We start from the raw sequence: 266,398 nt of genomic DNA on the forward strand, positions 1-266,398 counted from the left end.
AAAGGTGACAATATTACAAGAAAATTAAAAGCAAACACGGGAAGAAATAAATAAAATGTGAAAGAATCTTGAGAAAATTAAATACAGAAGCTATATCCTTTTTCACAGCAGACCCTCTAAATTAATTTTTCCCTTTTTTTTAAAAATGGCCTAGCTTACCTACAATTAAATTTGCACATAAGCCAAGTATTGACTTGCTATATTCCACAAGGAATGTTTAAATTAGATCCGTATTGCAATGTGGAAGCACTACTTTTCAAATCTTCCATGATAATAAGGACTAAATTAGATTGGGCAGTACAGCTAGAAAAGCTAATATCAACAGTTGTACGATTTGGGAGGAAAGGCTGTTGAAAAGGTGGTTGTTTGCAGCTGAAGAGGACCCTAGTGGAAAGTGATTATCTTAACTGATTCAGTCCGGTTTCAGGCTGGGATTTAGTAGTGGGACAGCACTGGTTGTGCTCATAAATGACTTAAGTGATAATAAATAAAAGAAATAAAGAAAAGAGAATATGTTCCATCAGTATTAGTTACTATTTAGGATATTGGTATTATAACCGCATAATTATTTGACTTTTTCATACAAAATTCCATATAAGAAAAAAAAAGAAACCATTGAAGATTACATCAAAGGATATGCTGTTCAATGCACTCTACCTGGTGCTACCCTTAAAGATCATCCAGAAGCTTCAACTGGTCTAGAATGCAGTGCTGTGTGCAATGATGAGCATGCCTCAGTATGTCCATGTAACACCTTTGCTTCACAAGCTGCACCAGTTGCCAGTTTGCTTCTGGGTGTAATTCAGGGTGTTAGTCACTACCTATAAAGCCCTGCAAGTAACAGGGTCAGATTGACCCTGATAGAGGGACTAGCCATCTCCCATAGTATTTGCCCAGCTAATCCAGAATGGCAGCTCCAGGTTCTATCAATTCAGCAGTATGCCATCTATCCTGGAAGTGACCTTTCCTGCAGTAGTTTCTCTCTAGAATGATGTTCCCATGGGATTTGGCTGGGGCCCATCCGCCACATGTTTAGAAGTACCTTAAAAATTTGATTCTTTGCCCAGTCCTTTTACAAGTATAATTGAAACCCTCTCTTCTTCTTCTTCTTCTTTCTTCTTTGTTTCCATCTGAGTATATTATCTCTGCCATCTTCGTTCCTTTTGGTTTTATGATGTTTTCTTGATTTTAAATGTTTTTTAAAGAATTTGTATTTATTTTTGAACAAGGACAAACAAACATAAAAAGAAAGATTAAAAAAAACCATCTTCCATTACAAATCGCGGAAATTGTGTCAGCTGGTTACAGTATTTCCATGCATCTCTTCCATTGTCATCACTTGCGTTTCATATCAAATCGCATATTTTAAATTCACCTATATTCATGTATATCACGATTATTATATCTCAACCTTAATTTGACTATAATTGTTTTTACATCCTTTTATATCTAATATTCAAAATCTAGAATAGGATTATATGATAACATTCCATTAAATCATCCTAAAATCATGCAATCACAATATATCTTTATAACATTCTAGATAAAGCTTTTAAACCTTCTTTCATAATCTCCTCTTGTTTATATAAAATTTCATATTATCAAACTAATATATCTATATGTATTGTTATCATTATTAATCATTATTTAACTATAGCTATTGTCACTTCATTTTATACATACTACTAGTAAACTAAATTTAGCTTAGTTTTTATTATACATTTTTATTGCATCAACCTGTATCTTTCCAGTAATAGTACGGTCTTACATCTCTTGCCATTTGTAGCATTAATGTTCCAGTTACTTTCTTAATAAATCTTCTATAAACTTATCTTCGCAATATGTTGTTCCTTTCATATCTCATAAAGCTTGAAAACCAGCATCTGTTCTTTCCATCAGCCTATCTTTGATTATCACTGGTGCTTCTGTCAAGATTTCTCTCCTTATCTCCATCATTTTTTCTCTCTTTTCTCCTTCTGTGCTTTGAAGTCTGGGGTAGAGTTCCAATCCATCTATCTCCTCTTTCCATATTTCGCTCTTGCCATTACCAACCACGCTCACTTTGTTGTCAATATACAGAGTTTTCTTATCTCTTTGCTCATTTTTTGTTCCATCTTTTGAACTCTGTCCTCCACTTTCTTCATTTGGTAAACATCCTCAGTTTCTCCATCAGATTTTTCTGTTTTGTATTCCATATTCTACAATCTCTTTTCAATTCTCTCAGTCACAACTAATAGATTTTGAATTTCAAACATAATCATTTGCAATGTTACAGTTTCTTTTTCCTGCTGAGCCATTCTTTCAGTTTTACAGACATTGCAACTATAGGATTCAAGGCTATTTTAATAAACTTCAAACAGGTTCATTTATTATCTTTCAAGTCAAAATGTTGTCTTCCCTCCAATAGCTAGTGATAGAACTCCAAAAGGCACCTGTATAAACAACTTGTGTTCTTCCTACTATCACTCTCAATAAATAAGCTGAAAGAACCTTGAATCTCAAGTGAACAAAGAGAAAGAAGAAAAACAATGTATCCAGCCTCCAGTCTTTAAGTGGGAGTGTAACTGCTTTTCCTCCAGTTGTTACAACTCTCTTTATAATCCTTCTTATTATCTTCTTTATATTCCAAGCTTAAGAAAGAAAAAACCCTTAAATGAAGATCAAAAACAATCCAATCAATCCAATCAAGCATACACACACACACACACACACACACACACACACACACGGCACAGCTCCGGAATGGGAAGAAAGCAGAAAGATTTTACATGTTTTAACCCAACTGAAGACAATAAATACATAACTAAGAGAAAATAATACATTTCTATATTTTTCTCTCTAGTAACATTCTGTTCTGGTTTGTAGCGTTAACTGCTGTTGGTCAGACAGAGGGTTGAGCTGTTTTAAGGTAATTTCTGTTCAATGTGCTTTCAACTGTTTGAAATGACAAAAGCAGCATTGTGTCATCATGTTGCAAGCTCTGCTTTTACCAGTGACGTGCGGTGAGGTTTATGGCTGGTGAGGCAAGCGGGCAAAAGCTGCCCTATATCAGACACAGCGGCGGGGCACAAACAAGCTGACCTCTCTGCCTCTCCTCCTTCCCTCTGTTCTCAAACAAACTCTCTCTCAAATTGAGAGAGAGTTTGAGTGAAGTAAAGAAACAAACACACGCACGCACGTGCACGCACACACACACACACACACACACACAAATTACTTACAATAAAAAATTACTTACAAATTACATTAATTTTGAACTCCTCCCCCTCCCTCCAACCCACATAACTTTTACAGCTGTTTCACAATCACAGAGGATTTCAACTCTGCTCTTGCCTGCCATGATGAAAATGTATAAATTTAAAAGGAAAAAGGCAAGAGCTGCTGAGGTCAGGCTGGATTAGCTGCTGCCAGAGTCCCCACGGATGACTCTGCTTAACTGTTTAAAAAAGCCTCTAAAAAAGTGCCCTCTACAGGAGGAGGTGAGAGTACCACGTGCCTCTTCTACGTAAGGAGTTTTTCGGCTTTTAACCCTTGCTTAAATCTGCTCGAGTGATCATAAAGATAGACTAAATGAGGCACATGGTTCTCCCGCCTCCTCCTGTAGAGGGCACTTTTTAAGAGGCTTTTTTAAACAGTTAAGCACTAAGCAGAGTCATCCACTGTGTCTCTGGCAGCAACTACCTCAGCCTTTTTCCTTTTACATTTTCTTTTCTTTTCATGATGACAGTGGTGAGGCCCTGCCTCCCCTGCCTCCCCTGACTGCACGTCCCTGACTTGATCTATTTGCAAAACAAAGAGCCAGAGACCACCAGCAGAACGTCCTCCTGAAGCAGAGACTTGTAGGAAGAAAAGAATCTCATTTTTAGTAATAACTAGCCGGTAACCCGGCGTTTCCCCAGTATTTATTTATAGGCGAAAAATGTCAGGACCAAATGTAATTTCTAATGTTGGATTTTCCCCCCTTACCAGAGGGAGCCCCCTTGTGGTGTACTGTGAAGTCATTACCAGGGCAACTCCACTGCACTGCACGTAGAAGCCATTTTAAGGCAGTACAATGGAAGGCATTTTAAGACACAACAGGCTGTATCTTAACAGAACACATACCCCGAGGGGTGTTACGGTTGTCTTATCCCCATAGTATTTGTTTCCAGAGAGTAAGTCATCTGTGTACTGAGTTTGGTTGAAATTGTACGAGGCTTTCCAGAGTTATGCTGGAACACACACAAACACACAAACACATACACACACACACCAGTGGTTGGTTACAGGTCGTATGCCCCGGTACGGGCATACCGGAACCCGCCCAGAGCACCGGGTACCGTTCCGGTACGGTGTTCAGGAGGGCCCACCTGCCTGCCTGCGCTCCTTACCTGCCTTTAAACTCTTCAGCACTTCTGCGCACGCACATGGTGCATACAGTGTCTGTGCTCCTCTGAGCAGCTGGAGCATCGCGGGGGCTTGTGGAGGCATCGCTGGACAGTAAGACATATATGCGCGCTCTGCGCATTCATAGATTAGGCAAATGGGGTTTTCGTCTTCTTCCAGAGACCCTCCCTACTGAATTACAGAGATGGTTTTAAGAACAGCAAAAACATAATCAGAGCTAAAAATGGATTGCCCTTCCAATATATGATAACATTCAGTAACATTCCACATTGAGAAGTTCTCACAAAATGCCATGCTTCCTACATTGCAGTTCAACTATATATAACTTGGTTACTTAAGCTACTGTCACTGTTTTATTATGCATTTACACGCCTGAACTATTTTTTTAAGAGCTGTGCAATTACTGAAAAATAACTGAATGGCAGATTGAGGGAAAGAGCAATAAATCTTTTGTCTTGTCATACATCACTCCACCCAAGCAATTGAGGTCTCTGGTTGAGTTGGAAATAAGTGTAACCTAAAAGTTCCCAGTCCATAACAAGCCATATAACACTGCTTGGTTATGATCAACTGAGGCTGTTTGTTAATAGCCTCAGTTGATCATAACCAAGAGCCAAGGTGGCGCAGTGGTTAAATGCAGCACTGCAGGCTACTGCTAGATCAGCAGGTCAGCGGTTCAAATCTCACCGGCTCAGGGTTGACTCAGCCTTCCATCCTTCCGAGGTGGGTAAAATGAGGACCCAGATTGTTGGGGGCAATATGCTGACTCTCTGTAAACCGCTTAGAGAGGCCTGAAAGGCCTATGAAGCGGTATATAAGTCTACTGCTATTGCTATTGCTATAATATAGAGCACTTGTATGAAGTTGGAACTTCAAGAGTTGCTCTACCAGTGACGTACAGTCAGGGGAGGCAGAGGAGGCAGGGCCTCACCACTGTCATCATGAAAAGAAAAAAAATTAAAAGGAAAAAGGCTAAGGTAGTTGCTGCCAGAGTCACAGTTGTATGTATGTTGTATGTTTATTATACTTGTATGCCGCCCTATTTCCGAGGGACTCAGGACGGCTAACAAACAAGTGGGGAAGGGGGGAGATACAAAAAACAAACAAGACAAAAATAAGATACACAAAACAGACTAAAAGCAACACAACAGTCACCGCAATTCAAGTGGGGCTGGGAACTCATCAGCCCCAGGCCTGCCGGAACAGCCAGGTCTTAACGGCTTTTCGGAAAGCCTGAAGGGTGGTGAGGGTCCGAATCTCCATGGGGAGATCATTCCAGTGGGCCGGAGCAGCCACAGAGAAGGCCCTCCCTCGAGGGATCGACAGTCGACATTGGCTAGCTGATGGTATTCGGAGGAGGCCTAATCTGTGGGATCTAATTGGTCGTAGGGAGGTAATTGGCAGGAGGCGGTCTCTCAGTGGATGACTCTGCTTAGTGCTTAACTGTTTAAAAAAGCCTCTTAAAAAAGTGCCCTCTACAGGAGGAGATGGGAGAACCATGTGCCTCATTTAGTCTATCTTTATGATCACTTGAGTAGAGTTAAGCAAGGGTTAAAAGCCCAAAAATTCCTTATGTAGATGAGGCATATGGTTCTCTCGCCTCCTCCTGTAGAGGGAACTTTTTTTAGAGGCTTTTTTTAAACAGTTAAGCAGAATCATCGATTGGGGACTCTGGCAGCAGCTAATCCAGCCTGACATCAGCAGCTCTTGCCTTTTTCCTTTTACATTTTACATTTTCATCATGGCAGACAAGAGCAGAATTGAAATCCTCTGTGAAACAGCTGAAAAAGGTATGTGGGTCGGAGGGAGGGGGAGTAATTCAAAATTAATATAATTTGTAAGTAATTGTATTATTGTAAGTAATTTGTGTGTGTGTGTGTGTGTGTGTGTGTGTGTGTGTGTGTGTTTTACCCACCTCTGCTGGTCCGCGGGCTGGCACTTTTTTTATGTCAGACATAGTGGCAGGGCTTTTGGACATAGCAGCAGGGCTTTTGGACATAGCAGCAGGGCGGCTTTTGCCTCTAGCACCGGGGCAGAAGGGCGGCTTTGGTCCCATCCAGCACTGATTCTTTGAAGCTTTCCATAGGTCCTCTCTGCTTTTAAAGTCTTCCGTTGGTTTTCCTCTATGGCGGACACAGCGCCGCGACGACCAAAAGCCTCTATGGCGGACACAGCGCCACGGCGACCAAAAGCCTCTATGGCGGACACAACACTGGGGCGGCAGAGCGGCTTTTGCCTCTTGAAAGCTCTTGAAAGCTCTGCTGCGGGCGAAATGCTCAGGCATTCTTTCCTCTCCTCCAGAATCCCACTGAACTCTGCTGCAGGCAAAAGAAAGCCCTTTAATCAGTGGGGTGCCGGGGGAGAGGACTGCCTCACCAGCCATAAACTTCACCACACGTCACTGTGCTCTACATACAACTTCTAACTCTAAACCTGTAGTAGCTTTCCAAACATGTTGACTAGTTCACTGAGAGTTCAAAGTCATCCCTGCAAGAATAGATTCTGCCTGCAAAAGGTTTTCACTGCCCTACATGATCAATTTTTCTTTCCCCATACGTCCCCAGATGTCTCTGGCTTCTAGCAACTGAATTCTAGTCAAGCCTCTTGCAAGCACAAATATAAAAGAACTTTTAAATCCCTATTTTCTTTTAAACTTATTTACAAGTTTTACCATTAAACATTAGGCAAGCACTTTGCAATCTTCCCTTAATTCCCCATCTTTAATTATATAATTGAACAACATCCCTTCCCTTCCACCCTTTTCACAATACAAAACTAATTTTTCCAGGAAACATTAAACATTACCATCTTAATGAAGTTCTTAATGAAATGGTCCACTCTGAATGCAAATGAGTAGTGGTGGAGCCACCATTTGCTTATTACGCCCTAATACAGAAGGACAAATGCCCTTTCTTTCATCAATCACTAAGAATTGCATCCTTTTTAAAATCTAGCATTTTTGTTAGTGACAACAACAGAGGAAATAAATTAGAAACAAGTGCAAATAACCTCTGACCAGTAGCTTTCAAAATAAATAATGATGTCCCTTAAAAAATTGGTTCTTTCCATAAAATTCACCCATTTAACAAGCTTTCAGAGTTCTGAAGTTTAATTATTTGCTACCCCTGCAGATAGAACGGAAAACATAGAACAATAGAAACACACTGGAAAGTCCTAATAAGATCACATTCATCCAGTCTGGTCTGTGGGGAAACAGAAAGAAACATAAATCACTTCCCATTCATACTCTGTGGATGATTCATACAAGAGAAGATTCTTGAGGACTTTAGTTGCCTCCAATTCAGGGTTGGTGGTGAGGAGCTGTTGAGGTGGGAGTGATGGGATGTGAATGCCTGTACTTTAAATTGAGCAACAGGTTCAGATTAGGGATTCAGCCCACGGATGACCTTTTTGCAAGCTCTTGGACCTTCCCCACATTTCTCGTGCCGGGGTTATTTAACCAATATATCTTGCGCGCAGGTTCTGAGAGTTCATGTCCTCCATGACAACCATGAATCTCCCAAGTGATATCTGGCTCAAGTCATAGAGATTTACATACTTTAGGCTTTATTTCAACTTTAGAAAGGATCATGTGTGAGCTAGATCTGGAGCAGGGGTGTCAAACTTGCATCATCACGGTGGCAACATGTGATATATCGGGACTTTTCCCCCCTTTGCTAAACCTGACATGGGTGTGGCCAGTGCATGAAGCATCCGGGCCCCGGGCCACGACTTTGACAGCACTGATCTAGAGGATATTAGATTAAATCTACTAGCAAGATATTTTCAGCCATAGTTCTGGAATGAGAAATATTTAATGGCAAAATCAGAAACAGGCATACATACCTTTGTTAGGAGATCTGGATTAATCAATTTGCAAAGATTTGTCACTATATCCTCAGTGTGAACAAAAAAGACATTAGTATCAACCTATTTTGTATTTTGTTTAACAGTTTCCCCTCTTTGCATAGTTCATTTTACTGCATAGCTGCATGCTCTTGTATATTCTCACTCTGACTTATTGTAGATGTTTAAAAATTATTGGGATCACTTTGTCTCAGCAAATAATACCAATGAGACAGAAATCCACTCTCCCTATATTAAAAATTGACAGAATCTATCTTTGCATTTTAAATCAATATGTAAACTGAAACTCAGGCAGTTTTCAAAATTAGCACTTTTCTAAATTTTGCAATGTAGTTAAATTTTGCAATGTAGTCTTTCCCATTATCCCCATGATTGGGGATACTGGGAAAGAGCACAGAGAAATGCATCTGGTAGTGAAGGAATACAGAAATTGTTCACACTAAGCTAAATGTTTGCGGAAATGCATCTAATTGGCAAAATAGGATAAATCTCTATGAAGAACAGAGGTATTTGTTAAATTCAGAGGTTTCATCACAATGATAAAACATGCATTGTGATATCATGATGCAAGCTCCATCCCTTAATATGAGCATGGATGTCACAGGTAAAAAGAAGGTGGAGTTTGCATTGTGATGTTGAGATATATGTTTTAGCATTTCAATCAGAATAGAATTGGAAGGGGCCTTAGAGGTCTTCTAGTCCAACCCCCTGCCCCCTCTACCATTTCAGATAAGTGACTGTCCAGTCTCTTCTTAAAAGCCTCCAGTAATGAAGCATCCATAACGTCTGATGGCAAACTGTTGCATTGGTTAATAGTTCTCACTGTTAGGAACTTTCTCCTTAATTCCAGGTTGCTTCTCTCCTTGATGAGTTTCCATACATTATATCATGTCTTGCCTTCTGGTGCTTTGGAAAATAAGTTGATTCCTTCTTCTTTGTGGCAGCCCCTCAAATACTGGAACACTGCTACCTGAGAGACCGCCTCCTGCCGATTACCTCCCATAGACCAATCAGATCTCACAGGTTAGGTCTCCTCCGGATTCCATCCGCCAGCCAATGTCGGCTGGCGACCCCCCGGGGGAGAGCCTTCTCTGTTGCAGCTCCAGCCCTCTGGAATGATATCCCTGTCGAGATCCGGACCCTTACGACCCTCCCGGCTTTCCGCAAAGCCACCAAGTCCTGGCTGCTCCAGCAGGCCGGGGGGGGCTGTGAAACATCCAGCCCCACGGAAATTGTGAATGTTGCGGTTTTGTTTTTAAAGTGTTGTCTTTGTCTAGTCTTCCCCCTTCCCTTGTCTATTGTGAGCCGCCCGGAGTCCTTCGGGAGTGGGCGGCATACAAGACAAATTAATAATAATAATAATAATAATAATAATAATAATAATAATAATAATAATAATAATGACAAAATCACCATCAGTCAAATGCAAAAAGCCGCACTGCTTGGATCTGCACGCATATTACGAAAATACGTTACGACGTCCTAGGCCCCTGGGTGGGGCCCAACTAGTAATCAATGCCAAATCCGGCGAAACAACTGGCCGCTGTGATACAATTGTATAATAATAATAACAATAATAATAATAATAATAATTTCAACGACTATGGCACAAACCAGCAGTGGTAATTCCAGTGGTAATTGGCACACTGGGTGCTATTCCAAAAGCACTGGAATTACATTTAAAACAGTTAAAAATTGACAAAATCACCATCAGTCAAATGCAAAAAGCCGCACTGCTTGGATCTGCACGCATATTACGAAAATACGTTACGACGTCCTAGGCCCCTGGGTGGGGCCCGACTAGTAACCAATGCCAAATCCGGCTAAACAACTGGCCGCTGTGATACAATTGTATAATAATAATAATAATAATTATTATTATTATTATTATTATTATTATTATTATTATTATTATTATTATTAATTATTAAGAATTGAAATGCCCAATGGCCAACTAATTAAATGCAAAGAAAATGAAGCCTACAAATACTTAGGCATTCTGCAGTTGGATAACATCAAGCATGGAGAAGTAAAAACTATTGTCAGGCGAGAGTACACCAACAGAGTTAGGAAAATTTTGAAATCTAAATTGAATGGTGGAAATACAATCAAGGCCATAAATACCTGGGCAATACCAGTTATAAGATACACAGCTGGCATAGTTAACTGGACACAAGCTGATTTGGACCTTTTGGACCGAAAAACCAGGAAACTAATGACAATGCACTACAGTTTACATCCACGTGGTGATACTGATAGACTGTATCTGCCCCGAAAATCAGGTGGCAGAGGATTATTACAAGTGAAGCAAACAGTTGAAGAAGAAAAACATGCACTGGCTGATTATTTAAAAGACACTCAAGAACATCTATTAATCGAAGTAAAGAACAAAAATCTACTGAAGGCCCAACAGACAAAACAAGAATACAGAAAAGATGTGATAAAATCAAGAATGGAGAGTTGGCAGAACAAAGCACTGCATGGTCAATTTCTGGAAAAAATAAAAGATAAAGTGGACAGTGAACAAACTTGGTTATGGTTAAAAACAGGTACATTAAAGAAAGAAACAGAGTCACTAATCCTGGCTGCGCAAGAACAAGCTATCCGCACAAATGCCATTAAGGCCAAAATCGAAAAATCCTCTGATGATGCCAAATGCAGACTTTGCAAAGAAGCTGATGAAACTGTTGATCACATACTCAGCTGCTGTAAAAAAATCGCGCAGACTGATTATAAATTGCGGCACAATTCAGTAGCACAAATGATCCATTGGAATTTGTGCAAAAATTATAATATTAAAACAGCAACAAACTGGTGGGAACATCAGCCTAAAAAAGTCACCGAAAATCAGATGGTCAAGATCTTGTGGGATTTCCGTATACAAACCGACAAAATACTGGCACATAATACACCAGACATCACACTGGTTGAGAAAAATAAGGTCACAATCATAGACATCGCAATACCAGGTGATAGCAGGGTCGCCGAGAAGGAACATGAAAAAATCGCAAGATACCAGGACTTAAAAATCGAAATTCAACGACTATGGCACAAACCAGCAGTGATAATTCCAGTGGTAATTGGCACACTGGGTGCTATTCCAAAAGGACTGGAATTACATTTAAAACAGTTAAAAATTGACAAAATCACCATCAGTCAAATGCAAAAAGCCGCACTGCTTGGATCTGCACGGATATTAAGAAAATACGTTACGACGTCCTAGGCCCCTGGGTGGGGCCCGACTAGTAACCAATGCCAAGTCCGGCGAAACAACTGGCCGCTGTGATACAATTGTATAATAATAATAATAATAATAATAATAATAATAATAATAATAACAACAACAACAACAACAACAACAACAACAACAACAACTCCGCCGTTGCCGGTCCCAAGCCCGGATGAGAAAGGAGGAGGGTTGGGGTCAGGTTGGCATCTGGTCCCGTAAAAAAAACCCCGCCAACCCATACAATATGGTGAAAAAAACAAATAAGAATTCCATACCGCATCGGTCGTCGCGCGGGTTAACAAGGGCCGCAGCGGATGTTGGGGTCCCTGGACATCCGTCGACAAGTGGGCTACAAGTGGACCAGCCAACAAAACGACAAAAATATAGTGCAGATGAAAACCGTGCCATAATGGCCTGTTACTACAACTCAGAGCCAGAAAAAAGAGGCTATTTAAAGCGAATGTATGAATTATGGAAACAACAATATCCAGATTCAAATGTTAGTGAACAACGACTAGCAGATCAAAGGCGATTTATTATACGGAATAAAGTGTTTAGTGAAGTTGAACATGAGGAAATTCAGGCAAATTGCAAAACCCAAAAAACAATATCACAAGCAGAAATAACTAATATTCAAGACACAACTAAAGACATTATAGTAGAACTCCCAGAAGAAGCTCTCGGGGAGGAAATAACATCACCACCACTAGAACCAATTATCACTGAACCAACTGATGAACTAACTCAAAAACAAAAAGAATTGAAGGATAAGATCATGGAGCATTTTCTGCTTAATGAGGAAAGGCAACGTTTACCATCACTAAAAACTGTGCCTAAGAAAATTTTGGCCCCTATCATGAAAATGGTTAATGCAGTGTTTTCAACAATTGAACCGGAATCCATCTTGGAAACAAACCAGTTAATGTACAGCACAGCTGTAATAGTCACTAATGAACTAGGCATTAAAATTAAAGTACCTAATCACACAACAGAAAAAGCATCAAAGCCAAAGTGGAAAATCCGTTTAGAACAAAAAATCAAAAAATTAAGAGCAGATGCCAGTAACTTAAAGAACATGCATGAACAACGACTTAAAAACAACAAAATCATAGATCGGCTAATCAGAAGATATAGATTGGATACAAGAAACATCAATGAAGCTGTAGAGATTGTAAAACAGCAGATAACAGCAACAGCTAGAAAAATTGAAAGATATGAGGCACGAATCATCCAATATAAATAAAATCAGCAATTTCTATCAGACCAACGGCGTTTTTATCAAAGTCTTAATGTAAATGGTGACACCAAAAGTGAAAAACCAGAAAAACAGGCCACAGTTGAATTCTGGAAAGAATTGTGGGAAAATGCAAAGGACTACAACAAGGAAGCAAAGTGGATACATGACTTTGAGAAAAGCATTGGCAACAAACAAATGCAAGTATTAGAAATAACAACTGAGATGGTCAAAAATCGAGTTAAAAAGGTAAAGAATTGGACATCACCTGGAAAGGACCAATTACATGGTTTCTGGCTCAAATATCTGACCAGTTTACATGCAATATTAGCCAGGCAACTGAATTAAATTTTACAAAAGGGCCAAATTGATGAATGGTTGACAACTGGAAAAACATACTTGATTCAGAAAGATGCAACTAAAGGAACAACACCTGAAAACTACAGACCAATAACATGCTTGCCAACAACCTTCAAATTACTCACAGGCATTATTGCAGATAACATGATGGACTATTTGGAAACAAACAACATCTTGCCAGTAGAGCAAAAAGGCAACAAAAGAAGGAGCAGGGGCACAAAAGATCAGCTTCTAATTGATAAAATGATATTAGAAAATTGTAAGAACAGAAAAACGAACTTGAATATGGTCTGGATTGATTACAAAAAGGCATTTGACTCACTGCCACATAGTTGGATCATAAAATGCTTAGAAACAACTGGCATTAGCAAAAATATTACATCCTTTACTGAAAAGGCGATGAAACAATGGAGAACTGAGTTGGCGGTAGAGAATGAGATCTATGGAATGGTTAATATCAAGCGAGGAATTTTCCAGGGTGATTCACTTTCACCTCTTCTCTTCATCATCGCAATGATCCCACTATCAGTAATCTTAAAAAAAATGAAATTAGGCTACCAAACAGCCAAAGAAGCTGAAAAAATTTCGCATTTACTATATATGGATGATTTGAAACTCTATGGAAAGTCAGAAATAGAAATCCAATCACTGACAAACACAGTCCGAGTATTCAGCACCGATATTTCAATGCAGTTTGGCATGGAAAAATGTGCCACTGTATCCATAAAAAGGGGCAAAATCACTGCATGTGAGGGAATTGAAATGCCCAATGGCCAATTAATTAAATGCAAAGAAAATGAAGCCTACAAATACTTAGGCATTCTGCAGTTGGATAACATCAAGCATGGAGAAGTAAAAACTATTGTCAGGCGAGAGTACACCAACAGAGTTAGGAAAATTTTGAAATCTAAATTGAATGGTGGAAATACAATCAAGGCCATAAATACCTGGGCAATACCAGTTATAAGATATACAGCTGGTATAGTTAACTGGACACAAGCTGATTTGGACCTTTTGGACCAAAAAACCAGGAAACTAATGACAATGCACTACAGTTTACATCCACGTGGTGATACTGATAGACTGTATCTGCCCCGAAAATCAGGTGGCAGAGGATTATTACAAGTGAAGCAAACAGTTGAAGAAGAAAAACATGCACTGGCTGATTATTTAAAAGAAAGTCAAGAACATCTATTAATCGAAGTAAAGAACAAAAATCTACTGAAGGCCCAACAGACGAAACAAGAATATAGAAAAGATGTGATAAAATCAAGAATGGAGAGTTGGCAGAACAAAGCACTGCATGGCCAATTTCTGGAAAAAATAAAAGATAAAGTGGACAGTGAACAAACTTGGTTATGGTTAACAACAGGTACATTAAAGAAAGAAACAGAGTCACTAATCCTGGCTGCGCAAGAACAAGCTATCCGCACAAATGCCATTAAGGCCAAAATCGAAAAATCCTCTGATGATGCCAAATGCAGACTTTGCAAAGAAGCTGATGGAACTGTTGATCAAATACTCAGCTGCTGTAAAAAAATTGCACAGACTGATTATAAATTGCGGCACAATTCAGTAGCACAAATGATCCATTGGAATTTGTGCAAAAATTATAATATTAAAACAGCAACAAACTGGTGGGAACATCAGCCTGAAAAAGTCACCGAAAATCAGATGGTCAAGATCTTATGGGATTTCCGTATACAAACTGACAAAATACTGGCGCATAATACACCAGACATCACACTGGTTGAGAAAAATAAGGTCACAATCATAGACATCGCAATACCAGGTGATAGCAGGGTCGCCGAGAAGGAACATGAAAAAATCGCAAGATACCAGGACTTAAAAATCGAAATTCAACGACTATGGCACAAACCAGCAGTGGTAATTCCAGTGGTAATTGGCACACTGGGTGCTATCCCAAAAGCACTGGAATCACATTTAAAACAGTTAAAAATTGACAAAATCACCATCAGTCAAATGCAAAAAGCCGCACTGCTTGGATCTGCACGCATATTACGAAAATATGTTACGACGTCCTAGGCCCCTGGACGGGGCCCGACTAGTAACCAATGCCAAATCCGGCGAAACAACTGGCCGCTGTGATACAATTGTATAATAATAATAATAATAATAATAATAATAATAATAATAATAATAATAATAATAATAATAATGTCACCCCTTGTCCTTCTTTTATCTAGACTGGCCATACCCAATTCCTGCAACCATTCTTCATATGTTTTTTTGTCTCCAGGCCTTTAATCATACTTTAATCCAGGCCTTTAATCATAAAGATGTTTAAATATGAGAATTTGCTGCCCCTTGCTCTCTTACAGATCTCCATGATTATGAGAAGTAGCTCAAAATGAATCAAATTCTCACGTGAAACTTTTTATTTATTTAAAGGCACCCCAAGTATAGAAGCATCTAGAAGCATGACACTTCATCCATCATTAAAATGTATGCAGTTCGCAACAAATACTGGAGAGAAAAAGGAGGAGAAAGTAAACTCTTGCTTTTTACCTCCTGAGAGTATCTTTGTCACTCCTCTATAAACCAACATTACAGAACATAGTTTTAAATGATGGAAAGCTAATGTGCAATGCAGATCCAAACTGTGTGATAGTCAGGAAGGATGGTTAACTCTGCAACTATGGGTTAACATTTATCTCCCCTCATTATATGACAGCCACAATTCTTGTTGCCTATAGAAAAAAATATGACTTTATCAATAATATATCCACATAGAATGTATATGCATCTTTAAATTCTCATTTACATGTACAGAAAAATCTCTCTGAATTGCCTAATCTTCTTAATACAGATGAAAAGGTGTTTAAATATGAGAATATAACCCCTATGGCTGATATCTTGGCTGCTGCTAAATTGAGGAGCTATCCTTAGGGAATCCTGTCAATCATTCCAAAATATTCTGTAAAGTGAAGGCAGCCTATGTTACTTCGAGTCATATTCCAGGACTGTTTCCCCTACCATTTGCACAAATGATAGCCAGAATCCATTAGAATATAAAAACTAATTAGAATGGAAATCATCCCGTGCCCTTGCTTTAAATTACTTGTCATCCAAATCTAGAGCTTTGTGATGTAGTATCCTTGTAAGCGTGTCTGTAGTACCTCCTTTTGTGCTTAGTCCCCCAGTTGTATTGTACTAAGCATTCCTAAGGCAAAGACATTCTGCAGAGCAAAAAAATATGTCTTACATTTTGCTTTTGCCTTCTAGTCCTCAGAATGATTGAAACTTTAAAAGGGTTCAGGAAAACTTTTTCATTTTTAATCCAGGCATATCCATGTGATTCTCAAGGAGGTCACTTGGATCTGCTGTCATTTTAAAAGCAGCTTCCCTTCTGCACTGCAACATCAAAGCCTTTCAAACACAATCCAGATGGATCCTGGGAAATGAACATGCCTGAGCATTCTTTGCTCAAATGTTGTTTACATAAGATACTTGGAAAATCTAAATGTAACTTACCAAAGACCACAAAGTTTCTGTTGCCTGCTATGCAAATGCTTTCAACTAAGCCTAGCTGCATCATATTGGAACAGCATCTTCTGTGAAATATAGGACACCCTGGACTTTTGTCTTGCCAAATCCAATCCCAGTGAGGACTGGATCTGGAACAAAAGGAACACATTCAACTGAGATTAGCAGTGGGTTTTTTTTAAAATATATATATACATTTTTGTTCTCTATATATACATTCACATACATTTGTCATTCCATTTATAGAGTTGCAATATTCCATTCGGGTTGTTTTGTTTACCATTCCTCGCCTATTTTGACTCCACCTTCTTCTCCTTTCCTTTTCTCCCTCCCTCCCTTCTCTACTTCCTTCCTTCCTCTTTTCCCTTCCTTATTCCCTTACCTCTCCCCTCCTCCTATCTTCCGCTTCCCTTTCCTGGCCTCTCTCCTTCTCTTCTTCTCTCCTTCTCCCTTCCATCTTCCTCTCCTCCTCTCTATCTTCCTTCCCTCCTCTTCTCCTCTCTTCCTTTCTCTCCCTCCCACCCTTTTCTACTTTCTTCTTTCCTCCTCTCCTTTCCCTTCCTTCTTCCCCTACCTTTCCCATACTTCTCTCTACCTCTTCCACTTCTTATCCTCTTTCCTTCTCACCTTCCCCCTTCCATCTTCCTCTCTCCACCTTCTCTCTTCCTTCCCTCCTTTTCCTCTCATTTCCTCTCTTCCTTTCTTTTTCTATTGCTGTAGTTGTCCCTTCCAGCTCTTAATTTCTATTTTCTTGAGGTGGTATTTCCACAAACCCAAAAATCTTTGTATATCATTTCTTGTATTTTTTTTTAAAAAAGAATATTTTTCTTTTTTGGTCAGACAAAGACAGACAATACATAACACATAGAACCTTCTTCAATCATGTATAGCATGTTGTTTGGTTGTAAAGTTTTTGTGCATCACTTCCATAGTCCTCACTTTCAATTGTATGTAAAATTGCAAATTATCAACTCATTTCAAACAAATTCTGATATCATCAATCCAGTATATTATATAAAAATATTATAATTATTAAACATTCATTTGACTATAAATTGCTTATACATCCTTTTGTATGAAATATCCTAAGTTTAAAGTAAAACTATATAATAGCATTCCATCAAATCCTCCTAAAATCATCCAATAACATTTCATCTTTCTAACATATTCTAAATAAAAGTTGATTATGTTTAATAACAAATATTTTTAAATCTCCTCTCATAGACCTCATTTGCAGTTTGTATAAAATTTTGTATCCTCAAACTAGTACCTATATATGTATTATTATCATTATTACTCATTTATATGGCTATATATAATACTCTAAATTTAGCTGTTTGACTTAATTTTTATTGTAAACTTTCACTACATCAACCTGTATCTTTCCAGTAGTAGTGCAGTTTTATATCTCGTGTCATTTGTGGAATTGATATTCTGGTTGTTTTCTTAGTAGGTCTTTAGTAGGTCTTTTCGCAGCTTGTTGCTCATTGCATATCTTATGGGCACTCGAAACCCTCCATCTGTTCCTTTCATCAACTTATCTTTGGTTATCACCGATGTTTCAATCAAAATTTTTCTCCTTACTTCCATCAACGTTTCTCTTTTTTCTTCTTCTGTACTTTGAGGTCTGGGGTAGAGTTCCAGTCCACCTATCTCTCCTTTCCATAGTCCACTCTTACTATTTCCAACCACACTCAGTATGCTGTCAGTATCATCAATTTTCTTATCTCTTTTTTCCTTCAATTTTTGGAACTCTGTCATCAGCTTTCTTCCTTTGATAAATGTCATCAATTTTTCCATCTCTTTTTGCTGTTTTTTGTTCTGCATCATCCATTCTCATCTCAATGTTCTCTGTAATTACTAATATTTTATGAATTTTAAACATAATCATTTGCAATATTAATGTTTCTTTTTCATGTTGCACCATTCTTCCAACTTAAAAACACTGCCACTATAGCATTCAAGAGCAATCTGTGCTCTTTCCATGTGCTCTTTCCACTATCACTCTCAATAAACCAACTGAAAGGCTTTGAAGTCTAACTCCAATGATCAAAGAGAGGGAAAAAAAGACAATGTTTCCAAGCCTCCAGCCTTAAAGTGGCAGTGTTACTTTTTCTCTCTCTGCTGTTACAGCCCTCTTTAAATACTTACGGATAAAAATTCTTAATAAAAAAAACAATCCAATCAAACTTTGAAAAAAAAAAAAGAAATTTTAAATCCATCAGTATATATGGAAAAAATAAGGAATAAAAAATAAAAGAAGAAAAACTGAGCCTTCCAATTTAAAAAATAGGAAATGTTTGCAAAACTTCCATTCATAAAAAAAGAAATTTTTAAAAAGCATAATACACTAAGTCTAATGTAGCTTAATTTCGCCGCTTGTTTTCTTTTATCTTCAATTTTAATTTAATTTTAATTTTCTCTGGGTAGTCTCTTTTCTAATAATAAAATTTCCTCACCAATCCAACACACTTTCACTTTCATTTTCTTTCTGTTCTGGAGCTATCCCAACTTCAGCAGTTTCAGGGCTGGATTTCTGTCATCAGCAAAAGAGCTTCTCCTGGATCAATCAGGGACTTTGAGGTGTCCCTGAGATCAGCAGGACATACTCCTCTCTATCACCATCTCTCCGGGATGGTTTAGGTCCAAAAGGACTGTCCAGTGGCAGAAATATAAACTGTGATCTTGGAGCTCCAAGATTGCATGTCGTATCGTCGTGACGTCAGTGTCACTGCAACACTCACAGTGGTTTCTTTTAGTTCCATGTATGTAATATGGAAATCTTGGACATGGAAGATATACCTGCTAAGCATGGCAGCTCTTAAGTATGTGTTCATAAAACTGAAACTTTGTTAAACTGACACAAAGAAACATGAATGCTATTTTTCAGATATTATACATTGCCAAAGATTTGTAACATATAAATCTACCTACTTGTATCCTGTTTGGAACAGGTCACACTGAAAGCTGTTGATGGCTTCAGAAATATCATTTCTTTTATCCTTTGCTCATTGGGAACATTGAAAGCAGCGAGGTCAAGCAAGAGATTCTTGGCCTGTTTATTTCTCTCTGTTTAAAAAAACATATGGTACAGGTTCAGAGAAAGGTAACAAAGACGATTAGGTAATTAGAAATTAAGATTCCCAAACAGTAATTTAAGGACCTGGATAGCTTTAGACTTGGGAAAGAAAACAGAAGGGAGGACGTGACAGCATCCTTTAAATAGCTGAAATAAGAAGGTCAAGACTTGTTCAGGTTATGGAATAATGGTTTTAAGATATAAAAAGGCACACTCCCATTGAAAACATTGCAGGAGAAAAGCTTCATAACATTAAGAGCTATTTTACACTGGAAACAGCCATTTCAAGAAGTGGGGGCTGTCATTTAGGGGATATGTTGAGGCAGGGACTAGACAACCATCTGGCTGGGATGCTTTAATTTGAATCTTCCACTGAACAGGGAATTGGACTTAAACAGCCACTTCTAGCTTTAAGATTCTATAATTTTATTATTCAAATAAGGATTAGAGTAGATCTGTACTATTTTGTCTTATATTATTTTCCTGCTTTTACTAACTATTATCTTTTAAAAGATTATGTTTGTTTATTATTTATGAAGCATCAGCTGTATCTCTTCCTGTAGGAGTCTTTCCCATCCTCTAAGATCCTTCTGCTTGGCTTTCAGTCTGTAATGATAAGCCCTTAGATATACTACTTTCCCAAAGCAGCAAGGAATACACATTTCCAGTCAGCTGCAAAGAATAAAATAAATCCAATGGGTTTTGTTTTTTTTGTTTAAGAGCAGCTTCCTTAGCTTGATGAATAAATTGCAGTTTTGCTGGCATTCTAGTTCTATCTTGTGACAATAAATCGGATTACTATTATCATTCCCGCTAAGAAGAAGAAACGAGATCTGTGTAACAAAATGGTACAATTTTAATAGTAGAAAGAAAAAAAGAATGGGAGTCTTGAAACAATTGGTTGGAAACTATAAAATAAAAGGAATGCTTCCTGACACTTTGCTGCCCAATTATTCTGAATGGATCTAGTAATACTGTCTTACCTGAAAAGCCTTGGGTTGCAAATTAGAGATTTGACCTGCAGTGCCTGCTAGCATTTTCTCAATATAGCAATGGAAATGTCATTCAGTGTGGTTATAAAGGAGTTTCAACTCTCATTCAGTTAACCATACATAAAATGTGAATATGAATATGAATCCAACAATCATAAGGAGGATTGCAGATAACATGACCTATAATCCAAAATCTGGATGGTTAGATCCAAGGTCTTAAGTGGCCTCTTCCAACTGGAAAAATGCAAAAATGTCTCCTAGTTTCTCATGAACAGAGTTGTAATCCTTGAGGCTACAATTTGTGCACATTTTTATTCATCTTCACAGTGATTTATTTATCATTTAGCAAGACTTCACTGCAATTCTTCTTTCAGTAGGAACTGGATCAGATCCATAATTAACAATGCTTTTAAAATTAACCTCCTTTTAGTCACTGCGAAGATTTTCACTGTCTATTGTGGAATTACAGTAGGACTAGCTCATTGGGCTGATCACTGCTTCTCAGTTCTGTAAAAGAAGAGATGGTGTCTGTATACACACTTTAAAGCATTTTTAAAAAAAATTCTTGAGATCAGGTGGTGTCATATGCTCTACATGCATTCCTGTGAATTTGAGAAATTTATTCTGAATCACTTCAAATCGATACACACACATATACACAACAATGCAAATGCCTTCTTTGGGTTAATTTTTGACTACACAATACTTTCTTGGTGTTTCGTGGTAATCACTTTTGGCTCCAAATTGCTTGCAACTTCTTATGCACACTGTTCTTTTTGAGTCATTCCAAAGTGATAGGTCCTTAGCTATTTATTAAAGATGGCTGCCATAGTTATATTTGACTTTAACATTTTAGCTCTTTCTTTACTTTCTTCTTTGGGAACTCAGGCTCATTCAGGCTGTTTTAGCAAATTGTCAAGTTATTGTTTAAATTCTGACAGAATTTTTATTTCAAAGGGTTGTCCACTGAATCCTTGATTTAGTTGCAGCTTTTTTCAGTATTGGAGAAATAATGACTTTGAATGACCCAAATCAGAGACCATTTGTTTACCTTGAACCTAAACAGAGCTGAAGTTTCTGACTCCAACTAGTAACCCAGAAAAACTGCAAGGGGATCTTTCTATAAGAATGAAAGAATGCTACTTTCTAAAGTAATAAAAGTGGTCCAACTTTAGGAGAGGCACGAGAATTTTCATTCTAGGTTCCTTTATATGTTGATTTTTTTTTATTTTTGACAGAATTAGTTGATAGCTATACACATAGATGCCTGTTCTGCAGAGATGATGCTCAGTTTTTCCTCAAAAAAGGACAGAAAAATTGTGTGAAGAAGAGCACTGCAGGTTCGGGGAATCAAAGGTTTAATTATTCCTCTCTAATTTAGTGAACAGCGTGAATTAAAATAATAGAAGGATCAGAGCATACATTTGGGGACTAGGTTTCTTTAAAGTCTGGAAATGTTTGTGTGTTCTTTAATGGTAGTTTCCTATAACAATTGTTTCTTTATACATTAAATATCACTTACAGACAAAGGAATAAACATTGTTACTTCAAACTAGGATTCTTGAAGAGCCCCTGATGAAATGTGCTCTATTGTTAGAAAACAGACCTATCTATTGAGTTATTTATTTTCACTGAAAATTTCTGAGGTAATTGGAAAAATAACAAAACAGTCTTGTATATTTGAATGCATACTGAATTCACTAATTAACGGTGGTGTAATTTTAGTGCCTACCACTAAAAATTGTGTTTGTCTTGGCCAGACTCATGGTAAAATATTTGCAATAAAATACTTCTGTCTTTAGAATAATGTAAAAGTCTTTAAAAGTATAGAAAGTAGCATTGGCTGCGAAAACTAAATCTAATCCTAAATTCTAAATCCTTATATTATAAATCCAATATATTGAGATTTAAGGGGGAACGCTTGCCTTAAGAATTGAGCAATAAAATTCTACAGAAGTGCAGGTGATGTTTGTCGCTTCCTACTATTCTTTGCTCACCCTAACTTCTCCTACCCATATGAGTAAGATAGGTAGGAGATAATGTAGTTTGCATGTTCTAATTTGTGAGGTATTTCACTCTTAATCCAACTTTATTTTTTCGATCAGATCCCACATAACTGAAAGATAGTATAATTACTTTAATATTGCCCTTTAGCATATTCTATTTTTTATTTTACCCAATCAATCAGAACCTCAAGAATGGATACTTCCTAAACATCTTCCTGAATACTTCCGGAACATCTTCTGTTTCTTGTTTGTTTTCTCCTTACTGTTTTGCTTAGCATCAATGCTCTCATTTAGCCATTACTTTTTCCTCTAAGTAGTGCATAGTTTATTTTTAATCTATGGTTTGTGGGAAGTTATGCCTGTCCTTCAGATACTGAATATGTGCTTCTCCCAACTGGAATAAGCCACAAATGTAGACATAAACCAGGGACAGCTTTCCAGATGTCCATAGGCACCAATGCAAATGCAGACACTTTCCTTAATTGTCTTGGAGGCTTCCTTCCTTTGATTATTTTTAAAGAAATGTATTAAATAACAAAACTTACATTCTTGAAAGTACGCAGACAATCCTCTAGTTTGTTCATTTCATTTGATATGTATCAGAGTATTTGTCAGTAAAACCAAATCTATTTAGCATACTATATCCAAAAACAGATGCTTAAGTTCCAGAAGGACAAGATTTATTCATAAAATACACATGTGGTAATCAAAACCCTGAGTCTCTGAGGTTTTATTTTTGCAAAGGGGAAAGGGGAAGACAGAAGGACATTCTGCATTCTCCTATGGGAAGAGCTAAGAAGTATGAATCATTTAATTAGGAGAAGCAGAGCAGAGACAGAATTCATTCACACAATGACAGTAAAGTCCTTCCACAACTTCCAAAGGCAAGCTGTTCCATTGGTTGATTGTTCTCACTGTCAGAAAATTTCTCCTTGTTTCTAGGTTGAATCTCTTCTTGATCAGCTTCCATCCGTTATTCCTTGTCTGGCCTTTGAGTGCCTTGGAAAATTGTTTGACCCCTTCCTCTCTGTGGCAGCCTCTCCAATATTGGAATGCTGCTGTCATGTCTTCCCTGCTCTTTCTCTTCACTAGACTAGCCATGCCCAGTTACTTTCTCTACATTGAATTTCATTTTGTTAGATAGGGCCCAGTGTTCAAGTCTGTCAAGATCCATCTGGATCTTATGCCTATCTTCTAGGGTGTTACCAACTTAGTATTATCTGCAAATTTGGTTAGTTCCCCTTCTATTCCCTCATCTTAATCATTTATGAAGATATTGAAGAGTACTGGACCTAAGATGGAACCTTGTGGTACCCCACTACCTACTTTCCTCCATGTAGATGTAAGACCCATTAAGGACTATACATTAAGTATGGTTTGTCAGCCAGTTATGAATCAATCTGGTGGTGATGTTATCTATCCCACTTTTTTCTAGCTTACCAAGAAGTTGGTTGTGGTCTGTTTTGTCGAATGCCTTACTGAAGTCTATTATGTCGACAGTATTTCACTGGTATACTAATTTAGTCACTGTATTGAAGAATGAAATAAGATTGGTTTGGCACGATTTGTTTTTAACAAACTCATGCTGACTGCTAGTTATTACTTTACTCATTTCTAGATGTTGGCAGTTTTATTATCTTTTCCAGTATCTTCCGAGGTATTGATGTTAGGCTGATTGGTCTGTAGTTTCCTGAGTCTAGTTTCCTCCCCCCCCCTTTTTTTGAAGATGGGAACCACATCAGCTCTTTTCCAGTCGTCTGGTAGTTCCCAGTACTCCAGGATTTAACCATAAGGTTAGGCTTAACTCTCATTACTAAGTTTGAACATTAATTATACTGGATAAAGCAGAAACTAAGCCCAACAGGTTCCATAATAAACCTTCTAATATGAAGCAATTGTTTATTATGAAATTTATTCATGGAATATGCTGATCCATAGAGTTCACTTCAAGTGGGCTCTGTATTGTTTCAACCTATCAGTATAACTTTGACATAAGAAACCCTTACATTTGTTTCAGCCAGCTTCATGATGGGATCCCACAGCAATTGCTAGATACCACATATCATCTCTGACCACCAAATTGTTTGTTTAATGCTACAGAATTTTAAAAAAAGGATTGTCTGGTAGTCTACTTTCAGCCGCTATTCGACCGCCATCAAGTTCATAAACCTGGAATAACCAAAGACCATTCCATTTGAGACTTTTGGGAGTACAACTAGAAAAAGGAGCCGAGGTGGCGCAGTGGTTAGGGTGCAGTACTGCAGGCTACTTCAGCTGACTGTTATCTGCAGCTCAGCGGTTCAAATCTCACTGGCTCAAGGTTGACTCAGCCTTCCATCCTTCCGAGGTGGATGAAATGAGGACCCAGACTGTGGGGGTGATATGCTGATTCTGTAAACCGCTTAGAGAGGGCTGAAAGCCCTATGAAGCAGTATATAAGTCTAACTGCTATTGCTATTGCTATAAAAAGTCCAAGGTACAGTCCAGCCCTATGATTCTCCATGCTAATTAGCCAGACTATATTTTCCCAATGACTCTGGAAAGTTGAATGCTTTTTAATTTACAGTTACAAGCAAATATATATTTTAAATTTCTGTTATTCAGGTCTTTCTTCTTGCTTTTCCCTGCCTTTTCTCTTGGGTTCACCAGATAAATGTTTTAATATTTACTAATGAACAGCAAACTATATATTGGCTAGGTAGTTTATCTGCTTGCTCTCATCTAGATGTAGGAATTGATCAGGACTGTGCTGGGTTGAAACTAAACTGAAAATCACTAACAGTAATTTCCCAATAGTAATAACGACATCAGAATGAGTCCAAAGGGACAAATACAGTAATTCAATACTTATAAAAGGTGTACAAATCAGTGCTGTTAATGTTGTATATCCATGACAGTGAACCTATGGCACGTGTACCACAGGTGGCATGCAAAGCCAAATTTGCTAACACAACAGCCCTCAGCAGCCCTTAGCCCCTGATATTTGGCCTTCTGGAGGTCCAGGGAGGCCATTTTTTCCCTCCCCAGGCTTCAGGAAAGCCTCTAGAACTGGGGAAGGTGAAAATCCCCCCCCCCTGCCTGAGGTGACTCGTGCATGTGCCGTGGGGGGATGTCACTTGTACATGCACAGATAGGGGCTGCTTACACAAGTGCACACACAGTTTTGTCACACCTTTAGAAAAAGGTTAGCCATCACTGTTGTATATCAAGAAAATATAATTAAATATTTATTGACAAGACTGTCTCCAGGCGTCATGCAGATCTCTGATGTAATCATAGAAAAATAAAATGGCCAGAGGGAAGAGTGGATATTTTGTTGAAAATATACCTATTTATTCAAAAGAAAGATGACAACAATCAGGGATGGAAGAGAATATCCATGATGGGCATGAGGGAATGATACTAAGCAGCTTCACTGATTCACTATCTGGTAAATGGATGCTTGGTGACAGGACCAATCCACTATGGCAAACATTCTGTGAGAAGCATCCTCCATCCCCACCCCATGGCAGTTACTTTGTAAGCAGGCTATATTCATACATACATATTTATAGCAGTCCAAATTCACTCATTGGCTCCAAAGGTTTGTCCATTTTGCTGTGTAAGCAAGTGTAAAATTAGACCTTACTGTGTTTTCTGGTTAATTTTGGATGGAAAAAGATCTGCATGTGAATGAAAGATTTAGCAATGGAGTGATATTAAGGGGTGGGATTCAAAAAAAATTAGCAACTGGCTGTCTGCCCGGTTGCTGGGTGGGCGTGGCCATGGTGGGCGGGAGGCCATTTCCACTCTCCCCAGGCTCCGGAGGCTTTCCTCGAGCCTCTGGGAGGGCAAAAACGGCCTCCCCTGGGCTCCAGAGACTCTCCAGAGGCTGGAAACGGGTTTGTTTCCAGACTTCTGGGAGGCCCATTTTTCACCTTCCCCAGGCTCTGGAGGCTTTCCTCAAGCCTCCAGGAGGGTGAAAATGTTCCTCCTCAGGCTCCCGAGACCCGCTGGAAAATGGAAACGGGCCCCTTTATGGACTTTTGGAACTTCCGGGAGGCCCATTTTTTTGCCCTGCACTTACCTGGCATCCAAAACAGGCTGTGTGGAGACTCCTGGGAGGGGGTGGGTGGGCGGGGCCAACCAGTCCTTGCAACTACTGGTTCGGTGAATCAGATGTAAAATTAGCATCCAGTTTGCCCAAATCAGTCTGAACAAGCTGAATCCCACCCCTTTATGAGATCCATATCCCCTTGATATAAGGAGAAGAGCTGAGGTGGCGCAGTGGTTAGAGTGCTGTACTGCAGCCACTTCAGCTGACTGTTATCTGCAGTTCGGCGGTTCAAATCTCACTGGCTCAGGGTTGACTCAGCCTTCCACCCTTCCGAGGTGGGTAAAATGAGGACCCAGACTATAGGGGCAATAATGCTGACTCTGTAAACTGCTTAGAGAGGGCTGAAAGCCCTATGAAGCGGTATATAAGTCTAACTGCTATTGCTATTGCTAACCAAGTTGCAAGGGAAAACATTTGTATTAAGATATGTGGATTAGTGTAAAGTGTAAACATGGTCTAAATTAAGGAATCCTTGTCATTTTAATTACTTTTCTTGGGAGTGATGTAAAGCATAGACAAGAGCAGAATCTGTGCCGCTGGCCTCTCAGAGCCAAGGGTCAAATAATATGGCATGGATATGATACAGCCATCTTGTTACATTTAAGTGAATCTAGGTCTGAACAAAAAGTTTATGAGAGAATCTTTTCTTGGCTGCTGGTTGGAATTCCAATATAATACATGAACACATGGAGCTTAATATATTAAGGCATTACAGCTTCCTGGAACAAATGACACCCATTCATTAGGTCCATCAAGAAAATAGGAGTGAGTTATATAACCAATGCAAAGAACAGAAAAGAATAAGGAGTGTTATTTTGCACAATTGTTTCGCATCCACCATTTCATTTGCATGGGATACTCTTAATTACAACAATTTATCATACTGGCACAAGGTTGGATTGATACATATTGAGGATATGTTCCTCCTGCTGCTAGAATCTTTTCTTTAAAAAAATATGCAATGGAATAGAGCTAACTAAACTTTCACTCAGGTAGATAAAATCTTTAGCAATCTGGAATAACTACTCTTTGTTCAGCAGTGTTGATGCGAACAATTTACAACACATTTCACATAATCATACTAATTTTTCTTCGACATGATTAACTAAAATAATGTGCTTCTTTTTCAAAAAATGGAATTAGCACACCAAAGGAGATATTATTACATGTTCCTTTCTGGTAATAAAGGCTATTTTTATGGTGAGCTTTTTACTCTTTTCAATGAGAAATTAACATGCTTAAATGAGCAAAAAAATACCATTCATGTCTAAATTAATTTATCATGAAATAATATTAAATTTGATAGTTTTCATGCGTACAATAAGTTGGAACAAAAGCATAAATAACACCAAAAATTGGGGCAATGAAATGATAACTAATAATTCATGAATTTGTGGTTGAGGACTTTGAGAGCTATGCAGAGCTTTAGATTTGTTTCCCAAAGGGGGCCTCACAGCACATGTGAATACAACCTAATGTCTCTAGGATTTAAAGCAATTAATTTATAATCCTGGGCAAAGATACAGTTGCTTTTTAAAAAGATGCAATGAAATGCTACATTTTTGCCCTTGCATGCTATTGAACCGATACCTTGCACAACTTTTATTGTCTCTTTCTCTGGTACTTTATGTGGTAATAGTAAATGTAAAGGTTCCCCTTGCATAGTTGTTCCCGACTCTAGGGGGGTGCTCATGTCCATTTCAAAGCTGAAGAACCAGCGCTCTCCAAAGAAGTCTCGGTGGTCATGTGACCAGCATTACTAAACACCGAAGGCGTATGGAACGCTGTTACCTTCCCACCAAAGGTGGTCTCTATTTTTCTACTTGTATTTTTACATACTTTCGAACTGCTAGGTTGGCAGAAGCTAGGACAAGTAATGGGAGCTTACTCTGTTACGCACACCACTAGGGATTCGAACTGCTAACTGCCAACCTTTTGGATTGAGAAACTCAGCAACTTAGCCACTGAGCCACCACATCCCTGTTTATGTGGTAATAACAAATGAATAAACTATATACAGTACTTTGACATAACAAATGCTCGCTAAACAAAATCAGGTCAATCTAGAAAAGCTTCAAGAATAAATGGAAATCTGGATTTCAAAGCACCTTTATCTATTCTACCTCTTCAGCTACTGGAGAGCTATACTGACTTGCTCTACAGTGAAAAAATGTGAATGTTTCAAGAATCAAATAAGCTTTAATGAACTAACTACTTAAAGTAGCTGCATATTTTTCCATCACTCTTGGAGAAAAAAAGAGGTTACTCCTAGCATTTTTACAGTGAAATGTGTTTTATAATAGTAAAATAATAAAAAAATTAGCAATCAGAACATTAAAAAGATTAATACATCAAAGCAGTGTTTTTCAGTCATGGCAATTTTAAGATATGTGAACTTCAGGTCCCAGAATTCCCATGGCCCCGATGCTGGCTGGGGAATTTTGGGAACTGAAGTCTGAATTGAAACATCTTAATGCTGCCAAGGTTGAGAACCACAGCATTAAAGTGTAATATACTGTATAATGCACAAAATAAAATAAAAAAGCAGTAGGACATAAAACCAGTGAGAAGAAAGTAAAATCAAAGCAGCACAAAGCAGTTAGAAAGGCTGCAAATTAGTAGTAGGATATCTAAAGAAAATTAACATTAATATTAGCTCTTCTTCCAATATAAACCAAAATAAACTTTAAAAAATACTAAGAATTTGAAGTTAACATTAAATAGAAAATCTTGAATATATTTCACAGGGGTAAAACTTTCATTGGAATCCAAAGTTGGATGGAGTTGATATTATTATTAGCATAATATTTTCTCTGCATCTACTCTTTGGTCATAATCTTTCTCACCTGAAATTAAAAGTAATATTCTAGTATACAGTATATGCCTATTTCAATAGCATTAAAGCAAAACTTAATAGAATGCCTGAAATTCTGCTCAAAATGTTTTTGAATGCTGAATGTTCTCCATATGTTTATTTCAGATCTTCCAATTAGCTTAGGAGCAAAACATGTGTGTTGCATTGTGTCAATAAACTTCCTGCTTATTTTAGTTACTTTTATTTTAACTACCATAATCATAATGATCATTTAAATTGGATACTTCTGTTTATTGCATAGCATATCTACATTGAGCATCAGCCAGAGCTCATAATTTGTTCAACAAAAGGAACTAATTTAGAGTATTTGGAATTTTAACATAAAATTTTAGTTTGATACATAGGAGCTGTGATATAACCAGGGCACTAATTGGAGGAATAGAATGGATTCATACAGACAAGTAGCTACTTACTACCTCCCATATCTGAAATACCTATGTGAACAAACTACAGATAGTCCTCAAGTTATAATAATTTGCTTAATGAACCTTTATAGTAATGACATCACTGAAACAAAGTAGCTTATGACTAGTCCTTGCAATTATGACTGTTGCAGTGTCCCAGTGGTCATGTGATCACAATTTGAGCACTTGAAAACCAGCATTTATTTATAAGGATTTCACCTTCTCATATTCACACAATTGCCATTTGCGGTCTTCCCAGAGAGGTTCCTATGAACAACGTCAATGGAAAAAATCAGATTTACTTAACAATTGTATGATTCCCTTAACAACAATAGAAAAAAGGTCATAAAATTGTTTAACAACCACATTGGTTACTAATGGGTGGTCCAGTCCCAATTATGGTCAAAAGTAGAAAACTACCTACATAAAGTTAGTTGTAGGCTACTGTACTAACATAGTCCCAGTTATGTGCCGGGGTGAGAACTTGGAATCATGGCCTTTGACTAGTAATACACAAGTGACTCCCCGTGAAGAGTCAGACTTCCACAGTAAATTTATAAGCAGAGTCATTGGGTATATTTCTTTGGAAAAAGGAAAATAAAAAAGCATCAGAATGATATTGTAGATATTGAGTTCCAGAGATATAAATGAATATTATTTTCAGGAGTTGGCTGCCCTGCATGGTTTCTTATTTCACAAAGCTGGGAGGAAATGAAAAATGTGAGAACATTCACAAAATTCATGCTGCTTAAAAAGGGGAGGAGGATAGTAATTAAATTTTTAGTTGTTAGTCCAATAATGCTGGAACAATTTCAGTCAGCAATTTTTTTTCAGAACTTCTGCAAGATATCTAGAATCAAATCTAGTACCTCCTGCATGCAGAATATTACAGGTAGTTCTCAAATTACAACAGTTTGTTTAGTGACCATTCAAAGTTACACAGCACTGAAAAAAGTGACTTATGACCATTTTTCACACTTATAACTGTTGCAACATCCACATAGTCACATGATCAAATTTCAGAAGTTTGGCAACTGACTCATATTTATGACAATTGCAGTGTCCTGGAGTCATGGGATCATCTTTCCACTTTTCTGACTAGCCAAGTCAATGGGGAAGCCAGATGCACTTAACAACTGTTTGACTAATCTAACAACTCTAGTGGTTCATTTAACAACTGTGGCAAGAAAGATAGTAAAATGGAACAAAATTCCCTTAACAAATGTCTCGCTTAGCAACAGAAATTTTGGGTACAATCGTGGTCCTAAGTTGACGACTCTGTATTTCATTTCCTTTAATAAGATAACAATGCAAAATTTACTTTAGATGTTGGGCTTCTTGGATTCTGGATTTGAATGTTCTTTAGTAGTGAAGAAAGGAACAGCCTTGGTTGGTAGCTGTTGTGGCCCAGCAGGAGGCTTTGGAGCTGCCACCAGACTCCAACAGCGAGGGGCCCTATGAGTCGGCTCTGGAGGATGTGGAGGACCCTAGACAGGGTTCCGACTCCAAGCAGGGCGCAGAGAGGCTGGTTGGCCACCAGGAAGCCCCTGAGCCTTGGACCAGTGGGGAAGAGACAAGGGAGTGTGATCCTGACATCAGCAGTGAGTTGTTCCTGGATGCCCGGCACCAAAGAGCTAATAGGTGTCAGGAACAGTTGCGCAAGTACAGGAGGTAATTGCACTCAGCTGGTGGTAATTAAGGTCCTCTCCAGACTATAAAAGGACTGCTTGTGCACACGCCTTTTTGCAGAAGTCAACACAGGAACTAATGTTGGAGAACATTATTGTGAACTTGGCAGGCTGGATTGCTGCTACTGCGTATCTATGCTGGATTGCTGCCCAAGCTTGTCTGTGCCGGGTTGCTGCCAAGGACCTGTCTGTCTGTTAATTAAATGCCGTAACTTATCTTTGGCTTGGAGTATGTTGGTGTGGGATGAGGGGGGTCAGAACAGATAGCTATCGTACAACGCTTGATCACTTGAAGAGCAACCAAATAAAAGGAAAACAGGAAAGAAAAAAGTAGCTCTCGTCATTCCCATAGTGGGTGAGAATTATGGTTTTCCCAATCACAATTGCAACTATCAGAAAAAATATATGATAATTATGTCTTTTTCTCAATAAGACAAATAATAGTTATGGTAGTAAGTTTCTTCATTTTTTTTTATCTATGAAATTGATCAGCAGCATGCAAAGGAAAATAAAAAGACTCAACTATATGCTCACTTTCCATGCTCCAAATCTATTATGCATTTCATTTTCTAAGGGCTACTTATTGGAATGGAATGGAACAGAATCTTTGCCCCAGCTGACTTTAGAACACCATTTGTCGGCTGTGACCAGGGGGACCTTTGCCCAGGTTCGCCTGGTGCACCAATTGCGACCCTATCTGGATTGGGAGGCCCTTCAGACAGTCACTCACGCCCTTGTGACCTCAAGACTGGATTACTGTAACGCGCTCTACATGGGGCTGCCCTTGAAGAGTGTTCGAAGACTTCAGTTAGTCCAGAACGCAGCCGCGCGAGTGATCGTGGGTGCACCCAGGTACACCCACGTCACACCTATCCTCCGCGAGCTGCACTGGCTACCCATTAGTCTCCGGACCCGTTTCAAGGTGCTGGTCATTACTCCGGACCCGTTTCAAGGTGCTGGCATATAAAGCCCTACATGGCATCGGACCTGGGTACCTGAGAGACCGCCTCCTGCCGATTACCTCCCATAGACCGATTAGATCTCACAGGTTAGGTCTCCTCCGGATTCCATCTGCCAGCCAATGTCGGCTGGCAACTCCCCGGGGGAGAGCCTTCTCTGTTGCAGCTCCAGCCCTCTGGAATGACCTCCCCATGGAGATCCGGACCCTTACTACCCTCCCGGTCTTCCGCAAAGCCACCAAGTCCTGGCTGCTCCAGCAGGCCGGGGGGCTTGTGAAACACCCAGCCCCACGGAAACTGTGAATGTTGCGTATTTTAAAGTGTTGTTTTTGTCTATTTATCCCCCTTCCCTTGTTTATTGTGAGCCACCCAGAGTCCTTCGGGAGTGGGCGGCATACAAGACAAATTAACTAAACTAACTAAACTAAACTTTCCATTGGTTGAACCTTCTGTTGTGTTCATGTTCAGCATAGTACAAAATCAGGATATTCAAACCATAGGTTACTGAAAAGTTTGGTCTGCATATAACTCTAAGCCTAGTGTATGAATTTGCATGTCACACTAAGCAAACCACATTATGACTTAGCATATTGTATGATATATGCCATTACCATTTATAGATAATAGAGGAAAAATCTCAAATGTAAATCAGAATACAACGATCATTTTCTTTTCACCATCCTGTTCTAGCAGCTGGAATCGTATACCATAGTGATTCTCAGATTTTAAAAGTAAACCTAAAATCTACTCTGGAATGAAATGCTGATGCAAAAGACAAATATCGTAGCTTTTTGGATGGCATCGTATTCAATCAGCAAATAATAACTCCCACATTAAAAGAACTCAAGAAGAGTCTAAATAGCACCTCTCATTGCCTTAAGAGCATCTCTTTTATCACATTAGTGCTGATAATGGTCAAATGGTGAGGAAACGTCACCTTTGCTGCGGCAGAATATATGTCTTCTAAGCACTCTTACGTGGGTTATTTAACTTCAAGCATGCGTGGAGGTGACAGAGAAAGATTACTCGAACAATTAAAGCACAAAAAGTTATCTAATCATGTATATACAGAGGTAACTTTCTTCTATTATCTAATTAGCACTGGGAATAGGTACAGTAATGTTTATTCATTATTTTGTATCACAGAAATGCTTATATATTCTGCCAGCTGATTATAATGTTAAGGCCATTAAGGTCAATCTCCTACTGGCCCACCATTTTTAGAAGCTGACCGTCACGATTTTAAGAAGATGCTAACCAAATGTATTAACCATGAAATGGAAGTTGTTGACCTTTAAGAAAATGCTTTGTGAACTCAGCATTTGATGAAGGTAACACCTGAGGATTACAAAACTCTTACCCATCTTACAGTAGATTTGTTCAGAATATCTGAGATGAAAATGATCTGTGATTTGTGCAAAATGATTTGATGTCAAAACAGTCATTCAGCTTCAGTTGATGGAAGCTAAGTGAGTCCCGGTGGTCACAGATGTACCTAGATAAGGTACACAAGGGTACCTCTTTCTTCCTTATCATCTTATGTGTTCAACATAAACTTGGATAGGCAAAGTTCTCTTGAAACAAAGGTTGGTAGGCAAAGTTATTCAGCTCTTGGGAGGAATTCATTCTGAATAATTGCCTACAGCAGGTTATACTTTACATAACTCTATTGCAGTCATTAACCAACACAAAATAATTTGTATTCAAGGTACAGGTAGTTCTTGACTCACAACAGTTCATTAAATGACTGTTCCAAGCTACAATGGCCCTGAAAAAAATGACTTATCACCATTTTTTACAGTTACATCTTTACAGCATTACTGTGGTCACATAATCAAAAATCAGATATTTGGCAACTGGTTCATATTTATGATTACTGTGTCCCAGGGTCATGTAATCATCTTGTGTGATCTTCTGATAAGCAAAATCAATGGGGAAGCCAAATTAATAACTGCAGTGATTCACTTAACAACTGTGACAAGAAATGTCATATAATGAGGCAAAATTCACTGAACAAATGTCTCACTTAAAAACAGAAATTTTGGGCTCAATTGTGGTCATAAGTTGAGGACTACCTATATTTAGTATTCAAATATCCAAAATATCCAAAACTAAATTGACAATGTTAGGATAGTTAAGAAACATACATAAAGGCAAAGCAAAATTGTGTGTTTATACATACACACACACAAATATTCAAAAATAAAATAATAAAATTATTGAAAAGGGATAATGAAACTTACAACTTCTCTTACAGAACCCTGTCAAACCTGAGAAAAATATAATACATTAGCTGACATGGCATGTACATCCCCAAAGCCAATGGTTAATATGAAGCAGAAGGCATTTCTGACTATCCATACTCCTGTAGGTCCAATTGCTCTTAATTATTCTTTGTCTGATTTTGCATGCCTCCACATAAAACCTTCCATGTTATTTCAAGGTTATCAGAATTTCTACTATCAGAAAGTATAAATTGATTATACTGTGGAGTGTTGTATCCGGTTTTGCTAGGCAGAAGTGGGATAATTAGAACATTTCGAGGTCCTATATAAAACTGGCAATGCAAAAGGACATGTTTGTTTGTTTGTTTGTTTGTTTGTTTGTTTGTACCTATCCTGATTCACAAGTACATACTTGTAATGATGTCCTTTTGTATCTTGCTGAAAGGAGATCATTGCATTGGGCTAAGATAAAAGTCCCCTGATTTGGGATGTTAAACTGGGTAAGAGACATAGCTGCTGTCAGAATGTGTTTCCTACTCTCCGCCTTGGAAAGCTGAGTTGTATTACAGTCAGTGCCAAATAGATGTTGCTTACGTGTGACTCTGGCTTTCTCATAACCCAAAGATAGTAAGAACATGGGAGGAAATCATAGGAAAGAGAGCTTGTTGTAAACTGCTTATTTCCACCACTTTGAAATACGTCTTTAATGTCAGTGGAGCTAAATCTATAGAAAAATGTCAGCTTCAACCAGTAGATTAATGTAACTTGACATGTTCCAGTCTCCACTTTCACCATTCCAGCCTCCATCCATAGTGAAGCACTGGAATTTTGAACATTGCTCTTACAAAGTCAGATTAAACGATTTCCAATGATACAAGATTGGGAAATCGTTCAAGTTGTGTGCCGTATAGTAATTGAGGTAAGAGCTTGGCCTCAAAGTGCTTAGTGGCAAGTATATATTGACCTCCTCTGGAATTATGAAATCTTAAAATAGCTGCTGCACTCATATGTGCACTTTGCAAAGCATAGTTAGCACGAGCCCTTTTATTTCCATTAGCCTACCTACAGTATGAAAAACATTGCATTTGTTCAACAACATGGTTGTTAATAGCCCAGAAGCATTTTTGGGCCAATTAAGAAATGACATTACTTTAGCTTTAGAGTAATTGATTTCCAGCTGATGCTCTTCACAAGGATGTGTGAAGGTGCTCAAAGTTCTCTTGAGTCCAATAGGTGTCATCAAGATGATTACTGCATCATCTACCTAAAGCAGCATGCCTCTCATGTACTTGGATTTCTCAATCGATCTAGCTCATCTTTTATATAAAAATTAAATAAAAGAAGTGCCAATATGCAGCCATGTTTTACACTCTTGGGAGTTGGAATAGGTACTATCACATGTCCTTGAGAAGTACATATTACCTTAAGTGCTGAAACAAAGTCGGCAATCAATAGTGATATTATACAGTTTGTTCCACAGCTTTGTCCAAGAAAAAGAGACAAATGCTGCCTTAAGATCAACAAATAAAGTGAAGCAATGTTCCAAGAAATGTATTTCTACAACAGATTATAATAATCATTATTTCCTGAACTGGAAGAAGAAGGAACAACAAAATAAATCTAACAACAGTGTTTCCTTGCAATGTGCTGAAGATACAATGTAGCCCTATCACTATAAATCAGGGATGGGAACCCCAGGAACCAGCTATGTAGCTGTCCCCAGGGACATGGTCCCCACACCCACCTATGTACTCACTGAGCACCCCAAGAATCTAGCACCCACATTCAGTGGTATAATATCCAATTTTGGTGGAAGATATGATTTTTAACATTTTTTCCATTGATTTTTATGTTTGCTGACACAGGAGAATAACCATGGTGTGAGACATGCTTCCCAGTGGCCAATAGGTGACTAAACATTTCTAAAGGTGTAACTCCCAAGTCTAAGATAAAAGGTCTACCATTGCTGTAATTTACAAATAAAGATGGAGCTGTGTATAACTTATTTTACCCAATTAGCCAGCACAGCATCTTTGTCAACACTATAAATCAGGAGATATATGTGAGACCTCTATACGTGACATTAATTATTATTTTGGGGAGAGAGGCATGGAGCCCCTCTTAAAAGATAATGTGCCCCAAATAAGCAGTAGTGGAGAAAGTAATCCCAGGTTGTCTGAAGAGATGTCATCCAACAGCAAATATCAACAAACACTTCTGCAACTATTAATAAGACTGGGATGATAGTCAGGGAAAAAAATTCTTAAAAGCACTTGGCCCACACAATTGATGGCTGGTAGAGACCAAGGAGAACCTGGGCAATTATTCAGCCTTCTGTAAATCACCATTAAAAACTGGAAGGCCTCCACAAATGCCATCAACTGATATTTTGGTTTTTCTTTCCAAAATCAATCCACTCACCTTACTCACACTTCCAAATAAGCATAAACAACACATGCGTAAACAGCAATGGATCTTTTTATGAAGGCACTACAACACAACATAGATATGAAAGTAGAATATCATTTCATCAATGTATAACATGATTTCACATGATATTCGTGCACCAACTCTCCTTGCTATCCATATTTGTTGTTGTTATTGTTGATCTTAATATACTTTTCTTTGACTAGGTGCATTGGGAATACTTAATGAGTTTTCCCTAATGAATAGCCAGTGCCAACAGTGTATTAATACAGTTGGTATAACTATGTGTTCTTTTTCACTACATATGGGCTAATATCATGTCGGGATAATTTTAAAAATATTGTTGCATCTTCTATTTGGATCCTAAAGGCAAACAAATTACCATAGCTAGTCTCGGCAATATCCTCCAAGCTCCCAACCAATTAATTTAAAGTATTTCACAGGCTGTACACCATGTCACTAGTATCTGTTTCTAATACTTGGCATTTTTCTTCTTCTACAAAATTAATTTGATAACTCTGTTAAACTAATAATCACCTAATTTTCACAAATAGTCTCCTGGTACACCCCACTCACATCTTGTTTCTCCTGGGACATTCAGTGGGATCCAAGTAGATTATTTATGGATTTGTAGCTAATTTAATTAATTTTAGATGGAAAGCATTCAATTTTACAGATGATTGCTGTCTGCTCAGCTGCACGACAGGGGCCACATACAGCAGTCAATGACTTTTTTCAGTCTTTTCCTATGATGTATGAGCCCATAAAATCTGGATTAATAGAGTCACCTTGAAAGAATGCTTTCCTTTGGTTTAAGCGTTTCTCATGATTTACATAGCCCAAGAATTTTGAATTCCTTATATCTAATATGGCAAGCAAATGAAATGCTCATATAATGCCCATGTTCATGCTGTGTCTTAGAAATAGCAAAACAGTGTAAACATGCCAGAAAAAAATACTGTATCTTTCTATGAAAGATTTATTGGTTCTCATAATGCTTCCAGTTTGCTCCATTTTGAATTCCCTTCTGCATCTTTCCAGTCAAAAGTCAAAAACTGTTAGTTGGCTAGAACTTCACTGTAAAAACAGGTCTATTTCTCTGGCTATATCATGCTGCCTTTCTCTTTAGTCTGTTTTATTGAGACATTTGTTTTGTGGACTTGATACAGCCATCATTAAGAACTCCTGAGCCAAAGTGATTTTTGTGAGATAATGAGCATGCTTTTAAATCTCCTAAACAGAAATCAATGGGAGGAAGATATGCTGAACTTTGGATAGACAGTATTAAGCATTATCATGAACTGTTTAGGGAGTAGTAACTATACAAGAGCTATACTATTAGAACAAAAAACGCTCCTTTGCAAAGTTCAAATCCACAGTGAGATACATGCAATAAAACAGCCTATCTATCTTATCCAGAATGACTTCTCTTTATAGAATTGCAGAGACAAAACATAATCCATTTCCTGAATTCTTTTTAATGGAAGATACCAGGGATTAACTAGACATCTTTTCCCAGGAAAAAAAGTAATTCTTCACGGAAGTATAATTTGGTTGTTTCCCCTAATGACTATAGACACAAAGTTATGACAAGACCCAGATTTGTAAAGTTAGCACACTTGTTGCAATATATCTTGAAACAATATTCTGAGAAATAAATCTCAGGCACAAACAACAAAATGGCAACCCGAATTTCCCAAGCTTTGATTTCCAGACACTATTGGATTCCCACTCACCATATCCCTAATCAGAATACAGAGATCAACATACTGTAATTTAGTGCATTTTCAAATTATATTAAGATATGATCACAATTTGCCAGTTGTGTCCACAACTTTAAAATGCAGGGGTTTTGCATGCAATTTCTCCTTCTTTTCAGATATAGGTTATCTGAAACCATTTCTTCTCAATATGAATTTCCCTGATTTTAGAAATGCCCTTGCTGTTTTAAAGTACAATTTCTCAATGTAAGATATGGCTTTTTCAAGATGCATTTCTCATCTCAAGTCTAGATTTCTACACAAAGGTAGAATGGTACTAGTAGATACATTTAGTGTTGTCTTCTTGTCTCATAGCAAAGACCATTGAAAATCTTGGCTAAAGCAATCGTTATGAAAAAAATATATAAGATGTGCTTCTTCTATATCACTAACAATTGGCTATGTAGACTAGGATGATGGGATTTGAAAACCAACATCTGGAGCCCTCAACTGGGAAAAAGCTCATATAATAACCACTAGCCAATCCTGGCAGATCTTGAAAAGCCTCCTAGTTTATACTTGGATGACAGACGCCAATGAAATATTGTTTGCCAGACTGGAAAGTCTAAAAAAAATGCGAAGAAAGGCAGTGGCAAACCACTTCCAAATTGTTGCCAAGGAAACTGTATAGAAATGTCCATAAAGTCACCAGAAGTCAAACTCAAGCTGAAGTGGTTGAAATTAATTGAAATGAAAGTTTAAATAAATTAGTAGAAGGAAATTGTAATTTGTTCAGACTGAAAGGGGTAAGATCTCTGTGTGATCATTTTAGAAAATAGTGGACTTTGAGTAATTTTTTTCCTTTTTATATTTTTCCAATCTGATGATTTATTTGTTAAAATATTCAAGAAACAAAATAGCAACATAGAAGAAAAAGAGAGAATCCAAAAGAGACACAGTGAATAAAGAATCAGTAAATAATCAAAGGATTTCCAATAATCATAAAATTAACATTAACTACTTAAATGTATAGAACTAGGTTCATTATATGATCTTAAAAAAATTAAAAATCTCTATAAAACTCTAACCATAATATTAATATTGATTAATGTTAATTAATCAATTAATATTGATTAATATGTATCAGTTGCACATAAATATGCACAAAATAGAGACCTAAAATAAATGCATATAATCATGTAAAGGAAAAGGAAAAGGAAAAGGAAAAGGAAAGGAAAGGAAAGGAAAGGAAAGGAAAGGAAAGGAAAGGAAAGGAAAGGAAAGGAAAGGAAAGGAAAGGAAAAGAAAGGGATTATTATATTCTATTAAAAAGAAGAAAAATCAGAAAAACACAATATATCAATTATATATGTGTCTGTGAATGTATGTATACATACACATACACATACACATACACATACACATACACATACACATACACATACACATACACATACACATACACATACACATACACATACACATACACATACACATACACATACATACATACATATACATACATACACATACACACACACACACATATATAAAATATTCTAGTAGATGATCTTGATTCTGCATAAGTGCATAAACAATCATTGTGTAAAAAACTTTTCTTCTTTCTTAAAGAAGTTGCTTTTATTCTTTGAGAAAACTGTAAATACATCAGCCATGGAAAATTTCAAACTTCACCCAGTATTGTTCTTAATACGTGATAAAATAAAATAAAAAATAAGACATCAGACTGAAAGGGAATGTCAGATTTAAAAAAGCATAAACTTTTCTTGTAACATGAAGTTCATGAAGAATGAAGGAAGGATGAAAGGAGGAGTAGGCAAAGAAATTGCTAAATGGAGCTGAATGAAGATAAATAAATCTTCTATTCTGTCTTCACTCAGGCTTACCATATCTAGGTGGTATAACACAGATGGCAGCAAAGATATAGTGTTTTTTGTCTATATCTTTGCTTCCATCTAGTAGTTCTTTTGATCTATTTCAAGTTATGATAGACTTGCTTCAAATCATATTAAGATTGATCTGGGTGTATGTATTAATTGTTGGATATAATTGTTAGTACATGTAACACAACCCAAAATCTTTGAAACAATTAAGTTATTCCTCTTTTCTGCTTATATAAAGGCAGAATATAAATCTAATAAGTAACTAAATCCATCAGAATCTAACTGGACTGTCATGATAAGATATGTAGACTCATTCTCATCTTCACCAAATTGCATTATGAACATGCCCTCGTAATCATTTTTATATGACATGTCTTCCTCATGTTGCCTTCAACTCAGCCTCGGGCCCCAATATATCTGCTTAAAGTTATATTTAGCTATTCTGGTTTCCTTTATCCAAATATTTTTTTTGCCATTGATGCAATCTGGGATGCTTCATCAATGATGTGGTTGATGACTGGGTCAGTGGCATAAATTTATTCTTCTTGTAATGGCCACTTTAGATGACTGAGGCTACATTTACCTCCTCTCTTATCACTAAGCACTATCCTTCTAAGATATTTTGACTTCCATAAGACTTCTACCCTCATAATACCTGATTGAATTATTTAGTAATTAACCTCTAACACCAACATATTAAATTCAGACACTTCTGGCATATGTCTAATTTAGCCCAGAAGAAAAAAATTATTCCATACAATATCACGATGATCCTCCAAAGAAGTGTTTCTAGGTGATTTCTTTATTTATTTTACTGATTATTTTTTTCATAATGGTGGAGCAGTGAAATTAAAGAACATAATCTTTAATGAGAGGGTAAAGGGGAATTATTATTTTTGTTTGTTTGTTTGTTCTATAAATACAATTCACTTGCCATCCAGACCAGCTTAACATTGTGTTTTCTGCTGTACAATGCATGGTTTTTACTACTGTAATTTAATTCAGAATATTAGGTATAAAACATTTCCATGCACAGATTTCAAGATGCAGTGCAGAGGAAGAGAAGAACATTAGGACTATCCATTGCCTTTCCTGAGAAACCAGTTGTTTTGGACTTCTCACAACAACTATCTAGACCAGTGCTTCTCAACCTTGGCGACTTTAAGTCCTCTGGACTTCAACTCCTTCAATTCTGGGAATTGAAGTCCAGAGGACTTAAAGTCGCCAAGGTTGAGAAACACTGATCTAGACAGAATCAGTTCCATTATGCTCCTTTTCTCCTTGGGGAATCAATAGCTATTAACCTTGCAGGCAGGGAGACCACCTCTGAAGCAGTGGTGAGTTTCAATTTATTTTACTACCGGTTCACTCCCACCGCCGTCACCACTACCAGTTCGCCCGATCCAGGGCGAACCGGCAGAAACCCACCTCTGCTCTGAAGGCTGTCTGCTGGGAGACTACCAAGCTGCTCCTTGTGATGTTGGTTGACCACTGTGAGAACAGAAAGTGTCAGGCATCTAATCCAGTTGCTTATGGGTTGTGTTCTCCAACTTTTTTCTTTTGCATCATGTTCATGTCTTTTAAACTGTAATTATGAGGAAATATCCAACACATTGAATTGGATGGGCTCTGAAACAAAAATAATAGCCACAAAATAAAAGACACCATTTAGTCATAGAGATGAAAGCTACAGCAGCCAAGGCACCTGGGAGATAAGAAACCATAGAGAGAAAAACTGAACAGCCAGCAGCTAGTGGAAAAGACCAGGCAAGCTGGACAAAGGACAACTTGTCCTTTTGGTACTCAACAACAGCAACTAAAATATTTCACTAACTAGACAAATTAGCTGTTTTTTTCACTAACTAGATAAATAAGAGTTTCACTTGAAATGTGTTTAAATATTTTATCTAGAGTCATAGAAGAAGACAATAAAATAATTTTGCTATGGTAATTTAGAAGGGGACACTAATTATATGTTGCTATAGATGTAAGAAATTATAATTTAGTTGCTATATATATTAGAAATCATACTTTGGAATTGTAGCCTGTCTTTATATCTGCTAATGGTGGTTGATCAAGAGCTATGCTTTGAAAAAGAAATACTCATTAAAGTGCATTAAATAGACATTTGGAAATAAGGGGGAAAAACAGGCAAAGTGTTGACTTGTCAATTGAAACAATATAATATAATGTCCATCATAAGAGATTCAAGGACAAAGGAATCAAATGCAATTCTTAATTTCTTGATTTTTACACAAAAATGTTGAGATATCTATCAAGCAGATGACAGACTTTTGTAGATGGAATAATATTTTTCACATTTATTTAAAGGATTTAGCAGTAGTGTAGTAGGGCATACTTTACATGAAATATGAACTCTGGGAACACCCTGAGTCCCTGCGGTCTTCCCGTTGATAGTTACAGAGCATAAAAGGAGAGCTTAACTCCATTGTTGTTAGAGATACCTAATAAGTCTTTTGAAAAAGAGGTCCTTCCCTTATCATTCCCTGAGGTTTATATAATGGTAATTTGGAAAATAGGAAAATGTGGATGGTTCTCATCAAATTCAAATATTGTCAAATGTTAATGCAAAGATTCTGGCTGTAACTATAGTACAAAGATAGCAAGAAGTATTACCATCAATAATTCATTCTGCACAGTCTGGCAGTATGAAAGCTTTTGATAAGAATAGATTATTGGTAGATATTTTAACAATATAATTTGAAAATTATGAAATAAATGTAAAGTCTTTATTGGACATCAAAAAAGCCTTTGTTATGTACAAATTAAATTTTGGCAGTCAGATAAATCATCTTTTATTTCCTGATACTAAAATATATTCATTCTTTTGCTCAAGTAATTACTAATAGGATTATTCCCCCTTTCTATTAAGATGTATCACAAAACTCATCAGAGATGTCTCTTATCTACTCTTTAATTTAGTCTTGGAACCTTTGACTTGTCTTTATTCTGAATTGCAACCAGCAGTCAGAATACTGCAAGCTTTTCCCCAGAAATGCCAGATAGCAACTAAGTCTGAATATGCATCTCTCCTGGATGTTTCTCTCTATGGTGTGTACACCCAAAAGATTCTCTCACCTGCTCTAAAAGGCAGAGGCAGGACTCCTGAGAGACAGATCAAGAACTGCTCCAGCTGGAATCACCTCTAGAAACAAAGAAGATCCAGAGACAAAAGACCTTTGGTTATTTTATCTGGGATTGGCATTTCAATTCCTATCACTCCCATGCAGCAAGGTCAATGGCAATAGATTGTGGGAGTTGCCCTCCAAAACATCTAGAAAGCACTAAGTTTCCCGTTTCAGACTTTCCTACTTAGAAAGATCTTACCACATGTTTACCACGTTGTCACCTCAGCTGACTGTCCATGTTCCTCCCACTTACAATGGAGTTCTCCCATTCTTACTGATACACCCTCACTCAAACAGTTGTTTCTATTCCTTTCTCTCTTCCTCTCCCCCATGGCTGTTGATTTGCTGATGTGCTTTCTTTCTTGCCCAAATACCAACTTCCACCATGAAAACAAAGTATCCTCCTGACCACCTGATCATTCAGTCAGATGATATCATCATTCCAGCATTAGAAAATGTGCCAGAGACATATATCCTCGTACTCTGTTTCCAATTCATCCATTATGATACTGCTGCTGGGGAGGGACAGGGGGGGGGGAGAGAAGAAAGTTATACACTGAGCTTTATTCTCATCTTTTCTGCCATTTCCAACAGCCTCTTGATCTGACCATGTCAATGGGGAAAAAAGAACACTAGAGAACTTTAGTCCCTTCTTTGTCTTCATCTGTACTTTCTTAAATCAATTTTTCAAATATGCGATGGCTTTTTATCCTCTTTTGCATATATCTGCATGGGACCAGCCAAAGGATAATTTTCTTATTTTCTTTAAGGATAAGAGCTAACTTTCATTTTGTAGGATTCACTCATTTCTTTCTCTGTGTGAAATGTAATGCAATTCCTTTCAGGACAGGTATATTTTTAGAGGTTTTTCTACTTTTAGTTTTTTTTTAAAAAAATCAAGTAAAGAGATAAATCCAAAGGCAAATTCTCTTTCAGTCTTCAGTCATGCATCAGACGCACACACATACCCGCCAAGTTGATGTTAACTCAAAGAGAAGACGGGGATGCTTTTTCCAAACCATACAAACCAGATCTTATTCACACAGATACATATTGCAATTTGGTTTTTATAATCATGCAGACCAATGGGATTTCTCCAGTTGCTGGGCAAGCATGAGACACAAAGTGATTTATTACTCTAAAGGTTTAAAAACTATGTACCTGTAAGAAGCTCTTATAACATTTTTTTGGAAAGAAAACTGAATAAATAAGCACACTGGCTAAAGGATGGATGATGATGATGATGATGATGATGATGATGATGATGATGATGATGATGATGATATCCATTCAGTCATGTCCAACTCTTAGTGATTCTATGAGTTCTTTGCATCTTTCGATCTTGCACTCCTTTTTTGAATTTTTCTACGTTCTGGCTGTGTCAGCTTTGATGGTGTCCAACCATCATGTTCTTTGTCAGCCTAGTTTTCTTTTACTGTTAACTCTTCCAAACGTAATTGCTTTCTCCAGTGAATCCCCCAAAATAAGTGTGATGCAGGTTTGTGATTTTTCCTTCCAGCGACATGTCTTGGGGTTTGGTACTCTAGTACTTGCTTGTTGGTCACCTTTGCTGCCCAAGGAATATGCAGTAGCCTCCTCCAGCACCATAACTCAAAGAAATAAAAGTTAAGATGCCAACTAAAATAGATAAAGAACAGATAAAAGAAAATGAAACTTCAAATCAATTTGCTTTTTAACTTAGGCATAAGTAAGCCTGCTGCTGTGCTTCTGTAGCTTTAAATCGGAACTGAACATGCCTGGCTGTGGAATTCTGGGAGTTGAAGTCCACAAGTCTAAAAAAATTTGAAACTCACCACTGTGTCAGTGCCTCACCAGCCATAAACCTCACCGCACGTCACTGATCACAACGTATATACCAGTTTATTGGCAAGTACATCAATATATTTCTTCTCATTTCACAATCATTGTAATTTGCAATAGTAAAATACCATGCAATATAATCAACACAATACGGAAGCAGAGGAGTGGAAAGGCTGCTTTTTAGGCTGACACAGAGCCAAACTGCATACATAAAGAAATCAAAGAAAGCAAACTTTCCTTCCCAAGAGCCACCATTTCACTCCAGTGTGGAAATTTTCCTTTATTATTTATATGACTCCTATAGCTGCCTCTTTCACACAAGTGACTCTGGGAGACTTAAAAGAATTTTAAAAAACGGAAAAATGCACAAGGAATAATTCCCCCAGTGCTCAAGGATAAATGTTAATTCCATTCCAAAATGTGATAGAACAAACAAGTTATAATCTCAGATCTCCATAGTGTATAGTTTGGTTCTCACTGCATTAAATATTGGGAAAGGGAAGTTATCCCTGGAGTGATTCAGCCCTTCAGAGTAGACCAGATCAGAAAACAGATTCCACAGGAAAATTAGAAGTATTATTTATTGAAATTAGATTTAATAACATAATCTTGCAAGCCTGATTGTGCTCTATTCCCTTCCCTTTTATATTCCAATGTATACAGTGCAGTGCAATGCAATGCAATGCAATGCAATGCAATGCAATACGATACAATACAATACATTAGGGAGGAGCTTGCATGATATTTTTTTCTAAGGATATTAGGAATAAATCTTTCATCCCAATTTGCCTATGTAATGGTTTTTGACTATTTCACTCAAGGTCAAGGTCATTTCCTTCTCTACAGATACAAATAAAAACACTATGAATACAAAATACCTTTGTTCAAATTTTGCGTTCCACTTTCAAGTGAAACCGTACGCTCGTCCTGTCTTCATAACTCTAATTCTTCTGGTGCTATCCTTAGTGATGCTTGTCCTGTTACATTTTCTCATCATAAACTGACTCCTGTGAGTTATTTTACAGTCTGCAAAGATGTGCAAGGCATTAATCTGAAGGAATTGCATACTGTCTGCTTTCAAAACAACTTGTGAAATGCCAAGCCTTCTCTAGAGTACAGAAATTGGTGGATCTGACTGGCAACCGTATGACAAATTTTCTATACTTCTACGGCTATGGCACTAAAACAGTATTATGATCACCTCATAATGGAAAAAATGTCTTAGTTATGCACTAAATAATCTCCAATCACGTCAGGTATAACACTGATAGAGTGACCCAAAGAGAAACTTTATGATGTTAAAAACCCAAAGCAGAGCCAGACATTTAATAATTAATGAATCATTACGTGACTATCCTTCTGGTTGCAGGGTCCATTTGTTTGCACAGTACTTGCCTGATTGACACAACAAAGCCTTCGAACTATGATATGTTGAGGGATTTGTTCTAAAACTAACTTATTGCAGAACCTGATGCTGCATTAGGCTAAGAATATGTGTCTAGCTAAGGACCTCTTAATCATCCCTTAAACCATGTTTAAGGGATGATTAAAAATGTGGTCTCCTTGATCCTAGTCTAGCCCCTTAATCACTACGTTGTACACTTCCCCAGGGTGGGATCAGGGTAGCTATGTGGAGCTGAGTTGAATGTTTACTGGCCGGATGCCCTTCCTGACACTTATGTGGTGTTTGCAGTAGGTATTTTCTCATTGCTCCCTGTAGGGAAACATCTGTCACTGCCTAGGATTGAACTTTCAACCTTCTGAGGTGGAGGTGAGTGTCTTCACTCTAGGCCACCATGCCTCTCTGTGTTGGCTCCTAACAATGATTACAGTATATTGATTTAAAATAGAAAACTATGAGAAAATCCAAAGTAGGTCTTGCAACTTTTGGTAGTACTTTATTGCATTGAAATGGTAGTAAGTTCATTTACAAAACATTGATGTTAACTGGATGTCCACTCATCAAATAGATACAATTGTTTCATTGATTGGATTATTGGTTGGATGATTAGTATTTTCATTCTATTCCTTTGTACTCACTTATGTTCTTTATATTATTTAATTATCTGAAGTAAAATGGCTATTTTGAACTTGATTTCATTTATTCCTAAAACATTTTATTTGAAAACACTTCAAATAAACCCTAAGAATTTTGATTTTTTTTCTTTGATCGTGCTTCTTAGATTCTATAATTAATGGTTACAATCTAAAAAGAGATTTAAAGTTCAACTTAAATCAAGCTATTATATAATCAACTGATTTTTTTTATATAAATACAACTATTGAAAATATTTTGGCATTTCTCCAGCCTAGCAATATTTTTTTTTCCAAAGCAACTGCTTGATCTGATAATTTTTTTCAATATTCAAATCAGAAATTCTGCTGATCAGAATTGTAATTGCTTTGGCACATTTAGAAGAGCTGGTTATCTCTTGAAATAATGAGTCTCCTATATAAAAGCAATCCAGCTTTCAATTTTTTTTAAAAAAAAGAATTAATTCTTAAATATGCTTAGAAAATTGCTCTAGCTATTTTATATTTTTGTTATAAGAAATAATTGGAAACAGAAACCATGTCCATCATGAATGCAGAAAACCACCAATATAACTGTTTTAGGCTGGGGGGGAATAAAAAACATAAAAAGAAATAAAAAACATAAAAAATAAAAATAAAAACTGAGAACAATAAAAAGATTAAAACAATCATAAAAATGTGTTTCTAGATCTGTAATTATTATGTTTATTGTAAACTCCATACCTATTTGAATAAACATATTAGAATAATTACAAAATAAATTAAGAGAAAAATTATTACAAGAAAAAAGGGGATGGAATTCATGCTATTTATTGACTTTCCAATTGAATTAGCCAGGGTGTATATAAAAAAAAGTGTAGAAAGAGGGGGGAAAATGAATCATATACACTAAACAAGAAAAGTTATCACATCCCTTGTAGGTCCAAGGATTCAACACAATACAAATACTTAATTATTGAAAACCTGGTGGATATGGGCACAATCAGAAAATATTGCTAAAACTTGGGGAAATTATCTTTACCTACGGCTTGCATTGGTAATAAATTGGCCTCTAAAAGTATTTCTGGATGGCCACTGATTTACACAACAAAATGGTATGAATATAATAAAATATTGAAGATTCTTCTTCAAGAGCTTGTCTCTTGTTGACAAAGCTTTTCAATATTCTCAGCTTTTCTTTGTTTAAGAAAGAACTTGATGGGAGACTTTTCATCCTCCACTAAATTAAAAGGTTAGAGTGTGCTTTCTCCACTTTTCACAGCAAATCTCAGAAACTTCACAATAAATGGCCAAGGCTTATTTGTGGTATGAAAAGGATATGCTAGATGATAATGGTGTTTCCAAATATCTAGCAATATAAAGCAGCAAACAAACAAAATGAATATTACACAAACATGGTAAAATCAGATATATTTCAATTAGCATGAGATAGCTGTGGACAGAAGATTATACAAAAATAAAATATTCTATCCATAACCCAACCCAACCCACCACCTTACTTTAAAATAACACACACAATGGATAACCCAGACTCACTTTATAAGTTTCCATTCATCACATCTTCCAATCTCTCTTAAATGCATCTAAAGATCTGGTGGAATTAGAATAGAAAAAGAAGAGTATTCCATATGCAGGGACCTAGGTTCTGTAATGTACATCAACTTATAAAGAGGAAATGGAAAGAAACCCATTTCTTTTCAATCACGTTGCGCTCTACATGGGGCTGCCCTTGAAGAGTGTTCGAAGACTTCAGTTAGTCCAGAATGCAGCCGCGCGAGCGATTGTGGGTGCACCTAGGTACACCCACGTTACACCTATCCTCGGCGAGCTGCACTGGCTTCCCATTGGTCTCCGAACATGCTTCAAAGTGCTAGTCATTACTTTTAAAGCCCTACATGGCATCGGACCTGGTTACCTGAGAGACCGCCTCCTGCCAATTACTTCCCAAAGACCGATTCGATCGCACAGACTAGGCCTTCTCCAGATTCCATCTGCCAGCCAATGTCGGCTGGTGACACCCCGGGGGAGGTCCTTCTCTGTTGCAGCTCAGGCCCTTTGGAACGAGCTCCCCATTGAGATCCGGACCTTTACTACCCTTCCGGCCTTCCGCAAAGCGACTAAGACCTGGCTGTTCCGGCAGGTCTGGGGCTGTTGAGTTGTCCAGCCCCACTTCACATTTGTGACTGTTGTGTAATTTTAAACTGTTCTTTTATTTTATTTTTATATCCCCCCTCCCTTTTATTGTAAGCCATCCTGAGTCTCTTTTGAGAGTGGGCGGCATACAAAATTAAATTTAATAAATAAATAAATAAATAAATAAATAAATAAATAAATAAATAAATAAATAAATAAATAAATAAATAAATAAATAAATAACATGATCATGCCAAAACAGGAGCTGAGACACAAAATGAACAGCTAACTTCAGGACCTTAAACACTAATGATATTAAAAACCAATAATCTTTCACCAAATGTAATAGTAATTCATATTTGAGAGTTCCCAAGGGAGAAAAGGGGCAGATTGGCCATTCTCTAGTCATTCTGGAATTTCATCCCATGTAACTAAGTAAACAAGACTGACAGCTCCTTCGATGTTCTACTTACACAGATGATCCATTAACTATTTCTCAAGAATAAAGAATGACAATATTAATTCAACCCAGCCCACTATGGAGGCAGCCTCCTCCTGTCTGTCTTTATTCCACATTAATAGTTTTATTTCCTGACCTGGTCTGAACAATGCTGTGCAATATGCCTGCTGCATTTCATTTCCTTCCATGGTTATTTCACTTTAGGCTGCTGTGGTATGCCTGCCTCCTTCTCGTGGGAGTCCCGCAATTTTCCCCTTCTCATTTAAGTGATAGGAAAAAAAGGTAAACTATGAGAAGAAAATATATTAAGAATGTGGGGATGTCGAGAGAAGAGAGCTCTTAGAAAAGGTCTATCAGTGGAAAACCATTGTCCTTAAAGACCAAATTTACATTTAATCATTTTACACCCTCTGCATAATTAGTGTAAATGGTGTCATTTGCAGTAAATTTAATGGACTAACCTTTGATTTAACATTAGTCTGTTAAATGGGGTGAATTCCAAATGAAAAAGTTGTCCATTGTATCTGAAAGCTGGCGAGCCATTATCCATTCCTATTTGCAGTCATCAGTCATTTTCATCGGGAGTCTCTTTTTTTTTAGCATCTGCCACAAAACTCATGCTGAGATATTCAGGTTTGTCATTTTATTCCATTTTTTTTTTAAATAGCTAGAGTTCTTTGGGTGTAATACAAACTGGTTAAAAGGATAACAAATAAATAAAATGCACAAATACTTTCCGATGTAGTTTTTCCATTTATGCAAGGAAAGGAGCAATCTGGACATATGGAGGAAAAAATAACAATAAATCTCCCCTAAAAGGTACACGGCATAGAATGGTACAGATAATATCTGCCTCTTCGAAATGTTGGCTGAAGTTGTTTTCATGAATTCCTATCGTATAAAAATATTTCAAATTGTTAATAGAAAGCCCTCTCCATGTGTGCCTATTGTTAAGGAGAAAAATATGGAGTTTCCCTTTCTACTATTCACACAAATAATAGTGGAGAATAAAGAGATCATCCTAACTTCAAATAATGTAAATATAAAAGGCAAATATCTCCCCCCCTCTCTCTCCCCCTCCCTCCCTCTCCCTCCCTCCCTCTCTCCCCCTGTCTCTTAGAGTGGCAGCATATCTCCCAGCAAAACTAAAGAGATAAGTGTCCTCCCAGGAACTAATCTTTATCAGTGTATGTAGTGTATACTTCACTGCACCAATTTCATTCCAAATTTCCCTTTACCAGCCCTATCTAGCAACCAGGCCAGCTCATCAGGCCAAAACTGACTTGCCTTTTCCTCCTTTTCTTTCACTCCAGGTCTGGCTCCCACCAGCCAAATAGCTGCCATGCCAGGACATAAAATCCATATGGACATCCCAATCATAAGGCACTCTCTGAGAGGGACCTTAGAGACCTTGGAGAGCTGAAGTCCAAGCCAAGTTGTACCACTGCCCATAGTTTCAGAAAGATATTCTCCCAGCTCTTTTAATGACAAAAGAGTTATTAGAAACCTATGATTATCTTATTTTCTTCCTAAAAAGCTTGTTCTGACCCATTCTAAGTGGTCTAACTGAGAAATGACTTGTTCTAATAAGTCTGAAAGGTACACTAGAAATAACAGGACAGAAGAAGAAACTGCACCATGGAAATGGTTGGACTAAAGATAATGCAGGAAAAATGGCAAAGTTTATTAACAGCTTTAACATTAAATACTCTTGTTAGGAAAAAAAATCATTATCGTGGTATATAAAACTATGCATGACCTGCAGAATATAAATGGAAAAGTTTTTCCCTTTTTCTTAAAGCACTACAACTGGAATTGAGAGAAGGAAAATTAGAAGAGACAAATGCAAAAGCATTTTCTTGCAGCACTTAATGAATCTGTGGCATTTATTACCACACGACATAGTGATGGTTACTAACTTAGATGGCTCTAAAAGGTGATTGTTAAATTCAGGAGAGACAGATCAATTAAGGACTATTCGTCCTAACTGAGACTTGATGCAATTTCCAGCCTGTCCCCAAACAGTAGGAGAACAGTAATAGTATACCCCTCTAAAGATCACTCCACAGAGACATCCCATTTTTCACTATGAGAAACAAAAATTCTGAATTAAGATGAGCCATCAGTTTATCCAAAAGGGCTATTCTTGTGAGATTTGTATGTTGGATAAGAAAATGGGAAGATCTGGATCAAGGCTCATGATTCACCATGCCAGTTCTAAGGCAATAGTGCATTGTGTTGTTTGGGGGTGGGGGTGAGGGCTGTACTTATATTTTTAAGTATATTCCAAAGTTCCTCACTGTATAGAAACATAGTAAGCAGACGGCAGAAAAAGACATTGTGTTCCATCAAGACTGCCCTTTGAATTTTTTGTTTTGTTTTGTTTTTATTTGTTGGATGATGGACATGTGTTTAGGCCAAGCATACTTGATCTTAGTTACTTATGACTGTTTCACTATCTCCACTGGAAGTTGGTTCCAAGCTTCCACTATTCTTTCTGTGAAGTAATACTTTCTAAGATTACTTTTCAACTTTCCTCCTCTCACTTGGAGGTTATGGTCCTGTGTTTTTTTATTTTTGCAATGTGGGCATGCTTTTATTTCCTTTTTCACACAGCCAGGAGAACTTTATATATATTTTCACCTATGCAGTATTTCTCTTCATCTGGAGCAATCTACTTGCCCCTTTCTTCATTGTGTTACTTTTTATTCTAACATAGGACTTGGCCCCAAACACTACTTGAAATTTTACAGATTCGCCCTCTAAGTCGCTAACTGTATGTTTAATCAACAATGTCTTCATATACAATAATTTCCTCTAAGCACTGAGGGTTCTTAACTGTGAAATTGCTATAATTACCATCAAAAGTGTGCATGAATTATATTAAGCACTCCTTTTGCTTTTTAATTTGGCTAATTTGCATGAAAGTATTTCCTACCTTCCCACCATATTTGCTTTCTCTGTATGGCTGTAGCTTAGTTAATGCTTTAAGTGTGATGTTTCCCTGAAGAACAAATTAACAGCCTCATTTATAACCTACAGTGGCATTTCCCCAACCTGATGACATCCAGAAAAGTTGGCCTTTATACCCAGCATGATCCAACAGATGTGAAAGGTAGTATTTGGGCATCCATTTAGCATGCTAAAACAAATGGATTATCAATTTACTGGAAAGCAGATTAGGGTGTTCTAGCCTCAACCCTAATTTCAACCCTAAAAAGATAAAATATTTTTCAGATAATATAACTGAGCCAGTTGCATATAATCTATCATTCATAAAGTATTCATTTGTTAGTTCTAAACACAGATAGTCCTTGACTTACATCAGTTCATTTAGTAACCATTCAAAGTTACAATGGCACTGAAAAAAACGATCATTTTTCACAGTTACAGTCTTTGCAGCGTCCCCTTGATCACGCGATCAAAATGCAGATGCTTGCCAACTGATTCATATTTATGATTGTTGCTGTGTTCCAAGATCATGTGATTACTTTTTGTGACCTTCCGACAAGCAAAGTCAATGGGGAAGCCAGGTTCACTTAAGAACCGAGTTACAAACTTATCAATGGCAGTGATTCACTTAACAACTGAACCAAGAAAAGTCATAAAATGGGACAAAACTCCCTTACAAATGTCTCATTTGATAACAGAAATGTTGGGCTTATAACCAGTCATGGTCATAAGTCCTTGACTTACCTGTATACAGATGCCATCCTTTACTAAAGAAGTATTCTGTGCAAGAAGTGCAAGAAAGAAGCAACAGGGCACAGGTAATATAAAACAGACTTTATTTAGCATTTTAAAAGGATTAAAAATACCTAGACCCCCTCAGATGTCTAGAGGGGCATGAGTCATCCCCAACCCATTATAACCCCAAGTGATAATAAATATTTTAAAATGAAGACCAGTTACCACCAATGCTTGCTTCTAACAGTATCTGTCCTTCTACCGTGCAGTTGAACAATTTTAATAATAACTATAAAGCAAATAATGTAATTGCCATTACAAAAGAAAAATATATTTATTTGATTTATTTATAAATTATGTTTAATAGACATCTTATGAAAAGGGATCATGGAGAAAACATGAAAACAAATTGCATTTAGGCTTTTGGAAACAAATACAATGATGGAAGATTGTGTTTTATTTGCAGCAAACTACTTACTGATAAATTTTTCAGGTAAAAAATTATAAATGTTTTTATAAATCAGGTGGAATGGAGAATCTGACAAACAGGTGCTTATTGATATTATAAAGCTATTCCAGAGGGATACTTTTATTTTTTGTGGCCACCAGGGATCAACTGGTAACTCAAGTATGATTTTGTATCTGTGGTTTTATCCAGCTTCCCGTTGCAATATGAATGGGTGACTGGTTGAGGCAGCATGTTTCTTGAACAACTTTGTAATACAAGAAGTGCTAACCTATCCAGTTTTGACTATATTTCAGCCTTGCCAGATGAGAGGAAATTGGCTGAGGTACAATGGTAGGAAGTCTGTTTCACATTCAGAAGTTTTGGGCAAGAGAAGGACCAGGGGAGACATGATAGCAGTGTTCCAATATTTGAGAGTCTGCCACAGATTGGAAGGTGTCAAGCTATTTTCCAAGGCACTTAAAGGCCAGACAAGGAATAATGGCTAGAAACTGACCAAAGGGAGATTCAACCTAGAAATAATAAGAAATTTTCTGACAATGAGAACATTCAACCAATGGAACAACTTACCTTCGGAGGTTGTGGGAGTGTCATCACTGGAGGCTTTCAGGAAGCGATTGGACTGCCATTTGTTGGAAATGATGTAGATTCTCCTGATTGGAGGGGGGCTGAACTAGATGATCTACATGGTCCCTTCAAACTCTGTTAATCTGTTAAATTTTCAGATAACCCATGGTTAAAATGTAAACGATCTCTATATATGCACATGGGAAAATATATCCAAATCTTTCTAAATGATCCCAACAAACTCTAATATTGATCCTCTTACTTAGAACACAGAGCCTTTAACCTACTCAGATGTCAGGACAGATATGTGTGTATCATGACATGATCAGGACATTTGTGTGCATTAGGCCATACAGTTAAGCCTTTCTGCTAAGTTCTGGCCCACACACACCAATTCATGCTATGTCTTTAGCAGCAATAGAAAAGAATTTGCCACTATAGTACTCCAGAAAGGATTTTTTCCCCTATTTCCTACACTAGTCTACAGCTCTGTGGTTTCTGTATGGTTTGCCACCTGAGTATTATCTAGAATCAACCCTACCTAACTTTTCAAGATCAAAGCAATGTACAGTGCTGTAACTTGTTTAGACTCCCTAGCAGGGGTGAGTTGCTTCTGGTTCAGCCTGGATTGGGTGACCTGGTAATAACGGCGGTGAGAGGCTCCGCCCGCCCACTCTGAAACTTCTGCGTGAGCGCACCTGAACCGGTAGTAAAAAAAATTGGCAACCCACAACTGCTCCCTAGCATGAATGCAGCAAAAACAGAGCAGTAGCTGAGATACTTGCAGTTCATTCAGGATCAATAAATGAAAATGTAACTTTTGGTTCTAATTTATTCACTTTGAATTAGAAGCTGCGATGTTTGGATGGCAAACCTACCAATTAAAGGATGGCAACATTAGACATCTCCCTGCCAGGTTTTATTTCAGCAGCAAGAGAAAGAACTTTGGGGGGGCAGGTAGAAGTTCAAATCAACTCCAAACCACAGTCAGGAAGGTAAGAGTTAAGAATAACGTTAGGACCAAAGTAGGATGGTATTAATAGGATACAAGTAATGTGTAGGAATGAATGAACCTGAACCTTATTTACATTCTTTAATTAAAGTCCATTTGATCCTTGGCGCCTATGCCAGTTAATCTATGTTATTTTATATCCCATGTTATGCTTTATCTTCTCCATGTTCACTTCAGTCATCTCACCTTAGCGACTGAAAAGATTTCTGAACTCTCAAAGGGGTTTAGTGGTAATGACAGCAGAATAAAAACATTAAAAAGACACCCATAGACAATCAGGGAGAACCTTAGAGAAGAAGAAATGTTACAATCTTTGCAGAAGTATTGTGATGATCATTATTTCACTTTTTAAAAAAAAGGAAAAGGGAAAAAAGGATATAGGTTTGTCAATTATTATCTTGGATGTAAAGAACACACTTCAAATCAGAGTTTGGGGAATCAATCTAGAACTGCTGATTGATTGTTATACTGGTTCATAAAGTCACATTCATGTTGTATTAACAGAAGATGTCCTATTGATTTTCTTGTAGCACAGTTTCCCAAAACCAAATGCCCTATGGAAACAGCAAAGAATGAACTCAATTCTTTGACCACTGTTCTACTTTGCTTTAACTTTCCATACACGGCAGCTTGCCAACTGTAGCATTACAAATGGAATGGAGGCTTGCCAACCTCCATTTTACTGTTGTGAAGAATGTTGGAGGGAGAAATAAGGGCTATTTATAACAATGTCATCATTGTGGGAAGAAAAATTTGTTATTGATGAGAGGATGACCTAGATACAATAACTATGATAGCTATCAAAGCTAAGAATTTGATATTGGGGACATGCCTGGTTATTTCTGCATTTCTGGCAAGCCAGAATAAATAAATTTCATTTTAAAGATGCATCTTAATGATAGATAAAAAATAGAATATTATTTTTCTTCCCATAGTTGTTCCAGTAGGAAATTACTTAGGTTTTAACTCTGAACAAATGTGTAATGGTGTGCCTTGTGTCAGTATACTGTTTATTTGGCCACAGCAATTTGTCAATCAAAAGTGCCAAGATAACGAAAAAAGAGGAATAAATCCTGAGCTTGAAAAAGAAGCCAGAGGCAGGTCAACTTTAAGAGTAACTTGCCTTTGTACCAATGGACAATTTTTATCATTCTTTTCATTGTTAATTATTATTATCTTAGGATGATCATATATGCCTTTAGAAACGTAATAGCTATTTTCATCAGCAGACATGTATTTATTATAAATCTAGTTTCAGCTTCATCTCATCCTGGACTGTGTTGGAAGAAAAAATCCAGGTCCAGTTCCAATCCAAGAATAAAATGGAAGCTGATGGGAAAGAAAGTTGGTTATTGATGAAGCAGAACCACCAGCAGATGTGGTTCTGGGACAGCTGACAAAATGGAGTTGAGAGTGGGTGGGGTTTTATACCTTATTTGGGCTTTGTATTTGAGCTTCCTGTTCCTGTGTAAGAATATGCCCTTCAATATTCTAATGGCTGTTGTTAGATTCCTACGAGGTCATGGCTGGATGTATAAGCAGAAGAGGAAATGCAAATCCTAGGTGTTTGTCTGGATAATTCCTGTCTTGCCTAATTGCTTATCTGGAGTTTCTCTCTGAGCCAGTATTTCTGTATGGATTACCAAATCCACATTTCTAAATGCTAGCCTCCTCAGTTTCTGGTTGGGGCAGGGAGACTGGTGCTGATTTCTTCCTCCCTTACAATTTTTCCTCATTTATCCTTTAGGAGAAATATTCTATCCTTTTTAATATTCCCCCAAATATTTCATTCTCTAGGAGAGTGGGTGGATGAGTGCTTACTTTCTACAACTCTGCTAAAAGTGATTTCTGCAGTTCACAAAGTATTTCTCAAGGGGGAACAGGCACAAAATGAAACTTACCTGAACACATGTCAACATTTCAGAAATTTGGCCGTGGTTACCTCATTGCTGTCTTGCATCAACGGCATGGAACTTTTTTTTTGCATGTATTAAAACATCTCTGAATGCCTCCCCCGAAATAAGCATAGGAAATAACTGAACAAGGAAAGAAACATGTGGGGAACCAGAGTAAATCCAACATATTGTAGTCATGTGACTAGGAGAGAGGAAGGGAGGGGCTTAGAACAAATCAGGTAGCAGCACTGCAAAACTCTGCCCTATTGCAGTGGATCTTTTCTGGTTTTCCTTTCTCCATAGTCCCAAGCCTGATCTGGTTCACTCTCAGAATTAATAAGTCTTTTGCCAGCTTTTCCATCAAATTTTGTTCTTAAGCCCAACGTGCTTAACACAGAACATGATGGTGATGATGATGCAGAGCAGAGAGATTGTAGAGAAGGGGATATAAGAGAATAAGAAGACACACACTGGAATAGGCATCAAAAACAATACATGGAGCCAGCTGCTCTGAGTTTGCTCAGGGTTAGAAGTTGTGAGCATGTTACACAAGTAGCCCAATGTACTCTCCATTGTGTGCCTGCTTACTGTCTTGTAAGTCCATCCCCTCCAATGAATGTAAATACAAACATCCATTTCCTTTTTGCTAATTATCCCAGTGTCAGTGAGCATTCCAAAGGGCAGGATAGTGGTGGGAAGAAAAGCATAGTCATAGTTACATGATTTCCAACTTGGTGGCTGCTTTGCTTAATAATGCCAATTCCAACTGGTTGCTAAACAAGAGCTACCTGAATTGCAACCTCTTAACAGAGAATTAAGTAATAAGTTTACTATATAGCCCAGAGTGAGTTCCTTCCACCTTCCTCAGGTTTTTTAGCCATTACCAAACCACAAATGTCTTTCCCCCCCTATAAAATGTTTATATAAATTGATGTTTGCACACTATAGTCTCACATATGCTTATTCTGATGTGAGTCCAGTTGAATCCAATGAGATTTATTCTCAGTTATAAGGACAACAGGATTAGAAAGCACATGCAGAAACACTGACTGCATTTGCAAACTCAGAGCATCTTTGAAATAAAGACAAATGTTCCTTCATCCTCATCTCCCAGCTTTTTTACCAGGTCTTATAATACAAGTAGTCCTCAATTTACAACAGTTCATTAAGTAGCCATTCAAAGCTACAACAGCACTTTTAAAAAGTGAGTTATCTCTGTTTTTCACACTTACAACCACTGCAGCATCCCCATGGTCATGTGATCAAAATTGAGATACTTGGCAACTCATTCATATTTATGACAGTTGCAGCGTCCTGCAGTGTCATGTGATCACCTTTTGCAACCTTCTGAAAAGAAAAGTCAAGGGAGAAACCAGATCCACTTAGCAACCGTGTTACTAACTTAAAAATGGCAATGATTCACTTAACAATTGTGGCAAGGAAGGTCGTAAAATTGGGCTAAATTCACCTAACAAGTGTCTCACTTAACAGCAGGGATGTTAGACTCAGTTGTGACCCTAAGTTGAGGACTACCTGTATTAAACTATCACACTGCATCCATCAGAATCTGTCAAAGAAATCTAGGCTTAGTTTTAAAAAAAATCTCTCTCTTCTGCTCATAACTATAATAAATAAACTTTTCAGAATGCAAAGAGAATAGCTAATGTAGTTCTAAGGGCTTAGGATTTTATTCAGAAGACCTGCTTTCAAAAGTGCATAAGCATGTATATAATTTGAAATGTAGAATTGGCTTGCACATAGGACACGTAAAACAGAGGGTTGCAGGAAATTTATTTCAATTCCCTTCAAATTGCTTTCTTGTGTGACGGCAATTTTTATTATTCCAGGATTCAGATCAGCTCAAAGAAATGGGGGAATGTCATCCTTTGTTCCAAATTCTCCAAGTCAGAAGTTTAAATGATTGCAGGTCATTTTCAATCTGTTTTTGATGGTGGGGAATGGGTAATATTGATGGCATCATAACGCCCTAAACTGGGCCTGGTTCCAGAAATGTAAGGACAGAGTTTGAGCAACATAAGAAAAACAAAAATTCAAGTTTCCCTCTTACTTATAATTGCACACCTTTCTTCAAGTTCTCTTGGCTACTTTGGAAGTTGCTCTGGGTTAGCTCTTCATGTGGCTGTGCAGGTGCACATATGCAGAGACGGTTGGGATCATTTTTTTAAAAATAAAAGTTTTTATTTTAAAACAATCATAAAACAAACAAACAAAGACACACACAAAGTATAAAAACTATCCTCCAATTTCCTACAGTCTGTCAATTGGTTACCAAGCTTTTGTGCCTCCTAGTCTTCACTTGTAATTTACATAGTCTCATATCATCAATCTAATATATATGTATACAATTATTATGATTATTAAACATTCATTGACTATAGCTATTATTACATCCTTTTTATGTGAAATATTCTAAATTTAAAATAAATTTATATTATGGCATTTCATTACATCACCCTGAAATCATCCAGTAATATTACATCTTTATATTCTATTCTATATAAAATTGCTTATCTTTTATAACATCTTTTCAACATCATCTCCATAGTCCTCACTTACAATTTATGTAGAATTCCATATTATGCATTATTATCATTGTTAATCATTTATTTGACTGTAGCTATTATTACTTTGTCTTATACATAATACTCAAAATTTAATTAAGTTTAACTTAATTTTTATTATTACATTTCATTTCATCATCCTGTATCCTTCTAGTAGTAGTGCAGTCCTATATCTCTTGCCATTTGTAGAATTTGTATTCTAATTGTTTTCTTGAAAAGTCTTATGTGGACTCCTCTTAGCAACTTGTTGTTCATTGCATATCTTATAAAAACTTGAAATCTGTTCCTTCCATCAGCTTGCCTTTAGTTATCACTGGTGCTTCTGCCAAAAATTCTTCTATCTTCAATTTTAATTTTACTCTAAGTCTTTTTGGGTGTTCTCTTCTCTAATAGTTAAACTTATCTCACCATTTCGACACACACTCTCTCTTGCTTTTCTTCCATTTAGGGGCTATCCCAATCTTCTAGAGCTTCAATAGCTGTTTCTCTGTGGCTGGAAAAAAGGACTTTGCGATGTCCCTGAGATCAGCAGGATGTGCCCTTCTCTATCACCGTCTCTATGGGACGGTTTAGGTCCAGAAGGACCGTCCAGCAGCAGAGATATCAACAGCAATCCTGGAGCTCCAAGTGTTGTTGTGACATCAAGCCCCACCTCCCCTGCTGGGATTGGCTTTTGAAGCAATTATGGTAGCAGGGGGGAAAAGTCACAGCCACTTTAACAAGTCAAAAGGGGTACTCTCTGTTCCAAAAGATTTGTTTTGAAAGATTTGCGCACACAGCTGAAAAAAGACCTCAGTGAAACACTGTTACGTTATCTATAGGAGGTCAATGTTAGTATATTATCTTTGTGAAGAGGGGTTTTTTTTGGAGGGCAGCAATTTGTTATCAACTTTTGCTAGCCGAATTTGTGTGTATTTAGAAAATTTTTGTAGCTTTGGCCATTCTATTAAGGAATTAGAATTGTGAATAAATCTTTTACTTATGTCTCTTTTCTGTAAAATGGGTGCCTCTGGGTGCTGAAATGTGATTTATTTTACATTCTTTGGATCTCTGCTTAGACTCTATTTCTCAACTTTTGTAGCATTTCTGTCAAAACAGTGGTTGGATGTATTGACTTTCTATCAAATAGACATTTCAGTTACAATAGTAATTTTTCTAAATGGTAACATCCACATAAAAATGGTTTCTACACTCTCCACACAGACATTTAGTTTTTTTAAAAAAAAAATTCAATTCCTCCAGCTTTAGAAAGATCAGGATCTTTGTCTACTTTGGTTCAGAAATTAGATGTGCAAAAGGCTGTCCTGACTGTTGTTTGCTCAGATTTTCCATCTGCTACTATTTAATGCTGATCTCTGGTTCATTCTTCCTGGAATGGGATGACTATGGAAATCAACTAACAAAAACGCATCATGCCCAAGTCCCATCAGCATTTAATTAGGTATGCTAATTGCATTAAGTTCAACCGGAGTTCAATATATCACTCTGCTCAAGTGCAGTGTACCACATTTCAGCCGTCTTCTATGCTTTGCTTCATTTTCAATATAAGATGGTTTTGGCTCACAAAACCCTTCAAAATCCACACCAGAGTTGAACACAAGCCTTGCAATGCAATCCCATGCTCAATTACTTGAACTTATGCCTCGCTGAACTCAGTGAAAATTTCAAATGACTAAACCTGGGGAGATTGCAATCAACTATATTTTCATCAGATGAAGAACCAAACTTCAAGATTCAAAAGCATACATTTGGATTTGCTTGATATATTCAGTTACAAAAATGCAGAGAATCTGAAAAGCATTGATTATTCAAGTTTTCAGATTTTGGTTTCGGTCTCATTTATAAACTAGACATTTTTATCAAGCCTAAGTCACGTCTAGGAGTAATAAAACAACTGAGACCATACCCAAGATTCAAAAGAGCCGGGGGGGGGGGAATAGGCAGTCAAGAAACAGGACAAAGTTGAAGAGACCAGATGTGGAAGCTGGGAAAAAGTTCTGAATGTATATACCCAAAGGGAGCTGTAATAAATATTGGTTCTAATAACCCATCCATTCAAGTTATTTATGGGAGAGGATTCCATCAACACCATTAATAGACCATGGTCTACTCAGTAGAAATTCTTAATTCCTTAGTGAGCTTTAAATCCCAAGGTACAGAGTCTTGGAGCCTTACATTTCCACAGCCCTCTATTTATTGCTATACTATTTGCAGGCAGCTACTCTATTCTCGTGGGTTGTGGGGAAAAAACTCCTCCTGCATCAGTTGTCTACTATTCAGATTCTGCTGGATAAAAAGAGTTCTGCTGTAAGATTCTGATCTGATCTGCACCTGGAGAAGAAGACTGCTTCTGTTGCCAAAGCTCTTCATCCAATCCTTCTTCCTTTGATAAGAACTTATCCAAGAGGATTACATACTTTCCAGGAACACCAATATTTATGGTTAGCTCATTCAGCCTAGCTTCAGTCAAAGGCTAGATGAAGGGTAAACTGAAGTTAAATGCAGATAGGACAGTAAACATACTGGCAAGGAGAAAGTTGAACTCAAGATTTGAGATGAAAGTTGTCTAGGTAGGACTAGGTTGACCTCTGCCAGAAAGATTTGCAGTTTGGGAGTCCTTGTAACTGTTACAAGATTTCCAGGTAGAAGATGTGGTGAAGGGCATGTTTGCGCAATTACATGTAATGCATCATTACCTTTCCAGAGCCAGACAAAGTTAGTGACCCATTTCTATGCCATGGTTCCAAACAGTTAATCATACAATGTATTTTATGTGGGCCTGTTGTTAAAAACTATCTTGAAATAACTGTTGATGCAAAATGCAATGGCTAAGGACAAAGTACAAGTTTACTATAAATCCATATAATAAAAGATCAGCAATAGCTATTGGGAAAAGTTTAAGGTATGAGGTGTTGATCTTTAAGGCTCTCTATGGATCTGCCCAATTACCGAGACCATCAGGACAGGCCCTTCTGAAGATTCCCTGAAGCTTGATGTTGGATACCTAGAAAAGGCCTTCTCCTGTGTGGAGTATGCCGGCTTCCAATCTTTAAGGATATATTTAAAATCACAAATCCATTGTTAGGTTTTTAACTATTAATTGTTTTAATCATTGGTTTTAATTTTAATGGTAATTAATTTTGTTTCTACATCTTCTATTGGAAGATATTTTCAGTGTTGGAAGAGAGTATAGAAGGGAGGTGTGTATATATTCCATATTAAATTCTTTTCTTCTATACATAAGGAGGAAAAACCTAATGTGGCATATTAATCTTGGCAGATTTACTGGCAGTTTCAATTCATTCCCTAAAGATGCCCAATTAGTAAAGAAATTAAAAAGCTCTCCTCACAGGATGGGTCCTTGGGAGAATCCCACACTTCCTTTCCCTGCACTTATCTTTTTGAAAGTGAAGCTTTTTCCAATGAAGTCCTTTTTCTTTACAAAAGATCTCACAATTTTTTGGATGCTTCCTTTGTCAAGAGGATGATGACTTATCTCAAGTATTCTACCAGCAGTCACTTCCTGGTTTTCAAACTCTGAATTGGCAGTGAAGGCTTCCAAGGTGGTGAAGCTGTGGATCTAGCATCGGAGATCTTCCCCACCAACAAAGGGCAGATGACATCTGGGGCTATGATTTTGCTTTTAGCTACTTTGTATACATTAGAATTACAAATTATTTTTTTGCGGAGCAAAATGTTAATAATATTTCATGTGGCACATATTTTAAGTATGCTAATAAAAAATACTCAGAAAATATATTCTTTTTATATTGTTACCGTTGCTCCATCAATGTGATATAGAAAGGAGATTCAAGATGCTGAGGTGATCATAACTAAAATTTTAGACCAGTAGATACTTAATGGAATTATATTAAAATTAGGAACAGTATATCTCGGGTGCAAATTGAGGATGACCACTAGAATGCAGCTAAATAATGTCATTTGCTGTATCTTTTGGATGCCACCAAGTAATCATCTGCATTTTTGCAACTCACATTCGTATGCCAAATTATTTTCATATTTTCAATGATGAGTAAATGTCTATGGACATTTTTAGCCTTCCGGGTCATGGTTGCCCCAAAGGTGCTTTTTTGAAGAGGCAACTGGACTTTCTGATTTTTCTTTGAAGATGTTTCACTTCTCATCTAAGAAGCTTCTTGGATGATAAGCCAATTGTCTTCAAAGAAAAACCAGAAAGTCCAGTTGCCTCTTCAAAAGAGCACCTTTAGGATTTCCAAAGTAAATTGCTTGAACTTGCTGAGACTCTTTACTTTTATTTAGCATTTTGGATTTATGGTTCTTCAGCATAAAACTCCCAAGTTCACCCATATTAAAACAAATAACAAGCACTGTGAAAACTCATTCTTAAATACTTCCTACAATAATGAAGTGCAGCAGAGTAATAAAAATAATAAAATGATAATACAGTATTAATCATTTAAAGCCAGGTGCAATAAACAATTGAGAGAACTTGGACAATCAAAAGGGACCCAAAAGGCCTTCAACTAGTACCAAAAAGATAATTACTATTCTCCAGGGAAGCTTCTCTACTGAGGTTTTTTCAACCAAAGGATCTCATACCAATTTTTTGATTGGTATTTATCTACTGTCAAAACTGACTCGCACTTTTATATTCCACTTTGTTTGCAACTTGGCAAAGAAAAGGGAGGGGAGGGGAATGGAATGCAAGGGTGGGGGGGAATGGCACTCAAGCATTGTCGGTTGCCATGAGACATCGCTCCCACCTCAAGGACACCCCAAGCAGATGTGTCAGCATAGCCAGCTGGTTTCCATAATAAAATGAACAGAAGTGATTGCGGGACATAATGGACTGTGGGTGACCTGTGGAGAAACGGGGAATGAACTATGTGTGCTTTTGCGAGGGAAGTTCAAAGCTGGTTTTCTTCTTCTGTGCCTATGTGGTTTATTCAGTAAAGTTTTATACTCGGTAAAATAATGTTCAAGGAGTTTCTTTTTCTGGATTTGCCAACTGGACAGTTGACATTAAATCAGCTCTCTAAGTGGCAGCCTACCTGGACCAAACCAGGAGTTTGGCAGTTTTGGGATGTTGGCAACCAACAAAGGAACAGAAGGGGGGGTGAAGCCAGGAGAAACCTCTTCTTGAGAGACCCCAGCGGTGGCCCAAGTCGAAGCTGGGATGCAAACGGCCGGCGCACACCCCAAACAGAGGGGTGATAAGATGACAGTTGCTAAAACAGAGGTGGGTTGCTCCTGGTTCAGCCCAGATCAGCCGAACTGGTAGTGGTGGTAGCAGGAGGCTCCACCTACTCACCCAGACACTTCTGTGCATGCACAAAAGTGTCATGCATATGCGCGAGCACAAGCGAACCAGTAGCGTCAGGATTTGAAACCCACCTCTGTGCTAAATCTACCTTTAGAAAGGGGGGCGTGTCTCTGAAGTTACATAAATCTTGCTAAAGCCCAATTCACTAAAACCAGTGTGCTGCTATTGGAACCACAAATTACTCTACTAGAATGAAGATCATTTCTACATGCTAAAGAGATTTTATTTCCTACTACCTGGGCCACATGCAATACGCTGATGGTATGGAATATTGTCAGTGTATGCTTTATAGTTTGCTGTAGTAAGCTAATCTATTTTCCACTTGCAAACAATGCCTTAACCTATCAAACAGAAACAATAGATTGCATCACAAGTGTTGAGATGCTGTTTCAAAGAACAATAAAGATTGGTTTTGGTTTTGGTTTTGGTTTGGTTTTATTAGAATTTGTAGGCCGCCCTTTTCCCTGAGGGGACTCAGGGCGGCTCACATAAAAACCGGGAAGGGGGAGTACAAACATTGAGAAACAACATATAATAAAACAATAAACAACATACACTCATCATTCGGGAGGGGTGACTATCCTTGTCCCCAGGCCTGACGGGCGAGCCAGTTCTTCAAGGCTGTGCGGAAGGCCTGGACGGTGGAGAGGGTACGAATCTCCACGGGGAGCTCGTTCCAAAGGGTCGGGGCTACTGCTGAGAAGGCCCTCCTCCTTGTAGTTGCCAGCCGACACTGGCTGGCCGATGGAATGCGGAGGAGGCCTAACCTATGAGATCTTATTGGTCGCAGGGATGTAATTGGCAGGAGGCGGTCTCTCAAGTATCCAGATCCACTGCCATGTAGGGCTTTATGGGTGACTAATAGCACCTTGAAGCGCATCCGGAGATCGACAGGTAGCCAGCGCAGCTCGCGGAGGATAGGTGTTATGCGGGTGAACCGAGGTGCACCCGCGATCACTCGCGCGGCTGCGTTCTGCACTAACTGAAGTCGCCGGATGCTCTTCAAGGGCAGCCCCATGTAGAGCACGTTGCAGTATTCCAGCCTAGAGGTCACAAGGGCCCGAGTGACTGTTGTGAGAGCCTCCCGATTCAGGTAGGGTCGCAACTGGCGCACCAGGCGAACCTGGGCAAATGCCCCCCTGGTCACAGCCGTTAAGTGGTGGTCGAATGTCAGCTGTGGATCCAGGAGGACTCCCAAGTTGCGAACCCTCTCTGAGGGGTATAAAATTTGGCCCCCCAGCCTGAGTGTTGGAATGTCAGTCAAATCTTTGGGAGGGAAACACAACAGCCACTCGGTCTTTTCCGGGTTGAGTACAAGCTTGTTAACCCTCATCCAATCCATAACGGCCTCAAGGCCCCGGCTCATCACGTCCACCGCTTCATTGAGTTGGCACGGGGCGGACAGATACAATTGAGTATCGTCCGCATATTGATGGTATCTAATCCCGTGCCTGCGGATGATCTCTCCCAGCGGTTTCATGTAGATGTTGAATAGTAGGGGGGATAAGACCGAGCCCTGAGGCACCCCAAAATTTAGGGGCCTAGGGGACGACCTCTGCCCCCACACTAACACCGACTGCGACCTGTCCGAGAGGTAGGAGGAGAACCACCGTAACACGGTGCCTCCCACCCCCACCTCCCGCAGTCGTCGCAGAAGGATACCATGGTCGATGGTATCGAAAGCCGCTGAGAGGTCAAGGAGGACCAGGATGGAGGAATGTCCTTCATCCCTGGCTCTCCAGAGATCATCAATCAATGCGACCAAAGCGGTTTCTGTGCTGTAACCGGGTCTGAAGCCTGACTGGAAGGGGTCTAGGTAGTTTGCTTCCTCCAAGGACCGTTGGAGCTGGAAGGCCACCACCTTCTCAACAACCTTCCCCAGGAAGGGAAGGTTGGAGACTGGACGATAGCTATTAAGAACAGCTGGATCCAAGGATGGTTTCTTCAGGAGGGGTCTCACCACCGCCGCTTTCAGTGCGGCGGGGAAGTTCCCCTCCCGAAGAGAGGCGGTTACTACCGCCTGGATCCAGCCTCGTGTCACCTCACTGCAGTTAGTAACCAGCCATGAGGGACACGGATCCAGAACACAGGTGGAGGTACTTACAGCTCTCATGGCCTTGTCCACATCCCCGGGGGTAACAATTCTGTGTATTCAGTTTAAGTAAATTAACATTCTTGCAAAGGAGCCTCTCACCTCTTAACAATGACTACGGGTTACAACAGACTGCTCCCTAAGAAGCCTAGTGGCTCAGGTGTTATGCTAGAAACTAGGAGATATTGAGTTCTAGTTTCACCTTAGGCATGATAGCCGGCAGGGTGACTTTGGGCCAACCACTCTGTCTCACAGGGTGGTTGTTGTGGGAAAAATGGGAGGAGAAAGGATTATTATGCACTGTATGCTTACCACATTGAGTTATTTATAAAAATAATAAAGGGGTAATAAAAATAATTTTAATAAATAAATAAAAATAATCAAAATCCTCACCCACAAGATGACTAACAATCCCTTTCCTTTTCCTCACAGCTGCATGCAGAAACTACCCAAACTGTGGGAAGATTACAGCTACCAAGGAAATAAGTTTAGCATGTGACAGACAGAATAAATCCTCTCTGAATGTGAGCCTTTCCTCACTGAAAGAGAAGGGGAGGGGGAGTATTCCCAATCTGCACATAGAAGGCTCCTAAGAAGCAGCCAAACAGATGGGGAGAGACAAAATAATCTGTTCAAAGTCAGCTACTCACAAGGAATAAAGAAATAAGGAACTGATGTGGTACTGATATGCTCCAAAAGAAAACAATGATAAGAAAAGAAGAAGAAAAACCTTCATCTTCTTTGCTGATAGAAACAGGCAGCAATTGCCCATTTTAAGTGCAATTCGTGGAAAAACAATGTGCTTAGGATGTAATGTTAGACTGAAATGTTTTACAGCGTTCTAAATAGGCTCATAATAACTGAAGATGTGATGTTAAGAGCCACTGTGCTGGCATAGGCAGGAAAGCTGCTACAAAATCACTACCTTTTGTGACAAGGAAATTGATTCATCGGGTTTGTATTTTAGGCCAGTAACACCCAATTTTTTTATTTCAATTACTTGAAATAAATATGAAAAGAACCATGGTGGTTCACAAGCTATATATTGCTTGCTGCTGTTTCTCACATGGCTGATTCTGAGCCAACATGTTAGGCTGCAGGTTGAAGTGATTCAAAAACCTATAAAGTAAGATCTGCATGCAGCCCTCGTGTGCAGCGTCATTATAATTCCTGCTTTAAGGAATTGTAGAAAAGTGTTGAGAAACGTAGCTCTGGCTTTGAGAACAGGGTTTGAGAGGAAAACCAGGTACTTAACCTCTACTGGGAAAGTAAAAAGCATAAGAAACTCAAAACACCCACACACCTTGCTTTGACTTCTTTGTCCTCAAAATGGTCAGTGAAGGTTTTTGTCAGGCATTCATTATAATATACCCTACAACAATTTAAAAAACCATTCCTTGATTCCTTGATTCTTAGCCTGGCCCACGTCACAGAACTGATGAAAAGTGCTGCATGTGTCATTATCCTTCCTCATAAATATATACACATAGGGGCTGTCTACTTCACCATACAACAGTATTAAGATTGATTGATTGATTGATTGATTGATTGATTGATTGATATTCCTCTTTTATGTACAGGAACTCAAGAACCTTGGTGGTGCAGTACTGCAGGTTACTTCTGCTGACTGGCAGCTGACTGCAATTTGGCAGTTCAAATCCCACCAGGCTCAAGGTCGACTCAGCCTTCCATCCATCCGAGGTGGGTAAAATGAGGACCCAGATTGTTGGGGAGAATATACTGACTGTAAAACCGCTTAGAGAGGGCTGTACAACACTGTAAAGTGGTATATAAGTCTAAGTGTTATTACTATTGCTACTATCCATATTGCTCCTTCCTCTTACTTTTCCCTGCAACAACAATAGCAATAGTATTTGGATTTATGTATTGCTCATAGTGCTAAACAGCATATTGCCCCCAACAATTGGTCTTGGAAGGATGGAAGGCTGAGTCAACCTTTAGCCAGTCAGGATCTTAGCTGTGAGTAGAGTTAGTTTGCAACACTGCGTTCTAACCACCAAGGCTCTTAATCCAATGAGATAGAAAGAATAAGAGAGAGACAATAAGAGAGAAAGAATAACTGGCATAAGGTTACCTCAGTAAGTAGAGAGGGGTCAAAGAAGCCGTCTATGTCAAAACTAAACAGCCCTCTCTCAACTAAGGGGGAAAATACAACATCATTTCTCTTCAGTCTACAACATAGTCCTTTTAACAGTTCCAAGAAGGCTCCACACCCATTTGCACTAGTGAGGCTATCCTGATGACACAGATAAACCTCCAGGTGACTTCAACAACTCTCTAAAAGAATGCAAATGACCAGTTGTCTCAGTGGTGCAATTTAGTCAGTTCTATTTGGTTTGGGTGAACTGGTAGTGGCAGCAGTGGGAGGCTCACGTCCCATTTTTGACATCTTGCGTATGCGTGCGCATGCTCCAGAGGTGGGTTCCTACCAGTTCGTACCTATTCGGTAGAACCGGTTCATCAAATCTACCGAACCAGTTAGAAGAGGTTCCACCAGTGGACCCGGAAAGCAGGCCACACCTACAGAAGAGGTTCCAAAAAATTTTGAAACCCACCACTGGCATGCTCACATTTGCGAACTGGTAGTGAAGGTAAGTGAATATCACCTCTGAGCTGTCTGCAAGGAATGTAAATCCTTCCATTCCCCATCATCTGCTCAGAGGTGAAGAAGCTTCTTAGGTGAGAAGCAAAATGTCTTCAAAAAGAAACCAGAAAATGTTACCTCTTGAAAAAAGTACATTTGCGACAACCATGATCTGGATGACTGAAAATCTCCATAGACATTAGACGCCCAGTAAGTAAGTGAGCCATGGGCTAAGTGGATTAGAATAGGGATCTCCTTGTCCCTAATCCAATACCTTAAACACTGCACCACATTAGTTTTCTAATACTTGTTGGGAACATTTCTCTTACCACAGAAAATCTGTGTACAGTGGAATATGAGATAAGAATGACTCACAAAAAAGTTTTAGTGTTTACAAGTTTGGTTTGGTAGTTGAAGAAGAATTTTTCAAGACTGAGAGTTATGCACTGTAGTTCATAATCTTCTGAAAGAGGGCCTAAAGGCATCAGAGCACTGAATGAGAGCAAATAACTTGAGACTTCAACCAGAAAAGACAGAGTGCTCCCAGGCAGGAAAACGATGGATTCAGAATTATGATTTCAGCTTGTTTGTGACAATTAGGTTGGGGCAGCAATAAGGGTCTCCTCAGAGACACTACCAAAATTATGGAATTCCTTTCTTACCTGATGGTGTTCTGCAAGTATGTCAATAACTTTATAAAGATATTCATCCACAGGCGATGTATTGTGACTTTTCTACCAGTCAAAGGAAATATACTTGAGTCAGGAGAAGCTACCTGCTTTAATGAAGCTTATAGAATTCCAGTGTATTTACAATAATTATAACAAATACAGATCATCTAAGGTAATCGAGTAGCAATATTGGATCACAGGTATGCTTAATCAATAATAGTATACTACCAAAGCTCATGTGTCTGATTGTTTTTATTCTTTATTTGGGTGAAACAGTATGTAAAAGGGCAATAGTTTTTGAATCAACATATTTCAAATGGGATAACCTACAGAATGCATCCAAAATCTGAGATTGTGACTCTATGGGATTGAAAAGTTGAAAAGTTGTGGGTGCTTCAGTGCTTCCATCCCATTGTGCCATAGCGGTCAGTCACGGTCATGTGACTGCCAGCTTCCTTTAAAGAAAGTCAGTGGGGAAGCCAGCAGGAAGCTGGAATTCACTCCCACTCTCACTTATTTTTTGCCCACTTGTGGTCATTCTGTTTCTCCATTTAGGAAAATAAATATCTCTAAAATTATGACCCAACAAATAATTAGCTCTCAAGTGAATAATAACAATTATATAAAATATTATATCACTTCTTGCTACCATGCAGACCAAATTATATTTACAAAACTAGAAGTTGCCTGACTTATGTATGTGAATCTATCACAATCTAGGTAAGCTTGTGGACAACCACTTAAATATGAAGCGCTGGAGCTGCCAAAAAGGTCAATCAATCCTAGGCTGTAGAGATTAATTTGATTTTGCACTTAATAACTGCAGCAAGACTGTTGGTGGCGCAACACTGGAAGAAGGAAGACTTGCCTACAATTCAAGAATGGACATTGAAAGTCACAAATTTAGCCGAGATGGCTAAAATATCTGCATATCTTAAGGACCACTCAAACAAGAGATATAAACGAGACTGGAAAAAATGGATTGGTTATATACAAAATAAATACGGGACTAAGAAATTCCAGATAGCTTATGCTTAAGATCAGGAATGATTTAAATTGTTTAAAGTTAGTTTAGCAAGGAGGAGCTAAGTTCAATGTAAAGATGTTATCAATTTCTTTTATTCTTTTTTCCAATATATTTTAGATTGTTTTTGTTAAAAATCTATACCGTGTACGGGTTCTGGGAAGTCAGGGGGGGAAGCTGGGGGGGAGGGGGAGGGTGGGGGGGGAGGGATATATATCAGGTTTGACGAGACGTGTTAGATTTTAATGTAATTTGACTCTACTGTTTTCTCTTATATTTTCATTACTATTATTATTTTTTCTTTAAAACTAGGATATGTTAAGCATATTGACATGAAGCGGAAATACACCAATGAGAGAAGGAGTGGGAAACAGAAGGGAGAAGGAAGATAGGAAGAGAGGGATAGGAGAGAGGGTAAGGGGGGAAGATGAGGAGGGTGAGGATAAGGAGGAGTGGAAAGTAGAGAGAGGAGAAGGAGAAAGGAAGGGGAAGTAGAGTAGGAAAGGATGATGGAGGGAAGATAGAAAGTTGGAGAGAGGTAGAAGAAAGAGGTTATGGAGAGCAGAAGAGGTTTTTATTTTTCTGGGCATTGTTGACAAGAGGAACTGATGTAATTATTATTTAATACTATATGATACTGGCTATGTATAGTATACATGTGAGTGTATGTTATGAAAATGGAAATAAAAAATATTTATTAAAAAAAATCCTAGGCTGCATCAACAGAGGGATAATTTCAAGATCACATAAAGTGATAGTACCACTTTATACTGCACTGGCAAGACCATGCTTGGAATATAGCATCCAGTTCTGGTCACCATGATACAAAAAAGATGTTGAGACCTTAGAAAGAGTGCAGAGAAGAGCAACAAAGATGATCAAGGGACTGGAGGCTAACCTGTACAATTAATGATTGAGGGGACTTAGGTATGTCTAGTATAATGAAGAAAAGGACTACGGATGATATGATAGCAGTATTCCAGTACTTGAGGAGCTCTCACAGAGAAGAAGGGATTAACCTATTCTCTAAAGTACCAGGACAAGAAGTAAAAAAAAAGGGAGAGAGATTTTTATTTTATTTGACATTTATAGGCCGCCCTTTTCCCTGAGGGGACTCAGGGCGGCTTACAATTTGTAGGAAGGGAGTGCAAGACAAAACACAAAAAGAAAATGTGGAGTATAATAAAATAAAACAATAAAACACAACATTCATTTAGCATTCGGGTGGGGCGAGATTAGGGTCTTATCCCCAGGCCTGACGGGATAGCCAGATCTTGAGGGCTGTGCGGAAGGTCTGGACGGTGGTGAGGGTACGAATCTCCACGGGGAGATCGTTCCAAAGTGTCGGAGCTGCTACTGAGAAGGCCCTCCTCCGTGTAGTCGCCAGTCGGCACTGACTGGCGGATGGAATTCGGAGGAGGCCTACTCTATGCGATCTGATGGGACGAAGGGAGGTAATCGGCAGAAGGCCGATTTAAAGGAGATCCTTTAAAGAGAGATCCAATGTACAACTAAGAAGGAATTTCCTGATAGTAAGAACAAATAATCAGTGGAACAGCTTACCTCAAGAAATTGTGGAGGTTTTCAAGAAGAGATGGACAGCTATTTGTCTATAATAGTATAGAGCAGCGATGGCAAACCTTTTTTGGCTCGTGTGGGGGAGCGCAGGGGGGTCATGCACAGGTATGTCGCACCCATAATGCAATGTGCGCATGACAGGTGCGACCCCCCCATTTTTGAATGCTTTTTTGCCTGCCCCAGGAGCCTGGGGAGGGCGAAAACAGCCCCCCCCCACTCCCCTCAGAGGCTTCAGGAGCTTCCCTGAAGCCTCTGGAGGGCAAAAAATGACTCTACAAGCAAACCAGAAGTCACTTCCGGTTTACTTGTAGGGCCAATTTTAGCCCTCCAGAGCATTCAGGAGCCCTCAGGAGGCTTCCCTGAAGGCTTGGAGGACAAAAAACAACCCTACGAGCAACCCGGAAGCTCCTCAAGCCTCCGGAGGGCCTCCGGGGGGTTGGGGGAGGCTGTTTTCGCCCTCCCCAGGCTCCAGAGGCTTTATAGTCTGGGGAGGGCGAAAAATGGCTTTAAAAAAGTTTGAACTCAGCTTGCCAGCGCGTGCATGTGCGCTGGCCAGCTGACAGGGCAACGCCTCGCGTGCCCTGACAAATGGCTATGTGTGCCACCTGTGGCACGCATGCCATAGGTTCGCCATCCCAGGTATAGAGTCTTCTGCAGAAGCAAGGGTTTGAACTAGAAGACTTCCAAGGTCCCTCCCAACCTTATTATTGTATGTTCTACCACAAAAGAAAGAGTTGGAATATCCAGTGGTACTGGAAGCTATGGAGTATATACTGTAAGGTAAATCAGAAATTACACTTAAGTCTCCAATCACAGTAGGCACATTTCTTATTCTCTTCCAAAAAATTTTTAGATGTTCAATATGTTGTATTTCAGCATGAGAAGAATGCTAAACGTATTATAGTTGTTTGTACTTAACACTTCTAAACATGGAAAGCTCCTACCTTGAATGTAAAGTTTAATCTAAGAATAACATGACTGGTGGTTTTTTGTTGTGGTGTAGCTTGGATTGTAACATGCAAAATGGATACTCTGCAAGCTTTTGATTCAATGGAATGTTTTTTTTTCCAGATGTTGCTTATAAAGCATTTTGAAACTTATTGATGAACATATTAGTCAATCTGTACCTGGCTGATGTGTTGCTAATGTTATATGTCTGAGTCCATTATTTTTCAAAAACTTCTATAATTGTTGTACACATCGTGCTCCATCATCACTGATTAATTCTGGAACACCTGCTCTCACAAAAAGTTTCCTCAATACATCAGTGATGTGCCTGGCTGTTGTTGAAATAATTGGAAATGTATCTGGTTACTTTAAAAATGCATCCAGCAGAGCTAAAAGGTTGGATATATAAATGTTCCTGCCTATATGAATTCTTTGCAATAACAAGATAGGTCATCGTTCTATCTTGGTGCTCTTTGGGGCATGTTATTGGGCATAATGACAATCTCTAGAGTTGAGCTTGAGGGTCCAGTTGGGATTACTGCTATTATAGCTCCAATCTACAACACCACTGCATAGGGCCAGAAGTCTGTGTGACTTCTTCTGGCTTATGTTTCTGTATGATTTCAGTCTGCCTTTTGGAGATGAGCAGGGAGGCAGAGACAGCTCAGGAAAGCATGGCCATGATATGACCATCATATGTTTGTCTCAGATCATCTGGGACATGACTCATTTTAGAGGTAATAATCTAATTGCTGGATGCTCACTGATGTCACCAACCACCACAAGAAAAAAGAACCTATTTAATGTCATCATCCCAGTTGTCTAACAGATCTACAGTATTCGGTTTCCAAAGGGCTCTTGGGGAATTTCCTATCCTGTGGTGCGCAGTTCTACCAAGGCCTTGGTCACACTCTGGAACACATTGTGTCTTTGGATTGCAGTTCCTTTCTGCTTATTAATCCCAGGCTGCACTTAACTGAAGAGCTCTGTAAAGATAAATGGGCAGAACAGATGTCAAAATGACCCTGGTGTCAGACTGGAATGAGCCTGACTGAAAATGGTATCTCAAGATAGAGCCTATACCATACAAGTTGTCCTGAACTTACTATTACAATTGGGACCCGAATTTCCACTGTACATTATTGTGGTCATAGGTTCAATTTGATACAATTTTATAACAATTTTAAGGCACTTGTAAAGCAAATCCAGCTTCCCCATGGCCTTTTTTTGCCCAAAATCAGCAAATAAAGGTTGCAAATTGCAATCACACAATTATAGGACATTGCACCAACTGTAAATGTGAGCTGGTTGCCAAGAACCTGAATTGTGATCACGTGTCCACAGATAAATGATGCTTCAGCTTGATAGTTAGGAACACTTATTGAGTCTAAATTAGTTCTTATCTCCAGAGCCCAGAAGGATCTTGCAGATCTTGTTACTAAACTTTGATCTATTATTTATGTGATTTGTTTACATAATTTCTCTACCACCTACTCTACTTCTTTCTCTACTTCTCATAGACTCTAGGCAATTAACAAATCCTTGAAAATGGACAAAGTATCAGGTGAGGGAATAAAGGAAATGTTCCTACCTTCAAAGTGGAACTTTCAGAACAAATCAAGGAACTGGCACTGATGAAAAAAGTCTAGAGGAGATCATAAATTGTAATTGCTTACAAAATAACTACAGTGAAATTAAGAAGACATAGGCCAAAAGGAGATTTCTTTCATCATTACACACATGTTGTCAAACAGCTGGAAGGGTAAAATTTGTCCCAACTCTGTGAAGCTTCTGGGATCCAGTTAAAATATTTTTTTCTGGAGGGATTTTTAGATAACACCATGGCAATGTTTAAACTGCTTTGTTGAGTTGGAGAACACATGCAGTGGAGTAGGAGAAGTATTATTGTGGATTTCTCATTGTATTTATCTTTGTAATTAGTGGACATTTTTACAGTACTGGAAATAATCATTACTGTGGTGGTATAAAAATCTAATTACTTTTATAAAAGGTGTTAAGGACATGACAGTCTACCAGTTTTAGACTGTAGAAATGATGGCAGTATCCAGTTATTGCATCCAAAGTGGAGAAAGATAGTTCATATCTGACATGGGCACTCCCATTGGGTCTGTAAACAAGAGCAATAGTACTTAGACTTATATGCCACCTCATAGTGCTTTACCGACCCATTAAGCAGTTTACAGCATCAGATATTGCCTCCAACAATCTGGGTCCTCGTTTTACTGACCTTGGAAGGATGGAAGACTGAGTCAATCTTGAGACTTGAGGATTGAACTGGTGGCAATTGGCAAAGTTAACCTGTAATATTGCATTGTAACTACTGTGCTAACAGGGCTCTTCCTAAATGAACAGAATATTTTCTTGGGTTTTTCCATGAGTTCATGAAAAATATTCATTTGAGTTCGGGGAGCAATGCAGAGATGATACCAAAGTGCAAGCTATTTCACTGCCTTCTTACTTCCTCCTTAAGTGAGGTAGAGGCTTCCTCTGTCTATGAAACCACAGGTCTACTCTACCCGAGTTTTCCTTGGGTGAACCAAGATGAATAGTTCTAATTCCTTCATCACTTTAAACTGCAAATGCTGCATTTTGACCATAGATTTCTACTAGAAAAATAAGAACATAAGACCAGGCTTAGTAGTTTCATTTCTGGCTGCTTTTTTTTTTAGAAATATATCACAGCATGAAGTGATAGAATTCATGTTCTCAAGTTGTTCTAGCATGTATGATTGATAGTATGTCAAACTTGCCCCAACCCATATTTTTAACTTATAAAACGCATGAAGAAAATGCCAATTAGTATGCTCCTCCTTTTTCTGAACTCATGAAAAAAGTCACAAAAATATGAACACCTTACTAAAAAATATTTTAACAGCAGTCTCCCAACTTCCTATGTCATAGATCAGACAGTTAATTCTGTTATTTCATTTAATTATACCTCTCTTTATCCAGGCAGTTTAGGGAAAGAAATGTTCCTTTGAAACAGATAATAAGAAAATGTGGCAATGATAGAGAATTCATGCATGTGCTGAAATGATTTTATCTCATCATTTAGTATCATATAACACACTCGTAAAATTAAGAATCACATTTCAAAGAAAATAAAGTAAATGAAATATGAAGTCTTATTTAACATTAAAGATCATCAAATGAAATATGTTGTGCAATGCATTTAAAGGTGCTCAGAAGGATGTCCCTGTATGATTAAATCTTGGCATAAAAATGAATATTTCCAAGTAATTTTATAGCAAGTTAAATCAGCATCAAATAGCAATCACTCAAACAAGCAAGAAGCAAAGGCAGCAACAGTGGAAACAGTTTTTTAATTGAGTTACAGGAAAAGTCAAGGAATATGAGTTAATAGATCTTTCTGTTTTAAAAAAGGTCACAATGGAGGCCACTACAAAAAATGGGTCTTGTTCTGAATTCCAAACAATAGAAAATGCACAGGCAGGCAGCCAGACAGACAGACAGGCAGGCAGGCAGGCAGGCAGGCAGGCAGACAGACAGACAGACAGACAGACAGACAGACAGACAAAAAGAAAGAAAGATGTTCAGACCTTAGGAAATATGTGAGGTCATGGAAGAAAGGCTTAATAATAAATTGAAGCTTACATTAAATGTAAAAGAAGAAAACTGTATTGATTGGTCTATTTAACAGAAAAGCTGTAGTGATACCATTTTTAAAAACTGACTCAGAATAAGTGACTCTTGACCTAGTCTTAAAAGAAACTCATCCAGAAATTTGATGTAGCCAAAGCTTTTATCAGACACTATCCTTTGTATGCATTTACTGTATGTGGTTAAAATCCCCTTAAAATCCAAACACTTTCTTCTGAGCAAATATGGGTAGAATTTGATCACAGCAAGAATGGAAATTGGGAACATTCTGCTAAGGCACTGTTTGTAATCACATGCTTGATTTGTGGTGCAGTTTGGTAGTAAACATTATAATAATATATTCAACCTGTATGCCAATAAGTTTAACATTCTTGATAAAAAGCTTGTTCCCTCAGTTTTTTCCGAAGGCTGGTAAGAGGAAATGTTGAAGAAAAAGGGACGTCTCAGAATTTTAAAACTGGAACTCCTCCCTCCCCCCCAATATATTTAAAATAAGTGGAGTTTCTGTTTAAATATCCTTCAAGGGAGTAGGGAAAAATCTCTCTTATATAATAATTTATTTTCCTCCTAAGAACAAGATATCAATTAAACATTCATTAACATTTGTTCTTTGATCTGTTGTGTTTTTCAGTAAAAAAGGATTTCCAGTAGGATTTTCAGAAACCTGCATTGTCAACATTTCCACAGATCAAGCTACCTTAGAAAATATTCATAATTGACTGCATGCCTGAGATTTCTCCATGGAACTACCAAACTTCACCTGAAATATTGAATTTTCTGAGCTGGTGGAAGTTCTAGATATTGCTGTAACAGAATTATAGAATCATGTTATTAGAATAGCTATAGAACCCCAAACTGGTATTGTTTTATCCTTCCTAAACATTCCTTATTTACTTGCTTACTTATTATAATCTTGTCTGATGTTAGACTAAAATAGCATAGATGCCAAAATGATTTTACAGAAAAGATTCTGTTCAATATCTTACCCAAGTTCAGGAATTCTAAAATAACATAGAATCAGAGTTGGGCATGTATAACTTTCAGAAAAAATAGCTTATGGACTCCAATGTGCATCTGGCTTTCTTTTAGGCTACATGACCAGGAGGCTCTTTGCCCAACTTCATGTTATATGCCAGTTATATCTCTTCCTGGACGGGGAGGCCGTCTGCTCAGTCACCTATGCCCTGGTCATCTCCCTATTGGACTATTGCAACACAGTCTACCTCAGGCTATTCTTGAAAAGTATCTGGAAGCTTCAACTGGTGCAGAATGTGGTCATGTGAGCCATACTGGGTGTCCACATGAACTGCACTGGATGCCAGTTTGCCTCCAAGTCCAATTCAAGGTGTTGGCTTTTAATCTCCATGGCATAGAGCCAGGCTATCTATATAACCTGCTTTATCCCATTACATCAGCTCATCTCACTCATTCAGACGGACAAGGTATACTACAGAACCTGTCAGCTAAAGACTTTCAACTGGTAGGGGCTAGGAGCCAGGGTGGTGCAGTGGTTAGAATGCAATACTGCAGGCTATGTCTGCTGACTGCCTGGTTGCCTGTAATTTGGCAGATCAAATCTCACCAGCCTCAAAGTTGACTCAGCCTTCCATCCTTCCAAGGTCAGTAAAATTAGGACCCAGATTGTTGGGGCAATAGGCTGACTCTGTAAACTGCTTAGAGAGGGCTGTAAAGCACTGTGAAGTGCTATATGAGTCTAAATGCTTTTGCTATTGCTAAGAGCTGGGCCTTCTCTGCCACTGCCCTTGCATTGTGCAACATCTTGCTCTCAGAAGTGAGGAAAGCCCCCAATCTTTTGGCCTTCCACAAAGGGATTAAAACTTGGCTCTGTAGCCTTGCATAGGGCACATAGTGACCTACAGAACCATGTGGCTGGCTGGCCCTATGAGAATCTCCCACCTGCCTATAGTAACAGCTGTTGATTCCCCATTTTGGAATTCTTCACGTTCTGAATTTTTTATGATGTTTTTTATAATTTTAAAGCTTTTCATCCTAAATTACTCTGATTTAAATGTTTAATTTTGTTGATTACGTTGTGCACTGCCCAGAGTCCTTCTCTGAAGTAGACAGATCATTAAGAGATGTGAAATACAAATGAATAAACAAACAAACGATTATGGAAAGTATGAGGCTAAACAAGGAATGTCCAGCAGGGATAAGCTTAGGTTCTTTTTGAAACTATAGTGCTGCAGATGTAAGTGCATGAGCAGCTCTCCAGATCATGGTGCTCAGAGTTGCAGGAAAGGGTAGATTGAAATTTTCAGAAGGGTGCATAAAATCCACCTTTCTTTAGAGACATGTACTGTAGATGTTACATTATGCCATGCTCTCATGTACAGGGTTTTACATGGCTTCCATTCCTCTTCTTTAAAAGGGAGGATGGGCATTAGCTCATAAAGCTAACACACTCTCTATAGTCCACCAAAATAGGAAGATCCACGAACCATGAATGTAGTTCCAAGTACAGAAGCTTGCATCCCATCTACCCACATCTGAAGAGTCACCTTACAACAAAACTAGTCACATGGTGCCTCCTGGTGGCCAGTGTAATTGAAAATATCATCCCACAGATACACCGTGTAAAAACAGAGAAATGTCCCCCACAGTCCAATAGCCCATATAATTAGTGATTTTCTATGACTAACTATGAACTTTCATATCCCTGGCCTTAATTCAACATTGGTTTCAGTTGGATTGTGCTAGAAATAAACTGGAAGTCAGTGCAGATTTTAGTAGTACCAGCAAGGTATAATCCATGGAGTGAGTAGCAGTTACTAATTTAGCTGCTATGTTCTGAATGTTTTGAGTTCTCATAAGCAATTCAACCCAAAGCTACATACATATTCTTCACTATTAGTAAAAAGTACATAGGAGGTTTGTGCTCTTGGTGGAGTGGTAAGTGAGAGCTACCAAACTAGTAAATCTTCTCCATGGTGCTTATTTGTAACTGAGAAATGAGATGTGGTATTCTGTTTATTTTTTTCTATTTTGTGCATCATTAATACATTAAATGAGTTCAAAATAACCCAGATATTTTTGCTTTGTTGGTAGATATGAATTGTATTCCACCACTTTTTGATGGTGTTAGTATCCATTAAGGAGTGGGTGTGGGTGGATGGGTGTGAGGATGTGAAAATCTGACCCTTAGTATGAATATTGAATATTGGCCAGCATAGGTATCTGCCCCGATGGAAAAATTCTTGCTTTGCTAATCCATTCTAGTTTTTTTATTGCTGTAATGAATTAGGAATGAGGATACATTTGGGAACTCTTCTAAAATAGTCAGAATGTAACAGCTAAATTATTAACTGATATTCACTCTATGGATTATATCTTGCTAGTATTAAAAACTAGATTGACTTTCAGTTTATTTGTAGCACAATTCAGTTAACAGCCGGTGTTGAATGGAGACCAGGGATATACAAAATGAAGTCCTCAGTTAACTACAGAAATTTGCTGGGTGTATTTGGGCTCCTCATTAGTTTTCAGTCCAAGCTACCTTGCAGTCTTGATGAAGCAATAAACTAGGGAAAGGAAGTTGTACTGTAGCAACTTGATTTCCAAAGCTAAGTGACCAAGAACTTGTGATCTCTCTCTCTCTCTCTCTCTCTCTCTCTCTCTCTCTCTCTCTCTCTCTCTCTCTCTCTCTCTCTCTCTCTCTCTCACACACACACACACACACACACACACACACACACACACACACTTCCAAGTCACACCATTAAAATTTACAGCAGTGTAATCTCAAGATGCAAGGTGGAAGGTTGCCCTCTATATTTAAAGGTGGATTATAAATCTAAATAAAATACATGTTTCAACATATGTATTGTCTTTGAATAGTTCACTTATTTCAAGAGAACCTGGGAAGTGACCTTCATCAAATGCATTGCTTTAGATGTTGCCAGTGTTTTTGATAACATTGTTATAGAATGCTCTTCATACTTGCATAGAGAGCTATGGAGATGACTTTAAGGGAAATAGACAAGAACCATCATATACAGTAAGCAGAGTGAGCTGAAACAATCCCTAAGATCTAGGGAAAATATAGTATCAAGAAACTTAGGCAGGTTCCTCCATGATTAACTGGAATGTAAGAGGGAAAGGAGTAAATTTTTACCATAAACATTCTTCCAACAATAATTTTCTCCATCTCAATAAATCCTTCTTAATTTCATTTCATATTTTAACATAATTATGACATGAATTCATACAATTTATATTAGTTATGATACCCAAATATTCATTTTTTTTCAATCTGAAAGCCACTTATCAATTTTTGGGGGGTCTATCTTAATGTTTTTTGAACTTTTCCCTTATTTTAAATCCAGACAATTCATCAAATTCTCTTGTTTTTCCATTACTACATCTATCCTTCTTCTTAAAGGATTCTTCTCCAAAATTAGAACCAAATCATCAATAAATATCTTTAGTTTATACATTTATTTCTTAATGTTCACACCAGTCTAATTTCTATTACATTTCTATTTAAAACTTGAAGAACCAGAAAATGAACGACAATGAAAAAAGCAGGCATCCCTGCCTCATTTCTTTCTGTATTTCACAATCATTTGGGCCCTTTGTGAAAATGTATTGATTTCACACATGTAATAAAGTTCTTTCCAAAATTGGTATCTTCCAAATTTTAAACAGAAAAACGATTTAAATTGTCAAAAGCTATTTCTGCATCAATACTAAGAAATATTCACCTTGCTTTTCACTATATTGTGCCAAGTACTCTAATGAATTAAGAACATTTCTAATGTTATTTCTTGGGTTTTAAAAAAAACCCACTCTGTGTTCTTCAAAAATCTTGAAAAACATTTTCAGCCTTCCAGATAAAATCATTGTAAATATTTTATAATTATTAGTATCGCCCTATATTTTGGCAAAATCAAATCCTGGCTTTCTTTTGGAATCACTGCTACTTATGCTCCTGTCCATCAATATCTGGTATCTTTTCATTATCTAAAATGGAGTTTTATTGTTGTTTTGCAAAGGTAATAAAAACTTATCTAGAAAATATTTATAATAATCCATCTGGAACAAGGGCTCTTTTTATTCATCTCCTTTATAGCATCACATATTTCCCTTATTAATATTGGTCCATTCATCATTCACCTTTGAGTATTTGATAGATTTTCTTTCTTTAAGTCATCATCTACTCTTACCACATGGTATACTACTAATTTGCTATTAGCCAATCTTAATAAAGGATAGTCATGGTCTTCCTGTGTTCATTTCCCCTTCTGATTTTCCTTGAAATGCTCAAAATTGTAGCAATAAAATAACAATGTCCAGATAATGGAAGTTTTAAACAAAGATTATATATCAGGGAAGGATCTTATTGCCTTTAAAAGGGCATTTGAAAGCCTTAAATCAACATTATTTCTTTTAAAAGTATGTGGACACACAATAGGACTAAGTTAACTCCTATTTTAATTCATATTACAAGTCATGCAGAATTAATTAAGAAAGATACAAAACAATAAATGGTATTTTCATATGGAGTGAACTTTGTTCTGTAATCTACAACCAAATAGAAAATTGTTTGCCATTAAAACTAAGGGAACTTTTAATTATGATCTGATACTTTTTGAAATCTAAAGTACACATGCTATGCAATTACCATTAAACAATCTACTTTCTGGGGTTAGCTAGTTTATGCATTTCTGAATAAAGCTTATTAATGAACCTGAGTACACAGGCAAATTTCAAGGGTTGCAAGTTCTACGGAATTCTCTATGTACTGAGTAAAATAAACGAACAGGCGTGCCATCTGTCATCAAATTTTATTGTACTGAAATTTCATTGCATTACTCATTTACTGTCCAGAAATATATTCCCTGTGAAGAATTGGTAGATAATGAAGAATTGTGAAACTAAATTCCAATAATTAATAAAACATTTTTTTCATATTTTAATGATACATTATGGAAGACCAGACATTTTTAAAAAGCTAGTTGGAATATTAGGTACATTTTCTTCTAAGAGTTTTTTTTGTTCAACATTGGGAATTGTTTTATTTACATCCAATCTTTCTTCTCTGATGAAATTCAATTTTCCACAAGATTCCCAAGTAGTTTCCAATACAAGCACTTGTCAGATCAGGACAATGTTCTGCCTGTATTAGAAGTGGATAGTGCCTTCCACTATCCAGTACAAAAAAAAACCCCTTATTTTCTGACCACCATTCTGTTAGTGTGTAAAGAATTTTATGAACTGGAATAGCCATGGCAATGATCCAGCCAATGGGAACTGTTTTTTGATTGCGACACATGATTTGCTGTGAGAGCCATGTGAACCAGCTTTAGTCTGGGTGTGGCTTAGCTATTCTGTGTTCAGAGTTCGTTCTTCTCTCTACCACATTGCAAGAGATACATGGGTATTGTTTGTATCATGTTTTTATATTTTGTATATAAAGAGTTTTTTTTCTATATTATGAATCCTGCTCAATTCTTTGAATATGTGCTGGGTGATTCTCAAATAAACTAACACATTCCAATTCTAAAAGCTCTCCATTAGCAAAAGCTCCATTCCTAAATACCAATGTAAGGTGTATGCCTATTTTCAGGAATAGGAAATTGAAAATGTATTTATAAAATGTACTTTATTTACATTTTTTTAAATCAAAAAGGAAAAACAGATATACTCTTATGAGAGCTGTCATAGTGTATTAATTATGGTTCGTTTCCGAAGTTGTTCAACGTACTCCTTAGCTTGATCAAATCCAGTTTTTGCAGGTGCTGGAGGTGGAGGTGGTCCTTCAACTAATCTCACGAAATAATGACATTTGACTTTGTCCATAATCCCAAAACAGCCTTTGCCATGGTAGCGGATTCTTTTTAAATAATGTCCTTTTCCAGAAAATGATTCAGCTAGAAAATATCAAAGGAAAAACCTGATTATAACAGAGATCCAAAGAAGCACTTAGTAGAACAGTCAGTTCCACAGTTCATTATCATAATGCATCTCAAAGAAAATAAAAAATGGTTCAGACTTCTAGGATAATCAATCCGACTGAATAAGAAGAATGGATGACTGCAGATGGTCCTCGACGTACGACTACAATTGAGCCCAAAGTTTATGTTGTTAAGTGAGACATTTGTTAAATGAATGTTGCTGCATTTTACGACCCTTCACAGTTGCTAAGTAAATCTGGCTTCCGCATTGACCTTGCTTGTCAGAAGCTTGCAAAAAGTGATCATGATCCAGGGACACTGCTATAGTCATAAATAAGTCTCTGAATTTTGGTCACATGGCCATGGGGATGCCACAATGGTTGTAAGTGTGAAAAATGGTCATCACTTTTTTCAATGCCGTTGTAACTTTGAACCGTTACTAAAGGAACTGTTACAAGTCGAGGACTACGTATTCATGTGGCAGCTGCTAGCCTTCATTCTGAACTAGCAGGGCTTTTTTATTCTTCTCTTTTTTCTATATTTTTATTTTATTCAGAACAAAGTTAAAATACAAAATATTAAAACTAAATAAAAATCCAAGAAGGCACAAAAGAATAAAAAACACAACACACAAAATGATCACAACATTAACATCCAAAAATACCCTTTTGTCTCCATCAGCTACTTCTGCCTACTGCTGGAGTGCCAAGAGTGATGCTACTTCTGGAAATTGAGGAAACCTGTCTTACATCAGTAACATCACTGACTTGTCCTGTTTGACACCATTCAAAATTCTACATAAAGCATTAAACAAGGAAACATAATAAAACTATGAAATAAAAACTTTAAAGGTAATATGTGTAGTTAAGCACCTTCTAATGTAATAAACAATCTGTCAGATCTTACTTATACTATATATCAGTGTTTCTTAAACCTTTTTCTCTGTTTTCGTTGTTCTCTTTGCTTAACAACCATGGGATAAAAACTGATCATGATTCACTTAACATCTTGGAAATTCTGATCCCAATTGTGATTGTAAGTCGAGGACTATCTATAAATTATAAATTACATTACATTCTGCTTTTTTTAGAAAGTTTCATACAATTATTTACCAATGTATAAATTGGATTTAAATTCTACATTATATTTTCTCACTGCCAGTTCCTGGGCTTCCAGAAGAACCTGTTATGAAAAAGGAAAAAAATAATAAAGTCACAGAGATCATGAACATTTTAAATTTAAGAGCTTTAAAGCTCTACAAATAGAAACAAAGGAATATTTGAGTCTTAGCAAAATGGCCTGCATAATTGAAAATCCTATACTCTTCACAGAAGAAGCTTCTGTAATGGGATTTTTATTCCGTGAGCCTTACTGCCAGATCACTGAGCAGAGCATTGCCTTAGTTTACTTTTAGAAGTTCAAACAAGTCTATGCCCCAGAGGAGCAGAAGCTGGTGGAGTTCTCCAACTTGAGAATATGTAGATATGTATGTTCAGCTAGGTTGGCAGGAGCTGGAGCAAGTAACAAGAGCTCACCCCATCACATGACACTCTGGTCTTGAACCTGAGCTGTGAGTTTTCCAGCTGACAAGTTCAGCACTGAGTCCGCCAAGCTAGCAATTCAAAAGCATGCAAATTCAAGTAGATAAATAGATAACACTTCAGTGGAAAGATTTCTGCATTCCATATTTTCTTGCTGGCCACATGATGACAAAAACGTCTTTCTGACAATGCAGGCTCCCTTGGCTGAGAATCAGAAATAAACACCGTCCCTTTGAGTTGGTCATGACTGAACAAGGGAAATCTTTAAACCCTTTTTTCAATGTTCAGCTACAACTTACATCATCCAGCCGCAACATCCTTAAGATGGCGGGTGCTTTAATTAGATTCCATCCCCCAACAATATTGAGCAGGCCTGCCTGAACATCTAATATTTCAGGATTATTCTATTCATTTTACGGCTTGTTGACATACTTTGAACTCTTAAAAAAGTAAGAAAAAATTAAATCCTTTTCAAAGAGCCTGCATCCAATAATTTCTATTTTAAATTTCACACTATCATACAGGCACATCTGCCATACAATTCAAGCAGTACTACATGATTATCCCAGTTCCCTAGACCTTACCTAAACAGCATAATCATATTTCCCCCTCTTTAGTTCCATGTCCTTATGAAACACTTTTGTGTGCATATAACTGTGGCTATCCAGAATCTTTATTCAGAGCACTAACTATGTTTATGCAGTGTGCAAACTGAACAAATTGTAATGTATTCAGTAGCCATAGCTAAGAAAACTAAGTTAATGAATATGCTATAGTAATTCTATTTGTTAGTGTGCTGAGCTAACACACTTAGCTATAGTGGCTGGATTCACACAATACTCTATGCCAAAAATAAGCAAAACACATTTTAGCTCAACATGTTTCATGAATCCAGCCTACAGTTATTATTAACTTTTCCTTTCTCCAAATAGTCCATTCCACCTTTATATTAAGCATCACATTTTCCCCCAAGATTCATTTCTATTTTACCTGTTTCCCTTTTCTGTCAAAACATATCAGCCATATTTTTTTCTATTACTCCATTACTCTTTAGAAAACTTTCTTTAACTTACTTATATTAGCATTTTTGATTCTTCTGCTTTCTAATGTTTGGGACCCCCTTCCCTGCTTTTACCTAGCCAAATATCAAGATTAACCACAGGCAAATGGTCATATTTTCCAAAGTACAAAACTCTGTTTGGAAATTAAAGATACACATAATATATAGATAAAATCTCTGCATATATTGAATAACAAATTTCAGGAAATCTCTCAAATAAATGGCTTTAATCAAAATTTTGAACACAAATGTAACATACCTCTTTGATTATTTTTGCACCCTTTTTATCATTGAATTCCAATTGAGCAAGTGCCTCATCAATGGTCATTCCCCGAATCTGAAATGGAAGGAAATATATTTTGAAGCCTGCTGTGAAAGTCACAAATGACAATCACATGACTGCAGGACACTGTGATCAAAATAAAATGTGCACAAGTTGCCAAGCATCTGAATCATGATCAGGTGACCATGGGGACACTGTGACCAGTGCAAGTTCAAGAATCAGTCCTAAGTCTCCTTTTTCAGTGGTTGTAACTTCAAATAGTCACTGAATGAGCAATCAATCAGCAAGGATTACTTGTGTCACATTGGTTTTTATTTACTGCTTTGAGGTCTGAGTAAAACACTGAAGTAGCATAACTATAAACTATAAACTGATGAACTAGGAAAAATCAGGATCATATAAACATCTTAAGAAATTTACTAAAAAACATCTTAAGAAATCTACAAAAAAAAAGCTCTTACCAACTTGGCCAGGTACCACATCTTATCCTTGTCATATTTGACATCTCTTCGACTGTGGTATACTTCCTTTAAAAAAGAAGTGTTTATTACACAAAAGTAGCTGATGTAAAATGGTTATAGCAATTTATACCTAAACAAATGTGTCCATATTTGAGAAAAGACAGAGCCAAGATCCTTCAAGACTCAAACCCCAAATGTATTTTTTGGAGTCAAATTGTTTTAAATAGTACGTATCAGTAACAAACCACAGCCCTAGAGCATCCTATAAACATCTTGGATACTACACGTGGCTGCTTTTATTACAGTTTAAAAAAAATAAAAGCCAGCTGAATCTCATGAGATTTCTAGGCAAGACTGCTGAAATCTCATGAGAAATGACTAGGCAATAATTTTAGGTCACAGGGTGATCAGTTTTATACATTGGTTCACCTAATTGAATACTAGCTAGCTAGAGAAAGTTGTCAAGTGTCTTAAGAAAATCCTGACGTTGTGGCTCGTATTATTTCATATAAACCATTAGCATGTATACTGAAGCAGTTAAATTTTAACATTGTTTTATAGGAGATATGGGAATTAACTGCCCATGACGAGAGTCCACTCAACTATGCTATTGACATTCTTCTCTATTGCCATTATGTCTTCCATCTGACCTTACTTTTCCCTTCGAGGTATTTTCAGTTGATTGCTGGAAGAGAAAAGCCCAGTTGCTAATGGAATAAAATGCATTATCTTAAAGTGTGGACCTTCCCAAAAATGAGGGCTATTGACCTGCTGTAGTGATGAGTACTAGAATTGTTCTGAAAGAAGACATGACAGTCTTCTATGTTTTTTCGCACCCTATCTCATCCCAAAGATGCCAAAGAGCTAAAAAATATATTTTAGGCATATGGATTTAATTCAAATGAGATGCTATAAAATGCTCATTACATTTATTTATTTCATTACATTTATTTCATTACATTTATTATAACTGCTGTCTTCCAACAAATGTGCTCATTTTGGACCACATCCACCATAAATACAGCACCAAGATTAGATTATTTCATCCCATTGTCATACCGACTGCCATCTATGCCAGTGGAAATCTATAAGAATAATTATTGATAAGATCAACATCTTCCAACAATGTTGTCCCAGAAGGGTTCTTTGTATCCCATATAGGAATTATGTCACAAATGAGAACTTTTTATAAAGAAGTAATTCCTGAAAACTCTCTGAAATGATGACAGAATAAAGAACAGGCTTTGAAGGATGCAGAGATTGTAGCTACAGATTGGAAACTGCGGGGTATACCTGTAGCCCAATGTTTAGCACAGGACGTGATAATGATTATAACTGCCAATTCCAAGACAGATCTCAAAAACTACTCCTCATAAAATTAGGACTTACTGCTGGTCTTCGAGGCTCATCTGGCCCTTGTGGAGGATAGGTGATGTTGTTCTTTTTTTCCCAGTTTGTTCTGTACCCGAAAGATCTGCACATATTTGATAGAAGAGGAATGCTGGAAGATGCCAGAACCCTACAAAACAAGGATTTGTCATTTTACAAAAACTAAACCCTATCACTGGTTGCAATATACATAAAGGAGAATATTTGTAGCTCAGGGTTGAAATAAAGAGTCCTTGGTGCTCTCTAAGCTTGGTTGTTTTCTTGCAGGCATTTCATTAGCCACTAATGATGTTATCTACTTTGGGTAATAAAACCTCTGCAAGAAAACAACCAAGCTCAGAACCAATAACCACTCACAACCAATAACCACTTGACTCATATTTACATTATGCAATGAAACTTCACTGGCTGAATTGGTATAATAGTAAGCAAAAATCAAAACATTTGATTTAGTACAATGAGTGAATCTAGCCAATGAGATTGTTAATGCTATTACTATTACTCAAGAGCCAAGGTGGCGCAGTGGTTAAATGCAGCACTGCAGGCTACTGCTAGATCAGCAGGTCAGCGGTTCAAATCTCACCGGCTCAGGGTTGACTCAGCCTTCCATCCTTCCGAGGTGGGTAAAATGAGGACCCAGATTGTTGGGGGCAATATGCTGACTCTCTGTAAACCGCTTAGAGAGGCCTGAAAGGCCTATGAAGCGGTATATAAGTCTACTGCTATTGCTATTGCTATTTTATCAGTCATTCTCGGAGTCTCTCTTCATTTTACACTTACTATATTCCATTATTTCTTCCATACAGTTTTCAGTTTCTTTTTTTTAACTGTGTAGTCTGGGGCTGGCCACCCAGTTTTTAATCCTTATTTTTATTCATTCACTTATATCACATACGCATCTTAGGAATATTTCATCATACATAAATCTTCTTTAATGTAGATAGTGTATATTTGATAATATTTATGTGACAAAAACAGACAAAAATATTAAATATATTGTTCTAAATAACTCACCCTTACAATTATTTAATAATTTGAGTGTGAAATTACATTAGGCACATATCTAGTGCCCTTGAAATATCTTTGAAATATTATATGGTAGTACCTGATTCCAATTATTTGACAAGTACAGAGTATCACAGAGCTACTGAATTTATTTTCACATTCATAAGAAGCACCAGCTGGTTACTGTCTAAGAAATGTAAATCCTAAGTCTCTTAAGTTCTAGAATTTCTGTATCTATCTTTAGATCTTCTTTACTGGCTCTATACCAACTCTTAAATTTCATGGAAAGAAAGTTTTTCTTCAGTAACCTATTCTGTAAAGCAAATACCTTATGCTTTACAGGGTGTTCCAGTGCCATCTAGTGATCATAAATATATAATGCTTTCATACTATCAGAGAATGTGAGATCACTTAGAACAGTGGTAGTCAACCTGGTCCCTACCACCCACTAGTGGGCGTTCCAGCTTTCATGGTGGGCGGTAGGGGTTTGCTGTAACACTGCTTTATAAATTTTATAAAGTAAAGTTACTTCCCTACTTTATAAATCACCATTACTGTGGAACCGGTGGGCGCATAGAAAGTTTTACTACTAACAGAGATACAAAAGTGGGCGGTAGGTATAAAAAGGTTGACTACCCCTGACTTAGAAGCTAATCAATTTGAATTAACGTCTATTCATTCAGCTACTCTTCAAAGTTGTAAAAGCACTGAAAAAATGAGCTTGTGACCAGTTCTTGTGCAACTGTTGTGGCACCCCCACAATCACCTAAAAATTTGGGGCAGCCTGCATTTACAACTGCCTCCCAACAGCCATGCTCCTAGCTGACCTATGTTGTGCGTTCACCTGCCTTCCTTCTGCTGGGCTCACCATCCTGACCACAAGCAGACCAGCTGCTATTGACTGACAAAACCAACTGAATTTGGAATATACATTTGTTGCCTCAGTTAAAACTAATGAGTTGTCTGGCTCCATAAATATTGTTTCCTATTGCTCCGTTTCTAAAGATTTGGGATTCGTGCTTTGGAATAAAAAAATTGAAAATGGTTTTAATACTGAAATCTGAAGGTTTTTGTTTTTTTAAGGGAAGACAGACAAAAAGGTGGAAAAAATATGGGACTCTGTTTTTACATGTGATTATGGCAGTGAGGTTGTTATAGATCCAAAGACAGAAAGAGAAATATACATATATCTAAAATGGAAGAATGGACTTAGAAATTAATGGCAAATTAATGAAATGGCAATTGACTGCTTTACTTGGAGACAATAATTTGATTAAATTTCATGTGCTCTGGAGGTCACAGATAAATTTCTGTGAATCAGTGATTTCTGAAATCACATTTCTGTGATTTCAAAGAATCATATTTTATTTTGGAATTTGAAGGTTAGATTGGATTTGAGTATAAGCCTATTTGCATTTGGTAACTTATTATCTTTTTTAGATGAAATTAAGAGAACATTTTAGGAATGCTGGTTTTTAGTAAGTTAAGTACTAGCATTATATTTTATAGATAGATGTTATTTCTTTGAACCTAGAGAGAAGTGATTGTATCTCTGTTCCAAAAGAAAGTCAGAGGTTACCTTGCTCTATTTGTTAGATGTATTTTTTGGCACTCTCTAATGTGTTTTGCCATTTTCTGTAATATTAGCTTATATTTTAATGTATGATGTTGAAACTTAATAAAGATAATATAAAAAAGAGAAACTTATTATTGATTATCATTGACACTGATTCCAAACAGAGATTTTTATTAGAATTGAAGTGGATAATGGGACCATTACTGTTGCTTCAGGAAAGTAGAAAGTAGAATTCAGGAAAAATATTTCTGATTAATGATATAGTGGATTCTTGCAACTGTGGTACAGTATGCCATGTTTACAAAATATTATTTATGATTTTTTTAGAAATGCATTGTCATTTTTATTAAATAATCCAATCTAAACTGATAGTAAGGACAAACAGGAGATTGGACATAACCTATTTTAATTCATTTGTTCATATGATTTCAATCCGTGATTTGAAAATGCACGGAGCTGTGAATCGCTCTTCATTGTAATTCTTGATTACAAGGAGTTTTACAACATCTTAAAGGATATCAAATATATTATAATAGCCATTGGAAATACTAGTTCAATATGTTGGACTATGATGTCCAACACAGCTTGAGGGCATGATGTAGGGGCCATTTGTATTATGCATTCGTATTTCATTTGCAATTTGTAATCCATTTTGAAAACTTCAGTTCAGACAGATATATAAAGAGAAAGCAAATGTTTGGAGGAAATCACAAAAATGCAAGCAATATTGAAAGGGTTAATTTCATTAAAATTCAAATAAATGATAACTATAGCTACTTTTCTCAAAACAGCATTATTGGGAAAAACCCTGAAAAATACTAGGGGAGAGGGAGAAACAAATAAGGTGGGAAAGCAAGAATAGATCCTCCTAGCAATATCTTATTCCCAACAGATTCATCAGCTTGGGGGTGTCTGTGGTCAATAACAGATTAATCTCGAAATTAATACAGCACTGCTAAAAAATACCAAAAGGGAATAAGTTGAACCCTAAATATCTGTTTTCGCATATTCTAATTTTGTCCTTTGATGGGATTCTTAACTTCTGCAAACTTCAGGTAGCCAAGCTCACCTGCCGGCCCGAGGGCAACCGCCAAGGCTCCACGCGCGGGCTATCCCTGCAAGAGAGAAAGATTTTTTTTTAATGTATTTAGTTTGTCACTCATGTACAAGGTAACAGGAAAAAGAATAAATATGAATAAGAACACAGGAAATGGGTGGAAATAAATGGGGACAGTAGGACAGGGACGTTAGGCACGCTGGTGCGCTTATGTATGCCCCTGGTTCGTGGGATCTCCCAGCACCTCCCCTTCGTAAGCCGCTTGCCCCACAAGGCTCACCACAGAGCATCCCCAGCAGCGCCATCTTCCAAGGCCCTCAGTCAAGGACCGACCGACCGACCGCCTTTACGGCAGAAGGCGGGAGATTGACCTAAAGCATCTGCCGTACGGCGCTTTCCCTTGCGACAGCACGTGAGGGAGGTTAGAGCGGCTTTACGGCGGTGCGTGGTGACAGCTGCCGGGAGCCTCCTTAAAGCGCAACGTGGGCGGCGACGCTTCCTCGCCACTCGAACTATGGCAGCGGCGGCGTTGGGCGCTGGAGCCGCGGAGCGCGTGCTGCCGGCTTCCCCTAACTGGTACTGCAGCCGGTGCAGCGACGCTTCCCAGGACAGGCATCTCTTCGGCTTCGCGGCTCGTCACAGCGTGTGTCTCCTGGAGGTCCGCGCTACCGCTCCCACCTTTTATGGTAGGCTGGGAGTCGGCAGTAGAGGTCCTCTTCTATCAGCCCCCCTCGGTGGGCACCACTTAAGCCGCTTGCGCCCTTTCTCTGGGGGCGGTCCTGGGAAAGAACAGCAAGTTCCCGCTTCCCGACTTAAAAGCCAGAATAAAAGAGTCCTTTGGTGGATGGGGACCAAATAAGGAAAGTTTTCAGCAGACTTATCAGCAGCCCAATTTTCCAATTATGAAGACCAGCTTCTGGGAATTATAGTTCCAGGATACTGTATTAAGACGATTAGTCTTGGCTCCTTTGCTACTAAATTTATCTCTAGGGTTAACCATTAGCTATAAGGTTAAGTATAGAGAGAAAATGTTGAATAGGTCCGTTTTACAAACTGACTCTGTATAATATTTATTAATCTCTCTCACATGAAGTATGCTCTGTGCAAAGGAGCAATGCATTACTTATTATATATTAGTCAGTGGTTCCCAACCTCTTTTTGGCCATACCTCACCTATGCATGTCTAAAACCCTGATGCGCCTCCCCCCCACATATAATTCTTACTTTACTCAAAAAGTGACCTCTACTTATGTGGAGGAAGCCTAAAAGGCCATTAACTTGGTTTAAACAACGTTCAATTTGTCCCCATTAAAAACCAAATTGCCCCCTGTAGTAGGTGAAGGAAGCTTATCTGTTTAAATTTGGGAAACACTAAGCGAACAACTGAGTTTGCTTAGAAATCTCACGATGTATGAGCAGTAGGCTTTGCTCTAACTTCTTGTCTATTTTGAATTGAATTTAGAGTTGTGAGAGTTCCCTTAAAAACCTGAAGCCCTTCCCTTCCCTTAAAAACCTGAAGCCAAGGGATTGAGAAAAATATAATATGCTACCTATACCTGGTCAGAGTCTATCTATGTCCAAAGATTCACTTCTTTCCCCCCCTACCAAATAGAAAGAGGTGGATGGCCATAATAGAAAGTGTTTCATCATTTGAGTCTCTTCATTTGCAAAATGTCTTGACTAAAAAGGCTACCTGTTGTCAAATTAAGATAGTTTTCCTATCCCATCCATTGTGGACATTTTGCTGTTTACTTTTATACCTTTAAATGTGTTTACTATATTATGTTCAGCTGAACATTATTCAAACATAATTTGAATTCAAATCCTACAAAGATTGCAACATTGTGAATGAACTGTTTCTTTAGCTGGGAATTAGGGATGTTAATTGGGGTAAAATTGTTCAAAATAACAGTTGATTTATTTTACAAGTCTAGTATATTTTTCACTGTAGGAGAATTAATAGGCCACACTGAAAGAGTTTCTGGCTTCACATTTTGCCCCTACCCTGGGCAAAACTACTATTGTGCCAGCAGCTCTGATGATGGAGCTGTGAAAATTTGGAATGTTCAAACGTTGGCTGTCATGATGGAACATACACTACATCAGGTAAAATGCATGTGGAAATAGTAGTTCTTGATCACTAGTTGGATTGTGAAACACATTTTATTATATTTTGGAGCAATTTTTCATAAACTATAGGCTTGAGTTTGCCAAATATAACTGAAATCTTTGTTACAAGGAATTAAATATTTATCAAGATTTATACTGTGTGTATATTGTCTGGATGACATGCTATGAGAGTGTGAAAAAATATTGTTATGCAGTTTGTTTGCTTATTTTATTTAATCATGCTACCTGTCTTTTTGTCTCCTTTCTTTGTAATTTTCATATCTCTTTGGTGCATAGATAATGAAGTTATATTTTCCAGATGAAAGCTTTTATTTGATATCAGTAATGATAATTCTAATATCTTAAGAGTAAATAAAGGTCAATGTGATTATTACTGAAACATTTATTGTCAAACGAATCATTTTTTTAAAAATAGTTTTATTGAACGTTTTAATCTTTAAAAACAAAGAAAACACAGCAAGAAAAAAGAAAACACAAAACACAAAACATACATAACAATATAAAGTAATTATACAGCCTTCTGTATGGCTTTCAAGTTTTCCCTTTAGAGTTCTCCAATCTGCATTGCCTTCCTATTGCTTTTACCTTGTCCTATAATATAAAACAGTAGTACTAACACTTATAATAATATTGATCATTTATATCACCATATATTTATATTCTCTATTTTCTGTTTTAGCTTCTGTTTTCTAGCCACTTATAAATTCTATTCCATATTTTATAGAAATCCGATTCTTCTCTTTCTTTTAGTTCTATTTCATTTTCTCCATCTCTGCACATTCAATTGCTTTTCTAATTATTGTTTCATCTGCGGGTGTATAATTCCTTTCCCATAATTTATCCCATTTTTCTAACTCTATATTATGGCCAAAATTTCAAATCATCCTTTTTGACATGTTGTGATTGGATCGGTCATGACTGATACAGTTAGATTTCATGTCTTTAAAATATAATATGGTTATTATGAAATGTTTGGAAAATATTTTTTTAATATCTTTCTATAAAGTACCCCTGAATTATTTTGCATTCTAGTTAATAGCTTGTTATTACTTCAAGAAATAAAGAGATAGAGATCACTGTCTCAGTTTCCACCTTGAAAGAGATATGAAGCAAATTCATCTCCATATGTTATTGGCCTTTGGTTGTTAACAAGTGCACCCATTGGACTCTGGAAGTAACTGAGAGATAGTTGCAAATTCTGGCTTTTTATATTTGTATGTTGTACAAAACCTCAAAAATATCAACATTTAATTTTCCTTTTAACTGTGCTACTTTTTTTTCTTTTAGAATACAATTTCTGCATTGCATTGGTCACCCAAAGCAAAAGATCTAATTGTGTCAGGTGATGAGAAGGGGATAGTAATTTGTTACTGGCATAATCGAAATGACAGTCAGCAATTTTTTCCAGAACCTAGAACTATATTCTGTCTCACTTGTTCTCCTCACCATGAAAATCTGATAGCTATTGGGTAAGGACCAAATGTTTATACATTGAACATATTTTATAATACTATATACTTACATGAGTAAGGTTGAAATAAGTGTCATTTTATCAGTGATGTCCATTTCACTGATGAATCAGATTCTCCCTCATTTTTTGCATGTGGCCTTCTGAATGTGCTTCAAACATTTGGACCTCAGATCAGCTGTCAAGCTGACACAAAAATAATGTAGAAGAGGGAGGGAAAAAGGAACAAAACACCTAGCATTGCCATACTTGCTCTATAAGACTATCCATATTTTGCATAGATAAAAGTTGTAACCGCCAAAAGTTGGTTTCAGATAATTGTACTGCAAGCTGCTTTGTTAGTTTGGTTAAACTAATGAGTCAAGTAACTTGCTTGAAGTTTTGAAGCAAAATACAATTTCAATCTTGTGCATGCCCTTTGTTAAGACTTTAAAAATGTGGAGAGCAAGGATGTTCAGGGAGAATGTTTTCATTAATAACAAGCAAAAAATATTCTGTTACTAAGTTAGCTTAGAATCTAGTTTTCCTTCATTTAGTCAATTTGGAAGATAATCATAGGTTCAAAGTCACCCAGCTGGCTTTGTATCAAATGCAGGTATAGAATTCACAATCAATCTTCCATTTATTAGCCTGGTGCTTTAACCACTCACTGTTTGGTCACTCAAATACAGTATTAGGGGAAAATGAGGGATGTTGTGTTAGTTTCATAGTGTTTATACCAAATGATGAATTAAGTTGTTGAATTCAAATTATTTTAGTTCCTTCTGTTTCAATCCTACTACTAATTTTATAGCGCTATCAGAAGTTATTATTTTAAATATTGTGCGAGTTAAAAGTTCCTAGTGAACTATTAGCATTCTATGTCAGATTATGAAAAAAATGTTATTTGTATACAATTCATATGGGCTGAAATCTCACTTTCTCCCACTTATTAGTCCATGTAAGCACTTCCATCCTAAGGTTTACGTTTACCACTCTGCTCTTACAAACAACAAACAACAAAGATTACATTAAAAACATGAATAAGCTGCATCTAATATTGGGATTGTTTATTGAACATGATTTATTAGCTAAGAGATAAAATATTTCTTGCTCTGTATAAATCTTTTTATCTCAAGCTATAAGGATGGGATTGTGATTGTTATGGACATCAGCAAAAAGGGAGAGATTGTTCATCGCCTGAGAGGTCATGATGATGAAATACATTCTTTGGCATGGTGCCCTGTGCTTGGGGAAGATGCTCCATTCAGTAAACAAGATTTCCAAGGTATATACAAAGCATATGTATTGCAACGTAAAAACAGTGTGAATCTTGTAATAATATTAGCTTCTGTACAGTGGTGGGTTTCAAAATTTTTTAGAACCTCTTCTGTAGGTGTGGCCTGCTTTGTGAGTATGGCTTGCCAGCCATGTGACTGGGTGGGAGTAACCGGATGGGCGTGGCCAACTTGTAAAATGTGGCGAAACTCACTTAACAACCGTCTTGCTTAGCAACCAAAATGTTGGCTCAGAAACTCTGGCATTTGAAGCACGCAAGTCTTAAAGCTGTCAAGTTACAAGACACTTGCACCCCTAACCCTTTAGGGACAAAAAACCCAGGGGTGTTCACACTTGACAGCTTTAAGACTTGTGGACTTCAACTCCCAGAATTCCTCCTGCAGTCATGTTGGCTCAGGAACTCTGGCATTGAAGTGTGCAAGTCTTAACGTTATCACGTTACAAGACCCTTGCACCCCTAACCCTTTAGAAAAAAACTCCCAGGGGTGTTCAAACTTGACAGTTTTAAAACGTGTGGACTTTAACTCCCAGAATTCCTCCTCTCGCTCTTCATCTTGATGATGTCTGGACAGGCAGGGGGAGGGAGCGGGAACAGGTTCTAAACGCACTGTAGATTTGTGGAACCTCTTCTATAGAAGAGGTTAGAACTGGCAGGAACCCACCCCTGCTTCTGTAGTAGAATCCAAAAATATGATACTATTTTTAACTGATTTCTGGATACTTTCAGAAGAAGATGCCATTACAGGAGCCATAACAGAAGAAGCAGGTGTAGAAAAAGGCTATTATTTGGCCTCAGGAAGCAAAGATCAGAGCATTCGTGTATGGAGCTGTAACACAAACAGAGGTAAGTCTGGAGAAATAATACATTATTTTGACAACACAATGGTATTTTTTTCCTGTTTCTCTTCACAATGTTAAATGTTTTATCAATTACAGATTTAAAAAAGAAATTCTAATAATTTGAAGAAGAGAGCTGCCTCCTCACATGTCATTTAACATAACATCCAATTCTGAATTGTGTGGACTTAAATGTGTTGAAATGGCACATAGTCTGTCTTTATAATAAAGCCAACAATCATAATTGCTAAAGCTGTTCAGATCCCCTTGGAGTTTTTACTCTGACTGGGCAAGTCTTGTTGAAATGCCTAAGGCTCAGGTTTAACTGGGTTGAGTTTGAGCCTGTAATTCCTGAGAAATAAAAAAAGGGTCCTTTAGACTATGACCCTGGCCATTGTGCTTGTAAATGGCCTCTGGCAGAGCCATAATGGGAATGTTGCAGTTGTCTTGGTTCTTGCTCTCTCAGTTATGCCATTGATCATCATTATGGATTGACTAGAGCAGTTGGGAATAGGAGCATTGTGTTATGATTTTCTTTTCTCTCTGTATGATTCCTGTCAGTACGATGAAGAGTTTGAGCCCGAGGTCCCTTACCTGGGGGGTGCATTAAAGCTTGATACTCCTGTTTAACATCTACATGAAACTGCCAAAATGAGTTTGTTGTCATTCAGTGTCTAGTACTAAGAGATAATCAAATTACACCAATTTTGTTACAGCTGGCATTGGGTTTTTATGCATTTATGCATTTCAAGATGCCGATTATTAGCTATAAAGCTTTTCATGGCACACGGCCCAGTTATCTGATGGATCCCCTACCTGCTATTGTTTGTGCCAATTTCATATGAGCAGACTGAATAGGCATGCTCCAGGTCTCATCAGTTAAACAATGTAATCTGTGGCAGGAAGTACACATTTTCTTTCTTTGCTCTCTCAAAGGCCAACCCATTCCCGCCCTCCAGTAACAAAATTTAAAAATTTATTGAAAATTTGGCCTTCTGAACTTATCAAATAACTAAATTTCATGTATTCAATCAAAAATAAGACTTACGTTCAATAATATTTATGTCTATATCAGTCTGTATGTTACAGAACATTTGCAAAAGGGTTTTTTAAAAAAGTGAAATTAAGTGGAACAATCCCATTTTCCTTCTGGAATTTCTCCTTTTTTTATATCAATACAATTCATTTTTTATTTTATTTTTTTGCTAGTGGTAGTGAGCTACAAATTGCCCTTTTTGAAAAGAAGAGGTGGAAGTGTTGAACCAATGGTCAAAGAGCGTATTTGGTTAACACTACACTGGCCCTCAAATCAGCCCACATGCATTCTCTCCAGTTGCTTTGGGTGAGTATTCTCTCAAATGGCTGAGTGAAAGGCAAAAGTATAAAAAAATAAGTTTGGGGAAGCTGTCAATTAATTCCTTAGCATTATATATTTTATTAAGCTGTCGATTAATTCCTTAGCATTATGTCTGCGTTTACTTGTTAAACATCCAACCTTTCAAAGACAACCTTCTTTCTAAGAAATTTGCTTTGTATTTCCAAAAAGCACCCTTTGGATGTGTGAAGATTACAACTCTTAGAATCTGAGGCTTTGAAATTACAGGCTCAAATTCTATGGAGAATACTAATTTGGGGGACATTTGGTATACGTCTCTATACTTGTATATTACATGTTTTCCAATTCTTTAAACAATCTAGAAAGATTTCCCTGTGAATTATCATGATCATTCTGTGCATGTGAAATAAAGCTTTTTGATTTTCTGTTTTAAAATATAATTTTATTAGACTTGAAAACATTGCAGTTAATATTTGTTGTAAAATATTTAATATTTTTTGCAATATTAATACTTGGTAAAAGATTAGATACTTAAAAAACAACCTACTTTATCAATTAACAGATTCTCGCTTTCTGCATGTTTACTTTTCATAGTGGTGAATTGCTGAAGTGGGATTTAACCCAACCTGGGAAGCGGAAATGGGAACTCCTGGGGGCTTCATCTGAAGGACAAAATCATTCTAGAATAGTCTTCAACTTGTGTACTTTGCAAATAGAAGACAGACAGCTTCTTTTTTCCATTTCAATGGACAGAGATGTAAGGATCATGTGTCATGCTTGCTTGTTTGTTTTAAAAAGTCCATGCTAAGCTACTATCAATGTTGATCAATCTTTCCTGCTGATTTAAGGAATGTATGCGATTTCTTCCTCTATTTTTTTCCCCATATCATATAACTGATCTGCCTACAGAGAAAAATGATCAAATGTTTGTGAGCGATTTTTGCAAGTTTGGTGGTATTGAATTACTATCAAAAATCTGTTTTTTTTCTTTGGTGCATTACAGTTCACTGACTACTTTTCACAGTTTTTGGAAATGGACTTCACTTTATTTTGGTCTTCAACATATAACACCTTAGCTCTCATGCAGAAGAATACGTTGAATCAAATAGCACATTAGCTTTTTAAACCTTGAAACTAGTCTTGTGTCTGGTATTCGTGTCTGGTATTTGTAGAATTCTAGTGTATTTATCCCTAGAAACTCAGAAGGAATCTACTTACTTTTAGAGCAGATCAGTGTTTCCCTTCAGAATTTCTTTGGAAAATCTTCATAATTTTCCTACTGAACTTTTCTGTGGCTTTTGATTTGGTGCATTTTTACTCATGCTCCATTATTATTATTATCTTCTTTGTAGGTGAAGTGTTGGGATCTGGCAACTTCAAATTGCTGTTGGACTATGCCTTCTCTTGGAGGGTTTGTTTACAGCCTGGCCTTTTCACCTGTAGATACAGGCTGCCTTGCTATTGGAGTTGGGGACAGCATGCTCCGAGTGTGGAACACCATGTCAATTAATAATCATTATGATGTGAAAACTTTCTGGCAGGGCATTAAATCCAAAGTCACAGCTGTAAGTATGCTTCTGCTCCTGTTTTTCAATATATATTTTATTTTCTCACTGAAAATAATGGTTTCCTACATTATATATTACTTATGTTTTATGTACTATGAGTGTTAATTATAACATATTTATTAAAATGTCAGAAATAATAAATTGACTTAAAATAATTTTATTTTAATTATTATTTAAACATATTAACACTAATAAAGCTTGCTGTTTTGCTTATACTAATTAAAATAATTGCTTATGTCGTGGCCATTAGATAAGAAAACAATTCTCAGCATAATTTGAGCACAGATGTTAAGATAATGAAAAAACATTAACAACATCTGCTTTTAAAAGCAACACTAGAAAATGGTATTTAAAAATAATGTAATGAACTGCTATAATTAACTTTGATCATGAATCGTTAAGCTTAATAACTTCATTCTTTTACTGGCAACTGTTACTATGGTACCAGTCTCTAAAAATACTATACCTGCAAATCTGTCTAAAGAGAATGTAATTCTAATTATTTTAAATTGTCAGGATACTTCATGTAATGCTTTATTTATTAGTTTATTTGCTTGTTTGCTTACTTAAAAGTAGCTTCAATCACAGGAAGCGTCATGCATTGTTAGTTTTCTATTTGTGGCGCTTTCTGCAAGTGAACAAAGCTTATGGAGAATGCTAACAAATGTCCTTTAGTATATATTATATGTTCTGCTGCTGTAGATATACTTTTAGTATATTTATGTATCAGCTGTGTTAATGTCACATAGTGCAACTTGGATACAATTTGCATTGATCGACAATTGACTGTGGTGTTGAGATTTTAGTGTCTTTTCTGTTTACAGTTGGCTTGGCATCCAACAAAGGAAGGCTGCTTAGCTTTTGGAACAGATGATGGAAAAGTTGGAATTTATGATACCTACTCTAACAAGTAAGATATAACAATTTTTGTTCACTAGTAGCTACTTAAATATATAATGATAAACCATGATTAACTTTGATTATAGTTTTTTTAACAATCATTATATGGGTGTTCACTATTCAATAAACCATCATAGGTGATAAGCCAAAACTGCATAGTATGCACTCAACCAAAGCAAGAATGTTGACCAAAAGAAGGTAACAATTTGCAAAGGTATCAAAATATATGAAGACAACCTTCTATTGCAAGAGTCTTTGACAGTGCCAGCCTAATTCCATTTGTTATTAGGGGTAGAGATTTGATAGAACCATAGAATTAACATTTTAGTATTTTTTTAATTTAATTACTTTATTTAAACCAAATCCAAATTCATTCTAAGAAAACTTTATGAACGAACTTCTTTAGACCATGTTCCAATTCAAAATTTTCCAGAAACCCAGTTCTTTCTTAGTTCTTTTCATAATTTGTTCTATTGCTTCACAGAGTTAGTATTACTCTTTAATTATAATGCATTTTGTATGTTGATTCGTATCCTTTGAGAAGTCACAGAAGAGGGCAAATTTTATAAAGAGAGGGGGTCATTAATATTGTTATTGTCTCTTGTGTTGAGAAAATACAAAGGAAATTGATGCTATTCTTCTGTGTTCAAGCAGACATACTTTTAAGGAGTGCAGAAGGATTGTGGGAAATGTTGCTGTTCTAGTTTAAAGGACTATTGGACTTTCTTCATTTCTATTGTTTTAAATAATGCTGAAGAAGCTTACTTCAGATATTGTCATTTGTTTCTTTAAAAATGATAGCTTTGGTTTGCTTTCTTTGTTTATTTGTTTGTTTTGTATTTTATCTTTTTATGATAAAACAATAAATAAAAATAAAAAATGATGCCAATTTTGTATAACTTTTCCTGTTAGGCCTCCACAAGTCTCTAGCACATACCATAAGAAAACTGTGTATACTTTAGTTTGGGGACCTCCAGTTCCTCCACTGTCTTTACGTAAGTCATTGAAATTTGTTTATAGTTTTTGCATTGGCATTTTTACTTTGTCCACATATTGTGATAATGCTCTAAAAATAGCATTATCTTCTTTCCCACCTATTTTGGGCATGTTCAAACTTTATTAAGATCTTCCCAAGTTGTGAAACTGTTATATAATATAATCATAAACATCAGGAATATTCAAATTCACCATTGCTCTTTGCAGTAATTTGATTATTTAAGTCATCGATTATGTTGCATGACAGGGCTTTGATCCAATAAAGGGTGATGGGATTATTATATTAAAAGACCTATTTAAAATAAAAAAAAGATTTTTTTAATACTGATTGCATTAAAATATGCATGTATAAGAAACAACTGCTTTCTTATTTATTTTAGGGGGAGATGGTGATAGACCTTCCATAACCTTATATAGCTGCGCAGGAGAAGGAGTTGTTTTCCAGCATAATCCTTGGAATCTAAATGGAGAAGCTCATGATATCAACAAACTCATTCGGGAAACAAATTCAATCAAAGTGAGTAAGAATTTTGACTTAGGAATGAAAACTGCTTGTTACTTCTCCTTCTGCATTATATTTGAAGTAGAAAAAAAATAACATCTGATTTCAGAGTAATGTTTGGTAAACTGACATAGAATGCTCAGTTTTGTGTGAACTGGGCGGTGGCAATTCATCATCTGTAACGAAATATAAAGAAGTCAGACAGAATAAAATCATAAGACAGATAGAAACAGTGGGATTCAGCTTGTTCGCACCAGTTCAGCAGAACCGATACCTAATTTTTTGCTGAGTTTGGCAAACCGGTTAGAAGTGTTCCGTAAAATCAGTATTTTCAAAATGGAGTGTTGGCAGTGGTCTGAAAAATACAGGTAAAAGGAAACAATGGGAGAAACATTGCTGAAAAAAGGGAACCATTGATTAAAGTAAAACTGAAGCAAAATAGCATAGGCATTCGTGAGAGAAAGAATTAGTACAAATACTAATAGGATAGCAATGGACATAGGCTATTACTGTATAGTTACAATCTAGTAATCATTAGGAGGCAAAAGCAAAACAATTGTGATGAGCAGTTCTGACTGTCATATACTTACTACTCAGAGCATATTAGAAAGGAGCAGAATAAAAATTATAATAAATAAATTCTATACCCCCTTGAATTTTCCAAACAGTCTTTAAAGCATAAGACACTACTTTGTTTTTTCTATCATCTTCTTCAATGGAAATATGTTAGACATTTAAAACTTCTAAACATTTGAAAGTTTAATGCTTCTGTTATAACTTCAGAAAATATTTAAAAGCCTTCCAAGTAGATTGACCACATCCACTGATGGTGGAACTTTCCTTATATCAAGTCACTGTGTTATCTGTTGAAACAAAATTGCCATCTATCATGTCTATTCTGCCACTTAATTGCATAGGAAAGTTTAGATTGCATAGGAAAGTTTAAATGGAACAAATGGCTTTGAGAAAATCAAAAGATTTGCATTCAGCCACTTGTTTTATTGCACCATACATCATATTTCATTTTAATGCTAGATATACCTCTTGTTGGGTGTCCAATACTGAAGTGGGAGCCGGAGGTGGAACCAAAAAGCTATATGAAAGCAGTTTGTGATTTCTTGCTGAGATTACTTTCATCCTCACATCTTTCTGTAGATAGCACACTGTCATACTAATTTTTTTCTGAATTTTTTCTGGCTGTTTTTGTGATAATTGTATCTATTTTCAGGAAAATATTGTAACTGCCAAATACTGTAGTCTCCTGTATATATGCTGGAGTGCATGATTTGTTTAGATTGGCCTTAGTTGTTCTTACAATTGATGTATTTGTATTGTTTGATAAATACGTAGATGAGAGACAGATAGTTTCTAAATAAATTAGTTGTGATGAGAGACAGATAGATATACTCTAAATCAGTGTTTTTCAACCACTGTGCCGCGGCACACTAGTGTGCCGTGACATAGTGTAAGGTGTGCCGTGGGAAAATTACTTTATATATAGTGAATATAGGCACAGAGTTAATTTTTTTAACATTTTCTAATGGTGGTGTGCCTCGTGATTTTTTTCATGAAAAAAGTGTGCCTTTGCACAAAAAAGGTTGAAAAACACTGCTCTAAATAAATGTTAAAACTCCATAGTCAAATGCCTCCTACAGAGTAGTTTTTAATTGTAATCTTCTGACTGATTTAAGATTTTAGAAAAATTATGTTGACCTGTGGACTAAAAAAATAAACTATTTTTGCAAATTTAGATAAACAAAAATTATATGGTGGCTTTTTTCATTTAGTTATTTCTTTTATACATGCCTTTACTTTGTATAATTTTAGGCAATGTACAAAATGTTTCCATCTCTCAAAATAACAATCCTGTGAACTAAGTTGGACTGAGAGAGAATATGACTGACGCAAACCAGTTATCTAACCTAAGGAAAGATTAAATTGTAGGTTCTCCAGGTTTTTAGTCTAATATCTTGACCACTACACATCAAGCTGTTTTTCCTTCCTTTGTCTGGTGGTAGATACTAAATCAATATTTCTCAACTTTGGCGACTTTTAAGATGTGGCTTGCTGGGGAATTCTGGGAGTTGAAGTTCACATCTCTTAAAGTTGCCAAAGTTGAGAAACACTGTGCTAGGTTATTGTAAACATTGATACAATTCCCTGATTACTCTATTCTCCCTGAAAACCTTCAGTTGACTATTTTTACTTTATTTATTGAATAGATGTCAGTACTATTAAGGCTCAATGATTTTATTTATTTTCTTGTAGCACAAATTACCAGCACATACAGAAATCAGCTGGAAACCAGACGGTACTCTCTTGGCTATTGGTAATGAAGATGGGTATGTGGTGAATTTTGAATTCAATGTTAATTTGCCATTTAGTAGCAAGTATAGTGATTGAGAGTCAAGTATATTGGCTTGCTTTCCTCATTTCTTTTATTTTATGACAAATTATCTTTTGAACTCCTGTACTGGGCAACAGGATCAGTATAAAATTTTTCAGTGATTTTAAAAATATATAATTACTTGGTTCTCAGAGAAATTTTCCCAGTAGATATGAGCAAATAAAGTATGAGCAGACAAAATGGCATCTCCAGATACTTGACTGTGCTGTCATTATGTGTTTTGAGTGTCTTACTATGCTCTTATCACTGTTTTAATATATAATTGACAAGGTTAATAATTAGACTGTGTCTGGCTTGAACCCTTTTTTGTGTCTATCTAATAACATTCCATTTTAATATCATGGAATAAAATTTGCCAAATCTTTGTATTCATCAAATTTAATGATTTAAGGCATCCCTATATTCATAAAATTATCATGCCATGCAAGCAGATATAGCACATATCAAAAATATGTGCATATTTACAAATAGAGATGGCTGTGCTATTGTAATAAAGTCCTCCAATTTGCAGGATATTCAGGGTGGGATTGTAATGTATGTATATGAAATGTTTTTGAAGAACAGAGACTAAAGTTCTTATTGCTCCCATCAATTTCTTTATTAACTGATACTTCCTTTTTAATCTTGCAGATCAATTGAAATATTTCAGGCTCCTCATTTGAAACTGCTGTGCACCATCCAGCAACATCATAAACTTATCAATGTTATCCGTTGGCATCACGACCATGGGGCACAACCAGAACTGAGTTCTATGATAGCTTCTGGCTCAAATAATGCTACTATTTATGTACATAATATCAAGAATGTCATAGGTGACTATGTTTCCAGTCCTTGCTATCAGTCACTGTTTAAACTGTTGTTTCTCACCTCCTCCTGTATTATTTTGAATAAGATCACGTGTAATTATTCTGGTCTATGTTTTAAGCTTCACCTCCTGCAAGATAGCCAGTCCACAATGGGCAGATTGTTCTCTTGATGAAAAGGGTCAGAATATTATTCAGGAAGATCCAGTGCAGCAATAATACTTAATTATTTCCTTCTATTTCGTTTTTCTTTCTTTCTTTATATTTTTTTCTATTATTTGTTGTTTGTTTTTTTCCCTTTGGCTTCCTGTATTCATTTTTTTTAATGTTCTAAACATCCTTTAAAATTATATAAAAAGTAAATAGTAAGATATGAACTCATTTGAACATTATGTTTTCTCTTTAGAGAGTGCTCCAGAGAAGCCTATAATAATCACAGAGCCTTTTCGTACTCTGGCTGGACACACAGCCAAGATCACTAGTTTGTCTTGGAGTCCACATCATGATGGAAGACTGGTATCTGTATGCTATGATGGCACTGCCCAGGTAATGCTTCTGGATTTATTTTAGTGGATTTTTCCTAATCTAATCCTGGCTTCTCCAAAGTGGTCAGTATCAACATCCCAATGGGATGGGACAATGGGACTATCCATTATTGTGGATGGATCCATTAAGAACCAGGGTAGTGCAGTGGTTAGAATGCAGTACTGCAGACTACTTCTGGTGACTGCCGGCTGACTGCAATTTGGCAGTTCAAATCTCACCAGGCTCAAGGTTGACTCAGCCTTCCAGCCTTCCAAAGTTGGTAAAAGGAAGACCCAAATTGTTGGAGGCAATATGCTGACTCTCTGAAGTGGTATATGTCTAAAGGTTAAGTGCTATTGCTATTGTTGTTGTTATTGTGCAGTAATATTGTATAGTTACAGTATTTTAAAAATTATTTTAATATAATAAATATTTTGGGGTTGAACAATCTGAAACTTCGTGAAAGGATTTATGAGCTGAAGAATTTGGGAACCCCTGATTTAACCAAATCAAATAGATAATACCTTGATTTAAAAAAATAGTAAGGAAAGCCAAACTTGGAAAAATGGATTCGCATACTGTATTTTGTATTTGTTGGGAATTCAGAACACAATTTGCATAAATTGTTGTTTTATGGAATATGTAAGAAGCTGTTGCCACTTAAAAGCAGAAAGTGCAGGGTTTTTTTTGTCATTGTGTATGTTTATGGCTATGAAAATTTTAGTGAATGAGTGAATTCCGTCCTGTCCGCTGCCCTTGTCTTGCACCTTTACCTCTGGCCTCCATAGTACAAATATAAAAAGCAAGAGCCAAATTTTAAAAGCATAATATAAATTAGAAGCAAACTTGTAGAGGTGAAGGATTACAGCCTTATATGGGCTTTTTCAAATAATTGATTTCTGTGGCCTGAAATAGAATAAATTTGAGGGCTCACAAACCTGCAGTGGACACATTGATAATAAGGTAAAAAGCATGGAAAGACTAAATTAGAACATTATTCAGAAAAATACAGGTAAGTATTAATCTAATTTTAATTAAATATCACCTCTTTTGAACTCAGATTATAATTTAGTAAGAAAACCATGTGGGACTGATGAGACATTTGTTCACAGGTTTGGGATGCTCTCAAAGAAGAGCCTTTGCACAATTACAGGGGACACCGAGGCCGTCTGCTCTGCGCACAGTGGTCACCTGTGGAAACAGAGTCCATTTACACTGGGGCTGATGACTTTTCTGTTCATAAATGGGTAGCTTTAAAGCAAGAGCACATTCGCCCTCCCCAAGGTCAGTAAATTATTAATTCATACTTTGACATGGCAAGAAGAATTTTTTAAAATCCCAAGATAATAATGATGTTATAAATCTTTTTTTACAAGATTATATGTATTTGTTATTTTATTTAGTTATCATTATTTAGTATATTTATTCCAGAATTAGTAGGAACTAAAGCTTCCTAAAAATGCAATATTCATAGATTGAATGTTGGACTCAGATCCAAGGAAAGAGGAAAGGAAATATTCCCACTGCAGTTCTTTGGATTAAAAATAAATGTGCACCTACCATTTTCTTTCTCCTGACATTTCCTTCATTTGGGGGAAACCATATTGTATATACAATTATTTTTATTGGTTGTTTTTATTTTTAAATTTTGCTTGCAGCCCAGAGTCAGTTTAGTGATGGGGGAAGCTAAATAAATAAATACATTTCTCTTTAAGCACCATCTAACCATGATTCCTGAAAAAAAACAGCTTGACAAATAGTAAGACTAAGGAAATTTTATGTTCCTTTCAAACAAAGGAACAGAAAATCTCATTCATTCCTGTGTGATTCAACCCCTGTCATTTTGCATCATTGTCCTGTCGGCTGCCCTTGTCTTGCCCTTTTCCAAGTTTAAATGTGCCCTCTGGCCTCCAAAATATTGTTTTCCCCCAAACTTTGGAGATAAGATTTAAAAAGCAGAAAATTAGTGTACTATCTCTTGTAATGCATTTCATTTTTTGTAATCCTTTCAAAGGAACCAGTTTGGTGCAATGGTTAAAGCATCAAGCTAGAAACCAGGTGATCATGGCTTCTACCCTAAATAGGCATAAAGCTACCTGGGTGACCTTGGGCTGGTCACTTTTTTTAAAGTGCTAGGAAGTGGGCAATGACAGTTTTGAAATCTTGCTAGAAAACTACAGGGACTCGTCCTTGCAGTTGCCAAGAATTAAAAAAGTATAAGAGAAGAAAGAAAAAGATTGAGAGGAATCTCTAAAGCCTTTAAAAGCATTTCTGTTTATTAGGCAAGAAGAGTATTGAGTTAGAGAAAAAAAGAAGCACTCAGATTAAACAGAAAATGAAGAAAAAGAAGAAACCTTTGGGGAAGTTGTCTTCTGCACAGAATACAAATGAGTGGATGAATGTCGGTGAAAATATGAAAGACTCTCCCTTGGAAGAAAATGAGGTTTCTGACCCAGAAGGAGAAAAGGAACAGCACGAGCAAGAGGCAGCTGAGAAAATTTCCATAGAAGGTACATAACAGTCTGCATCGCTTATCATAGCTACAGTAATTGTCTTAATAAGATGGACAATAGCGTTTAAGCTATAGAAATTTAACATGATGACTATTTTATTGCTCACCTCTAGAAAGCCAAATACTTGCCATTTAACCAGAGTGGAATCTCTTGATCCCCTCTTCCTTCAAATCATGATGTTTGTTTTTTAAGTAAACACTGTTTGTTATCTAATGGGGCCAGAGATTAAGAAAAGCAGATGACTTGTCACATTATCATGTTTTCTTTCTTAATTCTGAAACATTGCTTGATTAGCTGAGTCACTGAGAGGATAACCTTTTCTTAGCTCTCATGCAGTTTCCTTGTTTTCAATTAACATTTACAGCTAGAGCTAATGAATTTACATAAAGATATACTGCATATCTATTTTACCCTCCTATAGTTTCTCTGTGGCAGTTTGTAGAAGAATCATATTACTGTAGGCATTCAATCAATCAATCAGGATAGAGTTGGAAGGGACCTTGGAGATCTTCTAGTCCAGCCCCCTGCTCGAGCAGGAGACCCTGTACTATTTGACACAAGTAACTGTCCAGTCTCTTCTTAAAAACCTCCAGTGATATAGCATCCACAACTTCTAATGGCAAGCAGTTCCACTGGTTAATTGTCCTCACTAAGTTTCTCCTTAATTCCAGGATGAATCTCTCTTTGGTTGGTTTGGTGCTTTGGAGACTAACTCAATCCCCTCTTCTTTGGGGCAGCCCCTCAAATACTGGAAGACTGCTATCATGTTGCCCGTAGTCTTTCTCTTCTCTAGACTAGCCTATTGTGGTAATATTGCATTGCACAACTTTAATTTGTTCTTTCACCGCAGTTGACAGTGATTCAACAACTTGTCCACCATCTGTCCATGGCTCGGATAGCCTGAAACCTTCTGTTTTGGTTAAAGCTCCACCCATAAGGAAGGATCCAGTAAAGCCAGGTTTGTACACGTTATTTGTAAATAAAGAATGATTTACAAACAATCCCTTAAAGTTTTGGCATAGGGATCAGTAGCTGTAGTCAGGATATGAGTTTGTAGCAACTCTCTTTTCAGGAGTGGATATTTCTGTGAAGAGAAAAAAGCCTCGGTCGATCCTGCCTCTGAGCACATCTATGGACCACAGGTCAAAGGAAGAACTGCACCAGGACTGTCTGAGATTAGCGCATTTCTTACATTCCAAAGGTAAGATAGGAAGTAAGCACCATACAATGATAACTTTTTAGATAACTTCATATCTTAAATAGTCTGTTAGCCTGACTTTGTGGCTTTTTCAAACAATATGTAGCAGAATATATTAACACCATGTTTGTTCCATAGCCCCATGTTATTACATTAGAAATATGAGAAAATTGTATGTCACAAAAAATAAATGCATAGTCTATAACTGGGACTGGAAACCTGTTCTGACCCAGTGGCTGGATTGCCAGCAAGGATTTGAACTTGCAACAAAAATAGATCTTGGAACGATTGCTGGAGAAGAAGAGTAAAAAAGTCTCTGCTTTTTACCAAGTGATATTTAGCAAAACTGCTTTTTGACTGCAGTCTAGGAGGAAAAAAGTAATCTTATATATATAACAATATAGTATAATTAATGTAATATAATTTATATAATACATGTAGTCCTCAACTTACCATTACAATTGAGACCAGAATTTATATCGAGAAATTTGTTAAGTACGTTTTGCCACATTTTATGATTTTTTGCCACCTTTGTTATAAGTGAATCACTGCAGTTGTTAAATTAATATCATGGTTGTTAAGTGAATCTGGCTTCCTCCTTGATTTTGGCTGTTAGAATGTCACAGATGATGATCACATGGCCCCTGGGCACAACAACCATTATAAACATGAACCAGGTGTCAACTATCCAAATGTAAATCACAAGACTAGGATCCTGCAATGGTCATAAGTGTGAAAAATGGTCATAAGTCACATTTTAAGTGCCATACTTTCAATTGGTCACTAAACGAACTGTTATAAGTTGAGGACTATATATATAGTAATTTAATGTGGAGAGGCTGGAATCAAATGCACCTCTAGAGAAGTTGTATTCTAATGACTGGGAGCAATACAGGAAAGGTCCTTTCCTATCGGATACGTGACATTCTTACAGAGGAGTCATCTTCGAAATGAGTGTTTTCCCTGATACTCAGACTCCATGTTATTTAAAATTTAAAGGTTAATGCCAGCAACTTAGTTTCTATCAGTTAAACACTTATCATCTGGCACAGATGTTTCAGTACAGGCATCATGTGGCCTGTGTAGTGTACATTAATTAGCCTAGCTATTGCATTTTTCTAGTGGCAGCTTTTATAACATATGTATAGGTCTGTTTATTGTATTGTGACTGTGACTAGTCTAATGGAGAGGGCAACTAGCAGCTAAATATCTCTGAGGAGAACACGCGGGGTGGTGATGGTGTCCTTAGTGCTGAGCTTGCTTGTTTTCTTGAAGGACCTTTGCTATCCTTTTATATTCTAGTGGCTTGCCCTGTCAGTGTTGATGGGGGTGGAGATGCTTAGAGAATCTTGGTTGGGCTGTTTACTATGGGGCTTCTTTGGCAGTTCCTTGATTGGGGCACTGTTACGAGCACCTGTACATAGAAAACATTTTGATTTAGTGACAGAACATACACAGAAGACTGGGAAAGGAGCTGTGAAGCAGCAGGTTCAGAACAAGGTACACAATGCTGCTGAAGCACAAAGATCATAAATGTGATAAAACTTTCTTATTTTCCTGGTAGAGTTGAATGAAGATTTGACCTCTTCTTCAAAAGATCCTGTCCATTTGGGTCTCTTCACAGATAGACCTGCCCTATATAAGATGATGGAAACAGAAGGTTAGTATTTGGATCATTAATCACTTCACTTGATTTGGGTAAGGATGAATAGTAAATAGGATGTAATTATCTGCATGTACAAATGAGCTGTTAAGCTATAGCTCATAACCATGGGTTGTTGGAACAATCCAGGATCACTTTCAAGATAAAACAATTGTTTGTGGATTGTTTTCTCTCTGTTTTAGTTGTTCTTGCTTTGAACACTGTGGATTAGTTAGTGGCTTAGGACAAACGTAGTAACAATAAACCAGGAAAACAAAACCAGACTTTCTATTAGGATACAACACTATAAGCTATAGTTGCAGTCAGTAAACCAACAAAAACTGTTTCAAATTATTTTCTGCTCTAAAGCATACTTCATTGCTAATCAGTCTCACAACATCCTTAACCAAATGGTATAGTTTCTTTGGCCTTCCAGTCTCTATATCTTGTTTCTGAAGGATTTCATTGCGGCCTCAGAAATCTTCACTGTATTCTCAGGTATTTTTTGGAGTTTTGTTGTTGCCCAACATACCCTCCATTGTCTCCTTTTCCTTTTTCTTCCATCTCTAAACCCTCCTCAGTATTGGCTCTGAAGTAATCCTGGCAGCAGGTTATCACCCTATAGGTCTCTGTTTCCATAAAGTTGAGTTATTTTGGTGATCATAGGAAGGAATTAAAAGACATATTCATATAGAATTTGATTTTTTTAAATATAAATGCTGCTTGTAATTTTAATTGAATGTTGGTGACTTCTATACTGGGTATCAGATATTTAAAATTGCAACTCTTAATTTTTTTGGGGGGGTTACTTTAATTTAGTTGAATTATCACTTGTGAATGACCTCTGATTAGATAATGATTGTGTTTTTCAACGACAATTAATACTACACTGACAGTGTGATGTAATTGTTAAGAAGGTGGGCTGGCGCTGAGGAGACTCAGGTTCTAATCCAGTCTCAACCACAGAAATTTGCTGGGTGCCTTTGCACAATTGACTAATTAATTAATTAATTAATTAATATTTAACAATTAACTATTTAATACAATTAACTCTTGACAACCAGTGAAGACACCAGGCTAGAAAAGCAGCAGATAGTGAATTCTAGTCCTGCCTTAATCATGAAAGCCAGTTGTGTCTTTGGGCCAGTCACTCACTCTCGGCCCACCTCACAGGGAGGTTGTTGTCAGGGATGGGTTGCTGCCAGCATTGCTGCAGGTTCGCTTTGTGTGTGCAGTTAACTGCAAATTGTTGCAGTTAATGAAAAAAATTAGTAAAAAATAAGCCAGCAGCAGCAACCAGGGAATTAGTCCGGGGGCATGGCCAGCCTGCCATACCTACAGATTTGATGACCCAGTCCCAGTCCCAATTGGGACCCAGTCCCAATTTCCACTACTGGTTCACCCGAACCAGTGCGAACCGGTAGCAACCCACCTCTGGTTGTTGTGGGAATAATAGGAGGAGGAAGGTATGTTGGATATGTTTTCCATCTTGAGTTATTTATAAACATAATAAAGACAACAGACAAGTAATAGGGAGATGAGCAGTTTAGAAATATGAAATGTATAAAAAAGAAAGAAAATAACTCTCAAAATAGTTCAACTGATAGGGTTGTTATTGTGAGGAAAACGGGGAGGATTTAATTTTATCAGGAAAAGAACTGAAATGGCAGAAAGAGTTGAATTAGGGGAGAAACCTAAAACTTATAAAACAGTATAGCAAATAAAAACTACATAAATAGTCTTTGGATTCAAAACATTATTAAATTGAGGCAAGAAATAATACCACAGAATGAGTTGCAAAGTATAGGTGTATATGGATTTTCTTGTTACTTTTTGATGATGATGCTGTACACATTGTTCAGAGCATATTGGAACATAATGCTTACATCCACAGGAAAAAGTCATTTAGGAAATGGACACCCTGAGCTATTTCAACAACTCATGTTGTGGAAAGGAGATCTTAGAGGTGCTCTTCAATCAGCTGCAGAAAGGGGAGAACTGACAGATCAACTAGTCGCCATCTCACCAATGGGTATGCATGACACTGAAGAAAATCTGCTATTTTGCATCCAATACTGGGCAATATTGTAAAAATGATGTGTTGTTTTAAACTTCCCTTCCTTAATTTAAAAATCTTACATTGGTTTTATACTGCAGGGCCAAAGTAGCTGCAGTGGAAATAGTCAGAAGTGTCAGGCTAGGATTGGGGAAATTCAGGTTCAAGTGTGGAGTTGACTCTGGAATTCAGTGGGTGTTCTGTAGTCATTCTCTCCCAGCCAAACATATCTCATGGGTTCAATAAGATGAAATTTGGAGAGGGTCCTCCCACCCATGTTTGAATAATAATAATTTAAAAAGTAGAATGTAAATGCAAATAACAAATCATGTGTTTATTTCTCTCCATGTTTATTTATTGTTGTTTCCCTCTTCCCTTCAGCTGGTTACCAGGCCTGGACCTCTACTGTAGAAGCTTTTGCAAAGCAGTTGTGTTTTCAGGAGCAGTATGTCAAGGCTGCCTCTTATCTCCTTTCTCTTCACAAAGTGTATGAAGCTGTGGAACTACTGAAGTCTCATAATTTTTTCAGGTCATTACAGTGCTATTGTTTCAATTAGTTTTGGTATAGAATTGAGAATCTTTCTTTTTGGAGAAAGAATTGATTATCTTCTAACTTTTCATGGAAATCAGAAGAACCAGAACAGCATAGTTAGCATTATAAAGGGATTATTTTATATCAATTTAAGATCATGTTTACTGTTATTAATTTCTCCTGTAGTCTATTATTCAACATTAAAATATGTGTATCTAGTTGTTTTGTATTAACAGTCTACTACTTCTCTTTATTCCATCTGTTTTTATATGGGACTAAACATTAGATAATTTGATCTCTTCTTCCCCATATCCAGTGATGTTTGTGGAGGTATTTGTTTATAGATTTCCATTAATGCAAAACCAAGTGCATAATGGTTGTAAAATGAAAAGATAATAGGAATTATGTTAAAAATAGGAAAATATAATTGCAAAGTAAATCAATGAGTAGGAATACTTCAAAGATGTATATTTCATGTCTTTTGGTAAAAACATTTTAATGGCAGCTGATAGCATGTGATTGTATTCTAGGTGAGGGATGTGAGAAATGTTTGCAGTTGTGTTCTATAAAAAGTTGATGCAATTCCTTTAATCACATTTAATAAAATCAGTAATTCGTTTTCTCTAATCCTCATTTTTACTGAGAATAAGGATTCTCCCATTTTGCATGGCTCAGGCTAATTAGATTGTGTGTGCGTGTTCATCAAGCAGATATTTATGTATATGCATAAGCCGTTGTGATTGAGTTACCACATACAATTCCTTTGAGGTAATTCACTCACATACTCAACTAAAAGTCATAATCTGTTAATTTAAATTATAAAGTACCAGCTCGCTTACATGTTGCAAGAATAAGTTGGGCATGAATTTGTCTTTAAAAGCAGCGGTTGGGTGCTGCCCTGCTGATTCTTTCAACACCTTATTGGGGAAATATCACAATAATTATTTTGAATTTAACTTGATTGTCACGGGAAAGAGATCACTATGCTAATGTTAAACAGTGTGATTTATTTCAAACTAGTTTTTTCTTTTCTTCTGTCTCAGAGAAGCTACTGTAATTGCCAAAGCTAGATTACATCCTGAAGATCCAGTTCTAAAAGATCTGTATATCTGCTGGGCAGCAGTGCTAGAGAAGGATGGCCATTACTCTATGGCAGCCAAATGGTATGAGTTGCTATAAAATATTATTTCTTCAATATATTGTGGTTATCTTTCTACTAAGCAAGATATTCTCTCTCTCAATTTCTGTCTAAATACAGAGACAGAGAGGCAGTGTGTTTTTCTATGGGAGTCTTCAAATAGGCAACATAAGATATAGGAAGAAATAAATAACACACATTACTGTGTCATGACCTTTAGAAGGATAAAGTGCACTAGTTGTTTATTACTTCAATCAGGCTATAAATGTCTAGATTTTGTCTTTCTAAGGAATTTTGTAATGTCAAACCTAACACTGCTCTTCCTTGAATTAATTGAAAATGATATTCCCAATACATTATAAATTACTATTAACTTTTTTCTGGATTTGACTGTGTTTTGCACCATCTACCAACTGAAATTCACTGGAAATTCAATTGCAAAGAATACTTGGTAACCTCTCAATTCCTCTTAATGGACAAAGCAGATATTACAAGGGGCAAAATAAAGACATAGACTTTAAAATCTATGAATTTTGCCAGAATTTGCAAAATGTGAACCATTTTGTAAGTAAAACATGAAAATGAGTGATCTCAGACATGATAGCAGTCTTCCAATACTTTGAAGGGCTACCACAGAGAAGAGGGCACAGACACTAATAACTGTTAAGGTACAGGTATGAATAGTTACCCTTCATTTCCATGTCAACCTGTGTATGTCAGCTTTAGTGTATAGCCCAAATATTCAAGAATATGCAAAAAAAATTAACAGGGCCATTTTATTCTTTCCTTTATTGTCATGTTTTGTATGATTTTGTATAACCAATTTCGTTGTATTTAAGTACAATGACAAGAAAGATTATACTATTGTGCTATTTTATGTGGCTTAACAGTTTAATTTGAGTCACATTACAGATTTTAAAAAATGTGATTTGTTTTCAGGTCACACATATTTACTTACAAAATTGTTGGTGTCTTATAGCAGGAGAATGTAAACCTGTGAGCACAACTATAAATGCATTAAATAAATATGTTTAATGGTTACATTTGATCCAAATTAAAGTTTAATTCTTTGTATAAATTGTTTCATTTCAGCTACCTTGGAGCTACCTCTCCCTATGATGCTGCGAAAGTACTGGCTAAAAAAGGAGATATTACTTCACTTAAAACTGCTGCCGAATTGGCTCTGATAGTTGGAGAGAACGATTTATCTCTGTCCTTCTCCTTGAGATGTGCCCAGGAGCTTCTTTCATCTAGGAATTGGGTTGGTGCACAAGAGGTTCTCCAGCAGCATGAGAGCTTGTTGGTCAGTGAGCATTATTTATATTATGTCAGACATAGCTAACATGAAACAGTTATACATTGGGTTAAGGATAATACAGATCTTGAAATTGATGCTGTCTGCCAGTCACAAAACAGTGAACATATAATTCTGCACATAGACTGGTTTGGGTTAATGACCCTGCATGCGTAAAAGTTTGAATTAACATAAACATTTGTCGTATTACTGAATATTACATATTGTCAGTTTAATATAATCTTTTGTTTGCATATAAATCAAATTTCTATTGCTCCATCTAGTTTCCGTTGCAACAAGAGTTTGCTGATCAGTATATTTTGTTGCTTCTAGAGTGATTTATTTTTAGCTCTTTATTTTGTTAATAATCTTATATCTATTTTCAACCGTATGAGAGACAGTTTTGTCTAGTAGTTAAGGCACCAGGCTAGAAACCTTTAGCCATGAAAGCCGGCTGAGTGATCTTGGTCACTCAGTCTAACTCTTTTCACAGGGAAGATAGGAGGTATGTTGGATATGTTTGCCACCTTGAGTTATTTTTACAAATAATAAAGATGGAATACAAATACATAAATATTCACACATACGTTTTATTATTATCATGTTTTGAGAAAAGAGTTTTCTCAAAATGACACCTTAAAATGTTGGTTTTTTTTCACTTAAAGGGGCAAAGGTTGGTATTCTGTCTTCATGAATTGCTTCACAAGTGCCTCAGTCAACAGAATCCAGTGGGAACTCGATGCCAATCCACACCTTGTTACAATAGCTGGACCACCAATCAAGATCTCCATTTCATAGAAATGGTTATCAATGTATGGCAGAGTGCATTGGGTGTGAACACAGCTGAACAGTTTCAGAACACATTTGAGCAGCTGAGAACTCTTGAGTACCCTCCTGCTACTAGCAATACGCCTCCCAAGCAGGTAATTTGTTTATGACCTTTGTGAGTATAATCGTCAAACAGTAGTATGCGGTGCGGGGATAACAAAGTAATTGTATTGGATTCACAACAGTTCCTGACAAATTCAAAGTCTGTGTAGAACATACATTTGAGCAGAGGACAAACGATTTAGTTCAGCCTTCTGCAATATGCAAAAAAATCAACTAAACCAACCATAGAAGGTGATTGTGTAGCCTCAAGCCTTCAGAAATAGAGAACCCATAAATTTTATAAGGTAGTAGACTGTTTCAATTATTTTATAGCTCTTAACCTACTGTTTCCACTTTAAGTATATATGGCTATGAAAAATGTTTCAACATATTCCCTATAGTTTCCCCTTAAGATACCTGTACAGAGGTAACATGTGTCCCTTAATGTTGTCTTTTTTTCTTACTAAACATCCCAGATTCCTTCTGCCTATCCAATAGGTTTTTCCTCGAGTTCCTTACTCCCATTCATTTATCTTAGTTATTTCATTCAAGCTCCCTTTGTAGCAAATAACATATTAAAATTGTTATAATGGAAGCCAACTGATAATTACCCATAGGTTTTTGCCGTTCCATCCACTCCTATGAATTGAGACCTTTACAATCTATCTTTATTTTCTTTCTTTTTCTAGCTGATGTTCCACATTTCCCATGAGTTGACACTAGCATTTCTTAGCCTTCAGATGTCTTCCTGGGAGGAAACTGTGAAAGCTACCTTAAGAGCTGTGATGCGCAGTTATGATGCTGGAAACTTCAATCTTATGCAAGAGATATGCAACCTCTGTTTCCCTACAGGTGATGGCTAATTTTTCTTTGGTCTCAGTATTTCCATAGGTTCAAGAGAACAGCCTGAAGTTTTCATAATCTTTGTTTTTCCTTCGAAATCTTGGTGGTTATGAGGCAAGAGTATGGTAGCTTTTCTGGCTAACTTTCCCCCTAAGACTGAATTGAGAAAACATTCTTTGAATTGCTTTGTTAAATGGGAAAAATAAAATGAGTTCAGGAGTTGAGAAGGCCAAGAAGGTAACAAGAAACATAATTATGGGTTTATGATGTCTACATCACTGTGTTGCGGGTTCCAACTACCTAGGATAATGTTTTCCTTGGAGGCTACCAATTGCCATCAGAAGAGTTGTTATATTGTAAAATTGTATGAGAGCAGAGGTTCTGGGGACTTAATAGCACTCATATTATGGCACAGAGCTATTTTTCTCCTTGGGTAAGAATTCTGACCAATTCCTGATCCCGCTAGAGCATTCCCCCCCCCCCCCACTTTTCAATAGTTTGTTTTGAGAGAAAACCATCACTCTGCTTTTTGAGAAGAAAGAAGTGAAGATTCAATTCACATGGTTGTCATTCTTTAAAGAAGTCTAATGAGAAATTCTTGCTCTCATTTTCTACATGCAGGCAAGATTGCATAAAAACATGACTAATATGGCTAGATGCTTCTTGAGTCACAAGTAGAAAAGAAAGACACACACACACACACACACCTCTGTTGTTCTCCTGCCACCAGCATTCAGCATGCTGCTCCCAACCCAAAAGAAACTTCATGATCAATAGGCCTTCAGGAAGCTATTCTCCATGAATGTACCCAAATCCTTTCTAAAGTCATTCCAGTTATGCCTGCCATTTCTTGTAATGAATTTCACAGGAAATGGCCGTTGGTTACTTACCTGATACGCCATTTCTTGGGATGGTGGAGACATCATCCAGGCATGGGTATGAATCCGTCAGGATCCAATCCAACTGGGTTTACAAGCATTAAAGAGACGCCCACGAGGCTCCACCTACCCAGCTTAGACGAAGGCGTGAATTGTAGACCGCTGTGTAAATAGTCTCAGATGATAGATATTATCTCTCCTCAAGGTAAGAAAACAGAAAAATCAAGGAGTAAGGCATAAAGAAAGGGTGGGGCTTGATGATGTCTCCAAGTAAGATCTCAAGTAACGGCATATCAGGTAAGTAACCAACGCCCATTCTCCTAGTAGGTGGAGACATCATCCAGGCATGGGACATACCAAAACCCAAGCTGTCCCATCTGGAGAGTCCTGAATAGAATTTAATAAACCTAAGTAGAAACTGCTCGCTGCAACATGCGCCATCCGAAAGAAGCTGACGCATATCTGTCAAGCTTGCAGTGGCAGATGAACGGAGAAATAGTAGTCCACGTGGCTGCTGGGCAAATTTCTTCTAACGAAGCCTGAGATGAGCAGGCAGCAGAGGTGGCTGTGCTGCAGGTGGAGTGCACAGTGATACGGGGCAGAATAGGTAGAGAAAGTGCGAAATAGCAATAGCAGTAGACTTATATACCGCTTCATAGGGCTTTCAGCCCTCTCTAAGCGGTTTACAGAGAGTCAGCATATTGCCCCCAACAATCTGGGTCCTCCTTTTACCCACCTCGGAAGGATGGAAGGCTGAGTCAACCCTGAGCCGGTGAGATTTGAACCGCTGAACTGCTGATCTAGCAGTAGCCTGCAGTGCTGCATTTAACCACTGCGCCACCTAGGCCCTAGAAATAGCAGCTTGTACCCAACGACCAATGTCAGAAGAAGAGGCTTTGGCGCCTTTCTTACCTCCCGGCTGGAACTTCACAAAAAGCCTCAGAGTGCCTGAAAATGGCAGTTCGTTTAATATAAACGTGTAGAGCACGTTGCACATCAAGGTAATGCCACTTACACTCCAGACAATGAGATGGTTGAGGACATAAGTCGGGAATCACCAGTTTCTGAGCTCTGTGGAATACAGAATTTACCTTAGGTACAAAAGCTGGATCAAGGCGGAGAACGCCTTATCTGGATGAAAGATGCATAAATCTTGTCTGATGGACAATGCCACCAACTCAGAAATACACCGTGCTGAGGCTACAAGAAAAACCACTTTTAAGGTTAAGTCATATAAGGACACAGAATGTAAAGGCTCAAAAGTAGTCTAAGTTAAAGCGTTCAGGACTTTGGAAATATCCCAAGTTGGGAACCATTGTATTGTGGCTTGATGTTTGTAGCACCCCTCAAAAAGCGACGGATAAGCAGGTCATGAGAAAGGGGCTGAATGGAACCTAGTGACAGAACGGAGGACAGGGCCACAACCTAGCTACGGAGAGTATTTGGCGAGAGTCCTAGATCTAGCCCTCATTGCAGGAACTGTAGAATATTAGGAATAGAATCCTGTAAAGGAGTAATGTCTTGTCTATGACACCAAACAGAGAACTGTGTCCAAGTGGCATTGTAAATGCGGCTAGTAGAAGAGCGCCTGGAGGCTTGAATTGTGTGAATAACGTCAGTGGATAGATTGGCAGTCCTTAGAGCCTCTCGCTCAATTTCCAGGCGGTCAGACATAACCAAGGAAGGTTGGGATGTTGGAACGACTCTTGTATGAGCAGAGGGAAACTGAGGAAGTTGCCATGGAGGAGCTACCAAAAGGTTCAGCAGATCGGGAAACCAAGGTCTACAGGGCCAGTGAGGAGTGATCAAGATTAGTTCCGCCTCCATCAGCATTTTCCATATTACCCACTGTATGAGAGGGATCAGTAGAAACGCATACAGAAGGCCTGGAGGCCACTCGCATCTCAGAGTGTCGACACACTCCACCCCTGGAGTCACATAGCGCGCAAAATACCTTGGCAGTTGATTGTTGCCCTGTGAAGCAAAGAGGTCGAGAACCGGAAGGCTGAACCTGACGGTCAGTTGTTGAAAGATTCACCAATGCAGACTCCACTCTGCCAGGTTGATGTGCATGCGGCTTAGGTCATCTGCCTGAGTGTTCTGGACCTCCGAGATGTGCTCGGCCCAGAGAGACAATAGGTGGGTCTCCGCCCAAGACCCAAATTGGAAAGACAAGGTCACTAGGCGCCGGGATCTTGTCCCCCCCTGCCGGTTTATGTGCGTTTTGGCGGTGGTATTGTCCGTAAGGACGAGCACGTGCTCATTGGTCACGAAATGTTTGAATTGAAGAAGAGCCAGAAAGACAGCTTTTAGCTCCAACCAGTTGATACTGTTCCTCTGGTCAGAGCGTGACCAAAGGCCTTGGGCTGTGTGCAACAGAATGTGAGTTCCCCAGCCTTGCAGACTCGCATCCATGGTTAGAGTGATGGGAGGGGGGGGGGTCGCAAAATAGAGATCCCTGTTCCAAGGCAGGGAAGAGCCACCAATGAAGGGACCGGCTTACCTCTGAGGTGAGACGAACCTTGTGTATCGAACAACCGCAGTCTGCCTTCTGATATGGTAGCAGAAACCATTGGGGCTGGCGACTGGAATCTGGCCCATGGGACAATGTTGAAAGTGGACACCATTTTTCCCAGAAGTTGCAACAGGTGAATGAGAAGAATCTTTGGATGGCCTCTGATGGATGAGACTAGATCGCGAATGCTCACCTGCCATTCTGGCGATAAGAAGATCTGTTCCAGAGTGGTATATCACTGCCCCTAGGTGCGTGAGGCGAATCGTGGGCTACAGATGACTTTTCTTCAAGTTGACCAGGAAGTCGTGTTCCAGAGTGATCTGGAAATCTCTCTGCTTGGTGGAGGGACTTGGACAGTAACAAAATTTCATCAAGGTAACAGAGAATTCTGACTGGCATAGTTCTAAGATGGGCAACCAGCACAGCAAGGATTTTGGTGAAGACCCTCAGGGCAGAGGATAAACCAAAAGGAAGGACATGGTATTGAAAATGATTTCCCACATAGGAGAAATGGAGGAAATTCCTGTGATATGGAAGAATAGGGATATGGAGGTATGCCTCTGTGAGATCCACTGAGGAGGTCATGAAGCCGAATGGTCTCCAAGATGGATAACAGAGTGCATTTTAAACCTCCTGTAAACTAAATTTGTTTAGAAATTTGAGGTTGAGGATTGCCCTCCACCACCACCCCCAAAGACTTAGGCACTATAAAGAGATGGGAATAATGCTGGTCAGGAGGTGGCACTTCAATAGCCTGAATTTGGAGGAGATGCCCAATTGCGAGTTCAACCAGATGTCTTTTGGTAATGTCCCTAGAAACCGGACATAGTACAAAAGTCTGTGGGGGACTGGAGAGAAACTCCAGGGCAAGGCCAAATCGGATGGTACGCCTGATCCAAGCATCGTTGGTGATGTCGTCCCAACGATCAGTGAAAGCTGAAAGACGGCCCCCAATTGGGAGGTCCCCAATAGAATTACTTCTGCTTTTGGAAGGAACGGGTGGAGCCGCCCTTGAAGGACTTCCTGTAGAAGAAATGCTGGGAATTTCTGTTGGATCTGTCCTGAGATGGAGGGCCCTGTCTCGGGGGAGCCAGACATTGAAGACAGGGGTACGTAAATCCCCTGTCCGTCCCTTGAAAGGACGACCTACAGAAAAAAGAAGCGGGTTTAGAATCTGTTTTGCGGCTGGCAGAAGGAAACACCTTTCGCTTGTCCTTGGACTCTACTAAGAGAGGTTCCAAAGGAGGGCCAAAGAGCAGACCAAGAGAAAAAGGAGAAGAAGCCAAACACCACTTTGCTCTGGCATCTGCTTGCCATTGCTTCAACCATAGAAGACGTCTTGTGGTGTCTGATGATGCCATCGACTTGGAGGAGAAATGAGCCGTATCCAGAGAGACATCAGCAGCGTATTCCATTGCCGCTTTGAGCTTGTTGATGTACTGATGAGAACGGGAATCAGCAGGAGGAATTCTGTCCTGCATCTGTTTCAGCCAACGGAGGGCTGCCCTGTTGAAAAAAGAGGCAGAAGAGGCGGCCCGGACCGCCCATGCGGAGGACTGATGACCCTTAACTAATGACTGTTCAAAGCGTTTGTCGTCAGGACGGAGAACGTCCTCTGGAGCATTAGAGGCTGCATTGGGTGACGAAAGAGAAACCACAGGTAAGTCAATGGAAGGGACTTCCAAAAGCTTAGAGAGCTCTGGACTGACATTGTACAATTGTTTGTCCATTGTAGAAGGGAGAGGTCCCGCCCCCGGAGATGCCCACTGATTTTGAATTACTTCCAAGAACAGCTTTGGGGAAGGAACATCCTTTTCGACAGGTGGGCATGAAAAGATTGGATCTGTGGTGTCAGATTTGTCAACCTCTGCAGTTGAAGATGGTTTTGAGGCCGGGATGCCAGAGACCTTTTTGTCCTTGAATAAGAGGGAGTGAAACAAGGCAGGTTTGAACAGACCCAATAAGGCCGAAGGGGAAGGTGTCAAGTCCTCATCATCCGAAAGATCGGAATCACAGGTTACCTGTTCCTCAGGGTCAGCAGCAGAAGGCTGAGAAATACTTCCAGGAGCTGCCCCTTGAGAACGAGAAGCGTGGCCCTTGTTTGACTTATTAGAAGTGGAACAATGAGGGGTCAAACAAGGGCCAGCGTTGAAGGCCTTGCAGCAATGCCTCGTCAATAGCCTCTGCTATGATGTCAGCCATATCATTATGATTGACAGTAATAGTTCTGGGGGAAGGAGAACCCACATCTATGTCCAGGGTGACACTACCATCTCCTTCGGAATCATACTCCCCTTGGAATCCAATCCCATCCTCAGGGTTTAAGGGGGAAGTAGGAGTGAAAATATCCCCATCAGTATCAGTTGAGAGATCTTCAGTAGGATTGATCATTACTTGAGAAACCAATGGGGCAGAGATGGGAGCAGTGCAATGCTTGGTCTTAGATGTGGCCTTTTGTGGGGCAGAATCTGAGGCCTTGTCACAGTCGGAACCAGGGGTAACTACGATTATCACCCTGTATAATAGTGGTCTTGTTGGTTGGCATTACTCATGGTTGAGGAGAGCATCTAAAATAGCCACTGTAGGTTTCCTGCCGAAACAAAATGTCCACCCGAGTAGATATGGCCCTGAGGAAGGACTGAGGGAGCGAACCAACAAGTTGGCTTTAAACGGCCGCCTGACGATCAATCTGGAAGCCAAAGCTGATAATCAGAGCGAAGGAGGCAATCGGAACCAATTTAAGTCCCCCAGCAGCTCGCAATGAATGGTTGCTCTGAAGCAGCAAACACGAGCGGCGGCGTGCGAAACGCCTTGCACTCCAGCGGCTTTTCTGGCAGCGTGGCTACAGCAATCTCCTGCGGTTTTTTGAGCGGTGTGGCTGCAGCGATGTCAGAACAGTGTTAGAGCCTGTGGAAAACCTGGTAGGCTTGCCGCTGAATCTCTGTACGATGGCAAGCGCGAGATAGGGAAAGCCTGCAGCCCCAAAGGGCTACGAGCCTCCAATCAGTCAAATACAAAACCAGATAAGTTAAATTTGAAGAAAGAAGCCAATTAAAGAAATGTAGAAGTTTTTTTGCAGAAAGTTAGATTAAGAACGAATTAATTAGATAGGAGAGAAACACAGACACAGCTAATCAAAGGATCGACTGAGTCTAAGCTGGGTAGGAGGAGCCTCGTGGGCGTGTCTTTAATGCTTGTAGACCCAGAGGGGTTGGATCCTGATGGAGTCATACCCATGCTTGGATAATGTCTCCACCTACTAGGAGAATTGTATGTTTAATATTTAATCTATTGTATAAACTAAAACTAATCTATTTTCCTTACAGTGGCAAAAATTCATAACAATGCAATTCTAAACATCGGGTTTTGGAAAAAGATTGAAAAGCACAGTATTCCCAATTATGTTTGTTTTGTTCAGTAGGCTGCAATCATGTGAGAGACCACCTGGACAGCAGAAATCCTGAGAGCATGGCAGCTTTCAGAAGTTTAGAAGCATTTGTGGCTTATGGACAGCTATACAACCTGTGGTGGAATTCCCCTGAGAATGCTGGCTTAGAATCCCTGAAACAAACCTCTGAAGCTCATTCTCCTACTACCCTTGAACGGAACAGCATTAATACAGCACGTTTGACTGAAGAAACTGTATTGAAGCCCACCAAGACTAAATATCCTTTTTATGTGGATTCCAATGGAGTTGCCTCAGAATCTGATTTAGCAGACCATTTCAGTTTAGAAGACAGAAAGATGAAACTGAGGGGATGTAGAGTGCTCCTTTCAGAAGAACATGCTGAAGTCCAGAGTTTACAGAGGGATATTTCTAGAGTTCAACAAATTTTTGCAGAAATGATTCATGAGCATCAGAAAACCAACCTCCATCAAAATGCTGAGGGGAAGGAATTAGAGGCTAAGTCTGCAATAAACCAGAATCTGAAGTAAGATTTGCTAAATAATTTCTGTAGAAAGCATTACGTTCAAAAGAAGCAGAAACCCACTGTTCTGGATTTGACTCATACCTAACTTAGAGTACATTAGCTTTGGCATGGTTGAGGTTCCTTATTTCTTTATTTATTTCTTATTTAGCCGCCTGTTGAGATTCCTTATCTATTCTATTCTGTATGCATATTTCACCGTATGGTGAATTTAATCTCTAGGGAATATGCATTAATAAGTGGCATGATAGCCTAGTGGTGAAGACACCTCCCATTCGGAAAGTTGAGAGTTCAATCAAGCGTCAGATGTTTCTCTCCTAGGGTGCAAAAAATTTTTTTTTGCTGCGAACTCCGCAGGGTGTCAGGAAGGATTAAATGAAGGGATACAGGATCATAAAAGCGGACCTTGCCATAGTACAGGAATAATGCTAGGAAGATGTAGGGAATATACATTAATGGTTGATACCCAAACTGCTGTGGTCCTGAACTCATACATTTTCAAGGCGAGCTTTAGCTTTAAATATGTACTATTCTAAGACCAAAAAATCCCTTAAGCATTATCAAAAAGCTTTAAAGAACATACAAATGCCCTATTTCAATCATAACATCCTTTGGATTGCTTTTCTATGATTTGTTATATAAAAAAATTGAAGTGACCTCTATATGACAGAACAATTTAATTTCTTCCAGTTTCACTGCAAAATATATATTGTAAATAATTCATTATGACTATATTATTGGAAATGAGATATTTTAAATTTAATCTCTACAGTGAAGAACAAAGAAAGGAACTAGTTTCTCTGCCAGATCTGACAAAGCAACTTACAGAGGCAAATCAGAAACTTGCAGAATTTCCAGAAAGTATGAAGGTAAGACTTAAGATTCTTTTTCAGCAGTATTTTCTCTACTTGCCATGAATGTTGCTTATTGACAGTGACAATCTGACTAGGAAAAAGCCTACAAATTACATAATCTGAAGAATTTAGGAGAGGTCTACATCTGAAATGATTAAATTAAATGATTAATATCATTTTTTGCAGATTGGTATTTCTGGCCCTTTTCCACGTTCAGACAAAAAAACCTATTATAGAATAGCAGAGTTGGAAGGGACCTTGGAGTTCTTCTAGTCCAACCCCCTGCCTAGGCAGGAAATCCTACACCACTTCAGACACATGGTTATCCAACATCTTCTTACAAATGTAGTGTTGGAGCATTCACAACTTGTGATTAATTGTTTAACTGTCAGGAAATTTCTCCTCAATTCTAAGTTGCAGCTCTCCTTGATTAGTTTTCACCCATTGCTTCTTGTTCTACCCTCAGGTGCTTTGGAGAATAGTTTAACTCCCTCTTCTTTGTGGCAACCCCTGAGATATTGGAACACTGCTATCATATTTCCCCTAGTGCTTCTTTTCATTAAACTAGACATACCCAGTTCCTGCAATTGTTCTTCATGTTTTAGTCTCCAGTCCCCTAATCATCTTTGTTGTTGTTCCCTGCACTTTCTAGACTCCACATCTTTTTTACATTGTGGCGACCAAAACTGAATGCAGTATTCCAAGTGTGGCCTTACCAAGGCATTATGATGATTCTATCCCTCTGTTTATGTAGCCTAGAACTGTTTGGGCTTTTTTATGTTCATTATGTTCTTCCAAACACTCCAGAGAGTAAATCTATTGTTGTTCTGCAATCAGCAAAGATCTAGCTTGTAGGAAGCAATGTGCTTGCACTCCAAACTGTAAAATTTAAAATAATTTCCAACTCAAATAATAGTAGTATAATTGAACATTCTTAGAAGAGATTGGTATGATTACTTTCCAATTTTAAATAGTTGATGGGGATGATGTTTCTCTAACTCTAATTTGATCATTAATAGTTTAAACTATTTTTTAATTGTTAAAACTGATGTTGTTTCAATGGCATATGGCTAGTTTTAATTTCTTATTTTTACTCACATGTGAGTGCTTTATATGTTAGCATTGCTAATTTAAATATTATAAACAAGGATAATATACCTACTTGGAACTTCTAGTTTTTTCATTTATTTACTTTTTTATTTATAGGTTTCCCCTTTTCCTGATGTATTAGAATGCTGTCTTATTGTGCTTCACATGGGTGCACAGTGCCAAGTGGATCTGATTCCAGAATTACAAGAGCAGTCATTAAATCTACTTGGGAAATATGGAAGAAATCAGATATATAAAGAAGCTTCCAAGAAATTCTTTATATGAAATTCTTAGCTTTTTCTCCTGGCTGTTAAGGATGGTTATGAAATATGTTTCATTCTACAATGAATGATTAGAACCTACTGTTATACAGTCATACTGGACATTTATTGAGTGTAATAAAATAATGTGGAATGTGGAAAAACAAATACCTATTTTTTGCAAGCACTGCTAAAAATATTTTCTACTTCAAAAGGAAACTTCAAAAGCACCCCTATAATAAACATGCTATATGAACTATCTGGTCATCTCTCCTTTTAAAAGATAGGTGCTCTATGAATATCTTCTAAGCATATATAAATATACATTCTAAACCCATTGAAATACTCTTCCTAATCTAAAATTCTTCCAGTATTTGAAGATACTCATGTTTAAGAAAATTATAGATCTGAAGAAATAGTAGCATATCTAATATATAGAAGTCCCCAGGTTAAGTACATCTGACTTAGGGCCAACCGTACTTATGAATAGGCTGCCTATTATTAAAAATGGTACACAACATTGTTCTTCCTTCAATTGATGAACTGCTGAAGCCACATGATGTTTTGATAAACCACTGAAGCTGTGAATTTTTTAATATACAGCCTATTTTCAAAGGTTCGCAAAAATATTGCATGGCTTCCAGTGGTTTGCCTACTCGAAGAACAATGCCATCTAGTATTTTTAAGAGTGGGCACCGTTTGTAAATACAATATAGGTAGTCCTTGACTTACAACAATATACAAAAGTTTCTGTTGCTAAATGATTATTAAAGTGAATTTTGGCCCCTTTTCCGGAAATGGAAAATGGTCTCGCTTTTTTCAGTGCTGTTTAACGTCACTAAACAAACTCTTGTAAGCCGAAGACTATCTGAATGAGTTCTGACTTATAACTAAAAAGTTTTAATCATAACGTTTTTAAGTTAAAAAGTTAACTTAAAAAGTTACAGACAGGAATGGAATGTGACTTCCTGTATATTGCTTGTCATGCTTGCAACATTTAAGGTGTTTTGTACATAAAAGAGGAGAGTACTCACATTGAGATGAAAATGTTTTTACAGAGTAGAATTAACTAGTATTTGTTACTATTTGAATTATGCTAAAACCCTCACTTTTCAAAACTGGATTAATACACATACACATCATGCACACAGAGGATTTTTTACTATGTAAAAAGTAAGATTCAGGAACCTTAATGAAAATTTGCATAAGCAGGAGGATTAGAACTAGCCTCTATAAAATTTAACAGAGGTTAAGTTTGCATCTGAGAGGTTTTATCTCTATCTAGTGACTAAGTTCCTTTTGCTGACCGTTCTTTTCATACAAAAGCAATTACCAAACATTTCCCCCCCCCCAAAAAAATAGAACACCAAGTCTAATGCCTTAAGAAAAGTCTTTATTTTACAAAATTAAGAACCAATTATATACACAGATGCATTTAACAACAGCTTGTAATACTTTACATAATGGGGAGTTTATTAAAATTTCACACTTGTCAAGATCCCCTCTGCCCCCAAACAGGATTTTTGTTTTCAGGATGATGACACTTGCAAAACTATTAAATGAACTTTTAGCCTACATCTATTGAACAATCCAGGGTTCCTCTTCAAAGCAGTATAAAATGGTAATCTAAAAGTTTTAATAGCCCATTATTACTAGATAGTTGTGATTTTACCCAATTACTGTCCTATTCACAAAAGGGTTAAAGTATTTCACTCAACATGAAACTATTTTTGGTCCCAATTATTACTGCAGTCTCAAGCATGCTGACAGTTTTATTCTATTCTAAAATTATTAAGATGAAAATTGCCAATATGATATCATGGCTCAGCAAGCTAAAGGAAGGAAGAACTAGTGATAATACCATCCAGGACCACCATTATGGTGACTTCTAGCATATAGTTACATTATGTTCATGCAGTCTTCACCACCAGGGCTGAATGGATCACTTTCACAGACTGACACAAAAGATAAAAACTAGCAGAGGGCTTAGAAACGCATCACCCTCACAGAGAGCAAAAGAAATTTAAAAATAAGCAGTCAAAACTAAATCTGCAAGTGCATGAAAGAACTTCAGCTCTGCTGAAAATTCTGAGAAAACTACTTGCAAATTCAGTAAAGTTTAAAATAAAAAGGAGTCATATACATAGTATGTAGCTCGAGTCTGATTTTTTTTTTTACATAGAAGACAAACTCCAGCCATTGTGAAATCACTTAATTGGAATCTACCAAGATTCAAAGTAAAGATGCTTTTCCCCTCTTTAAAAAAACGCTCGTGCTTTCGCCATATCTTGGAAGATGTGAAACAGTTTCAAGAAGGAAGTTTACCTCTGTGGACCCATGTTAATATCCTAAAGTATCAATCTGTCACTGGGGCATATTGTTGATAATAGCCAAAATACTCATTTTCTCTTGGGCTGTTTCGACATCTTCAGTCTGTTTCTGAGCTACTCCTGTGCCAAGGCCATATAGTCTTCCACAATACTTTGCATCATCAATTGTATCCTCAAAGAACAACTAGGAAAAAAATATACAAGTGGTTATACATTTCATGTAACATTTTGGGGTATATATTTACGATTTAAAACAATCATTTCAACAACGGCTGACACTTGCAGAACCCAAAGAATTCAAGAATAGTATAGCTGTGATGGCAAACCTTTTGGCTCGCCTGTCATAAGCATGGGGAACGCAGGAGGATCGTGTGCAAGCGTGCCGCACTCATAATGCAATGTGTGACACACACCCCCAAGCACGCATGCGCACATGAACGATGTGACTCCCCATTATTTGCATGCTTTTTTCACTCCCCCCAGGCTCCAGAGGCTCCAGAGCAAAAACAGCCTCCCCCTCCCCGGGAGGCTTCAGGGAAGCTGTTTTCAGAACACAAAAAAACGGCCCTATGAGCAAACCGGAAGTTTGGGAATGGACTCCCGGTTTGCCCGTAGGGCCGTTTTTTTGCACTCTGAAGGCTTCAGGGAGGGGGGAGAGAATGTTTTCACCCTCCCCAGGCTCCTGTAAAGCCTCTGGAGCCTGAGGAGGGCGAAAAATAGCTTTTAAAAAGGCTGAACTCAGCTGGACAGCTCGCGCATAAAAGGTGTTGAAGAGGGTTTCCAGAACATCACGCTACAAAGATTTGGAAAGAAGCCAAATGAGCCTACCTCTTTCATTCTGAAGAATGCCATCCCTGTAAGTAAAGAATCTGACCCTGCTTGGTGCTGCCGGCCAATGCGCTGCAAATCTAGCTGGTCAGCAACTTCCTGAAGCCCTCCCTGCAATAAAGGAAGATGTCTGAAACACAAGAGTCAATGCTCCATCTGACCTCTCTTGACTGGTTAGTGGGGGCTATTGAAGTAAGCAGTAGAGACCAGAATTTTAAAAGAATTTTGAAACTGTCAAAGTTACACTTTGAACTTATATATATAATCTCCAGCAATAATTTGGTGGTTACAAATGACTTTTTTGAATAAGCAATGTTCCTGAAAGTATATGACTTGCATATATTTATAATTGGAGGTTTTGTGTGTATTTCAATATATTTGATGTTTGGAGTGTTGTACACTGCCCAGAGTTGCTTTCTGTGATAGGCAGTCATATAAATATGATTGATTAATTCTTGCTAAGCAATCACTTTAATAAAATTAAAAGCAACTGTTGAATAAAGCCTCATGTACTTAATAAATATATAACTTGTGTTAGATATATACCTTTTAAATGAAATCTACTAAAATTCCTCGTTTTCTTTTACACTTCATGATTTCCAATAAACAATGATACAAATGTACCTTCAGGTTTTTGCAGCTCTTCATTAAATACTTAACATCATATATAGATGGAAAGAAAAGATTCAGGATATGAAAGAACTCATGTTCTTCTTCTGGAAGCCTAGAATCTGTCAGCAGTTTCACCATATAACCAAAGTCATAGCCACTGATGAAGTAATAGTAAAATGGCACATGTTAGTTAACAGCAATATGCCTAGATATAGCAGAATTTACTATTGTGATCTATTTTAAGTCAATCTTTTCCAATTCAGCTTATAACTATTGACAGTGGAAATTGAACAGGAGATAGTCCTCAGCAACTAGAATTAAATGGAATATACAAATAAATGCTGAGAACAAAAAGTTCAAGGCAACTCCATGATTACAGGGATTTGGTAAGAAGAAATTGAGTAGAAAATGTAACAAAACAGAAGGAAAAAAGCTGTGTCATGTAATCTGAGCCGTATGTTCAATTCCAGCAACATATAAATAAGCTGAAAGTTAATGCCTGCAAAAAGTAAAACAAGTTGAACCAGTAAAATATGAATTGTCTTCATTATTTGCTATTTACTAGATTTGAGGAGAGGTGAGGTTAATTATGGAACAGTTTAAAATGCTGATAAAAGAACTTTTACAAAAGCACCATTCACAATCCAAAAAGGTTAAAAAAATATAAAAAGTTTGGATGCAAAGCACTGATAATAATCTACAAACCATTAAATATTTAGAATTCCAATTTTTCTGCCACTGAGAATTATTCTCAGATTCATGTACACCAACTGTACATCAATGCCATTTGCCCAGTCATTCATTTTTTCAAGTAATTCCAACATACAAACTATACCTGTTTTATGCTAGATTAAATAAAAAAGGCAAATAAAGTTTACTGACAGATTGAAAAACAGACTAACCTATGAAATGAAAGCCATTTGACATTGTCACTGAGCACCACACCAGAGGTCATTAGAAGTTCCGCAAAATGTAAAGTATCGATCCCTTCCTCCTCATGTTTCTGAAATTGTAATCCCGAGCTTGCAAGGAGGTCTATCGAATCCTGAGAATACATATCTTCCCTAATGAGAAAGACAAATAAACATTAAAATTAGTTTAATTTTTCCTAATCACTGGGTATCATTTATTTATGTTACTACTTCCAATTCATTATTTACCATGACATGGTTTAGGTAAGTTTGTGGAAGCCTTCTGTCCAACACACAAAAAACGTCGAGTTTATATTATCTTTTTTATTACAGTAAAATATGAGAATACACCTTATCTTGCTTATCTGAAAATGGCCTGTTGTATTAGAAATCAACAGGTTATTTTCAAAAATATTCTATTCCAAAGTAACATATCTTTTAAAGAGATTAACACCTTCAACTGTGCAGACTTTGAAACAAACAATAATTGAATGGAAAATTGACAAAAATATCTTGGTTCTCTGTGGCCACAATTCAAGTTAGAAAAACTATTCTGCTGGTTAGACTTTCATTTCATTTTTCATTTTCATTTCATTTTATTAGCATTTATAGGCCGCCCTTTTTCCTGAGGGGACTCAGGGCGGCTTACAATGATAGGGGAAGGGAGTGCAGGACAAAACACAAAAAGAAAATGTGAATAAAAATAATTAGCAATAAAAACCCAACATTCATTCAACATTCGGGAGGGGCGAGAGTAAAGTCTTATCCCCAGGCCTGACGGGATAGCCAGATCTTGAGGGCTATGCGGAAGGCCTGGACGGTGGTGAGGGTGCGGATCTCCACGGGGAGATTGTTCCATAGCGTCGGGGCTGCAACTGAGAAGGCTCTCCTCCGCGTAGTTGCCAGTCAGCACTGACTGGCGGATGGAATTCGGAGGAGGCCTACCCTGTGCGATCTGATGGGACGCAGGGAGGTAATTGGCAGAAGGCGGTCTCTCAAATAGCCAGATCCACTACCATGGAGCGCTTTATAGGTGGTAAGAAGGACCTTGAAGTGCACCCGGAGACCAACAGGTAGCCAGCGCAGCTCATGGAGGATCGGTGTTATGTGGGCGAACTGTGGTGCGCCCACAATCACTCGCGCGGCTGCGTTTTGGACTAGCTGAAGTCGCCGGATGCTCTTCAAGGGCAGCCCCATGTAGAGCACATTGCAGTATTCCAGCCTAGAGATCACAAGGGCTCGAGTGACTGTTGTGAGGGCCTCCCGGTTCAGGTAGGGCCGCAACTGGCGCACCAGGCGAACCTGGGCAAATGCCCCCCTGGTCACAGCTGATAAGTGGTGGTCAAAACTCAGCTGTGGGTCCAGGAGGACTCCCAAGTTGCGGACCCTGTCTGAGGGGTATAAATTTTGACCCCCCAGCCTGAGCGATGGAACGTCAGCCAAATTGTTGGGAGGAAAGCACAACAGCCACTCGGTCTTGTCCGGGTTGAGTACCAGTTTGTTAGCTCTCATCCAGTCTTTAACAGCCTCAAGACCCCAGTTCATCACGTCCACCGCTTCATTGAGTTGGCACGGGGCGGACAGATACAACTGTGTATCGTCCGCGTATTGATGGTATTTTATCCCGTGCCTCCGAATGATCTCGCCCAGCGATTTCATGTATATGTTAAACAGCAGGGGGGATAAGACCGAACCCTGCGGCACCCCATAAGTTAGGGGCCTCAGGGACGATCTCTGCCCCCCCACCGACACCGACTGCGACCTGTCCGAGAGGTAGGAGGAGAACCACTGCAGAACAGTGCCGCCCACCCCCACCTCCCGCAGTCGTCGCAGAAGGATACCATGGTCGATGGTATCGAAAGCCGCTGAGAGGTCAAGGAGAACCAGGATGGACGCGTGGCCTCCATCTCTGGCTCTCCAGAGATCATTGGTCAATGCGACCAAAGCGGTTTCTGTGCTGTAACCGGGCCTGAAGCCTGACTGGAAGGGGTCAAGATAGTTAGCTTCCTCCAAGGTACGCTGAAGCTGGAAGGCCACCACCTTCTCAACAACCTTCCCCACAAAGGGGAGGTTGGAGACTGGACGGTAGTTATTAAGAACAGCTGGATCCAAGGACGGTTTCTTCAGGAGGGGTCACACCACAGCCGTCTTAAGCGCGGTGGGGAAGTACCCCTCCTGAAGAGAGGCGGTAACAACCGCCTGGATCCAGCCTCGTGTCACCTCACTGCTGTTGGCAACCAGCCAGGAGGGACACGGGTCCAGTATACAGGTGGAGGCACTCACAGCTCGCATAGCCTTGTCCACATCCCCGGAGGCAACATCCTGAAACTCAACCCAGAGATGGTTTGCCAAGTCATTCCCCTGTGTCTCGGCTGGATCTGCGGGGGTGGAGTCCAGGTCCGACCTAAACCGAGCAACTTTGTCCGCCAAGAACGGAACATACTCCTCAGCCCTGCCCTGTAAGGGGTCCCCCGTCTCCCTCCTATTTAGGAGAGAGCAGGTTATCCTAAACAGGGCGGCTGGGCGGGACTCGGCGGACGCTACCAAGGTGGCAATGTGTGTGTTCTTAGCTTAAGTTCTAACTTACGTAAGATTGAACTTGAAATTAAACTGCCAGGTGTTGATTCCTACAGGATATTCCCCTTTTTCATTTGTGAAGGTCAGGCCTAACTGGATAATTTTAAGCAGGTCAACATTACATCGCAGCAGTTGATATTGATAATCTATAGAACTGCGAAATTCACCAATTGGTCGAACAACAACCCCAGGAAACTCTGTGTCCTAGAAAACAACAAAAGAAAACATTAAACCCAAGCAACAAAATCCAGATATTATTTCTATTCAAATATTGTGGTTTTTCAAATGTACAATTATTCATAATTGACACTTTATTATTTATCAAATTAAAAGAAGTATATATTATGAATATTTTTGTAGAATCTTGATTTATAGTAATTTTAAATGCTGGTATTATTTATACCTAGAAAGAGGTTCCTGTATTTTATTATTATCTCTGCATTATAAAAAGTCATACATAATTTTTGTTTTATATTCATTTGTTGTATTTTTTGACACTTATAATTTGCCCTGTTATTTCTTTACTCTTTTTCCTTTATATTACTTATGTATTTTGATCTCCCAAAAGGAATGGGAAGTATATGCATGGGTCGCCTTCTTATTTGCCACAGACACATCTTCAATAACCCACCCTCACTGCATTCAATTTATTTTACTGAGATCATGCAATTGTTTTAAAGGCAATCGGGAACAGTTTATTCATGCATTGAAATATTTCTGATGAATTTGGAACAAGGTGTTTTAAGGTTTAGGTTTACAATATTTTAGCATATATTTAAATGTTTCAGGAAAGCATCTATACAAATAACAGAATAAAAACAAATAGAATTAATTAAAATTAATGTATTGATATATATATATATAATAACCCATTTTGATACAGTGATACCTTGGTAATCAACTGCTTTGAAACTCAATGAATTTGTATTTTGACATGAAAATTTTGTCCCAGGACTTATTGTTTGGTATTTAATGCACAAGCTAGAACTTGTAATGTTGGCTGCCTTGTGACTCACTACATTTCTCCTTATGGGAAAATATTGTTTGGTACTCATCATTTTTGGTACTCACCAAGAACCAATTAACAATGAGTACTGAGATACCACTGTAGAACTAAAATTGATTTGTCTGAGAATTATCTACGTAATCCAGAACACTCTAAAAACATCCAGCCATATGGGTCAAAATTTTACAAATAAGCTTTATATAAACAAGTCCCAAATGTTCCTATCGAAATGTCGAATACATTAATGTTTATACAAAAATCTATTTTTAAATTAAACAGGGATTATATAGGAATATTATTAGGAACTAATGCAAAATTTGCAGATTTGAACTCCATAACTTACTTAAATGAAATACTTAATAGAACTAAAAATGCTGAAAGAAGCTTCTTTAAAATATCAAGTGGATTCCAAACTAAACACACTGATTTAAACTAGAATTATTGACATCTTTAAAAAAATATTACATCAGAATAAAAGCATAAATTTACCATTGCAATGTAGCTATAGCTGAGAACAATTTCCCGAATTTTTCTCATCTCTTCTTCTAGATTGTTTGCCCATACTTCACAGATCACTTGACTATTTTCAGCAAGTGCTGCTGGCATCTTGAAGGATTTATATACAATTACAATGGAAAACCGATGTTCCAATATCTCAAAATATCTAACAATTGTTGATAAAGAAGAAAAAAGTCAATATTGACAAGAATATCAGACTGCTCAACACTTAAGGATGTACAAATCAATCCTAAACAATGGAATTATTAAATTGCTCTAAGCATTATTGGAAGAAAATCCCTGGATTCATTCCCCAGCTGGGAAAAACCACAGATGCTGAAAAGAAATGGATTCAGAAGCCAGCTGCCAGAAAGTGGAATTCTTTTAATGTAGGAAAGCAAGAAGCAGATGTGACACAGCTCAAGCTTTCCTGGCAAGCAAGCACCTTGGGAGTGTGAATCTGAGCCTTTTATGCTTTTAATTCCCCTTTGAAGCTCCTGCAGCTTGATGGGTTTGATGTGTTTCTGATTGGTCTGGGTTTGTCTTCTGTTTTACTGGGTTAATCTTGGTCCCAGATCTCTTATTTTTTTCCTGTCCTTAGGTGTTTAATCCTGTCAAGAGTTTCTGTTTACCTTGAAGAGTTTATTTTTAGCCTGATTCCCCTTATCTTAATGGCTCTACTTAAGTGTTTCTGTGGTCAGCTTTGTTACTTTGGAAACAGCTGTTTGCAGGCTGCTCTGAGTTTTCCTTTCAGTTGGTGTTTCTTGGTTTTCTTAAAGGGAAAGGGCTGGCTTAAGACTTTTGGCACTGCTATAGTGGTTCCTGGCACCGTCCTTTGAGGTGCACTTTCCACAGCAGTATATAAGTAAATATTAAAAAGAGAAATGAATTATGATGAAAACATAAAAACTTCTATATATATAATTACCAAAAAGGCAAAAGAAAGATATGAAGAAAGTATCTGAGGGAAAGTATTTCACAACTGAAGTGTAACTGATTCACTATAACCTTCCTCTCTTTCTGAGGGGTAAGCTACAAGGTCTTAGATTCTAGATTTAAGAGTATGTTTGAAAACTTTTCCCCACAACATTTAAATTCCTCAAGCCAACTATCACTTCAAATTAGATATGAAAACAGACTTGCAACAGCGGGAGATGGAACAAATAATGGTGTCTACCAATATCAAAGTGAAAAACAAAGCAGTAAACAATCATGTTATGAAGTAAAAGAATTAGGCAACAAGGGCAGCAAATCATTTATTAGCAAAATTCAACAAAAATAATTGAGTTAATTTGAGCTGATCCAGGGAATGGTTGTATAAATGGAACAAAGCCAAAAGAAGCCCTCAACTGCCTGGACAAGAATCACTTTCACAACAAAGGCATCCAAGAGGATTTGTATGGCAAAGATGAGCTGGGAGGCAAAAGCTTGTTTTAATAACAGAAAGACTTATCAGAATTACTCTTGAAAAGGACTCGCTTCTCAGAGTCCTTAACATTCTTCTGCAAGCTGTGCTGATAAAAGTTAAAAATTACCCAAAGCTTTGCCAGCACAAGTGAAAACTCTCTGGCAGGCCCTTCTTAGAAGCCCTCAGAAAGCTGCAGGATCCAAAAAAGGATAGAGCTAAAGCTCATTTCTCAACTAAAGCTTAAGTTGTGTTGGCAAAGCTGTTGAAACACAGTCTGGACATATTCATAATGGGAAGTTGAATCTAAATAGATAATAAAATTAGGCTCCAAACTGTTACAAAAAACCCTCATCTTTAAAATCAAATAAAGTTTGAAGAAGCGTTTACCAAACGATAAGGCATGATTATGGACTCAAAATATTCCATAGCACATGACAAAAACAATGTATTCATGTTCCTCCTTTATATAAATAATGTGATACCTTCCCCTGAGATCCATCTTGGTAAAAATATTGGGGGGAAGGGGGGAATAACAGAAATAACAATTCAGAAGGCGGAAGCTCCCTAACAGTTAAAGTTCAAAATCCCTCCACTATCATAGACAGTTTAATTCTTGACAAGAATGTTACTGAACCAACATGAAAAAAATATTTAGTAAGCATATCTCTATTTTCGCTATACATTTATTTTAAAAGGCCAATTCTTCTGAAGATATCAAATATTGGTTTTGAGCATAAATTAATGCTTTGGAAAGGTTAATCTTTGGTCATAAGATCTTTGCATTCTGCTGTCTATTCAGGTTTACAAATTCAAGTATTCTGTATTCCAAAGAGATCCAAACACTCCAGGGAATTTCCAGAAGCCAGCCACTCTGACAAATTAGCCATCAATAAACACACAGTCATTAACAATATCTATGCAAAAGGGACAATCAACTAGCCAAAAAAGAACAAAAAAACCTAAGCACCTCTCCACCAGCAATCAGCACCCAGATCAGCATAGATTAAGTTCAAGATTAACATAAAACCAACAATCAAGTAAACAGTGCCCCAATCAAGGAACTGCCAAAGAAGCCCCACAGTAAACAGCCCAATCAAGATTCTCTAAGCATCTCCACCCCCATTAACACTGACAGGGCAGGCGACTAGAATATAAAAGGAAAGCAAAGGTCCTTCAAGAAAACAAGCAAGCTCAGAGAGCACCAAGGACACCACCACCACCCTGCCCTCCTCAGAGATATTTAGCTGCTAGCTGCCCTCTACACCAGTCACAGTCACAATACAATAAACAGACGTATACATATGTTATAAAAGCTGCCACTAGAAAAATGCAATAGCTAACCTAATTCATGTACACTATACAGACCACATGATGCCTGTACTGAAACATCTGTGCCAGATGATAAGTGTTTAACTGATAGAAACTAAGTTGCTGGCATTAACCTTTAAATTTTAAATAACATGGAGTCTGAGTATCAGGGAAAACACTCATTTCGAAGATGACTCCTCTGTAAGAATGTCACGTATCCGATAGGAAAGGACCTTTCCTGTATTGCTCCCAGTCATTAGAATACAACTTCTCTAGAGGTGCATTTGATTCCAGCCTCTCAACATTAAATTACTATATATAGTCCTCAACTTATAACAGTTCGTTTAGTGACCAATTGAAAGTATGGCACTTAAAATGTGACTTATGACCATTTTTCACACTTATGACCATTGCAGGATCCTACTCATATGATTTACATTTGGATGGTTGACACCTGGTTCATGTTTATAATGGTTATTGTGCCCAGGGGCCATGTGATCATCATTTGTGACATTCTAACAAGCAAAATCAAGGAGGAAGCCAGATTCACTTAACAACCATGTTATTAATTTAACAACTGCAGTGATTCACTTATAACAAAGATGGCAAAAAGTCATAAAATGGGGCGAAACTTACTTAACAAATTTCTTGATATAAATTCTGGGCTCAATTGTAATGGTAAGTTGAGGACTATATGTATTATATAAATTATATTACATTAATTATACTATATTGTTATTTATTAAATTTTCATGCTACCTATTTCCTGTATAAGGTCACTATGGAAGGCTTAGAATATTTAAAAAATAAACAGAATTAAAATATTAAAACTATGCAGATTTAAAACTTTAATAAATTCAAATAATAAAGGTACATCTTTCACCAATGGTAAATTTATTTTAATGCTTAATTTTCAGTATATTTTTTAAAATTTTGTTAATCCCCATCCATGCTCTTCTGAGCAGAAAAAAATGGTGCAAGCTGAGTAAAGGATTAGGTATTTTCCCCCTCGAACTTTTAATGTGTATCCTGTTAAAAATACATACCTGTACACACACACGCACAATATTTTCAGCAGACACCCTTAAGGAATTCCTGAAGCTAGGGGACAACCTTTTCCCACCTCACCCCCAAACATTTCATCTTTTATTTCTGAGGGACAGCCGCCAATCCAGCCCGCCCAACGCAACCAGCAAAGCTTTGAGGTTCTGCTCTGAATCCACCTTCCCTTGGCAATGGGCCACAGCCTCAACAACAAAGCTTACTTCTTTCAATCCCAAAAACGACAGGGCCCAGGAAACTCCGCCTCTCCAAAGATAACACACAAAGAGCCCAGTTTCCCTGCCCTGCGTTGTCTCCTTTAAGCCTTTCTCTTATTTTTTTCGCTACAGTCAATCCAGGGAGGGGACGGGATGCGGGGATCTTAACCCGGGGCCACACTGAGGGATCGGTGTTAACTGCTTGTACGGCAACCCCCGTCACCTCAGCCAGCGATATCTGTCCGGTGGAAGACGAGCCCGTGAGGCACTGTTTGGTTCTCCTCAGGCAAGAAGCATCTGCCAGGCCGTTTCGATCTCCCCTTTCGAAAACGGAGCCTCCCATTTTAAGGCTTCCCAGCGTTAACTCAAAGAGGATCTGGCCCCTGAGTTTCTGGCCTGGCTCGCTGAGGGCTAACTAGGGAGGGAAACAGCCAAATCACCGTGGAGAACGGCTCCCGGGGATGCTTGGCTTGCTCCCCCGCAGCAGCCCCCCACGCACAAACACACCCCCGGCCGCCGCCTCTGGGAAGTCGAACTATACGAGAGCGAGCGAACCCGAAACGCCTTCCCGAAGACCCAGGACATCCGGTCTGCAAGACAAAAGATCTGCTCCGCCCCGGACTCTCCGGGCCCTCCCGCCCTGCCTTGAGCCTCCACTCCGGGCCTGCGCTCGAAAAGGAAGCCCCCCCCACCTGCGCGCGCCGCCTCACCGGGAGAATCGAGCGCCGGACCGTTATCGCCCCTTTCCCCGCCGCCTTCGTGGTCTCAGTTAGAAGCCACTCTAGCCTGGTCCTTTTTACACCACTCGATGGTTTGAGTGATATATGTTTTTTTTTCCCGCTTTCAACCTTCCCTGCCACGCATGCGCTTTGCAATAGAGTCTACTGATCCTTTTTCAGTCTGAAAACTTCCGGGCGCCTCGGAAGATCCCGGAAAGACGAAAAGGCTGCGGTATTGCTCATGCGCATTGCCAGCGTGGCCGCCCACTGACTACTACGCACCCTGTTCTGACTGGCGTTTATTAACCAGTGAAAAGAGCCAAGTATGGTCACGTTTGCATGTTGCGGGAATCTCATATACTACTAATGCAAGGCTGGTTGGGATTTGCACTTAGTAGCCCTCGGGTTTTGCTAAGGCGTTCCTGGTAACCTTAAGCTAGTATGTCGCAGCAATAAAAGCAATTTACTTCGCATCCATAGAAGTAAACGATGTCCTCTTCTAGTATATTACAGGAGATAAAACTGTCTACCTCAAGTTTGCGTGGGTAAAGATCCATTTACAAGATCCATTGAATTGCGCGGGGCCATATCCCGAGGAAGAGAAGATAGTGCTCTGTGCCCATATTAAACACACAACTGGATTCCTTATCTAGCTGTCAATTCATGCTTCCTTAAGTGTAAACCCTAGTAAAGTTATTTAAAATTCTTGTTTTAGGAGCCAGTCCTATCTAGGCTAGAACTAATTGCATAGAATTACGTCAGCCCTGAAACTGGGGTGGTGGTTAAGGCATCAAGTGAAAAAACTGGGTGACTAAATTCCAGCCCCACTTTAAGCAGGAAATCAGCTGGGCGATTTTGGGCCAGTCACACCTCTGCGAAGCAGGCAGTGACAATCCACTTGCTAAAAATCTGACTTGAAAACATGCAAAAAAGTTATTAACTGTATTGTGAAACAAGCCCTTTTGAAACCTGATGGATTTTTTTCAGGTTCCTAGAAATTTTACCCAATAACTAGAAGGATTAGTAGGATGTAGATTAAATAGATTTATATACTACTTACATTGTTAGGCATTTCTGTTCGTTTTTACTGAACCTTTGCTGCTTAATAAGGAGAGCTGGAGATTTAAGTGATCAGTTTATAGTAAATGGTATTGCATGGAATGAAATGTATTTGTATTTTAAGAGAGAGTGATAAGTTAATATTAAATATACTTGCTGTGAATGAGGAACGTTTCTTTTTCTAACAATCTCCTTTTGGAAGGTTCTTCCACATTTAATGTTTATTTTGTATTGGGTTCTTGTATTAGTTTTACCTGTTTTAATATTTTTAATAAAATTATTGGGGAAAATAGTAATTCTACCCAGAACCCTCATATTTTAGCAATTGTGATCAGCAATTTTGAGGACATCATATGGTCATGCTCACAAAATGGTGTCTGGGTGGTGTGCCTTGTTGGTCATAAAGTAAGTTTACTGGGGGATGTGCTGTTACAAGCACCAATTTGAAGAGAGCAACCTGCTGTGCCCTCTATTTACCCCACCTCACTCTCTATCACTCCAATTTACTTTTTAACTTATGTGAGTACACTGTCAAATAACTGATAGATTGACCCATGCAGTACTTTGCAGTGCTCAAAGGTGAAAAGAATGTAGCATGTACGTAAACAAATCTTCCCAGAGAGGAAATTTATCTATAGAAAATAATTGAGAAATTCCCCAAGCAAGTGCATTCTTCCCAAGAAAAGTTAGCAACAGATACTATTTTTTTATAAACTACAATCAACATAGCTCTCAACCTATTATAAATGCTTACAATAAATGTATAACATAACAATTGAAAGAAAGCTTTTCAACTTGATCCCTGATCTGCAAGTGGGATAATCCAGGTAGACTACCAGATGATTGAAAAGAGAAAATATTATTTTTAAAAGGGAAAGAGGAATTGGGTAACTAAGTACCAATCAGCTCACTATCCACAGCACATCAGCAGAATACCATATAAGAATACCTTATTATACATTTGGTTTATAAGCATTTAAAAATAATAGATGTCTTGCAACAGCCAGCATGGATTTATCAACAGTAAATCTTGCCAAACCAGTTTGAACAATTTAGTTAACCACAGGATTGCAGTGAACACAGTGTTCTTTGACATTAATAAATCCTCTTATGAGAATCCAGTAGAGAAAATGGGAAAATACAAGATGGACTATGCTATCTATAGATTGAATCAGAGCAATTAAACAATTGTACTCAACAAGTGCACGTTAATATACAATCAGATAATTGGATGGGAGAACCTTGTGGTTGAAGTTGGTCTCTAGGTCCAGTTAAATGCACTGGCTTTCCTGCTGCTCAAGAACATCCCTACCCAAACTGCTCAATTCCATTGCTCCAAAGCCGCTAAATTTTAGAGATGTAAATCTGGAGTGACTCAGTTCATGGTAACCTTGCATACTTACCGTATTACAGGTAGCCTTCAACTTATGACAATTGAGCCCAAGCAAGAGTTTTGTCCAATTGTATTACCTTTCTTGCCAGTTAAGTGAATCACTGCAGTTAAATTAGCAACAGTTGTTAATCTGGCTTCCTCATTGATGTTGCTTCTCAGAAGAGTGCAAAAGGTGACTGACCCCAGAACATAGCTATTGTCAAACACGTCAGTTGCTGTCTGAATTTAGATCACATGACCATTGGGATGCTGCAAATCCTCTGAAAAAGGAAGTATTTAGAAATTTTGTAATTTCTATTGGTCACTAAATGAGTGATTGTAAATTGAGAGCTACCTGTGTTGAGGGTCTGTTGCCTAACCCATACTTAGGGTTAGACGTTATATTTGCTTTTTTGTCTCAGGGCAGATGACTAACCTGAAAATTACCATGAGCTCTTTCTTGTGGTCAGACTGCTCACACTGCTTTTCATCTGATTAATGCTGTCAATTTTTTGCAAATAATTTGGGCCTATTAGATTAGCACACTCTAGGCAACTGATGGACCCTGGTCGAATTTATTCTTGCTTGTTGTGCAGAATCAAATCTGGTGTGTGTGTGTTACTAGGACTTGTCATCTTCATAGAGAATCTGATATATTGAGATTTCTTTTACTCTGAATTTTCTTAAATACTCTTTCTTATAAGTACTTTTTACCAACATTTCTAAAGAGTGTTGAGTCTCTGGCTTGCCACAAGTTTTGACCATTTTGAAAATATTTGAAGTTAACGTCTGGCAGTCAAGATTCATTCTGCAGCAATTGTATATGGGGACATTTAACCTTGAACTATTAGAGCTCATATTAAATATAATTTCTTACCTGACAACACCGTATCAAGTGTCCTTTCCTATGGAAGATATGATCAGGATAGGAGGATGGATTTCCACAACGGGCATAAAACGGTGAATGCAGTCAAAGCAATGAAAATGAAACTACATGGTCTTTTGAGCTTTTTATTTTTATACATTTTTGTATTAAAAAGGAAAAAGCATAATTACCACAAATTACAAAGGACTAAAAGCACTACTAGAATAATGAGTCACATCAGCCTATAAAGCAGATACTCTGAATAATATTACTGTTTATAATACAGGCTCTCATTCAAGTATTTTACAATTTTTCCTCTTCCTTTCCCCCCTCCCAATGTGATGATCCTAGCACATGGGTCAAGAATTATATACTATTAACAGGAGATGGGATTGTGCATGGTAGGCTATATTAAGATATTTTCCTCCCAGGTGATATATGGTAACAGTTGTTTTAAAGATTTTCCCAAGAATAAATATAGCTGAAAGTGAATACAAACTCTTATTTGGTTTGTCTTTAGCAGCAAGCACACACACTTATGCATCCTGCTCATGGAAAGCAGGTATACCAGATTTTCTTTTCTACTGTGACAGAGTTTCACCTGTGTACAAAACAATCATGGTGCATTTACCAGATTGTTCATCCAACACTTTCAGCAGCTTAATACAGACTTCCCACCAATGAAACTCCAAACATCATAGTTGTGCACTACTGCAGGAACCAAGCCAACAATTTTGAGGGGAAAGATTTGGCCATGCCTGTTCCAGGCATGTCACATAAATGCTATTATCAGAAAGTGGTCTTGGAGGGCAAAAGCTCAAACCAAGGACATCATATCCTTAGCTGTGGGATCTCAGTGGCCCAAGCCATTTTCTTGTACCATGATACAGAATGTGGAAAAGACAACAATAACCAAAAATATATGAGCCATTTCTGTGAAGATGAATACATGCAAAAATAATGTCACCAAAGAAAAGGAGGGTTTTAGAGGGCCAGACTTGGAAGAACAAAATCTGTAAAACCAAATAGGAATGGTTAAGCCCATGCCCTTTTCATGTATCCAGTCATAGAATATGCTCATCACAGATAAGTCGGTCCTATGTTCAAGTGTCTTCAGAAAGTGAAAATGTAAACTAGCAGAAAAGGTATCTCTAGATTTATTTTAAAAAAGTGTCCAAACCCATGTTGCTGAGATGAACTCTCCCACCCCCAATAAACCACTTATTTGAAACTGATTTTTTAAAGATGGAGGCATCTAACAATACTAACTACACATTCCCTCTTAAACCTTTCTAATCATTTGACAAATCCAAGGTTTAGAAAATTGATATGGATAGACAGAGAAGACCAGAATTTGTTGTATTAACACATTTGATTGCTTAATGAAAGAAAATAAGCAAGGCATAAATAACTCCCATCCCAGTCCTGTTTAAACAAGTAAACAAACAAAAATGCATGGCAGCACTCTAAGGTTTTGGTGTTGTGTATTAATAGTACAATCAAGCTACCAGGAGCAAGAAAGGCAAATACAAATCTTTGCACTATATAACTGGAATTGTGAGGAACAAAAAAGGGTAGAGACATGACAGCACCAACACGTAATAAAGGTCACTTACTTTCCTGTCTATTCTAAGCCAGATTTCAACTTCTTCTACCTGACCATAAAAATTTAGACCTATCCAGAATGACCAAAGTTATTTTTAAAATGCCTTTTGCTTTGCACCAGGGAAACAAAAACTTTCTCAGATTTAGTAAACTCAGACATTGGGAAACCACAGAACGCTTCTAAATCCCAACTGAAAGCCTCTGTTCCCAGAAGGTACTTCCGCATGTTACGAGAGCATAGGATACTCACAATTTTATTAACATCCACTCACTTCCCAACAAGGTATTCGAGCCTATTTTTGCCAAAGCAATCTCTTCTATTTATAGGATTGATGTGATGCCTTCTGACCTATGGGTAGCCTATAATTACATGACTACAACATGTTCTACCGATGTCTTTCTAAACTGGTGCAAGAGTCTGTCATCGGTAAATCTTCCCAAACCTTCTTTCAGTGATAAATAACTTCTCTCAACCAGTAAACGTTTATACAGTCCAACCTGTAACATTGTCAGATTGATAAAAATCATGTGGCATTCTTAGGTTCTTTCATTCTTACAGGTACACAGGTTTTTAATCATCATTTTTCTTCTCCTACAATCTATTACTGCCTTAGTGCTCATCTTAAAATTTGCAAAAATGATGTTTGTATAACCACACATAGCAGCATTCACAGAGGAGCCCAATTCTTCAGGGTTAGCTAGAATAAATATCCAGAATTACTTTTAAGAATGCTTTTGAACAAATATCCATTGGTTTTGACACATAAGCACTTGCTTCTATCTCATAGTTCCCAAAGGTATGCTTTATTTCATGTTGCAACTATGATACTTAGGTTTACAAGGTTTGCATGGCAAAAATTACTGATGACCACTATGTGGCAGCATATCTTGTAGTTGCAATAGTCCTAATGAAAATACAGACATTCCAGTCCATCTGCTTATTGAAATCCTGGGGTGATAAGGATTTCAGCCAATTCATGAAATGGCCACGGTATTCCCAACTGTTAGTTCCATTTTAGCATGGTTCTCCTAATGCAGCATACTCAGCAGTATCACAATGTAATTGCACATGGTGAAAACAGTGGAATGCTCATTTTCATTTCTCATGCCTTAATGACAAGATGAAGGTTTGTTGTAACAAGTGACACAGCAAAGAAAGAAAGCAATACCCTGATGCTATTCAGTCATGCTAGAGCCATAGGGTGTGCTTTATGTGGCCATTGCACTATCACTCATGAATACTCTGTGGCAAACTCCCATTAAAGCAAGCTTGATACAGCTAAAAACAGTAACATCAGGCAGTACTAATCCTAAGCAGAAAGTCCCATCTCCTTAATTATCTATGTATTTAGTACCAAACCATCCACAAGAGGTTATAAATCAATGAACCGCCCTAATATCACACTCCCTGAAACACTAAATTAACGCGTATTTGCTCCAAACGACTAACTGCGGGAACTTAAGGTCTGTTATTGTCTCACAAAAGTACTTTCCAGCAGTGTTAATATCAAGGATACACCTGAAACATGGACTCTAAAATGTGGAAATAGCCAAGATATCTGACAGTTCTGGCATAAGAATTCACAGAAAAGATGTAGTATGCCTTGCCTCACTTGTTCTACATGTATGAGGTGCAGGGAATGGAGATATCAATTCTCAGCATTACAGAAAGGCCCTCTGCACATGCTTTACCGAGGAGGGGGAAGAAGAGGACTGTTTTAACTTAAGCCATAGTACATAGGACCACATAAACAGTATTGCACCCTTTTATTACCATTTATCCACTTTTGGAGCTCTATGGTAAGCAGGAGTGGCATATTGACCTTCCTCCCCCTGCTGATTTTTCTGCAGAACACCAATAGTACATTAGGAAAGTTAACAAAATGCAGGGAGAAACAAACCGGGTTGTCAGAAACATGATATAGCATGTATTTCCTTCTCTGCTGTTCACACCAATAGTTCAGGACAGCTGTTTTCTACATAATTTCAGCCATGCGAATAGCCTCTGAAAGTTCCAGCAGTTAGCCCAATAGCAGCCAAGGTAAGCTTGGTGCTTTGTATAAAGTGGAGTGACACAGATGTGGTTCCAATTCATCAAGTGATTTTTTTTTTTTGTCTGTACGTGTGATGCTAGCCAACAGTCTAAACAGCAGCATCCTTGGCTACATGGTCATTCCAGGGAAGGAAGGCAGATTATCATAGTTATTATTAGAAAGAACACAGAAAGGGAATCCTGTGCAAGTAATCAACACGAGTAAGCTACCTCAAATTCAGAAATGATTGGACATAAAAATCCTACTTTGCTTAGGATAAAAGCTGTTTTCCTGTGAACACATTCTTCAACCATATGGATGAAAAGCAAGGATGCATGCCTTTAGATCCTCACTCTCTGTATTACTCTTTTCCTGGTGCAACTGCCTGCCTATCCTGGAATAGGAAAGTTTTCATGAAACAACAAATGAGATCTTGGCCTGTCCTGGTGGGAGAGAGAAAAATGGCGGTGCACCTGGAAGTCTAAGTGAAGCAATGGCAGATGCAGTTGTAGCAGAAAGGACACTAAAACAGTTGATACACATACATCAGCATCAACTACACAATAGCAGAAGTTGCAGGCTGAAGTGCCCCAGTATCCCCCTGCTCTGGAGAGAAGCTGTTCGTGTGGCGTGAACCAACATTCAGCTAGATCTCAACAATATTGTTCCAGTTGATGCAGATCACAGCTGGGTTAAAGGGAAGACAGTCATCAGCTACTGCAGACAAGAGTCACTGAACAGGAAACAGAAATATATCACAGTCTGGCTGATTCCCAAGATGCCATTTTCCCAAAATGCTCAAGTCAGGGATGCCTACAAGTTCCCAACTCCACAATAAGGCAACTTATTAATTTTGAAGGAAGGAAGCAAAAGAAACAGATTTTTTTAAACAAGTTTTTTGTGTTTTGTGTTTTTTTTTTTTATGTGAAAGCTGTTTTAGCCAAGTCTTATAAGCATTCCTATGCGAGGGGAGACACTGTGCAAGTGTATGTTCTACCCATCACGCAAAAGAACTGGGCAAGCCCAATGTAAGTGGCCCACTTTCAGCCAGGGTCCTTTGGTTCATTTCCAGTCGTAGGTGTCTGATGGAAAAGATGAGCAGCATAGAGGGAGCCACAACAGAAGTGGTGGTGATCGTAGCAGAAGCTCCTCTTGTGCATTGCTATATCCAGAAGGGGCGATGCCTGCTGAACGTGGAAAGCCAAAGGCTAGTTCTCCAAATAACACTACATTGTTCAATCCAAACTTCCAGCTTACCAAGTGGGCTGCATAGTTGTTAAGTGTTCAGAGGGAGGAGGAGGAGCTGGATTGTGAGGCTGCATGATGCAGAGTAATTTTGGTTTATCCAAACGAACTTCTATCAATAATTTAAAACTTGATATATATATATATATAATATATATATATAATATTTATATTTATAAAAATCTCCCCTTTCCCAACCCAACCTAACCCTGAAAGGCGCTAAGAAATGAAAATGTGAAGGTCTGGCTCCAATCAATGACTTAATCACAGCGAGGAAAAAGATGCATTCAACTTGGATCATCTTGTTTTTCCAGCCAACAAGAGAAATCATATGCACTGTATAGCCCCACCTCCCGAAAGCAGCCTGGTCTTGGACTTTGACATTCCAACTCCCTGCCCCCTTTTCCACTGGTAGTTCTAGTATGTCTACTTCCCCACTGTTTGGGTTTCCACTGTGGCTGTGGAAACTGCATGTGGCTGGCTCAGGTTTTTGGCATCTTCCTGGCTTGATGTGTTAGGGTCTTGGCTGGATGAGGCAGACATTTGATTGGATGGAGTATGGCCAACAGTCTTGCTAGAAGACTGCGATGGATATCGCTTCCTTCCATCTACTCCTATGGTTGCAGCATATCTCTTGTGGCTACCTTCTTCCCCTATAGGAGGCTGAAATGAGAAAAAAAGCCGTTAGACCAATTTATGTAGCATTTCAATATTGCTTCAAGATTCATGATTTACACACACACACACAACACACAGAGAAAGAGAGGGAGGGAGGGAGGGAGGGAGGGGGAGAGAGACAGAGGGAGGGAGAGAGAAATATATAGAGCTTTGTTACAGTATTTTTAAAAAGTAATAGTACCTCAAAGCCCCATCTTTCCTTATTGCATGGCCTACACTTTCAAAACTGAGATCTTAAAATATTTTCATTCTATTTTGAAATGTTAAGGGGAAGATTTTAGTGTCATTTAGCCAAAAAAAAAAAAAAAAAACTTTAGGGGAAAATCAACGAGGGTAGTGACCTGCAGCACTCAACTTTGCCATGTCTGAACTGGACAAGCTAGAATGAGCCCTCAGGAGTGGTACTCCACTTCAAAATATAGTTTCCAATTCTAGTTTCTACTCTTAATATCCATACCTTCATTCACAATTATCTGAAGATTTTCATATATGACCAAGCTATTATTTTTAAAAATAATATATTATTTTTATTATTTTTTTCTGCTTAGCACTTTTATGCAAGTGTAGGGTTGGCTTTTTTCTCTCAAATTAATCACATTTTGATCCATTGATTGGACAGGAATTGACCAAATCTGGCTTGTTGCCTGAGCCTGATGTCATGGGCTGAGGGAAAGTGACTGGTCCAAAGCCACCCAGCTGGTTTTCATGCCTAAAGTGGAAGTAGAACTCATAATCTCTAGCCTGATGCTTTAACCACTAGATCAAACTGGCTGTTACTTTTTACTATTACTATGGTTTAATGCAAAGTCAACCAGCTGTTAGACTGCACTTGGCATTTTTATCCCCCATTCAATCCTTCCCAAAGATAGATATTGATTTTTCATAGTGTTTTTAATTAATATATTTATTAATATATATTTTATCTTGCCATTTTCATACATAGTCCTTAGCTTACAAGCACAATAGGGATTGGAAATTTTGTTATTAGGTAGTGTGGCACTTAAATGTGACATCATGTGACTGCACATGATTTTACAAATTTTTGCCAGTCGTTAAGTGAATCATCAGACAGAGATCATAACTTGTGACCTTCCCTGCCAGCTAGCAGTAAAACCTAATTTTGCCTTTTTTATCTCACAGCAACAATCTTATAAAGTGGGTTGGCTGAGATTGTGTCAGGCCCAAAGTCACTTAGGCAGTGATTGCAATTAATCTATAAGCAGAATTTTCCTATCACTTCATATTATTTCAAACACATTATTATTATTATTAACCTACTCTGTGCCTGAAAAAGCCATAAACATTGGAGAAAACACAACCATTAGAAATATTTGTATTACAAGGAAGAAACCGTAATTTGTACCCACATCAACTCTGAAGTCTTCAAGGCGGCGGAATTTGCTGAGGTATTCTTGCAATTTACTGTCAATGTCCAAGTTTTTGGCTTTGGAATATTTTAGGAAGGCCCAAAATTTTTCAAGCCCATAAAGCTGGCCTATTAATAAGGGACAAAAAACTAAGAATAAGTCTTATCTAACATAGACATAGGAAGCAATAACAATTTCATTTCAGCAAATATTACTGACAAAAACGTATCAAGATACAACAGACTTTTTATTAGCTACACATAGGTGGGGGTGCGGGGTGGGAAAGAGACAAAGGGGACAAGAAAGCAGTTGGCCCTCTCGTTACTTAAGACAAAAGAGCATATAGTTAAAAGTAATCTTAGCTACAGAAGTCAGGAACTTCTCCCAGTATTCATGACTTTTCGAGAGTTCTTCCTAAGCATAGTACTTAAAATGTCATTTCATACTATAGTTTTGGAATCACAGTGTAATCAAAACTCCAACTATTTACGCTAAAGAAAGATTGCACAATTATTGGAAAAATGTCCCTCAATTCGTTGGCATAAAAATTCCCTGACATATCAGCCACTGTTATGTGCTACCAGAAAAAAAAATCACTTACCAGCCTCAAAATCTCTTATAGTTTCTTCTTGAAAATCTTTAAATATGTCAGGCCGGAATTTTTTCTCCAGTCCATAACTGTAATATCTGAAGAGGCACTCCAGTCCATACCTGCAAGACCATACTATTTGTAACACCACTACTTCCTTCAGATGCTTTTTTTTTACAAGAGTTTATTTGATCAAATCAGACAAATTATCCATCTAATATCCCTTTAAGGGCTATCACCATATTTTGTTACTAAAGCCAAGATTAATCCATGTGTCCCACTTTCTATACTTAAAATGCCCACTATGGTGATACAATAAACAGATTTGAACCTACCTGTACCCTTCCTTTGCATCCTCCAAAGACAGTTGCTTAAATTCCTCATACATTTTTTTGTTAAAGTGATCCCGAAGGAAAAATGACCAGAATCTAAAGAGAGTATTCATTTCTTGGGACTGGCCAATGCCCAGTCGTTTCCGTTCTGGGTAAGAACAAAGAAGAAAATTCTTAGGAACTATTTTAAAGTGCATGCCAATTAAAATATTTCACTTCATCCTAAAGACAAAATACACTCCCCATCATTATGTTTCTGTTATACACAAAATTAAGAATCTGCTGAATGCCTGGGCTTTGGCTCTTGAAGCCAGATAGAGAAATTCTGTAGCAATGTCATTTATAAAGGCAGCCAAAGAATTTTAATCTTAAATGACATTATATAATGAATGGAAGAAGACTAGCTTTAAATGGATGGAAACTTTATCTTCAAAAAGGTCCACACCAATTAGCCCACACCAATTAGAAGTGATGAAACTACATGCTTGTCTATAGCTTTGTACAAGTGAACAGAAAACTATGCAGAACAGAGTTTTTTTCCCCTCCAATTCAAAGTAAGCAATGCTTATTGCACTACATGCAAATTTGGTCTACAGATTATTACTTCAAACAATAATGAAGGTTTGCAAAGAATATCACTGCCAAGAAGCTAAATTTGGCCAACATATTAGGAAAACTGCCTACTCTATTCACAATAACCTGCACAAAAATCAAACACATGACAAGTTCAGCAGTATCTACACAATTCACCATTAAGGCAGCGCCGGCGATACTTGTGGTAGACATGTTGTGTGAAGCCATTTTCTTTCAGGAGTTCGTGGGAAGGATGCTGGAACTTAGGCAATGACTGTGGGGTGCAGCCATAGCTGCCTATAGCAGGGGTGCCTTCTGAAGGACTGGAACTAGATAAATTTTGAAAAACAATGTGTCAATATAAGAACCAACCACTCAAATGTCCAGAAGCAAATACAGACACATTACAGTTAATCAGACTTTAATCTGACAAGATTTTTCTGAAAAAGTCTTAATTGCTAATTAAGGAATTATTCTGAGTAAAGAGGGCATTGACTTATGAGGAAGAAGAGAAACTCATACAGTTTCTTCAGTAGGATCTCTCAATCTTTTGTTCTTCAACTTCAATGAAAATCATTATGCCTTTTACTACCTGATGGATGCTGTTCGAGGTCTATGCTCCCGAGAATCCATCACCCAACCAACGTGACACTCCATTGGGGGATTTGAACTGTGCCGTGTTTTCCTTTTCCGGGGTGTCTGTAAGAAACAGAAGGAGCACATGACAGATTGTGTATGAACACTAAAAGTTCACAAAGAATTCTAGCTGAGTCAAGAGATACCCAATATCGACAGGCATATAGAAGGAGCTAGTGCACAGGCCTTACCTTGGCGTCTATCAATCTGCCTTCCTTAACCACTGGGTAAAATCGAGGCGTCTGTGTGGGGTCTTTCAACTGAGGAGTACGAGGGGTCCGAGGAGTTCTTGCATTGCGGTAGTTTGGGGATTCTGGCACAGTTGTTGGCAAAGATCGGGCAATGGTTGAAGGTTCGGGCACACCAAAGAGTTTATTTGCCAGAGCATCGGTTGGAACTACAATGAAAAAAATAGTAATGATTAAACTATGTTTATACAGATAATTTTTAAAAAACAGCATCCATGCTCAAAAATTGTGCTTTCCAATTCCCTTTAAGAAAAAAGTGAAAGCAACAAAGTTTTTAAAAGCAAGTATAAAATGATGGATTTGTGCCCTGAAATAAATAAAATTTTAGTGTACACTGCTCAAGGTCATCTTGTGTAAGATGGCAGGCATATTAATTTGATAAACAATAAAATGAAATAGGAAGATCTTCTAGATGCTTTACAAGCAAAGAAGAAGAAGAAGAAGAAAACCAGAGAGCAGCAGCTTAAAAATACAGCAGAGAAGACTAAATGTTTGTCAAAAGATCCTATGTGGAAGACGCCTACTGAAATTTGTTTAATAGGTGAGTCTGTGAAAACCTTTACCTTGCTGGAACCTGGGTGGTCCTGGGGGAACTTCTTGATTTGGATCAACAGGAGGCTCAGGGGTAAGTGTGTCAAACTGCTCTCTGGTGATCATATTCACCTTCTTGAAGTTTTCTACTTCTTGCTACATTTCAAAAGATCACAAATGAAAATTAAAATACATGACAAGAAGAGATTTGCACTTTATGTCTAGCAAAGCAGCGTGAAAACCTCACAAAAATCTAGGTAAATTGGGAAAATAGAAAGTGGGTCCCTAAATAGGTGACTATCAAGAATAGAGTTTCAAAATATCAACAGTGATGTACCTCACCATCTCAGTGTAAGAAAATCATCAGAATTTCAAATCAAAACTTTTGTGTACAGTTTAGTTAAGGAATTCCACATAAGACTAAAATCAATGTAATTGTGACAAATATTCATTTTTGGATGTCTGTTTCCCATTCATATACATCAGAGATAATATACTTTTTAATGTAATAAGAGGAGTTCATGAAAATAACATTCTGACTTCCTCTTCACATTATTTTAACAATTTTTTCCATGCTCAGACAGCTCATCTTTAGAGTCACGTTCAGGAACTGAGAAGTTTCAAAAGCAACTGACTAAGGAAAGATCACATACAAAATTGACAATTTAATGCCTTTCTCTCACTCAAATACAATTATCCAATTAAATTTTATTGAGCCCACAACTATCTAACAATTCTGTATTGCCTTTTAGTATAAACATCCTCAGATAATATGCCACAAAGTAATCTACAAATCTTCCTGTATTCACCGCTGATTTTTTTTTTTATCAAGCTAGGAGTAATAGAGAAGTGCTGCAAAAGTCTGCTGTTTATTCTAAGAATCTTACTGCTATCTCTGGTAAGCAATATAGGTAATCCTCAGATTACAACCACTTTTTCAGTTCATAGTTACAAAGGCACTGAAAGTATATAGGATTGGTCCAGTCCCTGCCATCAAAAACCCCATGCACTTGTGTGATCGCAATTCAGGCATATGGCAACCAGCTCGCACATATGATGGTTGCAGCCTCCTGCAGTTAAGGTGATCATTATTTCCCTGCCAGCTGTCCACAGCAAACAGAATTTGGTAGTTGGCAGGGAAAGTCACAAATTGCTCCCATGACTTGTTCTAGCTACTTTTTCTCCCGACGAGGCTTGCTACAGAAGATGAGATCCCAGCAATCTCGTCCTCCACAGCACCCCATTCTGCCCTCCTTCCTAGCACCTCCTTGCCTGCAACCCCTGCTAGCTGGCTTGCACTCTTTAGCACCTGTGCACTCTGTAACACCTGCTCATGGCAAACACACACAACCGCACATCACCCACATTCCTTGTCCGGGATTCTTGACTCTTCCCACTTAACAATTCATGTAATCCTGGTATTAGGATAACAACTTGGAATGTCATCACTAAGCGATAACATTGTACTTCACAGCTGCATTGCTTAGTGACAGAAATTCTGGTCCAAATTGCTATTGCAACCCAAGAATTATCTTAAAGAACTATTTTGATCTGCTCCAAATTAGTACCTTTAGTGACCACCGGAAAACCCAAGTGAATTCTGTTGAGCACCACAAATTTTAATTCTAGATCCAATTATCTCTTTTAAGCCCATAAATATTATAAGAGCTTCCAAATTTACTAAGCCAATTTAGTACCATGTGTCTTACTCAATCAGTATTGTGGCTAGCAAAAATCATCTTCTTTGTTTTACATTTCCAATTTTTTTTTTTAATGTATATTTTATTATGTTTTCATTCTATACAATCACATATTCACTGTGCTTGATCAGGGCATATAACATTGAATAATAAACACGGCCCTCACTTATATAGAAAATGCCCTCTACAATACAAACCCAGTATACCACCTTGGCCTGCCATACACCCTCTTTCAACCCCCTCCAACTTTCATTCTTCCTTCTCACACACCCCTCTACGCCTACTTTACATTTCCAATTTTGAAGATGGCTCAATACCTATTATGAAATAAATTAACTACTCCCACCAAAACTTCAGTCGCCCAATCCATTTATCCCAGCAAACTTTACTACAGAAAATGGTACCTTGGACTTTTAATTTAGCATCTTCTCCCATATTTCCAAAAGTACAAGTAGAAAGTACTTTAGTTAGCGTTAGGATTTACACCAATTACAGGTAGTCCTTTTTTAAACAACCAATGGTTCAGGAACCATTCAAAATTACAACAGGACTGAACAAACAGGAATGCTCTCATTTCTGCAGACTGGATGCAAATGGTCTGAGCCAAATTCTGCTTAGATTTGGGAGAGATCTTTTTCAGCCAGCCTCTTTGACAGCGAAAGAGCTACCCATCAGATGGATTTCTCCACATGAAGGGCAGAATCCCTTCACCAACTAAAAATTAGAGGGGCAAAACAACAAAGCAACAGAATGATATAAGTATCTGCTTTACAGAAAAGGACTGAAAAGGAGCTGTATAAAGCAGCATAGGGCTGCAAATTCAAGGTTAGCAGAGAAATATATTCCTGAATGTAATTTCTATTTAGAAATAGGCATGCATACAATCACATACAGTGCATTCGGAAAGTGTTCAGACCCCCTTCACTTTTGTCAATTTTGCTATGCTTGAGAAGGAGGAGCCACGTCACAATGTCACAACGTGCGGTCTCAATACTCTGAGACCGTCATTGACACTTTTGCCACTGGATGATCTATTGAGAGCTAAACCGTCCCATAGAGATGGTGATCAGGAAGGCAAAGCCTTGCTAGTTTCAGGGATATCGCAAAATCTCTGATAGACCCAAGGGAAGTGCTTCAAGCTGGCGGTAAACAGGCAACCCCCAGGCTGATGAAATCGGGACGCTCCGGAAGGAAGGAAGTGAAAAGAGAAAGTGAGTCCATCTGGTCAGGTATTTTTTCTATTTTGCTAAAGACTGCCCAAAGAAATGTTTCTTTAAAGCCAAATTAGATCCTTAAGCAAAAGAACTGAGCGGCGAAAATAATCCTAATTGGATCGCTATGTAAAGTTTTTTTTTCTTTGTAACTATTTTTTGTGGATTGAAGTGCTCGTAATGTTTTTCATCTCTCCTCTTAACGTGAACGGATTTATTTTTTTTCTTCTGCTTCTTGTTGCTTTATTTTTTGACTTCTGGATTAAAACTTTCCTTCTTATTTTAACAATTCTTCCTACTACTTGTTATTAAATCACACTATTGTTCCCTATAAGCCAGAGATAAATATTAGAAGGTGAAAATTAACACTGCCACTTGGAGGTCAGAAGCTGGGGTGTTTGAAACAACATATCTCTTTTCTTTCCTTATTTGACTTCACTAACTTTGTAGCTGAAGGATTTGCAACTTGTTTACAGAAACTGATAAAGAACCAAGGACACGAATTGTTTTCACAGGTGCCTGTGAATTATTTTGGCAGGGGAAAGAAGGGGGGGGGACAGAACCCTTCTCCTTTGAAGAGCATAAAAGAACTTGTGTTCAAGTCAATTTAAAATAAAAAATAAAAGAGGCCTGGAAGGCTAGAGTGGCAGTTGCTATTAGCAATAAAAATTCTGCTGCAGGTTCCTAAGAGCACAGTGGCCTCCATAATTCTGAAATGGAAGAAGTTTGGCACAACCAACACTCTTCCAAAAGCTGGCTCACCTCAAATGGAGCAATGCGTGAAGATGGAACAGATTTCTGGAAAGATAATCCTCACTTCAACCCTCTACCAATGTGGGCTTTATGACACGAGAGACTAGTCCAAAGCCCCTCCTTAGTGCAAAACACATGATAGCCCACTTGGAGTTTGCAAAAAAAAAAAAAAAAGCACCTGAAGGACTCTCAGACTGTGAGGAACAAGATTCTCTGGTCTGATTAAATCAAGATTGAATTGTTTGGCCTCAATTCTAAACGTTGGAGGAATCCAGGCTCTGCTCATCACCTGCCAATATCATCCTAACAATGAAGCATGGTGGTGGCAGCATCATGCTGTGGAAGAGTGTTTTTCAGCAGCAGGGATTGGGAGACTGGTCAAGGTTGAGGGAAAGCTGAATGGAGCAAAGTACAAGGATATCCTCAATGAAAACCTGTTCCACATCATTCAGACCTCAGACAAAGGTTCACTTTCCAACATGATAGTGATTCTAAGCACACAGCCAAGGCAACACAGGAATGGCTTAGGAATAACTCTGTGAATGTCCTAGAGTGTCCCATCCAGAGCCCTGAGATGAGCCCTACTGAACATCTCCAGAGGGACCTGAAAATGGCTGTCCACCAACCAAAGGCGGCGCTGTAACAAACCCAAAGAAATATTTGCCCACTTATATACTATGCTGATAAAAAACCTTTAACATTCAGTCATGCCTAAAAAAGATAAGACAAATATTCTGTAACCAAGAATGATCAAGTGGCAAGCGTGCTTAAGATCATAATCTATATAGTAGTAGGAAACGATTGGTAGAACTTCCTCTCCAAAGCACTCTACAAATACAGTTAATGGCTAGCTTGTCAGACAGAATAGCTAAAAAACACATGTATAAGGTAAAAGTTTTCTGTGTCTTTTCCAACTCTAGGAGGCAGTGTTCATCTCCATTTCTTAGCCAAGGGAGCCAGTCTTGTCCAAAGATGCTTCCATGATCACGTGGCCTGCATGACTTTATTCTGAGTCACACGGAACACTGTTACCTTCTACTGAAGAGGTATTTATTTATCTGTCTATGGAGATTCTCATTCAAGAAGCTTCTTCAGTTCAGAACTGAAGAAAACTTCTTGGATGAGAACCAAAATGTCTTCAGGGAAAACAAAGCCCAGTTGCCTTTTGAAAAAGCACCTTTGGCATTTGCATGTTTTCGAACTGCTTGGTGGGCAGCAACCCGAACAAGGACGAAAGTTCATTTCATCGCTTAGTGTTCTGGGTCTTGAACCTGGACTGTCAGCTTTCCAGCTGACAAGGTCAGCATCTTTAACTACTGAGCCACTGCACTATCTGAGAGTATTATTGGTTTTTAAAGAAAACAGCACTAATCAAAAGGAAACTGCACCCAAAACAGAAGCATAACTGCAGATAAACTGTCATTCGTAAATCCATTTGTAAACAATTCATCTCCCATAATATCTGATAAGATAAAAGGTAAGGCATTCCAAAGTATTAGGATGTATGTGAGAATGTTAACTGGTGATTAAAGGACCCCCACCAAAGAAATGCCTATAGACTCAGGGTAGACATCTGCTTTCTGAATCTACCCTCTGGTTAAGTTTTCTTGATACACATATTCATATAAGTGGGTGGGCAAAATAGTTTTGTACTAGTATATTGGTTCAGGTTTTAATAATGCACTCAGGGCCTTTGCTTAGTCCTATCTACATTATATTCATTTTATGTGGAATAGGATAATAAAACCCAATTCTCACCTTTATCTGAGAATATTCTGGTTCAAACTGTTCTGTCCATAGGTCCTGTTCATAGTAATATAGTCCATCATTGATCACTTTGGCCAATTCTGAGCTCATCTTTGCCCTGGAAGTGTGGTTGCCTGTTCTGTCTCCCCCTGGATGACGGCGTAGATAGGGGGGTGTCTGTGTTACAATCAAAATTTTATTCACGTCCCTGTCATCAATCTCATAGTCTGAATCCTCATCTGACCAATCAGTGAAGGTGTTTTTACGACCATCCATCTGTTCCATTTCCTCATCAAAAAGAAAGTCCAACTCCTCTGGTTCATCCTGATCCTTCTGCTTCAGTGGTGTTCTAGACTCTTCTGCTTTCTGGTAAAAAGTGAGATAATGTTGTTAAGATAGAAGCTGGTGGAGAAGTAAGCTTTACTACAATGCTCACAGGAAAATGAATTCTCAGCTTCCCCCTCAAGATAAATAACTCAAAAGCTTCACTTGCAATATATGACTTGAAAACAAAGCCCATTTCATTTACCATATTTTTCAGAGTATAAGACGCCCCGGAGTATAAGATGCACCAAGGTTTTGAAGAGGCCGATTTTTTAAAAAAGTAGTAGAGGGATAGAGAGGAAGAGAAAGAGAGAGAAATACAGTAGGTAGGTAGGGAGAGAGAGAGAGAGTAGTTAGGCAGGTAGATAAAGGGATAGAAAGAGAGAGAAATATATATAGAAATACAGTAGGTAGGTAGGGAGAGAGAGCGTGTGTAGGTAGGTGGATAGGTAGGTAGAGGGATAGAGAGAGAGAGAAATAGAAAGCGATAGAGAGAGAGAAATACAGTAGATAGGTAGGAAGAGAGAGAGAGAGTAGGTTGGTAGCCAGAGGGATAGGGAGAGAAACAAATATACTGTATATAGAGAGAGAGACAATACAATACAATACAATACAATAGCAGAGTTGGAAGGGACCTTGGAGGTCTTCTAGTCCAGCCCCCTGCCTAGGCAGGAAACCTATACCGTTTCAGACAAATGGCTATCCAACATCTTCTTAAAGACTTCCAGTGTTGGGGCATTCACAACCTCTGGAGGCAAGCTGTTCCACTGATTAATTGTTCTAACTGTCAGGAAATTTCTCCTCAGTTCTAAGTTGCTTCTCTCCTTGATTAGTTTCCACCCATTGCTTTTTGTTCTACCCTCAGGCGCCTTGGAGAATAGTTTGACTCCCTCTTCTTTGTGGCAACCCCTGAGATATTGAAACACTGCTATCATGTCTTCCCTAGTCCTTCTTTTCATTAAACTAGACATACCCAGTTCCTGCAACCGTTCTTCATATGTTTTAGCCTCCAGTCCCCTAATCATCTTTGTTGCTCTTCTCTGCATTCTTTCTAGAGTCTCCACATCTTTTCTACATCGTGGCGACCAAAATTGAATGCAGAATTCCAAGTGTGGCCTTACCAAGGCATTATAAAGTGGTATTAATACTTCACGTGATCTTGATTCTATCCCTCTGTTTAGGTAGCCTAGAATTTTGTTGGCTTTTTGGCAGCTAAATAATACAGTAGATAGGGAGAAAGAGAGAGTAGTTAGTTAATTAGGTAGGTAGGTAGATAAAGGGATAGAAAGAGAGAGAAATAGAGAGAGACAGAGAAATACAGAGGTAGGTAGGTAGGTAGGTAGGTAGTAGGTAGGTAGGTAGGTAGGTAGAAGGATAGAAAAAATAGAAAGAGATAGAGAGATAGAAATACAGTAGAGAGGGAGAGAGTAGGTAGGTAAAGGAAGAGAGAGAAATAGAAAGAGAGAGAGAGAGAGAAATACAGTAGATAGGGAGAGAGTAGGTAGGTTGGTGGCTATAGGGATAGAGAGAGAAATAGAGAGAGACAGGAATTACAGTAGGTAGGTAGGGAGAGAGTGTGTGTGGGTAAGCAGGTAGGTAGGTAGAGGGGTAGAGAGAAATAGAGATAGAGAGAAATACAGTAGATAGGTAGGTGTTTCTGCTGGCACAGCACTTGATCAATGTAATTCTCATCAATCAGTTAAAGAGCTTTCCAAAAGGGAAAAAGAAAGGTTTTTGCACTCTGCAAACCTCTGCCTGTTTTTCACAACGGGGCATGAATAGCCTGGGGGGGGGCTTGCAGAGTGCTCCTGGGGGGTAGCAAAAAAACAGCCCATTTTCTGTGAAAACGGGCCCGTTTTTTGTCAAAGTAATTGCATGCATAGCCTTATGGAGACTTATAGACTGCTGCTGGGAGCTAGGGGGACAAAAAACAGTCCATTTTTTGTTCATTTCTGCCCTCCCCAGCCCCCAGAAGCTCTCTGAAAGCCTCTATAACGGTATGCACGGCCATTTTGGTGAAGGGGCGGGGCTTTGGGAGGCAAAAAATGCTGTATTCGGTGTATAAGACACACCCAGATTTTCAGCCTCTTTTTTGAGGAAAAAAGGTATGTCTTATACTCCGAAAAATACGGCAATCCTGTATTACACAACATACCAGCTCACACAGGAAGAATAAGAGAAGGGCAGAACTATACAGGTGGTCCTTGCTTAATGTCCATTCATTCAACAACTATTCAGTGATGACAGTAGTGAACGAAGGGACTTATGACTGGTTTTCAAAGTTTTGGTCACTGCAGTGCCCTTGTGGTCTCATGAATAAAATTCAGACCCATTTCAGGTTTATGAACGCCTTTGGCCACTCACCTACTGCCACGTTGCTCCCATCAACGGTATTTGTGCCATTGCAACTGGGGTTTATTTTGTGCCCTATCCAGGGCCCTTTTTTGCATGAAAGAAGGTCCTGGGTGAGGCATGAACAGAGGGTCTCGCTGATGAACAGAATCCCAGGGCAGGGTGTGAGGGAAGCCCCAAGTGCGGTGCCATAGAAAAAGGTGGTATGAAAGAAGATCCTGACTGGAGGGCATGAAGGCAAGCAGGGCTAGGCATTAGGGGCAGCAGGCAGCCAAAAGGGCAGTCCTTTATGTTACCAAGGCTCAGGGGGTGAGAGATCAGGAACGGCTTGGACTTAAGGTAGGCTCTTGCTAATGAATTCAGTTAATGGCAGAACCAGGGACTGTCAGGATTTCCATTCCTAAATGATAGGCTCCTATGACATCATATTTTACTACAGCATCACTTTGCGATAGAAACTTTGGTCCCAGTTACCATCATTAACCATGGATTTTACCTGTATGTATTTTTGGCAATCAAAAGTTGCATTAAAACAAGCCAACAAACCCATAGCCTTGTAAAACACATCAACAACACTGGAGACTATTTGTCATCCACTTTTTATTCTGGTGGCTTTGCCAGAGTTTCTCTGTTTGAAGTAAAAAAAAAATGTCCACCATTGAGGTTGCACAAATGGTTCAAATTTCAAACACAGACCTATTCAATTTTGAATTCAACACCGATCTCCAAGGGGGGAGCATAACCCTATCTAGCACATTTAATGCAATTAAGGTTAGAGTGTTATATTAATCTCTTGAAAATCTTCTGACTTCTGTAAGGTAAAAAAAAAAGGTAAAGATATCCCTGAGGGTTTTACCCGGATAGTCATGACCGACTTTTGGGTCTGTCTTCTGTATCTATCTACTATATCTGTCATTAAATCCTGTAGAAAATCTGGCCTCCAATGCAATTCATTGGTTACCTTGGGTCTGATGGGAGATGGTCGAGGCCTCTTCTTCACTTCAATCCACGCCTCTGAGTCCAAGTCAGGCAGGCTGGCAGAAAGACCTTTAGGCATTGTCTTCAAATTACTAACTTCCTCTGTCTTGCTTGGCATGGGACTGGCAGAGCGGGGAGAACCAGGAGCAGATTCTGGAACATGTATTTAAATAAAGTACAGGTGAAACTCAAAAAATTAGAATATCGTGTAAAAGTTCATTTATTTCAGTAATGCAACTTAAAAGGTGAAACTAATATATGAGATAGACTCATTACATGCAAAGCAAGATAGTTCAAGCTGTGATTTGTCATAATTGTGATGATTATGGCTTACAGCTCATGAAAACCCGAAATCCACCGTCTCAGAAAATTAGAATATTACATGCAATCAATAAAACAAGGATTGTACATAGAACAATATCGGACCTCTGAAAATTATAAGCATGCATATGTACTCAGTACTTGGTTTGGGCCCCTTTTGCAGCAATTACTGCATCAATGCGGCGTGGCATGGAAGCTATCAGCCTGTGACACTGCTGAGGTGTTATGGAAGACCAGGATGCTTCAATAGCGGCCTTCAGCTCTTCTGTATTGTTTGGTCTCATGTCTCTCATCTTTCTCTTGGCAATGCCCCATAGATTCTCTATGGGATTCAGGTCAGGCGAGTTTACTGGCCAATCAAGCACAGGAATCCCACGGTCATTGAACCAGGTTTTGATGCTTTTGGCATTGTGGGCAGGTGCCAAGTCCTGCTGGAAAATGAAGTCAGCATCCCCATAAAGCTCGTCTGCGGAAGCATGAAGTACTCCAAAATCTCCTGGTAGACGGCTGCATTGACCCTGGACTTAATGAAGCACAGTGGACCAACACCAGCAGACGACATGGCTCCCCAAATCAACACAGACTGTGGAAACTTCACACTGGACTTCAGGCATCTTGCAGTGTGTGCCTCTCCGTTCTTCCTCCATACTCTGGGTCCTTGGTTTCCAAATGAGTTGCAAAAGTTGCTCTCATCAGAAAAGAGGACTTTGGACCACTGAGCAACAGACCAGGCCTGTTTTTCTTTAGCTCAGGTAAGACACTTCTGACATTTGTTGTTCAGGAGCAGCTTGACAAGAGGAATATGACATTTGAAGCCCATGTCCAGGATCTGTCTATGTGTGGTGGCTCGTGATGCACTGACTCCAGCCTCAGTCCACTCCTTTTGAATTGCCTTTTCCTGACAATCCTCTCCAGGCTACGGTCATCCCTGCTGTTTTGTGCACCTTTTTCTTCCACACTTTTCCCTCCCACATAACTTTCTATTGTGCTTTGATACAGCACTTTGGGAACATCCAACTTCTTTTGCAATTACCTTTTGAGGCTTTCCTGCCTTATAGAAGGTGTAAATGATGGTTTTCTGCACAACTGTCAGGTCAGCAGTCTTTCCCATAATTGTGATTCCTACTGAACCAGACTGAGAGACCATTTAAAGGTTCAGGAACCCTTTCCAGGTGTTACAGCTTAATTAGCTGAATAGAGTGGGACACTTTGAGCCTAGCATATTGCACCTTTTCACAATATTCTAATTTTCTGAGACTGTGGATTTGGGGTTTTCATGAGCTGTAAGGCATAATCATCACAATTATGACAAATCACGACTTGAACTATTTTGCTTTGCATGTAATGAGTCTATTTCATATTAGTTTCACCTTTTAAGTTGCATTACTGAAATAAATGAACTTTTGCACGATATCTAATTTTTTGAGTTTTACCTGTATATTACTTGTTTTGCAAAACATCAACAAAAATAACTCAATAATATAAATTAGCCTTGAATGAAAAGGAAATAAAGAAGTAGCACTCCTACCAGAAAGCCAACTTTTAAGACAAATGAACAAGAAGATGTCATTTATATATTTTAATTCTAATTTGCATTAACTATGTATAAAACATGTAGGCTATGTCATGTAATTTTTCTAAGTTTTATTTGGCCTTTCATTTTTATAAAACCAACCCAACTTTACTTTTTACCAACTAGGATGTCAAATTCCTTACAATAAGGTGAATTAATACGCTAATATTTATTTAAATTTTCACTCCATTTCTACCCTGTTCTTGGCTCCTTAACTTTTTTTTCTTATCCACTTTTCTAGCATTATCCTGACCAGTCCAACCCTGAATGCTTTGGCATTATTATCAGACAAATACAACTGGAAGACATATTATGAAACAGACAGAAACCTGTTTGATCGCTACAAAGTGTGTTAGCAACATACTCATAACATGAGCATAAGGAGCAAGTTTGTACAACCCAATGTCAGGATTTCAAAATGGGGAGCTTTCAAAGACAAACAAATATGCACTTGAGATATCCTTCATCCAGATTACATGCTTAGATGTTGGCAACAGATAACTGAAGCCAAACGGAACAATAACTGGCATGATCAAGGCAAGCTAGTTGTACTCTCAGCCTACTGCTAATGAATGCGCAAAATTTTATTTTAAGAGGTTTCATTGAATGTTCAGACACATCTGCTATGAGGTAATTAAAATTTATTTATTTCAAGATTAGACACATTCAGGCAAGATTTGGGTCCTGTCATATGTCAGGGAGGGGAAATTATTCTAGACACCAGAGGCAACCACATAGTTCCCATAAGATGACAAGAGTTAAACAAAAGAAACTTACATGTATTCCCTGTGGGAGCATGTGGAGCAGATAGTCAGCCTTGGGAGAAGTAATCTAGTACTCAAGTAACCTACTACTATGTAATGTAGGGTTTTAAAGACAATCACCAACTTGAATTGCAATTGAAAGTCTATCAGCTTGCAGAGCAGCAGTGTTACATGGACATAATGACACATACCGTCAGATATCCATGCTGCTGCATTCTGGACCAATGGAAGCTTCCATATGATTTTCAAGGGCACCCTCTGTACAACTGTGTGTAACAGTCCAATTGGGAGGGTACCAAGGATAAGTGACAATCCCGGCCCAAGAATAAGCATAAAACGTATCTTGGCCACAGCTGCCCTCAGCTTGAGGTAGGGCATCCCACCATTTCTTTCAGAGCTAAGACTAACTCCAGAATCACAAAGCAGTGGGCTGTCCATGACAAGGGATATAATGCTAAGTCCAAATTACAGGGCCAGTGCCCAAAAACAAAAGCCAGGTCCATCAGCTTTACCCTCTCCCTCAGAGCAGACCTGTAACAAACTTAGTCAGGTTCATGATTGTCATGCTGGCCATGAAGTTCCATGCAATCTTTGAGTCTGCTCCCCAAAGATGGCAGATTGAAGTTCCCCTAGAATCATAAATCTTGGAAATTCCACTATCAGGCAAAGACAAACTCAAAGAGAGTAGGCAAGGAAACTGCTTTGCAGTAGGGAGAATGGTACAATAGCTGAACTCCCACCTGATTTTCAGGCCCAACCTTATAAGTAAGATATCACATTTGGTTCTCTGAGAAGTAGTGCCTCTGGCAATCTTCAGAGTCCCCTGATAGACAATAGCATGCACACACATACACATGAAGTTGTGGCTGTGCTAAATCCCACTGGGCGTATTTCCAAGAAAAGTTATTTCCTCCTCCTCCTTGCCCTGCAGGGTCTCAGAAATATATGCCAGGTTTGCCTTCTCATACAGGATCAAATCCCATATTAGAGGGATTTTATTAGAGGTTCAGCTTGAGCAACAGTAATGTTAACAGATGCCCATATAAGGTAAATTATTATCTTTAATAACCTAGAGACTCTGGATAAAATACTGAAATGTTGACATTTTGTAATACTGCTGTTTTGTAAAATAAATGTTTGGCTTGATCTCAAATTATGTAGCAACAACAAAAATCAACATGTTTTGTGGAACATATTTTATTTTCATATTTTCCATCTGTACTGACCTGTCTCTTTTTGGAAATTCTGCCTGGGCACAAATTCTGGGCAGTTGATTAGCTGAGAGAAGTCTGTTTGTGTATAGTCTGCCATGGGGGGGCCAGGCAAAGGCCATTTCTCTGGTTCTTCTTTTCTCCTGATTTTCTGGTCCACAATCTCCACCACCTTGCTGTCTTTTAATGCCTGGAAAACAAATCCTCATTTTCAGCATTAATAGATAAAAAAAAAAAAAAACAAGACAGGGTGGATAAAAATTGATGATTTAAAAAAATAGTTATTTTTTAATTGAAATCAGATTTTTTATCAAATTTATTTTAATAAAATGCTTTTGAAGTAAAAATCTATACAAAGATAATTTTATATTTAAGATACATTTAATGATTTAGTTTATTCAGCATGAAATGGAGCTTAGTTATGTAGATTGAGGCTGTATATTCTGCCACATTTACATTTTTGGTAAACTCATTCAATGAATCCAAGCTCTGTAAGCTGAGATAACATGCACTGCATTGATGCATTCACACAATTTCACAGTAACCATGAGATAAATCATAAAACAAAGTATACAAAGTTCAGGAATATTCCTTTATCCCATTGTTTTGCAAATCTATGTACACTGCAAACTGTATAATTGTTTGAAGAGAAATGCATCTGTACCACCAGCTCTAAGTGTGAGGAGGAAGGGCAAGCAGTAAAAATGAAAGTGAAATCTTCTAAGCAGCTTATAAATATAATATTAAAGAGCACCTGTAATTTCAAATCCATCATGGCAGCACCTGTTAGTCCACTCACCTGCTGCCTGCCATGTCCCTCACCTTGTTGTGTCACCAACCGTCCCATTAAAGTGAATGGGACTGTCAGTGAATCAACAGCAGGCCAGAGGAGAAGCCGCTGTGGGACAGAGATGACAGTTGCTCTTTAAAAATTATGGTTTAAATTGAGTTGATTTAAATCAAGCCTTTTTACTAATGATTTAAATCAAATCCACCCTGAAACAAGGCAAGGAGGGGTACTACAAATATCCCACAGATATCTTTTATCTGATAGTGAAATGGAAGTTTTAAAAAAACATCTAAAAGAACATTGAACCCTAAATAATTTAAAAATTATCAGATATGTTGCAGTCATTTAGGAGTCAGGAAATAAAATATTATCTTTATATGAAAAAAAAAATTTTTATAGTGCCATACTAACATAGCTAAAAATGAGGAAATTGATGCTTTTCTTTCTCTAAACATTTCTACCCTTTCCTGTCCTTCTTGAATGTTCTCCTCCCACTCATTCCAATGGTAGACAAAGGAATAAAGCCAACTTTAGCATTGGTATACTTCCTTTCCTACTCTAGAGCACATTGGGTAATGAGAAGACACAGATATGACCTGCTGATATTTTCATTTTCTCACTCAATCCAGTATGGGAATGGGAGATCTAAAACTTCTGATTCTCTCTCTCAAGAATAATAACATGGCAGCTTTAAGAGCTTTAATGAGCTCAAACTCATAAAGTGACAAGCATTCAGTACATCAATGGATGTTAAGCCCAAACCCAGAGACGACACAGTGAGATCCAATCCACTCCTTTACTTACACCTAACTGACAGAATATTGCCAAACTAAAGTTGTAAATTTCTTATTACATATATCCTGAGATTTTAGGATGTGGCTACCCTAAACCTTTTAGCCAATCGGCCACAGTTTGGGATTGTGCAATCTTTTAATCCAGGCATTCTTTCTTTCTTTCTTTCTTTCTTTCTTTCTTTCTTTCTTTCTTTCTTTCTATCTTTCATTCTTTCTTTTTTTCTTTTTTTTTTGAGAAAGTTCTGTGTTATTGAAATCCTCCTCACTTTGGGTGCCGATTTTATCACAATGGAAGAGATGAGATAGTATGATATAACCAAAAGTGAAATGGCAATACTCTCTAATACATAGGTACTGATAGCTAGGTGGGCAGATTATCCCTTACCTTAATGATAAGGCCAACATCTGTGGTTAGGGCTTGTACCCGATGGAAACTGGCAATGAGAGTGATGGGAAGGAAACCTTCAGTGTCCATTTTCCGCCTCAAGAAAAAGTCTCTTTCCAAGTTGTCGACACTGAAGTAGTATTCTCTGAAAATAGCAAGTAATGGAAACTGAAATAGTTATTTGTGTGATATGCTAAAGTACATTTCAGAAAAGTTTTTCTCAAGCATAAGAATAACTACTACGCTATCATAGCTATCATTTTCAAAACTGGTCCCATTATGTTTAAATATATTATATGGGCTAAGGAAATACTTTTTGATAATAGAAAATATGTCTACCCTAAAATAATCTCATTAATTGTATCAAAATTGTTCCAGTTGCACTGCCATACTCTGTGCCAGAGAGTACCAATTTCTTAAACTTGCCATTCATTTCTCTTTGTTATTAGCAAATTAGTAAATTTGCTGCTACTGAAAATAAAGAAAACAAATATAGAAGGAAGTAAATTCTCTTATTCCACCCTTTTTTCCTGCAAGCTAATTATCATTAGCTTGGCACATATTTCCCGATACATTTCTAAGGAGATATATTATATTACATATTGTTTATTTTTCCTTCTATATTCTCAAGTGGCTTTTGGGCATAACCCGGTCTTCTGCTGCTATCACCACTTTAAGGACCAGCCATTATTTTGAATGTTTTCAGTTGCAACAATTTTATAGAAAGGGCTTATCATTATAGGCTATGATCCTGCTGCAATAATTGCCACTTTACTCATTTTGGAAAGGGCAGCACAGTATATCTAAATAAAAGACTATTTAGCAATTTCTTAATGGATAAAATCAGTTTTCTGCCGAAGAAATAAAGTGATTTGCCAAATATCTAACAAGGCTTTTGAAAGATTGAAAAACTACTCCTAGAACCATAACTAATACATACATCTGTCGTTTGATGTAGTCTTTGAGCAGTTCTTGGTCAACACTGTAGAGCTCAGTACTACTGATATTATCAAAGTAGTAAGTAATATTACTAGTGTATTTCTGTGTACGTGTGCCATCAGAAGCATCAAATTTCCGATATCCATAATGATAATCAAAGTGAGCTGTAGAAGGAACAAGAGAAAAATAATCTTTTTAAAAACCTTTTCTTCTCAAACAAAATCTATATTGCACTGGCCAAACATAAGCAAGATGAAATGTAACAGCCAGGCAGTGGACTACTGTTTGATACTATGGCCACTGACCTGTATTGATCTACATGGTTCTATATTTTCTCCCACATTCATTTCTTCATCGAAACTAAAATATTTGAAATGGTTACCCTGAGATTTGGAATAAGGTGTCACCAATATGACATTCTGCTGATAATCCGTCACATAACTCAAAAGAATATGGCACATATTCATAATGTTACAAGAATTCAATAATGGTGAGGTATGAATAAGGAGGCTGAATTGACAACAAAAAATGACAAATGTGCTGCTAGTCAGTAAAAAGTTAAGACACAAGAATTGGGATTCCCCTAAACCTCTGAAAAAATCAGGTGTATTGTTTGGGAATGCCTGCACTCCCAAATTCAATAGTGCAATAATAATCAAATTTGCACATTTATGTTCAAAGTGCCAGCTATGACTATTTCTGAATCAGCTGTATCTTCCAACAGTCCCCATGTCTTGGTCAAAAGGCAATGCACTTAATCTGTGAAAACTCTTGAAAGGTTCCGAAGGAGGTGGAGTGATAAAAAAAAAACATGGCAGATAAGCTGTTAATCAGTGTCACATCACAGCCAAACAAAGCTAACTTATCTAGCTCACAACTCTACTGACCACAAGGATCAAAAGCTTGCTGCCTAAGGATCAAAGGTTTACTATCTGCAGAAGGATCTCTCTTATTACAAAACTAGATTTCAAAGTCCTTTTACAGTATATCTTTTCTTAGGACACCCTTGGAGCACACTTTACTTTTAATTATTAGTCATTTGCAATAAAACTGACAGGTTCTTGAAGCATTTTAAAGACTCTTTTAAGATGCTATAAAATGCTATTTTTTTCCCCTCACAATACAGGGAAGTATACTGCTCATTTGTCTTGATTGTTCAAAAAGGTATGCCAGAATCAATCATCTTAAGCTTTCCTTTTGTAATTAATAGACACCGATGTTAATGACTAGCCCAAAGTCACCTAGTGAGCTTCTAGATATGACAGTAAAATTGAACATGGGTCTCCCCAACTCTATTCTAATAGTTAATCACAACAGGAAATTAATTATTTAATTTTTAATTACACTTTGTATAATTGTGTTTTTACTGTGTGTTAATATTTGTGTATTGTTTCTACTTCTGTTATTCTTTGGTTAAAAAAGGGACTTAAAATTCAATAAAAAGCCATTAGTTTTAGAAAAGGCTTTTAATTCTTTCATCTAGGTGTACTGATTTGAACTATACTCAGTCAAAGTTTAGGACAAACAAATCAGCTCTTCTCAATTACTGACATTCATACTGGAAACAAAATGTTTTCTGCCAGTTCTTTATCTGCAGCATCACCAATATTCTGTACATGGAAGAGTGGTTATGAATATATTATACGTACAGCGAGTACCTCCTCTTCCTCTCCCTCTCCCTCGTCCCCGGCCACGTCCTCTGCCCCTGAAAGCACCACGAACTGTTGCCCCATCGCTTTTAACACTAGAAGTTTCATCATGGTCAGGCCAATTCCGTTCATGCTTGTTATCTAAATGCCATCCTGCAACAAAATAAATAGAAAGAGAAAACATGACTGAGTTTGAAACACTAAAACGACTGTGAACTGATATGTTCAGGCATCTTTAAGCAATCAGGGAAGTTAAAAGAATAATCTACTTCTATTCTTATTATATAACAGATGAAGAAGGCTTAGCTAGACATAGCATCAATGTTTGAAGGACGCTTTGCCATATAAAAAGGAATATCCTAACTGGCTAGTTATTTAGATTATACTATAAACCACGTGACAGTTTAGAATAGTCTATATGAGGACAGGAGTACATAAGATGGAAAACAAAATGTCTTGATGTTTTATATTCCAAAAGACCAATGAAATGCCAAAACATTTCAATTGGTCTGCAATAGAAACAGGTTTACAAAAACATGGAAGAAGGACTCCATGATCAAAGGGATGATTTTAAAAATTAACCTAGAGTTAAAACATATTGTATGTATAATGCCCCTAGCAAAAGATGGAACAAGCAATTAAGCAAAACCCTGGTAGCTTAGTCGTCATAAAAATAGCCACAGAACTGAGATGAGCAATCAACCAACAGATCAATAATTAATTTTTCCCTATAAAGTCCTCATTACTAGCAAAACACAAGCATAAAAATTCAAGTAGCCAGCTATTAGCTTAAGCTTATGTTTAATGAATAAGCAAAATATATGGCAATATGTCTGTGAGGATCAACAAAGAAAGCAATGCATTTTGATTTACAATCTGAAATCTTAAAACACAAGGACAGCAACACTGCTATTGCAACTTCTCCCCACAGTACTTTAAAGCCAGCAGTAAGCTCACTTATCAAGAAGTCTTATAGGCTTTTAGATCAAAATGGACTCTAGCATATGCTTAAACAACTTTATCTCAAACCTATTTCCCTTCAACTAATTTCAGCCAATGGGAGTAAACTAGAAAATTGTACCTGCTAATTTATCGGCCAGTCAGTCATCGCTCACTAACTATAATTGGGACTGGCAATTCTGTCACTAAGCCAAAAATCCTATGAGAGTGATGACCTTACAATGTCATTTCCATTTCTGTTGTTAAGTGAATCAACAGTCATTAAATGAGAAATCATGTGGCTGTGTTGGCCTTACAACAACACTTCCACTTCTGTCATTGTTAAGTGAATCATTACAGTAATAGATGAGACATGATGTCACTGCAACCACATTCTCTATTAATTCTGCTTGTGAAGATTGCAAATAGTGATCACGTGCCCATGGAATGCTGTGATGGCTGTAAATATGAGATCTAGCTTTTCCAACTGTTGTAACTTTGAACAGTCATTAAAAAAAGCAGTTAGTAAGCGAGGACTACCAAGTCACTACTACTGAAGAGGAAACTTATTTTGTCAGAACAGTCACAGTGCCCATTTGAAGCTACAAATATTTTGCTCATTTGCGTATAGAGAAGATGAAAGGATATGATAACCTAAACAATACACAACGTCTGTGTGTATTCATTTAACTACTTTCAAAAATATTCACTCATACCTTTTGATTCACTTCGGTTGTTGGAAGGATGCCGGTGCTGCTCATTTTGTCTGTTGTTACGAGAAGCGGTTTTATCCCTTGGCACTTCAGACTTCATATCTATTTGCAGGGGTACCCATTTGTGTCTACTGCCTGCAATACAAAAATTATTGCCTAGGACTAATCTTTGAAGGATGCAAATCAACATAATTCTGAAAAATGTGTGACACAAACTGCCAAAATATTTCAGACTCCTGGAACAGCAATGAATAACTGGAGATTTTAAAAAAAACAATTATGATAAGGACATCAGGATGCTGATCTAGAAACAATGTGATCTGTTATTCATGTTCTACTTTGGGAGTCCTGCAGACAGGGCCTACTGAGGAATGTATTGAAATGAAAGACTGGACCAGAATATTGTTCCTACCTTGATTCACAAAGCATGCCTTTTCTGAAGGCAGAGATTTACTTTTGTCCTATACCTGTGATAGCGAACCTATGGCAAGTGTGCCTGAAGTGGCACATGGAGCCATATCACCTGGCACACATGGCGTTGCACATTCCTCTTCCGGATTTCTGGCACGCATGCGCACAGGACAATCAGCTGCCCTTTGTGCGTGCATCAGTGCTGGAAACCGGAAGAGCTGGTCTTCTGTTTTCTGGCCTGAGCATGCGTGCCAGCCAGCTGATCGGTGCATGCGCATGTGCGGCAGTAATCTGAAGACTTGCTGGCAGAAGTTCATTTTCCAGCACGCACATGCCCCCTGGGCAGCTCCTCTTCCGGGTCGCAGCCTAGGCAAGCCCACTCCATTTTCAGCATTCGGTGCTGCCTGTGCGCACTCCCTTTTCCGCACTTGGTGCCGAAAAGATTCGCCATCACTGTCCTATACCTTTTCTTACTATGAGAAAAAATAATAAATGGTTGCTATAGTAAACAGATATTGACTACGCAACAAGATAATGGATCAGCATGGGGGGAAAGTGACCAAGTTATATATTTCTAATAGACTGAACTTACTGTGATAAGATTTTAAATGTTATTGTTTCATGATAATAGAAAACTATTTCTCAGTACTAGAAGTGGTCCTCGGTCAATAGCCACTTATTCAGTGACTGATTGGACTTACAATAATAGCATTGAATGAATGGTGCTTACAACTGGTCCTCAAAAGTTCCAGCCATTGCAGCATCCTTGTGGTCGTATGATTGTACACTGGGCACTTAAGTCTATTGCAAATGTTGCAGCATCCTGCGGTTACCATTTGCCGACTTCCTGAAACCAAAGTCAATGGGGATGCTAGCAAGAAGTATAAATGGTGACAAGACAGCCTTGCTTAAGGATGGCAACCAGAAAGTACAGCATAATTAAGCTACATAATCATGTGATTCCAATTAGAAAGCAACCAGGATGTTGGAAACCTAACACCTTTTTTACCTAGATTCAAACTTTGCTCCATTTCTTTTTCATGTGCGTGCAAATATTTTTCCTGCAACCTTTTTGTGCTGTTACTGTTCTTACAAAAAACAGAAGGAAGGAAGCTTTGCTTTTAGATTTCATTTTTGCATGTTAACATTTTTCTCTGCTGATTATCTCTGTTAATTCTTTGAAAATTCCACTTCAAAGAAATAGACATTTTTATGATTTCTAGGTAACATCTGAAGAATCTGAATCTGAAGAAACTGTATTTGAAATTGGAATGATTCAGTATGAGGATTACTTCTGATGCTTACACAAAACATTTTTGTTGAATGCTAGATTTATAGATCACTGCAATCACATGTAATTTAATATGTTTTATTTTCTGTTCTACAGTCAGATTCAAACCCTTTTTCAGCTCTGACTTTTTTATTAGATGACCATAAGCCTATTATTATTTCAGCACAATATACTTCAGAACATTGTTGTTGTAATGTTAAAGTTCATTAATGTTATCTTAACAACCACAGCTTTATTTCTGATTTTAAAAAACTTGTATTTTGCACAAAAAATGAACACCTGGGGAGGAAGATTCCTCCTCTCATTATTAAATAAAAAATTTCCCTAATGTTAATGTCCACACAGGCAATGAAGTATATAGTCATTAATTCCTAATGCACTGGAACTACAGTCCTCTTTATCAATACAGAGCCCTGCCAACCGCAATGCTGATGGAAAGTCTAGAGTTGCCATACTAATACATCTGCTAAGAGCCCAAAGACAGTCTTTTCTCACCCTTTTTCTTCTGAGCCAATTTCTGGTTGTCATCATCTCCATTTTTCTCTTCTCCTGATTCATCGGATCGAGTTTTCATGTTCTCTTTGCCATCACTTCCTTCCCCTTTCTCCTGCTCCCTCATACTTTTCTTAATATGAAGTTTCCGTAGAGATTGGGATTTTTGTGACAACTGCTGGAAATGATAGATGAGACCATTTAAGGTACAGGAAAAGATAATCACAAATAACTTAGCAAAGTAGCAATCCTATCTACATTCTTACCTCATGATATTGGTTTATATATATTTATTCCTATGTGGAGCCATTAACACCTTCAATAATATCATGTAGCTTGGCTTGAAGTCAAGTACATTACTGCAATTATAAAGCAGTAGTTTGTTCTCAAAAACCAGTATTTTTTTTTTTAAAAAGAGATTATTTGCAAATTAGAGGGGAATGTGCATACTTGAAACACATACATTACAAAAGCAAGGCTTTCTCCATAGTTTCTAAATCGTTTTGAAACCTAATAACAGCCACATTTCGTCAATGAAGAAAGAGGCAGGAGACAAAGACAAAGAAAGTCTGAGAGCATTTTACAAAGTTGTAAAACTGACACTCTGTAAAGCTGCCAAAACAAAAGAAAGTCCAAAGCAAGAAATATGCTTTAAGCACTTTTGCATTCATGTTCTACTCCCAGGTATCTGTCACATCCACTCTGACGAGAGCCAAGAACATATTGCCAGTTTAAGAAGTTCAGTTTCTTAACCCACTTTTTTGACGGCAATTTCATCAATGTTGCCACATAATAAGCACATCATCTTTTCTTCACTTTGGCTAGGTTTTAGAATGAGTTCCAGGCTCCTGTCCCAGAATAGCATTGCTGAGCTAGGGATAATGGTGGGCCGGGAAACCCTAAAAGGAAATCCTATGCCTGGAACCTGTAATGAGCTATTCCTGGCCTCCTCCTTAAGCACAGAGCTAGCACCCCCCAAAAGTGTTGCTCAAACTGAACTTTAAGTTCTGTAATTGGGAACAATAGTGCCTATATTGAAGCATGAGGAGAGATTCCTGCAGTTTCCCTTCATTCTCTCCTCCCTTCATACCCCTATGCCCAGGTAAATCTCTGACTATAATTAAATGGATAATTTTTAAATTATCTATTATGCTACTTTTGATACGATGCATACTTGAAGATCAGCAAGAATCTAGATCAGTAAAATGTAAGATGTATCTACTTTGTTCCTCTTCTGTCAATGCATGTACAATGCACTCACATGTGTACAGTTTTCTAAACTCCAACTTCTCTTCAAATTAATTTTAATAATATAAGAGATTTTTTAAGTTCAACTGATTATCTTCCTTTTGTGACATATTTGGAAATTCTCTAAAAGAACATTGAAGGCATTTATATACCAAGGAATTCCATATGGGAAATATGCAAATAAAAGATTGGAATATAATTCAAATATATCCAAACTATATGTACAAAGAAACTTGATGGATAAAAAGTTATTCAATTTGTGAGGACCTCTAGTGGTGATTTCTTTTTTGGATATGCGAGGAGTACTTACATATACCACAAGAAAAAGTCTTCACCCAAAAGTTTACAATAAAAAACAGGAAAATGAAAGTAAAAAGTGCTATTTATTTTAAAGAAAAAATAATCAAGGGAAGGAAAAACAAAAATACTGAATAAAGGATGGTACACAGAATGATAAGCTTCTTCATTTCATTTTAAGCTCTATGTTGTGTGAGCATCTTTTCCTTTTTACCTAGTGAATGTAGAAGCCTCTTAGCCATCCAGAAAGCTGTAAGAACTTGTGCTTCATCCAAAAGTCAACCCAGAAAAGAGTTGAGTTTAGGACATGTGTAGTGCAGTGGGATTGTTATGGTGCCTGATTAGAATATGATGGTTTTTAATTTGGGTATGTGATAAGAGAACAGTTTACATTTATTATAGGGGTTTAATTTATTTTAACTGCCCACAGTTGCCATATAAACCTTTTAAAGACATACATATACATGTATATATGTATTTGCACGTTTTTCCATCTGCATGTCTCTATATTATAATTTACCCATTATGTACATTTAACAGCCAAAGCCCCAAGAACAATGGCCAGTTTTGGGCATCCTCTCTCCTAGAATGAAATGAAAAATATCCACTATTGGATATAAGCTGTACTGAATAATATGATGTAGGAGCAGCAGAAGCTACTTAAATATTATTTTATTATAGTTTTTTGAATATTTGCTGATTTGAAGAGTTGTTTGATAGCCAAATTAAGTATCAGTAGTAGTAGATGGTTACAATTATCAACAATAACAAGACAAAAATAACATAAAATCGACACATCCAACATAATAGAGAAATATCTTCCTTTTAGAAGATACTCATATTTTATTTTAATCAAATAGCATCAACCAATAAGCAAAAAAAAATTATGAAAATGAAATAGGAATTCATAGATATTTTAATAAGCCGCTTCTTAGATAAGAAACACCCTTCCTAAACAACAGAATTTATTGAGTTGGAAAATATTCTTCATTCAGCAACTCCATCAGTTCACTAGCAGGCTAAGCAGATGTGACTTCCCTCCCCCAAATCAGAATATGTTCTTACCTGTATACTCTTGTGAGCTATTTCTCCTGGTGTTGGCCAATTTGTAGCATCCCCAAAGTCACCAACCTGATATAGTAAACAGAGAATACAGAAACAAGTTACCTTCTGTAAATTCAACTTTTGACTGTCTATACATGTTCAGATTTCAATATCTACTATTTCTATTCCTTCTACTGGCAGTTCAGATGTGTAATACTATTGTAGAGCATTCCAACCAGGTACAGACACCGTAATACTATATGTGCTTTATTTGGTACTCTGTGATACAGACAGCCAGAATTTTTAATTTTAAAATTATGAAAAATATCTCCCGATCCCTCCGGAGGACCTCCAGTCCTACCACAAATTTCTTTCTGTTTCAGGACAGGTAATGAATCAAGCACATCTACTTTACTATCTTTACACTTCATGTAGAGCTTATCTGTTTCTTAAGTTTCATTACCTGAAATGTATGTAACTTCTCCTTCATAAGTTTTAATTTCCTTTTTTGTGAGATGTCATTTAGTTGATTATTTTGAAAAAGTGAGCGAAGGCAAAACTGGTTTCCCCTTTATGAACATTATTGTGGCCTCTGTATATGCCTATGTTTCTATTGTAGGGTTTATTTTAAAAATAAAATAAAAACAGTAATGCTATATTTTAATTTTTTATTCTAGTATTTTTACACAACTTACCGATGGCTCCATGGGAAACAATGTAAAATACATTTAATAAATTCAAGATTTTTTTTTTCCCAGACATAGTGCCACCTGGTGAGCATTCTGATATTTACACAATAGCAATAGACAATCTTCCAAGTCATTTTGAGTTACATTGCAAAACAAGAGGAGCTAATTATTTTCCATAGACTAGACTAGACATTTGGCTTATATGTAATTATAAATTGACTAATCGTCAGCGACAAATTCTGTATCATTACTACATATACACAAAGAGAGAAGATCTCACTGTTACTGTTCATTACTCAAAGCCAATGCAACAGACCACAAAAGTGAGACCAGCTTCCTGAATATATAGAATAGTTTAAATCCAGTATGTTTTCCTGCTTGATTCATCTACTTTTCCCCTTCTGAGTATTTCTTCCACGCACAGCTGGGTGGGGAAAGTTTAATGGGAGCCACCAGTTTATTTACAAATACTTAATGACTTGCATCAGGAGCAAAGAAAAGTTTCAAAAATGCAAAGAATTAAATGGATCCTTAAGATGACAGCATCACAAAAAAGATCAGTAAAGAAGAATTAACCTTGGCCTACAGAACACACCAAAAGTTTCCAGTGCATCAAGAAATTGGAATGCAGGGAATGGGCGGGTCTAGACGTCGCAACGACACGACATGCAATCTTGGGGCTCCAAGATTGCTGTCGATATCTCTGTTGCTGGAAGATCCTTTTGGATCTAAACCGTTGTGAAGGAACGGTGATAGAGAAGAGCATGTCCTGCTGATCTCAGGGATATAGCAAAGTCCCTGATCGATCCAGGAGAAAGCTCTTTTTGCCGGCTTCAAGAGAAGCAGTCAAAATGGCTGCAGAAGGTTGGGACAGTCCCCTGAAACGGAAGCAGTACAGGAGAGACAGTGTGTCGAAATGGTGAGAAAAATCCTTATTATTAGAGAAGAGAACACCCAAAAGACTTAGTTAAAATAAAATTGAAGACAGAAGAAAGTAAGCGGTGAATTAACACTGGTTTAAAACTATCATGCTATCTTTTTCACTTTAATTTTGTTTGTTTTCTATGGATGGACTTTTTACAAACGCCTCTTACTTTTAAACTGGACTAGTCTTTTTTTCCCTTCTTCCGCTATACTTCTTCCATTTTTTGTATTTGTGGATTAAAAGTTTCTTTACTGACAAGGCTCGGCTAGATCGTAATCTTTAAACAATTTTTTTTCTTGTGTTCCGAGTTTGGAGTTTAGAAAGAGAGGCAAAAACAGAGGGAAAGAATGTAACACTGCCATCTAGAGGCTAGAGTCTTGGTAACTTCTGATAATACAAAGCTATTGGCTTTGTTTACTGAAAGGGTCAATGCTATACAGGTGTTTCTTTGAAGGAAAGAGAAAGCTTTGACCTGAAAAACTTTACTGAATTGGTTTGAAACCTAACAAAAGCCTTGGATGTTTTAGTGGGAGTGTCGATAACCTGGAAAAATGGTCCAATATGAAGAAGAAAAGGGACTAACATTGCAAAGAATTATGCTAGAAATTCAAAAAGTCTTAATAATCACAGAGAGAATTGAAAAGAGACTTTAAATTATAGATCAAAATACAGAAAGTATGGAGGGAAGAGTTGAGAATACTTATAAAACAACGATGAAATTTGAGGACAGAGTTCAAAAAACCACAGACACATATGAAAGTGATAAGAAAATTGTTGACACTGATGGCAAATTGAGAGTGGAGGGAAATGATAAGTGCAAAATATGGAAAGGAGAGATCGATGAATTGGAACTCTATCTCAGATGTCAAAATATAGATGAAGAACAGAAACAATGAGAGTAATTTCGGCAGAAGCACCAGCAATAACAAAAGTCAAGCTAATGAAAGGAACAGATAGAGGGTTTCGAATCTTTATAAGATATGCAATGAATAACAAGTTGTCAAGAGAAGTCCACATAAGACTTATGAAGAAAATACTTAGGATACAGATTCTACAAATGGCAAGAGATATTGGACTGCACTATTTCTGGAAGGATACAAGATGATGAAATGAAATGTCACAATAAAATTTAGTTAAATGTATTTACATTTTTAGTACTATGTATAAGACAAAGTAATAATAGTTAAAGATAAATAATTCTATATAGAATAGACTATAAAGATGTAATATCATTGGATGATTTCAGAATGATATAATGAAACGCCATAATATAAATTTACTTCAAATTTAACATGTTTCATATAAAAAGGATGTAATAATAGCTATGCTTAATGGATGTTTAATAATTATAACAATTTGTATACATGTATATTGAATTGATGATACTAATAATGGAAAAAAACATGGAATTGAAAATTATTAGAGAATGTTATCCATGCTAAAATAATAGAATGATTTAGAATAGGATATAAAAAATTCTTTATTATTGGATATATTGAAGATGATATAATGAATCATTATAATATAAATGGATACATATTTAGAATACCTTGTTTAAAATGGAGTAACAATAGTGATAAGCAAACAAATGAAGTATAATAATAATGTATACAAATATATTTGATTGACAATGTGACTTTTGATAAAGCTCAAGTGATGACTATGGAAAGGACACAGAAAGACCTTGTAACCAATCGACACACTGTATGCTGTTGAAGAGGTTTTTATATTATATGTCTTGTGTGTTTGTGTTTGTTTGAAAATAAAATTTTTTTTTTAAAAAAAATTGGAATGCAGGGAAGAAATTGTGGTCAAGGATACAAGAGCACAAGAATGGTAATCACAATTAATAATGCCTGTAATGACTTCTCTCCTTACACAAGACACAATACAATCATGAGTAAAAGAGCCAAACTAGCATGTATAACCAAACCCTGATTGAGCATAGAGGAGGATACACCCCCCCAACACAGAAATTAGGCCTTGTGAGATTCAAGTATGGCATCAGATGTGATCCTATGATATGGATGGAAGAGTGACTGTCAGTATCAGGGAGAATCCTATGGCTTTCAGGGATGCTGCACCATAGCTATCTGAATGAAAACCCTGCTTGTAAAATTGGACTTGAAGGATCATTTGGGATTACTGCTTCCCTGATACAGCTGCTTGATTCTGTGGCCAAGTTGGCAGCAGAATTTTCTAAATTCATAAACTTGAGACACTTCAACCTGACTTTTCTAGGCATGAAATTGAACATGGCTCAGAATTCAGGGCCATTGTGATGACAATAGGCCTGACCTACAGCTGTGATCATGAATGTGTTTTTTGTCTGGGGGCAGAGGTGATGTGATGCGATCCGATTATGGGGTAAATGGATATAATTTATTGTCATAGTGGACATCACTTTCTGTGTTGGGAGTTTTTCTGGGCTGTCTCCTAACTCAAGCAGTAGGATCTATTTTGTCAGTTCTTTGCAGATGGGTTTCAGGGGAGCCTGGGGTTTCCCTAACATTCTAGCACTTGAGGTGACTCAGGTCTTAAAACTTGGAATATTCATAACCTGGAACAAAACAATGGGCTTTGGATCAGATTGCACTGTGTGGCTGCTTCTGGTTTGTAGATCCTAGATAGCCCTTTGGGAAATAAAACAACAAAAGAAACACCTAGATTACTGTTGGAGGAAGATAAGGAGTACATCTGGCTGAACATGGGTTTTATTAAAGACTACCCGAGGGTGCCAAGAATGACAAAATACATATTCACTTGCATAATATCTGCAAACTGCCAACAGTGGCCCTGTTTAAGGTCAGTTAACTCCTCTTGGGGAGAGAAAGACTAGATAAACACCTTCAAAACTGCTGCGAGGAACATTTTTAGGCATCTGTCAAATAAAATCGTTTGAATCAGCTCTGAGCTGTACTACAGATGTTCAAGTCCAGCAGAGCTGACTAAAACAATCAGGCCTGATTATTTTGGATTAATTTAAACTTGCAGTTTCCAAAGAAATGCTCCTTGATCTCCCAGCAGCTTTCAATACAACCGATATTGGAATTGGAATTGGAAAGTTTATTTATAGGTCGCCCTTTTCCCTGGGGGGACTCAGGGCGGCTTACAATTCATGGGGAGGGGAATACAAACAGTGAGACATAAAACAATACATAATTAAAAATAGAACACAACATTCATCATTCGGGTGGGGATGGATTACAATCTAACCCCAGGCCTGACGGGATAGCCAGATCTTGAGGGCTGTGCGGAAGGTCTGGAGAGTGGTGAGGGTACGGATCTCCACGGGGAGATCGTTCCAAAGGGTCGGAGCTACTACCGAGAAGGCTCTCCTCCGCGTAGTCGCCAGTCGACACTGACTGGCAGATGGGATTCGGAGGAGGCCTAATCTGTGTGATCTAATTGGTCGCGAGGAGGTGATTGGCAACCGATATGCTGTTGGGAGAGGTCATTCAACATCAAGGGGCCAGATACCATCCATATTCTGATGAGACTCAACTATACATCTCCACCCTGACTCAATAAAGTGATGTATCAAGATGTTTTCTCAGTGTCTGGTGGTTGTGCGAGCCAGGATGAAAAGGAATAGTTACAAGTTCAATTCTGGTGAAACTGAACTAATCACTTCATCTTTGGCTCTGATCAAGGTAGCACCCCCTACCAGAACTAGTTCTGTTCTACTCTTGGGGAGCCTCTTACACTCTTGCTTAAGAAATAGATGACAACTATGGCCAAGAGAACCTTTGCACAAACCCATCTTGTGTGCCAACTGCTCCTCTTATATTAGGAAGCTCTATTTACTATCATTCATAACTTGATCGTTTCCATTTGGACTATTGCATGGGATTGTCTTTAAAAACCATTCCAAAGATCCTACTGGTCCAGAATTCAGCAGCATAGGTATACCTCTTTACCCAAATATCATCTCTCCTCTGTGAGCTGCCCTGGCTCCTAGTGGACTTCCAGCTACAATTCAAGGTAATGGTATAACTCTCTTCACAGCAAATGGCCATATTATTTGCAAGACCAGTCTCCAATGTCTTCTCTTTATCCTATAAGGACTATCTAGCAATATGTCCATGATCCAGCCCAATCTATTAAACCATGTCATCTAATGGGACTAGTAAAGTGTGCTATCTTTTTTGGTCATAGTACCTGGCTTAGGGAACAGCATATCCTGCAAAATTGGAATGGCACCAACCTTGATGGCCTTTTGTGGTGTTAAAAGATCCAGATCCTTGAACAATGGACCCATCTCATTCTGAATTATGATTATTGCATTTTAAGGGGCTGAGTAGGAAGTGCAATGTATTTCCTTCTATTCTTTTTCTATTTATTTTTATTGATATTAGCACTTGAGTTGCAGTTTGATTGGGAGGCCATATAAATCTATATAATTAATAAATGTACAGGAAGTAAAGCACTATGTCCTCTGTAAATTTGAATCACTGTTCTCTTCATCAGATGAAAAAATAATAATTCTGCAAATATATCCTCCCGATTAAAAACTGGATCCATAGTAGGTAGTGTCTCTCAAAGATGATTTCTGTATACATACAGGTCTTGTTGTGTTGCAAGAGGGAACTAAATTTACAGAACCAATGATTAGAATTGGACAGGGAAGCTGAAGCTGAATTGGCAAGTCTTCTAGGGTTTAATCAATCTAGTCCTAGTATTTCTCTGACTCAAAAAGCATAGACTTTGTTTCTATAGGCCAGAGGTCGGCAACTTTAAACACTCAAAGAGCCACAAATGTAACAGCTCAATAAATTGTGTGCCAGCGGGTGTCACACATTGGAGGTTGTGACAAATATTTTGAATGACAGGGAGCCACAGCAGAGGGATGCCGGTTCCAGTGACCCAGATCGCCAAACCACTACTGGTTCAGCTAAACCGGTCCGAACCGGTAGGAACCCACCACTGAATGAAGCTAATGAAAAGAATTTGGTTGTTCTTAGATAACTGTTAGATGGGGTCATCAGTCACATTTTTATAATAATAATAATATTATTATAATAATAAATTATAATTATAACAATAAAAGCTACATTTTTATAATAATTCATGTTCAGGCCACAAGAAGTCCAAATTCCTAGATATTTCAGACAGTCCTGGAAGAACTAGAGGTGAGAACAATTTAATTCAATTTAATCTATGATTTTATTCCATCATCTGATGCAAAATCTTTGCTGAAACAAAAGATAATTGGAAATAACCAAAATGCTATTTCTATTTAGCATAAATGCCAACAGGGAACAGTATCAACAGTCACATTTAAGTATGAAAGGGAAACTGCTAAAATAGGGTAATTCTGAGAGACACTGAAAGGAATCTCTTCTATAAATCTCTTCATAATGTTTGGAAGTTTTTCAAAAGCACAATGATTAGGATTTAACTGGAAAGCATCCAAAAATGTATGAAAAGGTCAACTAAAGATAAAAAGAAGCCAGCATTGCTCTCTAGTACTACCCAGACTGTGGCCAAACTTCAATAAATACAAATCCTTAAGAAAGAGAATGAAAAAGCATAAACACTGGCAAGGGTGTCAAGTTTTAATAAGCAATGCAGGGGAAAAAAGAAACATCACCATGTTCTTTTGAGGAAAGGAAAAGAAAAGTAGGGGGAGTAACAACATATTTAAAAATCAATTGGAATAAGAGATCCTGGCCAGGCTGGATTGTTGGATATCCAAAAGTGTAAGAAATATTCAAGAGGATATGGAGATTTTAGACAAAGTAAATGAATATTTTTTCATTTGATGTTCATTATAACAGATCTGAGATAAATGTCTGTACCCATATTGACTCACTCAGGGAAGGAATCCTAACAATTAAGAAAACTAAGTAACAAGATATTCTTGGATATCTTGAGAAACAAATCTCCAGACACTGACTGATTTATTTACTTATATTTCAGATTTCTCAACTGCCCATCTCCTTCAGAGAGGACTCTCGGCAGTGAAGAGGGGTTCTGGGTGGTATTTACCAGAGTTATTAAAACTAAATTGTGAATTCCAAAGATAGTAAAATGCAACACCGTTTTTACAAAGGACTTGGAGAGATTCCTTAAGTTATATGTCAGTCAACAATGTCTGTTCCAAATCAGTTGTTAGAAATAGTAATTAAAAAAAATAAACTAATAATAAAACACATCATAGAAATTTAGCACATATTCTGGAAAAGTAAATACTGTTTCACCAATCTTCTAGAGATTTTTGAGAGTGTCAAGAACCTGTGACATTGCATATTTAATTTTTAAAAAGTTTTTGACAAAGTTCCTTTTATCTATTTTTGAATAAATGGTAAGCATGTGATAATTATCAATTCCTAAATAGTTAAAAAGACAGAAAGATACAAAAGCAAGAATAAATGGGCAATTTTGTCTATGAAGAAAAAAATTGGAGTCCTTTAAAGAGCCAAGCCACAGCAGTGTTTCTAAACTTTTGATAAATGACTCAGGGGTAAAGCAGACAGGTGGTCTTTATGGAATATTCTAAAATAGTCAAGATTTTGAAAGCTAAAAGTGATTGTTAAATTGCAAATGAGCTTTGAGAAAGTGATTCAATTTGAGCAAATGTAGTGATGCATTAAAAGTCCTAATGTCACATTAGGTTCTCTCTAGAACTAACCAGTTCATTATAATATACCGTACCTCCATTCCCCCCTCCCTCATGCAGATATTATTAGATAAAAGAACATGTTAGTAACATACCTTGCTTCCTTTCCTCTGCCTTATGGTTGCTGCTTTTACCACTTTGGCTGGAGTTGAATGTTCTAATAAAAATGGAGAAAAGTCAAACATTAGAATGGTATATTCATTACTGAAATGATATAGATTTCTGTACAGAAAATGCAATTTCCATTTCTGATTGAATCATTATACCTAATCACATTTCACAATTGACAGTTATGCATGGTTTATCTCTTCTTTATTCCACCCCAAAATAAGAACGCTTAATGTCATGCTTCAATTTATACCATACTGAATGTGTAAAACTGCAGATTTTAATATATATCTAAATATATGCAGTTCCCACCAACGTAAGCAAAATCCAAAATCAAATCATGCTGAAAATTTCAGAATATTTTCTTAGTTTTCTTCTCAGTTTTAGAAGCATTCTTATAGTATATTGTATCATGCAGGAAAAAATATAACAATATACTTTGTTCATCAACGGAAAAGAGAAGAATAGAAGGTCTTGATTGTAGTTCACAACTGTTAATAAAACTGTAAAACAGCCATCACATGGTTTCAGACATGATAATACACAACCAGTTGAATATGCTATCATTTTGATATTTGGCTATCACTTTAGAATAATAATTGTTCTAACTACCTTGGTAGATGATATATGATCAGTGTGAAATGTCTTACAAATTACATGCTACAGATATTCATAATAATGTCATAGGTAGTAGTTTTAGAAAGGAGAACACCCATAATATTTTTCATAGATTTCTTGATTTAAAATGCTGTCTACAAGATACCGTTTTCTTCCTAACTTCTCTGTACTGATCATAAGACTCTCAAATACACTGTACCTGAACTAATGAGCAAGATGGCATAGAAAGGGCAGAGATTATTCAATTTTAACTATATTTCAATATATGTTTGCTTTGCCTATAAAGTAATATATTTGAAACATTTATATTTTTCCATCAATTCCAGCAAGATAGCTAAGGTAACATATTCAAATTAGTAACCACTACTTACAGCTCTAAAACAGCTACATTCAAAGCCATTAACTGTGAAATGTAGTAGTTTCCAGAGAGAGAGAGCTTGAATACAAGCTTGTTGTTTTTACTGCAAAACATGTCAGTTTAACCCTGTATAATTAAGCCATTTATATTGCAACAATACTCTCAACAGATCGTGAGTTTTAGCAGCATTATTTTGTTCTACTGCTTGTTTATATGGACTTCGGATAGATAAAAACTCAAGTGCCACTTAACACATGCACATACAGTATCTCAAAATTCACTAACTTGTTCATTGCTAATATTATCTCGCCTCCCCCTGTCAGTTGCTCATGTTCCAAAGGTTAGACTTAAGCCTCACAATATTCAAAACCCTAAGCAAGTACACTACATTCAACAGAATTCTAAAGAAAAATTCCTGATGGAATCAAATAGTAGATGCTCTTCAAACTAACAGAACTTCAATTAATGCTAAAAGAGTACTTGAATTCATTTTATTCAATAGTTATTGAACTGTCTGTCTGTTTGTCTGTCTGTCTGTCTTATCTATCTAAACACACACACTACAAAATTGTCTAGTTTTCTCACATATAAATTTCTTCAATCTCTCTTCCCTCAACCTTTTCATTCACACACACACACACAACTTCACAGCAACTTTATTAGCACACCTTGGAACTATGTTACAAAACATATTCTCTCAGAAGAGATGTAGGCAATTTTATTATATCCAAATGGCAGAAGCTGAAGACAGCTCCTTGATATGAAGCATTTCTAAAATCTGCTTTGCAGCAGGCAACTGTGCATCTTAAAATATAACCCAATCCAATTCTGGGTCACAAGTCTGCCTATTGCACTTCAGCAATTCTGGGCAGAGTGTTAAGCTGTTCCACACTATGGATACCATAACCTTTCTGCTGTCTTTCTTCTGCTGAGGAAGATCATATAATGAATATTAATAAATCTAACCAGGATTTTTCTGTGTATCTGTGATACAACTTTTTGTGGCCATCTACTCCATAAACACATACTCAACATTTGTCAGAATCTTCTGCTAAAATGCTTTTTTAAAAAACTTTGATGCTATATATCAGGGGTGACAAACTCAATTTCATTAAGGGCCACATCAGGGTTGTGTTTAACCTTGAAGGGCCGGGGTGGGCGTGGCCAACTTGATGTCATTGATGTCGGGGGTGCCTCTGGTGGCCCAAATACTCTGGCAGCAAAAACAGGCTCCTGAGCTCCATTTTCGGCTGTGACAGCCTCCTGCAACCCTCTGCCACCCAAGAGCTCGGGAAAGCTGCAACTCCATTTTTGCTGGCAGAGGCACCGTGGGCCAAACCTTTGCTGTTTCTGGGGCGGCCCTACAGGACAGATCTAAGCACCCCATTGGTTGGATCCGGCCTCCGGGCCTTGAGTTTGATACCCCTGCTATATGTGCTGATGGCAGCAAAGTGCCAGGGAAGGCCAAAATGGAGCATCCGAAACCTGTGTGTTTGTCCAACAAAGTGCTGGGCGATGCCTGCATACCACCAAAATGGAGTTGCGAAGGGGCAGGGCACTGAGAGTCTGGAAAGGAAACAACTTAGGCACCATCTTCGCACAATAAGTGATCCAGCACAGCAGGTTAGGGGAGAAACGATTGTGGGGAGCATTATGTATTTCATTGGGTTGGGGAGCCTTGGGTGGTCTTAAGCCAGGTGGCCTGTTCCATCAGTAAGCTCCACATGTTCTTCCCCACCCTGAAATAACTCATGTGCACTTAATGAGTCTCACGTTCGATTAGTGAGTGCATCGGCAAAAGGAAAGAGTCATCGTGTTCAAGGTACAAGATTCACTCCCACCAATCCTCAGGTTACAAATGGAATGGGCAAGTTCCATTACATTCGTAAGTCAAGCACTACCTGTACAACTACTTTCTTTTTCTACTTGGAAGCCACTTATGGACTTTGTGCCCAAGGTGGAATAAATGAAACTTTGATTTTGGGTTTTACAGATTAGATAGGTTTGTTGTTATAGAAATGGCTAGTTTATATTATGTAAAAGTGAAAAGTTGAGGTTTGATATTAGCTTATTCTACTGCACCAAAGGGAGTCAGAAGTCAATGACTTTTCTTTCTTTTCCCTTCTTTTCTACTCTTTTCCCTTCCCAATTTTTCCTATTATTTGTTTTTGTATTGTTGTTATCTTACATTATTAATATAAACTAAATTTTATAAAATAAAACTAGAAAACAATAGAATATCTTCTGATAAATGCTTACAATTTATTTTTTTTCAAAAAAGCCTTATAAGATAACATCAACACCCAAAGGTGATCAAACTACAGAAAACAGCAAACAACTAAAGTGACAAATCTAGAACTATATGAAAATAGCAAAGGAAGTTTAAGTGAAAAACAGAATTGCCATAGAATGTCTACATTACAGGAGTACTTTTTGTTGATATGGACATACAGAAATTATTTACCTAGCAACACAGCACAACCCCAGGTTAGTTATAAGCATGCAAGTCTCTCTAGGATTACAGAAAAGCAGAAACCTCTTATTTGCATGCTAAAACAACAGGCAGTGATTGTTGCTATCTTCCCAGTGGTTCCACTGAATGTTTATTTGCTAAGGTTTGTTGATGATTGTCTAATTTGGGGCCAATCAATAAAACATTTCTCACTAAAAATCAGTATAAAGGCATTTATAAGTAGAAGACTACCATTAGTGCTGTTTCGATTTTGGATAATACCATAAAGGGAGAAAACTACACAAGAAAATAAAATAAAAAATAGCTAGTTTAATATTAATAACAGATCTGCTTCCCCTCCCCCAGTCCTGCTTGCTGCCTCATCATGGTGTGGGAGGAGTGGCAAAGAAGACTGCGAGTGTATGCCAAGAATTTATAATCAGAGTAGGGTCACCTAAGGCTAGAAGGCCATCCCAGCTGATTAACAGCTGAAACAACCAGGTTCATGATTCCATCAGACCAGGTTATTCATGATACAAGAAGATTCTTGAGGTGGGCAGTCACTTTAGTAACAATGACAAAGGCATCATTTCATTTTACATGGGAGAAGGCAACAGTAAACCACTCTTGTATTTTATCAAGAAAGCTGCTGGATAGAAAGTATAACATGATTGATGATACAGTCCAGATGAAGGGCCTTCCATGGCACTCAACATACTGAGGAAGATCTTAGGTGTTTATTACAAAAGTAGATAAAGCCTTGGTACATCTAATTTGTGAACGTTACTACTCAGGAAAATAAAATGAAGCTGAAAAGACAATTATAGTGGGAACATGGAACTTAAGGAATGTGAATGTGGTTTTGAAAGCTCAACATATTGGAAGAAGAACTGAACCAATTGGACATTGGCATGTTAAGCATTAGCACATTCAGTAAACTGGAATTGCATGCTTTCAGTTAAAGATAATGCTATCTATTGCTTAAAACATGGAAAACAAAACAGAATGAAAAAAGGGAACAATGCTGCTTTCTTTAGTTAGAAAGGACAACGAAAATAATAGTCTTTATGACCCAATGATGTCAATTAGATTTTGTGAACAACCTTTTAATAATAAAAAATATCCAAGTTTATGCTCCAACTACTGATGCAGTTGGAGGAGGTGGTTGCATTTTATAATTTATTTATTCATATATCACGTTTAGAAATTATCAGATGCAACTTGAAATCAACGGAATATGCTGCTTGAGGTTGGAGACTGAAATGTGAAAGTTGGAAATATTAAGGAGAAAAATGTAGTTAGATTTTATGGAAACCAACTGAAGCAGGAGAATGAATTATTAATTTCTGCCAATTAAATGACTTCCCCATTTTAACAATCTTCAAAAACTAATACGATGACTGTATAGGGAATCACCACATGGAGTACACAAAAATCACACTGACTATATATTATGTTCGGGGAAGGGGGAGTTTAGTTGTAACAGCAAAAAGATAACCAGGCACTGACTGAAGAACACATTTCAAATTGCTCATGTGCAACTTCCAAGTTAAGCTAAAGGTGAAGAATGCTAACAGGCTTCCGCAATATATCTTGAGCGTATACTCACTTCCATAGAGAACATCAGGCATTGTTTTGAAATACTAAACTTCATTATAGGGGTTTAGAGAAATTGTGGAATGAACTCAAAGAAACCGTTAAAGATAAATGTGAAAAGGAACTGCCAAAACAAAACAGATAAAAGCAAACTGGATGTCAGAATAAACTACAGAAATTGCCAAGAAGAGAATAGAAGACGAAGCCAAGAAAGACAAGGATCTCAGGAAGAAACTTAACAAATTTCAGAGTTCACTGTTAGAACATCAAAGATGGAAATAGATATAGAAAAAAGAAAACTCTTCTAAAAGATCTCTGAACTTGGAAGGAGCTTCCCGCCTCAAACTGATATGCTAAAGAACATCAACACCAATACAACAGATTCAAAGAAGTTCAAACAAAGATTAAGGGGCATACCAAAATTCTTTACTGTAGAAATGTCAAAATCCAAGATACTACTTAGAGGAACCTCTAGTACCAGAAGCAGAGCAGCAACTCCCTTTATTATCGAATTGGAAGACTACCGAAATTGATGGAATAGTTACAGAATGTATATTCTCCATTGTGGTGAAGAGAGAATCAAGGATGGGTTGACTTCGTCTGCTAGCTGATTGGACTGAGTCTGTCAGAGTTGTGAGGACACCACTCTGTTGCTAACAGTCCCCAGATTTTGACTCAGTCCCTCAGCTAGGACAGATATGTCAAAAATTCCTTTGTTCTTTGACAGAGCATCTCTGGATTCCTTTAGATCGAATAGGATATTTCTGGACTTATTTCTGTGAGTACACTCCCAGTCTCACCAGTAAACCAGCACACAACCAGCACACTCCCAGTCTCACCAGTAAAGTTCGCTGGGATTACTTCACACAAGAGCTTCAGCTCGAGCCACTGAAATCCACCTTCAGTGAACTAACCAATGTTGTGGTCAAGGGATAGCATGAATGAGCCTGGCTCTACACCGCTAACCCCTGGAACTTTAAACTGTGATAAGAGCTTTAACACTAATTTGACAGCCGACCCAACGGAGCTTCATATGATCATAGGAGCTTCGCACTCCTTAATTGGCAGCTGCCTAGAAGGGGCAAAACTGATTACGGGGTAGCATGAACAAGCCTGGCTCCGTGCTGCTAACCCCAGAGCTTGGAGACTTGTCAGGAGCGTTCGCACTCCGATTGCACTCCCAAAAAAGTGCAGCATTAAGGATCTATTGCAGGCAACATTGGTGAGACTGAGCCTTCCAAAAAAGGCACAAACGGGCTCACAGGCTCCTGGAGACCAGAGCAATCCAAGCCCTAGAGACCCCGCTCCCACGGTGTCCTGGGGAGCTTAGGGGAGTGATCAAATCCTTGCAGTCCTTGGGGTACACTCTTTAAAGGCCACGTTGGCAGCAGGGCTCTTCTGAGAGCAAGTCTGCTTGTCACAGCACACAAAATGGCAGATGAGGCGGCTGCTGGTGGCAGCGCAGGAACAATGGCTGGGGAGGCAACAGTATTTCCAGTCGCTTCTGCAGTCCCCATTGCGACTACTTCAGCCGGAGTGGCAGCCAAGCACACCTCAAAGACTGGAGGAAAAGCTGTAGTGGCTCGTAATAGCTCCAAGGCAGCCAAGAAGGATGAGCATAGAAGGGAAAAGACCCTTGAAAGACTATGTGCCAAAGGGCAGAGAGGCTGACAGGCGAAATAATCAACTGTCAGAATTATGAGGCGAGCCAAACCATTATAATAGGCTGTACTCGCTAGACCTGTCTCTAGGAGGAGCTAGGCAGCAGCTTTCTCCACAGAGCTCTGTATTGCCTGTCAGCAATGCAGGTCTCAGGGGCTTACTTTCAGACCTGCCTACAACTGCAGGGAGAAGCCCTGTGAGAGGGCCAGAGCTATGCCTGAAGCCACCTTTACCCCAACAGCAGCGGCCGTCACCCAGGGACGGGGCCAGAATCAGTAGTCCCTGCCAACATGCAATCAATCACTGCAGAAAACATCAGGCAGGCATAGCTGCAGGACATCTTCAGTGGTCTCTGGTTTATCTATGGACCCCGGCCAACGCCAGGCTGCCCAATTCCAAGGGGACTTTTCACCCTTCCCTGAACCCTATTCCCATGTTACCTCCGAACAGCCAGTCTCCACTCTCTGAGGAGGAAGGGCAAAGGGAATTGGACCTTTCTGACATGACAGGCTGTTACCCGGCTAGCCAGCCTTTACGGGGTTTTCCAACATGCCCTGTTTAAGTCTCTCCTCTTTAAAGCAAAAAATTCAGTCTGCCTTGGGGCACACGCTGTAGATCCAGAATCACCGGAAGGCGTGGCTGATCCAACCAATCCACTCTTCTCTGAACTAACCATAACGGTGGCGGTCATCCCCTCGCCAAAACTATTTATTGACGTGGTCCAGAGGCAGTAGCCTCTCCTGGGGCAGTCCCCAATATTTTATAATGTGGGCCCAGAGCTCGCCCGGGGGCTCCAGATGCCAGCTGTGGATTCCCCGGTGGCAGTCCTGAAATCCTCTTCCACCATACCTGGTGACCCCTAGAAGAGCCTGAAGGCAGAGGATAGAAGGACAGAAGAACACTGCAAAAGACCCATCAGGCAGCTGTGTAGGCAGCCAGAGCATCAACAACTGCCTCATTCTTCAACAGGGCTTCCTTGCTCTAGCTTCACCAGATACAAGAGAGGATCCCGGCAGCAGACGTGAGAACACGGTCGCGCTGATCGATGATCTCTGGCGGGCCAGGGATAGGGGTCACCCCTCTATCCTTGTGCTCCTTGACCTCTCAGCGGCCTTCGATACCATCGACCATGGTATCCTTCTGCGACGGTTGCGAGAGGTGGGAGTGGGAGGCACCGTCCTTCGGTGGTTCTCCTCCTACCTCTCGGACAGGTCGCAGTCGGTGTTGGTCGGAGGGCAGAAATCGACCCCAAGGCCCCTCAACTACGGGGTGCCGCAGGGTTCGGTCCTGTCCCCCTCCTATTTAACATCTACATGAAGCCGCTGGGTGAGATCATACGATGGCACAGGGTTAAGTACCATCAATACGCAGACGATACGCAATTGTATCTGTCTGCCCCGTGCCAACTCAGCGAAGCAGTAGAAGTGATGTGCCAGTGCCTGGAGGCTGTTAGTGTCTGGATGGGAGCAAACAAGTTGGCACTCAATCCAGACAAGACCGAGTGGCTTCTGATGTTCCCTCCCAAAGATTGGCCAATTATTCCATCTCTCAGGCTGGGGGGTGAAATTATACGCCCCTCAGAGAGGGTTCGCAATTTGGGAGTCCTCCTGGATCCCCAGCTGACTTTAGAACACCATTTGTCGGCTGTGACCAGGGGACCTTTGCCCAGGTTCGCCTGGTGCACCAATTGCGACCCTACCTGGATTGCGAGGCCCTTCAGACAGTCACTCACGCCCTTGTGACCTCAAGACTGGATTATTGTAATGCGCTCTACATGGGGCTGCCCTTGAAGAGTGTTCGAAGGCTTCAGTTAGTCCAGAACGCAGCCGCGCGAGCGATTGTGGGTGCACCCAGGTACACCCACGTTACACCTATCCTCCGCGAGCTGCGCTGGCTACCCATTAGTCTCCGAATCCGCTTCAAGGTGCTGGTCGCTACCTATAAAGCCCTACATGGCATCGGACCTGATTACCTGAGAGACCGCCTCCTGCCGATTACCTCCCATAGACCAATCAGATCTCACAGGTTAGGTCTCCTCCGGATTCCATCCGCCAGCCAATGTCGGCTGGCGACCCCACGGGGGAAAGCCTTCTCTGTTGCAGCTCCAGCCCTCTGGAATGATCTCCCTGTCGAGATCCGGACCCTTACAACCCTCCCGGCCTTCCACAAAGCCACCAAGTCCTGGCTCCAGCAGGCCGGGGGCCCTGTGAAACATCCAGCCCCGTGGAAATTGTGAATGTTGCAGTTTTGTTTTTAAAGTGTTGTCTTTGTCTAGTTTTCCCCCTTCCCTTGCCTATTGTGAGCCGCCCAGAGTCCTTCGGGAGTGGGCAGCATACAAGACAAATAAATACAAATACAGTACAAAACACACCAGGACATTAAGAAACTTGTAACAGTGGTAGTTTTTTGCAGACGCCACGCTCAATGCAGCCAGATTTGCATCCAAGCCAATGCTTCTTCGATAGCGGCCTGCCACTTGCTCTGGATACGCCATCACAAGTGGTGGCTTGCCTCATCCCCTTTCAGAGGCAAGAAGCTATTTGGAAATTCTCTGGACCCGACCCTTCTGGAGTCCAGAAATAAAAGAAAGGTCATGCCATCTTTTTCTAGACGAGGCGGTTTTCACCCCTCACAGTACTTTTGCCAGCCCTCCTTTCAGACTACGGAAACAAGTGTGGATTTCCACATCCCCAGGGAAACTACATCCCAAGACAGAGACAACAAGATAGGTTGGGCAGGAGCAGATAATTTTAGACAAAGTTGCCCTTTCGTGGCAGAGCTCAGTCCTTTCGTCACCCCAAGTGACTGCAAGTCCTGCCCTCCAATCGGGGGTCACCTGACCCTCTTTGCAGACCAATGGCAGGAGATTATATTCGATGCCGGGATCCTGGAGATGGTGATGTCGGGCCTCTCCCTCAAATTCCTTTCCACACCACCAAGGTTCTTTATTCATTGCCCAGTTACAAAAGATGTTTCAAAGAAGGTTCTCATGGAAACAGCAATACAGCACCTGTTGGACATTCAGGCAACCCAGTAGGTCCCAGAGGACCAACAGTGGCAAGAATTCTATTTGATCCTTTTTGTGATCCCCCTTGGGGGGGAGCGCCATTCTGGACTTGTATACCGGCGGTTCAAGATTCAGTCACTCCAATCTATCCTGGGGGACATTCAGGAGGGCAACTTCCTCATGTCAATAGATTTGACAGAGGTGTATCTGCATTTGCCCATCTTGCTGCTCCACCTGCCATACCTCTAATTCCTGTATGCAAGCTGCCACTTTCATTACAAGGCCATTTGGCCTATTGTCAGTGCCAAGGGCGTTCACGAAGCTACTGGCTGCATTGGCAGCTCATTTCCGGGCTCTTCCTGTACATGTCCAGGGTTACCTGAATGATATACTGATCCAGTCCTTCTCTGGTCACAGGCAAGGGAGGATCTGCAGGTCACTATCCAAATATTTCAGCATGGGTTCTCGCTAAATATAGGGTTCTCGATATAGTCTACAGCCCACCTGTAGGAGAAGCCAGCTTTGGTATGTCCCATCCTGGATTCTCTCTCCACCACAATGGAGGAGTTTGGTCTTACCTGATACGTTCCTTCTCACTGAGTGGAGAGATAATCCAGCCCCACTATGAAGCCCAACCGGTCCTGGGTCCAAAGGGGAGAACCTTAGAACAAGACAAGTCGAGACACTTCGTCTTCACCAAAAGCTGGGGACCGTTAGCAACAGAGGCGTGTCCTCACAGCTCTGACTTTCTCAGTCTAATCAGCTAGCAGACGACGTCAACCCATCCTGGATTCTCTCTCCACTCAACGATAAGGAGCGCATGAGGTAAGAATTTGTGAGAAGAAATAAAAGCTAAAATGAAATGAAATCAAGATTGCTAAAAGTAAAAAGAAAAACTACAATTGGTTTATTTGATCAATGTTAAAACACATTTACTATCTCTGGTAATCAGTAATGAACATTTACTGATCTGGATTGAATGATAAAGGTTTTAAGGATTTGTTTATAGATACAAGATGAGGTATTGGAAGAACAGATTGTTGTGTTTTAAGTGATTTAATTTTACACACACACACACACACAAACACACACACGTTCCCCCCAAAATAAGACCTACTCAGAAAGTCAGTCCTAGCTTGATTTTTACACATGTGCCCAATATAAGCCCTACCTCCCCCCACAATATAATCCCCTAATTAAAACCCGTCCACTCCAGGGTGAATGAAAATTAAGAAAAATTAAACTACTGTGGGGATGGGGGGGGTGGAGCTGCCCTACTACTTACCTTCAGATAGTTGCAGCTCCCCCTTCCCCCCCAAAAAAGACCTGGTGTCTTTTTTGGTGGCAAAGAAAAATATGACAGGGTCTTATTTTTTGAGAAACTCTGTGTGTGTGTACGTACATACATACATACATACATACATATATATGTATGTATGTATACACATACATATATATATACACACACACACATACATACACACACACACATATACATATATACATATACAATATATTATAATATATTCTTTTTTTCTTTTCTGCACCTATTTTTTTAGTTTGCATTAGCTTTTCTTTTTAATTACAATTAATCTTTTAACTTGTAGAATACGTTTCTGTAAGAGTAAAGTTTCATTTGCTTTTTCCCATGAAGTTACTCATCTAAAAAAAAAAATAAGCCTCAAAATATAGTGTATATTTATAATACATATTAATTACATAAAAAATAAAACAAGATGCTTCATAAGATATCAAATGCAACCACAAATTTGGAAACAAGGCATAGGGATAATTATAATTAAGATTCATATTTTGTTCCAGTCTCAGAATCCCACTGCTGACATGCAGCATGTGTTGGAAAAACCATCTTAATAGGAGTCTTATAGAATGCTGGAGTTGTGATTCCAGTATGTTTGGAGGATCAAAGCTTATGGAATTCTAGTATAGAAGAATATATATACAGAATATCTATAGAGCTCTAAACAGCAAGAGGGCATTTTATGAAAGAAGTTGAAAGTTCTTTATCCTGCAATATCAGCAACTCTACAGTCAGGCTTCTGCAAAATGATCATTCTTTTTTTTAAGTTTTATGGTATTACCACCACTTTAAAGCTTTAGCAGGCAGTTAAAATACGATCTCTCAATAAAGGTTTTATCAACTAACAGAAAAATATCTGCTATTAGCCTTCTTATTCCTATATAAATCCCATGTTAACATGTCACTTTTTTAAAAAAGACTAAGAATAGTTAATTCTCTCTATAAATTTTCTATTAGCATATGTAATAAAGTATGCATCCAATATTGTACACATATAAATTCTTTTTATGCTGGATGGGGAAAAGAGCAAGGTAATGATTTACATGTTCAAGGTCATTTGTTCAAAAGATTATACTTCTCGTTCTAATTCTAATTCAAAGGGCATCCCAGTCCCTGTTTTAAAGAAACACAAATGGCTAGGTCACTCTGTCTTTCCAACCACTCCAAAGACAAGAGAAGAGAGAAAAAAGAAAATAAAGCTTAACTGTACCTCCTCAATTGCAGTATGTGAAACTGAAGAAAAGGATTCTCGGGAAAATCCAAAAGTTGACTGCCTTTTTAAAAAGTTATTTGCAAATTAATCAGTTGGCAGATCAGATGAACACCTAGCTTTTAAGTGTCCAGGTTTCTAATCCAAATTCAAGCATACAGTCAAAAGCAAAAGAATTATTAACAGAAGAAAGGGGGAGGAGGAAAAGTACACTCGGGAGTGGGTTGGTTTCTGAAGAGTTCCCAGCTGAATGCCATGTTAATCCTTCCACCTGTGTTTGTCTATCATAACCTTGGATTAGAACTCTTGAGAAAATCTACATATTTTTTTCAGCTGTCACAAGGCACCTCCATGAACAGAAAGCAACCACCTTCTAAATTTTTAACCTTATAGAAGCATCTGCCCAGAACTTTAAGGAAAGATGGAAGTTGAGCTATGTAGTTCATTTCCAAATATTTGCTTCAAAGCATGCAGAAATATAAACCTTGTACCTGTCTGTAGCTTCTTAAAGAAATATCTTTAAAAAGATATTTAAATATCTGCCCTAATATTTTGAATCCAAAACACTGTAATTGTTGCACCACCTTGCCAACCCCAAAAGAACCTAAAAATATTTGTCAAAACTTTCTTTATATGTAAGTCTCAATTTAGGAATCACATAAAGCCACAAAAACTTAACTTCTATAGAATCAGACAATTGTTCCATCTGGTTTAGTAGTCTGCAAAATAATTGTCAGCACTTCTATAGGTTTTAGGCATATTGTGTTTGCAATTCCTGTGCTACCTAAAACAATGAGGCATTTTGCATGCAAAGCATGCACATTAGTATTTTCCCCTCACAGACTACTAATAAGAGGGGGGGGATGTTCTCATTAATTGCTATACAAGTACAGCATTTTGAACAATGCTGCAATACAGGAATAACGGAATCAATACTATTTGTTGATAGAATAAGCTCTAAAATATTCAAAAGAAATGACTACTGCCTAAAAGCACTATTGTTTTAAGACGAGAGAGAACAAAATATCTTCTACAATTCTGGCTCTTCTTTCATGCACATATGCAGCTTGGCCTCTAATGAAAAACTTATTAACAGTTAATTGTTACCTATTTAAATACATGATCTCTGCACAGACTGGCAGCCAAGGAAAGCCAGGAATGATCATTATTAAAGCAGAGTCAACTATATCACAATGCCAATAATGCTTCATCTCTGCTCTTTCTTCCATGACAACCACCTTTCTCTATCATAGAAATCTTCCTTTCACTAGACATCTTGCATCTCCACTACTAAGGTGCACAACTGTGCAGAAAACACAAAGCTTCAATTGAGTGACAAACCACAATGGAGATCAGAGCAATGTGTTCTGCAGGCCATTCTGACAGCAATGTGTGTGTGTGTGCGCGTGCACGCACATGACAGTAGATGTGAATACAAAATTTCATTTATAAAAATTTCGTTCAGAACCCATTCATCCTATGATATTGATATGCATTTTAATAACCACTTTAGAAATTGTATATTGTCCAGAATCAATCTGAGTTGGACAGTCATGAAAGTTAAAGCAGGCAGTCCTCAACTTTTGAATGTCACTTAGCAACCATTCAAAGTTCTAACGGACCCTCCAAAAGATACCTGTGACCTTAATTTGCAGTTCTGGTAGCCGCCTCCTCAGTCACATGATCATATTTTGGGCACTCAGCAAGTGGCCCAAATTTACAGATGGTCGCACTGTAAGTTGAGGACTATCTGTACATAATAATTTGAGACCCATGTTTTACCTAGTGTTCTCCACGTGTTGGGCTTCAATTTCAATCAATTAGAAATGTCCGGGGTTTCTGGGAATTTCAAACAGACCAAAAAAGGTGGGGGTTTTATTTTCAATAGAAGAGAACATATATAGCTCAGGGCTGAACTGTGGGGTCGCTTGGCTGTTTGCTGGCAGACATTATGTTCCCCAACTAGATATCAGTGTGAGAACATGCCATTACCTAGTTGGATAATGGTTGGATAATGAAACACCTGCAAGTGAACACTGTATTCAAATACCTAATTCAAAGTTAAGTAAACCCATTGTTTCATCTCTGTATCAATACATTTATTATTTTATCTTGGGGCGTTTAGAAGATTAATTTGTTACATATTTTATTCAATACAAGTAATCCTCTACTTACAACAGTTCATTTAGTGACCATTCAAAGTTACAATGGCATTGAAAAAAGTGACTTGTGTTTTTCAAACTTAGAACCATTGCAGCATCCTCATAGTCATGTGATCAGAACTCAGATGCTTCACAACTGGTTCACATTTATGGCAGTCATGTGATCCAGTTTTGTGACTTTCTGACAAGGAAAGTCAATGGGGAATTCAGATTCACTTAACATATTACTAACTTAACAAATGCAATGGTTCGTTTCATAACTGTGGCAAGAAAAGTCGCAAAATGGGGCAAGCTCACTTAACAAATGTTTCACTTAGCAACACAACTTTTGGCTCAATTGTGGTCTTAATTCGAGGACTACCTGTACTTTTAAAAGGGAAAATTAAAACAAAGAGAAATGTTTCTATCCTTAACTAAATTATAAAGCACAACCAAAACTCTTTGTTATTCCATGCCAAGGAAAATATTTAGATTCAACAATACTGCCTACAAACTTCAGGTCAAACATGCAGAATCAGAATTTAAATGTCTTCAACTTAGTAAAAGCAAACCTCAGAAAAAATATACGCAAGCCAATGAAGATTATATTACATAAGAAATTTTCTCTAGGATTCTATGTGACAGAAATCAATTACTACCTACTAAGATTCTACAGAATCCTGAAATTCAGAAAATCAAGGCCATGCAATTCCTTGAATAATTATTAATGTATTTAAACTTGCTTGAGTAATATGGCAACCAGGCTATCATATTTGTTTCAGAACAATTCAAATTGAGAAGTTGAAAAAAATAAGAGCAAATATTACATTGTATCAATTTGATCAATAGATGGAAATATAGAAACTAGAATAAAAACAAAGTTAGAATGTAAAATCTTTTTCTTGATCCTTTTTTCCATCCGTTAACTCTTATAAATATATTATATGTTACCATTTCTGTGTTCAGAATAGCAAGTAGGTGTACTGTATTTGTTTAAAAACTAAAAACTAAAGAATGCATTAAATCAGTGGCCCCCAACCTATGGACTGCAGCCAACTAGTCGGCCATGAGGTGTTTGCAACAACTAAGCATGCACATCCTCACTTGTCTGAGCACACGTGTGCGCTTCATTTGTGTGACAGGCAGGCACACTCGCACGCAGCTCACACAATTGAATGTGCACATGTACACTTGCTGGCCACTTGTATTCCTCTGCCCACCACAAAGCCAGAAATGTTGGGGAACTCTGCCTAAAATATGCATATACAGTTGCAGTCATTCTACAAATGATTTTTTTTCCACTGTTTTCAAGTAAAATTGGGGAGGGGGGTATCAAAATCTCTCTATCAAAATGCAGTGTATAGTTTATTTTGACTAGGGATAATTTAGGTTTCTTTATTAAGTAGTTCCACAGTTACTCAGTTTCTAAAGTTTTCCAACCATTTGGCTCTGTATTGGCAACAAGGTTGTGTGTCCTAGTTAGGCTGTTTTCCATTGGCAATTTAATTTCTATCAAGATAAAAATACTCCCTTTTAAAAGAAGCAAAAAAAATCCCCCACGATATATTTTTCTCCTAACCCAATCTAGAATATTTTTTTCTTAAATTAAAAGGAAATTCAAATCCCATTACTGTTTACTTTCTTAAGTTTTTCAGGCAGTATGCAAATTGAAGCTTAGATTAGGAACTAACTCAATGAAAATTAAATATTTGCATTGTTTTTATTTTACTAATTAACTATGATAAACTATTATACCATACTTTGTGACTCTTGTAAATTATATTGGGTTGAGAGAGCACCATTGGTCCAAAGTCTCCAGGTGAGTTTTTTAGCGCAATAAGAATTTGAACATTGACCCAGTCCAAGTTAATTACTACATTGAGCTAGTTTAAAAAGCAGCAGACAAATTGCTTTACAAAATGACAGAAATGATTTTAAGTTTAGGGTGGTATTAACCAGAATCCATTTATTATGAATTTTCAAAATACTGCTTAATAGGACCAGCTGAAGAAAAACAAAACACTGCGGCTATTATAAACTTGCAATTTTTGATCAGCATTTTCTTTCAGTGTTTATTTAATACACTTTCAAAAATTCTAACTGAACAAAACCCAAAACATCAATTACTGAAACCTACAAAGTTCAGATTAATTTTGATGCATGCTAGGAGTGGGAAAAAAAGATCTAGAAAGCATGTGGTTTTTAAAAATATATAATTTCTATTATAATTGATTGATCAGTCCATCTTTATATAAACAAGATACTTTTCCCAAGGACTCAAAGTATATTTAAACCAGTTATTACCGTATTTTTGGAGTATAAGACGCACTGGAGTATAAGACATACCAAGATTTTAAAGAGGCAAATTTAAAAAAAAGTTTCTGCACTCTGCAGACCTCCCAAAAAAGGCCCGTTTTTCACGAAAACAGGCCCATTTTTTGTCAAAAGGGCATGAATAGCCTTTAAGAGGCTTGTAGAATGCTCCTAGGGGCTGAGGGGGCAAAAACACCCTGCTTTTTGCTCATTTCTGCCCTCTCCAGCCCCCAGGAGCACTCTGGTTGCTTCATAAAGGCCACACATAGCCATTTTTGCAGAGGGTGGGTTTCAGGAGGCTAAAAATGCTATATTCAGTGTATAAGACTCACCTAGATTTTCAGCCTTTTTTGAGGGAAAAGGTGTGTCTTATACTCTGAAAAATATGGTAGTTAAGCTGGTATTGACACTGTTCTGTTTTCTAGAAAAGAAAAATGACAAGGGGCACACTTGCATATTACACAGCATATTCCTTTCGTAGAAGCAAGGAAGGAATACTTTATTCATGTAAATAAGCAAAAAATTATTCAGAGGCTAAATTTCAGCAAACCAAACACATTCCAAATAAGCTACATTCTGAATCAATTATTTTAAATTGCAATTGTCTTTCAGGTGACATAAAATACAAAATCCTTTAAAGAATAATTTCTTGTTGGCGAAAAAAGTCATATGACAAAAATAATTTATACTTAAAGTGTAACTAAATTTAATGTGCAGTATTTTCTGTATATTTAGTTAACTTTATTTAGAACCATCTGTTACAGAAATCAATTTTAAATATAAAAACTGGAGTAACAAATTATTTAAAATTGACATCAGTTTAAGCTAGTTATCCCACATTGCAATAAAGCTACAATTTTATGGATATAGCGACAAAAATCCTTCAGCTGATAAGTTCGGGTAAGGGCAGCCCAAAAGATAGGGAATTGCAGAATTTAAGTAAGCTATAGATACAGAAGACTGCCACAGAAAAAAATAAAGTCATGGGTGATTTAATAAAGTACATGGATTACATTATTGGAAGTTCGCTTTCTTCTATCCAGGACATGGCATATAAGCAATACTTGACCAGGGTATACAATTTTGTCAGGACGTTACTCATCCTGTCCATGATTGGTTTTCTTTGTTACTTCCTGGGAGGCAGCTTTGCAGTATCCGACGAAGCAGAATAACTAGATTCTGTAATAGCTTTATACCATATAGTGTCAATCTTTTGTTAACTCTCAAGACGCTTTTTTTCTCCCATGTATACAATATGGATTGTGATTAATATATGTGTATATTTGTGTGTGTAGATACGAATGAGTTCACAGAAAAAATGTGGCAATAAATGTTATCTTATCTTATTTCTTGTTTGGTCTAGATCAATGGTTCTGAACAATAACTAAATAAATACTCTGTAGTGGATGAAGTTTGCAGCTGGCTCTCCAGGGAATAGGGGGCCCTGCAAGTGCCAATGCCTCCTCATTAGAAAAGCAAATTATTACAAATTCAGTGAAGATAGTAGAATAGTGACAAAGAGAATACATTTCATTTACTAAGTAGCCACTATTCTGTAGTATAACCTCCCCTCACAGATTTTGGTTCTTCATACCCTGGGTCCTGGCTCTAACCAACAACTCAATAGTTCCTATTGCCACTCCCTATCTTCTAGAGGACACCTTATTTGGCTCCTTCATTTATCCCTGCAATGTGTGAGAAAAAGGGTCTTAAGTAGCCTGCCCTGCCTTTCTGGCAGTTCAGATTAACAGAGTTGGAAGGGACCTTATAGATCATCTAGTCCAACCCTCCTCTCAAGCAGGAGGCTCTACACTATTTCTGACAAATGGCAGTCCAATCTCTTCTTGAAAGTCTCAAATGATGAAGCCCCCTCATCTTCTGAGGGCAAGCTGTTCCATTGGCTGATTGTTCTGTCAGAAAGTTCCTCCTTATTTCTAGGTTGAATCTCTCCTAAATCAGTTTCCATCCATTATTCCTTGTCCAGCCTTCAGGTGCTTTGGACAACAGCTTGACCCTCACTCCTCTCTGTGGCAGGCCCTCAAATATTGGAACACTGCTATCATCTGCCCCCTGGTTCTTCTCCTCACTAGACTAGCCATGCCGAGTTCTTGTAACCATTCTTCATGTTTTGTTTTAGTCTCCAGTTTCCTAATCATCCTGGTTACTCTCCTCTGCCTTTTTTCTAGAGTCACATCTTTTTTTATAGTGTGGTGACCAAAACTGGATGCAGTACTCTAAGTGTGGTCTTACTAGAGCTTTATAGAGTGGTATTATTACCTCATTTGATCTTGATTGTATCCCTCTGTTAATGCAAATTAGGATTGCATTGGCTATTTTGGCAGCCACTGCACACTGCTGGCTATTTAGCTGGATGTCCACTAACAATCCAAGATCCCTCTCACAGTCACTGCTATTAAGCCTGGTCTCACCCAGTTTGTATGTGCAATTTTGGTTTTTCTAACCTAAGTGTAGGACTTTACTTTTCTCTACATTAAATTTCATTTTGTTAGATAGGGCCCAGTATTCAAGTCTGTCAAGATCCATCTGGATCTTGAGCCTATCTTCTAGCGTGTTAGCTATTCCTACAAGCTTAGTATCATCTGCAAATTTGGTAAGTTCCCCTTCTATTCCCTCATCTAAGTTGTTTATGAAGATATTGGAGAGTACTGGGCTTAAGACGGAACCTTGTGGTACCCCACTACTTACTTCCCTCCATGTAGACAGAGACCCATGAAAGACTACTTATTGAATATGGTTTGTCAGCCAGTTGCGAATCCATCTGGTGGTGAAGCTATCTATCCCACTTTTTCCTAGCTTATGAAGAAGTAGGTTGCGGTCTACTTTGTTGAATGTCTTGCTGAAGTCTAAGAATATTATGTCCACATATTTCGCTGGTCTACTAATTTAGTCACTATGTTAAAGAATCATCTGTTTTTAATAAACCTGTGCTGGCTGCTAGTTATTATTTTATTTGTTTCTAGGTGTTGGCAGATCTGTTTTTTTATTATCTTTTCTAGTATCTTCCTGGGTATTGATGTTAGGTTGATTGGTCTGTAGTTTCCTGGGTCTGGTTTTTTCCTTTTTTGAAGATGTGAACCACATCAGCTCTTTTCCAATCCTCTGGTAGTTCTCCAGTGTTCCAGGATTTTTGAAAGATGCACAGTGGTTGTGAGATGACATCTGCCAGCTTTTAGAACTCTGGGATGTAATCCATCAGGTCCTGGTGATTTGTATTCATCAAGATCAAACAGGTGTTCTCTTACTATTTTTTTTTTGCTTATTTTAACTTTTGTTTCCAGTCTGCTTTTTACAGTTCTGTTTCTGGTAAAGGTTCCCCTCGCACAAAGGTACTTGCCATTCCCGACTCTAGGGGCCCTGCTCATCTCAGTTTCAAAGCCAAAGAGCCAGCACTGTCCGAAAACATCTCCAGGGTCATGTGGCCAACATAACTAAATGCTGAAGGCGCACAGAATGCTGTTACATTCCCACCAAAGTGGTTCCTATTTTTCTACTTGCGTGTTTACATGCTTTCAAACTTCTAGGTTGGCAGAAGCTGAGACAAGTAACAGGAGCTCACACCCGTTATGCTGCACTAGGGATTCAAATCACTAAACTGCCAACCTTCTGATGGACAAGTTCAGAGTCTTAGCTACTGAGCCACCGCACCCCTTTTTTGTTTCTGGTAGGTTGGGCTATAGTATCTTTTTATGTGAAGACAGATGCAATGAATGAGTTAAACAAATCTGCTTTCTCTCTGTTGCCTGTTACTTCCTTGCCATCTTCTCTCTTTAGTGGACCAACTGTTTCCTTGATATTTTTTATTGTTATTTATGTGTTGGAAGAAACTTTTTTTTATTATTTATCTTTAACTTTTGTTATGTCTTTGTTAATTCTGAGCCTTTGCTTTCCTGACTTGTCTTTGCAGATTCTGGCTATCTGCTGATATCCTGCTTTAGTTACGTGTTCCTCTTTCTATTTTTTCTACTTGTCCTTTTTATCTTTCAATTTGTCAGAGAGATTTTTGTGCAGCCATGCTGGTTTCTTCTTGGATTTCTTGTTTTTCTTTTGCAGCTGTATTGCGCTGGTATGGGCTTTTATGATCATATTTTTCAGTGTTTTTCAAGATTCTTGAGTTGTTTTTTCCTTTAGGATTTTCATCCAAGGAATCTTTACCAAGTTCTCTCTAAGTTTATTAAAATCATTTATTTTAAAATTTGGTATTATTATGTTCCATTGCTTGTGTTTGCGTTATGTTGAATTCCAGTATGACATGGTCACTCTCACCCAAGGTTCCTGTAGTTTCAACTCCATCATTTCTTCTCAGTTTGTAAATATTAAATCCAGTATGTCTCTCTAGTTCCCTCCTCTACCTTTTGGAAAACAAAGTTGTCAGCTAGGTTAGTTAGGAACCTATTAGATTTCTCACTTGGTGCAGAATTAGTTTTCCAATTGCTATCAGGGTAATTGAAGTCCCCATTACTACTGTAGTGTGTTTCCTATCTATTTTTTCTGCTTATTAAAAGGTCAAAATATAATTGCAAGACTAAGTCACCTAACACAAATTCTTATAGACTTTTTTTTTTAACCAACTTCTTCAGAAATAAAACTACCTGAAGCATCTGTCCCTCTGCTTCACTTTTTATGGGCTTTCTGCTTCCAGAGAATTCCGGTAAGCTTCAATTTTGAATCTAGAGATGATAAACGGTAGAATCCGTTTGGTCTTCATCTGTTCCTTCTCCAGTTCTTCCCCAAAATTTAAAATAATCAAAAACATTTTTTTTTGTCAGACAAAAAAATTAGTGTATCTTCTGTGTACATGACAGAAAAAGTACTTCACCCATGGAAGTTGTGGGTTCTATGTCTGGCATTAGAGGCTACATTTGCAATATGTTTCTCAATCACAGTGCTCCTTGCAAGCAGGTAGATGAAGGCAAACCAATCCAAGACTGCAGGAATGAGATGTGATCTTAATTCTTATTTATTTGTCCCATGTTATTCTATTCATTCTTAGAATTAAAGTACATGTAAATGTACATTGCATAAAACTTAGAGTTGTTTTAATCTCAATGGATTTGGTCAATACTTCCTGACCTCAAAGCAAATATTTTAAAATGTCAGTCAAGTTCTTCTACTGTATATCAGTTTGTTTATCCACAGCAATATTAAATTATAAGGCTATGCATACTTCTAAACGATTCTTAAGAGGTCCTTCAAAATATGAGAAGCACATTTATTCAAAGCAGACACATTTTTCAGCCTCCATATAAATCTGTAAAAGATAAAGATGTGGTTGATTTAATGAATGTTAGTTGAATCCTCCCATGCATTCAAATATAATTAAAGGAGAACACAGAACCTGGGATCTCAAAACTATTCATAGTCACTGTCTTATATTCGGCACTCAAAAGCTTTTTCAAAAAAGGCAAGTAAATGAAATAGCCTTTGAAGTTTGGTGCCATCACTAAAGGCAAAATACATCTCTTTGACAAAAAAATAATTATATACTCCTGATTTCAAATAATGCATCTAATAAAGCTGCCCAAATATTTTGCCTTTAGACTTGCTACCATTTAGGTGAAAAAATAAACAATTCACATATATTCAGTAGTATTTTTCCAAAAAATGGATTTCAAAATCTGTTTTCACTGTAACAATTTCAGGATTGATATTATCTTTCCTTAATATCAATTAATAATTTCTTGAATTACAATATTGCTTGTGCGTTGTCCAAAAAGCCATATTCCAGAATAGATATGTTAAGTACATAAGAATATTGTTATATACCAAGAGACCTATCCTTCTGGTTTAATTTATACTAAGGCATACATTATCAATTACATACTACAATGTACTAAAAATAAAAAGGGGTGGATAGATTAATGCAACTTTTAGAATTCGTTTAAAAATAACTCATTTTTTTACTGTCTAAAATCAGTAAGGCACTCCATAACATTCATCTTACCTGCTTTAATAGCATTGATTTAAAAAGATAAATATTAATTTAACTTAAACATACCTCAAGGAACCATCATTACTGACACCTGGATCTTTTATCATGTAACAGAAAACTCATAGCCACATTTTAACTCCCCTCTCCCTTACTATTTAATTTCTATTCTATGTAACTCAGTGGGCACTTGAAGAAATCAAAACAATTTTAGGCTTTTCATCAAATTCAAAATGCATAATCAACTATGGTTAATGCATTATATTTCACATTCTATATCAAATATTTACTAGGAATGTTTAAAGACAACAGTGTAACAAAGAAACCATATGGAACTATATTGTCATTGCTTTTGTCAGGTGCAAGAAATCAGGAAGCAGGATTATTCAAATGACCCTTCCAAGGTACTTCTAAACAATAATCTGAACTATTAGCAGTAGATAAATTGGCAGTAGATAAAAATCAAAGGAATTTAAAAGGATCTCTTGTGGGTGCAAAGGGACTTCAAACTGATGATGTTCTTGACCTCTCCATCACGCTCAGCCTGGTCATCTCCTATATCTTTTTAACAATAGTAACAGAATCTCTTCAAGAGAATATTTTTTTAATTTGAATTTATAAGCCCAAATTGTCCATCAAGGATGGGACATGTAAAGATGAAGGTCCTTTTGCACAAAGGACTAGACCAAATTTTCTTATACACTGCATTTTCTAAACTTTTATATAGCAGAATATATTTAGATTATTCTTAAACAATATATGTTGGTAATCTCCATTGCTCGTTTATCAGCAAAATCAGATGTCTGGCGGAAAATTTACGCCTGAACACAGAGAACCTGTTCAGTTAGGTAGCAAGATACTAGCTTTCTGTTCCAACCGACAGTAAAATCCAGTAATCTACAATAGGTTCATTGGGATGGAAAAAAACCTTCAGAAATGTGAAGGCATTTGGGTGCATGTATGACCAATATAATGTATCCACCCCACGATTGCAGAAAAAGTTTAAAAGTATTACTGGACTGTTGAATTTGATTAGAGCTGATCAGATCTTATCATTTACTGTAGTCAAAAAAGGAAAGTTAATTTAATATTGTTTATGGTAAAACTACAGGGGAGTGAAACTTCATTTTCTTAATCCCTAATATTTATTATGCTTCCACTGTTATTGCACAGCTATTTTTTTTTCAAATTATAATTTGTAACTTAAAACCTGTTTCTATTATTCTGTTGCTTGCAGCAAGTTATCTGTTGAAAAACAAACTGACACAACAAATATAGTGATGCATCAAAATAATATAGTGGCTAATTACAAATTTTAGAATATTATGGTCACCAATTATGATAAACAATAAATATTGAATAAGATGCAACTGGCTAAATTCCCAATCTGTACTGTCATAAGTTATACTTTATAGACCACTGGCTGATTTTACATATCTAAGACAAAATGAAATAAGCCATATCATGGCTTGGCACAAGGTACATAAACCATGCCTTCCTATATTAAAATATACTTCTTGTGTTTTGGTTTTTTTGTTCTAAATATTTGTGATTCTAGCTATACATTTTATTTCAATCAAACTAAAGCTATATATACATACAATTTTTTCCCTCTCCAGCAACTTGCACATTATTGGAGGCAAAAAGTTGTCTGTTCATACTATGCGAGATCAAAAAGCAATTCAACAATGTTCATTTTTCTCTCTCTTGAGTATAATATACAGATACTGTACTAGAATTACAGAAATAACTATTTAGAATTTAACATGAAAGAAAAAAGGAGTTAAGCAATATTCTGATCCCTTGTAATAGACTCATGTTTAGAGCACTAAAAGTATTTTTTCAGGAAACAATCAACAGCCTAATACCAAGAATGCAAGAATCTACTACACTCTAATTTTAAATATGCATTGGAATTGTAATAATTATGGCACAAAACACTTAAACATTTGTAAATCTTCTAAGAATTTGCAATTCTTTGCAATGAAATCTTGCAGACATTTTCAACCTCATAATATTTCGACCAACTTTGGGTAAGATAACACAGGTGATAAGAGTCTAAAATGAGAAGCCCTTTTCTCTTAGTAGGGAGTCAGTCGTTTTCCATGGGAATTTTAATCCCTTTGTAGGCAGTTCACAGGTTACACCCATGCACTTGGTGACTGTTCAATGAACGGCAAGGGGACTTACAATAGGTCCTCCTATTTCCTGCCATCAATGTCTCTGTGGTCATATGATTGCAATTTCTGACATTCCATGCAGACTTCCCACAAGCTAACTCAATAAGGAAGCTATGATCACAGGAGGCCTTTTAACAACCCCTGTGGTCCTCATTTAACAGCAGCAACTGGGACTAGTGGAATTGCCATCACTAAGCAACATGGTCATGCAACACCATGCTTTTGCTCGTGTCACTTAAGAGATTGAGTTTCTGGTGCCAATTGCTATTGTATCCTGAGGATCTGCTCTAGAATAAAGATAATTATTTAATGTATATTGTTTGTTCAGAATTAAATAGTATATAGAATTTAAAATATTTTCATTTTATGTTTGAATTGCTAAATGCAGAACTGTACACAAGGGATTATTTTTAACTCTGACTCTTAACAGTAGCAGCCAATGTGACCTACACCGACTCTTACTAGAATAAACTTGCCACTGCAGCCATACTATTTAGCCTATTATATTACTTCGAAGTAAAATCTTTGACATAACTGGCAAAGCAATGTAAACTGAATTATTTCAAAATCACTTTAGTGTGCATTTCCAAACAGTTTGTGTTTTGACCTATTTTCTTTCTCTCAAGAACTGGGAAATCAAATATCTATATTTTTAACCAGGCTAGTATAGTTTTTTTAATTTTCACACCACCACAGATGCAGAATTAAAAGAACACTTTAGTAAGTTATTACATTTGCAATACCAAAGGTAAAGGAGATACAAATATCAATCCTACAACATATAGCATTCAGTTCATGCCTACAAACTCCAATTTCTTCCCAGAAGTGTTCACAGTTCCAAAGCAAATTAAAATATTCTAACTAGGAGTCTTGGAAAATGCTACAGAAATAAACAAGTCCAAGTCTAGAATCCAGTGATATTATGCTAAAGTTAATAAGAAATTTCCATTTCATAAATAAATGTAGCCCAAATAGTTTTTTCTTGTTTGAAAACTAGGACACACCTTCACAAAACAACCACTGCAAGCATAAGATTATAAAATTAGTTTCCCAAGTATCAACAACTGCAATATTCTATAAGAGATATCACTTTCTTCTCTTAGATCTTTTATAACTAATGGAAAAATAGAAAAGCAAACCGAGGGAGTGCAAGGAACAATCCCTGAAATAATGTTTAGTAAAACCTTTTGGAGGAATACTTATAGGTATTGTAGTCCTCTACTTACGAACATTTATTTAGTGACCACTCAAAGTTAAAATAGCATTGAAAAAAAGTTACTTACGACCCACATTTACGATCATTGTAGCATTCCCATGGTCACATGATAAAAATTCAGGCACTTGGCACTAATATGTCTTTATGATGGTTGCAGTACCCTGGGGTCATGTGATCACGATTAGCAATCTTCCCAGCCAGCTTCTGACAAGTCAATGGGGGAGCTAAATTAATTTAGCAACCGTGTGATTCACTTAACAATTGTAGTGATTTGCTTAACAACTATGGCAAATAAGGTCATAAAATGGGGCATGATTCATTTAAAAATAGACTTGCTTAGCAATGGAAATGTTGAGATACAATATGATTGTAACTCAAGGATCAACTGCAATGTATTTTTATCACAAAATCCCATTTTTCTTGCTTTTGTAATTCAGTATAAAATAAACTGATTTTTTTTTCTTTTTATTAAACAGCAATTTTTCATTTTGGAAAAATGAAATCCTGTAATATTCACAATAGGAATAATTTTCAATTATAACTGCCCCATTTAAAAACATAAATAAAATCAGACAAATGTTCCCAGTAATACAAATTCATTACACAGCTTGATTACACACAAGCAGAAAAAAACCTAACCCAGCATAAAGCCTCATTCTACTTCTGTTATGCTGCATAGGGCCATAAGAATTTTATTCCAATTCAACAAGCACATGTTTTTCCTATCCTGATCGCATTCATATTAACAGACTGCATTCTACATATTGAACATACCATAATGTTTGCCACTTGCAGTGAAACTGAATGTAGAAGACAAATGCATTGCAATGAAGAGCATGGCCAAAGAACATAGGCCCTAGCAATGCAGGCCCGCAACCAGTGACCTATGGTGGATGGTGTTACCTTCTTCCCCATGGATGTCGGTTGAAAGGAAACATAGATTCCCCCTGTCTGAAGGAGGCGGTTCTCCTGATTCTCCTGCTGTCTCTACGGAAAGCTCATCTAACAACCAAGGTATGCCATCACCATTCCCGAGGATGACTAGGTCTCAGGCAAAAATTGGGCAAGATGACCTCCTGGACCCTATGGAACCAGGAGTTGACTTTGGGGGTGAAGGCTGGAGCCAACTGCATGACTCTGTTCAGGTGGAAAATACACAAGTCCTCCCTCAAAGAGAGGCCGCCAGTTCGGAAATCCTCCTGGCAGAGGTGATAGCCACAAGGAAGGCGACTTTGAAGATTAGAAGCCAAAGACTACTTCAATGACTCGAACAGAGGAGAAGTGACAGCCTGTAGAACAGCGAATGGTCCCAAGTAGGATATCTATGTATCATAGGTGGCTTAAGATTAGTCACCCCCTTCAGGAAACTGTGAACCCTCAGGTGGTGGGCAAGAGACTGCTAATTTGTCATATTTCAAAATTGTGGACAAAACGGCCACTTGCCTGCGGAGAGTGTTATGGGATAGTTCTCTGTTGAGTCCCTCCTGAAGGAAATCCAAAATGTGCGGGGCTGACATCAAGTGGGAACTATCTTCCCCTTGGCGCACCATCGGCAAAATGCAGCCCAGGTTGCATTGAAGATGCAATTTGTAGAAGGCTGTCTGGAGGCTTGTATGGTTTGAATCACCTTGCTAGACAGGTGATCTGCCCTCAGGATATCCCTCTCAAGTGCCATATGGTCAACTGGAACCACTGAGTGTCTGGATTCTCCAGGGCCAGAGGCCACAGGGAGTGAAGAGTGTTGGTTTCTTCAGCCCTTGCAATGGGAACCGGGAGAAGAACCATGGCAGATAGGTGTTCTCCGGTCTGGCAAACAGGTTCACAGTTGTTGGGAAAGGTTTGGATGCAGGCTCCATTTGGATTGGTTGATGATGGTTCTGCTCAACCAGTCCGCCTGTAGCTTGGTGGTTTCTGAATGTGCTCCGCCTGTAGGGAGAGGATGTGCTTCTTCGCCCAGAGACCAATATGCTCCATTTCCGGAATGAGTGCCCTTGAACGGGTGCCCCTGCCGGTTCACATACACTTTGGCCGCCACGTTGTCTATGAGCAACGTAACATGTTGGCCGGATACCTATCCCTGGAAGTGGTGAAGCACCAAATGCGCTGCTCTCAGTTCTAGCCAGTTGTTGTGTTGCAGGTCCTCCAGTGACGACTGACCCTGAGTAACCAAGGACTGCAGATGGGCTCCCAAGCCAGAGAGACTGGCATCTGACATTATGCTCACATGGCTCAGTTCTTTGAACAGGCATCCTCTTTCTATGGCTGGTGATGTCCACCACTCCAGGGAATGACTCACCCTCAGAGGGACCCGGACCTTGGCGTTGGAGATGCTGCTCCTGGATCTCTGATGCACGATGTTCCCGGGAGAGATAAACTTCGCAGATCTCTATGTTTATCCCTTCTCCCAGATGGAGAAGCCTGGTGTTGGGTATCATGTGACTTTTTTCCATGTTTATGGAAAACCTATTTCTCTGGAGGACCTGGACCGTGAGCTGGAGACCTGCCTTAAACGGGGACAACTGGATGAGGATGTCGTCCAGGTAACATTGAATGTCCAGCAAGTGCTGGATATTGGTTTCTATCAGTGCTCTTTTCATGTTGTCTCTGGGAATGGAGCACCAGATGAAGCGTCTCGGGGGTATGGAATAGAATTCTAGAGTGAGGAAGTCTTACTGTTTGCAAAGCCCAGATGTCTGTAGTGATGTCTTGCAATTAACTGGCAAATAGTGCTAATCGACCGTCAATGAGATGACCAGATTGAAAGTCACTTAGAGCGGCAAAAGGGCCGGTTGTTAGACCCCTGAAAGGGCTGCCTGACCCTATCTCTAAAGATTGACCTGTCCTGAGGTCGGTCAATACTCTGGGGGTATGGTCTTTGATAAGAGGGGGTGTTGAACCCTGTCTCCAGGGCCCAAAAGGACTGCGATAGTAGGGGATAGTCCTTCACTCCGCCCTCCTGTACATGTAAGGAAGAGCCTTCCTCATATCCTTACCCTCAACTAGGATAGGGTCTAGTGCAGTGGTTCCCAAACTTTTTCAGTCCACCGCCCCCTTGGTGCTACAAACTGATCCTCAGTACTCCCCACCCAGTGGTGGAAATCAAATTTTTTATTACCGGTTCTGTGGGCAGGGCTTGGTGGGCGTGGCTGGGGGGGTCATGTGACTGGATGGTTTGCATGATGGAAGGAAGATAGTAATAGTAAAATTCAAAACTGTAACAATTGCACATTTATTCAAAATCCAATTTAAAAACCTTTTTAGTTAATTCAACAAAATTGTTAAACATGATCTAGTGATACCAAATTTTCAAAGTCTGATAGTCATTTATCAAGAACCTTAGTAACTTCGTAAACTCAGTAAATTTAGTAACTACTTCACTGTTCAGTAAATTCTTAATGTGATGAATGGGCTTGATGAAGCGTTAGACTTAGCAATCAGCAATGAAATGTTGTATGATGCACGCAAACCATCAGTGTTTTGTTGGGAAGCATTGTAAAACGTGTGACGGTGTTGGGCGCTTTTGCAAGTTGTCACAAAGTGATTGAAAAAACTTAGGTTCTTGTCTGCCTTGTCAGGATGTGCCTTCTTCCAATGTTCATTCAGTCTGGAAGGCTTCATTGCCTCATTAGAAAATACTTTTTCACATAGAAGGCACCGTGGCAGCTGCTGGTTTGATGGTCCTGGTATAAATCCATAGTTCAGATATTCCACACTATATTGTCTACATTTCTTCTTTGATTTTTCTGCTTCTGCCATTTCTGCTCTGAAAATCAGAATACTTACAATATGTGTGTGTTCACATCTGGCTTAAGGCTTTGCTAAGTGAATAAATAAACCCTACCAACTCCCTGCCTGCCTTCTCTGTGCAAATAAACCAGGATGTTGCTCTTTACTCTGCAGCAAAGCAAGGATTCTGGAGCTTGATGTCTACAGAGAGATTCTCAGTAATCCAGGTCATGGTTGTCCCAAACATATATATCACTAATGCAGTTTCCTATCTCTTCCATTGACATAATTAACACCTTTTCATAAGTAAAGTTCAGTTGTGTCTCTCACCTCTCTTCCACTTCTCTCTCCCTTTCTCCTTTCCTCTTTTCCTCTTTCTCTTCCTCCCTCCTTCCTCCCTTTCCCTCCCTTTCTCCTTCCCTCTTTCTTACTCTCCTCACTCTCCATATTTCTTGCTTTCTCTCACTCCTCCCCTCACTTCTTTCCCTCTCACTTCCTTCCTCCTTTTCTTCCTCTCTCCTGAATTCCTCCCTTCCTCTCTCCTTTCATTTCTCTCACTCCTTCTCTGTCTTCCTCCCTCCTCCCTCTCTCCTCCTCTCCTTGTGAAAAAAGAAATAGCTTGGCAAAAAAGAAAAACTTTTTCCCCTCCTCCTGGCTGCTCTGTTGCCCCCCTCCCCGCCCTGGATTTTAAACTGAATCCTAGGCTCAGCTGTGCAAGGGAGAGCCCAGACGGAGGGAAATAGCTTGGGAAAAGAATAGATACCTTGCTGGGGCGTGGGGGAGGTAGCTAGAATAGAAGCGAAGGAAGACTCACCGGGCAAAGATCTGCTGGGCTGCGTGGTTGAGATAAGCGAGGAAACCAGGGAGCAGCAGCAACAGCACCGGTGCCTCTACGCAGGCGAGGTAATGAAAAGGAATGGGAGGGGAGGGGGTTGAGGGTGGAAGCCAGTCAGTGGTGCATTTTACTGGTTCTCCGAACTGCCCATAATCTATCCTACTGTTCAGGAGAACCGGTCAGAACCGGCTGAATTTCACCCCTGCCGAACGTGCTCAGTGACTGGCGGCCAACAGAGCCCCAGGCAGAATTGCACCCTGGAGGGGGCAACCTCCAGCACTCCACTGCCACCTCCCATGCCTCTTAACGCCCCCCTGCCACCCCCTTGCCTCTTAGCGCCCCCCTAAATCATCCCTCCACCCCCCAGGGAGCGGCACTGCCAACTTTGGAACCATTGTCCGCTGCTGTGGGAGTAAAGGTGACTGCTGGGGCAGAAAGCCCAGTAGCAGAAGCAGGCTCCGATGCTGCAGATGCTAGCCAGGAGAGGGGAGCAAAATCCTCCTCATAAGAGGCTGCCTGAAAGGCATGCATCTCATTGGTATCATTAGATGACCAAAATTCAGTTGGCTATCTTCCAGAATCTGCAAGGGCAGTTCTGTCTCCAACGGGCAGGAAACCTCAGGCCTGCTCACTAGAATTCTAGAAACCCTGTCTGCTACTGCCTGCTTCTGGGCCTTGGAGAATTGTTTTCCCAATGCCCTTTGCCTCTTTGCATCTTTCTCAGAAGCTGATGAAGCCCTCCTTGAATCTGGGCCTGGGACTTGTTTGAAGGCCCCCTTGAAGATGACCTTTGGTGCCTTGGGGAAGGTTCAGCCTGGCTGCTGCTTACAGGCAAAGAACGGCCCGCCATTTTGCAAATGATTCGATAATTAGTGATACTTAATTTTCCCACTCTAGTTGCAATTCAAATTTGGGGCAAATCCCAAGCCTGGGAAGACCCCCCCCCCCCTCAATATAATGCTGGCTAGTAGATCCAAGAAAGGTTCTGCCTCTCGAACGAATCGAGGTGGCTGCAATAACTCACTGTGAATGCCAGCAATAAGAAATTATGTGAAACAAACAACACAGTTTCCAAGCGCAACAAGAGATGCGGAACTTGGAGCAGATGTCAAAGCCTCAGTCCTGCAACAATTCTAGGAAGCAATTTTAGGAAGCGTGGAGGTGGCAGCAACTGAAGACGCAGGCTGCAGGCAACTAAGAGCCCGAAAGAGTAAGGGTCGGCTTCAATTGAGATGCCGCTCCCTCAGGCCGTGAAAACGGCGTTGGTGCTCCCTCCAAGCCACTGGAAAGCCTCTGACGTTGCTCACACCGCAGCAATTAGCTAATTAACACTGCCTCTCTGTCTCGTTGGGGGGGGGGAAGCCCCCTGTTCAAATGAATCCCTTTGCTGTTTTTTTCGAGCTTTTGTGTCGCTAATTAGAAGACTCCAAGCATGGAGAATGATTAAACGTGTCTCTCTAGCCAGACTAAGAAGAAAAAACTGGGCTCAGCAAAGAGGAAGAGGTGTGACCAAAGCTTTTACTTCTCAGTCTCTGGCCAAATAGACAGAAGATAACCCATGCTTGGACTCTCCAAGCAGCACACAGTAGAATCAGGCATTTAAGAAGTACAACATTTGAATTAACGATAATGGAGAGAGAAAATTTGTTATCTAAAAACTATAACTTGTCAAGCACAAAGGATCAGGACCCTGTATTAAGTTGTAGCACAGATTTATTTAAACCTATACACAATAATCTAGGCAACTAAGGTTCAACACCAAATTGGCATCAGATAAGGATCAACATAATTCAGGAGTAGATGGACTTTGAACTGTTTGTGGGAACATGACTCTAAACTGATGATGTACTTAACTCCGCCCCCGCCCAGCTCTGCCTCCTTTTCTACAATATTATTGTAGAAAATTAATATATTATTGTATAATATTATTCATGCTTAAACATAAAACAGGCGAGCTGGATACATGATTTAGAAGACAATATTAGATTGGAAACATGGTAATGTTTTGGATGTCACTGCTATAATTATCAGGCAATTATTCTGATAGGAATTATTTTATTTTTACATTTTTTTAATATAGTAAAGTTGATTGTGGTTTCAATCTTCTTTGGTCAAGACCTGTTTAAATGAATGTCACTTGATAAGCAGTTTTGTTCTTTATTAACTAACATCATTTACACATTGATTTCAATATCCAGACACTATAGATAAATTTCCCATTTGTCCCAATGATCTAACCCATATCACATATTTTCATTTGTAAAATTTATAAGCCACCCATCTTACCACAGGGCTTGAATATTATGCATTATAATACATATCACTCTATACCAAATTCTGTGAGCTAGAAGAGGAAAAACAGCACAATTTAAGAAACTTTTTAAAAATCCCAGAAAATAAGGATATCTGGGGCTATGGTTCAAAAGTTAAACTAATTATGAATAATCATTTAAAAGTCCAAGATCGCTATAAACAAAAATAAGTTTTATTTTATTTATTTGAATTTTTTAGCAATCCAAGTCCAATGGACTTTGCATAGCCTACAAAACTAGAGAAAACATAAAATCAAATAAGGGACAGTTCAGATTCAAACAATCTTATAAACAGTCAAATTAAACAAAACAAAACATCAATCCCAAGCCTTGTTTTCAAAGCTTTCTGAAAAAGTCCTTATCTCTGGGGTGATGCTGTTCCAGAGAAGGGGGACCTGGAGTACACCCACTCTGCCAGAACTAAATACTGCCTACCTGTGAAGAAACTCTGTCAACAGTAGATACTCTAAGATACAAAAAGACAAGCTTGTTAAATAGTTTAAACTAAACCTACCAATAGCATTACAGTGAATAAGGTAATGAATTCAAACAAGAAAAGTTTGTTTTTGCAATTGCTTATATTTTGAGAGCTCCAGTTACAGAGATGATTTTTTTGTCTTTCATGACTATGCCAGTTTACAAGCCTTCCAGTGATTTGTCTTGTATTTATGTTCTCATTATAAAAATATCATAAGGTAAAAGAAAAGGAAAAAGCACAGTAGCTCATTCAGTGCCAATGCTACCCAAACTTTATTTTGGATGCACACGATATCGTATGTTCCTAGATATTGCTGTACCAAATACTAGTTTTACCAGATGCTTTTTCTTCTCATATTAGCAAGATAACAAATAGGACATTTCAACTATCATAAAATTTATAAACTGAATACCCAGAAAAAATGCACTCCCACACAATGGTATAGAGAATCTACTTAAAAATCCAGTAGCAGTCTTTAAAGACCTGATATTTAAGAATAAAACCTACAAATTGTTCACTATAAACTAATAAACTTTTCAAAATCAAGCTTATCAAGTTTCAGAAAGAAACTTACAACAACTGAACTTAGAAGAGTTTAGAAAGCTTCACAAAATATAAGATACAAGAGATGGATAGGGAAAGATGAATTTATTGTTCACAACTGGAAATCCTAGTCACAAAAGGGAGATACTGAGAGAACCGATTCCGTTAAGAGTTGGAATTGTTGTTTTGTAAGGGGGAACCTTTTTCCAATGGGGATGCAGTCAAAAAAAATATTTACCTTGGAAGACCACATGGCACATGGCTAGTAAGATCAAAACAATTTACTCTTTTGTGAAACACAAAGACTGCAAAATTCTTTGCTGCAAGCTTAAAAAAATTGTCCCTAAAATTTCTTTTGCTCAAAATCAGACATTTTTGCTAACAAATCATACTTACCAGTTTTACAGACAGTTAAGCTATACAGCTGATTTATTCGTAAAATTTATTAGCCACACATCTCACTCCACGGTAACTTTACCAAAGCTTACTCATTAAGTAAATAATTTTAATTAAATAAAAGTTTACACCAAAGTAAACTACAGAGGTTTAATTAACAGCAACCATTTCTTTGCAAATACAGGATATGCAAATACAGGAAGATAGCAGACAGTGTCTACAGAGCATAATGTCTATTTAAAACAAGAACATCTTTCTGAAATTTTTGTTATTACTTTAATCTGGTACGATTGATTTCTGTTCTTGGAAAAATAAGGATGCAGATTTAGTAATCTCTCAAAAGCTACTTTTGAAGATAATCTAGAACATGCAGCACTCGGAAAATAGCAGTCTCCCATAGTATATTTGTGGACTATACAGCCTGGAATGTCAGAAATGATAACATCTTCCAGTGTTCAAGTCAGTGATCTAGAACAGGGTCCCCAACCTTTTGGACCTCAGGCACCACTAAATTCATAATTTTAAATGCCGTGGACCATTAATATGATCTGCCTAAAGACTGGCTGGGTGGTCGTGGCTATGTTGTCGTGTGACTGGATGGGCCTGGCCAACTTGATGTCACATCGAGGGGTGCCTCACCAGCCTCTATTCACCCCTCCCCTCCAAGCCACTCCTCACCTGCCCGCCCAGGGTCCTTAGGGCCCCAACAGGAAGCAGTTGTTGGAGCTAAGCAGCCATCATGAGAAAGGGTTGGCAAAATAGCTGGGTCAGTTCAAATTGGATCTGACCGAGAAGGAGGCTTGGCAGAAGCACCTCACTGAGGACTATGAGCATAGGCTTTCCAAGCAGAGGGAAGACCTGAGGGAGTGCAAAGCCAGGTACCAGTGCCTGGGGCTCAGCGGGTTGAGATGGTCAGCCAGTTCCAGGCCGTGCTACAGTAACTTCAAATGGTCACTAGAGGAGTGGTCATTCAATGAGGATTACTTCTAAACCAATTTTTCTATAAACACACACAAAACATAAAGCATGGTTTCTCAATACATTGGGTTCAAAAGTTTTGCTCAACTATTTTGGACCAGTCCTATGTAAGCAAAAACCAAACCCAGCATATTTTAGTTGTTCCAGGTTTTGGCCAAAACAATATCCAGAAGAACCCAGAAGTGATTGTATGACTTTTAACAAGTAAAACTGGAGGCCCATCAGACCTTTTCGCTCCTCTGCATGGCTATCCCATCATCCTCCAATTTTTACACCTTCAATCCCCACCTCTCCTTGAAGCAGCATGTCCTAAATTCAAAGCAAGATATATCCCACCTTCACCTAATCTCCCCAGGACCTCCTCCTGTCGTGTGTGTGTGTGTGTGTGTGTGTGTGTGTGTGTGTGTGTGTGTGTGTGTGTGTGAGAGAGAGAGAGAGAGAGAGAGAGAGAGAGAGAGAGAGAGACTATCAGAAAACCTCTCAGCCTTGACTTTAAAAACACCAGAAACATCAACTTTCTCCATAGTGAGGGGGGAGGAGTATCCAGGATGGGTGTTGACTTTGTCCTCTCATGATTGGATGAGTCAGATAAGCTCTTTGGGTAACGCCCCCTGGCCAGCAGGACTACCCATTCTTCTGACTCATCTCCTCAAGGAAAAGTTGCACTACTCAGTAACTCCAGTAATTTACAAAGGAGTAAGGAAAATAAACTTGGATCCGGCGAATCCTGCCTCCCTTCATCGAACACAGCCTCCTCCTGCAAGGACTGGATTGCCACAAGCCCCCTGGGGCGGCACGCTGCCCTGGCCACTGAGTGAGACGGAGTCACTCAGGGAGGACAATTGCCGGGCAGGCAGGAGGAGAGGGCAATATGCTTCCTAGAAGCAGCCCTTAATGCAGAGGCTAATCAGGAGCAGAAGCGCTCCTCTGCTCCCCTCGGGTTGAGCCACGAAGCTGGCTAAAATACCCTGGAACACCTGTGCTGGCAGCCGACAAGGTGAGTGCCGGAAAGGCTTAAAAAGAGCTGCGGAAGACAGGGGAGAGAGCTGCAGCCATGGCAAGCCTGCAAAGGCAAAAGCCATTTCCATGTGCTCCAGCAAGGAGGAGCCGTTTGAATTTGGAGCCGGGGCCATCTTGAAACCACATGGTCCAAGATGGCTGCCCCCAGCAGCTCAGAGCCTCAACTCTCAGCCCTCCAGCCACAACCGGAGGCTTGTGGAGCCCTTGAAAGGTGAGAAACCATCGCAGAGGCATTAGCCAAGGGCGGGGGATGCAGCAAAGGGCCAACAGGAGGCTTGTTAAGGGAGTTAGAGGCAGGCGGTGGATCCCCCCCCCTACTTCCTAGATGAATCAAGACTGCACGAAACCCCCCCCCCCAACCTGAGAACTCCTCACCTCCCAGAGGAGGATTCCCTTCGGCTTGGTGCTTCAGAAATCCTGCCTAAAAGCCCGTTCTCTCCCTTTCTAACTGCATAGTAACAGGAAAAGCCCCCCCCCCACCCTTAAGGACACTCCCCTTTAAGGAGGAGAAAGAGACTTGGCGAGAATGCCATCAGAAAAAGGCTTCCAGCAAGAGCTGTGTTTTTTGGGGGGGGGCTAAGTCTCCTTCACCCTTAAGAAAATTCTCCTTGAGTAGGAGAAGGAGGGGGGAGGGGCGGGAAGTCCCTGAGTAGGAGGCAAAACAAAAGCTGTTTTTTGTGGCTAAGTTCTGAGGGCGGGGCGATGGCAATTGCCTTGCAAAACCATTTGGAAAGAAGGGGGGAGGGGCCCCACGTAAGGAAGAGTATTCAGCCCCCAGGAAGAGACAGAAGAACCTCCAATCAGGTTAGAGATTACCCCCCTCCTCCAAGGCTTTCCAAGGGTGGGGGTGAATAGGCAAAGAGCAAATGCTATACAATACAATACTATGCAATACAATAGCAGAAGGGGCAGGAACCTGGTAGGTCTTCTAGCCCAACCCCTCGCCTAAGCAGAAATTCCTACACCATTTCAGACAAATGGCTATCATTACTAGTCAGCCCTGTAGCTCAATGGTTAACAGCTGACTCTGTAAACCACTTAGAGAGGGCTGAAAGACCTATGAAGCAGTATATAATTCTAACTGCTATTGCTATTACCATCCAACAGCTGCTTAAAAATCTTCCACTGTTGGGGCATTCACAACGTCCGGAGGCAGGTTGTTCCACTGATTAATTGTCTAACTGTCAGGAAATTTCTCCCCAGTTCTAAGTTGCTTCTCTCCTTATTAGATTCCACCCATTACTTCTAATTCTGCACTCAGATGCCTTGGAGGATAATCAGGTTGCCTCTTCCCTGTGGCAACCCCTGAGATATTGGAACACTACTATCACGTCTCCACTAGTCTTTCCTTTCAGTAAACTAGACCTGCCCAATTCCTGCAACCGTTCTTCATAGGCCTTAGCCTCCAGCCTGATCCCTCTGTTGCTCTTCTCTGCACTCTCCCTAGAACCCCCACATCCTTTCTACATCATGGTGACCAAATTGAATGCAGAATTCCAATCTGGCCTTTCCAAGGCCTTATAAGGTGGAATGAACACTTCACGGGAGCTTGATTCTATTCCTCTGTTTATGCAGCCAAAAACTGTGTTAGGTTTTCTGGCAGCTATTGCACACCGCTGGCTCATATTAAAGGGTGGTCCACCAGGACTCCAAGATCCCCTTCACAGTTACTACTGTGGAGCAAGGTATTCTGTACCTGTGCACTTCACCTTCGTTGCCTAAAGGTAGAACCTTACCTCTTTGAATCCCATTTCCCTAAGTAGTGCCCAATGCCCAGGGTACCAAGATCCTTCTGTATCTTTAGCCTGTATTCTGAAGTGTTGGCTATTCCTGCCAGCTTGGGGTCACCTGCTAACCTGATGACCCCCCCCCCCATCAGCATTTAACAAACAGAGAGCTAACAGTCATTCTGGCTCCTTCTCATGACCGCTTGAGATAACAGCAGTTCTTAAAGAAACAGTACTACTATCATGGCATTTATTTTGCTATCCCAAATGTTAGCTTACACACCTAACACCCTCATTCAAATCACTGATGAAGATGTTGAAGAGTACTGGGCTCAACCTGAGCCTTGGGGGACTCACTGCACTCTTCCCTCCATGAAGAGGCAGTCCCATTGAGGAGTATAGGTGTGTGCACCAGTTACCAAGGCACCTGGTGTGACTAGGTCTAATCCTCAGTCTTCTACTTTATCTAGTAGCAGGTTATGGTCTACCTTATCAGGACTTGCTGAAGTCCAAGTTAACTATATCAATGGCATTCCTATGGTCCGTAATCTAAGAAGATTTGTAGATTTAGATTTATTGAACATTTATAGGCCGCCCTTTTCCCTGAAGGGACTCAGGGTGGCTTACAACAATGGGGGAAGGGAGTGCAAAACAAGACATAAAAGAAACGTGAATAAAAAATTAACTATAAAACACAACATTCACTATGGCTAGTCTAGTATGATCTGTTTTTGACAAACCCATGTTGGCTTTGGGCTCTCGAGCCGGTTTTCTCACTTTCTGAAGGGGGGGAATCACATCAGCAATTCTATAGTGGTTCTCCGGTACTCCAGGAGCTCTGATAGATATAGTTTCAGTTGTTTGGAGATCTCATCCGCCAGCTCCTTCAGATCCCTGGGGTGTAACCCGGTCCTGGGAATTGGACCTTGCCTAAGATAGACAGGCTACCATTTCTTCCCTATCTCATCTTGGGTCCCTAATCTGAATTTGGGGTGCTGTTTTTGATAGGTTGGATAGTTTATCCCTGCTGGTAAAGACAGATGCCAAGCACGAGTTAAATAGTTCGGCTCTACCCCTGCTGCCTGTCACCTTCGGGCCACTTTCTCCCAGCAAGGGACCAATTGTTTCCTTAATCTTTCTTGGTTTTATCAGGCGGGAAGATGCCCCCCCTTTTTGTATTTCATTTTATTATTATTATTGTTGTTGTGATTCTTGTTATTATTATTATTTTACCTTTGTGGCAGGCCTTATTGTGAGCCTTAGCTTCCCTCTCTTCATCGTTACACACACTCTAGTGGCCGCCCATTAAACTCCATCGGTGTTTACATTCAGAATATCTCTGCGCTAATCCTAGCCATAGAATCATAGCACCCTTATGGCCGGGGGGGAAAAAAAAAAAAAAAAAAAAAAAAAAAAAAAAAAAAAGGGTCAGATAGGCTGGTCCCCATGCCAGAACCCACCACAAACTCAGAATGGGATGCCCGACTATGAGAGATCGCAGAAGCACCTCAGATAGCCTATGAATTTAGACAACTTTCGCTGAGGGCAGAACATATAGCAGGGGTGGGATACATCAGAGCCGACTGGCTCAGCCGGACCAAGGGGACAGTTTGGAGCGGAAGCTGCAGCCAGCAATCTTCAAGGAAATGGCAGAGTGCTTCGGACACCCGGAGATCGACTTATCCGCCACGCCCTCAACGCTCAGCTCCTGAGGGTCATCTCCAGGTACCAGACATGGGGGGGGGGCAGAAGGGGCGGACGATCTGCGAAGCCCCTGGACCAGGGGTTGTCGGTATGCCTTTCGCCCTTACCCCTGATCCCCAGGGTCATATGGGAAACCCTTCGGGAGGGGGCAGAAGGGGTTCTCTTGGTGCCTCTCTGGCCCCGGAGACTGTGGTTGCAGAGCTCCAGTCGCCTTCAACGGAGAGGCCATGGAGATTCCCCCTGGAGGGAATATCCCTTAACCAGGGGTCGCTGGAGCACCCAGACCGTCAATGGCTCCAGCTGACCGCTTAGCTCTTGGAACGGAGCATCCTGGGGAAAGACCCTCCCCCCCCCCAGGGTGATGCAGACTCCAGACTGCCCGCACACCTTCCACAGAGCGTATATATGGCTCCATGTGGCAGGCCTCTGCCTCATGGTGTAATTCCCTGGGGCACAATCCTAGCCAGGCCTCAGTGCCTCAGATTCTGGACCTCTTCCAGGCAGGCCGGGACAGAGGGTTAGCTTCTAACACAATTAGGAGACAGGTCCCAGACTTCTCGCCAGTTGTCCTGCGTGGCAGGAACCAGAGCTCGACTCACCTTCCTGTGGTCAGACAATTCCTCAAGGGGGCTTCCAACCCCAAACCGCACGCAGCGTTCAAGTACCATTCCTGGGACTTACACAGGGTAGGGGACGCTCCAATAGGTGCTCCATCTGAGCCTTTACGAACAGCTTCCCTTAAGTTCCTGATTCTCAAGGTGGCCTTTCTGGTGGCCATCCCCCCCCCCGCCAGGCAGATATATGAACTGCAAGCTCTCCACCGGGGAGGGTCTCTGCTTCCCCCACTAAGACAGAGTGGGGTTACGCCCTTCATCCCAAGGTGGGCTTCTGCTTCCATCAAACCCAGGAACTGATTTGCCCAACTTCTGTCCAGACGGGGGGGAAAGAAGGGGCTCACTCTGGGCATAAGGAGGGCCCTGAGGATTATCTCAGGAGAACCAGGCCAGTCAGGAAATCCGAAGCTCTGTTTGTTTCCTTCCAATAGGGGCCTGGGTAACAGGGTGACTTCCACCACAATAGGTAGGTGGTTGCAAACCTGCGTTGCCACTGCATACCAATCACAGGGCTTTCAGACACCAATCATATCATAGCTCACTCCACGCGGAGCGCAGCCACATCCAGGGCCTGGGCCACGCAGACAGCCCTGGCCGGAATCTGCAGGGCAGCCACGTGGGCTTCCCCCTCTCCCTTGCTAGGAACCATAAACTGGACTCTTTTACCCCGCAGGGCAAAAGCCTCCTGGACGCAGGGCCTCTTGGACGCAGGGCGTTGCAGGTGGTTCACAGGGCGGAGCCCACGCCTCAACTGGCACAAGCGGGGGACATGGGGCCTCTGGGGTCTCCCTCCCTAGGGACGTGCAGGCTTTGGTACGTCCCATCCTGGATACTCCTCCCCCCTCACTATGGAGAAAGGGCGTTGGTACTTACCTGATACGCCTCTTCTCATAGTGGGGGGAGGAGTATCCAGTCCCTCCCTGACTATGTTGGTATGACTAAGTTTTATGTTCACAGTTTTATGAAGTTATATAAATATTGATGTTGAAGACGATAAAAGCTAAGAACTGAATTAAGAGCCTGGAGTGAATGGTGCAACGAGTCGGATGGAGCTCTTCGTCAAAAGAATGGGTAGTCCTGCTGGCCAGGGGGCGTTACCCAAAGAGCTTATCTGACTCATCCAATCATGAGAGGACAAAGTCAACACCCATCCTGGATACTCCTCCCCCCACTATGAGAAGAGGCGTATCAGGTAAGTACCAACGCCCTTTTTCATTCATTCATAGACCTTTATAGCCTTACATTCTTGTGACTGTAAGATATTAACTCTCATGGTGTATATTCTAGTAGAAATACATAGGTGTAATTTTCAAGAACCTCTCCCTATGCCTGAAAAGTTTTAGATCAGTGTGTGCTAACTGCTCTAATATATGCCAGCGAAACATGAACACTAACCGCACAATCAATACAAAAACTACAAGTGGCACAAAGAGCTATGGAAAAAATACATGCTTGGCATCACGAGATAGAAAGACCTGCACATGGATTAGAGAACAAATGAAAATATATGATGCCATCAAAACAGTAAAAGAATCTAAATGGAAATAGCTTGGTCACATAACAAGAACTGATGGACTAAGGCAGTCATAGAATGTATTCCACTTGATAAAAAGCATCCACAAAAAAGATCTAAAATAAGATGGAGCAAAGTATTGCAGGCCCAACTGGTAAAGGAATGCTCAAGAACATATTGATTGGAAACATGCGAACAACGCCTTCATCCTGCAATGGATAGACAATCTGCTAGGATGATGATGATATACATAGGTACTGTTTGAGAATTCTGAATTCCTTTATGTGTTCATGATTGCAAGTATTTCAAGATTTCATTTAATGAATACATGGTAAGTTTTCAACTACAATGATAGCTATAATTATTTTTTTTGTATACTAAACTACAAAAGACACTTTGCAGTTATTTTTCTGTGTCATTTCTCAACAAATGTATCAGAATCCCACATAGCTACATAAATTCATTTTGGAAAGAAAGTCTTTTGTCCAACAATTTTTTTTTATTTTTATTGGAAATTTATATGCCGCCCTTTTCCCTGAGGGGACTCAGGGCGGCTTACAACAATAAGGGAAGGGAGTGCAAGACAAGACTTAAAAAGAAAAGAATCGTGATTAAAAGAAAATTAATCGTAAAAACACAACATTCACTCAACATTCGGGCGGGGTTAGAGTAATCCTATCCCCAGGCCTGACGGGATAGCCAGTTCTTGAGGGCTGTGCGGAAGGCCTGGACTGTGGTGAGGGTACGGATCTCCACGGGGAGGTTGTTCCATAATGTTGGAGCTGCAACTGAGAAGGCTCTCCTCCGCGTAGTCGCCAGTCGGCACTGGCTGGCGGATGGAATTCGGAGGAGGCCTACTCTGTGCGATCTGATGGGACGCAGGGAGGTAATTGGCAGGAGGCGGTCTCTCAAATAGTCAGATCCACTACCATGGAGCGCTTTATAGGTGGTAAGTAAGACCTTGAAGTGCACCCGACGATCAACAGGCAGCCAGCGCAGCTCACGGAGGATTGGTGTTATATGGGCGAACCGTGGTGCGCCCATGATCACTCGCGCGGCCGCGTTCTGGACTAGCTGAAGTCGCCGGATGCTCTTCAAGGGCAGCCCCATGTAGAGCACATTGCAGTATTCCAGCCTAGAGATCACAAGGGCTCGAGTGACTGTTGTGAGAGCCTCCCGGTTCAGGTAGGGCCGCAACTGGCGCACCAGGCGAACCTGGGCAAATGCCCCCCTGGTCACAGCCGACAAGTGGTGGTCAAAACTCAGCTGTGGATCCAGGAGGACTCCCAAGTTGCGGACCCTATCTGAGGGGGATAAATTTTGCCCCCCCAGCCTGATTGATGGAACGTTAGCCAAATTTTTGGGAGGAAAACACAACAGCCATTCGGTCTTTTCCGGGTTGAGTACCAGTTTGTTAGCTCTCATCCAGTCTTTAACAGCCTCAAGGCCCCGGTTCATCACGTCCACCGCTTCATTGAGTTGGCACGGGGCGGACAGATACAACTGCGTATCGTCCGCATATTGATGGTGCTTAATCCCGTGCCTCCGAATGATCTCGCCCAGCGGTTTCATGTATATGTTAAATAGCAGGGGGGACAGAACCGAGCCCTGCGGCACACCACAACAACCTGCTGTGCGCAAGACAAACTGCAATCCCAAATCTCTCCATAGATAAAAACCATTCTGTAATATACATTAAACCAAAGAATATATAAATATTAGTAAGTTCACTTTGTAGTGCCAGCAATGATTCTTTTTGCATATGTAATCCCACAACTCTTGTATGTCAGTGAGCACACACATGCTCCAGTAATGGTATCCTATTTTCTTCACTACCAGTTCGGTAGCGGGAGGACACGATTATCCACAATTATGAATCTTTCAACTGCAGCTAGTCCAGCTTTATAATTAAATAGTGGATTTCATGGTCATAGGCAATAGAATTCTATGTAAAACAAAAAGATGTTCAAAAAAGGTTGATGTTCAAAAAAGGTTCAAAAAAATCTCTTTTCTGTACTGAATACCTAAACAAAGCAGAGCACTAGTGGTGACAAGGCTCTATTTCCATCTTTAATATAAAAATGCAAGTTCTGTCCCTTCTTCTGATCCTTAGCCCAGCCCAATAAAATATCCAAGTGTAAACTTTCCAGGAATTCGACAACCCAAATTAAGACATTTTTAGAAGAAAACTGAAATACTATACTACACATGGCTAAATATTGATTTCCGTAAAACCCTTTAGTGATCTAAACTAATTTTCTACCTCAAGAAAATGCATTATGTATGCCTGGCTTTATTTATTAACATTATGTTAGGCATTACTAAATAAAAAATGTCTTCTGATTGAAAGTACTTTAAGCATATTCATTACAAATCAACCAACAAACTGCCACAGAATAAGAAAGTTTTCAATAAATCTTGAAAGCGGTTGCAGTTTAATTCTCTCTTTCTTGATAAAATGTGTCATCCTATATTCTTCTACAAAAATAAGTATTATTTCCAGCAAGCCGTAAGACCAAGATAACAGATTCATTCAAAAATGATTTTTAGATCTAGTTTCTTTCCAACTATACTCTGCATAGACAAGGAAAAATGATTAAATACCAGGATTAAGTCACAGTTAATTTGCAATTGTTTCGCAATTGTTTCCCAAATGTCAACATTATGTAGCTTCATATTTAAAACTTATGTAGTCCAGTGTTCTGTTCCCATCATAGTTAATCATATGTCTGTAGGAAAATGACAAGTAGACCATAAGTGCTTCTTTCCCTTTTTATTCTAAATATTGGCTTTTTTAATATGCATTAATCAAAAGCACTGATCATTTTAAAAATAGATATTTACTATTTCTCAACTTAAATTATATTAGATATACTATACATTCCAAGTTAGAAAATTAATTCTGTTGTGGTAAACAAAAAAATCAGAAAAGCATGGAATGTCCATAAAACCTTTTCTTTTATAAGAATCACAACTTCAATATACCAGCTGCAATCACATTTTTATATGCATAGTAAACTTGGCATACAAATGTTAAGCCAGTTTTACTCTAAAAACAAAATAAAGAATACAACAGAAATAGGGTGTAAGTTAATAGATAAATTCTGTATAATTTGGGGGGGAAATACAAAAAACCCAAACAATATCCTATTAAACTTTTCATTTAATATTACTTTATTCAATTTTTCATGAACAAGCAATGATCAAAGAAAATATCTAAAATTAATCTGAAAGTTAAGGGGAAAATGGAAGGGGAATGACGTTTGATTCTGAACTTGTGTCAAATATTAAGCAATTTTATTCTTTCTGTTGATTGCATTAAAAAATCAACTTATTTAAAACAAATTAAGCTTAAATTAGAATATTGTTATGGCATTTCATGGATCAATTAGGGAAACATATAAAATATGGGACTTATTTATTATATACTCATACTCATATATTCCAAAAGACTAAATGTTGCTCAATAATTTAAAATATGTATTTTTATATTTAATAAAACAAGAACTAAGAAAAATGTAAAACAAGTATTATCAGTTTTTTACATACCTCAAAAGCCTTTGCAAAAACAGCAACATATAAAAAACTCTTGTGAGAATCACTCCAAACTTTGAAGTATATCTGGCCTTAAGCCAAAAACAGTTTACTTAAGACAATGATGAATTAAAAAGATAATAATATAAAACTATTTTTTCAGAAGCATCATCCTTTGTACCAAAAGTAGATGAAATTGCAGTTAACAAGTATGAGGAGGGGGAAATGATTAGTTCCAAACGTGGAACAATACCCTCAATCAGTACATTCCAAAAGGGTTCTCTTCCAGCAAAACCCAATTCAAAATATTTTCAGTGTTCCATCATCAAAACAATGTGAATAACCTAATTCTTCCACTTTCTGTTCTAAGTAGCTGGACTAGTACATGCTAAATGATATTTATCACCTAGCTTGCAGAAAAACTAGCCTAAATATGACTCCTTAAAAGGAATTAAATGTTTTAAACATCCCTACTGCATAAACAGCTAACCCCAGCAACAACAGATACAAATAGCTCATAATCAGTAACCAAACAGTGAAAATTACTTTTTCTGGCTATTACTTCTAAAGCTGCTTTTTAATGCACAAGCACAATAGGTTTTTATTTTTACACATTTGGTAATTTGCTAAAAATTGCTTCAAATCATGAAAGTAGAATCCATGCATTACAACCTATGAATTTTCCCTAAATGAAATAATTTAAAAATGGAAATAATTTTACATACCAGGCAGGCAGCAATATATGGTTAACTCTTAATTCTATCTTTCTTTCCTTCAATTCATTCCGATCACTAGCAACCTGTTGTTTTATTGAGTATATTATTATTCATAGGTTAGAGGGGTTTTTTTAAAGGGCAAGAGCAGAATGCTGGATCATTTAAACATGAAACAAAATGCCTCAGCATTTATTTTGTTCCAATCTTGGAATATTCTGCAGCCCTCTAATACAGAATTCAGCAAATGACAATGCTATGATATTGTTACCTTTCTTTCAAAACTGAGGTATGAGTTAGAAATTGAAGCAACTACATTTCTAATAAAGGAGGATATTTGCAGCTAACAAATGGTTTTTTTCTTGCAAAAAACTAGGTAACATTAACAGTGCTAGTCTAATCAAGTTCAGAGAGCAACAAGGATCTCTCAACTATTCAATTTTCATTTTTCTGTTGCATAATCCTAGCAAACAGATTCAGACAAATTGAAACACTATTAACATCTTCTGAAAGAGCACTTTATCCTATAAAACTACTGAGGAAGAGAAAGGGTATTCAGCACCTGGAGCTTTATAAGCATTAAAAAAGGCCTAGTTTCTTCTCAATGATAATTGTACCATAATATTCTTCTTGAAATGTAAGATGAAAAACAATACTAGAACAATGAGATAATCTTAAAAATTAAGCAAGTATAACAGACGCATAGAATAGTAGCACATATTATCAGGTAAACTAATGGTTCCTTCAAGAACAGAATCCCAAATATTGCACAGTACCTTTTGTAAAATAAAATTACACCAAGTTATTTTGCAGAAACAGTAATGTTTAAGATTTAACTTGACAAAGCATGGCCTAACTTCCCCAAATTTGTTGATTTATAACAATTGGGATCAGAATTTCTGTTGCCAAGTGATGTATTAATTCAGTAATTGAATGTCACTGAATGAACCATCATCAGTTAAGGACTACCTGTAATACAGTGCAGATAAGGATATTTTAACAATTTGCATAATTAACCTGCATTGAAGAAATCTGTGTATTTTTTTCATATTTATTTAATGTTGTTAGTTGCAAAGTCGTGTCCCACGCATCGCAACCCCATGGCAACATTCCTCCGGGCCTTCCTGTCCACTACCTGTTCTGACCTAGGCTTCCTGACAGTAAAACACACATAATTGTCCAAAAACCCTCTTTTTATTTCAAAGGCTGTGAATTATATTCATCCACAGCCCATAATGAGTTTCAAATAGTAGTAAAGAGTTCTACACCAGGCTACCAAAGTCCTTCAGGATAAGACTGATAAGCACCCACCTTTATCTTCTTTGGAAAGGCTGCCAAAGACTTAAGTGGCAATTAGCTTGGCAAGGCCACATGGAGCAAAGAGTCCAAATATTTTCAGAAGGTAAACTGACCAGCATGAATCAAGTTGCTTCCTGCAAAGGCTCATGTGCCTTTGCTCCTCCTTTATGTCCTATGGGAGGGGGACAATTACCTCCAAACCTTACTCCCAAGTCGTTCCTTCTATTTTAACTGCTCTTGCCTTCTGGCAGCTCTGCGCATGCGTGAATAGGGAGAGCCTGTTCCTCTGCCTCGCTGCTGTCCAACTCTGGAAGCTCCGCAGGCAGCACATAACTCCCAGATGGCCCTGTCTCCGACACAGAGCTGTCGTCCAAGCCTTCCCCAGACTCCAGGACTGGCCCATGTTCTTCCCCAACCTCTTCGCTGCCCATCTCTGCTGGGAGCTCCACAGGCCGCCGGCGGACCACTACCATTCTCTGGAGTCCATTTAAGCTCACGTCTACTGCTTCGGTGACTCCAGCCAGCCACCTAATTCTCTGTCCTCCCCTTCTTCTCTTGCCCTCAATCTTTCCCAGCATTAGGCTCTACTCCAGTGAGTCCTTCCTTCTCCATTAGGTGGCCAAAATATTTGAGTTTCATCTTCAGGATCTGGCCTTCTAAAGAGCAGTCAGGGCTGATCTCCTTTAGGATGGACTGGTTTGATAGCCTTGCAGTTCAAGGGACTCACAGGAGTCTTCTCCAGCACCATAGTTCGAAGGCCTCAATTCTTTGGCACTCAGCCCTCCTTATGGTCCAACTTACACAGTCATACATTGCAACTGGGAAAACCATAGCCTTGACTATACGCACTTTTATTGGCAGGGTGATGTCTCTGCTTTTTAGTATGCTGTCTAGAGTTGCCATAGCTTTGCTCCCCAAAAGCAAGCATCTTTTGATTTCTTGGCTGCAGTCCCCATCCGCAGTGATCTTTGAGCTCAGGAAAATAAAATATCTAACTACCTCAATTTCTTACCCGATTTGCTTAATGAGGGAGGCTCTAATCTAACATTTCTATTCAAGAAACATAAGGCAAACAACATTCTAGTGTAGGCTTGTCAAAGATATCCATATCTTTCAGTATCTGCACTATAAATTATGCACCCTAATATTACTTATTCAGTCTATGGGAATTCATAGCCAAATAGCCATTTGTGTAACTTTGATCAGTTGTAACTGTGTTGTGATACTGCAAGCTTATAAGACTGAATTGGATATTGTGCTGTGAGATCAGCAAAAATACAATGCTTTGGAAATAAACAACAACGAGATGTTCATTATATTTATATCAGCCTTTTCTCTAGTTACACCAGATATCCCCTAAGGTTTCTCTTCCCACCCTCCAGCTCCAATATAGGTAGTCCTTGATTTAACAACCATACATTGAGCCACTGTTCAAAGTTACAACTGCACTGAAAAGTACCTCATGACCTGTTTTCACACTTAGAGTCATTTCCAAACTTCAGCTACTTAACAACTGGTGTGCATTTATGACAATTGCAGTGTCTTGTAGTCATGTGATCACCACCACTAACCTTCCCGGCTGACTTCTAACAAGCCAAGTCAATGGGGGAAGCCAAGTAAATTAACAATTACATCACACTTAACAACTGCAGTGATTCGCTTAACAACTATGGCCAAAAAAGTCATAAAATGGGGCACAACTTAACAAATGGAAATTTTAGGTACAATTGTGGTTGTAAGTTAAGGACTACCTGTATTATTTTCGTAACAGTCATGCCACCTCTAGGATGTGTCTTATTTTTCAACTTTCAATTTCCAAACATTAGGGGTGCTCAAAAGTTGTGACTTGCCTTGGGGATTATAAATATATTTTGATTACATTAATATAATCTAGATGTGCTTGGTAAGTAACTACATAAATAGAACTTTTTAACATTTTGTTTGTTTTAGGTCAAGGAAGAGATGAAACTTAACATCTGTTAGTGAACAATAAACTAAATGGAATCTGAATCTGGTTTCTAACCCACTTCTAAATAAGTACTCTGTCACACTGCCTTTTAGGAAAACTCATTCTTTCCTAGTATTCATTAGTATTCTAATTTTGTAATAATAGAGACATTAGATTTAAGAGGAAATTATACAGCACCAAAAGGAAAATATAAAAAACATGCATACAAAGTTTTTTTATTGCCCCATCTAACAGCGATTTGGTGTTATTTTACTAGGAGATAGGCTGAGTACATGCATTATATTTAGTCACGGTTTCTTTAATTGGCTGAATCCATACAGTATTGATACCCCTAGTCAAAGAATTACGAGATTTAGTATATAACACATGAACCAGGGCATAGTTTGAGAATGAAGCAACAAGGTTGTTGAAATTAAGCAGGGCCTTGATGAAAGACTGCTTTAATTTATGCATATTGAAAAGACTTCTGTCACATAGTGAGAAATTAAGCTGTTTTTATACATGCTTGTATTAATGCAGTTAGTGAAAGCATTAGGAATAGATGATCAAACAGATCTCAAGATAAAATTTCCCCTTAGGTGACTTCATTTCTTCTGAAAGACATTGAATAAACATCTACTTTTAATTTCTTAATTTCCACAAAATCAAACTGCCTCAGAGGTAGGAAATGTTCCTTCACTGCAGGTATTTAAATGAAGGCTTGATGGCCATTAGTCAGATGTTGCAGTAACAGAATGGATTTAGAAGATCTCTATCACCACTTCCAATACTTTCAGTCTAGTATTTTATTAGAACAGTGTACCTCAATAATAGATATTCAATTGGGTGTGTCCTTTTATCAACAATCCACTTTGATAAACATCATATAAAGTAAAATTTCAATATTGTATGCTTTCTCATAACACATGCACACATTTGAAGCGTAACAACAAACTTTTAAACAATAATCACCTTTGGTATTGAGTATCACACAAATATGAATGTTCCCATGTTCATCTCTAGCAAATAAATAGCATAACACAGGATGCTTTAAAAAAACAGTTCTGGTTAGTTGTATCAATTCAATCCATGCTGGTAATCTGCAATTGCTTAATCCAACCTGGGAATGTATGAGCACACCCATGTTTCTTTTCTCTCTATTGTTAAATTAGCTGTACTGGGAGTACTCTGTATCAGACAAAGAAGGAAAGGAATATGGAAAGTATATTGCCGTAACTATCCAAGGGTACATAACTGTCCATGGGTACATAAACTGGCAGTGGCAATGATGACAGGACAGGTTTCCATTATGAATCACCCTTTACGAGTTTAAAAGTTTGAAGCCTAATCAAATCTAAAAAATATCTTGAGACAAAATTTCTTCAGATTTTGCTTATAGAATTCCAAACAACCTGTCATAAGAGAAAAAGAAAGGAAACATATTTCTTATTTAAGAGAAAAAGTGTTTATAGATAGTATTGCACTTCATTTTAACACTATGCTCTCACAATCAGCAACATGTACTTTTCAACAAAAATGCCCACAAATAACTTAAATATTTATTGTGGAACAGATGCGAAGTTAAAATTCAGGAGACCATGAATTCTAGTCCTCTCTTAGGCACGAAAGCCAATTTACTGACTTTGGGCCATTACTCTCTTTAGGCTAACTCATCTTACAGGGTTGTTGGGGAAACACAGGGAGGGAGCATTTAGGCTGACTTAAGAAAAAAATAAAGGAGAGATAAAGCCAAAACAAATTATTTCCAATTAAAGACAGCATTTACATGAGTTGCTCAACAGCCAAGTTAACTTTTATCTCTGTGTTTATGTAAACAGGTTACAGGGCAGCCTACTTTATTTGCTTGATATTTTGCCTTTCCTCCAAAATCCTACAAAAATCTATTGTGGAGATATCCATTTTATTTCCCCAAACAGCAACCCTAGGAGGTTGGTGGAACTAAAAGTGAATTATCTAGTTTGTATGGCTTATGGCCTACCTGAATATGGGTCTTTCTTGTTATGCTAAACAGATTAAACTGCCTCAGTACTATCACATTTCTTCCAGTTTTACTGTATTAGATCAAAACTTAAGTACAAAATGTAAATGTATTTTCCCCAATTTTGGAGAGAAACCAGATGGTGTGCAATCTAAGCCTCAATGAAACTGAATAATTCATATCAGATTACATATACATACATTCATCAATAAACAATAATCAATATTCATAAGCTATTTAAACTACCATGAGGGCTTGACAAATTATTTGTCTGCTAAATAGCTCTTTATTCGCTACTCAAAAAGCCAAAAAGATCAGATTTCAAATTCATAAGTACCAACTTATGGTTATATTAAATCTTTTATTTCACTTGAAACCATATGTTTGCAAAGAAAATATACCACATAGTTTTCCAGTTTTGTCCAACAAAGCAGTACTGTTTTTAATTTTGTTAATGCTATATATTTATATCACACAAGGGAGACAAAGTTGTCATCCCCAAAGTCAATTTACCATAGTTAAGGAAATGAACGAGATTCTCCTTTTTCAGTCTCCTCCCAGGATAAACGTTAGATCAGATTTCAGCGATGAAACTGAAGGCCTCATTGCCTCTACTACAACAGAAAAGCCCATCTGCACTTAAACTATAGTAGAAAGGAATAAGCACACGTGGACATTTGAAAGACCTTTGCCCCACATACTTTAGGGACCTTCTTGCACCATCGGTGTGCACCACGTTAAGCGTGAGGGGAAGCGCCCTTTTCATAAATAAATGGCAATACATTACAGGAACATACAGGTGCAGAGAGGCCTGTTTTCCTGCCTTCCGTCCTAGGCGTAGGCTTCGTTATCGCTACAAGTCGCGACAGCTATCCGAAGGGGCTTTAAAGCAGCTTTCCTCCAGGAGCACAAAGCTAAAAAAAAAAAAAAAAACAAGACGGACTAATACGACACAGCCGGATAGGGGGAGTCCGAAAAAAGCAAGGCTTCGGAGCGAGTTCAGGAAAATCACATGCTCGTAACCCAAAGAAAAACCACGTTGCCTTTACTGCAGTGGAATGCTGGGAAAGGGAGGAAACGCCGAATCGGCGACACACACACACACGCCTAGCCATTGGGCGGCGAGGCGTTTGGGCGACGGAGCGCTCAAACCGTCGCCAGAGGCACGTTTGCGTTGGGGCCTACAAAACGCCGCAACAACGCCGTGGAACCTTCGAAATGCAGCACTTTCCCCAGTGCCCCGCCCCGGTTGAGCCGCATGACCCACCGCCGCCTCGGCCTCGCTTAAATCAGCGCTCGGTCTGCCCTCATCGGCTACACGCGCTTCGGGTGCCCTCCTCCTCCGTTTCAAGGGAGGGTGGAGGGGGCTTGGCTCTCGGTAGCTACTGTGGGTGTATGTGGGGTCGCTTCTCCCCACCACGCATACACCCCAATTCAAGCAGATCAAAGCGCCGACGGGTTTTTTTTTAAATATATCAGCATGCGGTTTAAAAGTCCTGGGTGCCTAGGATAAAGGATGGCTCCGGTTACCACCCCTTAATTTTTCCTCTTTTCCCCTCGCTCTCCTTCCATTCACGCCAAAGATCTCGGGCACGTCTACTTTAGACGGCGCTACACATTCACCGCCAGATATTCTTAGCCTTCGCCCAGCACCGCGCTATTCAACTAGGCCTATTTAGGAAAAGGAAGCGACGCGGGGGTCTCCCGCTCCAGCTCGTTAAAACGTTTACGAATCTCGATATATCGCAATACTGGCAGTTAGCCGGGAAGTGAACGTAGAAGAATCCAATACACCCAACCACTCACCCCACCCCCGGCTGTAACTTTACAAGGAAAAAAGCAAATTCCCACCAAGCACGCGGACAGGGAGAAGAGGTTTGCTGGGGGGCGGGGAACAGTTCACGGGGCGCATTTTGCAATCACCGAGGTCTACGGATATTATTTCACACTTGGTTTTGAACGCCCGCCCCCCCCGGTAGCATGCTTTCACCGACCTCCATTAGTCCCTTCCCGTTTCATTCCCTCCCGAATCAGTTTTTTTGCCAATAGGCTCACCGAGGTGCCGGGTGAAGTAGCACAGGGTGGGCGTACATGGACAAAGACAGGGTGGAGTTCTGTTAAGGGGGGGAAGAGCATGTCACCATATTGCAGAGGGAGGACTCCCCACCTCGAATGACTGGCTCCCGCTTGCCGTATCAGAATAAGCCCATCACCCCCACAACCAACCAACACCCCCCCCCAACACACAGACACACATGCCTGCCCTGCCAACCTCGGCCGCACCAAAGGACTCATCCTACCTACCCACCTGGAGGAGACTGTCCGTTGAGAGTGACTAACGCCGCCGAGGCGTTTTTAGTCCAAGGGTTCACCTTGGGTGGAGGGGCCTCGATGAATTCCTTGCGGCCAACTCCTCCCTGCTCGCCGCCTTCCTCGCCGCCGCTGCTGCTGCTGCTGCTAGCTTCTCCGGGCAGCCGGTTTGACTCTATAATGCCGCCGCTCCTTTGGTGCAGCAGGTTCTCCTTCTCCTGGTGGTTGCTGTCCTCCTTCTGCTGCTTGATGCTGGGGGGCTTCAGCAGGGCCCCGTTTCGGCGCAGATGGTCTCCCACGTTGCCGCCGCAGCCGCCTTCTTCCTTGCTGCAGCTGTCGGGGCCGCCCCCCTTGCCCTCATCGGCGTTGGCCTTCTCTCCTTGGTGCATGAGGTGCTCGCCCTTCTCTTGAGGCTTCTTGATAACCAGCCCGTGTTCCTCGGCAGGCAGGAGCGGGTTGGCGGGCAGTAGAGCTTCCACCTGGGTAGCCATCTGCACCCCCGTAGAGCCTCTTCGTTCGCCCGCCTCCAGGCTCTCGCGGACAACACGCGCCCGCCCCAAACTTTGCCGACTCCCCCTTTCCAGAACCGCCGAGCCCAGCCCTGCGTCCCTCTTTTTTCCTCTCTCCTTCGCTAATTCTCCGCTCAGGTAAAGTCTACACCCAAAGCGAGGGGGGGTCGAGCCGCCGGCTTCCTCCCCCCACCCTGGAAACCCAACCCCGACGTCCCCCCTCCCCCGTCTCCTCTTGATGCCGCCGCAGCAATATGGAGAAGCAAGGAGACCACGCGACTGGCCAGCGAGAGCGCGCGCCCCTCCGCCAGCTCCGCCTTAGAAAAGCCGAGAGAGCGTGCACGCTGGTCTCGGCAGCGAGCGCGCCTCGCAAAGGGAGGGAGGTGGGGAGGAAAAGGCCACCGGCTCGAGCACGGAAGCCGCGCGTGTGCCTGATGCAATTTAGCGAGAAGAGACGCTTCTTAAAGGGACAGAGCTCGGGAGAGCGCCGAACTTTCACGCCGAAGGGCCTTGGGTGAAGCGCGGTTTTCTCCCGGAGGTACCCCGCTTTCCAGTTTCACCGCTCGGAAGGTTGTCTCCGGAAGAACTAATTTGCCCTCAATTCTGAACTATAACTAATGGGGTTCCCCCACCCCTCAATAACCGAGAGCAGGATAAATGTGCAACTGAATAAACCTGTATTAACTTGAAAGTAAGGCCTACTGAATGTGTTGTTATTGTTAAAGGGTAACTTCCTTCTTCCCGGAAATTTAATGTAAGGCTCTTAATGGACAGACGTGCTATAGGGGTGAGTTATCTCCATCTCCCTTCATTAATTTAATCTCGGGTTGTTTGTTTGAATGGTATCAAGTAGGTGTCGATTCTTCATCAGTAAAGTAACTTAAAGTGAGAAATTGTGATTGGCACAAACTCAGTAACATTCACAGTTCATTGTTGGAAGCTGGCTTTCCCAGCTTGTAATCCAACATTTTAACTCCTGTGCTGCATTGCCTTTAGATAAAGCCTTGTCTCACTCCTTTTCCAACCTGGAGCCTGCCTGTTTCACCATCTTCCATCCCTACTGTGGCTTTCTGATCTGTATATAAGATTCTCAGGAGGACAGTTCTTGGATTACCATTTTTCTGAGCACTTTCCATGGCTTCACATCCTACAGGACTCTAATCTGTTGGTAGCAATTACTTTTTGATATGTATGTGACCGAATAAGCATACTGATTAGAGCACCAGCCTTTGGTGAGGGGAACCAGGCTTCAAATCCTGGCTGGAATCCTTATCATTAGTGATTCTTGGGTAAAGACCCCCTAACGCTTAAAAGTGTCTACCTTAAAAGTGTCTACAAGAATCACATGAACTAGAAGAGTCATGCCATCACCCAGATTAACAAGAGTTGCAACAGATTTAGGGATTTAGAACAATCTAATAACTGAGCTACTGCAACAAACCATACATGGATACAACAAATGAATGTAGAATTGATGGAATGCTACAACAACAGTGGACCTAATAAGAGGAGATATATGAGGGACCTATGGATGGCCAGCAGACCTACATCCATACTCACTGAGAAATAGCTAGTTACCCAATATCTCAACATATGGTAGTGAAAAAGCAGCTACTCTCACTGTTTTAAGTAGACCAACTAAAGATTATGGACTCGAAAAGACCTGGAAGAAAAACTTGAGTTGCAGCCAACACTGAACTGTATGGAGTAGACTTTCCAAGTATAGACGGAAGAGTCTGCAGGAAGTCATGGAAAATAATAAATACAGTCCTCTGAGACTTCAAGATAGACAGGCAGGTACTGGCCAATCAACCAGGCAAAGTGGTAACAGCCAAGGACCAGAAGACAGTGGTGGTGATAGATATAGTTACAGCAATATCAGGAAGCAAGAATGTAAGAAGCTGGAGAAGTAGGAACTAGAGAGGATGTGGAAAGTAAGGATCAAAGTGGTCACACTGATGGTAGAAGCACATGGAGCCATGACACCTAATCTGAGAGAGTGAGTCCAACAGATTTCAGGAACATCAAAACTCTTGTCTAGAAGAATACACTATTATTCAGCCATAGCTTGAGGCAACATTAAGCCTCTACTTGTGATTATTTTCTCAGAACAATAGTAGCCACCAGCTATCTTGCAGATTTTGGACACACCTTTCTGTGGACATCGGTGGTTTTGAAGCTAACTATCAATAGAGAGTATTAAATAAAGGGGGAAGTCTGCTAAAGATGAGTTAAACCACTCTCTATGAAGGTGCAAGTGTAGTCATAAACAAATACATTGTCAGAGATTGTTAATCCCATTGTTGCATAATAGTACAGTACAGTACATAGTACAGTATGTAACAGCTGTATGCCATGCCATTTTCTAAGTACATACTCAACTGGCCGAATGTACTCCTCAAGACAACAATATGTAAATCAGGTTCCCCAACTCCCTCTCCCCTTCCCCAAGTTATATAACCATCTATCTCACAAATATGACTTTGGGCAGTATATAATAAAATAACCAGTTAAAACAAAATAACAAAATTAACCACAAATATAAATACTGTTATCTGTATACTGTTCCTTAGATTTATGTGCTACATCCTATCTCTCATATGCTACTGGGAAGTACAAGAATAGTAGTTCTAAATGCTTGAATGGCATCCAACTGAGATATAGTGACATAAACAAAAACAAAAAAGTGAAAATTCCTATCATTCAACATTCTAGGTTTCAAGGCTGCTTTGTATGAAAAATAAATATGCAATCCCAGGTTTTATCCTAAGTGTTGCCATGCAAATATGTTTAAAAATAAATGTAAACTAGAGGTAGGCAATTAAGTAGATGCCCTATAACCTCCATAAATCATAGGTGTAAACCTCAGGGATTATAGGAACTAGAATGTGAACTGGAATGGTCCACTCCAGTTCAAATTAATTAGATCCCTTAGTAGATAACAATTTGAGTCCTGAATATTTTTAAATTCTAAATTGTGACTTCCTCTAATTTTAAAAATCATGTGTGGTTTTATTTTTCTTCTTTGATGAATTTAGCTTTTGAGATCAGCAAAGATCAGCTAAATTTTGCCACTGGCTGAGTTTCACCATCCACCTTAAACAACAATTGTGAAGGAGGAGGCGGAGATATTCTAATGTTATGACTGATAGACCCAGTATGTATGGACAAATCTAGTAGGGACTTGGGCTTCTTCAATTGAAGTTGAATATTTTGACCTCTCATTGGGCTAAAAAGCCAGGAAATATAGAGTTGGGACCTGTTAATTACATCATTACAAAATATGCAGCTTTCGATACCATCAACCTTATTATTCTCCTGGGGGGCTTTCGGGGGATGGGAGTGGGAGGCCTTCTGCTATCCTGGTTCACTTCCTTCCTCTGCAGCCACTCTCACTCAGTGTTGATAGGAGAAGAGAGATCCAGCCCTCATCCACTGCTTTGCAGGGTTCCACAGGGCTTGGTATTCTCTTTGCTCATGTTCAACATTTTTATGAAGCTGCTGGGTGAGATCATCCATCACCATGGACTGAGGTATCACCAATATGCTGATGATACTCAGCTGTATGTCTTGGCCCGTGGTGAGTGACGCCATGTCCTCACTCTCACAATGCTTGGAGGCTGTTAGGGATTGGAAGGGGAGCAACAGGTTGAAACTAAACCCTGACAAGACCGAGTGGCTCTGGGTTTGGGGTTCGTTCTTCTCAGGGAGAATTGCCACCTTTGGTCTTGGATGGAGTGGCTGTTGTGGTCCGCCCACGGCCTGCAGAGCTAGCAGCAGAGTCAGACAGTGAGGAGGTTGGGAAGGAACATGGGCCAGTCTTAGAGTCTGGGGAAGGATCAGACGAGGGCTCTGCATCAGAGAGGAGGCCAGGGCCATCTGGTACTTATGTGCTACCTCCAGAGCCTCCAGAGTCTGACATCAGCGAGGCAGAAGAACAGTGTGAGCCTGTTCCCAGTGTGCGCATGCACAGAGCTGCCAGAAGACAAGAACAGTTAAGACAAAAAGGGTGACTTAGAAGTAAGGCTTGGAAATGATTGGTCCCTCCCATAAGACATAAAAAACATTCTCCAGAGATTAGAACGGCCCCCACTCTAATACTCTTTCAGAAGGCACTGAAGACCTGGATCTGCCAACGGGCCTGAGGAACCCAGAGCAGGATGGAATCCATTAAATGGCCTCGTGTGATCTGCCCCGGGGGGGGGGGGGGTTATTATATTATACTATATTAATTTATTTGATTCTTTTTATTAGTTTTATTGTTTTAAATGTAGTTTAATATTTTGCAAGCCGCCTTGAGTCGCCATGGGCGAATAGGTGGCTAAATAAATAAATAATAAATAAATAAATAAATAAATAAATAAATAAATAAATAAATAAATAAATAAATAAATAAATAAATAAATAATAAAGCATGTGAACATGCGTTTTGACAATGGTTGGACAAGGAACATTTGTAGCAGCCCTAATATAAAATCCACTGAATTCACAATTTGGAGCAAGGGATGTCCAGAGAAATCATGTTTCTTTTTCTTGACAAGTAACATTTAGTCAGATTTTGACAGAACTAGTTCATCTGTTGAAACTTGATGAGGATAAAACTTGTGTGTTACTGAAGACGTCCATCAAATGATGATGAATAAAAACTATAAATTATTGTATACCCCCTGGGCTCAGTTCCTTAGGTCCATCTATAGTTACCTGTCATGTACATAAGATGTTACATCTTACTACAAAAAAAGATCCATCAGTTATATGTTGAATAATTATGTCCCATAGAACCCATCTTCAGGGAAAACAGCCATCAAATCTCTGTTTCCTGAGGTAAAATAATTATCTGGCACTTCAAATGCTTCCTTCTGGTGTACTGCCAATACAAAGAGTTATTCATTGTGATACTGTTTTTTACATTGTGCTCTAATTACTTATATCTGAAATAAAGCAAATGTTAAATGGTAACATATGGAAACTTTTAACATTTACAAAAATGCAAGACTATTTGTTTATTTAAAACAAGTATAGGCTGCTTTCATAAAAACTGCATGTGGTTTGCATATTGTGTACACACACACAAAGACACATATGACAATGAAAGGCAACAACTGAGTACAAGCTGACCTAAATCAAGTCATAATCCTTAATTAGCATGATAGGGAAAGTCACTTAAAATGGTTTTGCAACCTACTATCTCATTTTATAATATCAGAGGAATCATTTAAAGGACCTACTTCCACAATGATAATCACTGAATAGTCCAACAAGATAGACAACCTACTAAGATGAATTGAATCATGTTGCCCTTCTGTGATTTTTAAGAAAAATATTTCCCCACCATTGAAGGTGGCTTTACGCCAAAAAGTAGAATGAAATCACAAAGAAAATTGTATACACAGAGAGAGAGAGAGGGGGAGGGAGGGAGGGAGGGAGGGAGAGAGAGAGAGAGAGAGAGAGAATATATAGGACTAACGAAGTAGGAAGTGACCCTGGAGATCTTCTAGTCCAATCTCCTGCTCAAGCAGGAAACACCATACAATTTCAGTCAAATAATTGTGCAATCTCTTCTTAAACAACTCCAATAATGGAGCACCCACAACTTCTCAAGAGAAAGTGTTCCACTGATTAATTGTTCTGACTGTCAGAATATTTTCTCTTTCTATGTTGATTCTCTCCTTAATTAGTTTCCATCCATTGCTTCTTGTTCTGCCTTCAGCTTTGGAGAATATGTTGCCCCCCCCTCTTCTTTGTAGCAGCCCCTGAGATATTAGAAAACTATCATGTCAGCCCTTATCCTTCTTTTTATTCCTACCACTGTTCTTTGTATGTTTTATTCTCCAGTCTCTTAATCATTTTTGTTAGTCTTCTCCGCACTCTCTCTAGAGCAGTGATGGCAAACCTTTTCAGCACTGAGTGCCCTAACAGGAGCACATGTGCATGTATGTGTGCACTGAAGCACCTATGATGTCAATTACAGGCCTCTCTCATCTTTTTAAGTGGGAGAACTTGCACAATTGGTGGCTGACTAAATACTTTTTTGCCCCACTGTAGCTAACACTCCGGAAGATAGGCTCAAGATACAGAAGGATCTTGACAGACTTGAACATTGAGCACTATCTAACAAAATAAAATTCAATGGTGAAAAAAGTATGGTTCTACATTTAGACAAGAAAAACAGTATATGTGGTACCTCACTAAATAGTAATGATTGTGAGAGGGATATTGGAATCCTAGTGGACAATCATTTAAATATGAGCCAGCAGTGTGCTGCAGCTGCCAAAAAATACCACTTTGTAATGCTTTGGTAAGGCCACACTTGGAATACTGAATCCAGTTTTGGTCACCACAATGTAAAAAATGATGTGGAGACTCTAGAAAGAGTGCAGAGAAGAGCAACAAAGATGATTAGGGACTGGAGGCTAAAACATATGAAGCACAATTGCTGGAATTGGGGATTTCTACTTTAATGAAAAGAAGGACCAGGAGAGACATGATAGCAGTGTTCCAATATCTCGGGTTGCCACAAAGAAGAGGGAGTGAAGCTATTCTCCAAAGCACCTGAGGGCAGGACAAGAAGCAATGGGTAGAAACTAATCAAGGAGAGAAACAACCTAGAACTAAGGAGAAATTTCCTGACAGTTAGAACAATTAATCAGTGGAACAACATGCCTCCAGAAGTTGTAAATGCCCCAACACTGGAAGTTTTTAAGAAAGGATTGGAATCATTAGATAACCATTTGTCTGAAATGGTGTAGGGTTTCCTGCCTAAGCAGGGGGTTGGATTAGGAGACCTGCAAGGTCCCTTCCAACTCTGTTATTCTATTTTATTCTTCCTTTTTCTCCCTTAAAATTTAAGGGGGGGAAATGAATGCAAAGAATACATTCATATAATATAAATATAATCTTTATAAAATATTATATTTATCATATTCATAAAATATAATCTATATAAAATATAAACATAATCGTTGTGCAGAGGTTAATTTTATACATCTCTCCAATGCAGTTCATTCTAAACTGGAACTGAATATACTTATTAAATTATATAGATTTATTTTATAAAAATAAGAGAGGTTCCAAAAGAAATGGTCAGCAAAAGAAAATATATATATATCCAGGACATTTTAAAGGCATATTCAACAGGACAGAATGACCCATTAAACATTTAGGAATATTTAACAAAAGACAATAAAGATCTGTAAAAGAACAACTCGAACACTGAATGTGAAATGATCCAAGAACCTTGTTTATGTGGTGAACTTTAATTTAATAGTTTAAAAAAATAAATTAATGTAACAAAATTATTTATCGGATCTAAACTGCAAAATACGCATCCCACTACTTTTATTCACATTGAGGTTCTTCAATACTTGATTCTACCTTTCTTTCTGAACGCGTAATATTAGAAAAGGAATAGGGCCAAAAAAAGCAACCAAACTAGCCATAACCCCACCGAAAAGCCCTCTTAGACATTCCACCAACAAATAAAAAATAAGTTTAAGCAATATAATAACGCAGGGTTGTAGGAACAAATGATGAGCAAAATTATTTGATTTTACTATCATGCATTTATGATGGGTTGGTTAAATTAGGAGAAAGATAATTTTCTACTGTAAAGTTTCTATAAAGTCTCATCATTTTATTATTATACAAAATGTATTAATGCAATATCGAGTTTTCAATTTCAATTTATATAACATGTGACGGATACATGTTTGTGTTTTTATTTTTATAGTTATAATACACTGAATATGGCATTTAATTTTGTTGTACGATGTGCAGGGGCAACAAAGTAAAGTAAAAACAATAGCTAGTCAAGCACACTGTGAAAGAAATTGTATTATTATTACCCTTTTATGTTCCATTTCCAACTTCACAGGAAGAAGCTCCCTTATTTTGTTGCTGCTGTGCACAAGAGAGGTACTAATAGAATGGAGTTTGACAGAACTATACAAAAGCTTCCCTTCAAACTTTTTAAAGAGTTCAACATCATGAAATACTGAAAGGAAGTAGAAAGATTAATGTAGCAGTACATATACTGTAAAGGTACAAGAGCCTGACTGGTTACAGTTCGTCCTCCACTTATGGCCAATTGAACTTAGAATCCGGGTGGAGGGGTTGCTAAGGGAGATATCACTGAATGCTTCACTCAACAAGTGCAATACCTACTCCCCCAATTGCAGTTGTTAAATGATTATGCGAGTCATTAAGCGGAGCACTGGGAAAATGGGCTGGGCCCTCTGTTCACCCCACCACATCCACGTCCACTTGCCTGTACCTTTGCATTGTTCTGTGGTTGCTGATTACCAAGGCCTCTTGCTTCATCCTCCAAGCAGGCCACATTTGGTTTGGAAGGTTCCTTTGTGCAATTTGGAAAAGGGGCCTTCCAAGCAGCGGTGAAATTCAAATTTTTTTTACTACTGGTTCTGTGGGCGTGGCTTGGTCGGCATGGCAGAGGAAGGATATTGCAAAATCCCCATTCCCACCCCACTCCGGGGCCAGCCGGAGGTGGTATTTGCCAGTTCTCTGAACTACTCAAAATATCTGCTACCGGTTCTCCAGAACCTGTCAGAACCTGCTGAATTTCACCCCTGCTTCCAAGCAAAATGGTCTTTGCTTACGTTTTTGGTTTTTTTGTCAGGTTTGAGATCCATTCGCTTGCTGGAGGAATGGAAATTGAATCTGTCAAAAATGCTGGTAAATGTTAATGCTCTGGAAGGCTTAGTTTTCCCGCTCTAGAGCATTTCAGAAAGCTGGCCCTTCACTAATGTTTGGGGAAGAGAAAACAGTGGCAAATGCCAGCTTTCGGAAAGGCTCAGAAGGTTTGTAAGCATATTCACCCGATTTGAAGTCTGTTTCTCTAATGCAGGGGGAATATCCTCTTTAAAGTAGGATGTAAAGTGAGATTTGGACATTAAGAGTGAACTTACTGGGTCAGGCTGGACAACCTCTCAGGGCCCCTTTACTTCTGTATTAAAAGGCCACGTAGGCAGAATTGCATCTTGCAAAAGAACAGGAAGCGAGTGCCTAACCGCAGAGTTCAATAGTTCTCACAAGACCACAAGGGTCAGCTAAAGGTTGCTTAGGGACACATAGTCAGTACCGATGACCAAAGACAAAAGGAGAAGTAAGACCCTATCTACTTCTAAGGCTCTTTCCTCAAGGTAACCAATAAGAAGTGAAGTTAAGCATTTCCATGTACGTTGCTCTTAGAAAGATATATAAGAAACTGATTTTTTCTATAGGTTTTTGTCCAGATGTTAGAAATTGTTATCTCTGTCTGGATCTTTTGACCAAAATAAAGCTTATCTTGATCTTGCAGTCCTATCTCTTGATTGTCTGCAACATCTTCCTGCACAAAGGAGAAGGGAAACTCCCTCGGTGCACTGGGGAAATGAACCATAAATCCTCTGCCCCCTCTGCTTGCATCCTTCCCTGCCGACTTCCCCAATTTCTTTCTCAGGAGAGAAGGTTGCAAATGGTGATCACCTGATTGCAGGACACTTGGCAACTGGTTGTAAAATCGATCAGGTTGCCAAGAGCCTGAAATGTGGTCACATGACCAGAGGTGGTATTCAGCCGGTTCTCTCTGGTTCGGGTGAACAGGTAGCAGCAGCTACGGGAGGCTCCGCCCACCCTTCCTGATGTAATGTGAGAGCACTGCGCATACACAGACATGGCGCGTGCACTCACATTTGTGTACCAGTAAGGAAGATAAGTGAATCCCACTGTTGCACATGACCATGGGGAGCAGCAGTGCAAGCATTTACAACAGCCAAGAGCACTTTAAAGCCATTGCAAATGCAAATGGTCGTAAAACAAACCATGATAAGTTAAGGACTAGCTGTACCTGTTTTCTTCTGAGTGCAATTAAATTAAAGATTGACATATTTAAAGGTATAAATTTCTTAGGACTTGGATATCCTTTTCTAGTTGCTTTTGTCTACGCAATAAATTTGGGAAGGGTGGGTTTTCTTTGAGTTCCTTATCTAAGAAATGTCTCCTTCAGCGACTTCTTACTCAATGTCTCCTTCTTTGGAAAAGCATTCTTCACAAGATTAGATTAGTTCCCATCCCATTTTTTGCTGTTGTTGAGGAAAGCCATTAAAGCCTGGCTTTTCCATAGAGCCTTGGAGAAAGACAGGTGATTAGGTGTTTAGGACAACTCTCTGAAGCTAACTTGCCTTAGGACAACTCGCCATGTGAATTCAATGGCTGTATTGTTTCATTCAGTTACTTTTATTATTGGTGATCATGTTTTGGTCAAAATTATTTTAATTCTTCTATTTCTAGATTGATTTTCTTTATTTTATTATTATTGGCCATGGTTCCATCAAAATTAATTTAACTTTTGTATTTGTTGAATTATCCTGCAGTGAGTTGGCTGTAGCAAATTGGTCATGGTGAATTGTCCCATTCCTGATGATCAGAGGGAGCATCCAGGGGCGGGCTTCAAAAATTTCAGCAACTGCCTGGTTGCTGGGTGGGCATGGCCCATGGTGTGCATGGCGTAGTCAGCATATTGCACCATGACGGGGGGTGGGGGGCATTTTCATTTCCCCAGGCTCCAGAGGCGTTCATAGAGCCTCTGGGAAGGTGAAAACTTCCTCCTCAAAGGCTCCAGAGACCTTCCAGAGGCCAGAAATAGGCCTATTTCCAGCCTTCAGGAACTTCTGGGATGCCCATTTTTCCCCCTCCCCAAGCCTCCGCACGGGTCCTACACTTACCTCACATCCAAAACAGGCCGTGTGGAGACTCTGGGGAGGGGAGGGGAGGGGAGGGGTGGGAGTGGCCATCCAGAGGTGGGATTTGGAGGTTCTCCAAACCAGCCATAACGTTAGCTACAGGTTCTCCCGAACCTGGCCGAACCCATAGCAGCCCATCCCTGGGACCATCCTAATATAGGCCTGGATGTGGTAGCTGGTTTTTTTGAGCTGTAGGAAGAACTGCCATTACATTATTTTGGTTTTCTTACGCTCTGTGATGGTTTTTATTTTAATGTTTTGGGTTTTTTTCCTTTGCAACTCACATTGGAGAGCCAGTCTGGTATAGTGATTAAGGTACCAGGAGTTCTATTCTTGACTCGATGTACAAAGCCAGATAGATGACTTTGATCCAGTCACTCTCCCTTAGTTGTAGGAAGGCGGCAATAGCAAACCATTCCTGAAAAACCTTGCCAAGAAAATGCAGTTCCTATTTGACGCAGTCACTAGCAGTTAGCACTGATTCAAAAAAGAAAAAAGTCACATCGGTCCTTATTGGATTGACAGGCATATAAACCAGTATTTCTCGCCCTTGTCAACTTTAAGATACGTGGAATTTAGTTGAAAAACATTCATATAACCTCTTTTAATTTAATACATTAATAAAATCAAAATTCCTATTTAAATAATAAGTCTCATGTCCCAAAACTGAATAGTTTTCCTTAAACACAGGCCTATCCTTTCACATTTGCTATTACTGTATACAGCAGGGGTCCCTAACCCCAGTCCGTGGACCAGTACTGTGCCGCAGCATACCAGAAACCGGGCCACGCAAACAAGCTGAGCCCCACCCATGGGATGCAGGCAGCATGAAAAACTATGTCCCCTCTACTCCACAGAACCAGAGACCACAGTCTCTGGTGCCCAAAAGGTTTGGGGGCGCTGGTATACAGTACTTAATAAATCAGAATTAATTAATTATTATTATTTTTGCTTTAATGATCCTTTCAGGAAGGTACTGCCTTTTATAAAGATGTTCACTTTGAGAAAAGAGTTAATACCCTCTTGCTTCCCAGTACAGTTTTTGGAAGGTAATCTAGAACTGCATAATGGCTATAATGCCCTGTGTCTGGTCTTCCTCTGTTTGCTATGCCAGAAATTATAAATGTGTTATAGTGCACTCCATGTACAGATAACTTTTACAGCTTTTTTCCCCCTAACATTTTCCTGGAAGTGCAGGGTCTACTATTTTATTTTATTTTTTGATGGGTGGGAATCAATCAAGTGTTAATCTATTGGCTGGTACCAATTTATATCATGGGCTGAGAGAGAGTTATTGGCCCAAAGTCACCCAGATGGTTTTCATCCCTAAGGTGGGACTAGAAATCAGTTTTTAAGCTTGATCATGGTGGTGCAGTGGTTAGAGTACTACTACTCTAACCACAGGCTAGAGTAGTAGTACAGGCTACTTCTGCTGACTGCCGGCTGCCTTCAATTTGGTAGTTCAAATCCAAGGCTCAAGGTTGGCTCAGCTTTCCATCCTTCTGAAGTGGGTAAAATGATGACCCAAATTGTTGGAGGCAAAATGCTGACTATTTAAACTGCTTAGAGAGGCCATAAGGCACTGTAAAGCGGTATATAAGTCTAAGTGTTATTGCTATTGCTAGTAAACCAGACTGGCTTTTCTGATAGCCCATGTAACCAGGGCTATTTATTCAGAGAGAACATTTGTCTTAATGGACAGAACCCTTCATGCATATTCACACATTCACTAACAGACTTCATATATGGGCCAATGCAAACTTGTGTTGGGGGTTTCTATGGGGGGGGCGTGGTGGCAGAGGGTGGAGGTTATCTTACACCCCACATTTAAACAAGGTTCATTGTGTATTTACTTTAGCAGGAATATTACTCAATGCAAAGTCTTATATAATGTCTTTTTCTGATATCCCTCAGTAGCTGTGTAAAATAATTGATTACATGTTTGCACAATAGTTACTTTTCCCTGCATAACAATTTGGAAATACAGTAGATCAAAATAAGATTATTTTTATACATATAAGTTGCTTATATGCATAGGTTAGGTTGTCCCTCTGAACTTGTTTGATAGGTTAATCAGATGTCTTTTGATAACATCCACTTACTCCTTATAACTTAAAATCACTTCCTTCCATGTCCTGATGTAATTATCACTGACTTTATCTTTCCAGGAACATTTTGGAATGTAGCTAAATTTATGGAGCTGGTTTTATGTGGCTGGCTATTGTTAGTGCATAAACAGTTCCTAGTTGGTGTCGTGGTTGTGATGGTTTTGCATGTTTCAATCTGGGCAAAACAGTGATAACTAACAACAGAACAGGATGAGGCTTATGCCATTTATTATTAGAAGGACACCTACAAGTAGTTCTCATTTAATGATCACAATTGGGACCAGCAAATTTGATAAACAAATATATAAATAAATAACCTCCTGATGAAAACCTAAGAGTAACTAGATTGATGGAGACTGCCATTTAATTCAGTTGGCAACATCTTGCAAATTCTTGCAGTGTTGGTGTTTTTTTTTTTTAAGTTTCCTTGAGTAAAATTAGCATTTGATATTCTACTCCATTGGTTAAGATACTTCTGGCCGAACAAGGTTAATAAATGACTATAATAAATTGCCCGTGAATGTCCAAAGAGCCCTTTAACCAAACCTGTCTCTGCTTTTTTGAAAGCAAGATCCAGTGGGAAGGAGGTTCTCCCTGAGGAAATAATCAACTCTGTTACAAGTAATATTTGACATACAAACACAATTGAGCCCAACATTTCTGTTACTCGGCAAGACAGTTAAGTGAACTTTGCTTCATTTTGCAACCTTTCTTGCCCAAGTTGTTAAATGAATCACTGCAGTTTCAGGTAGCCCTCGAATTATGACCTCCATTGAACCCAAAAGTAATGTTGCCAAGTGAGAAATTCGTTAGGTGAGTTTTGCCTCATGTAACGTCCTTTCTTGCCATGTTTGTTAAGTGAATCACTGCAGCTGGTAAATTGGTAACACCGTTGTTAAGTGAATCTGGCTTTCCCATTGCCTTTGCGTATCAGAAGGTCGTAAAAGGACATCACCTGACCCCGGGACACTGCAAACAACCGAATGTAAATCACGTGACCAGGGAATGCTGCAAAGGTCATAAGTGTGAAAAATGACCGTCACTTTTTTTCAGTACCGTTGTAACTGAACAGTCACTAAATGAACTGTTGTAAGTGAAGGACTACCTTAAGTTAGTGACAAGATTGCTAAATGCACTTGGCTTCCCAATGACTTTGCAAGTCAGAAAATTGCAAAAGGTGATCACATGACCCCAGGGCCTTTCAACCATCATAAATATATGCCAGTTCCCAAGTATCCAAATTCTGATCACGTGAACATTGGGATGCGGCAACGGTCATAAGTATGAAAAGCAGTCATAAATAGCTTTTTTCAATGCTGTTGTAACTTCAAACAGTCCCTAAACGAATGGTTGTGAGTCCAAGAACTACCCGTATTTCTTTTTTATTTAACATGTGGAAGAGTGGGAGGAAAACTCACAAAAAGCACTTTGAAGAATAAGTCAGCTCTTAAGAGCCAATTTCATCTGGTGGTTAAGGCACCACCAGTAGAAGTCAGGAGACCATGAGTTCTACTCCCGCCTTAGAGACATCAAAGCCAACTGGGTGACTTTGGGCCAATCACTTTCTTTCAGCCCAATTTTCCTCACATGGTTGTTATTGTGGGGAAAATAGGAGGAGGAAGGAACACTGTGTACGTTCACCACTTTGAGTTATTAATAAAAATAATAAAGGTGGGATATAAAATAGATAAATTTTGATAACTTATTTATGCATAGGAGTCAACAATCAGCACAAAGAGCGAGTTCCTGTAGCTTGTATAAGACCTACGTTAGTGATGGCTAACCTTTTCCGGACCGAGTGCCCAAAGTGTAGGCACGCTCGAAACCCCAAAATGCAATGCGCTTGTGGCCCCTGCACATGTCCCCTGTGCCCTGCATGCACCTCGCCCCACCCACTGCCATGCACGCGCGAGGACCCCACATGTGCTCCACCCCATGCCCATGCACAGCAGAGACCCAAAGACCAGCTGGATGGGGGGAAGCACGCGCGCATGCACGGCTGAGCTGAACTGGGGCAACGGCTTGTGTGCCCATAGAGAAGGTGCTTTGTGCCATCTCTGGCACGCATCCTATAGGTTAACCATCACGGAACTTCTGATTTAGGATATTATATGGACTCTAACTCTTTGTGTAGTTAATTATATAAGCCATGATAGCATACAGGCATTGCATGAACTCAACATTGGAATAATTGGACCGCAGACTTTTATAGTTTCTATTCATTGATAACACGATTTATAGGTTGAGTGGCATATGAGACAATGCTTACAGCAGGTGCTCATGTTTCAACTCACCTTTGAAGGATTCATTATGATATTTGTTGCCAAATTTGGTTTCAGGTCTGCTCTGAAAGAGCTAGCAGCATGTCTAAAAAAGTGTTGCAATGCATTCATTATCCTAAAAGTAATTTTCATTCTTTCAGAATCTAACTGGTTCTGTTTCCAGATAAGCATACAAAGGATTGTTGTGAATTCAAAACAAGTTCTCTTTTCTAAACGACTGTACTACTGTTTATATTTCAAAATATTGATATAATGAAAGGATTGACTAGGCCCTGCTTCTTTATTAAGGAAACACCAACAATAAAAAACAAACGTGCACTGTATTATAAACAAACTCTTGTTGGTTAGCAACTTACATTCTGAGCCCAGCCTCTGTTTTTTAAATTATCTAATATCTAGTAACTTTCCATATTTATCAGTTGCTTGGCTGAGATTTAGTAAAATTACATAATCAAAATCAGTGCCATAACGCCATAAGATAAACTTTATTAGCAGCAAGCTTTAATGATCTAAATGTTTTGCAAAGTTTCACTCAAATTCACCTGAGATCATAGGAAATGATAGAACAAGCGACATCTAAAACAATTTGTAGCACAATATACTAGTGTTCAGGATTAACACAAACTAGTTAATTCCTCTTCCATGATACTCGATTCCATTTCATTTTTCCAGTCTCACAATAGCTGGCATTCAATGCTCACTGGTGATGCTGGGTCTTCACCGAGTTATTGTGACTTTGCTCCTTCCATGATCTTTTATAATTTATACTAAAGTTTTCTTTTTTCAGGGCTACAGAATTCCAAACTATCACTAGATAGCAGCAAACATATCCACAAAAATTTATATTCATTCATTCCTGACACCTAATGGTCATCCAGATCTCTACAGCTCCTTTAAAATAGCTCAATTTTCATTCTTTGTAACCCATTGAAAGGAAAATTGAGCAGGAAGATGAAGCAGGAAAAGCTAAGAAAAGGTAGTCCTTGACTTACAACAGTTCACTTAGTGACTGTTCAAAGTTACAACAGCACTGAAAAAAGTGACATTGCATTAAAGGATTGCATTAAAAATGGGCAGATCTAGTCAGGGAATTCAGAGGATTAAAAAAAAATCCCCAATGCCTATGGGAGAGCCAGGTATGCAACACGCCATACTGGTTCTTTCTTAAACCCATTCCTTCCAGGTCATGTGACCTGGAACTCAACTGAGGCTATTGAAGAGTTTCAAAGAATTTTGAAAGACATTCTTTGCATGATGTCCATACCTTGTTTAACTTTAACTTCTCGTTTAGCTTGTTTAACTTCTTTAAAGCTGAGGTTGCTTGCTGATAATTTATAGTACTATTTCATTAGATATAAGGCACTTATAGAAAGAGTTAGCAGACATGCTGCATTTGTGTTCCTATGTTGTTAGTCCTGGTGGTTTGTAGTCATATAAGTTCACCATTAAATAATTTAAAAAATGTTAAATAAATGTTAAGGAAATTAAAATGGATTCAGATCCTCGATTGGAAAATAATGTTTTATTGATTAAACAGTGTATGGAAATTATTGCATCAACATGGATTTTCAGAAAGTATCTATTCCACAGGATCCTTATATAGCAGCTAGGAAAGACAACATTTACTAAAGTGGAAATAATAATTTTAAAATGGAAATTCCATGTGGCGTACTTCCAGATTAATAAGTAAAATTTTCAGCACTTTTGGACAAATTAGACATTCTGTTTGGATATCAAGACAGCCATAATATGATTATTTAAATCTAACTCTGTCTGTTAAAAGAACCTAGTCATTATGGTGTGTAAACTATGAGCTGTGAGCTATGGCTTAATATGAAGTATGAATCTGATTTATTCAAAAACTATGTTCAGCAAAATCATGACTTAAAGTAAATTATGAATCCAGCCAGAGAATTAACCAACTGAATCTAGAAAAAAAATTGTTCAATGATATGGATAGGTTCACATCAGGGGAGGGGTATGGCTGTCGCTACTGCTGATTCGCTCAGGTATGCGACACGCGCACATGCTTCACGCATGTGCAGTGCAACAAAAATTGCTCTGTGCATGCGCAGAAGGCAAAAAAAAAAAAAATGAACCGGGCCGAACCGGTAGGAACCCACCTCTGGTTCACATATTATACTAAGGCATGGTATATTTAAATATAGCGTATAGAATATGCAACCAGTGGTTGACTGGTTGATTGGGCAACCTTTTGTCTAGTATGGTATAAGGACTCCTGTCTTGGGCAGAGGGGTGGATTAGAAGATCTCCAAGGTTCCTTCCAACCCCCTGATGCTAGGATTTTATAGCTTAGGTCATGCAACCAAACCAGAACTACACTATAATTTAGCATGAAATATGAATAATGCCTATTAATGAACTAAAAAGATTTCATTTTCCTGTTTAGCACTCTTAATTGCATTAAATAGAACCTCAGCCTTTGGTCTTGTCATTAGGAAGAGGTATATATCTTGCAGGATGATTTTCTTAAAGGCATATAACAAGCTATATAAACATGCCTACCCTTTTTTTTTTTGAAGAAAAAAAATAGATCTAATAGATATAAATATAACTGGGTAGCAGTTGAATTCTTCAGGACCAGTGTAAACATATATACACTATATTGTTCTGATTATTTTGTCTCATAGGAAAGTGTGTGTAATTGGCAAGCTTACTTTGCCTTTACCAATAGTTTGGTCTAATCAAAGAGACCATCTTAGTGTAATTATTTTGGGTGTAGGACATATAGCTCATCTACCCCATGAATCTGAACCACATTGTTCCAACCTCAGATAGCTAACAAAACGTATGAATGACTGATGTACACAGTATCCTCCCTTCTATTATATTTTATGTAAGAGTGTTCTTGACTATTATTCAAACAATGCAGCTAAGTTTAACCTACATCTAATTGGTGATGGGTCAAGGAAATGTTGTATTATTGTGTAATTGCCATTTAACATAGTCCAGGATAAAATAAACATTTCTGGAATATAAAGTACTTAGATTTTTATAATACAAGAAAAGGTAGCCTTCACCTTATGACTACAATTGGGAGCAGAATTTGTGACTGCATTGTTTACTGACCATAATTCCAGCAATCCCTGTTGCCATTGTTAAGTGAATTTTACTAGTCGTTAGCTGAGGACTCATCCATAATGATACAAGTAATAAAACAAACAATTAAAATTATTTGGAAATCTAAAATTCCTGAAATAAATTTATTTTCTGAAATAAATGTTAAAAATTAGGAGTAATATTTTTTTTGGTAGTTAAGCATATTTTGTTTAATATAATTTGGCATAAGAGAAGAAAAAATATCAAATTGAATAAAAGCATTAGAAAATGATGAATGTGAAGATTATTTTAATCTGGGAATAGTATTGTCAACATGGTAAACAGCTTCAGGATTTCTCCCATCTTGAGAGTCCCAAACTGTCAGGGACTTCTGATAGAATCAGAAATTAAAGCAGATATTGTATATTTGAGGATTCATTGTGATTGTTGTTTCTTTTGCTCTGCCATCTTGGTCATGGCAAGCATTTCATTTTAGAATATGCACAATAACAGTAACATGATTAACTTATTAAAAGAGCACATTTTTTTCTACTCTCCATTTCTTTACCCCAAAATTAATTTCAATTACAGCTCTTGGCTTGATTAGCTTCATGAGGCACACATAATTCCAGCTGTTCACTGTTTTGCACAGCTGGAGAAAGTGGCTGATATGCATTATGGAAGCACATAACAATCCATCATGGAATAACAGAATAATAGAGTTGGAACTTGGAATGGTCCTTGGAGGTTTCCTAATCCAACTTCCTGCTCAAGCAGGAAACCCTTGGAGAAACAGTCCTATTTCCACTACTGTAACTTCTCTGACTTCAGCTGGCATTTTTTCTGGCTATGCTGTCCTCTCCCACAGCTCTATCTTGTTTTTCAAACACATCCCTCCTCCTGCTTTTGTAAACTGGCACACAGCACCTTTATGCAGCATGCCCTCACTAATAGTGATACTTCATGATGGAATTCAGGGGAAAGGGCAGCAGATTCCAGTTGTACAAAAACACGTGGCTTTAGCTTTAATTTCTCATAGAGAACCAGAACAGATTGGGAATTTATTAGATTTCAGATTCATCTGGAAATACAACTATAAGCAGCCTCCCTAAAATCTTTACTGTGTCCCTCTTTTTAAATTCTTGTTACTGTTGTGTAAACCAGAATTATAATTTTATTTATGCAATCCCTAGTGGTACTGTGGAGGCCATTGAACTTCAAGGTCTATCCTTTTATTGGAACAAATGCACAATATTCTGACTCTATATGAAAGGGGGGAAATCACTGAAAAATGAGAACGAAAAAGAGTTTTGAGAATTTTTAAGGGTTATTTTATTGTAATCCGGTGTCTATTTTTCAAGAATAGTTATAGAAAGATCATAATTGGTACTGTTCATAAAAATGTTTTTCTGAGCAAAAATATTGAATATATTAATGTTTGTATATCTAAGGAGATTAAACATCAGTGGTGGGATTCAAAACTTTTCACTACTGATTCGGTGGGTGTGGCTAGGTGGGGGGAGCACGTGACTGAGTGGGTGTGGCCAACTTGACGACTCATACTCACACCCACACAGTCACATGCCTCCCACCTAGCCACGCCCACAGGAAAAAGTACAAATATTTTAGGATTTTTCCCTATCTACCAGCACCCTCCCTTCACTAGTTGCCCCTGTTTCCCCCCCCCCCCCCACCGCCTCTTTAGTTGCTTACCTTTCACGATGGCTGGTCCAGTCTGGAAGCCATCGCTGCTGGGAAGTGGCTGGCAGGCAAAGAAGCCTCCCAGCTGCCACCTCTTTGCATACCAATTCTCAAAGAGGCCAGCGGCTGGCTGCAGGCTGCTGAAAAATCCGCCAGTTGGTGAAAAAGTGGCTGCTGTCGCTGCCATCTTCTTCGCGCATGCACATTCCATTGCCTTGCAAGTCCAATTGGATGTGCATGCGCGAAGAAGATGGTGGCAACGGTGGCTGCTTTTTTGACAACTGGAGGACTTTTCAGTGGCCTGCAGCCAGCTGCCAGCCTCTTTGAGAACCAGTATGCAGAGGCGGTGCAAGCGAGCGACTACCAGATGGGCGAGGTGAGCAACGCTGCTAGCCATGCTCCCAAACCGATCCCCCTGTCGCTGGTTGCTCACCTTGCCCATCTGGTAGTTGCTCGCTTGCGCTCGCTTTGCTGAACTGGTCAAAATTTCTGCCACCAGTTCGGGCGAACCGGCTGAATATCACCTCTGTTACACATGAATGTGTATATTCCTCACTAGTTTTCAGTGCTCACCTTTGTAGGTTTTAAAACATTTTTACCATCTGGATTTCTTTTAAGAAATTTGCTAAGCCAATTTCCATAATTTATTTTAATTCCGCCTTTTGTACAGGAACTCAAAATGGCAGATACATCAGTCCTTCCTCCTATTTTTTCCCACAGCCTGGCCCTATGAGACAGGCCAGGCTAAAACAAAATGATTGGTCCAAAGTTACCCAATCAGCTTCCTTCACTAAGGATGGAGTAGAATCAAGGTCTTCCCACACCTACTCTGACACTTAATCGCTACACAACTGGTCTCTTAAGTGATGATACCCAATAGATCTAGACAAGGGGGTGACCTTAATTAATTTTGCATAGTTCCCATGCTCAACAAAGCAACTCACTTCCCCTCCCAATAACCACCCTGTCAGCAAAGATCTGATATAAAAGGGTTTCAGTAGTGAAGTAAAATGTAAGGCCAGCAATAGACAAAGGGCAGCTTTTGTTTGAGCACAATTCATGGGACCCGGAAAAAGGATTAAGCAGTCTGTGTCCATTGTGCACTTGCATATATAAACAGTACATGGGGAAAAGCAGCAGGATCACATAGTGATGATCACTGATAAAATCATCTCCAATTAAAAAAAAAGCCAGCTATGTCCCAGCAGGGATATAGTCTTATGTTACCTGATTTTGGCTCTTGCTCTGTCATTGCTCTAAGGGCATGTCAGCCTTCACACAGGCACTGCAATAAATCTCTCTTCCTCCAGAAACTCAGCTGCTTATTCAGAATCTAGCTAACAGCAAGAGTTTCCCAGGCTTAGTATGACCAGATAAGATGTTTTGTTGCAGAAAATTAAAAAAAAAAGTCATGTTTATGTGGAATATCTTCTTGTTGCAGCACAGAGAAATCAAGTAGTAGATACAGTCTATGCTAACCAAAACTTTTTTTTTAAAGAGTGAACTTTGGGCTATTTCTTCCAGCCTTGATATCTGCTTAATGTTTATACAGTGTTGTTTTTTTTGCCAATTTCACCCTTTACAGGTCCTTTCCCCACCACTGCCTTAAAGTACTACCCACCCCATTCTTGAATCAGCACAAAATATTGCCACCATTAAGTTGGCTGTCTGCATTGCCAATCCATACTTTGATTCTATTGCATCTTTCTGTTTCAAGTCACTGGGTGATATTGTTGTCTTAATCTGTGAGACGGCCAATTGTTACATGCAAAGTAATTGATATTCTTGTCTGAATTTTTTTGCAATATCTTCCTGTCCCAACCCCTAGCAAACCATCAGTCAGAAAAAACATCCACTCAACAGGGCACTAAAATAGGAATGGGGACAGGTGATTTTGGAATTCTGAGGGTTTTCCAAACTGGTTTGTCCTCCCATACCCTTTGTGGGTGTCCCCAAATTAAATAATGTGAAATGAAGAGATACATGGGAAGAATCCAGACTAGAAATGGCTCAAGAGAGAGAGGAAATAGCTCTAACATGATTATGAAGAGCCGAGGTGGCACAGTGGTTAGAGTGCAGTACTACAGGCCACTTCAGCTGACTGTTATCTGCAGTTCAGCAGTTCTAATCTCACTAGCTCAAGGTTGACTCAGCCTTCCATCCTTCCGAGGTGGGTGAAATGAGGACCCAGACTGGGGGGGGCGATATGCTGACTCTGTAAACCGCTTAGAGAGGGCTGAAAGCCTTATGAAGCGGTATATAAGTCTAACTGCTATTGCTATTGCTATTATGTAGCTAACCAAGTTCAGCAGCATATGAAAACATTGAAACTGAGGAGTTGCTTGGTAGTCAGGTCTCTAACTTCATGATCTTGAAATTGATAAGTAAAAGGAAATGCGCAAATAAGCAACAAAATCCCAGTTCAAGTGAGGGAAATAGCTGCAATATCTAAAGGTAAAAATACATGTAAGGGTACTATGGAATATTGCAAAGAGATTTGCGATTCAATTTTGAAACTGATGGCGACCAGAAGATCATACAACATAAAGAAGCAGCTGAAGATGGCAAATCTAGCTGTAGGCAATGAAGACAGAAGCAGCTATGGGCTTTTGTCACATAATAGGTGACTTGGAGAGGCTTCCACATTCAGGAATAGGTGTTTCATTGCATAGGACCAACTCCCTAGGATTTCAGGATGCTTTCTCCAGTTTTTTTTAATAGATAGATAAACAAATTACCAAGCCACAACCACCCACATCTCACTAATTACTTTTTTAGAAAATGTTTAGAATATATGTGTAGGGTATTATATAGTTGCTACTTGAAAGTTGATATTTTCATTTGTGATGTAACATTTATTATGCATCTATTTACATTTAATTAAAATAATCTAAACACCAATAAACATTGTAATTGGACAGGGAGACAAGTGAAGATCAAAGATTGTCCAGCCTTGAGATAGGATAGATACACAGATTGGCCTTTTTTTCCAAAAACCTGCAATTTTAATTGTGGCCTTATATTCTCTCCTTGGATCAGGCAATCCAGTCTTGTTGCATTTCAGAACTGTATATTCAGTCAAGTGCAAGTCTATATAAACCAGACTGTGATAAATGATAAATGAGATTGCTGCAATTACCATTGTTTGTACTACGATGAATGGCTGAGGTATCAGGCTCTAATCTGCTCTTGTGTTTTACAATAAATAGTTAATT

At 38.6% G+C, this 266,398-nt stretch overlaps 5 protein-coding genes across 11 annotated transcripts; 1 reads left to right on the plus strand and 4 right to left on the minus strand.

Moving 5' to 3' along the window:
• Positions 1–84,399: 84,399 nt before the first annotated feature.
• Positions 84,400–94,299, minus strand: MRPL22 (mitochondrial ribosomal protein L22). 2 transcript variants are annotated; one of them, XM_087709410.1, is made up of 7 exons: positions 94,179–94,299; positions 93,911–93,956; positions 90,261–90,390; positions 88,872–88,937; positions 88,387–88,464; positions 86,639–86,708; positions 84,400–85,502 (listed from the first exon to the last, which is right to left on the minus strand). In XM_087709410.1, exons 1-7 carry the CDS (start codon positions 94,201–94,203, stop codon positions 85,291–85,293), a joined length of 627 nt encoding a protein of 208 aa, XP_087565536.1. In that variant the 5' UTR covers positions 94,204–94,299; the 3' UTR covers positions 84,400–85,290. The 2 variants fall into 2 exon arrangements, with proteins under 2 accessions (XP_087565536.1, XP_087565537.1); XM_087709411.1 differs by lacking the exons at positions 93,911–93,956; positions 94,179–94,299 and adding an exon at positions 89,475–89,556 and having other exon boundaries at positions 90,261–90,394.
• A 54-nt stretch (positions 94,300–94,353) lies between these two features.
• GEMIN5 (gem nuclear organelle associated protein 5) lies at positions 94,354–130,518 on the plus strand. 2 transcript variants are annotated; one of them, XM_087709404.1, is made up of 28 exons: positions 94,354–94,584; positions 95,850–96,004; positions 97,316–97,497; positions 98,615–98,763; positions 99,502–99,618; positions 100,821–100,953; positions 101,542–101,704; positions 102,300–102,512; positions 103,340–103,425; positions 104,328–104,410; positions 104,792–104,928; positions 107,182–107,255; positions 107,951–108,132; positions 108,530–108,669; positions 109,761–109,932; positions 110,931–111,158; positions 112,012–112,119; positions 112,234–112,362; positions 113,924–114,019; positions 115,896–116,033; positions 116,439–116,586; positions 117,633–117,752; positions 118,820–119,030; positions 119,687–119,944; positions 120,581–120,743; positions 127,546–128,059; positions 128,829–128,925; positions 130,117–130,518. In XM_087709404.1, the coding sequence occupies exons 1-28, from the start codon at positions 94,413–94,415 to the stop codon at positions 130,282–130,284; spliced, it is 4,536 nt and encodes a 1,511-aa protein (XP_087565530.1). In that variant the 5' UTR covers positions 94,354–94,412; the 3' UTR covers positions 130,285–130,518. The 2 variants fall into 2 exon arrangements, with proteins under 2 accessions (XP_087565530.1, XP_087565531.1); XM_087709405.1 differs by having other exon boundaries at positions 94,355–94,584; positions 127,549–128,059.
• Positions 125,049–126,518, minus strand: LOC148048049 (uncharacterized). The gene is made up of 2 exons (XM_087711152.1): positions 126,375–126,518; positions 125,049–126,313 (listed from the first exon to the last, which is right to left on the minus strand). Exons 1-2 carry the CDS (start codon positions 126,516–126,518, stop codon positions 125,102–125,104), a joined length of 1,356 nt encoding a protein of 451 aa, XP_087567278.1. The 3' UTR covers positions 125,049–125,101.
• A 1,114-nt stretch (positions 130,519–131,632) lies between the features above and the next one.
• Positions 131,633–143,873, minus strand: CNOT8 (CCR4-NOT transcription complex subunit 8). 3 transcript variants are annotated; one of them, XM_087709407.1, is made up of 7 exons: positions 143,707–143,873; positions 139,013–139,187; positions 137,528–137,721; positions 134,932–135,093; positions 134,042–134,186; positions 133,418–133,528; positions 131,633–132,773 (listed from the first exon to the last, which is right to left on the minus strand). In XM_087709407.1, the coding sequence occupies exons 2-7, from the start codon at positions 139,127–139,129 to the stop codon at positions 132,624–132,626; spliced, it is 879 nt and encodes a 292-aa protein (XP_087565533.1). In that variant the 5' UTR covers positions 139,130–139,187; positions 143,707–143,873; the 3' UTR covers positions 131,633–132,623. The 3 variants fall into 3 exon arrangements, with proteins under 3 accessions (XP_087565533.1, XP_087565532.1, XP_087565535.1); XM_087709406.1 differs by lacking the exon at positions 143,707–143,873 and adding an exon at positions 143,220–143,570; XM_087709409.1 differs by lacking the exons at positions 133,418–133,528; positions 143,707–143,873 and adding an exon at positions 143,220–143,579.
• A 3,270-nt stretch (positions 143,874–147,143) lies between these two features.
• On the minus strand, positions 147,144–243,491 carry LARP1 (La ribonucleoprotein 1, translational regulator). 3 transcript variants are annotated; one of them, XM_087709413.1, is made up of 19 exons: positions 242,783–243,491; positions 189,105–189,166; positions 180,795–180,860; positions 178,188–178,359; positions 175,994–176,125; positions 174,339–174,491; positions 172,691–172,853; positions 171,751–171,895; positions 169,797–169,971; positions 165,896–166,065; positions 162,271–162,624; positions 156,881–157,004; positions 156,261–156,466; positions 156,026–156,132; positions 155,611–155,762; positions 154,864–155,008; positions 154,541–154,650; positions 153,940–154,067; positions 147,144–152,557 (listed from the first exon to the last, which is right to left on the minus strand). In XM_087709413.1, the coding sequence occupies exons 1-19, from the start codon at positions 243,273–243,275 to the stop codon at positions 152,321–152,323; spliced, it is 3,294 nt and encodes a 1,097-aa protein (XP_087565539.1). In that variant the 5' UTR covers positions 243,276–243,491; the 3' UTR covers positions 147,144–152,320. The 3 variants fall into 3 exon arrangements, with proteins under 3 accessions (XP_087565539.1, XP_087565538.1, XP_087565540.1); XM_087709412.1 differs by having other exon boundaries at positions 178,188–178,362; XM_087709414.1 differs by lacking the exon at positions 242,783–243,491 and adding an exon at positions 240,988–241,210 and having other exon boundaries at positions 178,188–178,362.
• Positions 243,492–266,398: the final 22,907 nt, after the last annotated feature.

This window comes from Thamnophis sirtalis, unplaced genomic scaffold, assembly GCF_051295495.1.
Source record: "Thamnophis sirtalis isolate CommonGarterSnake01/CBP01778 unplaced genomic scaffold, rThaSir2_p1.2 scaffold_3, whole genome shotgun sequence".
NCBI classification, from domain to species: domain Eukaryota; kingdom Metazoa; phylum Chordata; class Lepidosauria; order Squamata; family Natricidae; genus Thamnophis; species Thamnophis sirtalis.

Coding starts and splice junctions, on each gene's coding strand:
- MRPL22 (XM_087709410.1), bottom strand. CDS start 94,203: ATGGCGCTGCTGGGGATGCTCTGTG. Junction 90,391..93,910: donor GGTTGCCCTCGGGCCGGCAG/GTGAGCTTGGCT, acceptor CTTGTTTTGTAG/GGTTCTGGCATCTTCCAGCA. Junction 86,709..88,386: donor GTGCAAAAATAATCAAAGAG/GTATGTTACATT, acceptor TTTTCATAACAG/GTTCTTCTGGAAGCCCAGGA.
- GEMIN5 (XM_087709404.1), top strand. CDS start 94,413: ATGGCAGCGGCGGCGTTGGGCGCTGGAGCCGCGGAGCGCGTGCTGCCG. Junction 104,929..107,181: donor GGGAAACAAATTCAATCAAA/GTGAGTAAGAAT, acceptor ATTTTCTTGTAG/CACAAATTACCAGCACATAC. Junction 111,159..112,011: donor TGAGAAAATTTCCATAGAAG/GTACATAACAGT, acceptor CTTTCACCGCAG/TTGACAGTGATTCAACAACT.
- LOC148048049 (XM_087711152.1), bottom strand. CDS start 126,518: ATGATCAATCCTACTGAAGATCTCTCAACTGATACTGATGGGGATATT. Junction 126,314..126,374: donor GTGTCACCCTGGACATAGAT/GTGGGTTCTCCT, acceptor CTGACATCATAG/CAGAGGCTATTGACGAGGCA.
- CNOT8 (XM_087709407.1), bottom strand. CDS start 139,129: ATGCCAGCAGCACTTGCTGAAAATAGTCAAGTGATCTGTGAAGTATGG. Junction 137,722..139,012: donor GCTATAGCTACATTGCAATG/GTAAATTTATGC, acceptor GTTGTTTTCTAG/GACACAGAGTTTCCTGGGGT. Junction 132,774..133,417: donor CATTCTTCAGAATGAAAGAG/GTAGGCTCATTT, acceptor TTTTTTTCCTAG/TTGTTCTTTGAGGATACAAT.
- LARP1 (XM_087709412.1), bottom strand. CDS start 243,275: ATGGCTACCCAGGTGGAAGCTCTACTGCCCGCCAACCCGCTCCTGCCT. Junction 178,363..180,794: donor TAGCTCACAAGAGTATACAG/GTAAGAACATAT, acceptor TATCATTTCCAG/CAGTTGTCACAAAAATCCCA. Junction 176,126..178,187: donor ATTGGCTCAGAAGAAAAAGG/GTGAGAAAAGAC, acceptor TTTGTATTGCAG/GCAGTAGACACAAATGGGTA.